At 44.8% G+C, this 286895-nt stretch overlaps 7 protein-coding genes and 2 non-coding genes across 20 annotated transcripts; 3 read left to right on the forward strand and 6 right to left on the reverse strand.

The window, feature by feature from the left end:
* The first annotated feature begins 25649 nt into the window (after positions 1-25649).
* Positions 25650-48075, forward strand: Chrnb4 (cholinergic receptor nicotinic beta 4 subunit). Its single transcript, XM_020157559.2, has 6 exons — positions 25650-25828; positions 30208-30356; positions 41719-41763; positions 41859-41968; positions 42675-43671; positions 47236-48075. Exons 1-6 carry the CDS (start codon positions 25774-25776, stop codon positions 47374-47376), a joined length of 1497 nt encoding a protein of 498 aa, XP_020013148.2. The 5' UTR covers positions 25650-25773; the 3' UTR covers positions 47377-48075.
* Positions 48076-50441: 2366 nt separating this feature from the next.
* On the forward strand, positions 50442-66433 carry Chrna3 (cholinergic receptor nicotinic alpha 3 subunit). Its single transcript, XM_020157563.2, has 6 exons — positions 50442-50582; positions 52344-52483; positions 52606-52650; positions 53881-53990; positions 58596-59607; positions 65062-66433. Exons 1-6 carry the CDS (start codon positions 50537-50539, stop codon positions 65188-65190), a joined length of 1482 nt encoding a protein of 493 aa, XP_020013152.2. The 5' UTR covers positions 50442-50536; the 3' UTR covers positions 65191-66433.
* On the reverse strand, positions 66388-96943 carry Chrna5 (cholinergic receptor nicotinic alpha 5 subunit). Of its 3 annotated transcripts, XM_074061527.1 has the most exons (6): positions 96773-96943; positions 78957-79108; positions 75902-75946; positions 74238-74347; positions 71899-72727; positions 66388-70339 (listed from the first exon to the last, which is right to left on the reverse strand). In XM_074061527.1, the coding sequence occupies exons 1-6, from the start codon at positions 96855-96857 to the stop codon at positions 70178-70180; spliced, it is 1383 nt and encodes a 460-aa protein (XP_073917628.1). In that variant the 5' UTR covers positions 96858-96943; the 3' UTR covers positions 66388-70177. The 3 variants fall into 3 exon arrangements, with proteins under 3 accessions (XP_073917628.1, XP_073917629.1, XP_073917630.1); XM_074061528.1 differs by lacking the exon at positions 75902-75946; XM_074061529.1 differs by lacking the exons at positions 75902-75946; positions 78957-79108; positions 96773-96943 and adding an exon at positions 75490-75508.
* Positions 96944-111588: 14645 nt separating this feature from the next.
* On the reverse strand, positions 111589-118757 carry Psma4 (proteasome 20S subunit alpha 4). The gene is made up of 9 exons (XM_020157584.2): positions 118637-118757; positions 117187-117212; positions 116902-116944; positions 116270-116432; positions 114609-114686; positions 114230-114318; positions 113655-113785; positions 113044-113167; positions 111589-111916 (listed from the first exon to the last, which is right to left on the reverse strand). Exons 2-9 carry the CDS (start codon positions 117187-117189, stop codon positions 111762-111764), a joined length of 786 nt encoding a protein of 261 aa, XP_020013173.1. The 5' UTR covers positions 117190-117212; positions 118637-118757; the 3' UTR covers positions 111589-111761.
* A 2262-nt stretch (positions 118758-121019) lies between these two features.
* On the reverse strand, positions 121020-141043 carry Hykk (hydroxylysine kinase). 7 transcript variants are annotated; one of them, XM_074061613.1, is made up of 6 exons: positions 140868-141043; positions 137903-138135; positions 136561-136911; positions 134427-134566; positions 128201-128384; positions 121020-125614 (listed from the first exon to the last, which is right to left on the reverse strand). In XM_074061613.1, exons 3-6 carry the CDS (start codon positions 136904-136906, stop codon positions 125154-125156), a joined length of 1131 nt encoding a protein of 376 aa, XP_073917714.1. In that variant the 5' UTR covers positions 136907-136911; positions 137903-138135; positions 140868-141043; the 3' UTR covers positions 121020-125153. The 7 variants fall into 7 exon arrangements, with proteins under 7 accessions (XP_073917714.1, XP_073917712.1, XP_073917713.1 ...); XM_074061611.1 differs by lacking the exon at positions 137903-138135 and adding an exon at positions 140634-140780 and having other exon boundaries at positions 140868-141042; XM_074061612.1 differs by lacking the exon at positions 140868-141043 and adding an exon at positions 140634-140861 and having other exon boundaries at positions 137903-138219.
* Positions 141044-144024: 2981 nt separating this feature from the next.
* Ireb2 (iron responsive element binding protein 2) lies at positions 144025-195476 on the reverse strand. 4 transcript variants are annotated; one of them, XM_074061608.1, is made up of 22 exons: positions 195319-195476; positions 193841-193930; positions 176913-177078; positions 174324-174461; positions 172942-173160; positions 170123-170192; positions 169265-169448; positions 168321-168460; positions 165640-165811; positions 164309-164406; positions 161680-161796; positions 160501-160660; positions 159557-159692; positions 158875-158959; positions 158421-158577; positions 158023-158147; positions 154573-154677; positions 154338-154480; positions 150092-150239; positions 149769-149891; positions 147623-147808; positions 144025-146739 (listed from the first exon to the last, which is right to left on the reverse strand). In XM_074061608.1, exons 1-22 carry the CDS (start codon positions 195335-195337, stop codon positions 146656-146658), a joined length of 2865 nt encoding a protein of 954 aa, XP_073917709.1. In that variant the 5' UTR covers positions 195338-195476; the 3' UTR covers positions 144025-146655. The 4 variants fall into 4 exon arrangements, with proteins under 4 accessions (XP_073917709.1, XP_020013165.1, XP_020013166.1 ...); XM_020157576.2 differs by having other exon boundaries at positions 144025-146912; XM_020157577.2 differs by lacking the exon at positions 195319-195476 and adding an exon at positions 186936-187040 and having other exon boundaries at positions 144025-146912; positions 193841-193902.
* A 4190-nt stretch (positions 195477-199666) lies between these two features.
* Positions 199667-199739, reverse strand: Trnaa-agc (transfer RNA alanine (anticodon AGC)). Its single transcript has one exon. It is a non-coding gene; the product is annotated as a tRNA-Ala (tRNA).
* A 19357-nt stretch (positions 199740-219096) lies between these two features.
* On the forward strand, positions 219097-219203 carry LOC141419373 (U6 spliceosomal RNA). The gene has a single exon (XR_012444148.1). It is a non-coding gene; the product is annotated as a U6 spliceosomal RNA (small nuclear RNA).
* Positions 219204-264289: 45086 nt separating this feature from the next.
* Positions 264290-272420, reverse strand: Crabp1 (cellular retinoic acid binding protein 1). Its single transcript, XM_020157560.2, has 4 exons — positions 272253-272420; positions 271541-271719; positions 269124-269237; positions 264290-264570 (listed from the first exon to the last, which is right to left on the reverse strand). Exons 1-4 carry the CDS (start codon positions 272320-272322, stop codon positions 264520-264522), a joined length of 414 nt encoding a protein of 137 aa, XP_020013149.1. The 5' UTR covers positions 272323-272420; the 3' UTR covers positions 264290-264519.
* Positions 272421-286895: the final 14475 nt, after the last annotated feature.

The raw sequence follows: 286895 nt of genomic DNA on the forward strand, positions 1-286895 counted from the left end.
CCTCAGCCTGTGGCAATCACCCTTCTTCTTCCTGTCTTTCTAAATACCTCCAATGGGTGGAACCATGCTGTGTTCTTGTATCTGGCTTATGTATCAACCATTTGTGTCTGGCTTATTTCGCTTAGCATAAAGTCTTTATGTTTTCCACATCTTGTGGCCTGTATCAGAACTTCCTTCCTTTTTAAGTCTGAATAATATTCCGTTCCAGTGTGTATTTGCGTGTGGGGGTAGCATTTCCTTGATAGATAGTTGGGTTAGTTCCATCTTTTCACTATTGTGATAATGCTCTTGTGAACATAGGTGAACAAATATAAAAGAAATAATCTTTTGAGACGGGGTCTTGTTGGGGATTACTGGGGCCATGGATTGGTAAAAGGAATTCACCAAGACAAGCAAGTAAAAGAACTTTACCAGGACATAGAGAAGCAACAGGCAGCTGAATATGCGGGAGTGCTGCTGGGCTAGGCTGGTTTATTTACCTAGAACAAAGCAAAAACAAAGCAAAGATGCACCTCCATAGGAGGTGGGCAGACTCAAGGAAGAGCACTGTGTCGGGTGTCCCAGACTTCAAGCTTTTATTGGGGTCTGCAGACATGGGGGTGGACAGTCCTGGAAAACTGGGCTGGGTGTCAGTAACTCTCACAGACTGGGCTATGTGTCACCGACTCCTCCCATGTGTTGCGAGGGAGGAGTTTGGGGCCTTGGATGGTCAGACTGGGGCTGTTATTCTCTGGGGATGCTGGGGACTGCAGGTAAGCAAGACCCTGCCATATATCACGAACCATTCTGGGGAGGGGCTGGGGATGGGGGGAGAAATGACCCAAACATTGTATGCACGTATGAATTAAAAAGAATAAAAAGAACCATTGTGTTAACTTCAGCAGTCCAGGGTATGGTTCCGTATCAACATCTGAGTCATGGTTCTCAGCCACCAGGTGGCATCCAGGAGGATGAAGGGAATGGTGAAATGAGTGAATTCAAGTAAGATATATTTGATATATTGTAAGAACCTTTGTAAGGCCACAGTGCACCCCCACCCAGCGCAACAATAAAGAAAAGAAAAAGTAGAGACAAGGGATAGAGGACAGAGGGGAACCGGTGGTCAGAGGAGTAACACAAAAGCATCTCCCGAGGCATGGGAACTTCTGAACTCAGAAGTCATCCGGCAGGAGAGGGGGAGAATGTTAGGGAAAACGTCAGCAAAGACAGTGTGGCCTGGGGGAGCATGAAGAGTTTGAAAAGAGGTGAAGAATGCCTGTGTTTGGAGCCAAGAGGCTTCCTAGTGGGTAGAGGGCTGAGGGGGAGTGCTTTGAGCTGTGGGGCTTTGAGCACCCAGGATCCCCAAGAAGCCAGGTGCAAGAAACCAAAGCAGGTCTCTAGGGAAACAGGAACTACCTTCTATTCCTTCTAGACACTAAGAAGCAAGGCACAGGTGAAATCCTCAGCAGCTACCTCCTTTCCCTGATCCCATTGCAAAGAGCTAAATCCAGCCCTGCTCTGCAAACCACAAGGGGGCGCAGCGAGGCTCTGAAGACTAAATCACTCTCGGGTTCTTGAATGTGAATGGAGGACTGGGGTTGGATTTGTAGTTCCACACATAGGCAGTTCCATTTTGCACGTACTACAGTGATGCATGCAGAATCTAGATATGCAAACAGATGGGAAGGTTCTAGGGCTTTGGCCATATGAACCGGTTGTACCAATTTATAGCACCAGTAGTATGAGTGTCTCTTTCTCAAATTCTTTGGTCTGGCTTCTCTTTGTACAATCTTTCTGAAGTCTGCCAGTTCAGAAGAGTTATCTTGTGGTTTTAGTTGCATTTCTTTTATTATTTTATTTCTTTTATTATGGTTATAAGTGGTTTCATATACCTACTGGTTATTTATACTTACTTTTAATTTTACTTACAAGTGTTCATGCCCTGTGCCCATTCTTAATAAGAGGATGTATTTTTTTTCTATTGATTTGTATCCATATTAGCCCTTTGTCAGATTTTGAATTTTCTTGTTTCATTGTTTACTTATTCTTTTTGTTTATGGTATTTAAAAATAGCTCATTACATTTTTGGATTAGCATACATTAACAATATAAGGGGATTTAACTGATAACTCCATACATGTGTGCAGTGTATGCTGATCCCCTCCATTGTATTCCTGTTTCACCTTCCACTTTTTACAGAGTTTGGTGGGTTTCATTATGCCCTCTCAATAGAGACAAATAGATAGACAGATAGACAGATAGATGATAGATAGATAGATATAGAGATAGACATCACATACTTCAATCCTCTTCATCCTCTGTATCCCCCACACCCTCCCTTTGATCCCCTTAGTTTCTCTCCTTTTCTCTTGCATTTCCCATCATCACCACCATCATCCTTTCAGGTCTAGGTCCCACATATAATCAAGAACATATGATATTCTACTTTTTGGGCTGATTTATCTCACTCGATACGATGATCTTCAGTTCCATTCATTTTCCTACAAATGACATAATTTCATTTTTCTTTATGGATGAGTGATAGTCCATGGTGTGTTTGTGTGTGTAGTATATTTTCTTTATTCATTGATTGTTGGACACCTTGACTGATTCCACAGTATGCAAGAATTTCTTTTGTATATTGATTTACACTCCTTTGGATAAATGCCCAAGAGTGGTATGGTGGAGTCATAAGGTAGGTCTACTTTTAGTTTTTAGGTTTTTGTTGTTGTTTGTGGTACTGGGATTTGAACTCAGGGCCTATACTTTGAGCCATTCTACCAGCCCTTTTTTGTGATGGGTTTTGTGAGATAGGGGCTCTCAAACTATTTGCTTACAACTGCTATCCTCTTGATCTCTGCCTCCTGAGTGGCTATAGCACCCAGCACTATTTTGGTTTTTAAGGAACCCCCAAACTGATTTCCTTAGTGGTTGTACTAGTTTACATTCCCACCAGCAGTGTATAGGGTTCCTTTTTCCCTGCATCTTCACCAGCATTTCTAGTTGTTTGTTTTCTTGATGATTGCCATTCTGACTAGGATGAGATGGAACCTTTATGAAGTTTGTATAGTATTTCCTTTATCACTAGGGATAGTAAACATTTCTTTGTGTATTTAGTAGTTATTTGTATTTCTTCTTCTGAGAACTGTCTGTTCAATTCATTTGCTCATTTATTAATTTGATTATTCTTTTGTGTTTAATTTTTTTTGGTGGGACTGGGGTTTTGAACTCCAGGGCTTCACATTTGAAAAGCAGGTTTTCTACCACTTGAATTACATCCCCAGTTCATTTTGCTCTGGTTATTTTGGAGGGGGGGGTGTCTCAAACCTTGATCCTCCTGATCTCAACCTCCCAAGTAGCTAGGGTTACAGGCATGAGTCACCAGCACCCAACTGCTGTTCAATTTTTTGAACTCTTTGTATGTTCCAGAAATTAATCCTTTTTCTGTTGAATAGCCGGCAAATATTTTCTCCCATTCTGTGGAATGGCTCTTGATTCTGATCATTGTTTCTTTTAATGTGCAGAAAATTTTTAATTTGAAGCAGTCCCATCTATCAGTTCTTTCCTTTATTTCCTGGGCAATTGGAGTCCTATTCAGAAAATATTTCCTATGCCTGTATTGTCCAGCATTTTTCCTTATTTTGTTTTCAAGTAGTAATTTCAAAGTTTTAGATCTTACATTGTAATCTTCAATCCATTTAGAGCTGATGTTTGTACAGAGAGAGATGATAGGGGTCTAGTTTCAGTCTTCTACATGTGGATAACCAAGTTTCACAGCACCATTTGTTGAAGAAGTTGTCTTTTGTTTTTTCTCCAGTGTCAAAGGTCAGGTGGCTGAAGCTGTGTGGTTTTATTTCTGAATCTTCTATTCTGTTCCTTTGGTCTTTATGTCTGCTTTTGTGCAAGTACCATGCTGGTTTTGTTACTGTCACTCTAGTATAATTTGAGGTCCAGCATTGCTTTTTGCTCACGATTACTTTTGCTATTCAGGGTCCTTCATGCTTCCATATGAATTTCAGGATTAATTTTTCTACTTATGTGAAGATTGTCACTGGGATTTTAATAGACATTGCATCGGATCTATAGATTGCTTTTGGTAGTATAGCCATTTTCATGATATTAATTCTGCCAATCCATGAACCTGGGATGTCTTTCCATCTTTGATTTCTTTCTTCAAGGTTTTACAATTTTCATCGTAGAGGTCTTTCACCTCCTTGGTTAAGTTTATACCTAGGTATCTTTGGGGGGGGCTATTGTGAATGGAATTTCTTTCCTCACTTCTTTCTCACCCTACTCATTGTTGGCATATAAAAAAGTTACTGTTTCTTGTATATTGATTTTTATATTCTGCTATATTGCTGAAAGTGTTTATCATATCTAAGAGTATTTTTGGTGAAATGATTAGGGTCTTTTAAGCATAAAATCCTAGTGGAGTGCTGGTGACTCATGTCTGTAATCCTAGCTACTCAAGAGGCAGAGATCAGGAGGATCACAGTTCAAAGCTAGCCCAGGCAAATAATTTGCGAGACCTTATCTCAAAAAACCCTTCACAAAAATAGAGCTGGTAGAGTAGCTCAAGGTGAAGGCTCTGAGTTCAAAACCCAGTACCACAAAAATTTGTCATGTACAAATAGGAATAATTTGAACTCTTCCTTCCCTGTTTGAATCCTTTTCATTTCTTTCTCCTGCCTTATTGCTCTGGTGAGGATTTCTAGTATAACATTGAACAAAAGCAGAGTGTGGACACCCTTGTTTCTTTCCTGCCTTTAGAGGAAATTATTTCAGTTTTTGTCCATTTAGTATGATGTTGGCTACAGGTTTGTCATAAGTAGTCTTTATTATGTTGAGGAACATTCATTATCCCTAGTTTCTTCAGAGCTTTAATAATCAAAGGGTGTTGAATTTTGTCAAAGGCTTTTTCTCCATCACTTGAGGGCTCATTTTACCTTTGTCCTCAATTCTGTTTGTGTGCTGTGTTGTATTTATTGGTTCAACATAGAACCATCCTTCTATCCCTAGAATGGCACCAACCTGATCATGGTGCATGATCTTTTTCATGTGTGTTAAATTTGGTTTGCCAGTATTTTATTGAGAATTTTCACTTCTATGTTCACTAATGAGATTGGTTATGATTCTCTTTGCTGTTGTGTTCTTGTCCTGTCTTGGAATGAGTGTAATATTGGCTTCATGGAATGAGTTTGGTAGCATTCTTTTCCTTTCTATGTCATGGAAAAGTTTGAGGAGTGTTGGTGATAGTTCTTCTTTGAAAGTCCAGTGGAATTTGGCCGTGACTCCATCAGGTCCTGAGCTTTTCTTTGTCAGGAGACATTTTATCTTCAATTTCAATGCTTGTAGATCTGTTTAACTGGTTTATATCCTCTTGGTTCATTTTGGTAGGTCAAATGCATCTAGAAATGTATACATTTCTTATAAATTTCTAGTTATTTGAATATAGACTTTCAGTGTGTTCCTTCATGATCCTCTGGATTTCATTGCTATTTGTGTTATCCTATTTTTTAATCTCTAATTTTATTAATTTGGGTCTTTTCCCTCCTCATTCTAGTCAGATTAGCTAAGGATTTACCAATATTATTTATCTTTTTGAAGAATTTATGTTTGTTTCATTGATTCTTTGTATAGTTTTTTTGGGGTCTCTATTTCATTAATTTCTGTTCTTATTCTTCCTTTCCATCTGATAATTTTGGGGTTGGTTTGTTCCTTCTTATGTTTGCTATGACTTGCTTTGTGTCCTAAAAGATGATCTGTTTTGGAGAAAGTTCCATGGGCTGTTGAGAAGAATGTGTATTGTGCAGCTGATGGATGAATTACTCTGTAGATGTCAGGTCCATTTGATGTATTGTGTCATTTAATTCTGAGGTTTCTTTGCTAATTTTGGGGGGGATCTGGATGATCAATCTTTTGGTGATGGTGGGGTATTGAAGTCTCTCACTATCATTGTGTGGGGTCTGTCTGTGCTTTTAAGTCCCATAGTGTTTGTTTAATGAAGTTGGGTGCACCAACATTTGGCACATATATGTTAACAATTGTTTTTTTCTCTTAATTGATTGTTCCCTTTATTAACATGAATTGACCTTCTTTGTCTCTTCCAAATAATTTTGGTTTGAAGTCTACTATAATGGAAATAAGTATAGCTACTTGTGCTTGCTTTCAGTGTTCATGTTCTTAGATCTTTTTCCACCCCTTTGCCCTAAGCTAATGTTTGTTTTTGTCAGTGAGATGGATTTCTTGCAGGCAACATATGGTCAGGTCTTGCTTTTTTTGTTGGATTTTTGTTTTTTTATGTTTTCTTTTTCTTTTCAGGACTTGTTTTTAAATCCAACTTGCCATTCTATGTCTTTTGATTGAAGAATTGAGACCATTAACATTCAGTGTTCATGTCAAAAGGTATGTAGTTATTCTGGCCATTTTGTTTCTTTTTTTAGAGTGTGATTCTTATTCTTCATTTGCTATCTACTTCATCTGGCGAGAGTCAGTTTTGCAGTATTTCTTTCTTTTTTTGCAGCACTGGAATTTGAACTCAGGGTTTCATGCTTGCTAATCAGGTGCTCTTACTATTTGAGCCACTCTACCAGCCCTTTTTTGTGATGGCTTTTTTTGAGATAGGGTCTCATGAACTATTTGCCCAGGCTGACTTTCAACTGTGATCCTCCTGAACTCTGTCTCCTGAGTAGATAGGATTATAGGTGTGAGCCACCAGCTCTGGCCCTTTAAGATTTTGATTGGAATTTATACTAATGTATAAAGTGAAGATGAAGTCCCACCCATATACATGGTCCCACATCCTGTCCTCAGTGCTGTACATTAGAGCCTGTTGAGGATGAGCCAATGTCCAGTGGTGTGTCCAGTGGTTCCTGGTCCTGCTGGGAAGCCCAGGCCCACCCAACCCTGCCTGCCCTGACAGCTCACCCAACCCTGCCTGCCCTGACAGCTGCCCATAGGCCTTGAAGGCCATTAGGAAGAGGCCACCCCTCAATCTCATTAACTCCTGTGCCCCATGGACTGTACCACATGACCTAAAAAGTAGGAAAGGCCTCTCTCTCCTCTCCTTTCCCAGTACCACCTGCTCCTTCCAGTGAGGGGCATGTTGGGAAGCAGCTGCTGACCCACCACACCATGTCCCCCACCCCTGAATAAGCTCCTGGAATTGGGGTAACTGGGGCTGTGGAGAGAGGGAGGGAGTTTCCTGCACACCCTGGGTCCTGATTGGGTGGAGCTCCCATAGCCCCCTCCTCCCCAGAAGGACACAGATGTCCTGATGGGGGAGTGCTGCCAAGAAAGGTTGCTTAAGACTAGTGACAAAGGTAGAAGAGAAAGACAAGGAGGGCCTAAAAGAGAGAAAGGAGAGAGCACGTGCTGCTGTCCCCAAAAGATGCCACCACACGGCCACCTAAGCCACCTAGGCCCCCTCCTCTGCCTCTCCTCCCACCTCTATAGCCACCTTCAAAGTGTGGCAGGTGGCCCTAGGAGCTTTTTAGAAATTAGAATCCTTGTCTGCACTTCAGTCACCTTGAGTCAAAATCCAGATTTTAACCCAATACCCAGGTGGTTCTCCCACACCTCAAAGGGAAAGGAGGTGAGGTCCCAGGATCCCAAGCACCCTGAGCTGGATGGAGCTCACTGCAACAGTTGACCTCCACCCACCCTGGCTCCCTTCCTCCTGGGTTGACCTCAGAAGCAAGACCTGGCTATGGTCAAAGCAAAACTGCAAAGCAAGAGGCCCAAAGATTCCCTCAGCCTCCAGGCTCAGTAGGAACCAGCACATTTTCTGCTTTGAGAGCTGAGGTCAGTGTGACACACTTGGGTCCTAGTGGCAGTACAACTGGACATAGGGTACCTTTCTGAGCCTCAGTTGACTCACCTGTCAAATAGCAATAACCACTGCCATCTCAGAGACTTTATGGGAAGCCTAGGTAGCTGGCAAATGCCTAGGAGAGACCATGTTTGCAGCAGACTTTTTAATTTTAATCTTCCTAGTTAAAAATGACCCCAACCTCAGTCAATAAGTGTGTACCCATTACTTTATTTTTTTTACATACAAATCTGTACCTGATATCTTTTTTCCCTTTATTGTAGTGCTGGGTAGGGTACTTTGTGGCATTTACAAAGGTTCTTATGATGTATAAAATATATCGTGCATGATTTCACACCCCCTACCGTTATCCTTTATCCCTCCCTCCCCCCATTCCTGGAGTAATTTCAACAGGTATCATTTTTGCATTTACACATTTTTTGCATTGTATTCACCCTCCTACCCACTTTCCCCATTACCTCCCCCCTCCCACGGGTGCCAGCCCTCCCCCCTGGGCAGGATTTGTTCTGCTCTCCTGTTCTCCAATTTTGTAAAAGAGAAAAGATAAAATGAAAAAGTTGACATTTTAGTCTGTTTGAGATAAAGATGGCTATGCAGGGAATTTCCTTGTGGTATTTCCATGTATGTATGTATTGTAACCCCCATTGGTTTATCTCCTCTAATTTTCTTCATTTGACCTTAGTCCCTTTCTTATGGTAGTTTCAGTCAGTTTAAGATTTCTACATTCATTCTTGTATAGAGAGTATATCAATCATATTCAAGACATAAGTTTCTCACCCCTCCCATGTGGGACCTCCCCTTGGTGTGACCAGTGTTTCATAATATTCCTGCATTTGTATTAGATCTGTATCCCACATATGAGAGAGAACATGTGGCTTTTGGCCTTCTGAACCTGGCTAACTCCACTTAAGATGATGTTCTCCAGTTCCATCCATTTACTTGCAAATGACAGAATTTCATTCTTCTTTGTGGCGGAGTAAAATTCCATTGTGTATAAATACCACATTCTTTCAATCCATTCGTCAGTAGTGGCGCATCTTGGCTGTTTCCATAGCTTTGCTTTTGTTGCAGCAGACTTTATCAGGAAGGATAGTCTGAATTACTGTAATGCACGTGGGTTTCCAAGGCAGGGGGACTATGTCTGCTTCAGTGCAGAACGAGAAGGAACAGGTCACCAACCAATTTATTTGGCATATTTATTGCACGCCTATGTCCCAACACATGCTAGGTGCCATGTATATGGTGGCCACCAACACCTGTTGCTCCCTGCAGAGTCTTCTAGGGCTGTTGTAACAAAGTACCACAAACTGGGGGCACAAGTCCCAAATCAAGTTGTTGGAAGCACTGATTCCCTCCTGAGGTCCCAAGGGAGCATCTGATCCATGCCCGGTCCTGGCTTTTGCTGGTTGTGGATGGTGCTTCTTGGCTTGTGGCAGCAGAACTCCAATCTCAGGGCTGGTGGAGTGGCTGAAGTGATAGAGCGCCTGCCTAGTAAGTGTGAGGTCCTGAGTTCAAACCCCAGTACCGGAAAAAAAAAAAAAGAACTCCAATCTCTGTCTCTGATCACGTGCCACTCCCTGTGTCTGCTTCCAAGTCTGTTTCCCTTTTCTCATAAGGACACTAGTCATTGGTCAACATGAGCTCAAGGATCTTAACAGATACATCTACAAAGACCTCCACTACAAAAACAGTCACACTCACAGGTTCTGGGTGATGTCAGAGATAAATCCAGATTTCAGTTGAAGTGGTGAGGATACACTTTATCCCATAATAACCATTGCAATGGAAAGAAACTCAACTTCAATTTGTGCAGTGGTGAGCAGGCACAGAAAGAGGGAGAGATGCCGGGTACTAATGGCTCATGCTTGTAATCCTAGCTACTTGAGAGGCTGAGATGGGATCATGGTTCAAGGCCAGCCTGAGGAAAGTTTGTGAGACATCATCTCCAAAATAGCCAGAGCAAAACAGACTGGAGTAGTGACTCAAGTGGTGGAGCGCCTGCTTTGCAGCATGAATCCCTGAGTCCAAACTCATTTCCCTCCCTGCTCCCACCCCCCAAAAAAGAAGAATGAGAGGTAGAGAGGACGAACAAGCCTGGGAGGCTCAAGCAGAGACTGGATTTGTTGATCGGTGCTTATCTGAGGGAGAATGAGATCTTTATCACAGAAGTTAGTGGTACAAATTAGACCCAGGTGACCACAGGCTGAGCTGCAGTTATTTCCCTGAATGTCTGCATTTCAAAGAGAGGGTCTTGGGTCTTTCAGTAGACACCTCAGGATAGCTGAAGGCCTACAGCTCAAAGGGGGAGAGACAGGACTTACAACTGCAAGCTTTCTAAGGTGCAGTTGTGGTGCTTCAGGGGCCAGTGTGTCTGTTGCCAGGTTTTGACTGGATCAAGCAGTAACTCTCCTGGAGGCCTGAGATTTTGCAGGTGACGGTTTAAGGGGGGGTTGGGGTTATCCTAGCAACACAGCCTTGAGCTACAAGGCACAAAGAGGGCTCAGAGGAGCCTGCTAAAACTTAGAACAAGAGCGTCTCAGTCAGTGCAACGTGAATTTGGGGGGATATTGTTCAACCTGGTATACTCCCCTAGTTCTCCCACTGCAGGAAGTGGTTTATAGTTCACCTCGTTATTCAAATCCAAACCAAGGTCATCTCTCCCTCCTGCACCATCACACACTCATCCAACATCCATCCTCCAGCCATGCCTCCTATCAGCTGGGTGTGTCCATCTCCTCTGCCTTTTTTTTTTTTTTCTTTTTGGTGCTGAGTTTGAACTCAGGGCCTCACACTTGCTAGGCAGGCACTCTACCACTTGAACACAGCCACAGCCCTTTTTGCTTTAGTTATTTTTCAAATACAGTCTTGCTTTTATGCCCCGATGAGGTTGCTTCCTTGTTCCTTGGTTTCCTCTACAAAAAGAAGTAGTAGTGCTCAGATCGTGTAGTTGTCCATCTTTCCTTCCTTTCATCAATCAAATATTTGTTCATCCCTTTAAACATATACTGAGTACCTTCTAGATCCCAAGGCTGAGTCCAGGCTCTGGTGATAGAGAATAAATAAGGAATAATGATAAAATCTATGCATCCCAGGACCAGATGTGCCCCACTTTCTTCTAAGCGTGGATCTCTGGTCTTGGTGAAATCCCAGAGTAACACGATCTGAGCAAGCTCAAAAGTTAGCTTTCCTCAGAGCTCACTTAGGATAAATCTACTTTTGTTTTCTTGCGGTGCTAGAGATCGAACCCAGGACCTTGCACATGCTAAGTGCAGCTCTACCACTGAGCTACAGCCCCAGTCCAGGGTAAGTTCATTTTTTGATGCTATAAATTTTCATTCACTTAGCTACACAGGTATTCATGAGGCATTTAGTGCTCTTCCCATTGGCTGTTGAGCAGCTGGGGACAGAGCTTGTCTTTGCAGTAAAAGAAAGATTGCATGAGAAATAAGTTTGAGGGAAGATGGTGAGTTTAGTTCTGGAGATGCTGATTGTGAGCGCCCTGTGAGAGGTACACGGCTGGAGCTTAGAAGAAATATTTGGTCTCCAGTGAATTGAGATATTTTAAGCCATGGATGCAGGTGAAACTAGAGGGGGTGTAAAGGAAGAGGAAGGGCCATGCCAGGTTCTGTAATCCCAGTCCTTGGGAGAAGGACTGTAAGTTCAAGGTCAGCCTGGGCTACATAGTGAGATCCTGTCTCAAAGTAAACCAACAAAAGAGGAGGGGCCAGGACCTCTAGGAGATGTCCTTCCCGTCCCTCAAACTAACTGCCATAGGCCCCTGCCCCTATGATGAAAGGTAAAAACATGAGAAGCAGAAGGAGGACTGGCATGTTCATCCATGGCCTCAGGAGTCCTCCGCTCACTTCCTTTCAGTCTTCTGACATCTCAGTGCTACAGACCTTGCCAGTGAGTGCTATTAAGAATTCCCCCCATAAGCCAGGTGCTGGTGGCTCATGCCTGTAATCCTAGATACTTGGGAAATTGAGATTAGGAGGAGCACAGTCTTAGACCAGCCAGGGCAAATAATTCATGAGCCTCCATTTTCAAAATAACCAGAGCAAAATGGACTGGAGGTGTGACTCAAGCAACAGAGCACTTGTTATGTAAGTGCAAAGCCCTGAGTTCAAATTCCAGTACCACCAAAAAAAAAAGGAAGAAAAGAAAGCGAGAGGGAGAAAGAAAGAAAGAAGGGAAAGGAAGGAGGGAAAGAAGGAAGGAAGGAAGGAAGGAGGGAGGGAAGGAAGGAAGGAAGGAAGGAAGGAAGGAAGAAAGAATTTACTCATATCTGGCTGCTTCCAACCCAGATACTTGGCGAGGTAGGCCATGATTGGGACTGGGAGACAGAAATGGCCTGATAGGTCAACTCTGTAACTAATTCCAATCAAAGTTCCAGCAGGCATTGTTTTTGTTGGTTTTTAAGAACTGGAGAAGTTGCTTTTAAAATGTGTATGGAAATGTGAAGGTCCTGGAATCAGTAAAGCAATTTTTAAAAGAAGAGCAAAGTTAGCAAGGAGGTCACTCTCCATTTTTCTACTTAGCAGAGGCACAGAGAGGTTAAGTAGCTTCTCCAAGGTCACACAGCTATTAAGTGATAGATTGTAAACCCAAGGAACCTGAATGTATCAAAAATTTATGCAATCCCTCCTAATTAAAGCTTTCCCTGGTGCACTTATCATAGTGCTCAGCAGACAGGAAGCACTAAAAAAAGTGTTCTTTGCTGTTATTGTTATCATTATTTAAGATTTTTCCATTGAAAATGCTTCTGATAGGTGGGGATGGTGACTCACATCTGTAATCCCAACTATTTGGAGGCAGAAATAGTAAGGTCGAAGTTTGAGACCAACCCAGGCAAAAATATTAGTGAGATTCCCATCTCAACAAGTAAACCAGGCATAGAGTAATATCATATTTGTAATCCCAGCTGGGAGGCAGAGGTAGGAGGATCACAGTGTGAGACCAGCCCCAGGCAAAAACACAGGACCCTATCTGAAAAATAACAAACAAAAATGGATGGGGGTGTGACTCATGTGGAGGCCCTGAGTTCAAAAAGCCCAGGACCTCCAAAAAGAGAGGAAAGAAGGGAGGGAGGGAGGGAGGGAGAGAGAGGAAGGAAGGAGGGAGGGAAGGGAGGGAGGGAGGGAGGAAGGAAGAAAGGAAGGGAGGAAGGAAGGGAGGGAGAGAGGGAAGGAAGGAAGGGAGGAAGGGAGGAAGGGAGGGAGGGAGGGAGGGAGGGAGAAGCTAACTGCACTCCTTGTCACTGAGTCATCTGAGGAAGAAACACTCTGGCACCTTTTCTACCAGGACAGCAGTCTTCATCTGGATGCCAGGGGCCACATGGGGAGCCAGGAGGGGCAAGATGTGCAGAATAAGTACTGAGTTAGGAGGTCTGGTAGGGGCTGAGCCATGCAGATTGGGGCAAATCAGGGAAAACTGCCTGGAGGAGGAGAGCCCGGAAAGTTCCAGTGCCTCTGACCATCTGGAAAGACAGAGGGGGCCATTCATGTCAAGGTCGAATGGATGTCGCTATATAGAAATGCTCATTTCCTGCCTCCCTCTGAGCTCTCTGCTGGAATTCCGTATCACTGGGCAGGACCCTGATGAGTGAAGAAGTGACCTCAGGGTTACTTTGCGAATGGTCACATGATTGTGGTGCATCCTGCTATAAATGAGATAGGGAAGGAGGAGGAAGGAGCAAGTGCCTTCATGGTCATTACCACAGTTAAGCCTCAGACCAACCCATGGGGAGGCTACAATTAACATTCTCTTTTTTTCTTTTCTTTTTTGTTTTATTTTGGTGGTACTAGGGATTGAACTAAGAGCCTCCCGCCGTACCACGCCCCCAGTCGTTTTGCTTTTAGTTTGTTTTTTTGATAGAGTCTTACCCTATTGCCAGGGCCAGCCTCAGACTACTTCCCAAATAGCTTGGATTACAGGCGTATATCACCATTCCCGGCCCTATCATCTTTTACAGATGGGAAAACCAGAGCTTGCAAAGGTGAGACAATTAGCCCACCACAGCTACTAAGTGGCCATGCTGGGATTTAAGCCTAAGTCAGTCAAGCCCGAAGTTCTGTGCTTCCTCCTTCCCGCGCCCCGCCACAGATGGGGAGGAAGGAGAAAGTAACTTGTCCAAAGTCATGTGGCTCCAGAAGCACGGTGGGAGCCCTCGGCTGTTTACCTCACCACTCAGGGTCGGAAAGCCAGTGAGGTCTCCAGGGATCACTCACCCTGCTGCTGTGCCAAAAGGATCCTCCATGTCTGAGGGTGACATTGTGCATTAGGCTAGCAGACACACAGAAGTAGCACAACCAGATGAAAAAACTGCAGAAAAGGCAGCCAGAAGGGTGGGGACCAGCTGTAATCGTCCCACACCCTTCAGGTTATATGGCTGTACTCCTAGGGTCTCGGTTCTTACTCAGCCCTGGCCTGTCCCTGGGGCCCAGCTGGAGCTGTCTCCAGCCCCCACTGACAGCCACCAATACTGCTGGCAATGTGGCCTCAGCTGCTGTGTGTCCCAGACAGTGATGAGCGCTTCTGTGAGCCAAGCTGTGTCAGTGGAGGAAGGCGATGAGGGGCAGCAGAGAGTGGCAGGGCCATGGGACCCACCAGGTGTGACACAAACCGCCACTCTGCCTCTTGCCCAGCTGTGGGAAAGTGGGGAAGTGAGAGGGCCTGTGGGATTTGGTGCTTGGTAGCTTGTTCAAACCCCAGCTCCATCCACATCCTGCCTCGTCTGTTTGCTCCATTATGAAATGGGGGCATAAGGAGGGCACGCCCCTAGGGTCTAGTAGTTGCCCGGTACATTGTGGCTTTCTCTGCACCTGCCCCAAGAGATAACCAAAGACCCCACACTGACTCTGGAGCCCTTTCAGAGCAGACTTGACTCTTTTAACAAGTAATTCTGTCAGGTGCTGCTGGCTCACAATTCTAATCCTAGCTACTTGGGAGGCTGAGATCAGGAGGATTGCAGTTGGAGGCCAGCCCTAGCAAACCGTTCTCAAGAACCCATCTCCAAAATAACTGAAGCAAAATGGGCTGAAGGTGTGGCTCAAGTGGTAGAGTGCCTGTTTTGCAAGCCCTGAGTTCAAACCTTAGTCCCGCCAAAAACAAAAGAAGACGTAATTCTACCAAGAGGCCTAAGGAAACAAGCCGCGGTTCTGGGGTTGCAGAGTTAACCAGGGAAAAGATACCTAAGGCAGAGAGCGTCCTCCTTCCTGTGCACCCCAGGCCCAGCAGTGCACTTGCCATTCAAGCTCATCTTTAGGGAAGTCTTGGGGTTCAATCAAGGAAGAGACAGAACCAGCCACCAGTGCCTCATACCTGTAATCCTAGCTACACAGGAGGCAGAGGTCAGAAGGATCTCGATTTGAAGCCATCCTGGGCAAATAGTTCACAAGACCCTATCTCAAAAAAAAAAAAAAACCATCGCTAAAAAAGGGCTGGCAGAGTGGCTCCAGCAGTAAGAGCACCTACCTAGCAAGCATGAGGTCCTGACTTGAAACCCCAGTGCCATCAAAAAAAAAAAAAAAAAAAGGAAGAGGAAGGGCTAGGAATAGCAGTTTAGGAAAGAAACTAAATGGAAGATCAGAGAAAGGGGTTACCAATCACTCAGAGAAGCCAAAACATGCCCAGACATCATCAAGGTTGAGTTTCTGTTTGGTCTCTGGGCAGCTGTGCCTCTTGGAGGTCCCAACACCCCTAGGGAAGTGGCTGGTGGTGGGCCTGGTGTCAGCAACTGGGGAGAAGAGGTAGATGCAGGTCAGAGAGTGAGGACAAGCTGGCACTGATTGGCTCTGCATCATGTCACACCTACAACCATGGTAGCCTCCAGATGGTAAAGCCTTCCTGCCTTCCTTCCAAATCCCCTACAAATTCCTCTTTTGGCCAACTCTTCCTCTCTGAGACTCCTCCAAAAGGAGCACAGGCATGGACCACAAAGGGAAAGGCAGTTCAGGATGAGGGTAAAAAGCCAGGACTTTGGGTGCTGAATCCTGCTCAGTCCCTGTGCCTTGGTTAGAGAGGCCAGAATCTCAGGCATCTGCTGCAGGTCTCAGACCCCAGGGGAGCAGAGCTGGATGAGTCCTGGAGGCCATGAAACCCACCATCTTACCCTACAGATAGGAAGTCAGGCCGTGCCTCCTGCTGTAGAATTGGGCTGATCCCAGGCCACCACTCTCTGCTTTTGGCCAGTACTGCTGCAGCCTGGGCCTCAGCTGGGGAGCCAGCTGGCCTCTCCCACTGCCAAGGCAACTGCACGGTCATGGGCAGCGCCCTGGGCCAGGACATTAGCCTGTCTGTCTGGCCGTGGATAAGTGCACAGCCTGCAGCTGGGGCCAGACCAGGCCTGCCAGGGACCAGGCACAAGGCAAGGATGGCGCCAGCCCATCGCCACAATCATGGTTGCCCTGGGCACCACCATCACCACAGGCACTCTGTTTTAAAGAAGCATTTTGTTTATTACAAAATATTTCAAGTCCGTATAAGTCCATAGGAAATCATATAATCCACACACCCCCCAGAACCTGCCCCCAAGCTCATTCCTCTGCCTGTCCCAAGAGGCAACCGTAGCTCCAAATATGGACTTTATCACTCTTGGGTTATATTGAGCGTTCTGCTACTTGTAGAAGTATTTTTAAGCATGTTTTTCAATGTCAGCTATATATACTTTTATGCTTTTCCCTGCCTTTTTAGAAAGATTTATTTACACATGTGACTCCACAGCAAGGGCCAACAAACCTTGGGTGGTCTCATATTCTTTGCTTTGCTGATACTGTTGTTATTTTGGTTTTTCTTCCAGCTCTTTTTTTTTTTTTTTTATGGCATTGGGGTTTGAACTCGGGGCCTCATGCTTGCTAGCTAGGCAGGTGCTCTATCACTTGAGTCACTCCACCTGCCCTTTTTTGTGAGCATGTTTTCAAGATAGGGTCTCTCGAACGGTTTGCCCTGGCTGGCTTCAAGCCATGGTCCTCCTGATCTCTGCCCAGCTTCTTCAGCTCTTAATATGTAAAAGACATTCTTCATAGCTCCTGGCCTGCAGGAAAACAGCCAGGCACCATATTTAGCAGAATTTGCCAACCTCCACTCTCAGTCACTCCTACTGTAGGAATATCCCATCATTCACTCTGCCATGGTCCTAGAGATGGACCTTTAAGTTGTTTTCAGCATCTCACTGCTATGCGTAAGTGACTACTCACATCACTGTGTCAGCGTGTGAGTCCTGCCAGGGTTCACACCAAGAAGTAATTGGCTGAGCACTGGATGTGAGCATCGGTCACTTCACAACACCGTGCAAATTTCTCCCCAAACTGGCAGGGCCAATTTCCATCCCCGGCAGAAGTTTATGAGTGCTTCTGTTGTGCCATGGCCTTGTCACCATATGCCACCATAGGGCTTTTGAAATAATCTGAAATAGCATCTCACTGTCTTTTCTGCTTGCATCTCCCTCATTCCTACTGAGGTGAAATATCTTTTCCTGTGGTGTGGGCTATTCGAATGAGTTTTATTATAAATTACATGTTCAGATCATTTGCCCACTGTCCTTTTGAGTGGTTGAATTTTTAAGATATTAATGTGCAGCCAGGTGCTGGTGGCTCACACCTGTAATCCTAGCTACTCAGGAGGCAGAGATCAGGAGGATCGAGGTTTGAAGCCAGCCCAGGTAAATAGTTTGTGAGACCCTATCTCAAAAAAACCTTCACAAAAAAGGGCTGGTGGAGAGGCTTAAGAGATAAGAGCACTTGCCTAGCAAGAGTGAGGCCCTGAGTTTAAAAACTCCAGTGCTTCCCACCTCAAAAAAAGATATTAATGTTTACAGGAATTCCTTAAATATTCTGCATATATATCCTTTGGTGAGTATATGAATTGCAAATGTCTTCTAATCTCTGGTTTCTCTTTAAACTTTGTGGTATGTTTGGTTAAATATAAGTTTTAAATAGTTGAGATGTCAAAATTTAAATAGAAGTCAAATCCATCACCATTTTTCTCTTAAACTTATTCTTCTAGTTTGTTTAAGAAATGGCTTTCTTCCTGTGATGGACTCAACGTTTGTGTCCCTACATAATCGCTAGGTTGAAGCCCTAACCCCCAATGTGATGGTGTAAGAAGTGAGGTGTTAGGCTGTGAATGGATGGTGAGGGTGGGGCCCTCACAGTGGGATTAGTGCCCTGCTAAGGAGCAACCCCAGAGTTTGCTTCCTCTCTTTTGTTCTCCACTAAGTGAGACTACAAGGCAGGCCTCTTGAAGCAGGATAGGGTCCTCACCAAGAACCAGCTGTGCACCCTAGTGTTGGACTTTCACCCTCAGAACTGTGAGAACAAATGTCTGTTGTCTAAGCCAGTCTACCATATGCTCTGTTACAGCAGGCCCGTCCTAAGACGCTACTGTAGTCATAAGAACCTCATAGATTTTCTTCTAATGGTTTTTAGTCTTGCTTTTCACACTAGGTCTTTAATCAACTTAGACTTCATTTTTGGTAGAACTTGAACTAGGGATATATTGAATTTACTTTACATGTGGATAACCAATTATCCCAACACCATGAATAGAATATTATAGCTAATACATCAATTATGTACAAAGCAGCTTCTGTTTTATTTCATGCTCTCTTGTAATGAGTCTCTTGCTGGGTTCTTGTTTCTTCTAGTAGTTTCTCCAACAACTTGACCACATTTTACTGTCTTAATTTTTGTGGTGTAATAGCATGACTAAAAACTTGCTGGTGGAATGGCTCAACTGGTAGTGCCTGCCTTCCAAGTATGAGGCCCTGAGTTCAAAACCCACTACCACCAGAAAACATAGCTAAAAAATCTAAGGAACTTCCATTCCCACTACCCCTATGTGATTCTTATTCTTGAAAAATATATCCATTTGGATTCCCCCAGACGCACACCCAGACATTTGGGTGCAAAAAGCATTTTCTTTTCCTTTTCAGTGCAGGTGATTGAACTTGAAGCCCCATGCATGCTAAACAGGCACTCTACCACTGAGCTACACCCCCAACCCCTAAGCCATCCTGGACTCCTAATTTCCACATGGATCTTAGGATCAGCCTATCACATTCCATGAAAAATCCGATTTGGAATTTGTGTGGGCATTGAATTGAAGATTAATTTGGTGAGAAACGATATATTTATAACGCTGGGCCCTCCTGCCTGTAATCTATATAATACGTGTTTCCACCTGGCCCATTCATCCTTTTGGTCCACGAGTAATTTTTATTATTTCTCTTAGTTCATTTGTGCTGCTATAACAAATTACCTGAGCCTGGGTAATTCATAAACAACAGATGATACCTATTTTCTCAAAGTTCTGGAGGCGGGGAATTCCAAGATGAAAAGACCAGCTGGTTCAGTGTCTAATGAGGGTCCAGTCTTCTTCCAAGCACCTTGAATGGTGCTTCCTCTGGAAAGGTCAAAGGCAGAAGGGATGGAAGGAACAGACTCCCCCCAGTCCAGATGCTTTTATACGATGCTAATCCCATCCACAAGGGCTCTGTTCTCATTGCTTCATGATGGCCTTATCTCTTAGTACTACCACATTGGCAGTTAAGTTTAATTCAGGAAAATTTGGGAGAATATACCAAATTTTATGGGCAGATCTTAGCAAGATTCTTTGTGTGGGGGGGGGCAGTACTGAGATTTGAACTCAGGGCCTTGCATTGCGAGGCAGGTGTTCTACCACTTGAACCATGCCCCCAATCCTGTTTACTTTAGCTATTCTCAGGCAGGGTCTTGTGGTTTTTTTTCACCTGGACTGTGATCTCCTACTGATTCCTCCTGTGTAGCTGAGATGACAGATACAAAACACCATGCCAAGCTTTTCTTTTTTTGTGGTACTGGGGCTTAAACTCAGGGCTTATGCCTTGAGCCACTCCACCAGCCCTTTTTTGTGATGGATTTTTTTGAGATAGGGTCTCATGAACTATTTGCCTAGGCTGGCTTCAAACCATGATCCTCCTGATCTCTGTCTCCTGAGTAGTAGCTAGGATTACAGACGTGAGCTGGCTTTTTTGTTGAGATGGGGTCTCGCTAACTTTTTTCGCCACAGCTAACCTTGAGCCACCATCCTTCTGATCTCCACTTCTTGTGTAGCTGTGACTATAGGCATGAGCCACCACACCCAGCAATTCAATGTTCTTCATGAACGGTGTGGGTATCTTTTACTATATCTAGTCTTAGGTTTTTATTTCTATTGGGAGTAGAATCTTTTTTGTTTTTACTACATTTTCTAATTTGTTATTATTGATGCACAAGAATGCTAATCATTTTTTGAAGTTGATCTTGAATTCAGCAGACTTGCTAAGTCTCTTACTAGTCCTAAGAATCTACCTGATTATCTCCTGGGTTTTCTACACAGCAATCATATTGTCTGCAAATGTGGTTAGTTTTCCTTCTCAACTTTTAAAATTGATAACCTTTATTTCCTTCTATTACAGGTTGAATCATATAAATTGCTGATGTTGAGCAGCTTGTGACCTAAAAACAATGGCAGTGTCATTTGGTTTAGACTCACAAATTCACATTGCCCAGGCCTCATACAATGCTGGATAAAAACTGGCAGACGGCGTCCTTGTCGAGGTCAGAATTTGATGGGAATTGCTTCTAAAGTTTCCCAGGAAAGATGATCCTTGGTGCAGGATGATTAGATTAAGGAAGCTCGTGTGCTAATCGTCTGCATTGGATGAGTATGTAATTTGTTAAGACAGTTAATTTAATTCCTGAATTATCTCATGTGGACTTACCCTTTGGTTCTGGGGATTAGACACCTACTTTGCCATGATACACTGTTTTCTCTGTGTGCCCTGCTGTATTGGACTTGGTATTATTTTATTTAGAATTTTAGAATCTATATCCATGATAGATAATAACAGCTAACACTTATTAGGCTTTATATGTTCCAGACCCGTTAGCACTCATAAAAGCGCTTTCCATGAATTATTTCGTTTCCTCCTAGAAGGCTGATTGTGAAGGTTATTTTCCCTCTTTAAATAGGAAGGAATTAAGGCACAGAGAAGTCAGGTCAGTTTCTCAAGGTCACAGAAAAGATGAGTAATGACAAATTCTACAAATCCAGATAGCCAGACTCCAGAGGCCACACACTAACCGCTGCTCTGTGTTACCTCCCTGTGTCAAAGATCCACAGAGCAGACCATAGTCCTGTTCTGGCTTAGTGGCAAGGTGATGCTGTCCTCAGTAAATAACTGGATAGCTCTCTCTCTTTTTATTTTATTTTAAAAAATATTTATCAGATTTCTATAGAAACATTTCATTCAGAATGAATTCACTAATAATTTTATTAGCTTCCTTAGCTGTTGATGGTTTCCTGTTTTCATATCTTGGTTTGTAGGCTCATTTTCCTAGAATCAAATGAAGACGAAAATGCAACTTACCAGAACAGCAGCAAAGGCAGTGCTAAGAGGAAAGTTTATAGCTATGAGTGCCTAAAAAATCAGAGATTGCAAATAAATAACCTAATGATATATCTCAAACTCTTGGAAAAGCAAGAACAAACCAAATGCTAAATTAGTGGGGTAGAAATTAAAAAATAAAGACTGAAAAATACAAAGGGTCAATAAAACAAAAAGTTGGTTCTTTGAAAAGCTAAACAAAATTGACAAATCCTTAGCCAAACTAACCAAAAGAAGGAGGGAGAAGACTCAAATTAATAAAATTAGAAATGCAAAAGGGGATAGCATAGAAAATACCAATGAAATCTAAAGGATCATTAGGAAATAGTTCAAAACTTTATATTCTAATAAACTGGAAACTCTAGAAGAAATGGATGCATTTCTAGATGCAGATGCCTCATCTAAATTGACCCAATTGGATATAAACCACTTAAACAAATCTGTGATGAGAAATGAGATTCAAACAATAACAGTCTCCCAACAAAGAAGAGCCCAGGACCTGACGGACTCATCGCCGAATTCTACCAAACTTTTAAGGAAGAATTGACAGCAATGCTCCTCAAATATTCCATGAAATAGAAAGGGAAGGGTCACTACCAAGCTCATTCTGTGAAGCCAGTATCACCCTGATACCAGAAACCAGACAAGGACACAAAAAATAAAGAGAAAATTATAGACCAATTTCCTTGATGAACATAGATGCAATATCCTCAACAAAATGTTTGCAAACTGAATTCGGCAACACATTAAAAACAGCATGGACTATGACCCAGTTGATTTCACTCCAGGGATGCAAGGATGGTTTAACACATGCAAATTAATAAATGGTAATACTGCACATAGACAAAATAAAGGATAAAAAAATCACACAATCATCTCCATAGATGCAGAAAATGCCTTTGAAAAAAATTCAACATCCCTTCATGATAAAAGCTCTGAAGAAATTCGGAATAGAAGGAACACACTTCAACATAATAAAGGCTATATATGAAAAACCTACAGCCAAGATTGTATTAAACAGGAAAAAACTGAAACCATTTCCTCTAAAGTCAGGAACAAGACAGAGTGTCCATTCTCTCCAGTCTTTTTTTACACAGTGCTTGAATTCCTAGCCAGAGAAATAAGGCAAGAGAAATAAATAAAAGGCATACAAATAAAAAAAAGATGAAGTCAAATTATCCCTATTTTCAGATGATTTGGTCTTATACTTAAAAGACCCTAAAGATCACACACACACAGTTCTTAGGTCCAGTAAACAAGTAGAAGGACACAAAATCAACACACAGAATCTGCAGCTTTTTTATACACCAACAACAAACAGGCTGAGAAAGAAATCTGAAATAATCCCATTCACAATAGCCTCAAAAAATGCCTGGGAATAAATCTAAGGAGGTTAATGAAAACTATAAAACATTGAATAAATTGAGGAAAACACTAGAAGATGGAAAGGCATCCCATGTTCATGGATAGACAAAAATTAATATTGTGAAAATGGTTATAGTACTGACAGCAATCTACAGATTCAATGCAATCCCAATCAAAATCCTAATGACCTTCTTAAAAGAAATAGAAAAAAAATCAACCCTAAAATATATGTGGAAGCATAAAAGACCCCTAAATAGCCAAATTAATGCTTGAGGTATCACAATACCTGAATTCAAATTATACTACAGATTAATAAAAAAAAGTGTGGTACTGGCTCAAGAACAGACATGTTGACCACTGAAGCAGAATAGAAAACCCAAAATAAACTCACAAAGCTACAGCTAGCTGATTTTTGACAAACCACCAAAAACATATATTGGAGAAAAGACAGCCTCTCAACAAATGGTGCTAGGATATCCACATGTAGAAGACTGAAGCTAAATTCCCGTCTCTCTCTCTATACAAAAATCAATTCAAAATTGATGAAGGGTATTAATGTAAGACCTGAAACTTTGAAACTAATGCAGGAAAACATAAGGGAAACCACTTGAAGATCTAGGAATAGGGAATGACTTTCTGAGTAGGAGTCAATTGCTCAGGAAATAAGAGCAAGAATTGACAAACAGGATTGCACCAAATTAACACATTTACAGAAAAATTTCAAGTACCATACACAGAACTTATTTCCCTTGCATCATTAAAAAAATCTTTTATAGTTTGATCAATAAGTAGAAAGGCATTTAATTAATCACATATGTAAGAAATCTTCTGGCATGAAAATGGAAGTTTCTTGACCAAAGGGCTTTATTTTTTAAGAAAGGTATACTTACATTCTTTAAAAAACAAAAGCAAAAAGTCTTTTGAGTTGGGTGTGGTTGTGCATGCCTGTAATCTCAGCACTTGGGAGGCATTGAGTTCAAGGTTAGCTGGGGTTACAAAATGGGTTTCAGGCCAACCTGGGCTACAAAGAAAGATGTGTCTCAAGAGAAGACAAAACTTTTCACCCCTTTTTATTAGGGTTTTTTGGGGGGGTAGTACTGGAGTTTGAACTCAGGGCCTCATGTTTGCTCTACCACTTGAGCCACTCCACCAGCTTTTTTGCTCCACTCCACTTTTTTGTGTTGGGTATTTTCAAGATAGGGTCTCAAAAACTATTTGCCTGGGCTGGCTTCAAACCAGGATCCTCCTAATTTCACCCTCCTGAGTAGCCAGATTATAGGCGTGAGTCACTGCACATATTTTAATTGTACAAAATAATGGGTTACATTATATGTTTTCATACATGTGTATAATGTGCTTTGAAAAACCCCCATTACCCTCTCTTCCCCGCTCCTAACATTTTCTAGGTTTTCTTTAACAGTCTGGAGGTCAGAAGCCTCAGATCAATCTGACCAGACTAAAACTCAAGGTATTGGTTCCTTCTGGAGGTTCTGGGTGAGAATCTGTTCCTTGCTTCTTCCAGCTTCTTGAGGTTTCCTTGGCATTCCTTGGCTCACAGCCTCGTCCTGCCAACATCTCCATCTTCACATCTCATTTTCCCACTCATAGCCCCTCCCTCTCTCTTATAAAGACCCCTCTGACTTACTTGGCCCCTGATAATCCAGGATAATTTCCTAGTCTGCGTAATGACACCTGCTTTTGCTATGTACAGAAACATTCGCAGATTCTGGGGTTCAGATGTGGACATCTTTGGGGGCATACAACCGGGGTGTCTGACAGGCTTGTGGGGGACAGTTAGCTCCTTTCCTCTTATAATTTGTGGAGAGATGCTTTAAACTGTAATTATCTCACTTCTCATCAAACTTTCAACTATTTTCTTCAATATAGGTTGATAGTTTATTTCATTCAACAAGTTATAATTCATCATTATCATTATGTATTGTAATAATAAATTGTCAATAAATAAACAAGTTGTCTCAGATTTAGCCAGTGGGGCCCCTAGAAGGCAGCCTCTGGATTTCTTTGACATGTCCCTTACCTTCCCGCCCAAGTGCAGGTGATGGTGAGTGGATGTCATGTTCTCTCTCGCCTGCCTCCCTTCCTGCCTTGCCTCCCGGTTTCATGGCATTCTCCAGCTCCCACCCTATGGTATGTTGGGGATAATAAGCATCCTAGACAGCCAGGACTATGGCCCACCGATTATCAGTAGCTCTTCCCCCACCCCGTCATCCTTCCAGGGATTTGGGTACATTCAAACCCCCACCTTCCAGACAAGAGTCAGTTCCTCCCTGTTTATCCCAAAGGACCTTTGACTTCCAAAGCCCGGCAGGTCTCAGGCTTCAGCTCCTGAACACTTTTTGTCTTTTCTGTTTTCGATTCACGGACATGCTGATCCTAATTCAGCCTGGTTATGTCTTTTTGATTTACCTTATAGATCTCACCTCTGATTGCCGTAGCCTGGAGAAGAGACTGGGGGAAGTCCGTTCCGTGTCAGCAGTGTTTCGTTTTTTAAAGACCACATGGCCGTATGTCAGGTTATAGCAAAAAGACACGGGGAAGGAGGAAGAGGCACGGAGAGAAGGTGGCAAAACTGTCTTTGTCGGGTGACCACTCCCCTAGACCCCGTCCTTCACTCATCGGTCTATTCAGTCCAGCTTTTAGATTTGGGGCCCAGACGGGGGAGGAGGGGAGGAGGAGAGAGAGACCGTGGGCTACTGAATCTGCCACTGAGGCACCTGTTCAGGTGCTGACACCTACCCAGTGTCGTCACCCAGCTCCCAGGGGAATGTTATTGATCCCAAAACTTAGCGAGGGCCACCAGGATGGGAGAGGGGAGGGGCGCACTTGGTCCTTGTGTCACCTGATCTGCTTCTTGCCGACCCAAGGGGCGGTTGCAGCCAGCCCGCCCCCGCCCCATCCACTGGGGACAAGGACCCTGGGCCATTTCACCTCCCAGACCCTCAGGGGTCAAGTCCAGGTCGGCCGGCCCCGCCCCCGCCCACCCAGTGGGCGGGGCTCATGGCCAATGCCCTCGCGGGGTGCGCCGAGCTGTCCGTCGGGTCCTAGCGCCGTCCTCTCCGCCCCACAGACCTCGGCGACCCGGACCAGCGCTCATTTGCTGGCTCGCAGCTGGCTGGTGTCGCCGGGGCATCCCACGACTGAGCTCGCGGCGGCTGCCACCGGCCTGCCCGCCATGAGGAGCGCGCACCCTCTGGTCCTTCTCTCCCTGGTCGCCCTTTGCGGGCGCGGTGAGTTCTTTTCGGGGAAGGAGGGAGGGGCGCCTGGGTTGGGCTGTGAGCCGGGCTGGACTGGCCACAGGGGGAGGAATGGAGGATGCCCGGAACCGGGAGGAGTGGCCCGGGGTTGTCCTGGCCGGATGGGGACGTAGGCGGGGCTGAACGAGGTTTGGGGTGGGGGTGGGGGGCTGCTTCTCCGCCAGGGCCACCCTGGGTGGCGCGTGTCTTTGGGCTGTGCAGCGGGGCTGGGTGACCCTGGCTGGCTCCGCAGGCAGCGCCGCTCAGCCCCGGGGCCGAGGTGACTTTCTATAAGAGTGAACGCAACGCAGCCTGCAACCGGGTGGAGTAGGTATCTGGGTGGCGATCTGCTGATCAACCGTAGAGAGAGGTCACCCCCACACTGTGGCAGCGATGGGGACACTTAGCTAGGGGGACGGGCTGGCGATTTGGATCCTGCCACTCAGAAGCCGGGTCTCTGGCAACTGGAAGAGACCCAATCAGTCCTCCTCCCCTCAGAGTTCAGACAGGGTGAGAATCGCCCTTTCTGAGCCTCCGTTGTCCCACCTGAGTTCCAAGGACCCTTTCAGCTGCTTACTCTGATCCAAGCTTGTGCTCTGGACTTCAGTCCACCCAGAGGACCAGGGCTACATCTGCCTCCAGCAGAGACCAACTACAGGAGGTGCTGGAGTGGACACACGGATCGCTATAGGAAAGTAGAGCTCCAATCAAAGAGGTGTCCACACACTTGTGTGTGCGTGTGGCTTTGCACCACCTGCTGGGGTCCCCCTGTGCCGCTCCTTTTCTCCTCTGGGCCTGTTTTCCTATCTGTTCTATGAAGATGGTAGGTCCTGCCCCTTTGGTGTGGGGGCCAGTGATGAAGTGTGGTCCTCTGAGGCAGCCTGCATCGCCCAGTACAGATTCTTGGGCCCCACCCTAGGCTTGAGGGATCAGAAGCTATGGACACAATGCCTGGGAATCCTGTTTTATACAAACAGGTGATTCTCCAATCACACAGTAGTATACAGCAAGCTCCTTGTAAAAGATAAGATCTCAACTTAAAACAAAAATCCACAGCTGCCTTTTAATAAACACATCTCATATGTCTTTCCTCAGTTAAGGACACCCCTGCTGCCCACAAAATTGACAGCCTCTGACTTTTAGATGTCCACTTGTCAGCAAGATTCTGTTGGCTTTTACTTTCTGCAGTTGTATTCTGCAATGTCTTTCCATTTTTAGATTGGATGTGCTTTCTCAGACTGGACACACACATACACACCGTTTAGAATTCCAGCTACGGCTGCCTCTCAGACTGCTACCTCTTTCTTCCCTGGGAGCCCTTTTCCCAAAGAAAGCCTCCAAAGGCAAGACCTTGAATGGAGATGGACCCACTGCTCATCAGAATAATCATTGGCTCATGACTGACCCCTAGTGGTGGCCTCTGTTTAACTGTGTACACCCTAACTGAGCCTCTGGGATGTGAACCCTAATTGTGCTCCAGAGTTTACACCTGCTCTGGGCCACCTCTGTCATCTGGGGGTGAAAGGCTTGTCTTTTGAACCTAGCATGCCTCACAGGCATAAGCAGATTGGAAAGCCTAAGGTTTCCAATTCTGGGTCCCCCCTCCTCTACTTTTGGGGGGCAGATGGAGTACATTCTAGCCCATAGCAGTCTTGATGGTTATTCTCACCCCTCCGCCCCCACACATACTCACAAGTACAAACACCTGTGTGTGCATAGACGTGGGCACACCCCCACACCCCACCCCATGCTTGCACAACACCAATTAAGGCCTCCACAGAATCTTCTTGAGGGGGAAGTTAATGAGGACACTAAAGAAGTCACAAGGGTCAGAGGACCTCTGTCTGAAAGAGATTCCTAGACTTTGACTTGCTGAGGATCCTAGAGCGAGTTCCTTCCCTCTTCAGCCTCAAGTTTCCCCAACTGAGAAATGGAAGGTTGGATAAATGTTCTAGGATTCAGGACCTTCCCCTGGTGCCAGTGGCTCACACCTATTACCCTAGCTACTTGGGAGGCTGAGATCAGGAGGATTGCAGTTGAAGGCCAGCCTGGGCAAATAGTTCAGGAAACCCTAATCTCCAAAATAACCAGCGCAAGATGGACCCGAGGTGTGGCCCAAGTGGTACAGCACTTGCCTTGCAAATGTGAAACCCTGAGTTCAAATCCCAGTCCCTCCCCCCACCAAAAAGATTCTAGAAACCTCCAACTTGAGTCCATAGGAGGTTCTCAAGATTCAGGATGGTCTTTCAGGTCAACTGAATACAGGAGACTCGGGATGGGCCAACGGGGAGCAAGCTGAGTGCAGCAGGTGGGCTCGGAGCTGGAGCTTGATCCCCCAACGGCCTGCAGAGCAGCCTAGAATCTGCGGAACCCAGGAGAATCAGACTTGTGGGGCTGCAGATATGTGGGAATCCAGCCTCTCCCGGTCTGGGGGGCTGGAGATCCTAAGTCCAGATCACGTGTGGGCAAGCCAACACCCTCTCTGTGCAGTCAGTGCAAAGAGATAAACTAAAGACGGGCTGTGGGAGTGACCAGCTAGAACCTGAGGTTCCTGCTGACCCCTGGGGATTCAAGCAGCTGGCTTCTGGGAGAGATACAGCGCTCAGAATCTAAGCCAGGAACCCACAGGGTCCCTCCCCCTCCCCCAGCCCAGAGCAGTCTGGGGGGCAGGGACTACAGGCAGCAGGTGTGCTGGGAGCATCTTTCACAAGGCACTAAATATTGCATCTGCTCCAGATAGTCAGCGAGTTGGAAAGTGCATGGGGGAGCAGGGTGGCGCCTCCTCTCCTGGCCTCCTCTCCTGGCCGCGTGTCCAGCCCAGCACCCACCAGGAGTCCTTTGACCTTCTCAATTGGAGCGATTCTTGCTCAGGCCCTACCCAAAAAGGGAGGGGTTTGGTAAGACTCAGAAATGGCTTTCAGAGGGAGATGCAATCAGGCTGTGGGGCTGGTGAACCAGACGGCCCCTCGCCAGCATCCCCACCCCCATCTCTTCAGTCTCCTGCTCCCTTATCCTCCCGCCTGTCCCCTTTTCCCAGCACTGTTTCCGTTGCCACTCCCATCTCTTTTCCGGCTTCTGGGCATCCCGCTCATGTGACCTTCCTCTGAGCCTTCCTCTTTCCAAGTTCCCTTCCCCCACCCGTACCTGACACGTTCTCCTGAAGACACTATAGAATTGCACCTCAAGTCCTTGAACCTTCCCTTCCCTTCAAGCCATGTGAGGGAGATGAGACAAAGACCTAAATATTACTTGACAGGAGATCTGAGGTGTGGAGGGGTACAGCTTTGGGCTGTGGGGTTTCAGGGGTGGAGGCTGATGACTAGCTGGGGTTCTAGGCTGCCCTGGAGCTGAGTCCTAAATATAGCTCTGAGCCAAGACCTCTCCTTTAAGCGCCATACCAGGAACCAGCTACTAGCTGTACCACTCTATTTGATGTCTCCAAGGGACCTTGTGTTCTGTAAGTCTATGTCTGAATGCAGAAAATCCCCCACCCATCCCAGCCCTGTTTTTTTCTTAGGGAAAACACTGCCACAAACTCCCAGATGTGCACAAAGCCCACATTTGCGTAATAGTGCTGCTTTGTATACTCACAGGGGATAGGAACTGTCCCTGGGTTTTGCTTGCTGTTATGTCCAGGCATAAACTGGACACTTAGATATTTGATGACGGGTGGAAAATTTGGGGAGAAGAAAGAGTGAAGGCTACATTGGAGAAAGGCAAGAGGCAGGTATGGTCAGAGAATAGCATCTAGGATTGGTCAAGGTAGAAAGGCAAGAGAAAATCAGGTTAAGAAAGATAAGCCAGTGCTAGGGGTAAAAGACCTTGAATGCCAAACCAAAACATTTTGGGGTTTAACTCTGCCTTCAGCTCTGAGAGGTTGTAGGTAGGGAAGAGCACTGATTCAGTTTGCAACTGGTTCATGGATGACCCAGGAAGATGGGGAAACTAGCAAGGAAGCTGCTAGAATGGCCCAGGGCAGGGAGGGGAGTGAGGGGTTTGACTGTAGGACTGAAGATGGGAGAACAGACGAGGGGACTTGGAAAGTAGAAGAGACAGGCCCAGGTAGCCACATGGAGGAATCAACAGAAGGACAGATGCCCAGGTTTGGGGCTGGATGTGTGGAGCATGGGAGCCACTGAGAGCTAGAGAGAGCAGGAGGACCAAGAGGTGTCCTATGGGAGGAAAGAGCTGATCTTTGTCTTGTCTGTGTTTATTTTGAAGTCCCCAAGGAGAGACAGGCCTGCTGGCACCTTAAGTGCTGCAGCTTACCCTGAGGGCATCTGTGTTCCCCAGTTTTCATGGCTCCACCGCCATAGCTGCAGTGGGGTTCAACTGGACAAGGGCCTAGCAGGTCTGACTCTGTGATTAACCAGGGGATTGCCGCCTGGCCAACGCCGAGGAGAAGCTGATGGATGACCTTCTGAACAAAACGCGCTACAATAACCTGATCCGCCCAGCCACCAGCAGCTCGCAGCTCATCTCCATCCATCTGCAGCTCTCTCTGGCCCAGCTCATCAGCGTGGTAGGTGCAGAGGCAGCTGGGGCTCCAGGCTCAGGAGAAGGGGCAGGGCCAGTTTTTAGTGTCCCTTCCACGTCCTGGAAAAGGAGTGGCCATTTAGTGCACAGAGCTGGGGGTCAGGAGACTGGACTGACCTTCTAGCCTTGCCCAGATGGGCAAGGTCTCAGATTGTTCATGTTTTCCTAGATTTTTAAAAAATTAATATATATTCTAATACATATTTAATTGACACATAGCAACTGTACATATTTGTGGATTACAGTGTGACTCTTTTTGTTTGTGTTGTTTTTTGGAAACAAGGTCTCACTATGTAGCCCAGCCTGGCCTCGAACTCACAATCTTCCTGCCTCAGCCTCCCCAGTGCTGGGATTACAACCATGGCCAGTATGACATTTTAATACATGCGTGCAGCGATCCGTTCATGGTCAGTGGCATATCTGTCACTTCAGACATATGTCATTTCTTTGTGTTGGGAACATTCAAAATCCTATAGCTCCTTTGAAATATTCAGTTAATTGCATTAGGGGCTAGTCCTCCTTGTCCAACTGTACCTCGGTACCCTTTTGCCATTCTCTCTCCAGCCCTCCTCCAACTCTCAGCCTTTGGTAACCACCGTCCACTGCTCTACTCTCATTATTTGCGATCTGATCTTTTTCCATATTAAGAAAGTAAGCAATTGGGCTCAACTTTGAGGGTCCTGCCTTGCCTCAAAGTTAAGACTCTTTCATGGATGCTGTCTGTGCTTGTGCACATGCCTGGGGTGTCCTGCCCTCTTTGTGCCCCCTGGCCCCACAGTTTGGAGACACAATCAAATCCGTGATCTCAATATCAATTTAAATGGCTTTGCATTAGGTAAGAGAACATCCAGCTAAGACAAAAGGACATATTAATTATATTGCATAACAAGAGAGCAGGCCTACACTTTCAAGGTTGGTTAACTCAATAATAATTCAGTGATGTCAGGACCCTCAGGCGTTGTCAGTGATGTCAAAGCCCTGCAATTCTCTTGTTTTTCTACACAAGATGGCAACTACAGATCCAAACAAGTGTTAGCAAGTAACTGTTACAAAGTTTGCATGAGGAAAATACAAGTTGATAGATAAGCACTTGTCAGAGTCACTTTTCATGAGCTTGCCTGTGAATGTTCTTGAAGGATCAGTACTATAATGACAAAACCTAAAGTAACCACTGTTAATTACAATTTAAACCTTGAATTTTGGTTACAGTAACAGGTTAGTGGTTGTCAGTGCTGTCAATAGAATACTGACAATGAAAAACCCCAACTTTTCCAATGGTTAGGGGAAGGCAGTGTCAGTAGTTTTAAATAGCCCTTGTTTTGATGCTCAGTTGTATATTACATATATAAAGCAATGTTTATCTGGCCAATGTTAGATAAACTGATGTTTATCCTATGAACAGATGTCAGATAAGCCAATGTTTAGCTGACAAGCAGATGTCAGGCCTAAATGACAGAACTTTTAATATTTGCCACAAACAGCAGAAATGTTAAAGACCTTATTAGAAGGTACCTTAGATAGAAGAACTACAGCTGTTTGCATGAATACACTTTTAACTCTATAAATGATGATCTTATGATATATATACACATATACTGCACTAGGAGTATTAGAACCATTTAAAAGAATTTTTACTTAGTTTAAACTTAGTTGTGTTAGTGTTGTTGGAAAAATACCTTAGGTTTCTGTGTCTGGCATGAGACTAATTTAAGCAGGATGTAAAGAACAGTAAATAACCCTAAATGTACTATGAAGAGAACTAGTCAGCTTATTTTTGGTTATCAGGATCAAAGCCTCTCCCAAAGGATACAGCCAAGTGGGGAATCCATTAGAACTGAGTTGGCTAGCCCCATGTCTGCCAGTGGAGAGAGAGGGGGAAATGGAAGGAAGAAATTTACCCTTTAGGAGAGAGAAAAAATGAGAACTTCTAGATCCTTGAAGTCTCTAGGAAGCCTCAACACAGGCCTCTTCAACCTGTTTCCATCACACGTCTGTGGAGCAAACGAGTAGCAGAATACCCTGGCTTTCGAGTCAACTGTTTCCCAAAAGATCAGTCTTTCCACCCTACGTGAGGGTTCTTTTAGATGGGATGCCAATCCTGAATGCTAACCCAACCACCAAAACATCAGAACTATTATGCACTGGGCAAAGAGGCTGATACCAAAACAACATGTAAAATGAAAAGACAGCAATCTGCTGATTAGATAAAGGGGTAAGTATAAAGTTAGGAGAGTCAATGACTGAGGGCCACGGCTTAGAGATTGTTAAGAGATTACTTCCTAGACTGTTGATGTTAATGAGCAGAATGACTTGGAACACATCGTAGGGTTGTTGTTGACCTGCATGTAGCCCCCGGAGCCCAAAAATAACAGGCTTAGTTATTGGAAGTTAATGACACACATCATTTTGTACTTTAGGATTAATTACCTTTTTGTAGACTCTTAAAAACTTACGGTTTTATCATTACATTTGCAGGGTGAACTTTTGTCTGGTTTTGGTAAAATTTTGTGTCAGTCTACAGCACCAAAAGATCTTGGTAGTTATTTTGATAAAACAGAAACCCATTTTTTAAATGCACATCGGTACTTTAAATTTTGACCTTAGAAAACGTTTAGGTAAACTTTAAATTATAAACTTATAAGCTTTAAGACCTTAATTTGTATATTGAAATAGCCTTTGCAAAAACCCAAATTTAGATAGCACTGTTTTAAATAAAGCTCTTAGTAGCCTTATAACTTAAGAGACATTGGAAGAAAATTAAACCATCTTTTAATAATAGCATTCTATAAGAACAGAACACATGGGTCAATAAACTTAATTATAAAAGAGTTAAATGTAAATTACACTCATGGTAGAATAAAACAGATTGAGATTATTATTTATAAAATTTTCTTTAGTCCTAAGGTCAAGAATAATTAGGCCTGATAACCTTTGAGACATTTGTGCACATTAACTTTATAAAAGTAGCTTAAGGACCATCCTAAAGACATCTAAACACACGCACAGATCCATAGATATTATGACCTAGGGATGCCAATGAATATGTGTGCAGGATGAGCTCAAAAAAGTAAAAATTAAGTGGCCACAATTGGTAGGAGATAAAGACATGTACAGAACACACACACAATGACACACAAAACAACTACATTAATTTAGGGTGCACACTTAAACCATTTCTTTTTCATTATCTTTAGAAGATTAGCAAGATTCCTAAATAATTTATAACAGATCTTTAACATAAATAATCTATTATTCGTCCAATCCTTAACAGACCAATACAGTAAAACAAGGTGTATACAAACTATATTAATTTAGAGAATTTTAACCACAAGTTAGTTGTAATTTTCCTAGAGCATGGCAAATGGCGCTGGACACATGGTGCCTCCATCATGGTGGCAGCATTTCCTGTAACCACATGGTCTCTCCAAAGAGTCTCTCAAATGGAACGCAAGTTACATGCAACATGCAGGCTCAGAATAGCAGTCTGTTATAGGAATAAAAGACATCTCCCCAGTAGAGAAAGGTGTCCACGAGTTAGGCATGCTAAAGAAAAGAACAAATAATCACAGGCTGCAGAACCTTTTCCTCTTTGAATCTAATGTCCTATCTTTTAGTTTTAAAGGCTTATTTAAATTTAGGATTATAGGGCAAATAGCAGTGAGCCTTTAAGCTTTGTTACTACCTAGAAAGCCAAGAATCTAAACCCTGTAGAACCCAGCCATTTGCAGATCGACAGTTTGGAAAGGACCTTAAACAAGTTTAGAATCTGACATACTACTTTGAGCTATAATGAACAAAATTTTATTAATTTTAAAACAAAAATAATTCATCGTTAAGAATAAGACCTCTAATTAAATTGCCTATTTAAAATGTCCACAGATAAGGACCCATTTTCTTTAACCTCTTGGCTGTAAGCCTAATTTTATCAGCAGAGCACAGTTAAGGTTAGAATGTTTTTAAATGTTATTATATATCGTATTTTAGAATAATAATTATGATGGGAAGCATTAATTAACACTATATTTTGGTGTAAAAAGATGACATTGTGTTAATAAATTTTTCCTTTTAATTTTGCCTTTAGAGTAAATGAATTTTAAATAAGTTACTATGACTTTTTGTTATAGATATACTTTATGGGTGACCCATGTTAAATCTTTAAATGGCACTGTTTTTAATTTTAGAAAACATACTTTAGAGAATGTAAATGGTATTTAACATTTAAGGACAGCAATAATTAACACCCAGCTACACAGATGTAACCTATATGTTAATTTAGATTTTACCTTTGAATGGAATTTAGAATCTCTGGCTAAGATAAGCAGACAAGTCCTTGTTAGCCCTGGGACAAGGTAGTGTGACCTCAGTGTGAACATTTCTGGGACCCCTGCAGGCTATGGGGGCAAGGAGACTTGGGATGAGGTGCTTAGAGCAGATGGGCATGGCAGGTAAGCAGGCAGAGGAGTGGGTCAGAGGAGGGAGACAGAGAAGGTTGAAGATAGGAAGAAGGCGGTTTGGTTAGGCATGAGACCTTGGTTACCAGAGGTGGCACCCCTCCCTCTGGAGTTTCTCTGGCTTCCCCACTGGTGGTAGAGCTGCTGTGTCTTTGCATTTCCTCTCTCAGCCAGCTCAGGCACTGGGAGTCTTTCAGCTGGAGGCTGCTGGACAGAGGCTGCCAGCCTGTGCAGGGCCGGAGCGTGCACACGTGTGCACACGGGTGCTGTAGTGCCTTTTGTATGTTATAGCCATGGCTGTAACTATTGCAGCACATATGCCACTGCTGCTGCTGCCGTGTGGTCACTGTCACTGTGTTTACACAGTGCTCCATGGCTGGCTAAGAAGCGGGTCCAGGGCCTGTCCGTGCATAGGCCCAAGGGGAGGAATTGGAGGATTGTACCCAGTGGCCATGGGCCTGGAGGCCCTGCCAAATGGTGCTGGCTGTCCCAGGGGGTTCTGCACCAGTGGTGACCTGCTCCAGTCCCCTGGGTCAGAACTTTCATCCTCTGGAGGCAGGACTTCTGGAGACAGGACTTCCATCCACCCCAAGGGGCAGGCCAAGAAAAATGCATGCATGCCAAACCATGCTTGTGGCTGTCCACGTGGTTGTCTCCACCGGCCATCTGGGAAACTGTGTGTAGGTGTCATGAACCACGGGTGTAGTCGCCACAGGTGGCTGGCCAGGAAGCCACATGGTCTGTGCCATGCTGTGGGTACCCACCTCAGTGTGTGCGTGATGACCAGGATGTTGTGCTTGGGATGGGGCAGCATGTCTCCATTCCCTTTACTGCTACGGTATTGCATGGCAGGTGTGAGGCCTGTCATTTTATGCCCCTCAAGGGGTGATTGTAAGGGGCACACAAGCCTCCCAACCCACAGGTAGCAGTTTATTTGCTCCCTATCCAAGTGACTCCCTCCCCTATTTTTTTGAGCAGCCATGCTTTCCCAGGACAGACTTTTTTTGTTGTTGTTGTTAAAAGCCTGTTGGCTGACCGAGGTGTGCCTCCCATTTGTTGTTTTAAAACCACTGGTTAGGGGGGGAAAGAAAAGAAAAGAAGAAAAATGGGTGGGGGAGAGAAACTCAGCCCAAATGGCAGGGGCTGTTTATAATTGTCCCTGGACACATGGGGGGTTAGAGACCTGGGAGTAAGATCTCCCACAGCACAGCAAAGGAAGAAAGGACTGGTGGGGAGGAGAGAAGATTAAGAGGGAAGGTAGGGTTGGGGGAAGGGGCAGCTAGCTTTTAATGTTGTCCATCCCCAGGGCAGGACCAGGAAACCTGGACGTGAACCCTGTGTCTTGGAGCATACACAGGAGCTCGTGAGCTCTGCCAGCGAATGTTGCATCCTGCCAATCAGGATGCAGTCCATCTGCACCAGGGCTCCAAAGCATCAGGTGAATGCCCCTGTATGAGGGTCCCATACTACCCAAGCTGTAAGTGGTGTTTGGTTCTGAAGCATCAGGTGGTGAGGCGTGGTACCAGAGGACAGAGAAAGATGAATTAAAATAAAGATTGGCAGAGAGAGCATATTGGGATCTCTCCCATCAGTTTCTCCTAGCTGGTTCGTCACAAATGTTAATGGTGCTGTGATCAGAAGATCTTGGGTTCTGTGCTCCAGTGGAAAAATCCAAGCAGAGCATGTGGATGGGGTGAAGTAGAATAGCTTTACTGAGGGTAAGAGAGTCACTGTTCTGCCAGGTGAGGGAAGGGAAGAAGAAGAAGGGGGAGAAGAGTCAGGATGTCTTGGTAGTCATTTTTTATACCACCTTGAACTTGGAGGTGGGGAGACAATAGTCATCACCTAGCTCCTCTCACCTGAGGGCTAGGGGACGAGCCCTTGAGCCAAGAGGGAGGGCAGTCCCAGACTCTCCCTAACCTAACCTGCCTCAACTCGTGTATAAAGGAAACACTCAGTTCTAAGGGGGTGGGGTTCTTTCTGGTTTTCAGAATTTATATTTTTTGGAAGATAGAGAGTTGTGGCATAACCAGTTTAAAATAGAAGTGTCTAGAGAACAGGCAAGGAGTTTGTGCTATGTGAGACAAGCCGGCCTCTCTAAGCAGCCCCTTGAGGAGTGAGGAGCAAGGCCCTGTATCTGTGGCCTCCGCACATTCGGCAGGTGGGGTGGGGTGGCAGGACTAAGGCACAAGAGAACTTTCTAGAAATGTTCTATATGTTGAAAAGAGGTGGGTTACCTGGTCAATGCAGTTGTTAAACTTGATCAAACAGTACAGTTAAGACCTGTGCATTTCACTGTAAACTGTAGCTCAACTTGACAAAATTTAAAGACAGATAAAGGTTTTCAACTTTCAGTGATGGCAGAGTTGCATGTTGGAGATTGGCCTTTCTAGGAGAACAATTAGGTAGCACTGAACAAAAATAAATAAATAAACAACAAAAGGAAAAAATAAAACCTCAGCCAGAGGTTTTATTCAGAATCCAGAATGTGAGCTGAGAAATTGGGCACAGAGTGGTAGCTAAGAGGCTGGGAAGCCTATAGAACATTTGGCATTTTCACAGGGCTGAAATGGAACCCAACAGGGGCTTCAGTCTCAGTAATGAGCTGACACCTTGGTGGGGACCTTGGAAAGGCCACCTTTAAATTTTAAACATGAGTAAAAGCAGATGAACATTCACGAACATTAGAATCTGCTTTGAGCCAGCTCAGTCCTAGACTAGAGAAAGGATATATCCCTGCTCTAACTTCCTGCCACAAAGCCACAGTAAACACTCTCTGGAGCTGGAGAAAATCAGATAAAAACTTACAGGACATGCATGCCACAAGACAAGACAAAATAAGAGAAAAAAAAGGCAACAGAAACAGGCACACAGATGATCAAAATATTGGAGTTATCAGGCATAGACTTTAACGATCACAGGACTGGAGGTGTAGCTCAGTGGTAGAGCTTGCCTGGTATCTTCATGGCCCTGGGTTCAATCCCTAGCACCAAAAAGATTAGTAAATAAAATAATTGTCATTAAGATGGTAAACTTTACGTTAAGTTCAAATAAACAAAAATTTTTCTTAAAAATGAAATAACTGTATTAATATGTTCATGAAAATTATGGTAGAGAATCCCTCCAGTGACCAGTAATTGTGAGAAAGAATCAATGGTAAATTCCAGAACTGGAAACATTCAAAATTTTAAATTTAAAACTCATTGGAAAAAATTCATTGGATGGGCTTAATAGCAGACTGGTCATAGCAGGGAACTGGAAGAGAGATCAAGAGACACTCTGTAGAGAAAAGAGGATGCAAAATATGGAACAGAGTATAATATGGTGTGTGCTTTTTTTTTTTTTAAAAAAAAGTATATTTGGAGATAAAGGAAACGGAATCAATATTTGAAGTGATATGGGCTGTGAATCTTCCAAAACTGAACAAGGATATGAAGTCACAGAGTCATGAGGCTCTATGAACCCTATGACACACAAATACAAAGAAAATCAGGCTGGGTTTGGTGGCTCACATCTGTAATCCCAACCATGCAGGAGGCAGAGATCAGAAGGATTGAGATTTGAGGCCAGTCCAAGCAAAAAAGTTAGCAAGACTCCATCTCAACAAATAATCTAGGTGGGTGGTGCAAACTCCTGGAAAGAAAGAAGGGAGGAAGGGAGGGAGGGAGGGAGGGAGGAAGGGAGGGAGGGAGGGAGGGAGGAAGGAAGGAAGGAAGGAAGGAAGGAAGGAAGGAAGGAAGGAAGGAAGGAAGGAAGGAATGTCATACCCAAACTTCTGACAGCCAAAAACAAAGAGAAAATCTTAAGACCATCAAGAAAAAGAAAAAAAGTCAGAAAAAACAAGAGGTATGGTAGCTGATGTCTATAATCCCAGCCACTTCAGAGGCCAAAATACAGGATCAAGGTTTGAGACCAACTCAGGCAAAAAGTTAGCAAGACCTCCATCTCAACAAACAAGCCAGACTTGGTGGTACCCATTTGTAATTTCAGCTATGCAGGGGGCTTAGGTAGGAAGATTGGGGTCTAAGACCAACTCCAGATAAAAAGCAAAAGCCTATCTAAAAAATAACCTAAATAAAAAATGGATGGATGTGTGGCTGAAATGGTAAAGTGCTTGCCTGTCAAGTGCAAGGCCCTGAGTTGAAACCCCCAGTACCATCAAATGAACTCTCAAAAAGCACAATAAAACTAACAGCTGAAAAATGAAAATCAGAAATTTGAATATTTTAAAGGTGCTATAGGAAAAAAACCCCAAACCTGGAATTAGACAAGGATTTTTGAAGATATCTTTTAGAAATGAAGGTGAAGACAGGAGTGGTGGCTCATGTCTAATCCTTGCTACTCAGGAGGCAGAGATTGGAAGGATCCAGGTTCAAGGCCAGCTGGGACAAAAAGTTCATGAGACCCTACCTCAACCAATGAAAAGCTGGTGTGGCGGCGTGCACCTGTCAGCTCAGCTACATGGAAGTGTAAATAGGAGGGTCAAGGTCCAGACTGGCCTGAGCATAAATGTGAGCCCCTAGTTGAAAAATACCTAAAGCAGAAAGGGCCAGAGGTGTCTGAGTGGGTAGTGTGCCTGCCTAGCAAGCACAAGGCTGCACTGCAGATATGAAGAAAAAATAAAAATGTTTTTAGATTTAAAAAATAGATAATTTAATACCCAAAGGAAATGCTAAAAGATTCTTTAACCATTAGGAAAATGATCCCAGGTTGAGAAAGAATTAAGCACAACAAAAAGACTAAACAGATGGGAGAATTTAAGTTGATAATTGACACTATAAGACAATAAAAACATCTTGCAAGCTTTTAACCATAGGTAGAATTCAATATGTAACAGCAATAACCCCCAAATCAGGAGGCAGTAGATCGAGTTGAAATGCTCCCAGTCCTTGCCTTGTTATTGACATGATAAAAGTATTAATTTATACTAGATTCTACAAAGTCAAGTATGTATATTATGGTGCATAGAGGATCTACTAAAGGAAGAGTCATGTCAATATGAGAGAGAATGGAATAATAAAATAATCCCCAAAATTCAAGAAAAGAGAATAATTAGAAAATAAAATAGATGATAGAGGTCCTCAACTTGAGATGGTGTTATGTTCTGAAGATATTAAAGTCAAAAATGTATTTATAATGTTGATAAACCCACCATACAGTTAAAAAAAATCGTAAGTTGAACCATGATAAGTTGGGGACCTTCTATGCATCAGTGGCTATATTAAATGTAAATGACCTAAATATTTTAATCAAAAGGAGACAATTGGCATGCATTCCTCTTCTTCCTCCTGTTCTCTCACTTCCACAAGCCTGGAATGTGGGTATTGTATCTGGAACTCCAATAGCCATCTTGGACCACACAGATAAAGACCACACTCTGGGTGTGACAGAGAAGAAAGCTGGAAGGACCTGAGTACCTGCTGAATTTCTAGACCTGGACCTCCTTATGCATCCAAAATGTTGCAAGAAAAGGACATAGATTTCTACTTTAAGTCTGTGTTACTTATTCTATTCCTGGCACCCAAACTTTGTCTTACTCATACCTAACCTAGCTGAGTTCCTCAAAGAAGTGACCACCACATTGAAATCAGGACACTGGAAGTTACCTTGATAGAGACGCAGCAGGAAACGTGTGGTCATACACCAGTTAGGAAGGTCTTGCAGTGGTCCAGGTGACGGATGGTTGGTGGTTGCCTGAATTATAATAGTAGAGTCCAGGTATTCATTCAGAAGATATTTATCAGGTGTCTGATGCATCTCAGTTGCTCTTTTGGGTGTTTCAAGGTCTTTTGATTCTTGTGGGAAGTGGTGATAGTTCACAAAAAGATAGATGGTGTCCGCTGGTGGTAAGTACAGTGAGCAAAACCAAAGCAGGCAGGGGAAAGGGAAGGGAAGGGAGGGGAGGGAGGGGAATGCTATTTTATGTGGGAAGGTTGGGGACGACTTCTCTGAAAGGTGACATTTCTGATACCTGTAAGCAGCGAGGAAGTCATCTGCATGAATGAGTTTCCAGGGAGCGGGAACAGTGTGTGCAAAGGCAGGAGCAGTGCAGCTGCGGTGGAGCAAGCAAACAAGGGCACATTGAGATACAGGCTGTGTGGCTCAGGGACAGAGCGGGTCACCAGGGCTGGTTAGGCCCCGGCAGGACTTTGGCTTTTACTTTGGATGAGCCGGGGAAGCAGTGGAAGATTTGAAAGTTGCACAGTCTAAGGAGGTGAGATTCAAAAGGGGCCACCCTGGCTGGTCTGGGAAGAATAGATGAACTCAGTGGAGTTCTTCAGAGCAGGCCCAGAAGGCTAGCGAGGAGGCCACTGTTGCAGTCATGATGGATCACAGTGACAGTCAAATTTGAGATGCATGTGGGAGATACAATGGACAGGACTTATCTGTGGATCAAAGGACAGGATGTCAGAGATGCTCACAAGTTTCTGGCTTATGGACCTGGATGGCTAGGAGTGCCATTCGCTGAGAAAGTGACACCAAAGGGGTCCAGCTTTGGTCATGAGTTTTGTCTCTGATGTGCTGGGTGTGAAATACCTTCCAGTCTGTTGAGTGGCAGCAGGTCACGTGAAACTGGAGCTCAGAGACTTTTTCCAGATAAAGGATTTTGAGCTGAGCAACAATGGCTCACGCCTGTAATCCTTGGGAGGCTGAGATTGGGAGGATTGCAGTTCAAGGCCAGCCTGGGCAAACAGTTCACGAGACCCCCATGTTCAAAATAACCTGAGCAAAATGAACTGGAGGTGTGGTTTGAGTGGTAGAGCACCTGCTTTGCAAGTGCAAAGTCCTTGAGTTCAAATCCGAGTCTCACACACACACACACACACACACACACACACACAAAAGTAAAGAATTTCATCCTTCCTGGCAAACTAATAGCCCCATTTCCTTCCCCAGAATGAGCGAGAACAGATCATGACCACCAACATCTGGCTGAAACAGGTAAGTGCCCTGCAGGGTCCCCAGCCCAGAATTTGGTTCCTCTAGGGCTGCCCTTTGGTGGACCTACAAGTGACAGGGCCTTGCTGTGTGCTCAGGAATGGACTGACTATCGGCTGTCCTGGAACAGCTCCCGCTATGAGGGTGTGAACATCCTGCGGATCCCTGCCAAGCGCATCTGGCTGCCTGACATCGTGCTGTACAACAAGTGAGTGGTGGGAGTGGCCAGGGTCAGGCCAAGGCAGCAGGCCCAGCCTCTAGGGGTCATCCAGGCCCACATCCAACCCTGGGCCTCATTTGTGTTTCACCCAGACTTTCACCTCATCATCCGGGAAAGAAAGAGATGCTCAGAGCCCTCAGTCCAGGAAGCAGGGAAGTCAGAGCTTAGGAGGGCAAATGCCTTGCCTGGCTCACTCAGCACAACTGGGACCAGGGCAGCTGGGACCAGGGCAGGTCTGACCCCCAGACAGTTCTTTTCCTGTCCTGTGTTCTGTGTTTTAAGCCTCAGTTGCTTTGTCAGTGTTGGGTGCTGGTAGCACTGACTTACCGTGCACAAATACCTTAGGTAGGCCACGTGTGCTAGCTACTCAGGAGGCCAAGACAGAGGCTCACTTGATCCTGGAGTTTGAGACCATAATAAGCGCCCATCTCAAAAAATAAAAAAGTATGTAGGGGAGGGACAGAGTTTGAATCTCTTCTGTGCTACTTACTAGTTTTCCAAACTCAAAGAAGTCACTTGACTTCTCTGAGCCTTGGTTTTCTCACCTGTAAAATGAAGGCAATAATAAAACCTACCTCACTGGATTATTGTGTGGCTTGAGTGAGCTCTTGCAGTCACTGGATCAGGGTTGTCTCTACCACCCGTTGCCAAGATGGGTTTCATGATGTTCCTCAATGCTCTGCCCCCACCCCAGCGCTGATGGGACCTATGAGGTGTCTGTCTACACCAACGTGGTGGTCCACTCCAATGGTAGCATTCAGTGGGTGCCCCCTGCCATCTACAAGAGTGCCTGCAAGATTGAGGTGAAGCACTTTCCCTTCGACCAGCAGAACTGCACGCTCAAGTTTCGCTCCTGGACCTACGATCACACAGAGATTGACATGGTCCTTATGTCGCCCACAGCCAGCATAGATGACTTCACTCCCAGTGGTGAGTGGGACATAGTGGCCCTCCCGGGGCGAAAGACGGTCAACCCGCAAGACCCCAGCTACGTGGATGTGACCTATGACTTCATCATCAAGCGCAAACCACTCTTCTACACCATCAACATCATTATCCCCTGTGTGCTCATTACCTCGCTGGCCATCCTCGTCTTCTACCTGCCATCTGACTGCGGCGAGAAGATGACACTGTGCATCTCTGTGCTACTGGCACTCACCTTCTTCCTGCTGCTCATCTCCAAGATTGTGCCACCCACCTCCCTCGATGTGCCACTCATTGGCAAGTACCTCTTGTTCACTATGGTGCTGGTCACCTTTTCCATCGTCACCACCGTGTGTGTACTCAACGTGCACCACCGCTCCCCCAGCACCCACACCATGGCGTCCTGGGTCAAGCACTGCTTCCTGCACAAGCTGCCTACCTTCCTCTTCATGAAGCGCCCTGGCCTTGACAGTAGCCCCACAAGGGTCCCCCAGCCCAGTCAGTTGCGCCTGACCATGACTGAGGCTACTGCCACCTCTGTTGTGGGCCCCGCCAGCCCCTCCAACCTCTACGGGAACTCCATGTACTTTGTGAACCCGGCCCCTGCAGCTCCCAAGTCTCCAGCTGGCTCCCACACTACGACAGCAGGGATCCCCAGAGATTTCCGGCAGAGGTCCTCAGGGAGGTTCAGACAGGACATGCAGGAAGCTTTAGAGGGTGTCAGCTTCATTGCCCAGCATATGAAGAGTGACGATCAGGACCAGAGTGTAAGTCAACAGCCCATCCCCTCCCCACTTGCCCAGGGAAGGAACTTGGATAACGACACCAGGGTCCCACTTCCCACACTCCCAAACTTGTTCTGTGATTCCATGGGAACTAGCCCCAGAGCCATCCTCTCTCCCCACTAGGGAAGCTGTAGTATTTACCCACCAGCTCCCATCCCCCATGGGTAGACAGTAACCCTGGGACATTACCTTCCAGTGGTGCCATCTTCACAGAGCCACCTCCCACCCATCTTGGTGCTGGAGAAAGACCTGGGGCAGAGAAGAGAGAAACTACAGACAGGCAGGCAGGCAGGCAGACAGGGGTCTGAAAGTGGGAGGCTGATGGTGGACTGCAAAATGACTCTGCAGCCTTTAGGGGACACAGGTGGCTAGGGACATTTTGGGACATCTGCTCCCATCCTCTGCAGACTTGCAAAGAAGCCACACAGCATTTATACCTTTCAGGAGTATAGAAGCATCAATTAAAATATTATTACTATCAGGCTAATAAATTATCAAGTGAAGTAACTAGAGTTACAGAATTTTCTAAAACAAGGTTAAGTTCACTTTCACAGGACAAAGCAATGAGTGCTAGAGTTTGGGTGTCTCCAATGACTCCTTTGAACATAACACGTCTAATAGTAACTGAACACAGGGCTCAGAACAAGATCATGTTTCTGTACCAGGCAGAACAATTGACTGTTCTCACGTTCACACAGCAGGTCAGACTCCGCTCTGAACAGCTTTTCACGGCACAAGTGTCTCCCCCCTTCGCAGCTACTTGGATAAGAGAGGCCGTCTGTCTCCTGCTTCCTGTCTTTCTGCAATTCCTTTGCACTAGCTGCACTCTCTAGGGAAAACACTGGTATTCCGTTAGTTAGCACAGATGGAAAAGTGCAGGCTGGAAAAGCTCCAAAATTACACAGTGCAAAGGAACTGAGAAAGGCTTGCACACAGAGGCCAGGGTGCAAGCATTCTGCTCCAGTGCTCAGAGTGCACCCCTTGGACCCACAAGGAGTAGCATCACCAGGGGCTGAGGGCCTGGTCCAAGTGGTAGAGTGGCTGCCTAGAGATAGGGACTCTGGGGCCTCCCCCAGGCTTCCCTCCCCAATCTGCAGATCCCAGGAGCTCGCCAGGCCCCATCCAGTTTGAGAAGCACAGTGATATAGGATTTCAACTTCTGAAAACAATTGATTTGATCATGCTATTCTTTAGTTTAATTCACTGGCTCCCAAACATGAAGGTGCAGCCAGGGGGCCCTGCTAGCTAAATGAGAACCACTCAGGCAACTTTATAAGTGTAGCTTTGAGGCCACCTGTTCTGACTGAGTCACTATCTCCTGGGGAAGCACCCAGGAGCTGGCATTTTAAACTTGATCCCTGCCAGGCACGATACCAGTGGCTCATGCCTGTAATCCTAGTTACTCAGGAGGCAGAGATCAGGAGGATTGCGGTTCGAAGCCAGCCTGGGCAAATAGTTTGCAAGACCCTATCTCAAAAAATTTACCCCCCACAAAAAAGCACTGGCAGAATGGCTCGAGTAGTAGAATGCCTGCCTAGCAAGTGTGAGGTCCTGAGTTCAAAACTAGTACCGACAGAAAAAAAACATGCACATTCCAGGTTAGGGGGTGCTGGCCTCCTGCAGCCCTGGCTGAGCTGACATTGACTCTAAACTCTCTCTTCTCAAGGCCTAGCCACCCCTTTAGCACTCACAGGCATCCTGTTCTTTCTACAATTAATTACAAGCCCCTAGAGAGAAGAAGCAGGTAGGACCCACTATTACAATAATCACAAGTGCTCATTAAGCTACAAACACATGTCAGGTGCTCTGCCAGGAGCTGACATGCATTTGGAGGACCATTTGAAGTGGCTTGCACCAGAACACCCATTTTACAACAGGAAAGCGAGGCTCACAGATGTTCTCTGACTTGCCTGGGGTCACACAGCTGGCATAGGGCCAAGCCAGGAACCATACCCAGATCTTTCTGCCATCCTTAAACTGTCTGGCCCTTCCCAGTGCCTTGCCGTGTACTGAGCACATGGTGGACTTGTTGGTTGATTGACTTTCTCATGTGTATTTGAAGAACAGTCAGTTTTCTCTTCTAGGGGAGGTGGTGTTTCTCATTTTCACCCTCCAAGGTGATTAAATGGTCTCTATAAATAGTACAGAAATATAATAGCACACACACACACACACACACACACACACACAAGCCACTTGAAGTTAGGGCTGTCAAAAAGAAAGCCAAGGAGTGCTTTGGAGGACTGGGCTATGCCACTGTGTCTTAGGCACAGGAGCCAGTTGTGTTTGGCTGGGGAATGGAGTCTGGTTGACCCAGGATTATCCTGGATGGTGACACACACCATTGATGGGGCCTGCCAAATTGGGTCACTGACGTCAGCTGCCTGCATTTGCAGCTCCAGAGCTTCCTCAGAGCTCTTCCAGGCCAGGGGATGGGGGAGGGAGACTGGGATATGGGGCTCGGGGCTTGCGGCATCTCTCTCTGGGCCTCGCGCCCCCCTACCGCCAGGGCCAAGGAGGCAGGCACATCTGTGGTGGCACTTCTGGAGGCCAGCCAGGTTTCTGCCAATATCACACCCCAAAAGTGAGTCTAAGAAGACAAGAGACAAACACAGAGAGAGAGCAAGAGAGAGGCAGAGACAGATGAGAAGGTGGGAGGAGGCTGAGTCTTAATTCCAGAAAATGGCAGACACTGGTGTGAACAGAATCAAACAAATTAAACAGCAGTGTGTTCAGGTGTCCTGTGAGCTTGCACTGTAGCAGGTGGCTCCAAACCTCCCTCTATGCACAGGCAGCCCAGATAGAGGGTTTGGGTGAAAACAGGAAAGGGCTCTGCGATCCTCAGATCTCATCCCCTTTATTTATAACCAGATATGGTTTTCAAATCACGGGCGTGGTATAGTCAGCCTTCTGTATTTGCAGGTTCTATACCCATGGATCCAACCGTGAGTCAAAAATATTCCACGAAAACAATTGCTCCTGTACTGAACATGTACAGACTTTTTTCTTGCTATTATTCCCTAAATAATAAAGTATAGTAAGTATTTACATAGCATTGTGACTGAAATGTAGAAGATATACATAGTTACATGCTAACCTTATACCATTTATTTATTTCTGGCAGTGCTGGGGATCGAACCCAAGGCCTTGAGTGTGTTAGGCAAGAACTCTTCCACTGAGACCCCATCATTTCCTCTAAGGGACTTGAGCATCCTTGGATTTGGGTAGCCATGGGGGATCTGAGGAACAACTAGATTAAAGACCCCCTGCATGCCTAACTTCTACAAACGCCCAAATTCCCAGTATCTCTGCAATGCCGGCAGGTTGGGTGGGATTTGGTGGATGCCAAGGGTGGCACAGAGTTGTCGAGCTGAGGCCAGCCTGGGACTCAGAACTTGCCACACCAGTGCATGGTCCCAAGCCCACTCGTGGCATGTGGGATCAATGGCCAGATGGCAGGGACCAGGGGCAAAGAAGGGAAAGACTCAGGGGAAAGGGGGTCCTCAGTGCTGAACACCTGTAACCAGTACCTCTGTCTGCCTGCAGGTTATTGAGGACTGGAAGTTCGTAGCCATGGTGGTGGACCGGCTGTTCCTGTGGGTCTTTGTGTTTGTTTGCGTCCTGGGCACCGTGGGGCTCTTCCTACCTCCCCTCTTCCAGACCTACACACCATCCCAGGGGCCGTAGGCTTCCCGGAACATCCAGGGGACCCCCTCAAGTTGTGGGGTGAGATGATGTGAGCAGCCGAGGGGCTGCTTCCTTCTGGGCCACAGTTGATGAGGCCCTAAATAAATAAGTGACTGTCGGTGACCAACCCCCATCAAGCCAGCCACAGGCACAAGAGGAACAAAGAGCAGGGCCTGCACTGTCCTCTCTGAATGCCTGGGAGGAAGCCCCAGCAAAAGGCACCTTAGACAGGGGAAGCCCGCTGTCTTCTTTCCATGCTCTGTCCCAGGTACTGTGCCTGCATTCCTGTCCCCTCCGTACCCCTGGCTCCTTCTACTCCCTCTGTCCACAAGGCTCGTGGCCTCCCCACAGTCCCTCCCAGCGCAGGGCCTTTGCATCTGCTGTATCTCTACCCAAACCTTCTCCCCACACCCACGCTTCCCAAGCTCTTCCCTTGGCCATATCAGTCAGGGCTCTGCCCCCACAGTAATCTGCTCCAGTGTCGCCTCCTAAGAGAGGCCTTTCCTAATCACTCAGACCCAAAGCAGTCTCCCCAGTGACCCTGTTACACACCACCTTCCTCGATCTTCCTTAGTACCTGCAGTTCGGTGGCACATTTGTCATCTCTGCCTCACCCACTGGAGTGTGTGTTCCATGAGGGCAGGGGCCTGTTGCTCCAGGACCTGGGGCAGAGCTCTGCACACAGCAGGTGCAAAATAAATGATTGATAAATGAATGGCTTCTACTGCTCCTTCAAGTTCACATGGCCCCTTCTCTGAGCGGCTGTCCCTGGGCTCTCCTCGGGACTCCAAAGTTCATGACTTCAGGTCTTTCTCTGTCACATGGGCTGACCAGTTCCTCCACAAAGGATCTTTTCCACAGTGCCTACTCCACCATGGGTGTGCGAAATATTTGAGGAACGGAAAGCATTTTAAAGAATTCTATTTTTTGAGTTATTAAACATAAAATTGACTGTACTGTATAATTCTATGACTGTTAACAGAGTAATCACCACTACCACCAGAATACAGGAGAGATCTGTCACTCCAGCCCCTCCCCCACTATTCCTTTACAGTCCCATCTCTGCCATGCCTAGCCCCTGGCAACCCTTTAGTGTTTGTCCATCACTTGTAGTTCAGTGTCTTTGAGAATGAGAATTTGTGCTGCTACAGGCACGGCTCGAAGTAGATCACCTGCTTAGCAAGCAGAGAGCCCGAGTTCAAATTCCCAGTAGACACTCACACACACAAAACACATGCCATTTGCACTGGATGCCAGTGGCTGACACCTGTAATCCCAGCTACTCAGGAGGCAGAGATCAGGAGGATCGCGGTTTGAAGCCAGCCCAGGCAAATAGTTCATGAGAACCTATCTCAAAAAATCCCATCATAAAAAAGGGCTGGTGGAGTGGCTCAAGGTGTAGGCCTTGATTTCATACCCCAGTACTGCCAAAAAAAAAAAAGCCATTTGTGGTCTGACTTGCTGCACTCAGCCTAACATCTGTGTGGACAAGGGCATAGCATCCCCTTGCACGCTGAGCCATGGGTGCTGGAGCACAGGCTGTTTCCAGGTTTTTGCAATCACGAACAGAGCTACTGTACACATTCACGTATGGGATTGCTTTGAGGTGTGTTTACCTCTGTTCCTCATTTTAAAAATTGAGTTGTAAGTTTTCTTACATCTGAGTTTTTTGTGGAAAAAAAAAAGCAATTTATTGCTTTATACCCTAAAAATTCATCCAACCTACAATATACAACTCAATGAATTTATCACCATCATCTGGTTTTATGCATCACCCCAATAAGATTCCCCACAGCCAACTAGTCCCACTGTTTAGTTTCAGGGACTTCTGATATGTTCTGGATGCAAGTCCTTTGCTGACTATGGGATTTACCAGATATTCCAAACGAAGGGACTTTGGCCAGGAGAATAAGAATGGGGGCTGAGAGGTGGACCCCAATTCTTGTGCCTGCAAGATGTCTCTGGTTTGCTTTAACTATGGATAAACAACCCCTTCTGGAAGTAATAAAGATGACTCACTTTCTGCAGGCCATAACCAGAGCCTGTGTTTAAGAGCCATCAGAGAAACCTTTGGTGGCCCTGCCTTCCCTGGTGGGTGATCAAAGGGCCAAGGGACCCCAGGGCACCCCACCTGGTCAGTACGCATTGTTGGGACACCAAGGGTTGTAAGTGGCTGTGAGAACAAAGTCAGTGTGGGATGCTTGGTGTCCCTAGTGCCTCAAGCCACGTTTTTTATTTGTATTTCAATGTTTTTCGGTGCTATGGATCAAACCCTGGGCCTGGTGCCTGCTAGGCAAGCACTCTAGCACTGAGCTCTATCCCCAGCCCTGTTCTTTCTCTTTTCTTTTCTTCCACTTTTTATTAAGAAACAGTTCAAACATATTCTAAAATAGAGAAATTACTATAACAAATCTCCAAGTACCATTGCCCAGCCTCAACAGTTATCAGTGCTTCACCAATATTGTGTGATTCCAGCTCACCCACTCCCCCTTAACCTGTAAGGACTTAAAAAAAAAAGTACTAGTACCACGCCTGAAACCTTTAATAATTACGCGAGGGCATCAAACACGGCTAACAGAAAGGTTGGTGGTTCGAGCCCACCCAGGGAGGCCAGGTGTTATTCTGGACCAGCCGAATGGCTCAAGTATAGAAATCCTGCTTTACTGGTAAGCGTGAAGACCTGACTTCAAACCCCAGTAACCACCTCCCCCCCAAAATTAGCACAAAACACGGGAGCCCTTATTTTAGAGGGTGCACTACAGGTCCTTCCACAGCGACCTTCTAGCCTAGCGGTCCCCAGTCCCCTGCGGACGCCAGGGACAGGAATTCGGCCCTGGCAGAGGTGACAGTGCCCGCTTGCACCGGGTCAGGCGCCGAGCGGTCTGCGGGCGCCACAGGGCACAGGGCGAGGCGGCCGCGCACGGGGACTCGGGGTGCGGTCCCGCGCGCCCCGCGCAGGGCTGAGCCGCCTCCCGCCTCCGCCCCGCCCCTCCCGGGCGCGCCCCGCCACGCCCCGCTCCGGGGGCTCCGCGCACCCCCGCCACGCCGGGAGGAGCCCCGCGCGCCTCCGCACGGCTTGGGATCCGCGGGCTGCGCGGCTCGGGACTGCTCGGCTTCTCCGAGGGTCGCCGCTGTCGCCCGCCAGCCGGGCCCGCACGCCATGGGCGCCCGCCCGCTCCCGCTGCTGTTCCTGCTGCTCCTGCCAGGTCCGCGCGCGGGGTCCAGAGGGACGATGCCCCGGGTGCAGAGGGGACCCCGCGCGGGGGACGGGCCCGGGCACCGGGGGTGGGGACGCAGCGCAGGAAAGCGGGGTTCCTGGGGTACCCAAGGGTGGGCACGGAGCACTGGGGAGCGGAATCCGGGGCGCAGTACCCTGGCTGGGGACGGAGCGCGGGGGAGGGGGAGGGGTACCCGGGTGGGAACCGAGCGCGCGGGCGCGGGGACCCCGGTACTGGGGATGGGGACGCAGCGCGGGGGAGCAGGGCAGGGGGCTGGGGTACCCAGCATGGGGACGGAGCGTGGGGAGTTGGGGGCGCGGTACCCGGGGTGGTTGGGGCCCGGGTGTACTTAGAATAGGGACGCTCCGCGGAGGAGCAGGGTCGGGGTTCCGGGGTGGGGACCGAACGCGGGGGAGTGGGGTCGGGGACGCGGTACCCGGGATGGGGACGCAGCGCAGGAGAGCACGGTTGGCCCCCGGGGTACCGAGCATGGGGACGCTCGGCGAGGGAGCAAGGTCCGGTACCTGGGGTGCGGACGCAGCAGGAGCGTTGGGGAGCGGGGTCGGGGGTTGAGGTACCCAGATGGGGACCCGGCACGGGCGACCCGGAGGGCTTTGCCTCTGCCCTGTGGGCTCAGCCCTCCCTGAGAGGCTCGGAGGAGCCCGGACCCGGCCTTTGTCCCCGCGCAGCAGTTACGGGTTCGAGTCCCCACCTTGCCGGCCACCCTCAGGGACTGGTGGCCTGGGGTTCTGGCGTCTTCATCTCGAGGCCGCCTCGTTTTACGAACAGATGAGGCAGCTGTGGCCAGAAAGGGCGAGGCCATCTGGGGAACACGGAGTGGTTTCGGGACTGGGCCCGCAGGGGCGCGCCTGCCTCTCGTCCCCATTCTCTCTCCGCGTGCCTGGCCTCAACCGGGTCTCTAAGGAGCCGAGCTCCCAGCTGGGACGGAGAGGCGACCTCCAAATTCAAGGCCTGAAGAATTGGGTCCGACTTCCCCAGGATTTCCCTCCCTGAGTCAAGGTGCCTCTCATATGTTGAGGAGGGGCTTGTGGACAAAGCGGGGTGCCCGAGGGTCTCACAGGGCGAGGGACTTCCATCGGATGTCAGACAGCATCCGTGGGATGTGCAGGACCCATGGGTCACACTCAGATGATGGGAACCACCAGGGACCTGACTTCTAAGAAAACTGGTGGCCAGACCTCTACCGGATCCTGGTGGGATGAAGGGGGAGTTGAAGCCCAGGCTGCAATCTTCTGCCGGATGGAGGCAGAGGGGGACCCTGTCCCTGTGGGTGGACTGGCCACCTTTCCCTTTTGGAAGAGTGAGTGAGTGCCTGTACTTAGGCATCGTTTGCACACACCCTGACCTGTAGTAACAACGAAGGTAAGAATAACTAATAGCTTTCCAGCTGTTACTGTGTGCTGCTGAGCCAAACACATCATTCCTAACAACCCTCTTAAGCCACATGGGTTCACATATAATGTTTTTTTTTTGACAGATAAGGAAACTGAGGTTCAGAGAGGTTAAGCTACTATCCTAAACTCACACAGCTCCCAGTGATGTGTTAGGATTTATGCCAGATCTGTCCACCTTCAGAGCCCAGGCTTGTTAACCACTGACTCTGTGTAACCTAAGTGACATCCTTCTTGAGCCTCACTATCCCAGTCTGTAACTTGAGGGATTAGGACTAGCCTGAAAGCCTGGTGGGAGGAACAAGTCCTCAGGGACTGACAGGGCTGCCTCCCTCAGTGGCCAGCACCTCAGAGGCTGAGCACCGTCTGTTTGATCACCTGTTTGAAGATTACAACGAGATCATCCGACCTGTGGCCAATGTGTCTGACCCAGTCATCATCCAGTTTGAGGTGTCCATGTCGCAGCTGGTGAAGGTGGTGAGTGCTGGAGCCACGGGAGCCATGACTTGGGGGTACAGGGCTGCTGGCGGGGAGGGCTGAGTTCCCAGAACCAACCTTGTTTTTGTCATTCACCTGTCTACTTCAATCTCTTTTTCTAGGATGAAGTAAACCAGATCATGGAGACCAACCTGTGGCTCAAGCAAGTAGGTGACCAGGCTCCATGCGCTGCTGCCCCCTGGTGGTAACTGCTGTAGTTGCTGTCAGAGAAGGAGGAGGCCTGTAGACTGCACCACTGGGGGGGGGGGCAGAGGGGGCGGGCCTCCTGGAAGGACAGAAGGTCCTGACCCCTCAAGTCACAAACGGACCTGTAGAGCCTTGAGAGAGACCTCCACAATCACACTGCTAAATGAGACAGGCCTGAGATTGGAGCTCTGGCCCCCAACTCTTGGTGGCCCTGAGGCCCCCTCTTCCCATTCCTCTTGCCAAAACCTCACCCTTAAGTCAGAACCGGATTCTGTGGCATTGTTAGCAGGAGTAGGGGCTCTGCATGTTCTTGCTCAGATTGAGGATAATGAAATTGGCTCCCATGAGTCCTCTGGGGGGTGGGAGGGGGCGGGGGAAGAGGAGGCTTCCCCCCAATGGCGACCCTCTACCAGCCCAGCTGGCTGAGTGGCCAGCTCCTGCTGCCTCCACACTCAGAGACACACTTTTCCCTCTGGGGCTATACCCCCGCCTCTCTCCCCCCAGTACTCTGGACCCAGACATGCCTTGGGCCCCAGTGGGTCGATGGCCCCTCCTCCAGAACCTTTCAAAGTTGGAAAGCACCTTCTTACTGTGGCTTGCTCAGGGACTTGTCTGAAAAAGTCCCTGGCAAGCGATTTTGCTTTTGTTTTGTTTTGTATTTTTGACAGTACTGGGGTTTGAACTCAGGGCCTTGAGCTTGCTAGGCAGGCGCTCTGCCACTTGAGCCACTCTGCCAGCCCTTTTGTTGTTTTTTGAGATAAGGTGCTGCTATGTATACAGACCAGGCTGGCCTCAAACTCATGATCCTCCTGCCTCAGCCTTCTAAGTGCTGGGATTAGAGGTGTGCATCACCACACCCAGCCTGGAGAGCCATTTCAAAGTGACACAGATAGCAGAAGCTTAATGCATGGACCTGGCACTAGAGGTGACTAGAAAGCACTAATCATTGGTGCCTCTCTGGTCCTTCCACCATTGTGGAGGGAGGGCTCCCCTAGGGAGAGGAGGTGACTTGCACTGTTTCCCTGGACACCCCCCATGTGAGGAGTTGGACCAGCATGGTCTGCTCTGTGGAAATGTGGCTTGGTGACCCAGGACAGGGGTGAGGAGTCACCAAGATGGAATATTGAGAAAAGTGAAGCCAGCCTAGTTCTTCTGCTGTCTCCTTTTCCCTCCCTGCCTCCTCCCCCCAGATCTGGCATGACTACAAGCTGAAGTGGAACCCATCTGACTATGACGGGGTGGAGTTGATGCATGTCCCCGCAGAGAAGATATGGAAGCCAGACATTATGCTGTACAACAAGTAAGGTGCCAGGGGGAGGGGGATGAAAGAGAGCAGTGGAGGGAGTAATTCAAGTATGATAGATTTGATACATTGTAAGAACTTTTGTAAATACTCCAGTGTACCCCCACCCAGCACAATAAAAAAGAAAGAAAAACAAACAAACAAACAAAAAACAAGTAAGGTACAGGGTAGGGGTGGCTCACCCTGCCGAAGCAGCACTGCAGTGGGTTTTGAAGGTCACGTAGCATCTGAAGCAGGGGGGGGCAAGAGAGGGTGTCACAGGCAGCCAAAGTGACCTCACTAGCTGCACTGTGGGACATGAGGCTGCAAGACTCAGGGGACAGTCCCAGTGTGTGCTGGGGAGCCTTGGATGTCGGGGGAGGGTCTTAAATATAGCATCTGTTCCCAGCTCTGTGCAGACAAACAGGGGTGGGAGGGGATGACTCCCTTTTCAACGTCTTCTTTGAGAGAGGACATGGGTGTGGGGGAGGGGCACAGCAATGCGCCTGCCCCAGGGAGTCTTAGATCACCAGCCTGCTGGTTGCACACTAAGGAGCTTTTGAAAAATACAAATGCTTGCATTTAAAATATTTTCTTCTTTTTTCCTCACTGTCTTTCTAAAGTTAATATGCATGATATTATAATCATCCCTATATATGCATGTGTAATTATATCACTCCAAAATTTCCTACCTGCCTCACAGAAACCCTGAGTCAGTGGGCATCGGGTAGGCCCAGAAGTGTGTTTCACCAGTGATCCCAGGGGCTAGGATGCCAGCTTGTTTAAGGAACCACTGATCTGGGCCAACCCTTAGATCTCACAGGTGGTGAATGGGGCCCTTCGTGGATGGTGACTTCATTCCGTGGATGTGTGACAGAGCCGGGCCTGGAGTGGCCTCGGTTCCTCTGTGGCAGCTGTGAGCAGTGTAGGTAGGAGACTGACACTGTGATAGGAGCTCAGCCAGACACCTGCTGGTCATGACCTCCTCTCTCCCCAGCAGCAAACCTGCCAGCAGGCCTCTGCCACACTGCTCAAATGTCCCCTCCAGACACCCTCCCAGGGAAACCTGAACGATGAGCTAAGTGGAGTTCGCAGGTGTAGAGTAGGGCAAGCTTTCTGGGCCTGTTACAGTCCCAGCCAGTCTGGGTGGCTGTCCAGAAAGCTGCTAGCAGGGCAGTCCCTCTGGGTGGGTGGCTTGGAGCCTCCTCTGGCCCCAAAGCACTCATCTTCAGGAAACACCTCCTGTTTCTCTCTTCCAAAGGTCCCTCCTCTGCCAGTCTGGTTTTGCTTATGTGATGCCTCCAAGCCTACCTCTCCACCCTATGCCAGCACAAACCTGACCTCTTCTCAATTAAGCTTTCATTAGGCAAACATAAATGTCACCAATAGTACATACTGGTTTGTTTTCCAGGTGTTGATAACCATCTTTTCCACCTGTGGTTATGTTTAGCCATAGAATGTTTTAACCATTAAAACCATTTTGGGGGCTGGGAGTGTAGCTCAGTGGTAGAGCGTTTGCTTAGGACACACAAGGCCCTGGGTTCAATGCCTATCACTAAAAAAACAAAACAAGCGAACAGCAACAACAAAAAATGTTTTTCAGCAAAATGGTTCATATAGAAGTAGTTTCATCTGACACTTCAAATTGGATTTGAAAGGGTCCAGTATAAGGAATTTTCTTAGGATCTGCTGCTGAAAATTGCTTCAGCCACACCTCCAGTCCACTTTGCTCTGGTTATTTTGGAAATAAGGTCTCGAAAATTATTTTTCCAGGCTATCCTCAAACTGTGATCCTCCTGATCTCTGTCTCCAGAGTAGCTAGGATTACAGGTGCCTGGCTAGTTTTTTATTTGTTAAATGGGTTTTTTCCTTCCCTTTTCCTAATTCTCTCCTAAGTCCTATCTTAGAACTTAGGAAACATCTTCTTGTTATTTGGCCAAATTATTTTTTGTCTTTTTCTGTTTTTGACTTATGTGTTCTTTTGGTCTCTGAAGATTTCTTGGTTTTCTGTGGCTTTGTTGGTAATGTCGGGCTCTTGGTAATTTTCATGCTTCTGGGTTACACAGCTTTTCCATGTTGTAGTTTTCTTTTGAGATGTTCGCGTGGAGTTCTGTTGCTCTTCTTTAAGTAGGTTGCCTTTGCTATGCTTTTTAGGACAGGTCCCTGGAAGGGACAGAAGTGGTCCGGGTGGGTCCTTTTGCTTTCAGTTCCCTTCTCAGACAGTTACCTGGAGATGGGAGCTGACCTCCGTGGCAGCCACCCGGGAGCCTCTGTGACCACCTGTCTCCTCTGGACACCAACTACTTCTTTCTCAACTTGACTCTTTCATTGCTTTGTTTTCTCCCCTGTTCTATTTGGATTCTTCCAGAAGCAGCTTCTGGGAAGGGAGTTTGGGGAAGAGGTTTCTAAGACCCTCACGAGCCACCCAGCCTGACTGACTTCACTGTAGACCCCATGTGGATTCCCAGAGGTTTTTTTCATCTGCACCCCAAATTAGTACCTGTGGGGCCTCTCTACTTCACTGTCCTCCTGTCAAGGGTTCATCGCAGCATGGGGGTCTCTTTTGGGAGGAACGACCACTCGTGGAGCTTTTGGGATCTGTAGCTCTCAGGACCTGAGAACCCCTTTTTATTTCTCTTGGCTCCCTCTACCTGGGTCCCTCAGGTCCCACGGTGGCCTGAGTCCGCACCCTCAGATTCTGAGTTTGGGGAAGCCTGACTTTGTGGTTGGTAGAGATTTGTTCTTTTGCTACCATAGTTGTCCCAGTTTTCTGAGGGAATTTGGAGAGATTTTCAAAACCTCCTCCATCTTGATCATTCTCGTACCTCGATGCATCTCTGTTCTTGAACTTCTGTATTAAAGTGACACTTCTGTTATGTTGGACCTGGACCCCTCCCCCTTGAAGGTGAGTTATTGAAAACTCTCCATCTGGCCCTAAAGAAGATAGACAGCCTCCTTAAGCCATGACCCACTGGGAAGTCTTACCTTGGGAAGGTCAGCGGGTCATTGAAGATTATCCCGTCCAGTGACTTTCCTGGGACTTCACCCACCTTCTTTCTCTTCCCCCAAGCTGTAAGCGGCTGGGGGCTCCAGCTCTCTTGCTGGGGACCCCCTCCATAGAGCCACTTCTCCACAACAAACCCTGAGCTGGCGTTTGAGCCGTCTCCCCGCCCAGCCATTTCACATCGTTCTTTCCTTAGAACAACTTCAGCTAACATTTGCACTCAGTCTGCCTTTTCTTTTAACTGACTCGTGTGTTTTGGCACTATGGTGGCTCGGACTTGTCCTGCCTCTGCTGTCACTCACCTCTTGGGTTTCCTATGGGACTGAGATCTTCATTTACACTTTTGGACATGACTGAAATAGTCAAGACATATTTACCACGTGCCCTGTGTGACTGGTGCTGTCCCAGATCCCAGTCCCCAGCTGGCTCCTCATATTTTCTGTGTCCTAAGACACAGATTGACTGTTGACACTGTCCCGGTTAGCAAATAGGCCTTCTGATCTTGGCAGACAAAGCCAGGGCCTTTTGTGGGCAGTGATTACAGTGGGGAATCCCCGAAAACCAGCAGGAAGGAGCACAGCAGCCAAAGTAGGCCCATCTCTCGTATTTGTCCTTTGGGCACACACACATGTTGGTGACTTCTCACTTGGGATCCAAGTTCTGGATGGGCAAGGTTCTGCCCACAGAATGTCCGTGGACCTGAGCAAATCCCTCTGACCCTCAATTTCCTCTTTAGTAAAACACGGGTTGGACTAGCATAGGGATGGGAAAACTCTGTGAGGGTCAGCCAGTGAAATACTTTAGCCATTTGCTCTGCCCTTGTAGCTCAAAAGTAGCTCCCACACTAGAAAACGAGTGGGAGTGGCTCTGCTCAAACAATAACGTATTTATGGAAGAGTTTGCCAACACCTGAGCTGTGAAGGTCCCTTACTTGGATCCAGAATGCCATAGAAACCTGTCTGAGAGGCCTCTGTCTTCCCAGGGCTCCCGAATGCTAACAAATCCAGTAGGACTGGTCCAGGACATATGAGCTCTCAGTGGGAGGGACATTATTATGAGGACCAATCAGCTTTGAGGAGAGTGGGGAAGCAAGGGAGGGTGGAGAGGAGTGGGGAGGGCAGAATCAGGATTGGAGACAGGGATCCTGAACCACCTGACAAGGTGAGTTTCACGATCAGGGCTCCCATGGGTGCTCTGCGCAGCCCTTCCCAGCGCCACCATCTTGTTTCACACATATGCAGTAGGGACTGAATGAGAGGATGATCACAAGGTCCAGATCACAGTGACAGCAGGTAGCAGATATCCCCCAAAGCTGTGCAAACACCTGCATCCAGGACAATTTCTATCTCCTTTTATGTAATTAATGGGGTAGAACCCTCTCCTGGCATTTGGGAATGGGAAATGGTATGGTGAGCTGGTGCCCCCGGGGGTGAGGGGTATGGCAGATTGTGTGTTGGAAAGGGGACAGTGAGCCAGGTGACCTACCATGGCACTTCTCGCTCTCATTCAGCACCTTGACAAACCGTTACTTGCCTTTTACCTGCTGGCAGCCTGAGAAGTGGGGCTAGATGACGTGGTGGTGACGACCACGTGTTCTGTGGTCCTCTGTGTCGTTGCAGTGCTGTTGGAGATTTCCAGATCGATGACAAGACCAAAGCCTTGCTCAAATACACAGGGGAAGTGACTTGGATGCCTCCGGCCATCTTTAAGAGCTCATGCAAAATCGACGTGACCTACTTCCCATTCGACTACCAGAACTGCACCATGAAGTTTGGCTCCTGGTCCTACGACAAGGCAAAAATCGACCTGGTCCTGATTGGCTCCTCCATGAACCTCAAAGACTATTGGGAGAGTGGCGAGTGGGCCATCATCAAAGCACCAGGCTACAAACACGACATCAAGTACAACTGTTGCGTGGAGATTTACCAGGACATCACGTACTCGCTGTACATCCGACGCCTGCCTTTGTTCTACACCATCAACCTCATCATCCCGTGTCTGCTCATCTCCTTCCTTACCGTGCTGGTCTTCTACCTGCCCTCGGACTGCGGCGAGAAGGTGACCCTCTGCATCTCTGTTCTCCTGTCCTTGACCGTGTTTCTCCTGGTGATCACAGAGACCATCCCGTCCACCTCCTTGGTCATCCCTCTGATCGGGGAGTACCTCCTGTTCACCATGATTTTTGTGACCTTGTCCATTGTCATCACGGTCTTTGTGCTCAACGTGCACTACAGAACCCCGACCACGCACACCATGCCCACGTGGGTGAAGACCATCTTCTTGAACCTGTTACCCAGGATCATGTTCATGACCAGGCCAGCCAGCAGTGAGGGGGACGCGCCAAAGCCGAGGCCCTGCTACAGTGCCGAGCTGTCGAATCTGAATTGCTTCGGCCGCGCGGACGCCAAAGGCTGCAAGGAAGGCTACCCCTGCCAGGACGGGATGTGTGGTTACTGCCACCACCGCAGGATAAAAATCTCAAACTTCAGTGCCAACCTCACGAGAAGCTCCAGTTCAGAATCTGTCGATGCTGGGTTGTCCCTTTCTGCTCTGTCACCGGAAATCAAAGAAGCCATCCAAAGTGTCAAGTATATTGCTGAAAATATGAAAGCACAGAACGAAGCCAAAGAGGTAAGGGTATGGTTACTTTCCTTTGATTTTTTTTTGTTGTTGTTGTCGTGGGAGTACTGGATTTTGAACTCAGAGCCTACAACTAAAGCCACTCCACCAGCCCTTTTGGACTGGGTACTTTTGAGATAGGGGCTTGTGAACTATTTGCAAGGGCTGGCTTTGAACCACAATCCTCCTGATCTCTGCCTCCTGAGTAGCTAGGATAACAGGCATGAGCCACCGGCATTGGCTGATATGGTTACTATTATATTCGTTCATTTATTCAACAAACATTTATGAGTTCCTTCTGCAGCAAGGAATAGGATAGGGGCTAAATTAGACTCTAAGCTGTGTGTTGGTGCACACCAGTAATCCTAGCTACTCAAGAGGCAGAAGTAGGAGGATTGTGGTTTAAGGGCTGTCTGGCAAAAGTACAAGACCCTGTCTGAAAAACAAATTGAAAGCATAAAGACCTGGGGGTGTGGCTTAAGTTGTAAAGCACATGGTAAAGGCACTGAATTCAATCCACAGTGCAGAGGAAGAACAGATGAAAGGGAGGAGAAAGGGAGGGAGGGAAAAGGAAGAGAAGGGAGGGAATGGAAGAAGGGAGGAAAGGGAGGGAGGAGGGGGAAAGAAAAGAACGAGACAGCAAGTGAGATCAGCTGGATTCTGACCAGCTGGTATTTACTAGCTGAGCTTGTGGTTTTATTTTTACTTTGGAGTTGTGTGTTTTCCCACTGAGGTGTAGATGACATGAAGTGCTGTCCTTAAGTGTGTGGTTCAGTGGATTTTTACACAGCAGGCCCCCTTCCAGTCAGCTCCTCCCTCACTTCTTTTACATTTGAGCGTTGCCTGTTCTTGAACTCCGTGGACGTGGAATCACATAGTATCAACTTTCCTATCTGACTTCTTTCATTCCACATGGTGTCTTTGAGGCTTATTCTTGCTGCTGTTTCTTTTTTATTGGTATGTAATACTCCTCAATATTGCTAGGCATGATGGTATGTACCTGTGCTGCCAGCAGTCAGGAGACTGAGGCAGGAGGATCCTGAGTTCAAGGCCAGCCTGGGCTATGTAGCGAGACCCTGTCTCAAACAAACAAAAACAAAAATTCCCTGTGTGACTATGCTGCCTTCTGTTTATTTATTTTACAATTGTCAGACATTGTTTTTTCCAGTTTGGGACTGCTATGGGCAAAGTCACTAAAACCATTCTTGTCCGTGTCTTTGGTGAAAATCTGCTTTTATTTCTCTGAGATACACATGCAGGAGAGGAATTGCTAGATCTTTGGGACTTTGGTGGAAACCAGTCGGCACCCCCTCTCCCATCCCGGCAATGGACAGGAGTTCTGGGTGCTTCTCATCCTCCCCATGCATGTGAAGGGTCACCCGCTGCTGTTTGAATTAGAATTTCCCTCTGAGTGACTAACGTGATTATTGGCCATTTGGATCTCTTTTGTGAAATATCCATATTATTTTGCTCTTTTTACACTGAGTGAACTTCTGTTTTCTCTAAAAATCTTATGCCAGAACTAATGTCAAGTATAAGAACTGGAAAGTGTTACACGAAACTGTGTTGTGTGTGGGTGTCCTGAATGTCACAACCCTCTGGATGCCCCCCAGGTTGCCAGGATCTCCCTCTATCATTTTAGAAGTCTTTGCTTTAAAACGAATTGGCTTGGCCTTAAGTTGTTTTGCTCAAATAAACTCTACTAGATTGAGTTAGAGTGAGGAATTTTCGTCTTTAATGCTGGCTGGCTCACTGGGTCCTAAGGTGAACGTCACAGTGTCCCATCTGCCCTGGCTGTTCTATCTTGTAATCTGCAAATGTTCACACTTGGTCTTACTGGTCTAGCTCAGAGTTAGGATGAGAATTGGGTTAGCAAGTTGGAAAACTGTTAGGGAGCTTGCCTGTGGTGCTATGCAAGTGCTGTTTGTTGACAGCAGGTTTGGGTTTTGGTTTGTTGAGACAGAATCTCATCATGTAGCCCAGGCTGACCTTGACCTCAGTCTTCCTACCTCAGCCTCCCAAGGGCTGGGATTACAGGCTGTGCCACCACTCCAGGCTCTGACAGCAGTTTTGACAGTTGATCACTCTGTCATCTGTAGTCTTGGAAATGTGCATAGATCAGCCTTGACTTTATTGTACTGAGACAGTTTGCTTTCTGCTTTGCTGATATGTTCATTTATTCTCATCGGAACCTGACCTTTGAGCAATGATTTTTTCAGCTGACTTGTGTTGTAATACTGTTTCATCAGGGCTAAGTTTTTACCATCTGATCTAATGTTTTCCATTTACTTGTGTTTCCTTGGGGAGTTTGGATTTTTTTCCTGAGTAGAACACATGAAAGCCATGTGCTGTTTTATCTTCTGTTGGTTGTTCCTAATTTACGCCCACACTCAAAGCCTTTTTTCATCTTTTCAGCATCTGTGTCCTGCCTTGCACCCACTCTCCTTCCCCTCTACTGGTCCTCACAGCCTTTGGCTACACGGGTGCTTTAGCACAGGGTGTTAGAACTTTACTTCTGGATTTTTTTGATGTACTTTGTCTTCTTTGCCATTCATTTTTTAAAGCCTACTATGAACATCATTACATTTACTTACTTTCTACCTGTATCTTATTGCATCCCCCTGGATTTATTGGCACACCATCTCAGAGTGTTTATAGGCAAGCTTCACAGGCCAAGAAGGCTAAATTTATTGTGCCTTCGTTTTCAAGGATGTGTGTAGCTGGATATAAAATACTAGTCTTGACTTCCTTTCCTTATGTACTTAAAAAACATTGCGGGTTGGTCATTTTGCCTTCGTGTCACTTTTGGAAAGTTGTAAGCTAATCTGAGTGTTTATGTCTGTGTGAGTTACTGATTTGTCTAGAAGCCATTAGAATTTTATATTTGTAGACAAATCTAATAACACTGAACATATTGTCTAGGCTCATACCTATAATCCTAGCTACTCAGGAGGCAGAGATAAGGAAGATCTCAGTTCAAAGCCAGCCTGGGTAAATAGTTCACAAGACCCTATCTTAAAAAACCCATCGCTGGTGGAATGGCTCAAGTGGTAAGACTGGCTGCCTAGCAAGTGTAAGGCCCTGAGTTCGAACCCCAGTGCCACCAAAAAAAAACCATACTGTCTAGTGTTGTGGGTCTCATCTCTTCCTGATGCTCCCCAGGGTGGTTCCTTGGTCTCATTTCTCCCCTCTCTGCTTCTTTCCTGGGCTGGAGCTACCCCACCAGGTGTCCTTCTCTTGAGTTCTTTGTTACAATTTTCTTTTAGCTGTTGTGCCTGTTATTTTTCACACCTTCCATACTTGGTTCTTTTGTCAGTCACGTTTCCAGTGTTCTCTTGTGTTCAAGGATTGCATCTTTAAGTCCTTGGCCTGTCTGCTCTGTGAATGTTCTTTCAAATAGCTAGGTTTGCGTGTCTAGGCCCTGTGAATTTCCCCTTTTCTGGGAGCCTCAGTCCTCTGTAGTGAATTGTTTGGGGAAGGGGCCAAAACTCTGCTCCATAAAACTATGGACCCACCTGGCCACAGCTTGGGTTAGGTCACCCTTCAAGAGTACTGCCTCCCCGTCAGGTGATCCTGTCCCTAAAGGGACATCTGGCCATCTCCCACCTGACTCTGCTCTCCATTCCCTTTTGAACTCAGTCTTTGATGTGGGAGGAGAGGAGGGAGGCCTCGCCCCCTTTTCCCCTTCCCTCCCCCCAATTAATGGCACCTTCTGGTCCCTGCTCTTCCTCCTGCCAGGCTTGGTTCCCATGGCCCCTGAGCCTGCATCTCAGGGCTGGGAGCGGGGTGGGGCAGACTAAATCGTTAATGTCGTAGGGGACAAAAGAGCACCACTCCAAGGGTCTTTAGCCCCCCTCCATGGAGACCTCCCTAACCAGATCACCACCTCTTCCTGCTTTCTGGGAGCCTTTGAGTCTCCTGTTGCTTCTGGGCCAGCTGTGGGGCTGGGCTGTGTGAGGGAGCCAGGAACGTGGGCCAGCCCTCTTCTACCTGACTCATTATTAGTTCTGAAGTTTCCAGAGAAAAGCCAGTATCATTGTGCATTAAATGATTTGCGTTAGATACAAAATTCTGTCCCCCAGCTCCTTTCGCAGTACTGCCTGTACCAAAGGCCTGTCCCACCACATCCAGCCCCAGAGGGAGACTTATACAGGGATAAGGGCCATTTTTAAAATCAACATTAGTATTTAAAAAGTACCATGAAGGACTGTGTGCTAAAATAAGCCTGTGAGACAATACCATTCTGATTCCCATTTTACAGATGAGGAAATTGAGGCTGAGGGAGAAGATGGAATTTTCCCTGTGGTCTTCAACTAGAAAGCAGAGCTGGAATTATAATCAGATCAAATCAAAATTTATCTTCAAGCCTCTGCTTTTCCACTCCCCTGCCTCCTAGAGCCTTAGGCTGGGAAGGAGTCAGTCTGTACTGGATCTGAAGCACTGACACACCAAAGTCTCAGGAATCCAAATGAAGTAACTTGTGGCAAATGGGGCACACAATTCTAACTTTACCTATGCCTCTCAGTGTCACTGAGAGAACACATTTACTCAAGTTTATAATGGTGAAATAAATCCACATCTCCTGGCCCCATTGTGGTACACTTAATTGAATTACAAAATTGCAGGCTGCCTCTTTATTATGTGATTATTGCTTCAAAATCAGTTGATTCATGGGTTCCTTCCCTCTCAATTGAATTACGCTTTCTTTGCTCTGAATTGTCTAGGAGCTTAATCTCCATACAATTCTCCTTCTTGGTTCAAGCCTAAATTGAAGCTGTATTATGTATAATTCTTAGTCTTGCTTTTTCTTCCATCTTTTACCTCACTGTCAGCAATTATTTCTGATGCTCAACCTTTTCAATAACTGTGCAGTATTCCATGATACTTTTTGGCTGTACAATTGAAGATGACACTTCGTTAGGGGACAACTTAGAGGCGAGCACTGGGAAAGAAAAGGATGGTAAGCTGATGTGCTGATTTCATTTCTGGAACAGATGTTAAAAGGAAATTAGTGTCTAAAACTGGCTATGAACAAGTACTATGAAACAATGGCTAAGGACATTGGATTGTATTGGCCATTCTAACACAGGCCCCAAATCCTTCCCCAGAAGCATAAGTAACTGGTTTTACAAACTTTACAAAACTGGAATTCGGTTTAGAAAAAATAGGTTATGAATACCAGCACTTGGGAAAGTGAGGCAGGAGGACTATGAGTTCAAGGCCAGCCTAAGCTATACAGCGGGACCCTGTTTCAAAGAAAAAAAAATCAGATTTGAAACAGAGCCAACATGACACATTTTATACCTATTTCTCTACTGCATGAAGAAAAACTTGAGAATGGTAAATTTCCTCAGACTACATCAATTAGAAAAAAAAAAAACTTGTGCATTTTGAGATAAAATTCTACTACGAAGTATTCAATATTGAAAATGTATTCACTTTGCCTTTCCTTTCTTTTGTTCTTAGATTCAAGATGATTGGAAGTATGTCGCCATGGTGATTGACCGCATCTTTCTGTGGGTTTTCATCCTGGTGTGCATTTTAGGGACAGCAGGATTGTTCCTGCAACCCTTGATGTCCAGGGATGACATGTAGCTTACTCTGTGTGTCACACACTTTCTGTAATCAAGCTACCAGCTTTGTTTTTGGCACTTCAAGGCTTACTTTCTAGTTATCTTGAGTTTTGGCAAAAAAAAAATTATGCAAGAAAAGGCTTAAGAATATGTTATGGAAAAATGAGCATTAGGTAGCCTTTTGGTAAGGTAAAGAAATGTCAAAAAAAAAAAGTAGTGTGTTTGGGTTATGGCACTTGTCAAAATGGTTCCCCCTTTTTAGTGGCTGAACCCTAACTGGATAGAAATTCCTGTTCAGAAACATGAAAATCCCTTAGTTCAACCTCCCTAGAGTTCCCAGTGGCTTTTCTTACCTTGTCCATAATCTCTTAGAGATTTACACTCTCAGCAGAAGTCCCACTGCCACCATTTCTTACTGTGCACTTGTTCTTTACTGTCTTGCAAGAGTCTGAGGACCACTCACTCCTCCATGTCAGCTACTTATCTTGCATAATCCTAAATTATCATGCCATGGTAAATTATACCCAGCCACACATTCATTATTAGTGAACTGTCTCAGTCTGTTCTGGCTGCTCTAAGTTACCATAAACTGGGTAGCAGATAAATTTATTTCTCATAGGTTAGGAGCCTGGGAATTCAAGATGGAGGCACCAGCAAGCTGCAGTGTCTGGTAAGGACTCTCTTCCTTCCAGTTGTGTCTTCACCTGCCTGAAAGGGCTAGCTCTCGCTCTGCAGTCTCTTTTATAAGGAAATTGATCCTGTTTATGAGGGTGTGACCTCATGGCCCCCTCATCTCACAAGGACCCACCTTTAATACGATCTAGACATTGGGTACGAATTGTAGGGGCACAGATTCAGATCATACCATGAATCTTCAGAGCAGGTTTCTCAACCTTAGTGCTATTAATGTTTTGTGCTTGGTAATGATGTAATTATGTGTGGGGGTGGGGTGCAGGACCTTTGCAGCACTGTGGCCTCTGCCCACTAGTGTTGATGACATACTCCCTCCCTCCCTCACCAGTTGTGACAACTGGAAATGGTTGAGAAGCACTACTTGAGAGAAATTATCAAGACTTTCCTAGGCTATTCTGATTTTGAGTGACAACTAACAGATGATTCACAGAGAGCACTTTAACATCACTAGCCATGTTTTTCCTATGCAAAAAACAAAAACTGACAGCTGCAGCCCACTGTGACGCATGTTCCAGTAAGTCAAAAGGAAGGGCTCCTTAAAATTTATTGCTACACAAAGTCTTAGATAACAGTAATGGTGATAGTCGAGATCAGGGATGAACACAAGCTAACATAGCTAGTAACTTCCACCAATCCAGACTCTTAGCCAGCTGTTCATCACTGTATCAAAATACCTGAGGTAATCAACTTAAAAGAATAAAAGTTTATTTTGGCTCATGTTTTCAGAGGTTGCAGTCCATGGTCACTTGACCTGTTGCTTATCGTGGCAAGAAGAATGCGGCAGAGCAAAACTGTTCACCTCATAGCAGCCAGGAAGCAGAGAGAGAGGAAGGGTAAGGGGCTGGGGAATCTTAGACTTTTTTTAAGAGCACATCCCAAGTGACCTAACCTCCTTCCACTAGGCCCTGCCTCCTAAAGTTGCTACCACCTCCCCCAGAGCACCATAGGCTGGCAACCAAACCTTTACCATATGGGCCTTGGGGGCACTTATCCAAACTATAGCATTCTACCCTTGACCCCTTGTCATCTCATAATGCAAAATGCAGTTTGTTCTTTTTCCAAGAGTCCCCCAAGTCCTTTCCAAAATCACTCAGGAGTCTGAGTCCAAAACCTCCTTCAAAACTCACGTCCAAGTCAGCTGTGAGCCCTTGTAAAAATTTAAAGACAGTTACATACATCCAAGATACGATGGCACAGGGTAAACACTCCTGATCCGAAAGGGAGGAATGGTGACCTAGAAAGGAAGGACTGAAACCCAACAGGGCAGACATCAAACACATCTCCACATCTGGCGTCTGGGGCACAGTGGCAGAATGTGGGATTCCAAGGGCTTGGTAGCCCTGCCCTGCTGGCTGCAGCCCTCACGGCCACGATTTTGGGCTGGCTTTGCTTGCTGCATGCAGCTTCCCTCAGCAGGTGGTCCATGTTCCTGGCATCTCTGACTTCCTGCAGTCTCCACTGCAGCATTGGCTTCACTCTCACAGATTCACACATCACCCTCTCAGGGGCTGCTGGCAGGGTTTCCAACTTTGCCACACATTGCCTGGCCTCCCAGACCTTTCTTTTGAAGTCTCAATGGATGCTTTAAAGACTCCTTAACTCTTGTATTTTCCATGCTTGCAAAACCAACATCATGGGGACAGCACCAAGGTCTGCCACCAGCTTGAGCTGTACAGGGCCCACTTGAACCAGGACTCAAACAGCCTCTGAGTGCCTTGATTGGCTGAATATGGCTGAGGAATTTCAGAGAAATGATTCCCTAGAAGGCCCTGTGTGAGATAGGTACCCTTAGGGTCTTTTTTAAAAGGAAAGTCTTTGAAATGAGTTTGTACCTTTACACCTTGGAACCCCACCTGCCACGGGTGGGGTCTTGCAATTCCTAAGGAGTCCTCAAAGGCATCTTTCCTACTCTCCCAGTGCAAAGCACTTGGTAATCTTTTTAGCAAAGGTATCTCCTTACAGCACCTTTAAATACACTCCTTTTCTGGCTGAACTGAAAACAGTCTCAGTCTTTCTGCTGTGCTTGCTCACTGTAACTCTGGCAAAAAGCACCCAGCAGTGCCCAAACCATAGCGTGAATTCTGTGCTGCCTTAAAATTTCCTCTGGGAGAGAAACTAGTCATCACCTTTGAGCTCAGCCTCCCACAAAGTCTCAGGGCATAGACAAAAGGAATTCTGTTTCTTTGCCTGACATAACATGAGTGGCCTGAGTCTAATCCCCAATAATCTCTATTTCCATCTGACACCTGCCGAGCAGAACACTTACTGTTCATATGTCTACCAGCATTCTGATCTTCTGTGTCCTCACCAGACTCATCCGTTATGCTTTGTTTACAACATTCCGGTCTTTCTTTAGCCTGCTTCTCCAGACTTTTCCAAATTCCTCCCACCAACCAATTCCAAAGGCTCTGCATCATATCGTACTCACAGCAAAGGCCCCACTTCTTGGTGCAAATTTTGTGTATTGGCTTTCTGTCACTTTGAGATACTTGAGATGATCAATGTAAAAAGAAGAAAGGTTTGTTGTGGCTCAGTTTCAGAGTTTTCAGTCCATGGTCTCTGGGCATACTGCTACTAGGTCTGTGGTAAAGCAGAACGTCATGGCGGGGTGCATGTGGTGGAGCAAAGCTGTTTACCTCATGGTGGCTGAAAGTAAAGGCCAAAGGGCTGGAGTGCATGTGCCTTTCAAGGCCAACTAAGTACCCAATTCCCTGCCCTTAGGCTCGAACTCCTAAAAAAGTGCCACCACCTCCTAAAAATCCCAACAGGTTGGCAACACATGGGTCTTTGGAAGACATTTATCCAAGCTATAGTACAGACATTCACTCATTAAATGACATTAAATACCTGCCTACAATAAAATGCACATTAGGGGAGAGGTTTTTTTTTTTTTTTTGTCTTTTCTTTTTTGGTGCTGGGATCGAACCCAGGGCCTCACGCATGCTAGGCAAGCGCTGTACCACCGAGCTACATCCCAGCCCTAAAATGCACATTAGACAAGGTTTCCCTCTGCCTTCCAAAGATAGTTGACTTGAACTCAGATGGGTTACTAGCTGTAAGTAAATGAAGTGTTTATTATCTGAAATTGAATACAAGGCTTCTATCAGTGTTTTCTTCCTAGTTATAGGTAAATCAGACATTTAGACATGAAATTTAACTGCTTTGCCTGTGATACATTACACTGTACTGACTGCTATATATTGTACCTAGTGATAGGCTAAGACTAGATTACATCCAAAGGCCCTTTCAATGCTCAGGTTCTATTATTTGATTTTTTTTGAGATGGAAGACAAAAATTAAAACATTGCAGGTATGTAAAGTGTGCTTATACCAAGTTAGAATACTATCTTTAAATTTGGAAGATGGCTTTTCTCATAGAACGGTCACCATGCTTTTAAAATGGGATTCATGTAATTACAGCAGACTATTCTAAGATCAAGGGTAAAGAGATGCTATCACACCTTATCCAGATGGCTCTATTAATTGTGGGGAATGTGGACAGAGGGACTGAAATTAATGTTAAGGATATGCTATTATGTGTCCCAGGAGTTTTCTGTTGTTTGACTTTACAATGAAAGGTGGGCTACAAAAATAGTTAATACAGAGCTACTCAGTTTAAGCATCTAAAGAACAAAGTAAGCCTTAAAGGCGTTCTAATCCCCATTTTTCATTTACTAAAACCGTTTCTATTTACTAATAGAACACCAGCATCACATTAAGTCATTACTGTACTGAGTAGTCAGCTTCCGTAATATAGCAGAATAACATAGTAAACATTAGCTGTTACTCAGTGAATACAGGATGAAAAGAGTTTCAAAAAGTATGTGTCAGATGGGACACAGGTATAGTGCAAGGATTCAGGAGACTGAGATAGAAGGATCACTTGAGCCAGAAGTCTGAGGCTGGCCTGGGCAATTTGGCTAGACCTGGTCTCAAAAATAAAACAACAACCAAAAATACTTTTACTAAATCCTGAAGTTCTTAAATCTGTCTCCAAATACAACTGGATTTTCCAGCACTCAAAGGATGAACATCACTGGTGATTGCAAATTAGTATTACTCTGCTAGGATATAAGTATTACATTTTCAATAGTACAGTTAGGAAAAGGTTTTGCTGCTATTTCTGGTTATTACTTCAGTCATGCAGCTAGATGTTCTATTGAACAATATATTAAGATAAACCAATGTTAGCAACTGTTCAATCTTTTACAGCTTGCACCAAATCTTAAACACAATTTCACATTTTCATAATCATATAAGTGCCATAAGAGATGTGTGTTTGCTAACTAAATTCATACCACAACTCTTAGGAAGCTTCATTTATTTGTATTTCCCATGTGGACTGGTACTACTATATTGGCCCATTTATAAATAACAGGAACAAAAAGCCCAAGAGATCCCACAATGGAGACCAGAAGAAAAGTCCACAGAAATATCCGATCAAGAACTTGGGCTATGAATTTCCAGTCTTCAACAACCTGTTGCAGAAAATAAAATAAAAACATTAAATATATAAATATAAACTCTGTACACATTTTAAAATACAACATGCTGAGTTAGAGGCTCAACTGTTTTCTGTCTCCAAACAGAAAGTGACCCTGAGCTCAAAGTTCAGGGTCAGAACTACCCTGGCAGTCTATAACAAATCCAGTCTCCTCAAAGGTTGATGGAGTAGCTCAAGTGGTAGAGTGCCTGCCTTGCAAGCGTGAGGCCCTGAGTTCAAACCCTAGTACTGCCAAAAGGAAAAAAAAACTCAAAATTTTGTTTTACACATCAGCTTATGATATATTACAAATGGTTCAACAGACTTCTAACAAAATGTACTACTTGGATATTTTATACTAAAAACATCTTACTATATAGTTATTTCTAATAGTTATTCTTGCCCAATAAGTAGCATTTACTTCTTTTAATATTTTGAGAGACAGAGGTTAACTTTATGCCAAATTATAAGTTGGTTCAGAATAGCCCGTATTAAAAAAGCCGTTCATCTTATTTTTCAATTTCCTAGCAATCATCTTAACCTGAACTGAGGGTGGGACTGCTGCCAGCTCCAGTGTCCTGAAGGGAAGGGGAAGGGCTGCCAATCCCAGAGTGTCAGGGGCTCCCCGCCTACCAGCCACTTCCTTGTTCAGGGGCTTCCTCACCCTGAGCTCTGGGTCCTTATGGCACCTGGGCCCCGAGTTGCAGGATAGTTTAGAATTTAGGAGACTGTGAGCACTCTACTACTGCACTGCATCCAAGTTTTCCCCCTGAAAATAAAATTCATTTCCTGGGCCTGGTGGTGTAGCTCTGACCCTTCTGCACAATGTTTTGCACCATTTATTAAACTCCATCTCAGTCTTAATCATTACCTAACAAATACCGGTATTTTTCAAGACTCCATTGATAGCTTCAGATCTTGTAAACTAATTTTACTACCATCAAATAGAAACTAGAAGTCCATAAACCTTAAAAGTTAATTAGAAATAATCTGGGCACAGCTACTTGAAAGGCTAAGGCAGGAAGATCACTTGAGTCCAAGAGTTCAAGGCCAGCCTGAGCAACGTAGCAAGACCCCATCTCAAAAACCGCAGCAAAGCTGGGCGATGGTGGCTCACACCTGTGATCCTAGCTACTCAGGAGGCAGAGATCAGGAAGATCACGGCTTGAAGCCAGTCCTGGGCAAGTAGTTCGTGAGACCCTATCTTGAAAATACCCAACAAGAAATGGGTTGGTGGCATGGCTCAAGCAGTAGAGCGCCTGCCTAGCAACTGTGAGACCCTGAGTTCAAACCCCAGTCCCACCAAAAAAAAAAAAAAAAAAGAAAGAAAAATCATGCTGCTGGGGTTAACAGGTAAGATTCGTGTAGGTGCCCTATTTTGCAGAGGTTTTGTTTTTTGATAGAAACAAATTTTAGCAAAGATGTTTTATAGAAAGGCCCCTGGCGCTCTGGCCCTTATTTTATGCTTAGTTTTAAGGGACATGCAGAATGACTGTGGTCATGTCTTATCTTAGAATGGAAGCAGATCTGCATTTGTAAATGCATGTCACAGACCTCACGGACGTCATTCTCCTTCATGACATGTCTTGTGATATACCGAATAGAGTCCAGTGCAGCCTCCAGCGTATTTCTGGATTTTGGTCCACTGCCATGCTCATCTTCCTCCCTCTGAGTGCAGTACCTATCTACATGACTTCTCATGCGAAGCAGCTTAGGAAGCTTGTGAAGAAACACCTTGCGAACCCAGGGTGCCATGGTATTGTGTGTTGAGGAAGAACGATGGTGAATGTTGATGGCAAAGACAGTCACCATAATCGATAGTGTCACAAAAATCATGGTAAACACCAGGTACTCCCCAATCAGAGGTATCACTTTGGAAGATGAGGGGATGATCTCTTCAATAACCAGCAGGAAGACAGTCAGCGAGACAAGCACTGAGGTGCACAGGCTGATCTTCTCACCTTCGTTTGAGGGGAGATGGAAGACAACTACAGTCAGAAATGAGAGCCCGATACAAGGTATAATCAGGAACAAGGTGTAAAAGAGAGGCAGCCGCTTAATTACAAAGGAGTAGGTGACATAGGGGTACCAGCAGCAGCTGTCACTTCTGTTCCCTTTGCTCCCTGTTGCACTCACAATTTCCCATTCTCCATTATCAAAAAAATCTGTCCTGTCGACATCTTGGTCCTCTAGGATTATATCAACCTGGGATCCATCGTATGTCCATGAGCCAAACTTCATGGAACAGTTTTGGAGATCAAATGGGAAAAACGTGACATCTATAGTACAGGAACTTTTGTAGTTTGCCGGCTGTGTCCAGGTGATAGTGCCATTGTACCTGACGACTGTTTTCGTACTGGCCCCTTCAAAACGTCCATCTGCACTACAATATACACATATGTACATTAGTGATACAGCAATTAAGTAACCCAGACATGCATTTCACAAGCCTAATATAAAAGAAAGCCTGCAATTAACAACACGAAAGTAAGTTTTAATTTGCCACCCTTCAGAAATGCCTACTGCACACAGGGGACCCTGCTCTAGGGACCTCTTTCTTAGACATCTGATTCTAGTGGAATGGCACCTCTTCTTCCATATCTACTGTGGGAATGAAAATGTGTATTTTTCAGAGTCCTGAGATTTTAGTGGCAAAGAAGAAGACCTCACTTTACACACAGAACAGAATCGGCCTATTATACCCTGGACATGTACAAAGCCAGTGTGCATGAATCCACACCCCAAGATTCCCCACAGTACACTCTTCCTCCTCCACCAAAATATCAGGCACGTCCTATCTGACGGGGAAAGAGCACGCCCACCAGGCTGGGCACAGCCCTGAAAGATGGCAGTGCCTCTCAGTCTGTCCTGCAGCTGAGCCCCTATACCAGGGCAGCCCGGCCAGAGGCTGCACCCCAGCATAGGCTTTCTTCAAAGTAGTGTACTTTATCTCCAACTCATGTGTCTTTTGCACAGGAGTTTGTGTACAAATGTCGTCATCTTACTGAGAGTAAGATGCTGCTGCTGGAGCTGTATCATAGCACCACAGAAGTTTTGTTCACCCTTCCACATTGAGTTGAGGAACATGGAGGTAAAAGGTTTCAAAAGATCATTTCTGCAGAGCATTGACTCTGTCCTCATGCCAAGTGAGGAATGCAAATAAGACAGCACTTTAGTATAATCACAAATTCCCATATTTTCCTGGAATGGCCCTAGGAAAAAAGTGAAACTGGTACTCAAGAGTTATCTTCTCCTCCAAATAAAGATGGGTTAATAATTAACCCATCTTCCTGCATCACAGGAAAATGGCACTATAATGTCTACACAGAATTAGGGTGCACATTTGGACATAAAATATAACCTCAACTGAAAAACAAATCCCCCCAAATCCGGAAGTCTGCCAAATATGTGGTCTAGTTAATGAGAGGGTAAATGGGGAGGCCACACCGCCTTGGGGTGAAGCCTCCCCTGCCACATACAAGCTGTTTGATCTTACAGCAAGCATAACTACCCTAGGCTTCTCATATGTAAAATGGATGTGATCACACCCAGCATGTACGATGGTGAGAATCAGATGGCACAGAGGCACTTGTTAGCACACTGCCAGGGACACATAAGCTCACCGTGTGAGAGAGCTAACAGCAGTGGCTGCCTCTCACTTCCCTTTCTTCCTTACAAATTTATGTGCTTCCCAAATCTTTCACAAATTTCAGAAATCACAGAACACCTTCATGATCAAAAAATGTCAAGAAAGGAAGAAGATCCACTGAACTTAATGTTATTTGATTTTATAGACAAACAGTTTTCAAAATGGAGGAAAAAATTACTAATGCCTAATATTAATACATGTTTTCTTTTGAAAATAAGAAAATTATATTTAGAAAATAACTTACTTATCAAACAAAACGATGTCTGGGGTCCAGAGAGAGTCTGATGGGACACGGATAACTTTTATTCCACCATAGTCATCAGGGTTCCATCTTAATTTTGCATCTATCCATTCCTTTGAAATGAAGAAATCTGCCTCAATTTCAATCAAAATAATAGTCAAAGCTGTAAAAACTATATTTTTTGTCAAAGAAATTTTTGACATAAAATCATCTCTATCCCCAATAGAGAAAACCCATCCCCTCATGCAGCCGCTCAGCCATGTCCTCATGGGACACAGGTGAGGACCCAGGCTGGTGCACTGAGGGCTTGCTCAGCTTCTCTTCTCCCCAAGTGACCACACTCAGGACTTGAAGCCATGGGCCCCTAAAGCCCAAGTTCAAGGTTCAAGGGAAGCATTCTGTTTTCCAGATTAAATGTCAACTGATTTGGCTGGACTGCAAAGGGAATTGCATTTATTACAGATTCTACATAGTTAAACACCTTGCCCAACCTCTATGCAGTAACAATTCTATGATCCTATCATGTTACAGAGTCACAACCCAAGAAAAGCACACCTGTCTTTCAGGAGTTTAGGGTTAGAGAACTGGTAGTAGGTCTGAAAAATCAGAGATAAAGAGAAACAGACATGGGAAGCTCTACGTACAGTGGCCTTCACACAGAAGAGACTCTGTACATAAAAACGACTCAGTATGAAGGGAGTATGAGGGGCTGGAAAGGGTGACGGGCCGAGAGGTGGCGAGGGTAGAAAGGTGGAGCACACGATGGATGCACGATGTGCACATGTATGCAAATACCGCAGTGAATCCCGCTAATTTGTACACTTGCTGTGTGTTAATAATTTAATAAAATAGTCATTAGTAATGATGTTCTGCCCATTCCCATCTTAGGGTAAAGGCCCAAATCCCTGCAGTGGTCCACGACTCAGCACTCTATTGGCCTCCCCTCGCTTGGCTGACCCCATCTCCACACCTCTCCTCATGGTCTAGCCACACTGACCTCTTTGCTACTCCTTAAACACTGTGGACACAGTCCAGCCTCAGGGCCTTTGCACTTGCTAGTCCCTCTGCCTGGAGCACTTCTCCTCAGGCACCCACCTGGCTTACTTCCTCTCCTCCAATGCTTGGTTCAAACACTGCCTTCTCAGTGGTGTTTTTTCTGACCACCCTCTTCATAAACACAGTCCTCAGCACTCCCTCTCCTCTTTCCCAATGTGCCTTCCAAGCTGACCAGCTCTAAAGTACTAGGCAACTTAACTGTTCGTCTTCCTCCAGTTAGAATGAAGTCCTTGAGGGCAGGGATTGTTGCCCATTCTGTTCACGGCAGTTTCCCAGTGTCCAGCACATAATATGCACTCCAAAAATAATAACTGAAGCCTGGCATGATGGTACACACCTATAATCCCAGCACTCCAGAGAAAGAGGGAGGAGGCTCATCAGTTCAAGTTCAGGCACGTCTACATAGCAAAAGCCTGGCTAAACACACACAGACACACACACACACACACACACACACACACACACAAGGAATGCAAGAACTCCCTCTAATCTTTCTGCATCCTGTCAGTTCACTGGGACCATGAACTATTCACACCCCCTTTGTGCTACAATCCCTGTAAGAAACAGTGGTGCCAGCCACTAGCTGGGTGCCATTTGAACATTATACACACCTGTTTCAACCAGACATTCGTTGTCATTAACTGATTTTTCTCATCCTATAAAATATAACAAGGTTATTTCGAAGATAGAAACAAATAATTCTGAAAATAAAAATTTTTACATTGCTATGTAAACATTTCTCCCCATATAAAAATGATACTTTGCCTATCAATGTGGTTCACACCAAAACTGAAATTGAGCAAGGACAAGTGTAACAATCCCCAGGAGGAAACCACAAATAAATGGAGAAATGTGAACTACACTAAGGAGAGGGTAATAGTTTGGTTTTTTTTAACCTCATCATACAAACAAAATCTAAACAAGCCAACATGGAGACTTTTTTGAAAGAGCAGAAGACCAGGTAGGAAATAAGGCAGAGATGTGCAGACCCTTCAAGGGAGATTGTAGGGTAGAAAGGAAAGGCCTCAGTGATAATGGGAGCTACTCTCAGAAGTAGTTGGGAGAATCTCCTATTGTTGGTCTCCAGGGACCTCAGTCCGAATCCTCCCTGACTTCAGCCCTTTCCCCTCTCATAGACTCTGTATAAAATTTTCTGAGCTCTTCTCTCAATAAGCAACCCTTCACCAACTTCTATGCTTGGCTAACTCTTTCATCCACCACTTTCTATGCATGATCCTCAGGGATCAGGCCCACTACTTTAAAAACTCAGTTTTGACCAGGCATAGTGGTACACTTCTATAATCCCAGCACTCAAGAGGCTAAAGCAGGAGGATTTTGAATTCGAGGCCACCCTGGACTACATAGCAAGACCCTATCTCAAGAAGCAAACAAACAAACACCCTCAAAATTTTCGACAATCATGCCAATAATTCTGAACTGACATTCTTAGCCTCACCTCTCACTTTAAGATCAGTCTTGACTTTCCAGGACTAGTGAACATTTTCTCTGGAATAAACATCTCAAATCACAAGCAAATTCATTGCCTCCCCTCTTCTCCCACAACAATTTTACCTTTCCTGCTTCTGTTGCTCTCCTCCTCTAATCACCTAGGCTTTAAGATGTGACTCCTTCCACACACAGGGGTCAAGCCCTGTTCCTTCCTCTCTGAGGTCTTCCAGCTCACCTCTCACGCTTCTAGTTTCTCTCACCCTCCTCCTAACCACGTATATTACTGTCTCATTGACCTTGTTGGAGTGCTGCTTTTATCACATCTGTTGCCCCTCAGTTATCTCACCCAGCATTCACTATGAGCCCTACCAGGCTGTGGGACAGCCACCGGAATAAAGCTCATCCTGCTCTGCGGATGTCATGCCCGTCAGCATAGTGGTACCACCTATGCTGAGGTGCCACAGACAGTCCGAACAGAGAAGACTATCTTACTGAGTCTGGGGAGATTTCACAGATCTGACAAATGAGTTTGGCCTTGAAGAATGAATGTCTTGTGCCAGAAGGAAAGCCCACCAAGGTGAAAATGCAGAAAATTCAAGAAATGGCAGGAGCACAGGTGTAATGGCAGTCTGGGATCATCCCTCACCTTCTCTGCCATCCCATCAGGCCATTCCTATGTGGCAGGCTCAGCTTCACTTGCAAACCCGAGTATATTCTTGTTCCTTCCTGCTAAAGTACTTTTCCTCTGCCTCGCCTACAAGGCCAGCTCAAGTGCCACCCCTGTACTCTGCCTTCCTTGACAATCTGAATTGTCAAGTTCAAGTCCCAGCTGTCCATGGCATCATGACTTAGTACTGCAGTGTTCTGTAGGGGCTCTTCTTTGTGGCACCAACCTCACCCATAAGGAAAGACCTTTGAGAGCAAGCCCCACTTTATCTTACTTTCTACTTGCCTATTTTTATTTATATTTAAAATCTCCTCATACTGCCTAGCAAAGGAACAAGCACATAGTCCATATATATCCACTGATCTTTCTAGAAGCAATTAGGTGATACATATTAACAGACTTTAAAACACCCACAGACTTTGATTCACTAACTAACTGTGTTTCGGTGTGTATGGTGCTAGGAATCAAACCCAGGGCCTCTTCCACGCTAGGCAAGCTCTGTCACTGAGCTGTCCCCTTAGGCCCCCAATCAATGCCTTTCTTAAGGAAAGGAGAAATTCAGACATTTGTATACATTGTCATTTATAATAAGAAACTGAATAACTTTCTGCCAAAAATAGGGTAACTGAATAAACTATAAAAGAAATGTTATGTAGCCATTACAGTAGCAGAAAGCAGTCAGCAATCGAGATTGTATCTAAAATATTCCAATTTTGTTACACATAGAGAAAACACTGGCACATTCAACAAATTATTAGCATTAGTCATCTCTGGGTGATAGATTAAAGAATCAAGTTTTATTTTATTTTTTTGAACTTTCCACATTTTCTATGCATTACTAGAGTCAGGAAACAGAGGCACACCTAAAATGTTTTAAAAAAAATACTCAGGGTTGGTGATGTAGCTCAGTGGTAGGCTGCCTGCCTAGCATGTGAGAGATCCTGGATTCTATCAGCACCACAAAATAAAATAGATGAGCAGATGGCTAGATAGATAAATATATGTGAATATATGTAAATAATTGTTGACTATCCTGGGAATGAACATAGCAGGAAAATAATTATTGAGTGACATGATCAGAACAAGAAGAAACTAGTTTAAAAAGTGGTATGAATTTCTTAGTGTAAATTAGACCTCTTGACAATAAGAAGGAGTTATCAAGGGAACTTATTCTTGGTGAATGACACATGAAAAAGTCTCTGGAACAGTTTAAGTGTGATACTGAGTATTTTAGTTTTAGACTATTTTTAAACTTTTTGATATCTTTAATAAAAACCATATATGTATTCAAATATCTTTGAACTTGTTGACGATAAACCTGTTATCATTACCAAATGAGATAACACAATTTCTAAACTATGCAACAGCTTACAAGCACAGTACATTACTATGTCTTTGCACAGCGATTGTCTTCCCCTGGTGAATTCCTTGAGGAAAACAACTATGTCTCATCACCTTGGTAACCACGGGGGCCTAACTCAGTGCCTGGGCACACACTGGGCACTTGCTAGATCGGTGTGAAACAGAACACATAACAAATGCACACCTACCACGTCCACCAACTGAGATATGACAAGGCCAAACTTGATTCTTATTTTGTCATTCAGGTGTTCCACAGGACGAACCCATCTTTCATAGTCTTGAAATAAATCCTTAAACAAATTGTCTTCATGTTTTGCAACAAAGGATGGTTCAGCTAATCCTGCATAACAAAGTTTTAGAAGTTAGTACACTGGCTTCTCTCTCACCAAATAATCATACTTTAAAAAAGTGGACCATTATTAATGTGGCTTTTAAAATAAAATATTGATACAAAAACTTGTGGTCAAATAAGGGACACTCTAGTTCAGATATAATTCTTTTTTTTTTTGCAGTACTGGGCTTGAATTCAGGGCCTTCACCTTGAGCCGGTATGCCAGCCCTTTTTTTGTGTGAAGGGTTTTTTGAGACAGGGTCTCTCAAACTATTTCCCCAGGGCTGACTTCGAACCCCGATTCTCCTGATCTCTGCCTCCTGAGTGGCTAGGATTATAGGCGTGAGCCACCAGCGCCCGGCAAAAGTATGGAGTTAGGGTTTTTTTTTTGTTGTTTTTTGGTAGTATTGGGTTTCAAACTCAGGGCTTCATACTTGCTAGGCAGGCCCTGTACCACTTAAGCCATTCTGCCAGCTGTATACAACTCTTAGTTAACTCAGATTACTCAATATGGAAGTATGCTGAGTTTCTTAAGAAACATTCAGTACTCAATGCAGAGTAATTTAGACGCTAATGAAAGGGGCTCAGTGGTACAGCACAAGTGTGAGGCCCCAAATTCAACCCCCAGCACTGCAAAACCAAAGAGCAAAGCATACTGAAGTAATAAAAGGCTTTCAATGGGAAAGGCTTGCCATAAAATTCCAAACCTAGGAAACAGACATACTGAAGCCAAGTCCTTTATTAACTTTAAATGTAAATTAAACATGCTTTACTTTGGTGTAATTTTATATATGAATATTGAGTGAATTATTTAGATGTGTTGTATCTTTCTTTGCTACACATTTGTATAAAACTACTTTAGGGCCTTAGGTTTTTTTTCAATTTGATAACTCTTTATTGAGTTCCCACAGGATGCATGAATTCAGGGCATATAATTTACATACAAGTGTTACTTTAGCCCCTTTTATAACAAAGCAAATTCTATCTTTTCTGTTTATTTCAAGTAAATAATTTAACATGATCAAGGCTCAGTTTGATGTTACTATACGTATTAACAGATGGAAAAGGGGAAGAAAAAACATTTTTCCTTTCTCGATAAAAGGCTTTGGTACGGCCTAAGTCTTAGAGAAAAAAAATTTTTAAGTTTTAGTTCCCTCGGCCAAGACTGGTTAGATCTGTGGATCACAGTCAAGTACATCCTCTACTGAGCCTCACTATATCTCTCTGAAGAAATGGGTTTTTAGTGCTAGCTGGACTGGAGTCCAGGTGCACAAATTATAGTATATTCATTCAACAGTACTGACTTTATGAAGAAAACACATGCACTTGAAACAAAAATGCCACAGGCTTACTTATCAAGTACACACCTAGGGGTGCTAATAGCTAGTGATGGGCCTTCCCCAATCTGAAAGAAATAGTGTGACAGAAAACTAGGACTTACAAAAAATCCTCCCTTTTGTCACAATAGACCGTGCAGTCGCATGGCCTGTTAAAGAGCACGTGGTGAGTCTGGTGCAGGATGCCCAGCCCATCTCTTCCTGACTACAGCCACAACAAGGATTTATGCCCTGCTTCCGAGCACAGCAGGGTTTAATCTGTCATGCCGCCCATAAAAGTCTCTTTATTAGGAAAGACCCAGCACTGGACATTTAGATTAAACTAGAATATTGTACACTGGTGAATGGTTCTTAATGTTTAAGAGCAGTTGATTTTAGAGTCTAGTTTTCCTCTTAATTGTTTTAAAGATTTTCACTGTCTCTGAAATGCTAAAAAAGTAAGACTATTTAAAAGATAAAAAGAAATAAAATGTTTTTCATTTCTTTTTTTTTTTAATGTCTTTCAATAGTATGTATGGACCTTTTTTGCCTTGGTGGTGGTGGAGGGCTAGCTTGAATTGCTATTAGGATTTAAATAAAATAATTTAATCCCAACATTCTACCTAATGAGAACCTTTGAGATACTGCTTGAATATTTTCATGGTAGATCTTATACTAGAAATACCACATTCTTAGTACACTTTTTTGGAAACAGCAGGGAGCAGGTCAGAATTTTAGCATAAAACTTTGATGGTAGACTCAATTTTTAATCTTTTTTTTTTTTTTTTGCCAGTACTGAGTTTGAACTCAAAACCATACACTTGCTAGGCAGGTGTTCTACCACTTGAGCCATGCCTCCAAGTCCTTTTTGCTCTGGTTATTTTAGAGACAGGGTCTTGCTTTTTGCTCAGGCCCACCTGAACCAAGATCCTCCTATTTTACTCTTCCTTCTTTGCTGGGGTGACACATGTCTCCAGGCCCAGCTTTTTTTTTTTTTTTTTCTGTTGAGATGGGATCTTGCAAGCTTTTTTTTGCCCAGGCTGGCCTTGAACTGCTATCCTCCCAATCTCCACCTCCTGTGTAGCTGGATGATAGGCATGAACCACCACACCCTGCTACTAGCTGAGATGGGGTCACATGAACTTATTGTCAGGCTGGCCTGGAACTCCAATCTTCCCAAACTCAGGCTTAGTTACAGGTGTGAGCTACTGTGCCCGGCTTCAAATTCTACTCAGCAGTCATAATTTTGTAGGTGGTTCTAAATGTTTTAAGCTTATACTGCTTGGAACAGAGAGGGGTGAGGGAGGAAGAGACGGAGGGGAAGAGGGGGAGAGGGGAAGGGAAATTGAGAAACCAATGTATTCCCCTCACTTCACAAATGAGGATGCGACCAGAACAGCTAGCTACAGAGCTCACTCATGGTGGAAATCCAAGGGGCACACAAGGCTCCCATCACTCTCCCACTATTGTCACCTAACATCTTTCATCTTGTGACAACTTTCTAGAAGAACTTAATTAGTGCCACACTTGCTGAGAGCTCTGTCCCACACTGATCTCCACTCATTCTTTCAGCAAATATTTATTGGACATGTGCCTGGTATAAGTCAGGTGCTGAGAAAACACTGACAGAACAGACCACAATGTTATTTATAGTCTAATAGGAAAGGCTGACACAGTATACACAATACTATACATAAGCTAAATTCTATACGAGGGAACCTAACTGAAAAACACTTTATTTTTTGGCCGTTCCGGAGTTTGAACCCAGGGCTTTACACTTGCTACACAGATATTCTACCACTTCAGCCACTCCTCCAGTCCTTTTTTCCTCTGGTTATTTTGCAGACAGGGTTTTACTTTTTGCCTGGGCTGACCTAGACACAATCCACCCCCACCCAGTTTCAAAATACTTTTGAAAAAGCTGTTTTGAATAATAAATACTTTAAATTAGCAACTTTTGGCCTGGGTTCCTTGGAATCAAAACCTTAGGATAACTACCATTAAGAAAAAAACGTGGATGAAGGAGAACGATGGAAGGGGTGAATCTAATTATTGTAAGTACATATGTAAATGTCACAATGCACCCACCCATAAAACTTTTTTTTTGTGTGTGTGTGGTACTGGGGCTTGAACTCAGGGCCTACACCTTCAGCCACTCCACCAGCCCTTTTTTGTGAAAGGTTTTTTTGAAATAGGGTCTCATAAACTATTTGCCTGGCTGGCTTTGAACTGTGATGCTCCTGATCTGTCTCCTGGGTAGCTAGAATAAAGGCATGAGCCACCGGCACCCAGCCATACAACTATTTTTGTGCTAATAAAAAATAGCTCATTAAGAAAAGAAAAAATAGCTGGAAGCCAGTGGCTCATACTTATAATCCTAGCGACTCAGGAGGCAGGGATCAGGAGGATCATGGTTAGAAGCCAGCCCAGGCAAATGGTTTGCAAGGTCCTATCTCAAAAACACCCAACACAAAAAAGGGCTGGAGGAATGGTTCAAGTGGTAGAGCACCTGTCTAGCAAGCCTTGAGACCCTGCGTTCAACCCCAGTACCACCAAAAATTAAAAAAAGAAAAAACAAGAGAGAAACATAAAAACAAAAACAAACCAGGAAATAACAAGTGTTGGTGAAGATGTGTTGAAGTCTGAACCTATGCAGTGTCAGTGGGCAGGTATAATGGTGCTACAGCTATGGAAAACTGCGTGGAACTCCCTCAATGTATCAAAACATAGAATGACCGCATCATTTGGCAATCCCACTTCTAAGTTTATGTTCACAAGAACTGAAAGCAGGGTCTTGAAGAGATATTTGCATAGCACTACTCACAACATCTAAACGTCTACTGATGATGAATGACAGACAAAATGTGGTACGCAGAATGGAATATTATTCAGCCTTAAAAAGAACTTCAAGGACTCTACTGAGTGAAATTTGCCAACCACAGAAAGACAAACACTGCAGGATTCCACTTCTAGGAGGTATCTAGAGTAGTCAAACTCATAGAGACAAAGTAGATAGTGGCCCAGGGGCTAGGGCGGAGGGAAATGGAGAGTTGATGTTTATTGGTGTAGGGCTTCAGTTCTGCCAGATGACAAAGTTGTGGAGATCTGCTGCACAGCAATGTGAATACAGTAAACACTACTGCACTGCACATTTCAAAATGATTAAGATGAGCTGGGCACTGGTGGCTCACACCCGTAAAACTAGTTACTCGGGAGGCAGAGATCAGGAGGATCTGGCTTGAAGACAGCCCAGGCAAACAGTTCTCAAAATAAAAAAATTACCAAAAAAAAAAGGGTCAGTGGAGTGACTCAAGGGGTAGAACACCTACCTAGCAAGCCTCAGTGAGGCCCTGAGTTCAACCCCAATATCACCAAAAAAAACCCCCAAAAGATTAAGATGGTAAATTTTATGTGTTTTTCACTTTAATTAACTTTAATTGAAAAAGAAAGCTTCATTTGTAAGCATCACTCAGGAAAATGGTATCTGAAATTTCAACAGCCACAAAAGTAGTTTGTAATGAGAAGCATCAAATGTAAGCTTACACATTAAACAAAAGTTTAGAGGGAAGAGTTCGGGGTGTAGCCCTGTAGTACAGCACTTGCTTATCATGCACAAGGCCCTGGGTTCAAATCCTAGCACTGCCAAAAAAAAGTTTAGATTCATATTTTTGTAAAATGACCAATGATTAAACTCTATCTACACCTGCCCAGCTGTATGATTATCTGTGCCTGAAGAAAATGGTAATAATTTAGCAGTGTATTCACAAGGCCCATTAGCAGGGCTAGTTGGGAAGATACTGATGTGTTTGGGGAGAGAAGAGATGAGACAGTCCGCAGAAAGAAAGGAAAGCTATTGCACCACACATCTTAAGGCTGGGGACAGAGCACATGGCAGGGCCTGGTTCTACCCCTTGCTACAGAAAATAACATTCATAACAGTTCCCAGTGGTCACACTCGTCACTTCAGCTCCAGCTTTCCCACCTTCCCAACATCTCAATGTGTGTTCAGCACACGGGAAGACAGTGACAATCAAAGTGAAATCCCATTTTTACAACTGGATGATATTACTGTCTTTCACATTTACCTTTCTGGGGTTTGTTTGGGTTTTTTTTTTTTTTTTTTTTGGTGGTACTGGGGTTTGAACTTGGGGTCACATACTTGATAACTCATTAAGCTGTGTACTTCTCTGGGGTTTTTTGTTTGGTTGGTTTTGGTTTAGGGTACTGGGGGCTGAACTTAGGGCCTGTGCCCACTGGGCAGGTGCTCTACCATGTGAGCCACAGCCAGCTTTCTAATGGGAGCTCAAGACAAGGCCAGGCCCCCTGGTTAACTGCTTTGTCTTACCTTCATTTCTGCTACTTAAGGAAATCTAAGTGTCCCCTCAAGCTTAGTCACTTCATACAGAGTTCTGACCTCTCTCTTGTCTGTCTCCTCCTTCACATGAGTCAGGGAATTATTTTCCCCTGACAAGGAGAAACTTTGGCCTTACATTAGTCTATGCAAGTTTGCTTCCGTTTTCCACTAAAGTCTGGGCTTTTGAAACTCACAAAGGCAAAAATGAACTACTCACCACTTTGTGCTGCCACCTTCTCTCCCTGAAGCAAGAGCAGACTCACCTGGGCAGGTACTGAACAGGACCAAAAGGTGGAGGAAATACCAGAGCAACATAAAACAGGCATTCATATTTAAAAACAGACTCTGCCACATTGATATAGCTTACCCTCAAAAGTAAAACTCAGGGCTGGCGGAGCGACTCAAGTGGTGGGAGCTCCTGCCTAGAAGGTGTGAAGGGGAGTTCAAAGCCCAGTATGACCAAAAAAAATAAACCAAGTAAAAATCATCCAGTCCTCTCCCTCAAGTGGTCAGTCCTGACTACTCAAGATAGAACTATCAATGAACTATCCTACTTGAGGAGGCCTGGAATCAGAAAAGTTGGGCTTCATGATGTTATCAGTCATGAATGAACATGTGACAGGTTTTTTTGTTTTTGGGTTTTTTTTGGTTGTTTTTAAGAGGCAGGGTCAGTGGGGTGTTGGTGGCTCATGCCTATAATCCTAGCTACTCAGGAGGCAGAGATCAGGAAGACTACAGTCCTAACCCAGCCTCAGACAAGGGCTGTTGGAGTGGCTCAAGGTGTAGGCCCTGTTCACACTCCACTACTGCAAAAAAAAGAAAAAGGAAAAAAGAGAAACAGACAGGGTCTCAGACTGGGGGTGTGGCTCAAGTGGTAGGGCACTTGCTGTACAAGGCCCCAAGTTCAACCCCCAGTACCACAGAGAGAGCGACAGACAGACTTGCTTAACTCAGACTCCTGGGTTCAAGCAAGCCTCCTGCCTTAGGCTCCTTGGTAGCTGGAATATAGCCATGCACCATCATGCCCAGTATATATGTGACAAGGTGAAAGGCCCAATTGGTGCCCGTAAGTTGGTCTCATCCACATTTTTTCCTATCTCCTTCAACACTTGTCGGAGACAAGGCTCCCTTTGTGAGCCATTCTGTCTTGACGTTGCCCTGGAACATTTTGCGGTTGTTTGTCCCAACTTCTCCATCTCCAGCACAAGATGGCGCCGTCCCTGCTTCTCTTCCGGGAGTTTACCTTGCCGCCGGCGCGAACGGGCACCCTATCAGAAGTCCTATAGCAGAACCAGCCAACCAGCCTGCACCTCGTCGTACCCCTCACTCCCTCAGCACATAAATACCCCTGTGTGAACAATAACATTTTGCAGCTTGATCAGAACTCCTGTCTTGCTGTCTCCTTCGTGTCTCTTGTCCCTTCATTCTTCCCCTTCTAGGTTCGCTACCCACGCTGATGTGTCCTGCAGGACAGGACAAACACTGAGCTGAGATTAGGAAGCTCACTGTTCCCACCAACTGTTCTCTGGATGAGAGCAAGTGGACAGGCACTCCAGTGCCAAGTCACTCACTTGCACAGCTACACCATCCCCTGAAGCCCACACTGGCGCAGTGACAATTGTTCTCAACATGTTTATTTTTTTCCAGTTTCCATCTGAGACCACAAAACAATGCTAACTAAAATAGAAATCTCTTCTTCAAATAAAATGCTGCCAGGCACATCTCCCTCGTATGCACCACACACAAGTCAAAGGCAATTCACACTCTGCATTAGTGGCTCTAACCACAAAGCAAAACACCAGAACACACGTGGTAGTAACAGCTCCTCTACATGCATGTCATTACTGTGTGACGTCCAGGATCATCACTTAATAGAAGAATTGTGTTAATAGACTCTTCTGCTTTCTCTTTATGCAGAATAAGTCAGGTCTGGCTTCTTACCAATATTGTCCCTTGTACCCATTTCTGCTGTACAGAATACATTCCATTCTGATGTCTCTGGGATCTTGGCCTGTTTTCTGCCTTCAGCAACAAAACTCATCAATTTTATACTGCAAAGTGTGATTTTATATTAATTCTAAAGACTAATTGCTTCGGAAAGGCCAAGATCCTTAGTTTGAAAATGACAAATCCTTACAGGGTGCCACGGATTGAGAAAGCTTCATAAAAAGCCCTTGGGGTGCTGGGGAGTGGCTTACTAATAGGGTAACATCTAATCTTCAGATATTCATTGTTTTGCTTTCCTGTTTGGTCAGTATATTTGAAATTAGTATATTTTCAGATTCATGTTGACACACATTCAGATTTACCTATGCACGGCACACATACTGCTTTTATGGCAAAATACTAAATTGCACATGACTATTTCTGGTTTGGTTTTTTTTTTTTTTTACTTTTTTGTTTTTGTTTTTGTTTTCTTGCAGTGCTGGGGATCAAACCACTTATTCCTATTTTTGAGCCACTTATCCATTTCTAGAAAATGGAACATGATGCAATGATAGTAACAACAAAACAAGCCAAGCTAGCTAGTGCCAATGATAACCTCAAAATATGTGGAACTGAGCTAACTTCCATCCTACTGACCTGTTAACTAAGACACTGCACGAACATTCCTTAAGAGTGCAAATATTGAGAACACAATGGAGTTTCAAAAAGCCACAATAAACCTTGTATTTCAAGTTGGTAAAGTACATGTGAAAAATGTTCAGCTCAGCATGGTGGTGCACACCTGTAATCTTAGCACTCAGGAGATAGAGGCACGAGGATCGCAAGTTTAAAGCCAACCTGGGTGACTTGTCCAGGGCAGATCACCTAAAAGAACTCAGGGATACTTGTAGTCTTAGGATAGTTTCAAAACATCAACCAAGCAGTCTTTCAAAAACTCCTAGCCTGAGCACATCCAGGCCTTACTTTAATTAGCAGGGATTAAAAACAAGTGGTACCCAACAATGACTTTTAGAACATTTCAAAAGGCTTGAAAAATTGCACTTAGCAATGGAGATCCTATAATCCTACTCTAGCTATTTATTTATAACAGATCCCAAAAGATCATATCCAAGGCCACTACAACTAAAACAAGCTTAAGAAAAAAAATTTTTTTTTGAGACAGCACCTCACTATGTAGCTCAGGCTGGCCTGTAACTCATGATCCTCCTGCCAAGTGCTGGGATTACAGATGTGTACCACCATGCCTGGCAAAAAGATTACCTTTATGGAATTTGTCTCTCCACTACAGACTTCTAGGTAGGCACTCTGCCACTTGAGCCACTCCACCAGTCTCCACTACAGACTTCTCTGTCTAAATGTGAATAGACATCTGCTACTTAAAAGAAATTCCACATTCAAATGGTTTAATAAAATTGCATCTTTTTTTTAAATAAACATATAACCTTGCTCAAGTATAGCCAAAAGGAAAGAACACAGAACTGCACAGCTAAAAATTTTTCATTTGATACTTGGCTTTTGGCTTCCATATGCCACAACTTTCTAATCTACTTGAAATAAGGACACCTTAAATGCACCACAAATTCAGCATGCATAAAACCAAATTCTTGGGGCTGTGAGAGTAGTAGTGTGGGCAAGGCCCTGTGAACACATCACACACACACACACACACAAATTCATGATCTTCTCCAAAATGGTTCCCCACCAGTGTTTCCCAACACAGTGAGTGGTTCCATCAACGTTCTAGTTCCAACAATCTAACAAATTGTGCATTATCCCTGACACACTACTTTCTCCCTCATTCTTACATCTAATCCATCAGGACATACCTCCTAAATACTCCTCAAGTCCAACTCCTACCAGCCTGGCACAAGCTATCTCTCACCAAGACTAGAGGAAGTCTACTGCTGTAACTGGTAGTCAACCTTTTTCTCAGCACCACTATCACATGACTCTCTGCAGATACCCAGGCAATCTGCTCAATACACAATGCTGATGTTACCCACTGGCTTAAAAATCCCTTAAGAAGGACTAGAATCCTTAAAGCCAAAGTGTGGCTGGATCTGTCCCCTCCAGCTTCTTCTGCTGTGACGCTCCTCCTGGCCTTCTTCCCCCAGCCATACTGAAGATTCGGCTTCTCGGACACACCACACTCTAGTCCCTCCCACAAGGCACATGCTCTTCTTCCCTGTCTGAAATGCTCCCCAGCCCTCATCACCTGGCTAACTTACACTCATCCTTCAGTCTCAGGAATGCCCTGGACAGTAATTATAGAATCTTGTAGAAGACTAAAGTCTGTCCTCCCCACAATACCTACCTGCTGTGGTATTGTGTTTTATTGTCATTTTATCCCTAACATAGTGGCACATTGTAGGTACTCAGTTTGTTCAATGAATGAATACATAAGTGAAGAAATACATCAGTACCATATGCCAATTGTTACTTACGTCTAACTTTTATCATTGGTTTTGAAGTAACTGTCACAAGAGCTATGTAAATTTCTCTTAAGGATTATGAGTAGACTCAACTTAAAATTGGAGACCTCATCCTACTCAGATGTGAATATAAAGAAGCAATGTAATATTCTAGTTAAGAACACAGAACTTAAGCCAGGTACAGTAGTGTGTACCTATAATCCCAGTTACTCAGGAGTTTGAGACAGGAAGATCATTTGAGCCCTGGAGTTCAAGGCCAGCCTGGGCAACATACAAGAATCTGTCTCAAAAAACAACAAAAACCAAAAAACAAACTTAGGATATGAAGACATAAAGGTTCCATCCAGCCTCTAATGGTTACTGTGTGACCTTAAGCAAGTTACCTACCTTCTTTGAGTATCAGTTTTTTCATCTGTGAAATGACTATAAAGCAGTACCTACCTTAAAAGGCTATTGTGAGGACTAACAATATGTGTGTGATAGCCTGGAGGCATGGCTAAGTGGTAAAGTGCTTACCTAGCTAGCACAAGGCCCTGAGTTCAAATCCCAGTACTAACAACAACAAAAAAAAGACAAAAGTATGTAATCTTGTTCCTTAATGTTAGTGTGGTGAGAATGAAAGAATGCAGAACCACAAAGCCAAAAACCTGAATTTGAAACCTTGGCATTCCCCACAACTGCTAACCTTCACATACAGCAATTTTATTTTTACAAGTTCATCCTGAAATGCACCACAGACTCCAAACTAACACTCCGTTCTAGCTGTAGGTGGCTGAGTTCCAGCCTGGAATCCAGACGTTGAAATAAGGAGGCAGGGCCACCACCATCTCAGGCACGGGAACAGCAGACTTCCTGCCAGATTTCTTAACTCCACCTGTGGCCAGGGCCCTTCCTTCCCTTGAGCTTTTAGCACCTTGAGTTTCTTCTGTTCCTCACTGGTTACTGCTTAGAAGCCTCATCCATCTCCCTGGCCTGTTTCCTGGGCTATTTCAAGGGCTTCTTTGCTCCATCCTTGGGGCTGGACATGGCATCTGCTACCCCTTCCTCAGACACTGATCCTACGCCGGAAACTGCCACGATTTTCTAAGCTATTGAAAATAGGGATATCTGCTGGAAAAATATGATAACTGTTAATTGTGCATGGTAAGACTGCTTCCATCTCTTATTCTGAACCACTTTCATTTTCTGAATTTCCATTATAAAACATCAATAAGTCAGGTATGGTGACGTATACCAGTAACGCCAGCACTCCGCAGGCTGAGGCAAGAGGATTATGAGTTCAAAACCAGTCTGGGCCACACAGCAAGATTCTGTCTCAAAAATAAAACAATTAAGTAAAACATTAATAAAAAAGGGTAGCCTCTGCTGAGCTCTCTCACTGCTGTGCAGATCAAATGAAATACAGCACATTATCTTACAACGTCAGGTAATGTCTGAATACTTCACTGTTTATTTGTTTGGTGGCTGTGGACATAGCTCAAGTGGTAGAATACTTGCTGGGTTCAATCCTTAGTACTGTAAATAAATAAAGTGTTTTAAGTTTTTGCCACTAAAGATACCAGGAAGCCAAAAAGGTAGCTAACACTCGTAGCAACACTTGACAGTGTGTCCTCTATTGGCATTTTTTTCTATGAAGAATCATGATTTTCTCATTAAAAATAACAATTTTGGAAAAAGTCAATCAACATGCACGGTGACTAAGGTGAGCCTTCGCACTCATGCCAACTTGCAGGTAAAAATGAACAAGCAACATTCGCTATAATGTGTAGGTTCTTCCAAAATTATTCTGAAACCTTCAGCATCTGCTATAGCTAGGGTGTACCAGAGCCTAGCAAGTGGCATCCACTTCAATTTATTCAGTCAACAAATGTCAACTGGCCACTTAGGTGCCAGCCTCTGTGCCAGGTATAGAGGTAGGGCAGAAAACAAAGACCTTGTGCCTTCCTTCCTGCAGTACAAATTTGCACGTGTATTACCTTCACTATGTCATGATTATAATTCCGTGGCCACTCTGAGGGTATCCCACAATGAGAATCATGTACAACCTGCATATTTTAACGTGGCTGTGGCCTCAGGTCTATACAGATTTCTGGAGTTGGCACTACGGACATTTTGGGATGGTTAATTCTTTGTTGTGGGGTGGGCTGTCATGTACACAGTATGATAGGTAGCGGCATTCCCACTTTTACCCCTAGACACACGGCCCTCACGTGACAACCAACACTGTCTCCAGCCACTGCCATTGTTGGATGGGGTGTTTTGAGAATCACTGTCTACCATTAGTAGAGGAGCAGAACTAAGACCCAGATTTGCTTTGTTTTTCTCAAAATGAATGCTTTCATTTTCCTCAAATTGATGCAAAGGGAAGATATGATAATTGTCAAAATTCAAACTCAAAATCTCATAAAAGGTTGGGACTCTCCCTTGATCCAAGGTAAGTTTGAGGTGTAAGCATTTTGAATTACTCACAGGCATGCACACCACATACACACAGGAAGAACAAACGTTTTTACTTTCAGTACTGTCAGTTACTATGTACCCATCTAGTTCTTTCCTCATAAGTCACAAAGTGGTCCACTGATGGGTATATTATACCTAACTTAAGCCTTCTCCACCGGTGGGCATTTATATAGCATTCAGTCTGCACTTACAATGCTCCAACGGAAAAATGCCATAACTAACAACCTTGACAGCTATCTCTCCAAACAGATGCAAGCACTGGCTTCAAAAGAGAACTGCTGAATCAAGGGTATTCATGTGTTAAATTTTGTGAGGGACTGCCAACAGTCTTCTCTAACTTCTCACAGGCTGCCATGAGAATGAAATAAGATGTATTTAAAAAAAAAAGTTTGTAAGAGTGGTAGATATTATATATGCCCAATTCATAATCAATGCATTCCTGGCATAGCTAGTCCTCCCCTCTAAGTCACCTTGTATCTTAAGTTAACAAAAAGGGAATTTTATTTCTTTATTTTTAAATCCTCCTTGCAGCAGTTGTAGGAAGACTATTTTAAGCAACAGGGAGATAAAGCAGTCAGCATAACAACCATCTGTAAATGGGGGGACTAAACATGTGCTAACTGCATCAGCGAGATCAGTGTGCTTACCAATCATTATTTTAGAATTATAGGTGACATGTAAAGGGATTTTTTTTTTTCACTTTGGGACTTTCATTATATTTTATATTGATTTTTATCTCAGAGTTATAGGATAAAGTTACACTGTAACTGATATGCCTTACTAAACTTAATTTAACATCCTGCCCTGAGTCTCAGAACACCTGCAATAAGAAAATGCCCTTGGCAGTGTTAAATTTAGGTACAGTCAATAGTTCTCAAGGAGAGGGGACAAAAAAAAAAAAAAAAAAAGGAAGTTTGAGCATGATCAAATCAAGTGAATGCAGAATTCACTATCTTGATTTGGGACCACAGATCTCTCAACAGGCGATAAATACGTATTACAAACTAATAATTTTACAGAATTATGAAGTAAAACACCCAATCCCACATAAAGTTGCATGGCCTCTATGACCTTGATAAGACTTGTGCTGATTTCCTCCTTAGAACTGTCCTGTTATGAATAAATTGCTGGAAAGAAATATAGAAAAGTGAATACATGTCAGGGGTGGTGGCACATCCCTGCAGTACCAGCACTCGGGAGGCTTCAGCAGGATGCTGGCAAGTTTGAGATACATAGTGAGACCCTGTCTCAAAAAAAAAATTAATAAACACTAAGAAAAGAGAAGACAACTGTTTTGTTAGGACAGTAAGTAAATGTGTTTTTTTCTCTTAGTTTCTATTAGTTTTATATTGTTTGGGCTAAAATTCACTGTAAATTCACTACTTCCTTAATTACTTTCTTTGGATGGGCTGGGGTATAGCTGGGGGTGGTAATGTAGCATGCACAAGGCCCTGGGTTCGATCCCCAGCACTGTGGAAAGAAATTCCTCTGGCCCTACTTCAGTACCCACTTCCACATACTAGCCTACCATGTAGAAGGCACACAGCAAACCATAGTTACTCTCATCGGGTCCACCTGAGAAGTCACCCAATCCATACGAATGGGGACTTGTTTGTAACCTTGCTACTTAAAAGTGTAACACCCTGACCACCAACACCTACAGCGCTGGGGAGCTAGTTAAAAATGCAGTCTTAGGCCCTGCCTCGGACCTCCTGAGTGGCAGTTGCATTGTGACGTCCCCAGGGCATTCTGTGTGTGCTAACAGGTTGAGAAGCCCTGCTCAACAAACCCCAGGCTGACTTCTCAAGGGTTGGGCACATCTGACAGTACCTAGAGACATTTTTCGTGGCCACTAGTGGCATCTCATAGGTGGAAGCCAGGGATGCTATGAAATATCCTAGAAGGACCAGGATACTCCCCTTCCCACAACAAAGACTCATCCAGTCCAAAATTCCAGAGGCTGAAAAGCCCTAACAAGGAAAAAAAGAAAAAAGTTTTGCCCAAGACCATAAGCATTATAACAATAAAAGAAGAAAATTTTAAAAATTCAAAAGCTCATATTGTCCTTTTTTGCCAGAACTCAAATACTCATATTTCACTCCTGGTTTTACTGGTAAAAGCTATATTCTATAAATGTATTTTACAAGAAAAGAGCATGAAGTCACTGAATTAACACAGCAGGAGAAACACCATGCTACCCTAAATTGTGAACTTTTAAATTAATATTTTATCACAGAACAGAAAAGGATCATTAAAAATAATCCTCTCATGTTCTCATTAAAAAATGATACCAGTGCTTCCCAGAGAGCAAATTTCCAAAGAAACAAATTCTAAACTTCTTTCCAAAACTATTTTAATATTTAACAACTTTCATTGTGAATATGCTTATTTAATACTAAACTAAAAATATCTGAATTTAGCTCCAATTCTTAAGAAAAATAATGCCATTAGAAGAAAAATGTTTTGTGCTGAAATCACTGTACTAAAAACTTATATCCTAATTCTAAAAAATTGCTTGATAGGTCTAATTTGTAATTAAGTATTGAAAAAAAAAACCTATTCTGACAAATGACTGAAAACCTTTTCAGAGATCCATCAACAAGGTGATTTAATAAACTCAGACACATCCGTAACATAGCAGGGAAATCACAAGTAAGACCCCTCCTTCCAGGTACTCACAGACTAACTCATAGAACATTTTTAGTGTGTGCTAGGAAACCAAAATTGTTAATTTCAAAACAAATTGTGTGAAAAGTTGATCTAAGGACGAGAACAAAGATAGCAAAAGGAGAGCCCAAAGCCACTTTGTGTATATTTCTGTTCACTTCTGAAAACGTTAATGAAAATAACACTGAAAAGAAAAACATCCCTCACACCGCTCATTTTATTTTCCTTTGACTGAAATACTCAGCCCCTACACACACTAAAAATAAAATCTCAATGCATTTAAAATGTCACACAGCTAAGAAATAAAACTGACTAATGACTATCAGATTCCCATAAATCACCATCCCAATCACAGTTCGGTCAGTTTAAAAGACCTATATTATCTTAATGTACTAGTAAATTATATTTTAATACAGGCAAAATTGCCTTCAAGGCCACTTTCCACAGCTCCGTGACCTTCTATCAGCCAAGTGAGTATGGCTGCTGGCTGACTAGACAAGAATTTTCTTTGTCTGGTAACTGGTTCACAGAAAACCCTAAGAGTTATTATTAAGATGCTAAAATGAGCCAATGGTAGTGGCACACCTATAATCCCACCATGTGGGAGTCTGAAAGAGGAGGGTAGTGTGTTCAAGGCCACCCTGGGCTACACAGGGAGACTCTGTCTCAAAAAAAAAAATCTAAGCCGGGTGCTGGTGGCTTACACGTGTAGTCCTAGCTACTCAGGAGGCAGAGATCAGGAGGATCATGGGTCAAAGCCAGCCCAGGCAAATAGTTCACCAGATCCTATCTCAAAACAACCAACACACAAAAAAAAAGGCTGGCAGATTGACTCAAGTTGTAGGCCTTGAGTTCAAACCCCAGTAACACATACACACACACAAAATCTAAGAAGAATATGAAAACAATAAAATGTGACCATATAAGTAATTATAACTTAAAGGACCTAAAGATTCTCTGTACACCCTTTCATTTTGAAGGGAGAGAAACAAGGAATCAGCAAGGTCAACCAACCTGCCCAAGGAAGCACAGCCAGTTTGTAATAGGTCTGATCCCAGAGTACTTGCAGCCACTCACAGTTGTACACAAAAGCATATTAACATTTAGCAGCAATTACATCACCTAAACAATCCCACTATCTTCTTTAAAATGGTCATTTACTAAGCACACAGGGAACCCTGAAGACCCCTTACCTCACAGATGAGGAACTAGCCTACGTGATTTTACTGTCCCAGTTATTCATTTCATGAACATTTCCTAGGCTGCTATCACAAACTAAGTGTTGAGGACACACGAATGAATACTGTAAGAATCCCAGTTCTGCAGGAGCTCATATGGAACAAAGAGAAAAGTAAACATCAATCAACAATGTGATACAAGATGGTTATTATAAAAAAAAAAAAAAGCAGGAAAGAGACAGTGATCAGCTCTGACCGTAACACCAATCACTAGGCATGAAGTTAGCTATTTACACCATTGAATGCTTGGCTACAATCTTCCCGGAAAACCAGATAAACATTTAAAAGTTGCCAGCTTGACCAGAAGGGGTAGGCAGGGTAGCGTCAGGCCCTGGACCTGGCATTTTATATGTATCATGTAATCCTGAAAATGCCTGTGAAGGGGGAGAATTATCTGCACTGTTCCTAGAAAGAAGGCAGGTGAGAGAAGTTTGCCCCAAGACAGATGCACTGGAGCCATAATTTGAATCCAGGCTCCCAAACCACGTTCCTTTCTTTCTGTTGAACTGTTTCTGCAAAGGATTTTGTTTACATCCTCCTCCACCGCATTTCTCTTCAGCCTACAGTAAGCAACGCATCCTGCACTAAGGAATTCTAGTCTTCAGAGTTACTTCCTAAACTCAGGAATCACGGTGTTAACGAGACAAGGGACGGTTCTCAGAGCTCTACTTAAGAACCTCACTCATAGCTGGGCACCGGTGACTCACGCCGTAATCCTAGCTCCTTGGGAGGCTGAGATCTGGAGACTGACGGTACGAGGCCAGCCTGGGCAAATAGTTCGGGAGACCTTCCCCCACCCCCATCTCCAAAATAACCCGAGTAAAATGGACTGGAGGTGTGGCTCAAGTGGTACAGCGCCTGCTTTTGCAAGCGTGAAGCCCTGAGTTCAAACCCCAGTCCCATCTGCAGACATAGTGGTGCTGCTTCAAGGACGCGCACGTGCTCTATGCCTGGGTCACGCACTGGGGACACAGGTGGAGACGGAGTCGCACCCTACAATTACACCGAAGAGCCTGGCGCGCGCGAACGGCTACAGCGCGGGACACCAGCATTTTCTTGGGAAAAAGTTGCATCGGTGCGCGCCAAGACGACGACAGGGGCGGCCCTCACCCCGCAAGGAAATGACTCTCTGGGTATCAGCTGAAACCGCGCCCCAGCCCCCAGAAGTGAAGGAGAGATGCCCGCCGCCCACTGCCCCCGCCCCCGGCTCCCCGCACCGGGCCCCGCGGCCCGACCCGGCCCGCTCCTCTCCGGCTCACCGCCCCCCGCGCCCGAGCGCCCGGCCACCAGCTGGGCCAGGAGAAGGAGACGGAACGCGCGGGCCCCGGTTCCCCGCGCCGCCATCGCCCGGCCCGCGCGGGAACGCCGGTTCTTCACCGCGAAGTCAGGGCTCCGCCGCTCCGCGCCTCGGCTCCCGCGTGCGAGGCCCTCCTCAGCCGCGCGGCTTTGGGCGCGCCCCGCCCGCGTGAGGAGCCTGCGGCGATTGGCCCCGCCCAGTCCCCGCCCCCTCGCATGTAGCCCCGCCCCTCCCCGCCTCGGACCCAGCCTCTGTTCTCCTAGCCCAGCCTTTCCACGCCTGGCCCCGCCCCAGTCTCTGGCCCCGCCCACTTGTCTGGCCCCGCCTCCAGGTTCTAATTCTCACCCTTGCGGACCCCTGCCTGCCTCGTGCCGCTGTTGTGGGCGCCCAGTGATCCACCATATTCAGCAAGGCCACCCTGAGCAGTTCAGTCAACCTCTCTGGGCCTGTTACCTCGTCCATAAAACGAGGTGGATAAACGACAGGACAGCTGTGACCACAGCTCTGACATTCATCCAGCTCATCTGCAGAAATGATATGCAATTGCTTCAAACGTGGACAACGTGCTCGTGTGGCCCTCAGTTATCGTTTGTATCTATGAGAGCCTTCGTCTGCCTCAGACGCTTAGCAACTCTGATGGTGATTGATGCTGACCGCTGGCATCGAGTCGCAAATCCCTCTAGACCCTGAACCGTATCTCATTCCTTCTGTTCCTAATTGATTAGAAAGCTTCATTTGGTTGAAGGGATTCAGGCAAATTAACTTTAAACTTCAGTGGCAGAGCGTGCCACTGAGTTTTCACAGAAAGTTATGGAGTTGACACCTCTAAGATTCATTATGTGCATAAATTTTACTCCAAGCTTCCAAGCTCCATAAATCTGTTAAAAGTGAAAGCAGATTGCTTTCCACAAATCCATCTGAGACTTTTTTCCTAGATCTAATACAACCAGGAAAATGGAAACCATAGCCAGTGAAGTTGGTCTGTTTAAGCAGGACTTAAAATCAAGGAGCTATGGAGAAAGAATACCTAAGATGACAGCAAAACTGGTCATTAATCGCACTTCTGTACAGGAATTAAGACAGTGTTTACCAACCCTTCACTGCACATTTACATTTTGCTCTGAAGAATTTATAGGGCTGATAGACTGTTATGCAATTCACCCTAACAGCATTTGGATGATTTCAAAGTGTTATTCTACTTTCACAATTAAGGGATTTGAAAGGGAGGAATTGAATAACTATTGAAGGTTACAGGACCTGTCAGTGGCAAAACTAAAATTAAATGCTTGTTATTCCACCACAGCAAACATCACTGGAATTCCTTGACCTTCCAGAGCGTTATATCCACCACCATGAGAAAGTGATTATCCACATCATCTGTGAAAAACACTGTTAGTTGTTTTTAAGTGAAAGACATAGTGTGAATTTGTTGGGCACTTTAAAATTTAAGGATCCAAGAATCATAGAATAGACTGTATGCATCCTAGATAGATTCTTTTCCCTGAAAGGACTTGTCAGTTACTCATGGGTGTTAAGATGGGGTGGAGGGACCTGAGTCTGATAAAGGTCTCTTCACACTGCTAGGAGATACTGCCTGATTAAATGACCATGAAAACTGTTCCTGTTTGGTCCCTGGCATTCTTGGGGCAGGCGGAAGGTCCCAAGGCTAGCACCAAAACCAGACCCCCAATTTATGACCGCTTGCCAAACTCCCTCCCCTGCTTGTTTCCCTGCTTTTTTCTGTGCTTGCAAAATTTCAGCAACTTCCAGTTACTCAACTAGCCAGGCATGTCGACCTGTTCCATCTGGTGATCGCAGATAATCAGAGACCAGAGACTTTCTCCCTCCGCCATGGCTTGGCCCTGCTATAAAGCCCACTACCCATTTCAGCCAAGCTGCTCCACTCTGAACCTGAGGGACAGCCCAGCAGTCTGTAATAAATCTTTCTTTTCTACACATGGCATGATCTTTATTCAGCAGTTCCTTACAGTTCCCATCACGTCAGTTCCCCTAAGACAGCACCTGCCCACCAGTTAACCAAAGGGACGGTCATCCCACCTTTGTTTTTTGAGACAGGGCCTTGCCATGTAGCCTGGAGTTTCCTCAAACTCACATCTTCCTGAGTGCTAGATTACAAGTGTGTTTCACCACACCTGGCATGGTCACACAGACTTAGCAGTGCACCTGCGTCCGAAAAACCACCTTTTACTCTGAAGATTGTGGATTTTTCTTTTTTCTTTTTTGCAGCACTGAGAATCAAAACCAGAGCCTTGTGCATGCAAGGCTAAGATAGCACTTTACCACTGAGCTACACCCCAGCCCAAGATTGACTCCTCCCTGTACTGTGGTATTTTTATTTCCTATCTTCACTCCACCTGCTCTTTCCCCCTCTCTGAATATCCAAACCCACCCTTCTTCAAGACTCATTCCATACTCAGTGAGACAAATCAGAGAAAAAAAACTCATTCCAAATGCTGCTTGTCATCCTTTTATCTATTTCCTTTACAGCTTATGTCTGCTCATAGATATTGAACTCCTCAGCCCAAAGTCTACGTTCATTCATCTTTAACATACCCCTAGCAGCCAGGCCCCTGTGGCTCACGCCTGTTATTCTAGCTACTCGGGAGGTGGAGATCAAGAGAATTGTGGCTCAAGGTCAGCCTGGGCAAATAGTCTGTGACATCCTATCTTGAAAATACCCAGCACTACAGAGGGCTGGCAGAGTGGCTCAAGTGGTAGAGTACCTGCCCAGCAAGCATGAGGTCTTGAATTCAAATCCCACTACCACCAAAAATGTTAAAAAAGATTCAAGCCATACCAACCACATTTGTTCCTCTTGTAATTCAATCCTCTTTAAGCATGTTAGCCTTCTGATTGTCCCTACAGAGCACTGGCTCCAGACAGGCAGCAGCTGGGCCAGTTTAATTCACCACGTGTACTCAGTATATTGAGCACATGTGACATGCTTAAAATATTTGTTGGATGAATAAATGCATGTTAATTAGTCCACAATCTCAGAGCCAGTGAACTAGAAAATGGTGAGCAGGGATTCAAACCCAGGCAACTTGACTTCAAAGATTTTACCATTTGCTAAACTTAATCTCTCTCATTAAGCCCCATTAGTAATCTTGAAAATAGTGCTCCAAACCTGACAGGAGATAGCACGTGGAAAGTGCTTAGCACGGTGCCCAAGTGTTGAAAGAACAATGGTTGTTATTATTTTCTGTGGCAATTGCTTTCTGATGTGCTTTCACACTTATGAAACCCCTAAGCAAAGAGAGGTTGGTGCTTTGGAATTAAAATGGGGTGCATGAAAAAGGAATTGGGAGGCAAAAGAGAAAAAAAATGGTGACGTCAAAAATAAACACAAGTGGTGTGGTCTAATGAGCTGACTTTTATTATTGATGATGTTGCTGGCTTTTTTTTTTCCTTTAATGGAGTCAACTTTGCTAAATTCAGAGCTAGGCTGTGTCCCTGAATTTTCCATTCATCACTTCTATTGTGGCCTAGTGATAAATTCTGCTGTGAGCCTTCAAGATGAAAGCCAAACTGAAAAGTTAATTAAAGATAAAAATGGATGTTGTCAATGTTGTGCTGAAGTTAAATGCATTTTTACAGATTGAGGGAAAGAAAACTAAGTATTGATGGGATATTAAAATTCAATCTTCAGCCAGGCACCTGTGGCTCATGCCTGTAATACTGGCTACTTGGGAGGCTGAAATTGGGAGGATTGAGGTTTGAGGCCAGCCCAGGTAAATCGTTCCTGAGACCCCCATTTCTAAAATAACCAAAGCAAAATGGACTGGAGGTGTGGTATAAGTGGTAGAGTACCTGCTTTGCAATTGCAAAGCCCTGAGTTCAAACTCCAGTCCAACTAAAAAAAAAAGTCTTCAAAAGAAATTAGTCAAAAGGTCCCAATTAGAATGATTAGTGGCTACAATCAAAATGTAAACGGGCAGCCAGGCGCAGTGGCTCACGCCTGTAATCCTAGCTACTCAGGAGGCAGAGATCAGGAGGATCACAGTTCAAAACCAGCCCAGGCAACTAGATCATGAGGCCCTATCTTGAAAATACCCATTACAAAAAAAAATAAAGGGATGGTGGTGTAGCTCAAGGTGAAGACCCTGAGTTCAAACCCCAGCACAGGAAAAAAAAATAGTACAGGCATACTTTAATCTAAAGAACTTTAGGAAAGAAAATGGACAGTCCATATTTTTATTAGATTGTAATAACTAGATAGATAGTGCATAAAAACAAATATAAAATGTAAACCATATATAAAACCCAGCTTCCATGAGAACTTAAGAATAGCATGTATACAATATCACCGACTCAATTGCCAATAGCAAAATGAAAGCTAACAAGGAAGTGGTAATTCAGGTACAAAACAATAAATTATAATGCATCCCGGACAGATACCAGCTCTTGTTAGAAATGAAGATAGCATTTCTACCTTAGGGACGTGCAGTACACTGTCCCATGTCCTCTCAACATTGAAAGCCTTTAAATCTGGGAGTGGTGAGTCTCATTACGAAAGAATTTCTCCTTTGAAGACAAACCTGGATTCCTGTAGACAAAATCGTTGGGCAGATTCGCAACTACAGTCCTGCGTCACTTCACAGCTTTTAGTTATGTTCCTCATGGTGTGAACACCCCAGAGTGTACTCACATAAACCAGGACAGCACGACATCACTGGCTGATGTAATCTTATAGGACCAACATCAAATATTCAGTCCACTGTCGTCCAGAAACATCCCTTAGGACACACAGTACACTTAATATACCAAAGATCAATATCTGCACACTTAACAAAGACAACTTATTAGGAATACGGAAATATTTTTGTGTGTTAAGTGATCTGTTCTTCATAGATGATATACTATGATAAATTTAAACCAAAAAATTAGACCCTTATTTAATTTCTTTATTTTGGCAACACTGGGGTTTTGAACTCAGGGCCTCATGATTGCTAGGCAAGCACTATACCATGAGCCACAACCCCCAGCACTTTTTTTCTTTTAGTTAGTTTTTTAGATAGGGTCTCACCCTTTTTGTCCTGCGCCAGCTATGAAACTGAGGCCCACAGACTTATGCCTCCTGAGTCACTGGCATTACAGACATGCATCACCATACCAGCTTGTTTGTTGAGATGGGATCTTGCTAACTTTTGTGTTCAAGACACAGTTGCAAATATTCAATTCTGTGCAAAAGACAGAAATTAAATATTCTTACCAAATATGTAGCCTGTGTCTGCCTGTGACTTTCTATTGTAGACATGCGAGGTATTTATAGACACTATTGCATATACCAAAAGCGAGTCCAAGGTGCAAATCATACTGCAGGTACAGATCGCAAATGTTCCAAGCGTTGGAAGCTACACACCAGAACCACCATCTTAGAATCCAGTCCATTGACTGCCAATTGAATTGTTCCCAGATAATTCCCACTTCAATGAGGCGCCATTATGAAATTCACATCATCAAAAGTACAACAAATCAAAAACTTAAAACACATTCAATTTCCATGATAATTTGTGAACCACCCTATGGTACTTTCCAGGCACTGAAGCCAAAATGGCGCTGCTTCTGTAGTGTGGTTTGGAACCTCTGCTAACCATCCTCTCTTCTCATCTATTTGCTGAGGGTTCACCCTCTCATTGAGCTTCCTTTCCCGTGGAGTACAAATTACACCAACGTCTCTCCATGGCTAAGAAACAAGACCAGACAGGCAAATTCTCAGCAACACAAAAAGCTTCCTGGAAAGATGAATGCCTGGCACTGATTGTCCTGGAGAATTGATTATCTTTAATCTAATTCTAGGCCATCTGACCCAAATTTCTTAAAATCAGAAGTCATTTGACAATCCCCAGTTCCACGGCTGTCTCTCTGAGATAGAATCTCTCCTTGTGCTCCTATACCAGGACTGATTCATTCTATGTGTTTTCCATTTTTTGAAAACTGAAAATTACTTGGAGTCACCTGTATGGGGAAGGGTATTTGGATCTTTGGTTAGAGTTGATCTTCTCAGTTTCTGGTGAAGCAGAGCTGAAATTGCTTTTTTTCTCTCTCTCTGTCTCTCTTTCTCTCTCTCTCTCTCTCTCTCTCTCTCACACACACACACACACACACACACACACACACACACACACAAGATCTACCCAACATTCTGGGAGACAAGAGATTTGCCAGCCTGGACAAATAGTTCTCGAGACCCTATCTCAAAAAAACCCATCACTAAAAAAGGGCTGGTGTGACTAAAGTGGTAGAGCACCTGCCTAGCAAGCACAAGGCCCTGAGTTCAAACCCCAATACTGCCACACACACAAAAAAAATGCCCTTTCTGACAGGGTAACCCTGAGTTAGGACCAGAAATGGAGGACACACAGTCATGCAGAGTGCAGAGGAACAGCCTTCCAGATAGAGGGGATAAAGACAGAAGGCTGGTGTAAGGGAGGAAGAGAGAGGATCAGGAAAAAAACATCATTAGCAAACAGGAATGGGGCAAGGTACAGTGGAAGGTCAGAAGGAAAAGAGTGGATTTCAGTCCATGAACAATGGAAAGTAAGGGCTGGTTCAGGTTTATATGGAGGATTATATTATGTGGGAAGGTGTGGGGTTTTTTTCAAGCAAAAGAATACAATGCAGGGCTGGAGGTGTGGCTTAAATCCTGAGTTCAAATGCCAGTACCTCAAAAATAAATTTTAAAAAGAGAGAGAGAGAGAGAGAGAATACAACAACACAAGCTGGGTGCCGGTAGATCATGCCTATAATCCTAGCTACTCAGGAGGCAGAGATCGGGAGGATTGCAGTTCAAAGTCAGCCTGGGCAAATAGTTCAAGAGACCCTATCTTGAAAAAACCCAACATAAAAAAAGGGCTGGTGGAGTGGTTCAAGGTATAGGACCTGAGTTCAAGCCCCAGTACCCCCCCAAAAAAAGAACACATTCTATGGTCCTCCCGAGTCTTGGAAGAGGCTCTGTGAGGGGTTTTGAAGCTTACTTGACCATCACGAGTTTCACAGTCAATGTGTACAGTTCTCTGATGGAAAGCCAGTGCAAGGATGAAGATGTACTCACGTGCTATGATTTATGCCAAAAAACCACTCTAGCAGTAAAAGGAAGAAGGGGTACAGGGTGGCAAAGTGGGACCCTAGAAGTCCAGGCAAGGGGTGATAGCTATGGCTTGCACTGAAGTGAGGTCCTGGGAGCTGTGTGATTCTGCACGAGTCACTCAACTTTTCTGGGCTTGGGTTTTCTCAGCTACATAATAGAAAGAGTGACTCCAAGTCACTGAGCAGGCAGTCATTGAAGGCTGTATGACTGAGGGCTGCAGCTCTGACCCTGGGTTCCCAAGGCTGTCGTGGGGACAGAGCACTCACAATTTTAAGGTAACCCACACATACTGTTTACTCATCAAATGACAGCTTCTGCTCTGTTGTACAGAGGGACAGAGCTCTCCAAGACAGCAAAATAGAAAAACAATGAGAAGGAAAAAGTATTTGAAATTCTATTTTAGGATTACTTTTAAGTAGCTTGCCTCTGATTTGCTGAAGATAATCAGCACACTTGATCAGCATCAAAACTGGGCCAGTGAGATTAGTAGTGGCTAACTGAGATATTATGGATGATGTTTATTTTATTCATTGAATATTTTCCAAAATGACCATGCCTTGCTTTTGTAATCAGAAACAGTAAATTATTAGATTTTTCAGAATTCAGAAGACAATTGACCCTGGATTCTTTCACACAGTATGATTCTGAAATTTTCAGAGAATAATGTTACTATGTAAGGCTGTTAGGTAAGGAATAAAAATCTTGACTTCTAGTGTTAGGTGTAAAAGAACTTAGGGAAAAGCTTCTTCCTGTCAGTATGAAAGGAGTGAAAATCATCTCCAACTGTGAGACCAACTTCAATAAGTATTGAAATCATACACACTTACTGAAATAATCAACCCCTTTTCCCATTTTTATTGGGCTATTACAGGAAAAAATATTGGGACATAGACTCCTTTTAAAACCAACATCCTTGCTGGGTGCTGGTAGCTCACACCTGTAATCCTAGCTACTCAGGAGGCAGAGATCAGGAGGATCGCAGGGGTCTTGAAAATACCCAACATAAAAAGTGCTGGAGGAGTGGTTCAAGTGGTAGTGACGAGTGGCCTCATGCCTGCCTTGCAAGCGTGAAGCCCTGAGTTCAAGCCCTAGTACCATAAAAAAAAAAATCCTTAGCATGAATGTATGACATAAAGGTGGATTAAAAAACAAACCAAGATATGGCCCCAACAAACACAACAATGGGATTGGACTTTGAGCACATGATAAAAGCGAGAGCACACAATAGGTAAGACACCTAAAAAACTAGATAGCATTTGTTGCCCTTAACGCAGAGAAACTAAAGCAGATACCTTAAAGCAACTGAGGCCAATAGGAAAAGGGGACCAGGTACTAGAGAAAAGGTTAGATCAAAAAGAATTAACCTAGAAGGTAACACCCACGCACAGGAAATCAATGTGAGTCAATGCCCTGTATAGCTATCCTTATCTCAACCAGCAAAAACCCTTGTTCCTTCCTATTATTGCTTATACTCTCTCTACAACAAAATTAGAAATAAGGGCAAAATAGTTTCTGCCAGGCATTGAGAGGGTGGGGGGGAGAGGGAGGGGGGGAGTGGGTGGTAAGGGAGGGGGTGGGGGCAGGGGGGAGAAATGACCCAAGCCTTGTATGCACATATGAATAATAAAAGAAAAAAAAAGATATGGCCCCAAAATGAATAAAAAATTTGTGTCCACACAAAAACTTGTACATGAATAGCAGCATTACTCATAACAGCCAAAAAGTAGAAACAATGGGCTGGTGGAGTGGCTCAAGCAGTAAGAGAGCCTGTCTAGCAAGCATGAAGCTCTGAGTTCAAATCCCAATGCCACCTAAAAAAATAATAGAAACAGCCTAAATGTCCATCAGTGGTGAATGAATGTAGCAAAATCATACAATGGAATATTATTCGGCACTAAAGAGAAATGTTATCTCTGCTATTATTTCTCTTATCTGGTAAATAAACAAATTAATTACTGATAGAGGCTACAACACAGATGAACCTTGAAAACATTTTGCTAAGTGAAAGATACTAGCCACAAAGGGCGATATAACCAAGACTGCATGACCCTATTCCTACAAAATGTCCAGAATAGATAAATTGGTAGAGAAAGAAAGTAGGTGAGAGGTTGCCTAGAGCTGGGCAGACTCGGGGTGATGGCAAAGGGTACAGCTTTCCTTTTGCAGTGAGAGAAATATATTAAAACTGTTATGGTGATAGTCGCTCGCCCCTGTGCATATACCACAAGTCATTGAAATCTGCACTTTTTTTTTTTTTTGCATGGTACTGGGGTTTGAACTCAGGGCCTCACTCTTGCTAGGCAGGCACCTGAACCACTCAACCATACCTATTTTGTGTTGGTCTTTTTTGAGACAGTATCTCATGAACTATTTGCCCAGAATGGCTTCAAACATGATCTCTGCCTCCCAAATAGCTAGGATTGCAGGAGTGAGCCACTGGTGCCCGGCCGAAATGTATGCTCTAAATGGGTGAATTGTATGGTATGTGAAACATAATTCAGTAAAATGGTTAACAACAACAAAAAACAGAAGTTGGGGCTAGGGATGTAACTACAGGGTAGAGCACTTGCACAGCATTCAGAAGGCCCTGGCTCTGATCTCCAGCATTGCAAAACAAATGAACCAAGAAAGGTAAATAACTCTCTTATTGACTGTCATTCTGAATTCATTTTAAGAATACACAATTCTCAAGTAGTCTCAACAATGGGATTAAAGTTTCATGATTAAATACTGCCTTTAAAAAACATTTATATATTTACATATTTCCTTGGAGAAATATATATGTCACCCACCAGCTGGTCTTGAACCTGAGATTTTTTCTGCTTCAGAGTCTCCCAAATAGCTGGAACTAGAGGCACATGACACCTGGGCAGGCTGCAATTGTATTTTTAAGATTGTGTGTTATAAAGGTGACAAGACCACAAGTTAGGATAATTTGGGTTGGGTATGGGGGAATTTCTTTATGTGGATCATACTAACAATGAGAATTCTAAATGATTCGTAACTTTGCCTACATAAACACACACACACACACATGCGCACACAAAACCCCTTAGAGTATACCAGCATCAAAAACAAAATGCAAATGCTAAAACGGGAAAATATTTGTGACATAGATGACAGAGAGCTATCCTTAAAAGACCTCATAATGAATGTGGAGGAAGTCGAACAGTCTGACAACGTTGGGCAAAGGCGGTGAACAGAGAGCACATGAGAATACCAGTGAAGATCTGGAAGGAAGAGGCAGGGTGGTGTTTGACGCGGCTTCACCCCAATGTGTAATGAGTGGTGGTATTTAAAGAGCTCTTCCCTACTCGGGAGATTTCTCTCTGCTTGGTTTCAGGTTATACCAATGGTAACAAACCAGACACTAGGAAATGTTCAGGGCAGATCATGATCAAGTATTGCCTTCTTACAGCCCTCGGGAGCCTTAGGTGGGGGATCAAGAGTTCAAGGGCACCCTGGGCTATAATAGTGAGACTCTGTTTCAAAAAACAAAAGCAGTTGAGTGCCTGTGGCTCACACCTGTAATCCTAGCTATCTGGGAGGCAGGGATCAGGGGATCAGACCCTATCTCAAAAATACCCAACACAGAACAGGTCTGGTGGAGTGGCTCAAGTGGTAGAGCACATGTCTAGCAGGTGCGAGGCCCTGAGTTCAAACCCCAGTACCACCAAAAAAAATAAAAAGAAAAAGAAAAGAAAAGCAAACCAATACCTTAGACCTCTGTGAATTGATCCTTTGATTGCACTCTCTCTCTCTCTCTCATCCCCCACTCCATGCCAGTGTCCCCTCCTCTCTGTTCACTTAAACTTATCTTCATCCTTCCTTACCTAATTGGGTAACTTCCTAACTCATCTCCCTATCTTCGGTCTCTTCCATCTTCTGGACTCCCAGATCATAGTTTTAAATGAGATAAAGTAATTGTTTTTCTCACTCAGAGATCTCAGCAGTCTGTGCATTAGATAGAGAAGGAACCCTCAGACTTCTTGTCCTGGTGGACTTTCCAATCTCATCTCCTGTTACTGCCTCTCCCGACAAGATGTGCTCCAGCTCTGCTCTGCTGCAGGCTTTCCACAAATGCTAGAAACTCTCCCACTGCCAAGCTTCACACGTGCAATTCCTCTGCCTTCAGCTCACGCCACCTGTAGTCTAGCACTCCTCCACAGTATCAACCAGCCGATTATAGCCCTGCTATTCTGGTGGTAAGACTGCAGGTAAGGGTTGAGGATGTCACCCTCATCCCTAGGTCACCATTACCAAAAATCACCAGGAAGATGTAGTCTGCAATAAAGAAATTAACCTTTTTCTGTTTTTACTTCAGTGTGGAATGCTTTTTTGCCCTGCTAAAACAAATACTTTTGAAGTGCTAGATGTGGAAATTCCAAAGCGTTATTTTCTGATTAAGAAAATTTTCTGATTTTCTGATTAAGAAAACACCAGAAGTAAAATTATACACAGCAATACTTGATCCCCCCCTCCACTTTATTTTTAAAAGATTTGAAACTCACCAAAATGAAATCATCCTAACACTTTGATTTTTTAAAGTTTGACTCAAAATTTAAAACTTAGCTCTGTTTTCCTATTTATTAGTGTCAAAGTGCTTCTGGGCTGGAAGTGCCTCTGTGAGGACCACTGAGTGTTACCCGGATGAGAGAATATGATGAGGATTGCATCAGGCGACACCTTGGAAAACAGGGCCTCCAGCCCAGGGTAGGATACGCCACAGCAATGGAAGATGGGGTTAGATGAGATTCTAGGCTGAGCACCATCCCCAGAGCAGAAAGCCCCCTGCCCCACCTCCCACCGGCCAGTTATCGAGTAGCCTCCATAGTACCCACTTTTTGCTTTCCTCCCCAATATGAGTTTAACCAAAGGGTGACTACCTTGACAACTGTCCATGGTTAGGGTGAAGTTCTGAAGCCTCATTCCTAATGTGGTCATAAGACGTCCTGGGCTCTCTTGTCCACAACTTTCAAGACACTGTCCTACCTTTAGAGGTGCAGAAGGGACAGTCAGGATACACAAAACCCACCAGTTCCACTGACCTGGGTGGAAGAGGGGTTTTTAGGATTGCACTCCACGAATTAAGGGGCACTATTTATTCATTCATCAATGTTTACTTGTTGCCTGGCACGTGAATGAAATTTCTGTTCTGGGTACTGGAACACAGCTACTAAATGAAGACGAAGTCCCTCCTCTGCAAACACATTCCAGTCGGGGAGAGTGGTGACGAGTGCTATAAGTGTGGGACATAAAGGATGGGGGAGATTGCTCCTTTAATAGAAACAGCCAAAAACAGAAGAAATTAAAAAAAAGAAAGAAAGAAATAGCCAAAAAAAAAAAGGCAACATTCAAGCAGAGGAAAGGAGTGGGCAGTACTGGTACCCAGCGGAAGGATGTTCCCATGGCAGAGGACTTGTTGAAGGATGCAGAAAAGGGAGCACAGAGCGGAAGAGGCAGCAGTGGGGCTGGAATGTAGGTGCTAAATGGGCCACTGTAAAGAATTTGACATCTACTCAGCAAGAAGGAAATGTTGACTGCAGGGAAAGAAACAGAAACAGGGAAAAGTTAGGAGGTTTTTGCCAGAGCCCACGAGAGGTGTCTTGGACCAGATGGTTGTCCTGGTCCCCGCAGCAGTAAATGGTTGGATTCTGGGTATATGCTGGAGATCGGGCCAAGAGGATTTATGGGTCACTTCTCCCCCTATCTTACTTCCAGGAGTAATAAGATTAAAGAAGGGTCATCTTAAGATGTATATTCAATCCTTCTTATTCACAAATTGTGTATTTGGGAATGAGCCTACTCACTTGCAACCCCAAATAAGTTCTTGTAATGCTTTCACAGTCATTTGTGGACAAGCACAGTGGTGCTTTCTCAGTCCCCGAGGTGATATGTTCCCGGCTGAGGTCTAACAGAGTCGTTTCAGTTCTCACACAAGTAGGTGTTCTAGCTTGTGTGCGTCTTGTGCATCGTCCGCTTTTTGATTTTGCCATCTGAAATAGCCCTCAAGCCCAGTGCTGAAGTGCTGTTTAGTGATGCTGAGCACAAGGAGGCTGTGACGAACCTGACAAGAGCAATACCCAGGCAAGGTGCTGTTGGCTGGGAGTTGTGAGTGAGTCAACAGTAGGCATTAAGAAAGATGCCCTCTAAGGAGAAACACATGTAAAATAGGTACGAATCGATCAACTGATGAAAATGCTGTGACCAGTATTTCTGCTATGGGCAATGGTTCACTATTTGCTACTTCAGCATTTGTGGTGACCTTATAGAACATGTGACTTTCAAAAATAATGAGAATCAGCTGTAAAAATTACAGTAAAATGATTTGGAGGATTCAAAAAGACTATCAAGGGCTGGTGGAATGGCTCAAGTAGTAGACTGCCTGTCTAGCAAGCATGAGGTCCTGAGTTCAAACCCCAGGACTACCAAAAAAAAAAACAAAAACAAACCAACCAACCCAGGGTAGGGGAGGGGGGAGTTAAAAACACCTTAGCTTGCAGAGAAAAACTACAAGAAACTGCTATTCCTTAAACAGCATTTACTGTTTAGGCTGCATCCTGTATCTGGTAAGAGAAATGCTAAGCAAGAGGAGCCTGGGCTCAATGCACTGGTTTCATCCTGGATGCCAATGGGATCACCTGAGGACTTCTAAAGGAATGCTTGAGGCCAGGTATGATAGTACATGACTATAATCGCAGCTACTTGGACGGCAGAGCCAGGAGAATCATGGTTCAAGGACAGCCTAGGCAAAAAGTTAGCAAGACCCCATCTCAACCAACAAGCAGGCATAGTGAAGGGTGTCTGTGATCCCAGCTATGGGAGGCCATAGGTGGAATCACAGCCTCAGATCAGCCCTGGCAAACATAGGAGACCCTATCTGAAAAATGCTATATGCAAAAAGGACTGGGGGCCAAGGCTCAAGTAGTAGAGTGCTTATCTAGCAAGCAAGAACATGAGGCCCTGAGTTCAAGCCCCAGTACCACAAAACAAACAAACTGAAACCTTGCTTCTCAAACTTCAGCAAGCCTAAGAATCAGATGCAGAGGTTGTTGCATAGGCTGGAAGTACAGGAGTAGAGAATTAGTGTAAAGCCCTGGGTTCAATCCCCAGCAAAAAGAAAACCCTACTTGGCTCCACCCTGCAAGACTTTGGTTCAGCAGTCGAACACTTTGCATTTCTAGCAAAGTCCCAGGCGATGCTACTATTGCCAGCCTATAAACCATGCTTTAAGGACCACTGCTCTTCTGTCAGGTCAGTCATAGAACCTAAGTGAGCAGAAAAGTAAAGCCCAGGATGGAGCTGTTCTCACCTCCTGGTCCCCCTTTTCCTGGGTGGCTCTCATTCTGCCCACTTCATTTTCCATGCAGTTCAGGCTGCTGACCATGGCAGCCTCAGTCCAGCTGTGGGATCCTGAGCACTGAACTCCTCACACCCGCATCAGTTCTGGCTTTGCTCAATCCCAGGAGCCGGGAGCAGATAATCTGGCCATATTGAAGACCATGCCTACTACTGTTACAATCCTGGTAAATTATTGCTACAGAAAACTTTTCCTTCATCATTACCATTCTTTGCAAATTTTATTCCAAAACGGGGGGGGGGGGGGGGGGAAGAAGGGGGCGGAGAGGGGTGTGTGTGTGTGAGATTAAAATGTCCATAGAGTAATCATCATTACAATAAAGTATTCAATTAGACAGAAATGAACAGGACCCAATTCAGTACGCAATGTCCTATTTCCCTGAGGCATAAGTTTAAAAAAAGCCTTCTCAGGGAGGAAGCTTAGGACGCTTTTACACTGAAGTGGTGCCCAAATGAGTCACAAAATCCCTGATTCTCCCTCCTATTTATCCTTTTCCTTCTGTTCCTTTTCTTTCTTCTCACGCTCAGCTTTAGCTTCTTCTTCCTCATGTTTTTTGATCAGCTGTTCCACTTCCTTTTGTTTGAGAACTCTGATCACCGTCTTTCCACCCTCTCGTGTTAGGGTGGCAATTTCCACTGAAAACAAACACAGACACATCTGTATCAGGGGCAGGCGTGCTCAGCACAGCTCACCAGCACTCATGGCTTACTCGTCTCCCATTATCTGAGCCTCGGTTCATCACTCTCCCATGTTCTATGCTGCATATGATTATGGGAAAAATACCTTTGGTCTTCTAATGTCTTGATTACCATTTCTTAAGCATCTTCTCACCCATCCCAGCTCTGCTCAGCAGACATCTGTCACTCCCTAGGAAAAGTCCCCTCAGCACTTGTTCGGGCTGGCCTGCTGTTTGCTGTGCTGACCAGGAGGAGCCTTGCTGGAAGCCCTGAAGACTCAGCCAAAATCTTCAACTTTTCAAATCTCTTTTCAAAATAATGCCAGCTTCCATGAAAAAAAGCTTCCATGGCTACAGGCAAGAAAAGCAAACGGATACCTAAAGGGGAGGAATTTTTTGTGTAGGGAAATTGAGTAGGGTCTCCTTGAAATTAGGCAGAAGAGCAGAGGGCAACCTCTGGGTGAGTGGCATCTTCTACGTAATGCTGGGAGCCAAGTTACTCTACATTAAGGCAGCATGTAAACTAACCACAATTTTTGAAAAACATTATTTAGAAGTATTATTTTATCTGGTCATACAGCTTAAGTTGGATGAAGTTTGTGGAACTGCTAACAGAAGTTTAACATAAGAGATTAACGTATCCAGGACAGGACAGGGTATCAGGACCCACGCAAATGTTCTTTTTTTGATAAAGTGTATCATATCTATGTATAAATACGTAACTGTACACATACTTTGTCGTACATACACAGAAGCACAGATGCACTTGATGACAGGTCTTGATAACTGTCACCTGAAGTAGCAGATGCAGGATCTCTGAACTGAGTATTGAACATTCAGGCTCAGGTCCTTAAGACTGCCATGTGGTATGAGATTATGGCTCCACAACTTATCAGTGTTGATTTCAGTCAAGTCACTTAACCTCACAAAGCCCCAGTGTCCTCATTTATGAAAAAGGTTTAATGCACCTAACTTCTGAGATGGCTGTTTCCATGGATGAAGACTGTGTGTTGTAATGTAACCCTGCAGCAGCTCCATCAGTTCCCCTCACTTACAAAGCTAAGTGCCAGAGAGGACGGGAATTACCTTTTTCAGCAGACAGTTTACTAACATCCATGGTCTTATTTAACACTTTGATAGCTAAAGCAAGTGCCGACTTCAAAGTCATTTCGCCTTCTTTATAGTCTTGTTTCAACATTGACACAGCTGCCTGTGAAACAAAGAACAAAACAGAGAATTTCCTTTAAGTTTTGCATTTTTTAGGAATATGGATTGATGTAGAACAATGCCTGAATTTTTATTAGCATTACAACCAGTATGATGGCTGGGAGGGTAGCCATGCTTTATGAAGGAAGGCTTTTTTTCTTTTTTTTGGTAACCAGCCTTGAAGTCAGGACCCAAGCACTCATCTACTTGAGCCAGGCCCACAGCCCTTTTGTTTATACTTATTTTTTGAGATAGGTTCTTACAAGTTATTCTCACAACTTGCTGTTGAAACAGCACTTAACTACAAATGCCAGCAAAAACTGGTATATTAGCAATAGCTCTAACTGTCAGCCACAGAAATCGCAGGTGTTTTCATATCCCATGAAGGTTGCTGCAGCTTCTTACAATACTGTTGCCGTACCTCACTAATGCAAAATTATAATAGCTATCACTCCTTTTGCTAGATGTCACAGCACCACAAAGGTACTCACAGCACTGTTATTTCCAATGCATGTGGCTTTCCATCCCCCATAATTTCCACTAGGGTCACTCTGATACAGCTGAAAGCCATAGTGCTTATCCCAGCCAATGTACAGCAATGAAACACCAAAGGGACGTTTTCCTGTAACAAAAGAAAAGGAGAAAAAAACCAGTCAAACATATCAGCCATCTACATCTGGTGTCTCCATAGCTACTGCAGCTCAGCGAATGAGGCTGAAGTCTTTTCTGTGAAATGAAGCATCCTAAACTGCTTTGTGTGCTGGCTACCACAGATAAGCGTGATCAAAATTCCACTGCTGTTTCTAGGATTTGCACACAGCCAGGAGAGGAAATAAGGACACAGAAGACCAGAGCTGAATTTCGTTACTGTGGGAAAAGAATGTGCTTGCAGATTTGAGAATATTACTTTGGGCTTTCAGTATCTTATTATTACACTATATGATAATCTACATGTAGGAGCAGAATTACAAAGTGTTGATTTCCAATTACTTTTTACATCTTAAAAAGGTTATTACTTATTACATGTTTTAGGTTTTTAAAATAGTACTTCCAGAAAACTCAGTACCTCCAAACTGTGTATAAGCCTGTTTGATATCACACAGTGCAGTAACCAGCTGCTCACAAGGAATCGGCTCCTGGTACTGTAATAAATACCTAGGAAAAAGACACTGGTATATTAATAGTTCTCTACACTAAGGAAATACCTCTGAAAAGAAATCTGTCATGAGGACAACGTAACAGTCACTTACAATGTGAAGAAGAAGGAGGGCAGGAAACATGTCAATAGTCTAATATCATTTCAGTAAATAACATTTTGTAAGTTTAATGAAAAAACTAATTTCCAATTAATGGAATTTTAATAACTTTAACCCTGATAAAAGCGAGCTCCCCTTAGAAACACCCCACACTAACTTCTACATCAACTACACTACTTATGTCCGTACCTTTGCGCAATGAGCCTCAATTCATTAGTCAGAACGTTAGCGTCAGAAGTGATGCCTGCCACACTGCAAGCCATGTCCCTTGAAGAAAAGGAAGATACGATCTGTGAGCAGAGCTGGTGCTTGCTAGGGGCACTTGTAAGTATTAAGGAGCACAAACTGTATAGGAATGCACCAATCCTGCTTGACACCTGCAACTCCCTTCAGAAGAAAACTACAAAAGTTTTATCTCTGTAGGAGGTGTTCACTTGGTGCCATTCACCACAGATGATAAGCAGATGCATCCTTAAATTCTCAATGGATGTATTCCAGCACCCACTGTGAACATGGCAGGAGAATAAACACTAAGAAGCTAAAGTAAATCCCAAGAAACAAAGAAAACAAAGGCTTTGTTAGGTAGAGAACTCACAGTCGCACTTCCTAAGTCCTGGCTTGACAGGTGTGAGGGTGAGTGCACACCAGGGCAGGGGAGTCCACAAGTTATCTAGGAAGTCCAGGACTAGCCTACTAGGTGTGCCCTGGCTCTCTATAGCCTAGACACCCACTGTCACCAAGTCTAGCCAAGCCTGCAAGCTGCTGAGTGGGCCCAAAAGTGGCTCTGCAGAGGAATGTTACTACCTCAGATGAGTGTATCAAAAGGCCCCATTGACAGCATTCACCAGGCCCACCAGCAAAGGGCAAATCTCTAACCAGCACAGCCAGCCTTGCACTAAATGCAACGTTTTGTACAGAGATGACAGGGTATACAGGGTGTGGTTAAACTGCATCCAGACCTCCGAGAGACAGCCCTTCTCTTTGGTAATGTCTCAGTATAATTCTGCAAAATTCCCAAACAGTTATTCTAAATAATACCTTGAGGGCCTGTTATAGGCCAGGCACTGTGCTAGTTTATTTCATTTGTTTTATTTTGTTTCATCAGACTTGTGCAATCACCAAGTCTCTCTGAGGCCCTAAGCAGTTAACCATTGGTGCAAAAGGTCACACAGCTTATCTGAGCAGCGTGGATTTGAACCCAAATTTAGTGAGTACTATTGCTATGCTGTTTTTCCACTAAGTGTTCAACCCCACACTTAAAAGAAATTACACAGGTCAGGCACCGGTGGTTCATGCCTGTAATCCTAGCTACTCGGGAGGCAGAGATCAGGAGGATCACAGCTCGAACCTAGCCTGGGCAAATAGTTCCTGAGACCCTATCTCGAAAAATCCTTCACAAAGATAGGGCTGGTGGAGTGGCTCAAGGTGAAGGCCCCGAGTTCAAGCCCCAGTACCACAAAAAAAAAAAAAAGGAACCACACAGGCTGGCAGACTGGCTCACGTGGTACAGTGCCTGCCTAGCAAGCATGAGAGGCCCCGAGTTCACAAACCCCAGTACTGCCAAAAAAAAAAAAGACAAAATAAGGGCTGGGTGTGTAACCTGTAGTTCAGTAGTAGACTGCCCCCCACCCAAAATGTATGTTGATGTAATAATTACTTCAAGTAAACAGAAAGGTACAGGACCTCAAGGAAGCTTCAAGCAAGGTCAAATAACAGCAAACATGTTTACCGGCAACAATAAAATAAGCTGCTGCATTCCACCAAGTCGCATCCAGAGCCCTCTCAAAGCTGCAGACCCCACTTACTGAGAAAGTGACATAGGTAAAACACTTCCCCTGGGTCTCACTTACTCATTGAGTTTATAAATTTTTTCAGAAAAAAAGACTTCATCGAGAAGCTTGTGGATGTTGCGTCTTTCCGCTGCAAGCAGAACACCATCGTTTGCTAAAATTCCCAAACAGGTACCAGCATGTCCAATGGCTTCCATGGCATATTCAACTTGATATAAGCGACCTATAAAACACCAGCAATGAGAAGCCAAGACTCTTGTGTGCTCTCCCACTACTGGTCCAAGAGAAATCAGCAATGGCCTCCGTAAGCTACAAACAGTTCCACTTTTACTCTTCTGTGACTTTTGATGTACTCAACCTTGTGGCCACAATTATAAGAATGAACTTAACAACCCCAAAAATGGCCAGGCACCAGTGGCTCACACCTGTAATCCTAGCTTCTTAGGAGGCAGAGATCAGGAGGATCATGACTCAAACTAAGTTAGTCAAGGCAAATAGTTCACAAGACCCTATCCTGATAAAACCCATCACAAAAAATGCTGGTGGAGTGGCTTAAGGTGTAGGCCCTGAGTTCAAACAAACAAAAAAAGCAACAACCCCAAAAATGTTTGTAGATTTTTTTTTCCCCCAAAAAAGTCTAACGCTTAAAAAAAAATGTTTACTTGAGGCAGATTAAACAATTTCTATTTTACCTTCTGGAGAAAATATAGTGGTCCTGGAGTCATACCTTCGAGACTGCAAATGAAAAACACGAAAGTGAATCCTACCCACTAAAAGTAAGCCAATTCCTACAAACCCACAAATCTAATAAAACATCCTGGTGCACAGAGTTCAGCGTGTGGGAAGAAGCTGATTGGGAAGAAGACACCACCCCACTTCTTTTCCCTTCCATTTCAGTTTTCTCAGGCAAGTCTCAGTTGAGTACAAACAACACTGCTCACCAGGCAGCAGTCTACTGACATGTGTTACAAACTCACCATGGTGCCTGAACTTTATGTAATTCCTGTAAAAAGAAAACAAGATCATTAAAATAAAATTCACAATTTAAGAAATATCTTCCTGTCACACACGCATAATCCCAGCTACTTGGGAGGCAGAGGTAGGAGGATCTCAGTCAGAGGCCAGCCAGATCAAAAGTATGAGATTCTACCTGAAAAACAAACTAGGAGGTGAGGCTCAAGGCGCAGAGCACGTGCTTTGTGAGCGCAAAGCCCCAATTTCAAACCCCAGTCCCACCCAAAACAACAACAAAAAACAGAAGGCATGGGTCAAGTGGTAGAGTGTAAGCATCCAGCCCTGAGTTCAAATCTCTGTACTGCCCCCAAAAAAAGTTTTTTGACTTTCAAACTGTTTTATTCACTGTCTTCATTCAGCTAAATGCACCTGCTAAATGCCAGATGCTGGAATACCAAGACAGAGGCAAAACCAATCCCTGTCCTGAAGAGCTTACTGTACTACTGTCAGGTGAAAGGAGAATGTGCAAAGAGGCACTGAGGGTGAGCTGGAAAGCCGCTGGAGAAAATCTACAAAGTATGTTTGTAGTGCTGGCAGAGTGGCTCAAGTGGTAGAACGCCTGCATTAGCAAATGTGAGGCACAGAGTTCAAACCCCAGCACTGCCAAAAAAAAATTACCAAGAGAAAGAATGTTTTTGGGCAACCAACAGAAAACGAAAGTAAATTAGAGATGGGAGAGGCAGATGCAAGTTGAAAACCCTCAGGTCCACGAGAAAGAATCGGGGAAGGGAGAAAGAAGGTCATCCCAGGTGGAGGAGAAAGCCTAAGCCCAGAGGACCCGAGCAGGACAGGACAGGACAGGACAGCTCCACGCACACTTGGGGGTGGGGACGGAAATCGTGGGCATTATTACCATTTCTGCAAAAGAAACACTGGGGGCTCAGTGACTGAGAGTTCAAAGCCCATGTTCCCAAAATACTGGGTTATCAGGCATCACGCCTGGAAAAGGTAAGCTGGTTCTGAAGGACTCGGGTACCCAGCTAAAACCCGACATTTTAAGTCAAGGGTGCCCCGTATGGAGTGACTCTGAGTCCAAGGGCCGTGGGCACGGGCTGGCATTTTGGAGGGGTCACCAGGCCGAGTGAGAGGCAGCCAGCCATGGGTCAGTCCCAGCGGACGGGTGCAGGAGGTGCAGAGCAGCCAGGAGGGCACAGCACGGTTCAGAAGTCACCGGCACCACCCCAGCGCCAGCCTCACGTCCTGAAGCCCCGGGGACAGAGGCCCCACGGTCCAGGCCCGGCCCAGGGGGGAAGCCCGACGGCGGCCGGCCCGGCACCGAGAAGGCGGTGCAGAGTCACGGGGCCAGAACTCCTCGGCGGCGGCTGTGCGCCGGACCCGCCGCCTCCACGCAGGCGGCTCCCACCCTGGGGACAGCGACCACGATTCCGCGGGTCCCAGGGGACCAAGGCTCACCCGACGGAAGACGCTGAAATGTGGGACTGCCCAACCGTCTTACTCTACCGGAGATGAGCCAAACCCGCTGTCGGAATAGCCTCTGCGAAGATGGCCCCCGCGCATGCGCAGAGCCGCCAGGGGGCGGGGCGGTGGAACCCGGAAGTCCTCCTGGGGGCGGGGCGAGAGCCGCCGGCGCACGTGGGCGCTCGGGAGGTGGGGATGGGGTCCTCTGTGGCAGGGGAGGAGGGCCGGCAGGATCTAGCTAAGGAGCAAGGGGAAGTATGGCTGTTTTTTCTCCTAGGCTTTGTTTTCGCTTTCACTTTAATTCTCTTTATTCTTCATAGCCCTAAGACGGAACTAAATGACTGAGCATTCCAACCCTCTCCGCCACAGCGGTCTCCACCTCAAGACTTCACCCATCATCTTGCTTCTTCTCATATCTCCCTTCTCACAGCTGGCTCCCACTTTTAAGGCTAATGTACCCATTTTTTAATGATATCAAGCAAGTTATGATGGTGTTAACACTTTGGGGAGAACTTTTGTGTGTGTGTGTGGCACTGGGGTTTGAACTCAGGGCCTCATGATTGCTAGGCAGGCGTTCTTACCACTTGAGCCACTCCACCAGCCCCAGAACTTTCATTTTGCTCTTCTGCTTGAGAAGAGATTTCCTTTGATCAACCTAGTTAAAGAAATACACAGAGAGACCCTACCGTCATCATCCACACTCAGCGTTTTCTCTTCTTTGCTGAACTGGCCATGTTTCGTTATCCATCTCTCCTTTCTAATCATTTTATCATCTGGTTTCTGTATCTATGTAAGATACTGTACATGTTTAGGTCTTGGGGGGCTACTAGATCAATATCATCTGGGTTAATGTATAGTCATTTCAGCTCATTGGAGGGACTTTGTTCTATGTAGGTTGCAAAACCATCAGCTCTGAGCTTTGAAGAGGAGGTAGCTTAGAAATGAGTTGCATTTTGAAGTCTCTCCTGTCATCTCTGCTTCCCAAGCAACACAAGGAGGTAAACCAAGGCATGGTGGAAAAGGGCCAAACCCAGACAGGTGCTCTGAAAGCATCCTCTGATGTTGTGACTTATGGCAACACCGAGTGCCACTGTCTGCCACCTTAGTTTTCTGCAAAATTCAACAAACTTATATTAAGAGTTTTAAGTAACAGGGTTTTTTAGGTTAAAAGAAGAGGGATCAAAAAAAAAGAAGAAGAGGGATCAGTTAAGACAAAGGTGTAGAAGAAATGACTTTGGCAAGTTTGGGTGACAGAGTAGTTCAATTTGGCCTGAATGGAAGAGACAGTATACGAAGTAAAGAAGGAAAGGCATTTGAGGCCAAATTATAGAGTGCTTTTAATGCCAGAATTTGTTTCCCCTGTTGGTAAATGTGACGAGAGGATTAAAGTGATGAGGAGCCAGGAGTGAGAGGCCCACGCCTGTAATCCTAGCTACTCAGGAGGCAGAGATTAGGAGGATCGGGGTTCAAAGGCAGCCCTGAGAAAATAGTTCATGAGATCCTTTCTCGAAAAAAAAATCACCACACCAAAGGGCTGGAAGAGTGGCTGAAGCAGTAGAACACCTGCCTAGCAAGCATGAGGCCCGAGTTCAGTGCCACCAAAAAAATAAAGTGATGAGGATGAGGTCTCAAGATCTTACAATGTGTCATTGACAGTTCCCATTGATTTGTTCAATGCCACCTTGACCTGAAGCTGGGTGAGCCTGTGACTACTATGGAAATGACACCATGTGACTTCTGAGAATAGGTCATAAGTTATAGAGTTCTTGCTCATTGTCTGGGGATAGTCCTTCTTGGAACCCAGGCTCTATTCTGTGAGGAAGCAAGGACCACATGGAGAGAGGAGAGGTGTTTGGCCAACTGACCAGACAAGGTCCCTGCATCACTTGCCAAATCGGTGATGAAGACGCCTTCAGATGACTCCAGTCCCGAGTGATTAAGTCTTTCCCAGGGACCAAATCTCCCCCAGCTTCAAGTCTTCCCAGCCAAGGCCCCAGGCATTGTGTAACAGATGTAAGCTGTCCCCAGGTCTGTCCGAATTCATGACCCACAGAAACGATAAGATAATAAAATGATTTAGGTTTGAAGTCACTGAGCTTTTGGTTGAATTGTCAGGCAGCAACATACATATCCAGAATTTTTGTCTGTCTCTAATATGAAGGTTGGGAGGCTACGGATAAGAAAACCAGAAAGTAAAGTTTTGTTGTCAATTGAGAGGATAAAAATCTGGACAGGAAGAGACACACGAGCAAAGAGCCTTTGCCACACATTTCGCCTTGATTCCTAAATCTAGAACTGGGTTTTCTCCTCACTGATCAAAGGGACCAGGACCTGGCGCTGTATTAGAGTTCTCCAGAGAAACAGAACTAACAGGACAGACAGTTGATCAAAGGACATTTATCACAGAAGTTTATATGGGGATTTATCATGTGATTACAGAGGTCAACAAGTCCCACGATACGCAATCTGCAAGCTGGAGTAGCAAGAAGCTGGTGGTGTGATTCAGTTTGAGTCCAGTGGTCTGAGGACCAGGGCAGCTGATAGTGTTAACTCTGTTTGAGACCAAGGCCTGAGACCTGAGGGCCACTGGTGTTCAGAAGTCTGAAGGCCAAGAACTTGGAGTTCTGATGTCCAAAAGCAATAAGAGATGGATGTTCCAGCTCCCAGTTCCAGATGAGGACTGACATCTTTCCTTACCTTTGTGTTCTATCCGAACCCTGGGTGGATTAGATGATGCTCACCCACGTTGCTGGGGGGAGGGGTCTTCCTTAGTCCATTGATTCACAAGCTAATGTCTTCCAGGAACATCCTGAGAGACGCACCTCAAAGTAACGCGTTATCAGCTCTCTGGGTATTCCTTAACTCTGTAAAGTTGACACCTAAAATTAACCAGCACAACCACCAAAGAATTTTTGTAAATACACGGAACTGACTGATTAGTGACAAGCTAGAACAAACACCAGACAGTAAGAGCAATGCAATGCAGTATACATTCAAATATCAAAATAGTGATCAGAGATATCTGCATTAAGAATTCAGTGAAGGGTGGTCATGTCAGTCACAGCAGCAAGAGGGCAACATGTACTGTTTTGTTATGTCAGGATGAGTGCTGGTCTGGGATTGAAGCCCGTTTCAGTCCATATTTCTGGTCCCTGTGTTTCCTGACCTGTCAAGTTAGGCAAAAACCATAATGTCCTAAATTTGAGAAGCATAAGTGCTTTCAAATGTGAATGATCATTTGGTCCTTGGGTGTGTGTGTGTGTGTGCACGCGCATAGGACAGGAGTGGAGAGAAGAGGTAGACTGTAGTGGTTAGGAGTGTAGACTGCATCAGAAATACCTGATCTGAACCCAGGCTTTTCTTTTTTTGGCAGTCCTGGGGTTTGAACTGAAAGCCTCGCACTTGCTAGGCAGGTGCTCTACCACTTGAGCCACACCTCCAGCCCTTTTTGCTTCAGTTACTTTTTCCGTATGTTTTGTTTTTTTTTTTTTTTTTTTTCCCTGTACTGGGGTTTGAACTCAGGGCCTCATGCTTGCTAGGCAGGAACTCTACCACTTGAGCCACACCTCTAGCCCAGTGCTTTAGTTACTTTTTGAACAGGGTCTCACTGTTTATGCCCACACTGGCCTGGACTGTGAACCTCCTATTTATGCTACCTAAGTAGCTGGGATAACAGGTGCACACCACCACACCCAGCTTTTATTGGTTAAGATGGAGGTCTTACAAACTTTTTTTTTTCCTCTGGGACCAGCTTTGAACTGTGATACTCCCGATCTCCATTTCCCAAATAGCCAGGATTACAGGCTTGAGCCACTGCACCCAGTTAAACCCAGGCTTTGAGTAAATTAGTTCAACTTTTTAAGCCTCAATGTCCTTATTGAAAGTGAAGGGTAATAATCAGTATTTCCTTTATGAGTTTGTTATGAAAATTAAATAATAGTGCCCGTAAAATATTTAAGTGTTCAGTAAATGTTGGCTCTTATATTATTAAAAGCTTAATAAATCAGGAAGGACAGAGATTATGATCTATATTTGCTGACTTAAAACTATGATTCTTAGAACCAATATAACAACCGAATATGAGACAGGCAAGTAATATGTCACTCACATTTTGACCTTGAGTAATCTATAATATAGTTCATTTATTTAGTAAATTTAGTAATTTTTTCTTTTTTTTTTTTGTGGTACTGGGGTTTGAACTCAAGGCACTTGAGCCTTATCTCCAGCCCTTTTTTGCTCTGGTTATTTTGGAGATGTGATCTCACTTTTTATCCAGGCTGGCCGGGAACAAAATCCTCCTATTTATAATTCCCACAGTTACTGGAATGACAGACGTGTGATACCAGGCCCACCTTTTCTCTTGAGGTGGGGTCTCATGACCTTTTTTTGCTAGGCTGGACTGGAACTGCACTCCTCCCGATCTCAGCCTCCCATGTAGCTTAGGATGACAGGCGTGCACCATGGCACCCAGCTATTGGTTGAGATTGGATCCCATGAACTATTTGCCTAGGCTGGCCTTGAATTGCTCTACCACTTGAGCCACTCCACCAGCCCTTTTTTCGTGATGGGTTTTTTCGAGATAGACTCACGAACAATTTGCCTGGGCTGGCTTCGAACCGTGATCCACCTGATATCTGCCTCCTGAGGATCACAGGTGTGAGCCACCAGCCCCTGACTTGACATGTCTCTTATGAAATCCTCACAACTACCTATGAGATAGTTCTGTGAAATCAGAAAAGGAAATTGGAGCACAGAGAAATTAAAAAGGAATGATACAAGTAAATTAAGAGAAATACCAAGTTTGGGAAGTCTAGACAGGTAGTCAGGCAGGTAGACAGTTACAGAACCAATGTCTACTCTTCTGTAGAGAAAGACAGGTGGACAGGTGCTTGAATGGCCAGGGGTTTAGACTTGAATCATCTATAAAAAGCGAGTAGTTGGGGTGGAGGGAAGAGAGTAGTTAAAAGCCTTAAGAATGAGTCGCGTGGGGTGGCACATACATGTCTGTAGTCCAGGCACCTAGGAGGCTGAGGCAGAAGGACCACCTGAGCCAGGAGTTTGAGGTCAGCCTGACAACACAGTGAGACTCTGCCTCAAAAAATAAGCTCCCCCAACACAAGAATAAGGAAACAGCTATCAGTGAAGTAAATACAGTGGTAGAGTTTAAATACACGGTGAGCTTAACTTCACTAATTTTGACTATTCATATACAAATAATCATCAATTGTAGGGCATGAAAAATCCCTGGGGCTGGGCACGTCCCCTCAGTGGGCGGACGAGGCACGAGGATCACTTGAGTCCAGGAAGGGTTTTCCTGGCCACTCCACCAGTCCTGTTTTGTTTTGGGTTTTTCAAAAATAGGGTGTTGCAAACTATTTGCTTCAGGCTGGTTTTGAACCCTGACTGTCCTGATCTCTGCCTCCTGAGTAGCCAGGATTACAGGTGTGAGCCATCAGTACCTAGCTAGAGTCCAGGAGTTTTGAGACTAGTCTGGGCAATGTAGCAAGACTTTGAAAAAAAAAAAAATCTGCTTAGTGACCTTCCTGACGTCAGTCTGAAACTGTTATGTTTAAGTGGCTCAGGGGTTGGTGACTTCCGGCATCTGTTTCTGGAGTTCCAGTTTCAACTCCCCTATCAAACACAATTTTCCTCGTACTAACACCGTCTGTGTTTCCTTATAAGGCACCATGGTGTGTGTCTTGTCCAGCCTTTCTTGTTATATACGTTCATTTTGCAAATATGTTTAAGACCTGTCTGTGGGAAAGGCACTATTGCAGGTGTGAGAAGAAGGGATGAACTAAGTTTTTCATGGTCTGTGCCATGTCAAATAGTTCTCAAGCTAGATGACCACATAACCGTAATCCAGTATGCAAAATGTGTGCCCGAAAAAGACAGAGTGCCCTGAGACTCCAGAGAGGAGAGAGCAGAGGTTTCCTACAATTGGAGACATTTAGCTAGGTTTGTCACGTCTAGTTATTTAAAATATGGGAATGTATCTACACACGCACATTCCTTTCAACTAAGAAAGGAATTAAGATTAAGCCGGGCATGGCAGTTCTGTAATGTCAAGAGTCTAGAAATGGAAGCAGGAGGATTGTGAATTTGAGGCCAGCCTCAACTGCATAGTAAGTTTGAGGCCAGCCTGGACTATCTAGTGAGACCCTCTCTCAAAAAGCAAAAGTTTTAAAAATTCATTGATCTAAGGTCTGGAATAGACCTGGAGGGGTTATCTGATTCAAAACCAGATATCCTGGGGTGTGAGGCCCTGGCTTCCATTCTTGGTACCACAAAAACAGAATAGCAGAATCAAGTATCATTATGAGCTCTGTGCACAAGGCAAGACCCAAAGGAGGTGCTTGCTCACGTAGTACTTTCTTAAGTTTAAAAAGTGGTCACAAGATCGCTCGAAGACTTTAGAGGTCTCGTGCCCTGGCCAGATTCACTATGGACCTGTGTGATTTGGTCCTATTGAGTCTCTAATCGCCCAAGTTCATGTGAACTTTCAATCGAGTCACATGGAGAGCCCAGATCCATAGGACTTGGCTGTTTCAAACCAGATTTCTTCTACTGCGTCCTGGCCCGTGTCGAACAATCGCTGTAAGTGCTTCCACCCGGTTTTTGCGGTGATCATGAGATACTCCTTGTTGTCTGGTTGGAGCTGGCAAGAGTATATGGCCATGACAAGCGACTGACTGAAACGACTGCATACGAGCAGAAACAAAGCCCCCCTCTCTTCGGCTGTCAGCGGGACGATGCTCTCAAACCCCGCCAGGACATGCCCTCCTACTTGGACAGGGTCCTTGCTTTCGATCATCATGTACATGATGACGATGGCCACTTCAAACACGTAGTAGCCATAGCTCATGTCACCAAAGTCTAAAATCCCCGACACTTCATACCCGGCATCTCCAAAGGCTGACTTGCTGGGCTCAACTAAAATGTTATGGTCGTTCAGATCACCATGATTGATGCCTATAAGCAGAAAACCAGGCAAAATCAGTTACTTACGACCCCAGTTCATTGTCTTTTCTGTTCTTTTTTTTCTTTTCTTTTCTTTTTTTTGGGGTCACTGGGGTTTGAACTACTCAGGGACTCACACTTGCTGGGCAAGTGCTCTTAACACTTGAGCCACTCCACCAGCCCTGTTTTTTGTGATGGGTTCTTTTTCGAGATAGGGTTTCAAGACCTGTTATGCTCAGGCTGGCCTCAAACCATAGTCCTCCTGATCTCTGCCTCCTGAGTAGCTAAGGTTACAGGCATGAGCCACTGGTGTCTGGCAAGGCCACTCAGGTAATTTGATGAGCAATCAAAGATAAAGGGCACACCCTATTTTCTTGAACTAAAATAATTTTCTCTGAAAAAGACAAAAGCAGTTAAACTCTGGGTTGTCTTCGTTTTTGCTTCTCATTGGTACATAACCAAAAAATGCAGACTGGAACCACTCTGCAAATGCCAACAAGATGTGCTGGAAAGCAGAAATGTCTGAGAAGGACACAAACACACTCATCCTGTCATCAGAAGCAGAGTCCTAGAATGGGCTGCATGTGCCTTTACTGACAGCTAGGATTTCCAAAAAAGTGGTTTTGGTGACAGGGTAATTCTGAATGTCCCAAAGTATTTTCGATTAGCGGGAAAGACACTGAGAGTATTTTAAGTCAGTACTACTCAGCGTAGGACCAATGCTGGCCCACAAATGTTGCTATTCTCTAGGAGATAAGAACAGAAACAGTGTTTGGAAAATTTTATAGCAGTCTGACGTCTGACAGCACTATCTGCAGCCTTGTCTCACTGAACAGAGTACATGCCACTTTGAGGGTTTTTTCTTTGTTTTTGGTTTGGTTTTTGGCAGGATTTGAATGCAGGGTCTCAGCAAGCACTCTGCCATCTGAGCCATGTCTCTGGCCTCCCCTCCCCCACTTTTTGCTTTTTTGGCCATTTTTTCAGAGGAGTCTTGCTTTTTGCCTGAGCTGAACTGGGACTGCAATCCTCCTTCCTATGCTTCCCATGTAGCTTGGATGACATGTGTGTGCCACCATGCCCCAGCTCATTTGTTGAGATGGGGTCTCACTAACCTTTTGCCCTCGAACCCCAATCCTCCTGATTTCCACCTTCCAGGTAGCTGGGATTCCAGGCATGAGACACTACATCCAGCTAATTTGAGTTTTTCTTACATGTGGTATGAGCTGAAAACTAATTATGCATGGTAGAACAATGTATCAGACTGTAATGGGTTATTTAAAAAAAAACAACCCACATTTGTCTTTGACCATAGATAGTTTGAGAAGCATTGATTTCATTTTCAACCATTGACAGGATTAGGTCGAGATTAGTTTGTCCACAAGCAGTGAACTAGAGTTACGTACTTTATTATAAGTAGGTGATATAAAATGCATAATATTAATTTCAAAATATGTCAATTTCTTCCATACGATGTAGGATTATGCAAATCATGCTTAATACAGCACACTGTGATAATATCAGTGAATATTCTGGTGATCATATGTTTTAAACTACACACTTCTGAAATTGGGACGTATCATAAAATTGATTCAAAATTTACAGGTATGAAAGCAGAGTAATAAAATCCATTAAAATCATAAAAATGGAGATAAGAGAGTAATAGAGGGGTGAATATGATAAAAAATAAATAGCAAAATTTGACAGACAAGCAAAAACTAGATAATATACAAACATAGGGAAAGATTTAATACGTAATAACTGCTAGAATAAGCAAACAAACACAGTAAGTAAAAGCTATGGAAAATTTGAACGTGACTAACAAACTTGACTTAATGGTATATATATATATATATAACTCCATACCCAACAACTGCAGACTTGACTTCTATTAAGCATACATGAGCTACTTATCAAAATTTACCAAATGTCACATCGTAAAGATTTAAATAATTCAGCACACAGTAAATCTCATCTTTGATCTGTTCTATTCAGTAGCAGCTTGCCACATGCAGACATTTAAACTCATTAAGATGAAATAAAATTGGCTGGTGTAGTGGCTCAAGTGGTAAGAGAGCCTGCTTAGCAAGCATGAGGCCCTGAGTTCAAATCCCAGTGATGCCAAAAAAAAAAAAAAAACAATTGAGTGTCCAGTTCCTAGTTGTACTACTGTATCAGACAAGGCAGAGGGAGAGGCCTTCTCTCCTGGAACAGAATTCTAGTTGACAATAGCGATATGGAGTGTGCTCTGTAAATACAGCAATTAAGCAGAAATCAATACAAAGGTATCTAAAAAGCTCATCTGATTTGGGGGAAAGGGATTTACATTTCTAGATAGCCATGGGTGAAAAGAAGACATTCCAAACTGGTGGCTCACGCCTGTCATCCTAGCTACTCAGGAGGCAGAGATCAGGAGGCTCACAGTTTGAAGCCAGCCCAGGCAAATAGTTTGAGAGACCCTATTTAAAAAACCCATCACAAAAAAGGGCTGGTGGAGTGGCTCAAGGTGTAGGCCCTGAGTTCAAACCCCAGTACCGCAAAAATAAATAAATAAATAAATAAATACTGAGTAAAATGCCTATTTGACAGGGGAGTACTTACATTCTCGAAAATGACCAAATTTGGTCATGACCTGTTCCTTGAACAGCTGGATGACTTTCTCCACAATCTCCCGATTTCGAGTCTGGCCTAAGACGTCCACGTGTCTCTCCAGGAGAGGAATGTTCTTCAGATTCCAGATGAAGTTGTCCCGACGAAGAACACTTAGCTTTGGGTGATGGAATTTCTAAATCAGAAGGAAGAAGTTACCTCTTCAGTCAGAATACCCACCACTGAGAGGTCTGCTGAGGGTGGGATTGTCCCATCCAAAGTGGCCTCAGGGAGACTGCCAGTACTTTCCATGGTCAGTGACCGGCCCCATGTACAATAATCTACAAAGTATACTGGTGTGGCACATGCTTGTAATCCCAGCACTCAGGAGGCAAAGGTCGGACAACCATGAGTAGAGGACAGCCTGGTCTACAAAGTAAGACCCTGTCTCTCAAAAAAAAAAAAAATCCAGAAAACATTAAGCTGTTCATATTTATGCAGAACACAGTTTGGGGAGCACAGTCCCATCTCACCCAATCCTCATTACTGTGTGAAGATGAGTGCTGTCATCCACGGCTTACAAAAGGATTGGTGGCTGACGCCTGTAATCCTATTTACTTGGGAGGCTGAGATCAGGAGACTCGTGGTTCAATGCCAGCCAGGGCAAATAGTTCTCAAGACCCCAACTCCAAAATGACCAGAGCAAAATGGACTGGAGGTGTGGCTCAAGCAGTAGAGCACCTGCTTTTCCTGAACCTGCCTTTGAGTGCAAAGCCCTGAGTTCAAATCCCAGTCCCACCAAAAAAAAAAAAATTTAAATTTAAAAAGGAATTGGACACAGCTATGGAGAACTGTTTTCCCCACATAATCTGAGCCTCCTCTCATTACCACTCTCACTTCATCTTCTACTTCTGCTCACTTGACTCCAACTGCACCAGCCTCCCTGCCGTCCAGGAGCTCATGGCCTTGGTTTCTGTCTCTTCCTCCTGGGATCTCTTTCTTGCACATCCATCTGGGCAGTGCCATCAGGTCCACCAGGCCTTCACTCAAAACAACACCTGCTCTTCAAGGACTTCCCAGTAGATCCAATCACAACTTCAACCCCTTGCCAGTGTTTCCTAGTCCTCTTTTACAGAACACGTCTCATGGGGGGGGAGACTGCTCCCCTACTGTGTTCATCCTTTTGCTGAGGTAGAATCTGCCTCTCCAATCATCCACGCCACAGTTCCAACCCTGACCTCTGGGGCCATCCAGGACAGGATTAGTCATTGTCCTGGTGACTATCCTCTCGACCTTTGAAGATGGCTTTCCTGCCCCTCCGTCTTCTCTTCTGCAGATCAGACTGCAGAGCTCCTCCAACTACTCCTCAGAGGACATGGTTTTCAGTCTCCTGCCCAGTGGTGTGTTAAACACTACTGAGTATCACAGACACACTCTGAAAACATCGAAAACACCGTGGGGGTGGTTCCTTATGGGAGGGGGATTGTCACTAGGAATGGAGAGGATAGTGGAGAGAGAATTTTCACATTTTACACTGAATAATACTGAAAATTTACCATGTACATGTTACTTTTTTTTTTTTTTTGGCGGTACAGGAGTTTGAACTTAGGGCCTCACACTTGCTAGGCAGGTGCTCTACCACTTGAGCCACTTCACCAACCCTTTTTTGTGATGGGTTTTTTTGAGATATGGTCTCACAAACTATTTACCTGGGCTGGCTTTGAACCGTGATCCTCCTGATTTCTGCCTCCTGAACAGCTGGGATTTACAGGTGTGAGCCACCAGCGCCTGGTCATATGTGTTGTTTTTTTATCTTTTTTTTTTTTTTTTGGTGGTGGTAATGGGGTTTGAACTCAGGGCTTTGCACTTGCAAGGTACTCTACTGCTTGGGCCACAACTCCAGCCCACTGAAGGATTTTCTTAATCATAAGAAAATGGGGTATTTCTATTTGGGGATAACAGGATAAATTAATATGATTCAGAATATAACATGGACATGAGTTTCTGCCCAAGAGGGAATAATAGGGCCCAGGTTTACCCTACTGCCTAAAAAAGCTAAAACACTGAACAAAATATATGAAATACCAGTGCTTAAGTCATTTGATATTAGGCCATGAGGAAAGTGATTCCTGAGAGATGAAAGACAATCAAAGTAAATTGAGAGAACAATGCAGATGGAAGACCATGCAGAGCCCAGTCAGTTCTCTAAGTTGAGGTGGTAGAGCTTAGAGTCCAGGAAGACCAAGGCAGCTAGAGTTTGCAGGACAGATTGCTAAAGATCTGCAATAGAGAGAAGAGGCCAGATGTCAGTGACTCTTGCCTGTCATCCTAGCTACTTGGGAGGCTGAGATGGGGAAGATCATGACTCAAGGCCAGATTGGGCAAATAATTCATGAAACTCCACCTCCAAAATCACAAGAATAAAATAGACTGAGGGTAGGGCTCAAGTGGTAGATTACTTGCTTTTCAAGTGCAAAGCTGAGTTCAAACCCCAGTCTCACCAAAATAAATAGATAAAACATAAAGAGAGAGAGAAAAAAAAACACCAGGGATCTGTGGCAGGTAACCCTTGAGAACTTGGCAGGTGAGTGATGATCCACATATGAATATGAGGAAACTGCTCAAAGCCAGGAGAAGAGATTCGCAGGGATAATATTTGAGACAGGAATAGTACCTGCTCCAACAACTACACTAGAAAATCCAGTTAACAGGACATTGGGCAGACTTCAGAAGGTCTTGTATTAGCAGTGGGAAAACCCAGTCCTGGTCCCACCTATCAGGTGATAAAAGCAATATCCAAAGGGTCTAACTGCTTCCAACCAACCTAAGTATATCTATTTAAGGAAGTTTGGTGAACATCAAGTATAAGAAATATGAAGAAGCTGAATGTGGTGGCACACCCCTGTAATCCCAGCACTCAGCAGGCTGAGACAGGAGGATCAACAGGTCAAGGTCAGCCTCGGCTACATGCAAGACCTTATCTCAAAACAAAACAAGAAGAAAGAAGAAAGAAGACTAAGGAAGAGGAGGAGGAGGAGGAGGAAGGAGGAGGAAGAAGAAGTAGTAGTAGTAGTAAATGGCCTAAATATCCCAACTAAAGGGAAAAGACTGTTAGATTATCTGTGTTTTTTTTTTTTAAGTCAGGGTCTCACTATGTCGCCTAGGCTAATCCTCCTGCTGAACTTCCCAAGCAAGACCCAGCAGCTGTGGTGGCTCACACCTATAATTCAGGAGAATCTCAGTTCTAAGCCAGCCCGGGCAAATAGTTCGAGAGACCCTATCTTGAAAACACCCAACACAAAAAAGGACTGGTAAAGTGGCTCAAGTGGTAGATCACCTGCCTGGCAAGTGCAAGGCCCTAAGTTCAAACCCCAGTATCTCCAAAATAAATAAGCAAATTAAAAAAAATAAATGCAAGACCCAAACAGATGCTTCTTTCAAGAAACACACTTTAAATGTAAAGATTGCAATATAAAGAAGCAAATCTTTTTTTAAATTAATTCCCAAAATCACATCACTGGGATTGAGAGAATTAAAAATTCCCCAAGTCTCATTGTTAAAGTGTCCGCAGTCCTGTCTAATCCCTAACTCCTGTCAGGGCTGTACCCTACTTCTCTCTCTGAAGGTCCCACCGGATAGAAAAGAAACTGTGGACAGAGCAGGGTTTGGAAGCAGTCGGGCTGATTTTGGCAGCCACCAGAGGAGCCCAAAGTGAACTGAGTAAGGCTGAACTGTTTTCCTGTGCCGCAAATGCAGGGACATCATATCTCCTGGACCCCACTTCTGATCTTTCCTCCCCTGCTTCCTTCATTTCCTCACTCCAGGCTATGGAAGCTACCCACGGTGACACCAGGGAGTGCCCTCCCTGCTTTAGGATGGGCTGTGTCCCAGCAAGCACAGGTTAGAAACTCTCTTGCTCAGCCCCTCCATCTCATAACACTAACATTAAATGGATCACTGAGTCTAGTTGGCTCTGTCTCCTAAATAGAGCTTGAACTTTTCCCTGGACCAAGTCCTCAATCAACTTCACCATTTTCAAATTAGCTTCCTGGACACACTCCTGCCTCCAGGCTGGCTTCCTGCCAATCTATCCATCTATTGGCTGCCAGAGTGATACAACTAGAGAGCTTTGCCTATTAAAAACTCCCAAGGCCCCCCACTGCCTGTAAGACAAAGTTCAAACTCCTTGCTATCATATGGTGTTTTGAGGTTTTTTTTGTAATCTGACAACACCTTATGTTTTTAACGTCATCCCCTGCCTCACCCAACCATACCCTTCCACTCCAAGCACAATGAATTATCCAGAGGTTCTAGAATCTGGTCATTGTACTGCTGCGATTTTTCATGCATTTTTTCCTTCAGCTGGAATGCCCTGCCTCTTTTTCTCTACTTGACTGATACACTCCTAACTTAAGAACCAACTCAGCCCTTGTATCCTCATATATATGTTTGACACTGATAAATTCCAAGAATAAAAGATGAATAAATAAAACAGACAGTGTTCTCAGGAAGCTCACTTATTCTTATGAAGTCTGTGTAACAGGAATCAGGGACACGAAACAAGTAATTGTAATACTTTGTGGTAGACCCTTACCCTGAGCTATGCCTCCTGGTTCGTGTCCTGCTGTAGCTTCTCCAGCTGACTTTAGGATTAGCCAGACTTTGGCCAGTGGAACGTTAGCTAGCATGACCAAAGCAGAGGCTTGATAAGGCCTTCTGGAACTCTCTTGGAAGCCGGCAGTAATATTGTAAGGATGCTCAGGTGAAGGACAAGACACCGTGGAAAGAGAAGATGTAACTGGGTCTTAAAAGCTGCTTTTGCTGAGGAGCAGTGACTCCTGACTTGGACCCATGAATTAACTAAGGAAACAGCTAGAGGACTGCACCTCCTCTTTTCCATAGAAATGGAAGGAAAAAATTGATAGAGGGGAAAATGTAACCAGGACCACAAAAGGGAGACCTTTTAGTGTAGCCAGCTTGCATGCTGGCCAGTTTATTCTGTTTGTTAATTAAACTGACATTCTTTTCTTCTTTGTCTACATGCTGGAGAGTCCAAAGTTAACTCCCTTTACCAATTAAACCAGGCAGCCTTCTACCCCTTCTCTCTCTGACCACCAGAGAGGTAATCAGTCAGCCATGACATACAGCTTTGGAGATGTGGTGCCAGACACCTGAACTAAGGCCAACAGCCATTGTGGACATGCATTTCGTCACGTAGTCAATCTGAGCCCCTGAGCTCCCCTTTAAAAAGTGGACGTTTTCTCTCAGAAGTGGGACAGCAGAGTTTTTAGAGGTTGATTCTCCCTGTCTTCTTCTTCATCCGACAAATAATAAATCTTATTTCCTTTTCCTAAAAACCCTGCTCTCATTATCTGCGAATTGGCATTGAGGCTAGGGGACCAGCTTTCTGGTAAGAAACGAGTCACATGGAGAAGAACTACAGCATCCTTGTGGGACCCCCCTAGTGAAATTCAGCTGCAGGAGAGAATCCCAGTCAGACTCAGCAGAGGAGAGTCACCTGGTCAACCCAAGAATCATGAGAAATAAATCATTATTTAAGTCAGTAAGACTGGGGATGATTTTTGCATAGCAACTGACAATTAGAACTCAATGAATATTTATTGAATAAATGAAGATGCTTTCTGTTTGGATCTGCAAAATACATGTCAAGCATGGTATTGATCCCATGGGACAAAAATGTCCTTAACACAAGTCATTCTAGTCCATTGCTTCACACAGATCTCCAAAATGTTACACCTTATGTAGATGAAAACGTCAGATTTCCATCTGTGAGCACAAACTAAAGAATATAAGGAATTTCTAAAAATGAAGGTAATCTTGCCAATGTGTCAGGAAGTACAGACCTGCTGATGGTAGCCTTCCTATCATAGAATTCATGCATCTAGAACCCTCTTGCCTTCACAATATACCTTAGGAAGCATTACATATAAAAAGAAGGACCAGGCGCCAGTGGCTCACTCCTGTAATCCTACCTGCTCAGGAAGCAGAGATCAGGAGGATCACAGTTCAAAGCCAACCCAGGCAGATGGTTCGAAGAGACCCTATCTCGAAAAAAAACCCATCACAAAAATAAGGCTGGCAGAGGGGTTCAAGTGATAGAGCACTTGCCTAGCAAGTGGAAAGCCCTGAATTCAAAACCCAGTACCAAAAAAAAAAAAAAAAGATGTGTTCCTCAGTTTATTTAGAAGATAAGATAAAATAAGACCCTAAATCTTACCTCCAGCGTTTTATCCAGCTTGGCAGCTAATCTTCCAATTTCATATAAGAGCTGCGAGCTCACAGGGACCTCAGCTATGGGTCGTCCTGGGAGGTAAGTGAGCAGCCTCACCGTGTGGCTTCTGATTTCAGATCCACTGTCTAGATGGGTGAAAGGACACATCTTGTCAGCTATTCTTGAAAAAGTAATCAGAAGCCAGGTGCCAGTGGCTCACACCTATAATCCTAGCTACTTGGGAGGCTGAAATCAGGAGTACTGAGGTTCGAGGCCAGCCCAGGCAAATAGTTCATGAGACCTCCATCTCCAAAATAACCGGAGTAAAATGTACTAGAAGTATGGCTCAAGCAGTAGAGCACCTGCTTTGCAAATGTGAAGCCCTGAGTTCAAACCCCAGTCCCATCAAAAAAAAGTAATCAAAAGTTATTCAATTATTACTGAAAAGAAAGGAAATTACAGAAGAGAAAAAAATGTGCTAATTTAAAACAACTCTGCAGTACTCTTTAAGGCAGGGCTGAGTGGCTCAAAGAAAGACAAACCTTAACATTCAAATTGGCCATTTACAGAACTACAAACATAGCTCCAATTCTGCTGGACTTAGCTGTAAGCAGAAATTACCTACTACGATAAATGAGTGTCTAAAATCCCCACTCTTTTACCAGCTTACAACATGGAAAATTGCAGGCTTTTCAAGGGCAAACTGGGGGGCCAGCCTGTGTCTTCAATACAGGACAAGGTCTATTCTTCAGGGGTCAGTCACTTGGAGCGGTGCAAATCAAGAATGAATGAACAATAAGGAAAGAAAAAGACAGTTGAGATCTTAAACCTTAAAAAATTCCAAGAAACCGGCTGGGGGCCGGTGACTCACACCTGTAATCCTAGCTACTCAGGAGGCAGAGATCAGGAGGATCATGGTTTGAAGCCAGCTTGGGCAAATAGTTCATGAGACCCTATCTCAAAAACACCCATCACAAAAATGGGCTGGTAGAGTGGCTCAAGGTGTAAGCCCTGAGTTCAAACCCCAGTACTGCAAAAAATAAAATAAAATAAAAATATTCCAAGAAACTGGTTTCAAGCTACTGCTTGTTTACTTAGATCTACCTTAGCATTTAGTATTATAGGGGAAAGGGACCAAGTCCCACAGATAAGGACTTGTAGACTTGGGAATTTAAGTGGTGTGCCCAACCTCACGTAGACAGTAATGACAGAAATGAGTTCTAAAACTTCTGATTTCTACTTTTGTGTTCTTTCTACTATACTACAGCACCAGAAGCTACAGCTGGCATGATAACTATGAATATTTAATATTTAACTCACTGATGCAGCACTGGCCTCGTGTGTGGAAGGCCCCGGGTTCCATCTCCAATGCTACAAAAAGTAGAAGATGGGTGTGGTGCAACTACTGGGGAGGTAGAGATTAGGAGATTGGGAGGATCAAAGCTTGAGGTCAGCCCTGGTAAAAAGTTAGCAAGACCCCATCTCAACAAAAATGGAAGACCCTATCTGAAAAATGAAAGCAAAAAGGGCTGCAGGCATGGCTCAATTGGTAGAGACCCTGCCTAGCATGTGTGAGGCCTTTAGTTCAAACCCCAGTCCTGCTACCAAAACAAAAAATAATGTTAAATAAAACCAAAGCACGTTCCTCTGATTTGCACAGGTCCCCTTGGTTACTATCCATTAGGGCCTTTCTGAGTGGAAAAGTTACACTAGACCCCAGCTCGAAACACTTCCAAATCAGAGGCCCAGCCTCCACTCTGGTGATACTGTGACCTCTCCCAACCACTGAAAAAATACTCACATCTCCACTTGGAATTAGGAACTTGGTTTGTTTTACTTTGTGGGACTAGAGTTTGAACCCAGAGCTTTACACTTACAAAGTAGGCACTCTACTGCTTGAACCACTATTCCCGTCCATTCTGCTCTGGCATTTTCAAGATAGGATCTCTCAAACTATTTGCCAGAGCTGGCCTCAAACCTCGATCCTCCTGATCTCAGCCCCCCCAAGTAGCTAGGATTACAGGTGTGAGCCATCAGTGTCCGGCTAGGAACTTATTCTTAACACTGTATTTCTACCCATAGCCAAAGTGCGGTAATGTGAGTGGGTAGGTGACAGACTGACAAGCCGGCTGTCTCTTACCTACGGACACCAGAGAAGTCGTGTTGTCCCCTTTTGTGTGGCACACGGAGGCCGTTGGGAAGCCAGCCGCTTGAAGAAACGTGATGACGTCATTCTGTATTTCAAGCAGGTCTGAATTTTGGCTGTTCTCCGAGCTGCTTATTTTGAGGACATATTCAAGTGGGCCATCAGTAGTGTCTTTGGTTCTTGAAATGTGAACGTGAAAGTTTTGGTCATCATAGCTAGGAAGCGGCTGGATGTGAGAGACTTTGAACCCGAATACCGATTCTACCAAGGCAGAGGCCTGCAGCTCCGTGAAAGTGGGTTTGTTCAAAGCCCGAGACTGTTGATTATCTCCACTGGACATTATGTCTGGGGAAAAAACAAGAGCCCAGGAGGGAACATACAACATGGATGTTCATTTCAGTAGTTTCTTCTCAAGACACACACTGTTTCTGTAAATTGATTTTATACTTCTTTTGATTATGAATTTTTACTCATAAAGTTTAAAAAAATAGAATCAGTGAATGAGAGCAAGAAGTAGATGTTTTGGCAGGTGAATAAAAATTCTTATACAAATTATTTTTAAATTTACCTCTCAAACTGAAGATTTAGACCCAGGGACAGGACACAGACCAAAAAAGCACCCAATCCTCTTCTGATGATCAACTTTACAGGGGAAATGTGGGTCCCAAGAGACTAAGTGGCATGCCTGAAGTTACACAGTGAGTTATACTAAGAACTCCAGACTCCTAGTTCATGATTATGTACTCTGACTATGTTACTGCCAGGCTGGGCATGGTGGTGCAGTCTATAATCTCAGCTACTTGGGTGACAGAAATAGAAGGATCATGGTTTAAGGCCAGCCCAGGCCAAAAGTTAGCAAGACCCTATGTTAAAAAATAAGCTGGGGGCTGTCAGTGTGGCTTAAGTAGTAAAGAGCCTGCTTAGCAAGTGTGAGACCCTGAGTTCAAACCCCAGTACCACCAAAAATAAATAAAGTAAAATAAAATTAAAAAAAAAAACGAAAAAGAAAAAAACCCATCACAAAAAAGGGCTGGTAGAGTGGCTCAAGGTGTAATCTCTGAGTTCAGGGCCCAGGCTGGCCTTGCAACTTGATCATTCCGATCTCAGTCTCCCAAGTAGTTAGGATTATAGGCATGAGCCACCAGCACCCAGCTAGGAAGCTGTTCTTGAGAAAATGGATCTCAATGATGGTTCTGAGGGTGAGTTGAGTAGATGGGGGTGGGGAAGATGGTTTTACTCAGGGCCTTTCACCTTGAGCCACTCCACCAGCCCTTTTTTGTGAAAGGTTTTTTCAAGATAGGATCTCAGGAACTATTTGCCCAGGCTGGCTTTGAACCTTGATCCTCCTGATCTCTGCCTTCTGAGTAGCTAGGATTACAGGCGTGAGCCACCGGTGCCTGGCGGCTTTCTTTCCTTTGTTGGTTCCTTCCTCAGCTGCACATAGCTGGTTCGTGTCCTCAGCATCTCGGCACATCCCAGGGTCGAGCTCCAGACATCTTCCAGGATCCACATATTTAAAGTTACAATTTCACCTTCCTCTTTTCCCAAAACAGGACCCGATTGCAATTTCTGTTCAGAGGATATAGTGTTAGATAAAATGAATTTCACAACAGCTTTGTTGCTTCTGGCAAGGAAGGGGCATGAAGGAACCACCTGAAAAGAAAATTTTTCACATTTTGCTTTTTAAAAATTTATGGGGCTGGGGATCCAACTTAGGGCCTTGCACATGCTAGGCAAGTGGCTACCTGTTTTGTTTTTTGACACAGGGTCTCTCTATGTAGCCCAGGCTGGCCTCAAATTCACCCTCCTCCAGGCTTAGCCTCCCCAAATGCTTGGATTACAGGTATGCATCACCACACCTAGCCTGTTCAGCCCCATATCTGTCAATCTCACTGAATATAAATTTTACCTTAAAAAGTTTACAACCAGGCATGGTAGCTCAAGCCTATAATCTTAGCTACTTGGAAGTCTGAGATCAGCCTGTTTCACAGCCAGACTTAGCAAAAAGTTCACAAGACCCCTTCTCAGCCAATAGATGGACACAGGGGTGCACACCTGTCATTCCCAATCAGGAGGATCGGGGTTCCAGGCAAGCCCAGGCAAAAAAGTTCATGAGACCCCCATCTCAACAGAAGTGGCATGTATCTGTCATTACAGCTAAGGCAGGAATAGGAAGATTGAGGTTCAGGCCAGCCTGGGCAAAAAGGGAGACCCAATCTCCAGAATAACCAACCCAAAAAGAGATGGGGGAGTGGCTCAAATGGTAGGGTGCCTGCCTAGCAAGTGCAAGGCCCTGAGTTCAAACCGTGGTACTAACAAAACCCCTGAAAGTCAGCCCTGGTGAGACATTGGCTAGGGCAAGGAGGGAGAAATCTTAGAATTTTCTCAGAGTTCCCCACATCAGATCACATACCTCTATACTGTTTAGTCACTTCTGCCCTATCACCGTAAAAGCCCAGCTGACTCCGCTGAAGGGAAGGGGCGAAACCTCAGGGGTTTTTCTACAAGACTGTCCCTGCCTCAGCCCCAAGGTAACTCCAGAAATGAGAATATCATTTCCTATCCAAAGTAATCTCACACTCTACACTCACATAGCCTACATGGCACTGGTGGTGTCCACACCTGTTAAAATGACTGCATTCTTCACAGTCACTTCTCTTGTTTACTTTTGACCACAGAATTTGCTTTCAGAAGCAAATTAAGCTGTTAAGCTTTTGTTCACTATAGATTGTCACAAAGCTTAAAAAGGATTTCAAAAGAATCTCTACACCTGAAACTTCTGGGAACCAATATATCCTTTCACACTATTTTGAGGCTTAAGACTTTACAAGGAATTTTAACATCCCTTCTGTAGATATAGAAACAGGTGTAAGTCCAGTATGCAGAATGTAATATGAACTAAAGCATTAACTCCAAATGAACTCCCAAAGCACTAAGGAAATCAGAATATTTCTGAAGTTGATATGAATCTTAGTTCTTAAGGTTGAAAGGTATCTTAAGGGCAATTTCTTCCTTCTGGTCCAGAAAACGTTCTGCATAGGGGCTTATTAAGCATCAATTTGAAGAATCTTGTTTTCTTTCTTCCTTTTTTTTTTGTGGGACCTGGATTTGAACTCAGGCCTTCACACTTGCAAAGCAGACGCTCTACCACTTGAGCCATTCCATCAGCCCTGTTTTCTAAAACAGGGTAAGGCACTGTTGGCAGGACTGCCCACCAAGGCCAGCCTGATGTTTTAAAAAGTTGCTGAGCTGTGGGAAATAAGTCATAATTAACCCTAGTTCTCCTACCACACCTTTGAAACTTTGGCCTAGCCACATATTCTCTAAAAGAAGGCTGGATAAGACCATCCCTCGTTCTAACACCCTATGCTGCCAACGGTCACTATTTTTTAACTTACTTTGCCTTTTTCTCTGAACACGATGGACTCCAAATCATGTAAGCAATAGCACAGATCAAGTCTGGCTTCTTTCTTTCGTTCGTTCTTTTTTCGGTACTGGGGCTTGAACTCAGAGCCTACACCTTGAACCACTCCACCAGCCCTTTTTTATGATGGCTTTTTCCGAGATACGATCTTGCAAACTATTTTCCTCCCCCGGCTGGCTTGGAACCCCAACCTGATCTCTGCTTCCTGAGTAGCTGGGATTACAGTGAGCCACCGGCGCCCGGCTTTCATGTCTGCTCTTCACAGTAAATACATACATAGGAAGACGTGTGTTAATCAGAGATCTGCAAACAATGTATGCACATATGAATAAATGAATAAAGGAAAAAAAGATCAGAGATCTGTCTGAACCAACTGCGCCCTGTGCATGGAGAAGGAGGAGGTTGCTGGTCTGTATTTCCTGCCTGAAAACCCCTCAGGAAACAAGTGTTGCCAACCCCAAGGTTAGTGCCAGAACTCACAATCTTTGTCCCACACCGGGAGGCTGGACCTTCAACCCTGCCCTGCCTGAAGGTGCACTGCACAAGAACCAGGAGCCAGCCTGAATGCTTTACTCTCCCTCCCCCCCCCCCACCGAGGGTTACAAAGTCCGGGGACTGTACTTGGCACGTCCTCCAAACCTACCTTTCTTCTGCTGTGTGCATCCAAGGTTGGAAACCCAGCACCTGACCAGGTGCCTTACCCAGTAATAAATAATGATTAACATTGATCGCTTCATTCCACAGGTGCACGGGTCGTTCCCCCTCAAGGGGACCAGGGAATCTAGGGCTCCTGTGTTGCAGACAGTCCCAGGCTTAGGACTCCCGCGCCCCAGATTCGCAACCGGGGCTCTCCCCTGCCTTCCCCTCCTCCGCTCACCCGCCACGGTCCGACGTCCAGACCCGAACCCGCTATCCCGCAGCCCAGCACTCCGGCTGCAGCCGCGCAAGGAGGTGATGTCAAGGGCGGGCGCCTAGATCCTAGGAGGCGCCAAGCCCCGCGGGCCGCGACTTCTGATTGGCTCCTCTCATCCTCGCGGCGCAATCAGCGCACACTACTGGAAGGCCCGGCTTGGCTCGCGCAGGAGGACTTCGCCCCGCCCCGCCCCAGGGACTCCACACAAAACGTCAGAGATAGCGCTTTTGATTGGTTGCCTGCCACCCTGCTCCCGCCTCCTCTCGGCGAGTACCCCAGTCAGAATTTGGCTACCATCGCGTCGCTGGAACTCTTGTTTTTGATTGGCTCTCCGAGGTTCCACCCTACGGCGAGTACCCATTTAGCTAGCTTTGGACCCCTGTCCGTTCCGCCCCTTGCGCGTTTGTGGCTGCGACTTGGACCTTCTCAAGATTCCTAAGTGTCTCGATAGAGCTCGTGTCCTCGTTTTCTTTCTTCACGCTCTGTCCTCCTCTTGCTGGGAGCGCACTTCGAAAAGTGCTGCCCGAAGTGACCCCGGGAATTGCAAGGGTCCCCAATGGAGGTCCTCAGAGTCCACGGGGGACCTAGCGCTGCCTGGATCCTCGGAGGTTCGAACCCCGAACGGTGTTGTTTGTTAATTAGGCCTCCATTTGTCCTTGTACTGAGAGAAATCTGAAGCTCAGAGGGCACAGAGCCCTACCAGACCCTAGTTTCCCAGCTCCCACTCTCTAACTCCCTATGGGAGATGTCCAGGGGGAGCCAAGGCGGCCCCGACCCCCAGGCTTCCTGGAGGTAACGGTTAGGGTGATCGCACGACCCCTTTACACGGAGAAACAGACCTTGCAATGGAGTGAGATTCCTTATTTAGATTGCGCAATGGGTGGGAGGCTGCAGGAATCCCGGGACTCCTGCCATACACGTCAGTGAGATGGTCTTAATGCCAAGGGCAGAGGCGCAGATGGCGTCCCGCCCTTCTCCAGCCAGCAGGGCTTCTCTGCTAGGTCAGCGGGCTCTTCTGCCAGAGTTCTGGACACCCCGCACTCCCGCCTGAAATGCCGTCCCCCGCCCCGCTCCCCCCCACCAACCCTCCCTTTTGCTTTTCCTGGCAGGACACAACACACGCAGGTTATCTATAGTGACCCTGATTGACTCGGATGTTTCCCAGATCCCTGCCAACCACCCCTTTGATGTGGGTTTTTATCTTTTCACTTCTAATCTCCAAGAAGCAGGGCTATAAAAATACAGTGCTTGAGTGACATACTTGATCATCAGTGTTTAGGTTGTCAGGGGAACTGTGACTTGATTTCCTGTAACCAGAATTGGAGTACTATTCAATCTTTTTGTTGTTGAGACAGGGTCTCCCTATTAAGCCACGCTGGCCTCGATGTTGAGATCCTACTCCCTCAGCCTCCAGAGTGCTGGGATTACGAAGTGCACTATACCAACACCCGGCCAGAATCAGAATCTTATCTACGTGCTGTTGCCTAGGCACTACCTTCTCTTACTATGCTGTTGGTCATTTTATCCTCTTGGGATGAAAGAATGAGAATTGGATCTGGAAATTGTGAGACGCCAAGAGACAGGACTACTAGGTCCACAACTGCCTTCTTTGATATGCATCCCAATTTCCACTCTTTAGGCTTTATTCATAAATATTGTTCCTTGGCCATGTGTAGTGGTGAATGCCTGTAATGCCTTTGAAGGCAGACACAGGGGGCTCTTGGTTCCAGAAAGGCCTGGACAGAAAGAGACCATATCTCAAAAAAACTCTGGTATGAACACTTGCAGTCCAATCTTCTCAGGAGGCAGAATTAGTGTCCGTGGCTGATTTTGGCAAAGGCATGGTACCCTATCTGGAAAACAAACTAAAAAGACTCTATGATGGGGCATAGCTCAGTTCCCAGAACCTAAGAAAACAGATTAAAAAAAAAAAGTGCCCATTTTTTTTAATGCCCCCAGCAGTACATGGTGGCACACACCTGTAATCCCAGCACTTGGGAGGCAGAGGCAGGAGGATCTGAAGTTTGAGGGTAGCCTGGGCTACATAGTTAGATCCTACATAGTGGAATCCTGCACCAAAAAAAAAAAAAAAAAATGTGTATATATGTATATACATATATATGCACATATATATATATATACACTCACATATAAATCTTTTGTGCATCTTAATGTATAGGTCAAAATGTTGGGTCATACTATGTGGTCTAAGAGACTGACCTTTTAAGGCTTGTTAGACATACTGTGAGGTCATGTTTTCCTCAACTGTTTGTCAACTTTGGATATCATGATTAAAAACTTCGAACTAAGACAAGAAATATCTTAACATTTTACTTTTCCACCGAGCCACTGGGGCACTTCAAGCAGTGGCTCTGAGTGCAGTGATCAAAGCTGGAGTGAAACAAAAATGAACAATTTGCAGAGTGAGATTACAGACCCAATTTTATACCATAAACAATGTCCTGGAGGGACATGGGGCTGGAGGTGTAGGTTTATAGCATGTGTTTGGCGCATCCAAGGCCCTGGGTCCAATCCCAAGCACCAAAACACTGTCCCTGAACACGTGTTATAGTCTAATATTTTGGAAACTTTAGCCAAACGACTCACATCAAAACAATGAAGTTGGGCTGGCACAGTCGTTCATGTTGTAGAGTGCCTGTCTAGCAGCAGGAGGCCAAGTTCAAACCCCAGTGCTGCAAAAAAAAAAAAAAAAACTTCAGTGAACGAGATGGACTGCCTGGCAGCATACAGTCTCCATCTCTGGAATGTTAAGGGCTACCCAATTAACTGGTATTTGCTTTGTGTGAGGTTAGTCTTTTCATCTAAACTGACCCCATAACTAAGTACCAGGTAGAATACTCCCTGAATCAAATTCATTTCTGTTCTTAAGATCGTCTGTTTCCTATTGCAGGCTTTGAGCTTGGTTTGCCTTTCATTAGTCTGAGAGTAGAAAGGAACCGCTAGACACAAGGATAAGAGTGACAGGCACTGGGAGTGACTATTGTCCAAACACTTGCAGAACATATCTGAGAAGAAATTTCTGGATGGTCTCCCCTTTCTTTATGAGTCATGGTGTTTTATTTTTAATTACTACAAAATACTTTATAACAAGAGGCAAATGTGATAATACAATTTTCTTTATTAAAAATAATTTACAGCATCAGTAACATACACAATTGTCATCAACTAAACTTTGCCTCCAATATATCTCTATACACTACTTAACATTATTGAACTTAAAACTGTTACACTGTTTTGTTGGCTTTAAATAATAGACAATGATTTGTAGTTATTTAAGTGATACATGGTTTCATAGCCACATCTTATGTGTAAAACTGATAGAACATCCAGCACTATCACCCTTTAGGGGAAAAAACAAAAATCAGTGAAAAGCCAAAGTCCATTTCCGCCCCCATCCTTTATACTCAAATCAAACAAAGACAGGGTCACCATCCTACACCTAAAAGCAAAAGAAAGGTGGCTTCTAATTTGACCACAGAAAAACACCAGTTTCTCCTCATCCTGTCACTCGTCACTGAGAAGGATGCACATAACACTGTTACCACATACGGGAACACCTGTGACTCCGAATTAGCTCTCAGCTGCACAGCTTTTTGTCTATTACGAGTGAAAATCCAAGCAATCTGGATAAATGGGCCCTGCCACCTCTCATTCTAGTGTTGGCATGGAGATAAAATAGAACATAATGACATCATCTTGGGAATACTTAAAGATATAATAGCATTCAGTGGTTGGGTGGTATTTTCACTCACTTCATTTAATAGGACTAGCAAAACCCAAACGTATGGCAATGGTACATGGCATAGTGTTTTTTAAAAGGTAAAAACTGCTGCTGTTGGTAGTGACCTTTGACATTATACTTGAAGCTCACAACACTGACTTGTTTCTTGTGTGCCTGTACTTCCTTTCCACATATTTGTGGGTTTTTTCCTATAACATGAAAATACCCAGATACAGTCAACAAGGTTAAGTACAATAAGAACCAACAGATGCCACATGTTTGCAGCCGTTGGCTGAAGGCGGGATGGTAAGGTGTGTGCACTGGAACACGTTTAAAACTTGGCTTATGAAGCTTTCAGTTCATTATACATAAGCAAGAGACTAGGAGAACATTGATTCTGTTCTTGAAATATAGGACTTGCTTATATTATTACTGGACCAGGCAGACTGGAAAAGTCAATGCTTAATTCATAGCTGTATTATTACTTCTGGATTAATTACTTATGGTGATGTCCATAGTGTTTTCCCATAAACTACAGACAGAGGACGCCTCCAAAATAATACAGATTTTTTTACTCCCCTCTACACCACCTGGAATTACCAATTTCTTCAAAGCATGTAACAGGTATTTTAACATTCAACTTGTAACTTCTCCATTCCTAACTAATGTTTCCATGTAAATTAAAAACACATGCACTGACAGATACACAGCATTTATCAAGAGCACAGTATGATTTGAAAGTACCAAAGAATATACAAAAATTTAAACAAGAGGAAATTGTTTTGTTAAACTCTAGTCTAACTTATTGTCTTAAACAGGTATTTGCAAAATTTCTTTTTTTTTTTTTGTGATCACCCACTGCTCTGGTTCTGCATTTTAGCACAAAACAGTTCATTTTTCATTCTGGGCACTGTAAGCTACTTCTGAATCGCAGTAACTTGTCAAGTCAAATGAAGGTCCCCACGTGAAAAAAAAAACCATTACCATTCACCTTTCTCTAAGCTTAATTTTGTAATTAAAAATGGCACAGGACCTTGTGAAATTTGTTGACAAAACATTTGCTGTGACAGACAGATCTGCATACTGACCCTCAGAGAGCGACCGCAGTGTTTTACCCTTATCATCAGCTTCGGTTCAACCAGACCAACCATGGCAAAATTAATAGAATCGCATATCCCAGGCAAAAATGATTCAAAATCAAGCCAGCAATTTAAATAACTAAAAAATAACATTTTTTAAATGCATAGGGGTGAACCCCCGTATAATTCAGGGTGGGTAATTTCAAAGTCTAGAGGCAATCAGGTTAGAGTTTAAAGATTCATATTCTTGTTAGCATCCATAAAGGAGTGTGGGTTCAATTGGTGTCACCTAAATTAGGTTATAGGAAGCTATAACTTCACAAAAGCTGAACAAAATAATCCAATCACTATAATATCATCTGAAGCATGCCAGAGGGTCATGGCGCATCAGAGGTGACAGAAATTCTCATGGTGACACATGGAACACATGATCAGTTATACTCTGCAATGGTCCATCTTCAGATATGGAGGAAAGTGGCTGGAAAGGACAGAATGATTGTAATCTGGGGCAGCTTCTGCCCCTTGTAGTGAGACAAAGGATATACCTGGCTTATGTTACAAACTTAGGAATGCCAACTGTGTCCAGCTCAATTCTGAAAAAGAATTCATTGAAAAAGTCCATTTATAAATCAGATCCTACCTTCCACAACTTTACAGTCTTATCTGGCTTCTTATATTCAATCTCCTGACTCTTAAACCAACAAACAGTAGTTCAGTTTTTTAGGTGCAAAACTAAACAAACAACTTTGAGAAGGTTACTCATAGAAGAATCTTCAACACAAGTTCAAATTCTGCCTTTATTTACAAAATGGTCTGATAAAATATTCCCCCCCATACTTACAGGTCTCTTTCACAACACACTTCACACGTTGATTTTAGCAATGTTAATAGCACCATTCGTATATTATTTAAAATCAAGATTTCTTCGCAGTCACCACGGTGATTCATAATCATTTACATCCACAGATGGATAAGTGAGTATACCGAACTGTTTGCAGCTCCATGGCAAAGATTCCTGGGTCCAGCACAAAAGGCCGTGCAGTTACCAGTCACAAAAGACATCACAGTGAGCAGATACTATAAGAATTTTCGTGCCACAAAGTTTAACAATCCTCCATGTTTGTACAATGTTATCTCCACATCATTTTCAAATGAAGCAATCGCGCTGAATACTTTTCCAGTACTTGTCTTGAAACAAACAAAAATATCTTGTGAGTGGCAAAAATCTTCACAGTGTTACTTAGTGGTTAAAATCATGTCTTCTTAGTCACGTATTTTGCCTGACTTTCCTGGTTCTGATTTCATAAAGTGATTGCTTAGAACCCTTGTGTTACTTAAAAAAATACCTGAAGTAGCTGCCAATGGACTTCACAGCTAAATAGAAAAACAGGTACTTTCAACCCTCACTCTAAATGGCAAGTCATACCACCTAGAGCCTAAGTCAAAGGACTTAGATCGACTGATGTACTAAGTTACTTAGTTGCTATTCTTACGCATTTTACAGCAAGTATTCATTACATGTAACGTCAGCCACTCCTCCTTTATTTCCATAGTTGTAGTCTTACTCTAACCCCCATCGCTCAACTTTTGCCTTCTCTTTAGAGCAGAGTACATGCATGGGTTAAAATCAGACCAAAAAAAAAAGAGCGGAGGTTGGCACATGAAATTGGAAGTCAAGACTCCCCTCCATGTCTTTTTTTCTGGACTTAAGCATTTAGTTTTATTTTTCCTCAAAGAAACAGCTGTATCAACAAAGTACAGAGGAGACAGAACCATCTTAAGCTGCAGCTTCTGTGCATTAACACTAGAATGCAACTTACAACTGCTTCTTACTCAATTTACAACCATCTATTAGAGTACGAAGTGCACAATCATGTATTTAAGAAGTTTAGAGATACCTTTATATTTAACGTAACTCCAGGGAAGAGCTCTTCAGGAAATGTTAAGGAAAATGTTTCTTTGCCAGAGAGGCCCAAGGAATCTGCATTTTCTCCTGGGAGGAACTGAAGTGGAGCTATGCCAATCCCAATCAAATGATCTTTGTGTATTTTTTCATAACTTTCAGCCAAAACAGCTTTCACACCCTGCAACAAACATGCATTTTATTCCCTGGAATCACTTTTGAAAGCTGATTTATTGAGCACTTTAAAGGGACAAATATCTACTCTGGACTTCTGTAAACAGTTTTGAAGGCATACTCAAACAGTTCTGAAGTCAGACCAATGTATTTATGGAAGCCTTCTGTACAGTTTTTAAGGAGCTCCCTGAGTTGTTCCGACTCCCTCTTGCCACTCCAGGGTTAAACACTGTGTCTAGCACATAGAAAGTGGTTGTTCCAACTGCAAATAGGGCTCCGTGGAATTTCTTTTAAACAGGGGATCTAACATACACCGTCCATCTCCTGAAATGCCCCTTAAAGAAAGAAATGAAGGTATGTGGTCATACCACCCTGAACATCCCCAGTCTCATCTGATCTCAACAGCAAAGCAGGGTTGGGCCTGGTTAGTGCTTGGACGGGAGAAAAAAAATAAGGTAGGTCTAAACCCACAGCAACAAAGGGGACAGGATGAGAAAACTCAGAAGGCAGAACTAGGTAAGTGACATCACAGACAATGTTGATGCTACAGAATGACATCATCAAGAAGATCTGAGTCACCCTGCAATGCAGAATTTAGGTCTTTTTTTTTTTTTTTTTTTGACAATACTGATAGGACCTTGCTAACTTTGCCCAACTGGCCTCAAACTTTCAATCATCCTGCTTCCACTTAGAATTTAGGAAGTCTTGAGACTCAGAGGTGTGAAGTTCTGGGAATACTGGAGGTACTGTTTAGGTCTACAGGAAGCAGTTCAACACCTACTCTGGAGGAGTAATGTTTATTCTCTGGTGAAAATGAACCAGAGAAATTCTAGATCTGTTTCTCAATTTCTTTGTCACTGCTGTCTAAGGAGCCTTTGAAGATATTTTCTTCCCTTAATTGTATCTTCCTCCTCACCTTCCTTCTCCTTTTAAAACTTTAAGGCCACAGACACATTGTTTTTGCTTACATACTATTTTTTTTTTTTTTGTACTTTATAAATAAAAAAACAGCCAGCTATTGCCCCTGGGAGGCCATTCTCCCTGCTGTGAAGGCATGGAGAGACTGGCCTGAGAATGCCAGACTAGAAAGCTGGGGATGAAGAAATCAAATGGCCTCAGGAACAGATAACTGCAGAAAGGTTTCTGAATGAGAAACATGGCTGACCACCAACAGCAGGGCCCACTAACTCAAAATCCAGCCTACACCCACAGCTTAAAACTAGTTCTAGTAACGTCCACATGAATGTACAGCCAAGGATTACATGGGATATGAGAAAAGTCTCCAACTGTAAAAAGACAAAAAAAAAAAAAAAAAAAAAGACTGGAAGTTTTAGAATAAAAACTGTATTTAATAAAATACTTGTAACTAGCATTTTAGAAATCTACACACTCTGTTTTACAAACAGATGATGAGGGTGTGCATTTGGCCAGCCTTTTCACAGCTGTAACTGTAAAGGGAAGCCCTTATGAGCACGTCATATGGAGTTTCGACAGTAGACTGCCCATTTGCTCTACAATAAAGAACAGTTTTAAAACAAAGAACTCCTACCTCCTTCAAAAAAAAAATCTAAAGAGAAATGCCTTCTTGCAGATGGCCAGGCACCATCATCTCCTATTGGGGAAGGGAAAGAAAAAGCGAAACTTGACTGGTCCACTACTACTAATGGAGCAAATCAGAGGGAATTAAATAAAAAGGTGGCAAATAAAACTGTGAGGGGGCACAAGTAACTATTACACTGAGACAGCTTAAGACAGAATCCTCCATTCCCTCTCACACCGACTTCCTCACCTAAGAAAACTGATGGAGGTTTAACCAAATACAGAGTATTAAAATGCAACTAGATGAGCACTACAAAGCAGATCACAAACATGAGGTCCAACTGCCATCATTAAAGTTCAAGTAAGTAAAATAAACTTTGAAAAGATGTAGGGATAGAAAGCAATATGAAATTTTTAAGAATCAATACCAGTAAATATGGTCCTTTGGCAGCCCAGTCTCTCGAGTTTCCTGAACCGTATTTCTTTCCTGCTAAAATAATCAGTGGGATGCCTTCTTTCTGGTACAGCTCTGCGGCTTCAAATACATCTAGCTGCAGATTAAATAGAAATGAACATCCTTAATGTAATTTCTTTTCTTTTTTTAAATTACTGTTTTGCTGGCGGCACACTGTGGCATTTCCTATAGCATAGCTGAATTTGCACCCTCCATCATTCTCCTTTATCAACTCTCCCCCTTAATGCAAATTGTGACTGAGTGAGCAACTCCTAGGCACTTTGGACACATCCTCACCGTCTGCCCAGATGGGAAGTGAATTGTTTTGGGAGCTGGCTTTCCAATAAACTTGTTAAAGAGCTTGATATTTGCAAACGTGCCTCTTGTCATCACAGCATCGTTACCTCTCCGGGCTCCGTAAGAGTTGAATTCACGAGGGGTAAGGCTGCAAGAAAGTTAGGAGAGGCAGTTTTCATTCCATATGGGAATTCATGCATGGATAATGTCAAGCTGATACAGAAACAGAAAAAAACAGCTATCATTAAGCAACTCACCGACACTGTTTCTTCTATAATAACCCCAATTAAACTAATGTGAAGCAAACTCAGGTATGGTATTTTAATCATATACATTTCAATATGCTTCTCTAAAAGATAAGACTCAAAAAATACCATCCCCAGTGAGGGGTAAAAGAAAGCCATGGGGGAGGGTGAATGGGAAGAGGGACAGGGATTAGAGAGAATACTGGGGGCTGGGGTAGAGGGGACCAAAACACATCTCTCACACACACACATACACAAACACACGTGTGCGCACGCACGACAGCATAGTGAAATACTGCTTCAAAAGGGCAGGAAGGAGGGAGGTAAGGGAAGATAACAGAAGGCGTGAACGTGTTGAAAGCCCTAGTATTAATGTATGCTAATCTAAACAGCAAACACTTGAGTTCAAATCCCAGTGCCCCCCGCCAAAAAAGAGTAAAACCAAATGCCCAAAACAACCATTATTAAGCACCTCCTTCCCAAAATAATTTTTTTTTGGTGGTACTGGGTTTGAACTTAGGGCCTCACACTTGCTAGGGAGGTACTCTACCACTTAAGCCGCTCCACCAGCCCCCCAAAATAATTTCTTAATATTAGCCAGTCAACAGTCAAATGTACCTGAATTTTTCTATAAGTTTTTTAAAACTGAAAACAAAAACACTTTTTTTTGTACTAAATGTGAACTCCGGGCCTCACACTTATGCTCTACCACCTTGAGCCACACTCCCAGCCCTCTTCTGTTTGGTTATTTTTCAGATAGGGCCTCGTATTTTCTCTGGAGCTAGGCTCAGACCACAATGTTCCTACCTATACTTTCTGCATTGCTGGGATTACAGGCACAAACCACCATATCCAGCTTGCCCGCTGAGATCGGGGTCTCACCAACTCTGCCTGGGCTGGCCTCAAAACTCAATCCTCCAGATTTTTGTCTTCCCAGCAGCTAAGATTTTAAAACCTTGTTTTTAATGGTGCCTGAGATGGAACCCAGGGCCTCAATCATTCTAGGTAAATGCTCTACCACTGAGTCACACCCCCAGCTCCAATACCACTTTTAAAAAGAAAAGTTAATTTGCTCAAATCATAATGTAAATATAATTCATACTTATTCAGTTCAAGTCTCATAAATTAAGCCATTTCTTATACAGTTTTCTGTGTCTACATTGTGCTTACTGTAGTATCATTTAACATGTTTTTCTGCTGCCTTATATCTTATAAACCAGATGTCAAATCCAGGTACCTGGTAACATTTGGGTTGGAGTTTTTTTGTTGTTGCACTGCTGGGGTTTGATCCGCCTTGCGCTTGCACTTGCTAGGTTGGCAATCCACCACTTGGGTCACACCCCAGCTCAGGTTTCTAATTTTTGGCAACAACATGTCATAGTTGGAAGGACATAGGTACTTCTATCATGAAGCACATGACCTCCAACTGTAGTTTTCTGGAATGTTATCAGCAAGTGATCACCATGGTCTAGACTGATTATATCACAGAGAACACAGCAATACTCTAATTCAGTCATTCCTTTTTCCTATTTTAGCTTTAGGCTTCTACAAAGACAGACTTCCCATCACCAATGATTTGGCTATACTGAAAGAGATTCCATGAGGAAAGGCTGGTTCAAGATCTAACTGTTCACTGCTTCCTATCATGTGGTAAGGTAACTAATGTGGCAATTTTTTTTTTTTTTTGCGGACTGGGGTTTGAAGTCAAAGTCTACATCTTGAGCCGCTCCATCAACCCTTTACTGTGTGTGTGAGACAGATAGATAGATAGAGAGAGAGAGAGAGAGAGAGAGAGAGAGAGAATGTGATGGGTATTTCTGAGATAGGGTCTCTCGAACTATATGCCAGGGTTGGCTTTGAACTGTGATCCTTCTGATCTCTGCCTCCTGAGTAGCTAGGATTACAGGAGTGAGCCACCAGCACCCAACTTGTTTTTTCTTTTAGTGTCATTATGAACTCATATATTTATTAATTTTCACCATTTTTTTTTAGTATATAATAGCTGTTCCTAAAATGACTTGGACAGGTTTCAATGTTCCATATTCATACATGTATAGACAGTACATCAACCATATTCACCCTCCACCTTCCCCTTCACATGCATGACCTGTGTCAAAGTCCTGTCCTTTACTATTGCTCAAGTGTCAGTTAATTGTTCAGTGGGGTTTGCCTTGGTATTTACCCGTAAATGTATTGTGCTTTGATCAGTCTAACCCCGAACTCATGTACTTCAATGTTTGCTATGTTTAGGTCCTTTCCAGTTTTCCTGACAGTCAACATGTCCTGTCTTTGAGCAGTGACAAATTCAAGTTAGTTCCTGAGTGAGACCTTCTGACATAGCATGGTACTCTGACAACTTCCCTGCTTTTGTTACAAGATGCCCAGATCATCCTGTACATTCTACTACCATATTAGAATCAATCATTCCTCTAAGACACACTTGACTTGCTGCTTCCACTGGGAAATGCTATTTTAATTTCTTTTTGTAGTTCTAGGGATTGAACCCAGGGCCTTGGGCAAGTACTCTAACACTGAGCTATGTCCCTAGTACCACCATACCCATCCTTCCTTTTCTTTTATACTTTGAGACAGGATCTTGCATAGCTTGTCCAGTCTGGCCTCAACTTGCGATCCTCCTACCTCAGTCTCCTGAGTACCTAGGATTACAGGCATGTACCATCATTCCTGGCTTAAAAAATGACTTTTTAGAGGCAAGAAACAACTGAACAAAAATATTTCAGCAACCAACAATTTTTATCAGCCTCTAACTTGAAACTTCTTACTTCAGGATGGGAGTGATGGTGGTGGTACTGGTGGTAGGAGAGGGGATGGGTATCTTTATTTTAGAAAATTCTAACTGATGAGACCTACTGGATTAAATGTGCTCAAATAATCATAATGCATATAAAATGGTATATCTGAGAAAAGTGGGAACTGATTTTTATTTGGAGAAGCTATGTCACAATTATGACCAAGATGGAAACCATAACCAAAAACTATTAGGAGAAGGAAAAATTTTATTTTTTACACTCGTAATAAAACTAAACAGTGTGAATCTATGTTAAGTCAAGATACACACCCCTTAGTTTTGCAAGATATTTCAATGAAAAATCTTGATATCAAATAAGCATCCAAAAGCTAATCAGAAACCAATATTGCAAATTCTGCATTAGCAAAACATCTCTGTTAAAACAGTTCAAAAATAGACTAACTCTTCATTATTAATCAGGGATGAGATTTTTATCTCCTATATAGATTTATTGTCCCTAAAAAAGTTCAGGCTTGGGGCTGGTGGAGTGGCTCAAGCAGTACAGCACCTGCCTAGCAAACATGAGGCCCTGAGTTCAAATCCCAGTGCCACCAATTAAAAACAAGTTTAGGCTCAAGAGACAGCAGATGTCTTTTGATTAATACATATCAACCCTGGCCTCACCACTGTACCTTTTGTAGCCCATAAAATAAACATTTACTACACCAGTGTTGGGAAGCTGGTTAGAAACAAACCATCAGGCCTCATTTGGTGGCTCAAAGAAAGCTGACTTTTCAACAAAGTAGCACTAAGAAAGAAAAATCTTGGGCTGGCAGAGTGGCTCAAGTGGTAAGAGTGCCTACCTGGCAAACATGAGGCCTGAGTTCAAACCCAGTGCCACCAAAAAAAAAAAAATCAGTTGTTTATAAGACTGTAAGGACTTCATGAATTACTTTTTAGGCTGGCCTTGACCTTGCCATCCTTCTGCCTCTGGCATGCTGAAATTACAGACATACACCACCATACCTGGTCCTTAAGGACTCAATTTAAAATAGCAATTTCTATTCCTAAAATCATAAGCAAAGAGAGGTATGACAGGTGCCTTCCAGTTCTTATGAAGTCAAATGTTATGCTAACAATCAGACATCTAAGATGGTATGCATTTACTGAATAAAGGAACAAGACCAGTAGAAGCCTCTCAAACACTAAGAAAGAAAGTGAAAGAAAAACACCCCAAAGCATGTATACGTACCCTCTGTTTGTCAAATACTTAGCAGCAGCACTACTCCTAGCAATACTTCCAGCAGGTGATATATGGTCTGTCGTGACCGAATCTCCCAAGTATAGTAAGACATGGGCATTTTCAATAGGCTGGAGTGCAGCTGGCTCTTTGGTCTACAAGGTAAAAGTGCAAAGCATTGAACCCTTCCCAAGGTTTTTTTGTCTATAATGAGGTTTAAAAGATCACACAATAGAACAGTACTTACAAGCTTATCAAAAAATGAAGGACATCTGATATAAGTAGACTTTAAATCCCATGGAAACAAAACTGATTCTGGTGCTTCTAAGGAATTCCACCGTTTGTTTCCCATCTGTGAATATGGTTTGGGTAGAAAAACAAACCAAAGGAAGGTAAGAGTCAAAAAAGAGAGATATAAAAATATTCATGGGAATAAAAATAATACTTAAATCAGACTGAAAAGGGAAAAGGCCTTACCCACTTAAAAAGCTAAGACACTGTGTTTTTTAAATCAGGACATTTGAACAGAATGAATAAAGCCTTGCTTACCAACTTCCAGCCCACAAGATCTTCAGGAACACTTCAAGAGTTAAGTTTCAATGTACACTGAACATAAAGACTTTATAAAGTCAGAAGAAAAATCATCCATAAAGAATTTGAAGAGAACTATACATGTTGTGAGGCATGTGTTAATCTTTAAGAATGTTATCACAAGGAAAACAACTCCACTTTTTCCAATCTATTTATCCCACATCACTGCCTGTTAGTCCTGCCGTTAAACTATACCAAAATGTCATCATTTCTCACCACCTCCACTGCTACCCCAATGGTCCATTTCAGCAATAATTTTTATATCCTGGACTATTGTGTCTTCCTGATTCTAAACTCCTTTCCCAATTCTCTCCCCTTGAGATATTGTCAATACAGAGTGAGCCTTTTGAGTAGACTATGACACTGTTCAAAACCTTCCCATGGCTCTCTCAGCTAACCCAGGTGATGAGTTCTCAGCTATGAGAACTGGACACAAGCAAGGCGAGATGCAGTCAATTGAGTTTACCTGTAGGCCGAGATGGGCCCAGCCCTCCCCCACTAAACAGGGAAAGGCAGAACAGCTGCGTCTCCTAAGCTGCATTCAGAGAAGCAGGAACGCAGGTTTCTCCTGTTGCAATGCCCTCTGTTTGCTTCTATAAAAGACCCCTGAAGGCGGAAAAGGGGCTTTTTGCTTTCTGCTTTTGCCTTTTGGGGCTTTACTTTGGGCTTTTTTGTGTGGGAAGCTTTTGGAAGGGAAAAGAATTATTGAAGGGAAAATGCTAAAGGGAAAAAGGAACAATTGCTAAAAGGGAAAATGCTAAAGAGGGATTGATAGAAAGTTTGCACTAGGAACTTTAACACAGGCTTCAGAAAGCAAAGCTGAGAAAGAACTTCATACATAGGCCTTAGGAAAGCTAAAGAAAAGCCAAAGAGAACAAGGGACAGTGCACAGTACAAGTCTAAGGACACAGACCTTAAGAGTTATGTATATGCAGGTTGTAGGGGAGGCTGTTGCAAGTTTGTAGCACCCAGGCTTTAAGAGAGCAAAAGAGAGATGAGACAGTGCAAGCCTGGGGCAAAAGACTTTAAAAGCAATTAAGGTAAAGATAAACTGAGAGCAAACACACGGACCAGTGCAAGCCTAAGGAAAGAGGTTTTAAGTGAAGTTTTAAAAAAGGGTGTAAAAAGCAAGGTTTTAAGGACTACAAGAAGCAAGGCCTTAAAAGAATCAAGATAGAGAAAAAGAAGCAATGAGGGTTGTGCATGTCCAGCCGAGAATACAATACACCTGACCCCAAATTTCTGTCTCTCCTACATCTTGTCTAAAATCTCCAGTCGCCCCCAGTTAAGCCCAGTTAGGACCAGTAACAACCAAGGAGTGAGAGAGAAAACCTTGCTCCAGCAAGGGAGGGAGCCTGAGAAACGGCGCCCCCTTCACCCAGGTTGCCAAAGACTGTTCTAATCACTTAAAATTTCCTCTGTAATCGGGACCTCCATTTTCCCTATCATCCTTTGTATCCACTGTGCTCTGGTTACACCCCATTCACTACAGTTCCCTCCATAAGGTCTTCACACTGTTTGTTCTTTGTTCAGATACAAGGCTGACTCATTCACTCCCTTCAAAACTTTGCTCAAATGTCAATCTACAATCTGAGCTAGGCATGGTGGTGCATCTCAGCCCTCAGGAGGCTGAGACCAATCTGAGTTATATACTGAGACTGTGATCACAAAACAAACACCTCCCACAAAACCCTGCAACCTGCTGCTTCCCCAAATTTACATTGATCCTCTTTATCCTAACTTATTTTTCTCCGTGGGACTTACATACAAGTGACCTAATTACTTCCTCTGTGGCTCAGTCTGCCCCCGCTCCCCACGAGAATCTTGGGTTTTGGTCAATGATGCATCCCAAACACCCAGAAGCATACCTTCACAGTGGGGCCTCAACAAACATTTGGTAACTGAGTGCTTTCTTGGATTTCATACGTGTATTCTGTTTTTAAAATAAGTTTGTATTCACGTGATTGCTTTTTATGTGGATAAAAACATTTGAAATGATGCTTAAGAAAGACATAACTGGTTACTCTAAAAAGGCAAAGTAAAAGGTAAGGGAAAGATTTCATTATTTGCTATTATTTCCTATAACTTTAGCACCATTTCAATGAAGTGACAAATTTAAGGGCAGCTTCTATGAAGTGTATCTACATTCAGGATGCCAAATATAAGTCCCCACTGTTTACACCTGTAAGAAAAATTATCTTTTCTATCAAAGTATTTGTTACCTTCTTAGATTACTTAAAAATTCCTCAGGTTGCCATCTTAGGTGACTTGCATGTTTAAAGGCTCCTTGCTGCTTCTTCCGGATTCCTGTACAACTCCATTGCCTGCCAAACTGCACGACCTAAACCATCCCCCAAGCCTTTTAGCCAATCTGGGAAAGACTGTGAACCTCTGACCTGGACAAATCCTAGGTAAGGGGCAGGTACAACTGTGTCAGGGAAATAAGGAGGACCCACTGTCAGCCATTTTGTGCTTGCATGTTTGCTTAGCAGGAGTGAGCACAAGCTTGCACCCTCTTGATCAAGAGAAATTGTCTTGTCAAGATTTCCTGTCTCTTGTGTGTCTGTTTTCAGCACTGGAGGTTTATCAATTCCAACACACCTAACAAGTAAACAAATCAATTCTAATACTCTAAGTCATTCTCTTGTAACTAGCAACTCCAGATATGAAATGACTATTGCCCATTAAAAACTGTATTCAAGGGCTGGTGGAGTGGCTCAAGTGGTAAGAATATTACTGCTAGTTAGTGAGAGGTCCTGAGTTCAAAACCCCAGTGCCACCAAAAAAAAAAAAACCCTGTGTATTCAAGCTGGGTGCTGGTGGTTCATGACTGTAATGCTAGCTACTTGGGAAGCTGAGGGGGATCGCGGTTTGAAGGCCGGCCCTGAGAAACAGTTTAAGACCCCCATCTCCGAACTAACCAGAGCAAAATGGACTACAGTGTGGCTCAAGCGGTAGAGCACCTGCTTTACAAGAGTAAAGCCATGAGTTCAAGATCTAGACACACCAGAAACAAAACTACTGAAAATAATGTAACTTAATTTTTTTCTTCTATTCAGAAAGATGATGAAATAAAAGAACTCTATTAAACAAGCAAAACTCTTACCTCTACCTTTTCTTTTAGTGTTTTAAACATGGACAATATAACATGCTCTTCCTCTATCTGATGAACTTCTTCTCGACTAGGCCAAATATCACGCAGGTAAACGTTCTTGCCCACAGGGTCAGTACCTGGTTAAAAGATCGTAACATGGTATCGGCAGCACAAAACTTCCTCAATGTTCATACCTTTTCAAAGACATGTCACAGAAACCAAAAAAATGATCAAACAACAGATGTTTCAGGTCTAACTGGCTGGAAGGACTAAATACTTGCACATCTTATATTCTTCGCATGAACACAGAAATCACTAACAAATTAAAGACAGGACAGTCTAAGGAATATTTTTTAAGTTAACTTCTGGAGGAAATGTGTACACGTCCGAATGAATGAAGGAAAGCATACCTAAAGGCTCTGTCTGGAAGTCTATATTCACTGTGCCTGCGATGGCGTAAGCCACCACTAAGGGTGGAGAGGCAAGATAACTGGCACGAACACAATCACAAAGTCGACCTTCAAAACTTTTGTTTCCAGATAAAACTCCACAGGTAACCAAATCACCCTGAAACACACACACATATTAACAAATACACTTGAACTGAACTTGTACAAACCTGGATAATCATACATAAGCAATCTCAAATATCACAGTTCTTAGGGCAAGGCAACCAAGAAACACCACTTTTAGGTACAGAACTACAAATCCTACAAATAAACTAAACTAATTCCTCAGAGTAATAAAGAAATATTTCAAAAGTCTAGAAAAAAATATTCACAAGTTGCTCTTTCCAAGAGAAGCCAAGAACCACACAGATGCAAAGCATTTATTAACAAGGCAGAGTTAAAGCCCACATTTTACCTGTTTTACTGCATTTAAAACCGCTTCTGACAAGGGTGCTGTGTTTCCCACACACGTTGAACATCCATAACCAACGATTTCAAACCTGCATTTGAAAACAAAAATGTGACTGGATGGCATGCGACATTTGCAAAGAAAGGACAAGTCTTAGCTTTCATTTTCATCATGGCAGTAAAATCACTCAAAGCATATTCTCATGGATTCACCCTCATCAACATATAGGTCATTTCCTACTAGATCAGCACACTGTCACGTCACATGAGAAAACTACTCAAATGCAACCCACTAGGAATGCAACAAAACCTTTCTAAAAAATTCATATTGTACTCCAAATAGACTCCAAAGTGTCTATTTATACTGCAAAGTACCAAGATGACCTGGCTCAAACGATTTCACCAAGCTGTGAGATTTCCTTTTCTGAACTGCATACAAGTGGAAACTTGGTACTTCTTGGTATCACTCTTGCACTGCCTGTTACTGTTACTTGGTTTTACAAGTCTTTAAATGTCTGCTGAGTGATAAGGCCTCAAGCATTGTGTGCTAATGGAAAGGCAAAAAGCAGAACTACAGCATATTTTTTTTCTTTCCATCTTCTCTCTTTGTTCATGGAAGGTTCTAACAAGCAGCTTCAACAGCTGCTTAGTACCAGTGTCCATATAAATAGTGGTTAACTGTCACTTACCCCAGCTTACTAAGATAGGGTAAAACTCCACTTGAACTGAGGTAATGTGTAACCATCCCACTGCCAGGAGATAAGCTTGTTCTTATGTAAGGTTTAACACGAAGACCAGCTTCAACAGCCTTTTTAGCCAGAAGACCTGCACAGTCAATAAACAATGACTTATTACAGCAGTGTTTCTTTCCGTCTTTCATACTAGCATAGGAAGCAAGAAAGTGGTTAACAAATTAAGACTCCAATTCAGATTAGAATGCAAACCCAAATCTGTAAACCTTCATTACTTTTCCACTTTATTCTGTTGACTTGCTTCATTTAAACAAACTTAAATGGTAGGAGATATACACCTTTACGTTGTGTATATTAAGGTTAGGCTGATCTCACGCAAACAGAAAAAAAGGACGTACATGTAAAATAGGTAGGATTAACTGAACATTTTCAGTGCCATAGTCATAATAAACTAAAGGGAACTTAACGTTTAGTATGTTTTGTACCACTGAATAATTGTTCCAATGTATATACAATTTCATTTACAATCTTTGCCAGTAATTTTTCACTCCCTTTCTAAATAAAATTTAGTGCGCTATGATGGTAAACTTCTTGTAGAAAACCAAAAAATACCTGTTAATTAGCAGAAGAGAGATGTAACCTAAAGCTAATTTTTTTTTTAATGGAACTGGGTTTAAACTCAGGGTTTTATGCTTGCAAAGCAGGCACTCTACCGCTTGAGCCACATCTCCACTCCTTAAATTATAATTTTAATAGTTACCTTCTGTGTAATAAAAAAAATTAGTAATATAAATCAAACTCAGGCTCCTGAGGACTTAATTAAAAACCTTAGCAGGTCTCCCAATATCAAACACAGACACTAACAGTCAGGCATAATCTATGGGAAATTAACAGAACAGAAAAATCAAACAATAATTTAGACCATGAGAACATCTACTTACCTGCAGCAAGCATGACAGATGGGTTGCAATTATTGGTGCAGCTGATAACTGCGGCAATGACCACTGATCCGTGAGACAGCTTATACTCACTTCCTTCATAATGGATAGAGATGCTATCATTTTGTTTTTCAGCTGCAATTTGGAAGCCTTTAAATCCAACCTGTATAAATTCGCACATAAATATAAGGTAAATATTATGGACTTGCACAGGAAAAGACTGTAGAAAATAAGCAGGCACCTGACGCCTGCAGGCTGAACAAAGTTGTACGGTGTGAGTGACGTAGCTCACCTCAGCTGAAGCCTGGCCTGAATGCTCATGCCGGGAGTTTGCCGAGAACTCAGATCTTACTTGGCATTATTCTGTACTCGTTCCTACTCACAGAACTCTCAGAGATGGTACAAACTTCTTCTATTCTAAAAGATCTGCTCTCTGGGCTGGTGGAGTGCTTCAAGTGCTAAGAGCTCCTGCCTAGCAAGTGTGAGAGCCTGAGTTCAAAACCCCAGTGCCACCAAAACAAAACAAAAACTAAAAGATCTGTGTGAGTGCAGAGGAGATGAAGCAAGATTGATTATGCGCTTGTGTTAACCTGGTGTTAGGTATATGGTAAACCATTATACTATTTTATTTCTATAGAAGTTTTAACATTTTCAAAATAAAAAGTCAAGATCCTAAAAAGAAATGCTCTGAAAAGAAGGCCAACTCCCAGTTCTAATACAACAGAGAAAGTGACAAGATTGACACCATGATTCTCAAACAGAAAACAAACCTTCTAAAGGCAAAGAAGTCACTTGTTAACTCAGTTACACTTTACCAGATTCTGAGTAATCCATACAGGACGGCCCAACAAAACTTTATGTGACAGTGTAAACACTCAGTATCTGTGCTGTCCAACCCAAGAGCCACAGACAAATGTAGGTACTCAGACTAGAAATGGGAGTACTCTGACTGAAAAACTTATTTTATATTTTAAGTTTTAATTTAAGTAGACACAATCAACTTCTGATCCTCACAGTACAACTCAGAATAAGCTGACCAGGTGACTGACTTGCACAACAGACAGAAAGAAGGGGGCATGCCCTAAGAAAACGTGGCAGTAGACTAAGTTTACAGGTCAGTTCCATACACTGTGGATTCTTTACCTAACACAAGGCTTCCTAACATGCTTTCATTAAATTTACCTTTTCATTTAAGCAAGCCTGGAAATCACTTTTCATGTCTGTCACAGCAACTCTATCCTGAGGCCTTTTTGGACCACTGACTGATGGAACGATTGAATTTAGATTAATCTGTATCACCTAGGAAAAAAGGGGAGAAGAGATTAGAATTCCTAAGTACAGATTTCAACTCAAACATTATTTCCAAAACAGAATGAGCAAATTCACGTATATTTTAGTATAATTTTTTTTCATTGTAGTAAAATACTCCCCTACAAATAAAGACTTATCTATATAAAATTTGTGGTTCTCCAAAGTTTGTCTTCCTCCACAAACATAAACATTGCCATGACAGATGCCCAGTGAGGCACGAGAGGCCTGTGGCAGGCATTGGCCCTGCCTCAGCTCTAATTTCATCTTGCTTTTGCTCTGAGATCAGAGGTATCGGTTGGTCAGATGGCACAATGGGAGGCCTGGTCAACAGAGGGAGACTCCTACAAGCCATGTTTTTAATTCTTTGGTTAAGAAATCATTTTGTTGAAACCTCACTTTCCAACCAGAAGTGAAATTTATTTCACTTCTATTTATTTCTTCTGATATTTCTGCACATTTTATGTGGATACAGACAATCTGAAACTTTCTCTTCATTATGGCTGTATTGGAATTTGAAAGCCCTATTTACTCTGATTGATGCTAACAACTTTTCTTTGACTTTCATTCAATGGACCAGGGTGACCCTCACCCTGGCCCAGATGCGCACTGGAGGAGTATGTTTGAAATCAGCAGCCTGAGATGCTAGTTTATTTCTCAACACGGTCAGGCAGTGGTGCTTGTTTTGTGTTTTGGAGACAGGGTCTCATTTCTTAGCCCAGGCAAGCTTCAAACTCACGATCCTCCTGCCTTGGCCTCCTAAGTGCTGGGATTACAGCTGTGTACCACCATGCCTGGCTAGGGTTTTTTAATATGCAAATTTACTATTTTACTCTACCCACTCCAAGTTTTCCATTTAATCTTTCTTATTCTTTCCATTTACATTTTTAAAAATGTAGACAAAGTTCTAGCTTCAACAGAGGACAAAAAGATCAGAAAATGATCAGAAAAATTATAAAGATTTGCCAAGAATATTGCACAGATTCAAATCCTACACACTCTATTCTGGCTTTCAAGAATGTCTACTGGGGGGTAGAGGTGTAGCTAGGTAGTAGCACAAGCCCTGGGCTCGATCCCCAGCACTGAAAGATAAAAGAGTATCAATACTATGTGCCAGGAGCTATTCTAGAAACTGGGGGTACAACACCAAACCAAACCAAACCAAACCTGAGTTCTGGTCCTCACATAACTTACTTATATTCTAGTATGGAGAAAGACAAACAGGTACATAATAGATCATGTCAGGTAGGAATAGGCTAAGAAGGCTAAGAAGGAAAACTTAACTAGATGAAAAAACAGATTTTCTTGTAAAAACAAACAAAAAAAGCTTACAGTTAACCATACCCATAACAAAGTTGTTACAGATCCTTCATATACTCTTAGAAATTAATATTAAGACTTTCCTGAAAGTGAATGTTATCCATTTCAATATAAGTATCCAACAGATAGCAGTTGCTAAGATTATAAACTATCTTTAAAACTAACTCTTTAAAAGACAATATAACAGTGTAGCTCTTTAGCAACAGAACTGTGAAAAACAGTCATAAATCAGATGCAGACATTATTAAAATTGGAAATTTTGGGGGACAGGAGAATTAGAGTATTATCATAAAGTAGAAAAAATTAGAGCAAACAAGACCCAATTATTGCATTTTCAATACTAAAAAAACTAGGTTTCATAAAATGTTAGAAAATTTACTACTACACATGCATGTGGGCTGGGGGCATGGCAAGTGTAAAGTACCTGCTTATTAGCAAGCTTGAGGGGGAGTTCAAACCCCCCTACCACACAAAAGGTATGTCTGGGGGGAAGGGAGCACTGGTGATCAGAAACTTTCACTCCATCTTGCTTGGTGTGGTGGCACACATCTCTTAGCTACTTGGTAGGTGGAGATTGGGAAGACTGTGGTTCAAGGCCTGCCTGAGCAGAAAGTTAGGGAGACCCAGATTTCAACCAACAAGTGGGGTAAACCTGTGGCCCCAGTTATGCAGGAGACCAGAGATGAGTGCATTTTGGTTCAAGGCTGGCACCTAGGCAAAAACAAGAGACCACATCCAAAAATAACTAAAGCAAAAAAAAAAAAAAAAAAAAGAGCTGGGGGTATGGCTCAAGTGGTATAGCACCTGTTTAGCCAGTAGAAGGTCCTGAGTTCAAAGCCTAGCACCAATACAAAAACAAGTAAAACAAACCATAAAACAATACAAGTCTTTAGTAAAAATCAAAATAATGTGTCACAAAAAACATTTCTGAAATAATATTAAAAGCTACAACTTATTAAGCACTTACTACGTGCCTGAAACTGTTCTATCACAATTCTTACTTAACCTAAGAATCCTATGAGGTACATATTATCATCAGAGATGAGGGCACTTAAGACAGAAAGACTAAATAAATTGCCCATCATTGCAAGCTGGTAAGTGCTTGCAGCTAGGAATCAAACCCAAGTATCAGACACCAGAATTGACACTTCTCAATACTGCTAGGCAGGTTAGTTGCATATACCTGGGAATATTCAGGTTCTGAAGAATTCCGATCATTTCTAAACAATTTCACAGCTTTCAGGTATTTTTCCGTTGACTGGAGCTTGGTTTTGTCAAAACCTAAACAGAAGGAACAATAAAACCTAAGGAATTCCGAAATGTGGAAGGTAAAGATGTGACATTCTAGTGATGTGCTAGAGAAACGTACAGTATAACTTACATATTTACTTACACTTGTCTCTTCTCCCTTGAAGCCACTGTTGGGAGAAAGCCCAGGGTACATGAAGAAACCACACAAACACATGGGTGGATGTGTGCCTGACAGCCCTACCTGAATGCCCAGCTGACAGCCAGCATTCGCTGTCAGACAGCAAGTAAACAGTCCTGCAGGATTTCAAACCCTGGATTGCAAGTTGAGGCCCCAGACATGAGGCACAGACAAGATGGTCCCATTGAACTCTTTCTGAATCAGTAACTCACTGGAACTGTGGGGCAGTAAGTGACTACTGCTGCTTTTTAAGCCACTAAATTTTAGAAAAACTTGTCACAAAGTACAATATCACTAATCTCAATTCAGATTAATATGTAAATAATGAGGTACCACCCCCAAACATTTCTCTCTTATATTCTACCAAAAAAGCTCCAGGTATCAGAGTTCTGCAATTTTCAGGCCCATTCCTTCCAGGGTTTCATATGAACCATCATCGATTTTGCTGTTCAATTAATTCACTTATAATGTGCCCCAAACGTAAGAATATAGAATGTATCTCCTAAAACATATTAAGAAGCTTGGCAAGGAAAATGAGAAACAAAAACATCTACTTCTTGAATAGTGGCCTTATGAAATACCAACACATTCTCATTTTGTAAGTACTTTTTATTTTAGACCTTCAATAGCAGAGTGGTCAAAGATCCTAGTTAGTCACTCTATGAAAAGATTTGGAACCCGTAACCCTATGCTGCTTTTGATAAAACTACGTGCTTCTTATTCTATGGAAGGATAGCTCAGATCCTCAACTCCTGGTTGTAGAATGGAACAGTTATGAATATACTCAAGCTGACTTCCACTAAAGTGAAAACTCATCACTGAGTATGGGTTCAGGAATCCATCATTATGGGAATAGCGAGGGGCGGATCGATGGCTTGAATAAATCCTTTAAATGTGGTCAGTGGATCACAAGGGACTAGGTTTTGAGGACACAACACTTAGAGACATCTGACAAGATTTAAGTCCCTGTTTCAAAATAAGCTAATTTCATGAATATTAAATAACATGTATGACATAGATTATACTGTCAGAGAGATACATTGGAAATGCAACCCGTTTATTCTAATGATCTTACGTTCTCTTACCTGTATGTTCTAAATGTTTTAATGTCACATTGTCAACAGGGAAAAAGCTGAGGATAGCACCATATTCAGGACACATGTTTGCTATTGTAGTTCGATCAACGATAGATAATTGGGAAACACCACTTCCAAAAAACTCAACAAACTTCCCGGCCACTCCTACTTGCCTGAGGTGCTTTAGGGATATGCAGAAACACACAAAAAATTAGCAGTAAGTTTACCATGGATTTCCTGAAAACTGTAAAATCTAACTTTTACTGTGACAAACTCTTTCATGTTCACATAAAACATAAATCCATTGTGGTTTCACAAGTATTTTAACATCACTGTTAAACAGTAGAAAAAGGACCTGGGGGCCAGGCTTATGCCTGTAATCCCAGCTACTGGGAAGATGGAAATTACTGGGGAGATGGACATCAGAAGGATCTCAGCTTGAAGCCAGCCAAGGCAAAAAGTTAGCAAGACCCCATCTTAATCAATAAAAGTCTGGGAATGGTGGTGCCATCTGATCTGGCTGGCCTGGCAAAAATACAATACCCTACTGGAAAAATAACTAAAGCAAAAAGAACTAGGGGCATGGCTTGAGGCAGAGTGCCTGCCTAGTGTGAGTTCAAATCCCAGTATGACCAAAATAAATAAACACATGGGACCTGAAAGTCAAGGCGGCTATGAGTCACGTCAGTGACTCTGAAGTCAGGGTACACCTCACAGCCCACGGCAAACATCGTTCTTTCTTAGTGGTACATAAAGCAATGGTGCTTCAAATGACATGTTATCTTAGATTTCATGATATACTAACATACTGACAAGACTGTACAGTTAGGTTAAAATGATATGTTCTCTATAAAAATTCTTCAAATTACAACTACTGGACCAAATCTTTACAGCATCATGTGATTTCAAACTTAATTCCTTCCAAAATCATTCTTAGTTACTGCCAAGTAACCAAAACAAGTATTCATCTTTACTAAATTGTAAGGTGGTCTTCAAATGGCATGGGAAGAATGCCTAAGGAGGTGACAGAGTAAAATAACCCCCAATCTAGGAATAAAGTCAAATCCTGACCCTAGAAGTGCTCAGGACTGCTTAATCCAAACTCTTAGGGAAAGTCAAAGCCTTAAACAAAGATATGTCTTTACATTTATGGTTACGCTTTTTGGGGGCAGCACTGGGGTTTGAACTCAGAGTCTCACATCCACTAGGCAGGCACTCAACCACTCGAGTCACTCTGCTAGTCATTTTTTGTGTTGAGTATTTTCAAGATAGGGTTTCACGAACTATTTGCTCAGACTGCCCTCAAACTGTGATCTTCTTGATCTCTGCCTCCGGTGTAGCCACCGGCACTTGACTATGGTTATACTTTTAAGAATAAAAGAAACACAGACAAACTAAGTCAAATGTTGCCTTCATCAAATTGATGAGTCAGTACAATATATATTGGAAAATAATACAATTAATCTTATAAAAATCATGAATAGACTGGGACCTGAAAAAAGAAATATACTCAATAAATATAAATCTATGTAATACATTAAAACTTTCTAACAATAAGCTGTCAAACACAGACAGTAATACTGCTAAGAAAAAAACAGCCAGAGAGTCTAAAAAGCATCAATTTTTGGGATGTCTGAAGAATTTCTCTAAAACCAAAAAAACTGGTATATTCCCTTTATTTCAGGAATAGTCTTGCAATTCTCAAAATAACTTCTTGATCTTTGGTACCACACAATGCATCAATCATTTCCCTAAGAGGTCAGTGTTTTCTAATCAGGAAGAGGGTCAATATTAAACGCTGAGAAGGAGGCATTATCGTTTTTTTGCCCTGGAGTATCCAGAAAGCCTTCAGACCAATAATTTAACCAAAACTGATGAGAAACTGGGATCCAAATTGGAATTGTGTACAGAACATCTTCCAGGTACAATCACTTTTTAAAAATGGGATGCAGTAATAAAAATGTTAGTGAAAAGCAGAAATTTAAGCTGGAGAGAGTTACTAGGAATCCTCTTGAGCCAATGTATGAAAGGCATGTAGCCAGTATTTTAAAAATTCAAAAAAAAAGAGCTTCAAAGAAATGCTATATAGCCAATAGAAAAGTTTGGCACTATCACATTTCTACAGTCCATATTTTTGAAAGCATTATCTAGCAATGGTTTAGAAAGTACAAATAATTGGATCAAATATTAAAGAAGCTGGACTTGGAAGTGTGGCTCAAGTGGTAGAGCACCGGCTTTGCAAGCACGAAACCGTGAGTTCAAGCCCCACTACCACCTACTGAAGCAATAATACATAACAGACGTAAGGACTAAGAGCATGAACTCGAGAACCTGGCAGCACAGGTCAGAATTCTTGGCCTGTTCCTTAACCCTTTGGCTCTATAACCTTTGTAAGTGATTAAGCCTCATGTGTCTGTCTTCTAAGAATCAAAATGGTAACAGGACTTATCTCACTTACTTGTAATGAGGAAAAAATGTGTTGACACGTGTCAAGTGAACAATGACACATCTGTGCAGATTAAATATTGTACATTTGCTGTTACTACCATGATGATAACTACGATGATGCAGCTAATAACGTGAAACCTAAAGATACAGGCGTGAACCAAAACCCCTGCTCTTGTGGGGCTCTTCCACTTACATAAAAATAACGCACAGTAAGGCATACAGCTCCCAGAAGTTTAACTTACCTTCGTAATGCCAAGAACAACATCGATGGATGTAACGAAAGGGTTGAGTGGCCCAGTTAACTTACATCCAACCACCTCTGGTAAAGCAAGAGAAACTGGAAGACCAAGCATAACTGCTTCTGTTTCAATGCCTCCGACTCCTAGTAATAAAGACAGGTGTATTAGTAGGAAAAATTAAAGGTAACTTACGTTAGCATGGTAACACTTATATCTCTGGGCATTTCATCGGCATGACTTACACAGTACTTCACTCACAAAGAGTTACTTGAACCAAACTCTATTCACATGGTTTAAAAAACTACTGTTTTTACCTTTATATTAAATTTAATAAATTTAGTATTATGCTCAAGAAATAGACATGAGTACAGCTCAGTCTATCAACCTTAAGAAGCTCAGTCTAATGAAAAATGGAAAAAAAAAATCAAGAATTACTGCACTATGTAAAAGAGTAAGTACAGAGTGGGGTTTTCTTAGCTTAGTGAGGGGTAGTCATGAGGTATAAAAGATCACAGCCCACTTACGGGATAAATGGCCAGCCTCTAGATGGTGTGGCAAATGGCATAGAAAGTACCAGGTTGGGAAGGGCTTTAATAAAATGCCCATAAGAAATCCAGAGTTACAGAAGCAGCAGGAGATGCTGCTGAAGGATTTAAGGCAGTACCAGTCAGAGCCATTATTAACACTGTCACAGACCTCCTCCTCCTCATCATCATCCCTGAAATCACATCACAAATGGAGGTGCTGTGCTGGCAGTGTGAAAATCCTCCACCACACAATTCACAAACTCCTGAGTTAAGATTTTTTTGTTGTTGGTGTAGCACAACTGATGGAAAAAAAAAAAAAAGAGCTTCAAAGAGGCTATGAAGACTGGCTATTTGTTCTTGGGTAATGTTCTTGACATCCTTTCCCAAAAAGAAAGCAAAGATATTTAGTCATTTACTCACCCCACCCAAGAATCCCCAAACCATTGACCATGGTTATATGAGAATCTGTGCCGACTACGCTGTCTGGAAAGAGGAGGTCCTTGTCTTCACAAACAACTCTGGACAGATACTCTAAGTTTACTTGATGAGCCATTCCAGTTCCAGGTGGGATGACAGCCACATTCTTAAAAACTCTTGAACTCCACTACATTTTGTTTAGATTTAAGAAACACAGGTGTTAGTATTCACTATCAGCATATAAATATTTGTACTAGAAATGTTAACCACCACTCAAAACGGTCAATTTAAAGTTTACAATACTACTAAAAATCCAAATCTGCAGACACTGAATCTAAGTATGCATTTTGTAGACTTAAAAACTAGGTCAGGGTGCTACTGAACTGTGTTCTAAGTAGTCTTAGGGAGAAGGTCCAATGAACAGGACCTGTAAACTCACTTGAACCTGAGCCACTGCTTTCAATTTTGTTTATACGAGGGTTTCCAATAAGATTTTGGATTATTGGTTTGGGAAGAACAAAACAATAAAGTCTTCAAAGCCACAAGTCTATATATAAAAATTGCACCTATTAGCCAAGGGCCAGTGGCTCACAACCGTAATCCTAATTCCTTGGGAGGCTGAGATTAGGAGGATTGAGATTTGAGACCAGCCCAAGGTATATAGTTTGCAAGATCCCACCACAAAAGTAGCTAGGGCAAAATGGACTGGAGGTGTGATTCAAGCGGTAGAGGGCCTGCTTTGTAAGTGTGAAGCCATGGGTTTAAACCCCAGTCCCACCAAAAAATAAAAACATAAAAATAAAATGGTACATATCAATATTTTACCAGTATCAATACAAAATTTCCCCAAATCATTTGTACCTTGAAAAATTGAAGCCTCTCTCGATTTCTGCCAAATTCTACTTCTTGGTTTTTTAACACTGTTTCAGGTCTAAAAGGAAGAAAAGCTGGCATTAAATGTATCATAAGAAAACAAGAAAGTCTTGCTTGTTTCTTTCTAAGTCTTCATTCTTATATACACACATTATAAACACTTAAAAATACCTTTGGAAGACCAATTTACTAGACTTCTCAGAATTAATTAACTTCTCTCTCAATGACGAAGCTGTTTCTGCTTTACATAATACATCGAACAGCTATACAGGAAAGGAGTTATCTTACTAGGTAGAACGAAGCAACATCCATTACCAGTTGCCAAAATGCTATGTGAAATGCCTTGTGACACTTGGCTAAGGCCATAATAAAAATGAAATGGCAAGCTGTGCTGGAATTTCCACTGCAAGGAAAGGAGAGAGCAGTAGTCTGTTCAATAATAAATGTGGACGTTCTTACCCACTTGGCTCCTGTGCCAGTTACATGGAGATATGGGAACAGATATCACTATGTAGCAATGAAAACACCTCAACATCATCTTAAAGCTTAAAAAAATCTTTTGCAAAAAACCTCTAATTTACTTTACAAGTCATAAACAAATTTCACGTTATTTAAACTAAGATAAAAGTAATTTACCTCTAAGCAAGTAAACCTACTACCATTTTCAGGAAACTATTTTTACTTAATGGGTATGTCAAAAAATTATTTCAAATGGCTTTAAGTTGCTTACTGCAAGTGCCAGCTGGTGATTATGTGTTCACTAGACTATCAAAATAACTTAAATTATGTATGTCCTCTAGGGCCCAGATAAAGTAGTTTAAATCGACAACATTTTTTTAAGCAAAGGTTACTTTAATAATTCATGGTTGAGCAATCATTTCCGGCCACAGCACATCTGCGTGAGCTCTTGCTCAGGACCTCAGGGACACAGCATCCTAAAACCACTTCAATTACTTCACCTTTCCACAGCACTTAGGGCTAAAAAGTGCCACCCATACTCATCAGCTCTTATCTGACTTGAAAATTAGGCAATGATTTCCAGTGTCAAATGGTAAGCTCAACTTCTTACCCTTCCACTTCTTGTTTGAATTTCTAATTAATACTTCATTGATGCATTAAGGAACAGAAAAGAATTACTGTTTTCACAAAGCCGAAAGTATCATATAACCCTCTGTAATTTAGAGTCAAAATGGAGGGGAACTTTATACAAGGTTAGATTTTTAGAAGTAAAAACATGTCAGGAAACACTTCACTCTGCAGTTATAAAACGTTTTTGTAAAAAACAATGATTTTGACTCAACAACTCTTCCTTTTCACAAAGCTAAGTTCTAAGAGGTGTTAATCTCTGAAGTCAGCATGACCCTAACAGTCAGGGAAACTGGGAGTGATTATATAAAGCCGCTCTCCTTTCACTGCAGAGGACCCCCACATCACACTTGGTCCTTACAGATGAAATGCAAATGAGGTCACCATAATCTAAGGCTGTGTAAGAACAGAGCCCGAATGTTAGAATTAAGACAAAACTTAATTAAGATCCAGTTGGAGGACAAATCAATGTACTATGTAGCATCAGCATATAACATGGATATTTCTCTTAGCTACTCTACATCTTAAATGTGGTAATTTAAGAAAAAAAAAAAAAGAAGAAACCTGAAAGGGTAATTTTTACTAAATAAAAAAAAATTATAGTCTACTAACAATGGAATAAATAACACAACTTCCCTAAATTTAAACCACAGAACTCCTATTTTACCTCTTAGGGAAATCTAACCAAACCCTAGGACCAGCATCCTTTTCTACGCACATGTACTACTTTCCATGCTACCGCATAGGAAATAATTTATCTAAAAGAGCTCATTAGGTTTGTAACATAAGAGAATCACCACATTCTTAACAGAGCTTGTAATGGAGCATAAAACATAAGAAATCCTTGCCAGGTGCTGGTGGCTCATGCCTGTAATCCTAGCTACTCAAGAGACAGATCAGTAGGATCTGAGTTCAAAGCCAGCCCCAGGCAAATAGTTCACTTGACCCTATCCCAAATAAGAACCCTCACAAAAATGGTTTGGTGGAGTGTTGTTGACCCTGAGTTCAAACACCAGTACCAGGGGCAGGGAGGAAAGAAACCCTTTTACAGTAGGGAGGAAAAAGCTAAATACAGAGAATTCACAAAAGAAATATGAATGACTAATGAGTATATCAATGTACAAATTCACTAAACTAAAAATTCAGTTTAAAACAAGATTCCATTTTCTGTGGAGGAGATAAAGGTGAGGAAATAGCTGATGGCTTCACAGACATGTATGAAATCGAACAATGAAACATCTTGCAATTGCTTTCAGAGGGATAGGAAGAGGGTTGTGGGGGTGGGATGATGGGGGCGATCTAACCAATGTACAATGTAAGTATTCAGAATTGTCACAATGAACCCCCCTGTACAAATATATCCTAATAAAAATGAAAATAGAAAAAGATTCCATTTTCTGCCTACCTAACAACAAATACAGGGCTGGTGATAAAGCTCAGTGGTAGAGTACTTGCCTAGTATGTTCAGGGCCTGGGTTCAAGCTCCAGCACCACAAAAAAAAGCAATTTTCCATGGATTTTTAAAAATATATTTTTACAGACAAATCCTAAGGTTTGCTTCCTAAGGAATAGAAACAGAGTTGTACTTATAAACTAACTTTGCTTCATTTGGAACAACATGGAATACATACAGAAATGTAATCTAGACAGGACATGAATGTCTTTTCCTGAACTGAAAAATAACCTAGCACTACTCGACGTTAACAGCAACACTCTCATACTCAGGCACTGGTTGCAAATGGAAAGGACACAGGATGGGTGTGTTCTCAATCTGCGAAGAAAAGGTTCCTGAGTTTCGGCCTAGCTCTCCAGAACCACAGGATCCTCGGCAGGGAGTCTGGCCTCTGCAGGAAAGCTTCTTAGGCTGCACTTTAACTGGAGACAGCTTTCCTGCTCTCTGCAGGTCACCACCTCCAGGATTTGGCGCGTTCTGTATTGCACTATTATCCCAAAAAAGGAGACAAAATAAAAACATTCAAATGTGACAGAAACTTTGCTCTTCAGAAAATGCACAATAGCAACACCATCTAGAAGCAAATAATCATCACTGAACTTGTGTGTCAAAAGCAAAACCCAGATCACAAAAAATAGAACTTAATTTATAGAGATGAAAACATAATATAATTATTTTCACATATTCTATACAAATTTAAGTTTAAGGAAGTGCCAAAATAATTTTTTCACATAACAACTTCAAAGTACAGAGCCAGTTTATTAACAGCATAAAACTCTCTTGTGGGCTATAATAAACTGCAATGTTAATCTGCTACTCCTGGGAATCTAAAAGATGACTTACACCTGACAACAGAAATACATTTTTACGTAGCTTGCCCTTGGTCAAAGAGGTCTTACAAGTATATGAAACTTCAAGACTAGGAGGACTGCAGTTCAAGACCAGGCCGGGCAAAAACTTAGCCAGACCCCCATCTCAACCAACAGGCCAGGCACGGTGGTACACATCTGTGGTCCCAGTTACATGGGAAGCCTCAGGAGGCTCCTGGTCCAGGACAGCCTGAACAAACACCTAAGGTCCTACCTGAAAATACAGCTCAGGTGGTAGGGTGCTTGTCTAACAAGTGTGAGGCCCTGAGTTCAAACTCTAGTATTGCCCCCGCCCAAAACTCTTCTCTCAGCAATTTTAACTATCAATTAATGACAAATCTTTAGACTCTTTCTGAAAGTAGGTCAAAAAACCAACAAAGGAAGCTGGGCTTGGTGGCATGTGCCCACGATACCAACCACGTGAGGCTGAAACAAGAAGACTGAGAGTATGAGGCCAGCCTGGGCTAACAGTGGGACCCTGTGACAAAAAAAAAGAAGTGAAGGCTTAATTCAGGTATTTACTCCAAAAAGCAGGTGCCAGTCTTATACATCCCTATCAAATATGGCAACAGAAATACACAAACATGGAAACAGCTTTAAACTCAGACTGAGTACAGAAAATGTCACCAACCCATAAACTTTCCACCAGTTTTTCCTTTGGGATGCTAACCAACACTAAGCGTGGCATGGGTTTCTTTGGCACAAACCATTCGTATCCTCAGTACTAGCTACTTGTGAACGGCATGCTTAGTGGCCTTTGTAAGTAGGTGCAGTAAAGTACCATCTGCTGAAGTCTATCTGCAAAGAATGGTCAACTGTGAGGCCCGCCGGACAAGCAGGATGGACTTTCTTGGGATCCCCTCCAAGGGTTTTCACTGCTTCCCTCATAGCAGCAAGATCCACCATGGCAGGTATTCCACTAAAAAATAAAGAAAAGTCAAATTATAACTCGAATTGTTTTCATATATGCTTATTAAATGAGTAACATCTACTTACTTTTTAGTTTGCTTTTTTTTTTTTTTTTCCCTTTTCTTTCTTTGGCGGTACTGGGGTTTGAACCTTATGCCTGCTAGGCAGGCATATTCCCAAGCCCTTTTATATTTTAGTATTTTGGGATCAGTCCTCATTATTTTTGCCCAGGCCAGCCGGAACAACAATCCTTCCTATGCCTCTATCACACCTGGGACTACAGAACTGAAGGACCATGCCCAGCTCATTTTGTTGACATGGTCTCACTAACTTTCTACTTGGCCTAGCCTCAAACCATGATCCTCCCAATCTCTACCTCCCAAGTAGCTGAATGAAAAGCACGTGCCACTGTGCCCAGCTTAGTTGGTATTTATTTTTGAAAAATGTACTTATGATCCAACTTAAATGTGCCCTGGTTTAATGAGAACTACCTTAAATTATTATCTAAGAACCTGAGAGTCAGGGGCAGATGTGCCAAAAATAATGGAAGAGATGACTTTTGGAGGCATAAGTAATCATCAAGGAAACTGAGGAAATTTTCTGCATTAAAGTTTTTTGAGACAGTGTCTCACTATGCAGCGTAGGCTAACCTTAACCTCTTGATCCTCCTGCCTCAGTCCCGTGAGTGCTGAGATGACAGCTCCTCCCTGTGCCCTAGGGTGACTCCCCCCACACAGTGCCTTATGTTGTCTCAAAACTGTCCAAAATAGTTTTAGCTATTTTACTTTCATCTTCCAGATATCAAGCTACATAACAAGCATGTGCCAAATGCCTTCAACGGGCTTGATGCCAATGGTAGGAGGCTGAATATGATACACTTGCAGCCCTCAAGGAATTTTTAGGTAAAATAAATTAGTGGTTATGAAACAGTACTATAATAGCAGCATACACAGGGTACATGGAGCAGTGGCACATGAACTAGACTGGGGAGGGGGTATAGGGGATGTGTAACCCAACTCCTAGGCTTCTTCAAAACTTAGTTAAAAGATTAATTCTTCAAGTGCCTCCTTTGCAAGTGTGAAGCTCTGAGTTCAAACCCCAGTCCCACTGGAAAAAAAAATTAAAAGACTAATTCTAACAATAAGTAATCCCTGGACACCCAGATCCAGCAGGGTGTTTCAACACCCTTTAGGTTTTATTCCAAATGGTGCAGGTTGAAATGATATGACCTCATTAATATTTTTAGCCAGGTCACTTCACCTACTGTGTAAAGAACAGACTACAGAGCTGAAGTGTGGGAGCAAAGATATCAATTACGAGTCTATTGCCTTTACAGCCCAGGTAAGAGAAAATGGAGCCAGGTGCAGTAGCTCACACCTGTAATTCCAGCTACGCAGGTGACAGAGATAGGAAGGATTGCAGTTTGAGGCCAGTCCAGGGGGCAAGGTTAGTAACACCTTATCACAACAAACAAGCTGGGTGTGGTGGTTCATACCTATAACCTCAGCTACTCAGAAGGTGTAGGTAAGATGATCATGTTCTGAGGCCAGCCCCAGCAAAAATGCCTTATGAGAAAAAGAACTAAAACAAAGGCTAAGGGGTGTGGCTCTAGGAGCATAACTCAAGTGGTAGAGCACCTGCCTAGCAAGCTCAAGGCCCTGAGTCCAAACCCCAATTCTCCTCACAGAAAGAAAGAGAGACAGAGAGAGACAGAGAGAGAGACAGAGAGAGAATATGAAGCTAGAACCAGAATGACAGTGATGGAGATGGAAGAAATATTTCAACATGGTGCCAGGCACCAGTGGCTCCCACCTGTAATCCTAGAGACTCTATCTTGAAAAAAAAATTACCAAAAAACAAGGGCTGGTGGAATGGCTCAAGGTGTAGGCTCTGAGTTCAAGCCCCAGAACCACAAAAAAAAAAAAAGAATTTCAACATGGTAGCACTGACAGAATTTGTTGGTGTCTGGTGACATGGTATTAAGAGAAGAATCAAGGCTAATTCCTAGATTTTTGACCTAAACAAATGGGAGTCTACGGTGACATTCAATATGACAGAAGACTTGGGAAGGCACAGGTGCCATGCAGTGGACCTTCAGAAAATCACTATGACAGAAGACTTGGGAGAGCACAGGTGCCATGCAGTGGACCTTCAGGAAATCACTATGACAGAAGACTTGGGAAGGACAGGTGCTATGCAGTGGACCTCCAGGAACTCAAGGCTTGGAAACATGAAGCTTGACAAACCCAGTAACCATGTAGAGACAAGCAGCCACAACAAGCAGGCAGGCGGAAAGCAGTTCGTAACCTTTACTGAATGGCTTCCATTAGAAAGGGCACCTTCTTTAAATTTACACAAGTCTTCAAGTTAGAGAGCCAACAGAGCCATCTTTCAGGGAGTCTGAAGTTTTTAAAGAGAACATTATAAAACTCATTCATGAAAAAATAAACCTATCACTCACGTAAAATCTTGAAGAAGAACACGGGCAGGGAAAAAGGGCACTTCAACATTGCTTTGTTTGGTTTTCCAGTCTAAGATGTTCATAACATCTTCCTTTTTCATTAAAAAGCCATCACAGTTTCGTACAGCAGCTTCCAACAGGACCCGTATTGAGTAAGGCAGAACATCTGATTCAAGAGAAAATACCACTGTTAATAAGAAAAGTCATATGTATATAGCAAAGAGTTAAAGAGGCATTGTTTTCTCAATTTAAAAAATTTACTTTTTAGTCCAATAAACATGGCTATAATGCACTCATGTTAACTTTGACTTTCCTATAAAAAAAAATAGAGCTGAACCTTTCACCAAGTACTATACTGATTTGGGTATATCAGACTGTAACCAAGACAAATACTTGATATTCAGAGAAGACACAGAAACACTGAAAAACTTAGAATATCAAATACAATAATGAAGACACACCCTGTTATGAAAAAATAAACTGTCTAAAAAACTTTGTAATAAATTTAAAATATTCCCACTGAAAATGGTTTCAAGCTTGAAAGTAAATCAGTATGCTTGGATAAAACATTTACTGCTGATTTGATTACAATTTGAGGATATAATGAAGAGTTCAGTGTAATTTTCAATCATTGAAACTCTCACTTCCAATTTGGCCATAAAAGTGTTTCCTTAGAATACTAAAGGAAGACTGAATTAGTATGAGACTTTGGTAAACAGTGTGACAATCCACATGATGGATTACAATGCAGCTAAGTAAAGGAATGAAGAGTTCTAACTGCTAATAAGGAATGATCTCCAGACTGTATCATTAAAAGAAACAATGCAAAGCAGTATCTATAGTGTATACCAAGTTCCCTTATGAGGGGGTTAGAAATACATATGCATAATATACAAAAGCATGTAAGTTTAAGATTTACCAAAGAAAAGATAATAAAGTATTTTATATAAAGATTGAGCATCCCTGATTGAAAATCTATCTAGCCAAGCATGACTTCTTTGTGTATACTCCAGCTTATTACCACTGATAAACATCTAGTCTGTTTCCAGGTTTTTACTATTATAAATAATTTCTTAGCTGGGCCCTGGTGGCTCACACCTGTAATGCCAGAATTACACATGTAATTCTAAAGAAGAGATGGGGAGGATGGCAGTTCAAGGTCAGCCCAGAGAAAAAAGTTTCAGAGACGTCTTATCTCAACCAATAACTGAATGTGGTGTTATGCTCCTGTCACCCCAGCAAAGTGGGGAAGCACATTATGAGTTTAAATCTCAGTGCCACCGAAAAGAAAAACATTTGTTAACAAATACTACTTTCAGCCTGGTGCCGGTGGCTCATGCCTGTAATCCTAGCTACTCAGCAGGCCCAGCTTGGGCAAATAGTTTGTGAGACCCTATCTCGAAAAAAAAAACACATCACAAAAAAAAAAAAAAAAGTTGGAGTGGTTCAAGGTGTAGGCCCTGAGTTCAAATTCCAGAATACAAAAGAAAGTGAGTCTTCAGCCTTACATCAGTAAGAAACAAAATAGTCTCCCAAACCAAGGAGAATTATAAAGGAAATTTTTTAATAGACATTTGGAGATAATGAGAAGGCAAACACTGTCACAGAAATTAAATATGTAAGATTAATTTTTTTTTCCTTTCATTTATTTTTTTTTATTATTCATATGTGCATACAAGGCTTGGGTCATTTCTCCCCCCTGCCCCCACCCCCTCCCTTACCACCCACTCTGCCCCCTCTCTCTCCCCCCCACCCCCTCAATACCCAGCAGAAACTATTTTGCCCTTATTTCTAATTTTGTTGTAGAGAGAGTATAAGCAATAATAGGAAGGAACAAGGGTTTTTGCTGGTTGAGATAAGGATAGCTATACAGGGCATTGACTCATGGTTAATTATTTTTTAAAAATAATCTCAGGAAGTTTCTTTTGCTTAATGTGTCTTATAGCAAGCATTTCTTCAGCTTTCTAGTTAAAACACGGTAAACACTTTCTTCTGAAGCCCACGAAGACAAAAGTTAAGAAATAACAAGATTATGGGGCTGAGGGAGTGGCTCAAGTGGTAGGGCACCTGCATAGCAAGGTGAGGCTCTCAGTTCAAACTAAGAGGGAGGGACGGAGGGAGGAAGGAGGGGAAGGAGGGAAAGAAGGAAATGACAATGTTACAAATCCACGAAGAACTAAAACCAACACAATTTTAATAGTTTCTGCTGGGTATTGGGGGGGGGCGGAGTGGGTGGTAAGGGAGGGGGTGGGGGCAGTGGGGAGAAATGAACCAATCCTTGTATGCACATATGAATAATAAAAGAAAAATGAAAAAAAAAAAATAAAACCAACACAATTTTGGAAATAGAAAGTAAAAGGCTGATGGTAAGGGACTAAGCAGAAGAGAGCAGACAAGGCTCCAATTTAAACATCTACATGGTGAGTGGACAGCCTGAAACACCTGGAATCAGGATGGCCTAGGCTTGCTTAGGAGTGCTCAAGGCTGGGCAATGGGCAACAAAGCTTTCCAGCCTACAGATTTATACACAGAGGGAACTATCAAGTAATTGGGCAAAAATTCGCTTCCCAGGCACTTTTTCTTAGTAAGTTTCAGGAAGATATATTCTACCAAACAAGGCAATAAACAAAAATTAGGAAATGATGAAATCTAGGAAATGGTCTCCACCACAGGAGGGATAGTTGAGTGAGTGAGGACATGGCTGTGCAAGCCACAGTGCAATCAGTCTCAAATGGAGAAGATGAAGTCCAGATGGGATGCTGCCAAGAGAAAGGGGAAAATTGACAAATTACTCGATTATACCAGGAGGAGTTTAGTTCTTTTGGAGAGAGTGGAGATGAATTATTGATAAGGACATAGGAAGCTAAGTGAACAAAAAAGAGCAATCATCATAAGGAATGAAATTATGTCACTTGCTGGAAAATGGATGCAACTGAAGAGCATCTTACTAGGTGATGTAGGCCTGTCCCCAAAAGACAACTATTGCACGTTTTCTCTCATTTGTGGAAGCTAGGAGAAAACAAAAAACAAGGTCATAGAAGTGAAACAGGGCCAACAGGAGAGTTGGAAGGGGAAAGATGGTAAGAAGAAATTAACAGAGGGGATGAACAATATCAAAGTACATTATATGAAGTATGGAAATACCACAATGAAACCCTTTAACTTTGCACAATGTACACTTTTTAAAGAAGAAGGTAATCACTAATTCTAGAAAAAATACAAAGTTGTATAAGAGGAATGTGCAGCTGTCACTTACTACACGGACTGACTGAGATTTATAGTGATAAGATAAAGTTATGGAGATGTGGCTCAAGTGGTAGAGTGGGTGCCTGCCTAGCTATGTGCAAAGCCCTGAGTTCAAACTCCAGTACCACAAAAAAAAAAAAAAAGGGAGCTATAAATTTTTAAAATGATCAAATAGCTAAAGATTATAATAAAGGACTCCAATCCACTTAGACTGATTAAAGAATATATATATATGAGGTACATAGGTATGTGTCAAAGAGAGCTATCAAATTCTCATCTTCCAGAGCAGTATAAAGTTACTAAAGTCTAAAACTGAGAAAAATAATCCCCGCCCCAAAAATCAAGAAATAGAAATACAACTATTTAAGGGCTGGTGGAGTGGTTCAAGCGGTAGAATGACTGCCTAGCAAGTGTGAGGCCCTGAGTTCAAACCAATTAAATTGCCAATTTAAAAAAAAAATTGTAAAGAAGGCTGTGATAATATGGAGAAAACTACAAAAAAGAAAAAGCCAAGAGAACTGGAAATTCTCTGGGAAGCAGGCACTGGGTAGGGAGAACAGGGAGCTTTGGTTCTAACCTTGGTGGGGTTTGTTTTGTTGAGGCAGGGTCTCCCAGGCTGTCCTAAGACTCATGATCCTCCTGCCTCAGTCTCGTTGAGTACTAAGATTATAGGTGTGTACCACAACCAATGCCCAGCTTGGTGATTTTTTTAAACTATATCCTTTGAAAAAATAAAAGCAACTATCAAATTAAGAGTGCTATGAGAAGAACTAACTAGACATTTTTTCATTAAGAAGCACTATCACAAATTTGTCTAAATTTGGACCAGGCATGGTGGTACACATCTATAATCCTAGCTACTAGAGAGGCAGAGGTAGAAGACTGCAGTCTCAGAAAAATAAACCAAAGTATTTATCTGAAAAGTAAACTAAAAAAAAGTAAGAAGTAAAAGGACTGGAGGCATGACTCAAGTGGTAAAGCAACTGCCTAGCAAGTTGGAGGCTGAGTTCAATCCCAACGTCACTAAAAAATTGTCTAAATTCATAGATTGTAACGATAGAGGCCTACTGCAGGAAGGGAAAGGAAGGGGGAAGGGAAGGGGGAGGGGGGAGGAGGAGAGGAGTGGGGGGAGGAGGGAAGGAGAGAGTAGTCCACCAAAACCACCACCTAATTTTTTATTTCACCCTGCTGATAAGCCAGCCTCCAGGGTGGCATCAGTAATTCTCACCTCCTGGCTAGTCATGGGGTCATGTAATCTGCTGAATCAGTTCTGCTTGTGTGGCTAGGAAGAGCACGGCAAAGATGACAGTGTGTGACTTACAAGGCTAAGATATAAATATTTTTTGGATTCAGCCTTCCTCTCTTGGATTACTGGCACTGGCAGAAGCCAGCAGCTGCCTGTTATGAGACAATGGAGCAGTACTGAGGAGCCCCTATGGGGAAGAACCGAGTCCTTTCCACAATCAGCAGCACTAACCCCTAGTTGAGGCCTCACCTTCAGGTGACTGCAGCCCAACCAACAGCTGGCTGTAATCTCACTCAAGACCCTGAGCCAGAATGATTCAACTAAGCAATTCTGAAATTCTTGACCTACAGAAACAGAATAAATGCTTGTTTTAAGCTACAAAGCTTTTGGTTTAATTAGTGCAGTCACTAATATGATTTTCTTTCTCAACTTTTCCAGCAATAATGGCTGTAGTTGCTTATCTAAGACCAACTGAAGAGCAAGTATCGAGGTGCTTTAGTCCTTGAAGTAACCTGTAAGTAGATATTCCAGTAGTACTGCAACAAGACAGCAAGCTAGCAAATGTAGGAGAACAGACAGATGCTCTGGTTTGTTTTTTAGCAGTATTAATTACACATCTCGATTTGGAACAGGTACAAAGGCTCAGGAAAGCCCTCAATCCCTTTCTTCCTCCCTATTCTCCCCTCCCCGCCTACCCATACTCTCACTTTCCAACTATACCATCTCAGAAGTTCCCTCAACTTCCAAACCTCCCCGTCCCCACCCTCATGTCTGTCCTTTAACTCAAAGTGACTTACTTCCTGCCTTATAGCACCTGCCTGACTGTACTTTCCTTACTTTTGCAGTTTGGTTCTATATGGCTCTGTATGGGAAAATGCTACACTTAACTTCCCCTCTGTTCTTTTATCCTATCTGCCCAAGAAAACACCAACCCTGGCTGTTTTGCTTTTTCAGTTGATCCACCCCACATCACTTCCCTGGCTCAAGAACTGCTTTTTTTCCCATAATTTTGGAGGCATATTTTGCACATCTGAAACGTCACCGTTTCCAAGTGTACAAGGTAATGATTTTTAGTAAATCTGCCAAGTTGTGTGATCAGTATTATGAATCAGTTTTAGGACACTTTTCTTATCAACTCAAAAGCTCTGTTGTACCCATTTATTGTTAATCCTCACCTCCTCTCCAATCCCAGGAAATCACTAATTCCACAGTGTCTGCCTTTTCTGAATACTTCCTATAAATATTCGGTAAGGTTTCTTGGATCCGGCTTTTTGTCATGGAGCATGCTACATAATGGAACGTATGTCTACCGTTATTTCTTTAATTGTTCAATGGTACTGCATTGTACTAAATCTTGTCTATCCATTCCCCTCTGAAGGCATTTAGACTGTTTCCAATTTTCAGCTATTATGCAAAGGCTCCCACCAACGACAAATGAGGGTTCCATTTCTCTGTTCCTCCCCAACATCTGTTGTCCGTCTTTTATGTAATTCCTACTTTGGGGGATATGGAATGTAGTTTGATGTGGTATTTTTGTAGTGGTGGTGGTTTTAGGGTTTTTTTGTTTTTTTTTAATGGGACCTTCCTAGGTAATCAAGGATGACAAATAATTCAATATTATAAAAATCAGTTTTTCTGATCTGTTTCCAGCCTTCAAATATTAATTCCTACCATCACCTACTCTTTAAACAATCGTCAGGTGAGTTGGTGCACACCAGTAATCCCAGCACTTGGGAGGCTGAGGCAGGAGGGTTCAGAGTTCCAGGTCAGCCTAGGTGACCTAGCAAGACCTTGTCTCCAGAAAAAGCAGCAGCAACATCTTTGGGACTCCTATCAAATGCTGACCTCTCCGAGGCGTGAAATTCCATTCCCACTGACCAATTTAGGCCCCACAGTCATCAGTCATCATCTCTCCTCCTGCAATCTACTTTTAAACTGGACTGTTAAACAGCCTCTAGCCACAGTTTAACAACAAAAAAAAATCTTCCTGGTACCTCTGACTTTAAATTCTCAATTAAGTTTTGCGAAAGAACGTTCTATATTCCCAACGTATACTTTTATACTTTCCATTCACTCCTCAGCCCACAACAATCTGATTTATATCCTTAAAACATTAAGAAAGGCTGGGTGTGGTGGGGCACACCTGTAATCCCAGCTGCTTGAGAGGCAGAAGTGGAGAATAAGAAATCATACTCCAAGATTAGTTCAAAAAAGTTAGCAAAGTTGGGCATGGTAGCCAGGTGCCCTTGGCTCACGCCTGTGATCCTGGCTACTCAGGGGGCAGAGATCAGGAGGATCACGGTTTGAAGCCAGCCAGGGCAAATAGTTCATGAGACCCTATCTCCAAAATAACCAGAGCAAAATGGACTGGAGGTGTGACTCAGGTACAGTGCCTTCTTTGCAAGCACAAAGCCCTGAGTTCAAATGCCAGTCCCACCAAAAAAAAAAAAAAAAATCAGCGAAGCAGGTCTAGCTAGAGTCCTAATATCCTCTCAGCAATACTTGACGCTAACAATTTAGTTATTGGAACACTCTTATTCTCCTGGCTTCCACAGCATCCTTTAGTTTTCTTTTTTGAGACAGGTCTTGCTATGTAGCAAGAACTCACTATGCAGTCAAGGTTAGCTCAGAACTTGTGATACTCCCTGCATTCTCCTCCCAAACGCTGGGATTATAGGCATTATTGGAAGACAATTTTCCATGTCCCCATCTGATATTTCTGCATGACTAGCAAACAATCACTGCCTTTGTTTCAGACTATGTTCTCAAAGATGTCCTTGTGGTGGCTAGCCTTGGGAGACGGGGTCTCCCCCAGAACAAAGGGCAGACAAATGCCTGCTGCCCATTAATTATAAGGACTCTGGTCCCTTAAATCACAATTCTTTTTCTGTAACCAGCCACTGACTGTGCACATATTACCTGGTCCTGTTCACCATCACCCTGCCAAAAGTAGAGCTTGGGAAGTCAACACAGATACAGCTACTAAGGATACTGCTTTGCTGTGGGTAATAAACCATACATGTCTCTGATCCAGAAGTCACATGCCTTCCACCAACATCCATGAAACTGCCAGGCTAACTTGGTAACTTTGACAGAAGGTAGAATTTTAGATCCTTCACAGTTCTTAACACTTTCTGGCAGTCAGTCCTCTTCTGGTGCCCTTGCTAGCCTCTTAACCACGTCTTTAAATGTAAATGTTCCTTGAAGTTCACATTTAGGCTCACTTCTCACTCTATACCCTCTCCTTAGGGTTTTAATTGCTCCTATAATATCAATTATGTCTCATTATTGACCAACAATTCTTTTTCTCCTTTTTTTCAGTGTGGGAATCTAACCCAAAGCCTGTGCTCCACTAATCCTAAAATACTTCTCTGCAGTGTTTGTCATCTGAACTCCAAAACCACACACCTAATTGCCTCCTGAACATCTACTGATATGCCTGAATTCCCTAGTACCTAAGCTGAACTCAGCGATTTCTCCTCTGTCCTGCCTCTTATCACCACCTCCCATTGTGCTTCCTAGCTCTACCAACAGAACCACCACCAACCCAGAAGCTTGTCAACACAGGCGTCATCCTTATCTTTCACACATCTTTTTACTTTCTACTTTACCACCACCACCATAGTCCAAACACTAGGTCATCTTTCCACCTTCATGCCTGCCCCACATCCTTTCAAGGAATCTTCGAGGCCAACTGATACACTGCTTTTTTCACCATTGTGACATATGCAATTATAGTTTAAAAGCAATGGTGAAATTTTTAATTTTTAAATAACAAACAAAAAATAAGAGACTGGCAGAATGGCTCAAGTGGTAGAACACCTGTCTAGCAAGCCTGAGACCCTGAGTTCAAACCCCAGTGCTGCCAAAAAAAACCCAGTGAGGGATGGTGGGTTTGTGAACTATTTATTTTGCCCAGGCTGACCTTGAACCACGATCGTCCCGATCTCAGCCTCCAAAGTAGCTAGGATTACAGATGTGAGCCACTGGAGCCTGGCTAAAATATTCATTAAAAAAAAAAAAAATCTCAACTGCTGAAGTCTTAATATTCTGCGCAACAAAGAAAAATACATATACAGTATTTCTGCTCAATATCAAAATACCATGATTGCCTGAAGAAAAACATTTGAGGTATTGTTTTGAGTTGTAAGCTAAATTATCGACTTTCTTCAAGAAACCCTTTTCCCTTGAAGAAACAAGTGACAAACTGTGATTATCCAATTTGGGTGTATGCTTCTGAAATGAGCTACCCTTTTTTTTTGTAATGGGTCGTTTCGAGATAGGGTCTCACGAACTGTTTGCCTGGGCTGGCTTCAAACCGTGATCTTCCTGATCTCTGCCTCCCGAGAAGCTGGGATTATAGGCGTGAGCCACTGGTGCCCAGATATGAGCTATCCTTCTGACCAATAATTTAGTGAAAGATTCAACAAATAGTTCAAGCTCTAAAAACAGATGCTAAGATCTGCTATTTTATATGGGAGGCAGCTGATGAAAGCCACATCCAGGCACCCAGGGCTAAGATCCCACTAATCAAGGCTAAATGGCTACAAAGATTTGGCAACAGTGTCTCTCTCAGTACAGAGGTCACCAACTATTGTCCTGTAGATGTTTTGTTTGCTTGGCACAGTTTTCACATTTTAAAACCTAGTTGTCAACATTTAAAAACCAGAGACTGTTCACACGAAAATCCAATTTTCTGACTTCCCAAGGTAAAAATCAGAAAACTGTTCAATATTGATGCATCGTACATTTCTGTTGGAACTTAGCAGCACCTCTCTATATACATGACGTCAGGGCATGTGCTCTCCTGCTGGTCACAATTGTCACCACTTACTCAGGTGCCTCTGGTCCCTTAAGCGTGAGTTTGCAACCACTGACCTAACAGGTTTTTACACGCATAGGCTTTGAAATCAGACTTTTGTTCATGGTTCTTTTCTACCACACAGTAGGTAATAATACTTAGTAGTATGGGATCTTGGCCAGGTGGGTAACAGAACTTATAGAACTAAAGTAATGTCAATACAGTCTAAGTGGTTTTATTACTGCCATTATTAAGTGGGAAACAGAATGGTACTGGGAGGAAAAGCGGTGTTGAAAGCAGAGATATGGGTGAGCTTCTTCACTCAAAAGATAAAGAAAACACCCATAAGGAGTATCAGTGTTAACTGGCTAACAAGCAGGCTTTAGGTAACTGAGTAAGACAGAGCGCCACAGCACACTGAATGAATGGAGAAACACTGGAATCACAGCTACTCTTTGACACCTGCCAAAAAGCCTTAAAGAGGTGGTGGCATCTTAAAGTTCAGATTGGAAAGGAAAGCTGGGGGCTATGAAAGAACCAGCTAGAGTGACTACAAGGGAAACTAAAAACTGCTCAAGGCCAGAGGCAGGAGAAAAGGTTAGGAAGCTTACTTAAAAGCCCATGTAATCCCACCACACATGGCGGCAAGGTTAACTCATACCCACGTCTGACTGGAGTCAAGGTTATTTCTGACTCTCCAGAACTGGGCCAGATGGAAAAGGAAACTGACCTGGGGGTGGGAGGGTTTGCTTGTTTGTTCCACTCTTATCATTGGGAGAGTCCAAGAAGACAGGAGGAAAACCACACTCGTGCTTCTTTCAGTTTTTTTCATTCACTGATAAAGGTTGAAAACCAAGAAAAATCACCTCAGGTATTGATGGAGCTGCAGAAAACACTATTCTCATTCGTTCCTGATGACATGTAAGGTGGCACTATTGGCTAACACAACAGACATAAACTTTGTAGTGCCTATCTAAACTGCTACTGTGAAATGAGTCCTCACTGTTACTTCCTTGGCTACCACTGATCCCATGGCAGGTCAATAACCAACAACCTGGTAAGAAAAGATATACCCTGAGGAAACTGGACTTATCTCTAAGGATCTGTAATCAGAACAGAGACTGAACCACAAAGGTGTTAGGAGCAAAGCTAGGAACTGAGGTTCTCATATAAGTCCATGTACAAAGTGAGCAAGCTGTCTGCAATCAACAGAGAGAGCAGAGCAGGGCAGAAATCTGAAATCCCTAAGATTAAAAGCAAAGAGCTAAACCACTTCTCATCCATTGCCTATTCTCTTGAGACAAACACAGTTCATTGGCTTGGGAGTTTCATACCATCACAATAACACCCTCTTCATTTGAACTACTAGGTATATCTTTCTTGCAATCAAAGGGCAGACATTGGTAATAAAAGGCAGAGCTGAAACCAAGACCCTTGAACATGGTGCTAGGGTGGTGAGCGCGTGGCTGTACCTTCTATTTAGAATGTTAGGTAAAGGTAATTCTAAGAAATGAGCTATGTATAAGTAAATTGTTTCATTGTGTACTCAACTCATGGCTCTTGCCAGATTCCAAGGAAGATAAAAGATTAGAAAACACAGCAAGACAACTGTACCAGCAGGTCAGTATGGCTGGGGTATGGTTCAATGGTACAGCACCTGCCTACCAAGTACAAAGCCAGTTCAAACTCCCTCCCCACTACACGAAATAAATAACTGGACCAAGTCCAGCCAAAATAGGTTAAAACAACAGGTGAAAAAGCCACCTAGAGGTTGACAAGCTGGTCTCAATACACAAGGAATGGTTAACAGTGGAGATGCTAGGTAGGCATTATTCAAAATGAGTAAAGTGGGTTGTGGAGCCTGAAAACTAGAGTTAGATAGTTGAAAAGAAAGAACAGAAACAGGGATAAGGACCAGGCAGCCTTTAAGTGAAGGCTTAGAAATTTTCATTCCTTTGAAGTCTGACTACTTTCTTCTACTGTCTCTGGATATCTAGAAGCTGCAACATGTTTTTCCTTAAAAGTCCAGGGTAAAGATAGGAATAGACAGTAAATAGTAAGAGTAAAAATAAGTATGTGATGGGGATGGAAGGAACAGCACATTTTCCACCTAACAATTCTATGCAACGATAAGCTTGCACAAAAATACTAGGGGCTACAGCTCAATGGGAGTGCAGTTGGCTAGCATGCATGAGGCCCTGGGTTCAATCCTCAGCATCCCAAAACAGAAAAAAACACCAGACATCAGTAGCCCTTTTAATAGAGGAAAGTTGTTACCAACCTTGACATTCAAATGTCTGTTAACTAAGCCATGAGAACTCAGACTGGCAACACTGAGAAGCCACTGGAAGCTACATAAAGTCCAGATATCCCTTACTACTGGAACTCATCAAACAGATTCAGACAGCAAGGGATATTGTATTCAATGACATGGAAAGATATTCTTGATATACCAAGTGAAAATAAGGTTACAAAACAATACATACTGTATGTTCATTAAAAGCAGTGCATTTGTTAGTACCTGTATGTGCACATGAGATTTTCTACATTTTCAGTGATGTTATTGATGTTTCATACTTTTTCTTTTCTTTTTTTTTTTTTTTTTTTGTGGTACTGGGGTCTGAACTCAGAACCTCATGCTTGCTAGGCCAAGTGCTCTACCACCTCAGCCATGCACCCAGCACATTTTTGCTTTATTTTTCAGGTACGGGTTCCAAACTTTGCCCCATGGGCAATTCACACTGTAAACCTCCTACCTATGGCTTCTCACTTAACTAGAATTACAGACCCCTACCACCATACCAGGCTTGTTTTGCTGAGATGGGATTTTACTAACTTTTCGCTCAGGCTGGACTTGAATCTCCATTCTCCCAATGTCCACCTCCTAAGTAAATGGGACTACAATGTGCATCACCACGTGTGGCTCATTTCATAATTCTTATAAACACTTAAAAACTCTACTAAAATAGTAAATACAGATTTTCTTTCAGAGATTGCGAGGGAGGGTTTGTTCATTTGTTTTGTCGTGCTGGGGACAAACTGAGGGACTTGCAAATGAGGCAGGCACTCTACCACTCAGCCCTTGTGGGGGTTTTTAGGTTTGCTTTTTTGGCAATACTAGGGTTTTGAACACAGGGCTTCAAGCTTGCTAGGCAGGTACTCTTATTACTTAAGCCAAGTCCCCAGCCCAAGTCCTCGGGGGTTCTTTTGTGTGTTTTTTGAGACAAGGTCTCACTATGAAGTAGGCTATGTAGCCCAGGCTGACCTCAAACTTTTGATCCTCTTGTTCTGCCTCTAGAATGCTGGGATTACAGGTGTGAAACACCATGCCCAGCTGCAAGGTAGAATTTGGACATGAAGTTCTGGCTCTATTTGACAACTAAGTGATACTGTGGTTATGAAAGTAAACAGATAGGAAGGGGGAAGAAAAAGGAGGGGTGTGTGTGAATGAGATGACCTGAAATAAAAAAGGGGCCTGAGCTTTTACACTACTCAAGACTGTACTGCCCAAGAATAGCTACTTCTAAAATGAACACTTCAAACTGTAAGATGCACTATTGCTATTTTTAATCTTCATTTGTCTTGTAGTTGAAATGTCTTATTATTATTCAGAAGACTTTAATAATGTGTGACAGAACAGCAACTTCTTTTGAAATGTTCAAGTGTTACACTCAGTTTACACATACAAAAATTATTTCTAGTTGGTATATGACGCTAGATATTATTTGTTTTTGAACATGTTTGGAAATTTTATTCATACGGCACATATTTGTTTCAGTTGTTTGATACTCTGGAAATACCATATTCATCTTAAAAGAAAAGTAGCACTACCTTAGGTAAGCCCTGTTAAATAACAGTCCCACTGTTTGCTGAATCCTCTGGTAAGAGAACACTTCAGGCTGGCCAGTCTCTTTGCTACCTTCTCCCTCGCCAGCATGTTCACTCATGTTTCCGTGATGCTGTTCACTCTAATTCTCTAAGGCTCAGTGCCCTCTCTCATATGCTCTTTGTCCAACACCAAGCCTCAGTTCCTGCCGAAAGCAGTCTCTGACTAGTCCAGCAACAGAGACTGCCCTCTGCCTCGGAAGCAGGTATGTTTTCAAATTCGGGTATCTACTTAAGAGAGTCACTCAAAATCTCTAAATTTGTAGTCACTGGAGTACAGTGCCAAATAGGCAGCACCAGAACATCAAAAAGGCAATTCTCCAAGAGAGGAATCATGTAAGATCAAAATGTAGTTAACATCTAGGGGTCCACTTCTGTACCCTCAGTATAAATCTGTGAAGCAAAAAGGACATAGTTTTAAAAAAAGCATAACTCAAATAATTTGTGTTCCACCCTGTCTAAAAACTAAATAAGAAAGGACATTAGGTAAGTGAGGCAGACAGTCCAGTCTGGCTCAATACCACCCATTCTCAAGCACTTCTTCCTTTCCTTTCTCTAATATAAAAGCTATAAAGCTAAAACTACCACAGTTCAGCCTTCTTGAAGCTAAGGGTGGCTACTGACATTTTGACTGAGCAGATTCTTCCTATCAAGGTGGCTCACGTCTGTAATCCTAGCTAGGATCAGGATCGAGGTTTGAAGCCAGCCTGGACAAACAGTTTGCAAACTCTACCTCAAAAAAACCCAGAAAAAAGGGCTGGCACAGTGGCTCATTGTGTAGGCCCTGAGTTTAAACCTTAGTATCGCCCAAAAAAAAGAAAAAAAAGTTTCTTCCTGTTTTGCCCTTCCACCTGCTTGAAACATGGACATAATGCCTGCAGGTGCAATAGCTACTCAGCAACCAAAAAAAATAATAAAAGCAAAATAGAGCCAGGCATAGTGAAGCACTCCTGTTACGCCAGCACTCAGGAGGTGGAGGCAGAAGTCTAAGACCAGCCTGGACCACACAGCAAGACCGTCGCAAAACCCCAAGGGCTGGGGATGTAGCTCAGTGGTACAGTGCTTACCTAGCATGTGGAAGGCCCTGGGTTCAATCCCCATTGTGGGGGGAAAAAAAAGAAAACAGAGGCAAAATGGAGAGGCCTATATCCTGGCTGAGACTGGTGACATAGAAACACAAACCCCTATTTGCTGAAGTTACCATGCAGCAGGTTTTCAGCTCCGTGCAGCTGGGTTCTCAACTACCTTTCCTCCCAGCAGCTATGAAGAATACAATGCATTCCCGTTGTTAATAGTTAATCTTTAGGTTCTGATTCTCAACCTCACAGGCATGCAAAGGTGGAATGGGGCACAGAAGGTAGAGGCCCTGAACCTTATTTTTGTGTGTGTGATACTGGAATTTGAATTCAGGACTCACACTTGTTAGGCAGGCATTCTTACTGCTTGAGCCACTCCACCAGCCCTTTTTTGTGTTGGGTATTTTCAAGGTAGGGTCCTGCTAACCAGCTGCCCAGGGCTGGCTCTAAACTACAATCCACCTGATCTCTGCCTTCTAAGTAGCTAGAATTACAGATGTGAGCTACTGGCACTTGGCAAGGCCCTGAATCTTGGTGATTACCAAAGCACTATCTTCTTGTAAACACAAGTCTGTGAAGTCACTCAATCTGGTCCTTCAGAACAAGAATTTTCATTCTAATGCTAAACAAGCAAAATGCTTTCTACCTAAGATGCTTCCTTTCAAAGTTAATTTTAAATTTTATTCCAAGTAATCACTAAGAAATTACTTAAATAACTATTAACAAACCTCTCATAATAATATTCTAAAAATAAACCAGGATATTGACCCTACAGAAATAAAAAACAAGTTTGTTTTGAAGGCATTTATATTTATAATCATTCTATTACATTTATTATGGTTGTAAAACTCTGATAGCTCTGAGATTATGTACAAATGTGCTTCTGTGCAGTTATGTACAGATACCCTTACAGCTTATTTTCCGTCTGAAATAATTTAACTTTCATATTAATCATTCCCTTTCAATACGTTTTTTTAGTTGTTTTTGATTCCCTGTTTTGGGGAATATTAACGATGTTCAAACAGGCACAATTCTACAAATTACCCACAGAAAGTATTTATTCTCAAGTTTAAAACCATCCTCATGCCTGGGCACTGGTGCTCATGCCTATAATCATTGCTACTTTGGAGCTGAGAATGGGAGGACTGCAGTTCAAGGCCAGATAAGGCAAATAGTTTGTGCAATCCCATCTCCAAAATAACTAGAGCAAAATGGACTAGAGTCATGATTCAAATAGCACAGCTGAGTTCAAACCCCAGTTCCACAAAAATAAATAAAAATAAAACCATATTCACATATGCTCTTTTAACTTGCTAATCTACAAAATTTGGGTTAAAAAAACACTTCTAGGCCAGAATCACTAGATATTTTTGAGGAGGGAGATTAAAAAAAAAAACTTTCTTATAAACTGTCAGTTTAACTTTTCCTAAACTAATGCAAATTTATCACTAAAGGGATAAAATGAATGTGAATGGAAGACACCATTAAGAAAACACTAAGACACATTAAGAAAACACCAACCTCTGTTAACTCGTAGCTGGGCGCCAGTGACTCATGCCTGTGATGCTAGCTACTCAGGAGGCAGAGATTAGGAGGATCATGGTTCAAAGCCAGCCCGGGGAAATAGGACATGTAACGAAAAACCCCTCACAAAAATAGGGCTGGTGGTGTGTCTCAAGTGGTAGAGCAATTCAAGGCCAGCCTAGGCAAACAGTTCATGGAATTCAATCTCAATCAACAACTGGGTGCCGTGGTGCACGCCTGTTATCCTAAGCTACATGGGAGGCTGAGATCAGAAGGAGTGCAGTTCCAGTCCAGCCTAGCAAAAAAAGGTCATGAGACCCCAACTCAAGAAAAAAGGTGGGCCTGTGCTGCCAAAACAAAATAAAATATGCCAAAATATCTAAATCTTCTAACAACGTACAAAAAAACACTGCACATGGCAGTCCAGAATATTTAAATTCATAAAAACCTACAGAAAAAAATCACAAGAACAAGCCTCTTAATTTAACTAAAATAATGCAAAGGGAAAAAAATCAAGATTAAAAAATATTCCCACAAAACTGACTACACTAGGCTTGGCATTTCTTTTTGTGTAGTTTTCACTGCCAAGTTTGCTAGGAGTAATCACTCTTCTAGACAGGTCTTCCGTGCATTGGTCTGGTTGGGAAAATTACTCAACTATCAATGAAGTCAAGAGCCTGGGAGGTTAGCCAAGTTCATTCTTTTGAAACCACCCTAACTGAATGTGTGCAAATGTCTAAAGTGTCAGTGTGTCAGTGTAAGGGTAAGAGCAAAACATGCCCAATACTGGAGAACAGCTCAAATCAATGGGCTCAGGTGATGATTCCTATTCAAAGGGTAGCATAAAGAATAACTTAGGCACTGTTCACTTGAAAAATTACATATACATTCGATCACTACAGAACATCAATAGTTTTTCTTTTAAAAAATTATTAGTTTCTCAGGAGAAAAATATTACTCAATTAACTTAAATTTTTAAATGAGAAATTAAGGCTTACATCTTCCTCAAACAAAAGTTGTCCCAGGAGCTTTTTAAATGGTGTACCTGTTTCAACATGGTAGAAACAAATTTAACATGTCTTCAACTCCAGTTGACAAATGAATTTCAATTACTAGAGACTAAACAAACCCAAGAAAATGCAAAACTTACCATACTTGGTGCCTCCAAGTTTAGGTACATTGAAGAACTTCTTATGTGAGCTGTCATTTAAAGTTTCAATAAGATAATCAAAGGCATATCCTGAAAAAAAATATATATATACTTCCATTAAACAGGCTACTCATAAATAAAGCTACAAAGTGTCTTATTTCAATATCTGAAAATTTGCTCAACAGAACTTTTCCAGCAATGGTGGAAACAGTCTACATCTGTACTGTCCAATCAGCTACTATGGCCACTGAGCACTTGATATGTGGCTACAGTGACTGAGGAACAGAACGTTTAAATTTATTTCATGTTAATTAAAGTCCTATGTGGCTGGTGTCCACCTTATTGGGATAGTATAGTTCTAAACCATGACTCTTGTCAAGAAAACACTGATCAGATCAGCCACTCTTAAGAAATGTTAACAATGCCTGAAAAGGGACAATAAGAATTATTTAAACGATGTTCAGGCATGTTTTAGAAAGACATGTCCTGACAGAACAATTTGAGAACACAATTATATCAGAAGATTGATCTAAAAAAAAAAAAATCAAAAGGCAAAACTTTTAGCAGGGCGTTCAACAACAGACAAAACCTAAAACAAAACAAAAAAACTTCTCAAGAATTAAAACTGAAGATAAAAATTGGCCAACCAAATAGCTAGGTAAATTAGCGTATTCTCCTAAGAGACAAACCCTTCTGGTTTTGCACCAGTCCAAGCAGAACCACAACGTCAAAGGCCCAGCTCCTACTATTCTTTCTCGGAAAGTGGTTGGGGAGGCAACTTTGAGGCTGAAAAGAACCTTCCGATCTTTTGTGCAGACTCACTGCGCCGGGTGGGCAGGACCTTCAACACTGTTGGGGCCCTCGCCCAGCATGAGCACAGATAAGCACAGTCCAGTTGCAGAATGGATAGTGGTTTTATTTTTTTGTGGAGCGAGGTGGACAGGGGAGGAGGCTGAGCACTGCAAAAAACGATCGGGAGCCTGGTTGACTAATGCTCGGCCTTGACTGCCCCTCATTCGGCTTCCAGGGGCCGAGAGAGAGGGCGGGAGGGGCTCCAACTCAGTCGGTGGCATAAACAACTGGCTGCGTAACACTCAAAAGCAAGGAAGACTGCGGCCCCCACCCCCACTGAACACAAACGGGGGAAGGCTGGCAGAGAAAGATGGTGGGCCTCTCTCTGTCCCTAGTGTCACAGCAGGGAGGACCGGGAAGCCGCTGGCATCCCGCAGCGGCTACCCGGGGTGCGGCGGGGCATCGGGTCCCGCTGGGTCCCGCTGGAGTGGGGGTGGGGAGCGGGGAGATCGGGCTTCGCGGCCTGGGCACCGAATGCCGCCCAGCAGGCAGGCAGGCCCTGAGGGGAACACGACCCAAGCCCCGAGGGCCCGGCGTCGGCCCGCGGGCCGACTCCAAGCCAGAGACGCAAGGCACACGGCGCGCGTCTCCAGCAGCCAGACCCAAACCCGCAGCCGGAAACTGACCTGCACTTGGCACGTCCATCGCCGGAGACCATATTATCCCTGCGGGGAGGGGACCGGCGTGGGAAGAAGGGGGAAGCCGGGCGGGGAAGAGGGGGAGGAAAGCAGGAGGACGAGCAAGGGAGGAAGGAAGGAAGCAGTCTCGCGCAAACACCGCGAGATTCGCAAAGGTGGCCCCCCGGGTCTGCGCTCGCGAGATTTGTCTTCTTATTCTCGCGAGATCTTCGTATAGGAGAAACAAAGAGAGGGGGCGGAGCTTAGCCCGTGGGCTATTCCTTGTACTGTTTCAGCTGTTCTCGCGAATGAGGCGGAGCTGAGGGAGGCCGTAGTGTTGGTGTCAGTAGCTTGGCCCAGCTAGCGATCCGTTACCTGCTTGCGACCTGAAGTGTTCAATGGGATTCTGAGGTGGAGCGGTGTGTGGCACTGTACCGGGTGTCTTCGGGAGTGAGGATCAGAATCGGAATAGTTTAAGGGGAGCCATTTTCCCCTAATGATGAAGCTCACGTTGACCTGTGATTGTGAGGAGCCCACACGCGCGTTCTCGAGAGCGTGCTCGGCTGATTGTTGAATGAATCAGTGTTTCTTTACACCCCTGAAGTTTCCACCTCTCTCTTTCCACGGACTCCGTTCCAGTGGCAGTTGGTCATGCTTGTCTCTCCATCCCTCCACCCCAGCTACTTCAGTCCACATTTCCCCCACCTGCCCATCTCCTTGGTCGCCAATTTCCCATAAAGAGTTGCCTGTGGTGGCCCTTTTCCTCCCCTCCTGTTCCTCTGTAGTCTGGCTTACACTCCTAGAAAAGCCTCTGATTAAGGTCAGCCATAACTACTTGCTAATCTCACTCTCAAACCTTGCTCTACCTGTGCTCTCTCTGTTGACACACAAAGTCCTCCATCAGCTTCTGTAACTCCGTAACTATTCTTTTTATTCCTACCCATAGGGTGCTCCATCTCAGTTCTCTGCCCAGCCATTAAATGTATTCTAGGACTCAGGCCTTGCACCTCCTCTCACTCTTATTTTCCCTGGCCTGTCTCATCCCCCACTATCACCCTTGGCCTTTAGTTATGAGTTCATACATTGACTCTTCCTAGTCTAGCGGAAACCCACATCATCTCCTAAACCCATAGATGTATATCCTAGTACCTGTTGGGCACTTATGACATCCCATGGGCTCCTCAGATGCAAAGTCAGAAATTGAACTCACTGTTTCCCCCTAAAAACCATTACTGCTTTTTGTACTACCTGTCTCAATGACCAGCACCTTCTCAGTTGCCTAAGCCACAAACCCACACATATCTTTGACTCCCGTACCCTCTTCTTTTAATCACTGACCCCCCTGTGTACCCAAACCTCTATTTATTCACCTTTCTAGCTATTTCCCTTACTACCACCCAGGTCTAGATGACTGTAATAAACTTCTCTTCCAGAAAGCGGACTGAAGAAGTTGGTCAAGTGGTAAAGTGCCTACCTAGCAAGTGTGAGTTCAAGCCCCATTACCATCAAAAATAAATAAAAGACTGGAGGATGTGAGTGTTAATCTCTATTTTCATGGCAATGAAACTAAAACTCAGAAGGATGAATAACTTACCCAACTCAACTACCAAGTAACTGACTCCAGGATTTGAATTCAGTTCTAATGGATGCACATGCTCACATGTTCAACTTAAACTCTCATGATTTGGCATTCCCATTTTCCATACCCTAACACACTGACTTTTAGGCAGAATGACCTGTCCATTATCTATCACTTCTGGAATAGCTCATGTTTTGTTCCTTCTTATAACACTTTGTGTGTAGTGCTGGACTAACCCCTTCAGGCTTCAGTCTGGTTTGTTTTGTTGTTGGGGTTTTTTTTGTTTGCTTGCTTTTTTGCTTTTGCAGTGCTGTGGGGTCAAACCCAGGGCCTTGCACATGCTAGGCAAGCACTCTATCACTGGGTTTTTTTTTGAGATAGGGTCTCAACTGTTTGTCCAGGGCTGTCTTTGAATCATGATCCTCCTGATCTCTGCCTCCTGAGTAGTAAGAATTATAGGCGTGAGTCTGTAATTGGCCTGGCCCAATGCCCCCATTAACCCAGGGCCAGTCGCTCATGCCTGTAATTCTAGCTACTCATGAGGCAAGGAGGATGGAGTTTGGAAGCTAGCCCAGGAAAACAGTTCTTGAGACCCTTATCTGGAAAATACCCAACAGAAAACAGGGCTGTTGGAGGGGATCCAGTGGTAGAGCACCTGTCTAGCAAGTGTGAGGCCCTGAGTTAAAAAAGAAAGAATTGAAATACAGTACTATTCCATGTAATACAATACAAAGGAGAAAAAAGGAAACTAATCATGGTAGTTAATCTTGCTTGTTAGCTTGAATGAACTGAGAAGCACCTAGGAGATTAGTAAAAGCCCACCTCTGGGTGTGTCTGATAGGGGTTTCCAGAGAGCACTAACTAAAGAAGAAGACTTGCCCCAAATGTGGGAAACACTATCCCCTAGACTGGGGGCCTGATGGAATAACAGAGAAAAAGGAAAAAGTCAGCTAGCTTAGGCATTCTTTCTCTTTCTGCTTCCTGGCCACCACACTGTGAGTTGCTTTGCTCTGCTACACCCTCCCCGTCATGATGGACTGAACTCTATGAAAACTTGAGCCAAGATAAATCCTTAAGTTGTTTTTGTCAGGTATTTTGTCACAATGATGAGAAATCTAATAGAGAAATTAACATAAAACTATGTATTATACATAGATGCACAGGCTGGTCAGTATTGGATGACTTCGTGGAGTAGTCAGATACCTACATCTACTCCTAATGAATGAGTTTGGTTTCAGAAGATAATATTCAATTGAATATGGTCGGGGGAGAGGGAGGGTATAGGAAGGAGAAATGGCCCAAACAATGTACGAACATATGAATAAATGAAGAAAAAAATTGAATATGGTTAATACTTTGGTTTGTATTTGACCTCAAAATAAAGACTTGTGGGGTGCCAGTGGCTCATGCCTATACTCCTAGCTACTCAGGAGCCAGAGAGCAGGAGGATCAAAGCCAGCCTGGGCAAATAGTCCTTACGACCCTATCTTGAAAAACCCACCACAAAAAAAAAGGAGTGGTATGGTTCAAAGTGCAAGCCCTGAGTTCAAACCCCAGTACTGCAAAAAAAGACTAAACACATACAATATAGCTTGCACGAATAGATATCATTAATGCATGTGTATGTAAATGCACATATGTAAAATATATAGACATACAAACAATAGCCAACTCACAGGGAGACTTATTAAAATATGTCGTGTAGCCCTGGAGGTGTGGCTCAGGCAGTAGAGCACCTACTTTGCAAGCACGTAGCCCTGAGCTTAAAGCTCAGTTCCTCCAAAAAATGTTTAAAATATGTTGTGTTGACTCAGATACTGAAAGTATTGTCACTATTCATAGGATTTTCTGAAATGGTGAATAACTCTAGGTAAAACAACCTTCCCTCCTTTTACAGAATTGTATTCCTGGAAAATGTGTACATTAAAGCTGTAGACAAACTACTTTCAGTTTTATTTGTAAATGGGTTAAGTTCTATACTTAATTATAAACAAATTTGTTATTGTTTATATGTGTGTGTGTAGCTATTTGAATTTCTGACAGGTATTTAATGAGGGATCATATCTGATTGTTTGTGGTGCAGTTCTGTCCTGTGGAATGCAGGCAAGCTAACCTTCAGGCCAAAAATGTTCTCACTATGATGACAAGACTCACCCTCCCATTGTTCCCCAGGTCCTGCTTCCAGTGACAAACAGTAACTTAGAGCAATAGCAATAAGTCCCCCATACGACTAGACTCATTTTTTAAAAACACTATTTTACTAAGATTTATTTCATATGTCACAAAGTCCCCCATTTTAAACCTACTTATTTTGTGGTAATTGTAAATTTGCATGCGTGAATATGGATCCCACATGTCCTTCATTCAGTCTTTCCCCATGAAGTATGGTTATCATATCCAAATGAGGAAACTGACATTCGTACACTCCTACCTCATTCAGATTTCTGCAGTTTTATGTGCACACACACGCTTAGTTCACATGTATAGATGTGTGTGACCATCACCACAGCAAGATACAGAACTATCCAAGGATCCTTTATATTTCCCTTTTGTAACCAATAAATTCTACTTTCCTCCGTGCTGCTACTTCCTGATCTCTCTGGAAACTACTAGTCTACTCTCCATTTTACTGTTACACAAATGGAATCTTTCTGTAGACTTTCACAAGTCTACAGGATTTTTTTCAAGTTACATTTCCAGTGAGATTTTTATCATCCCTTTAGATAGGTGCCCTGGGAAATGTCCAGACTGGTTTATCTTTTTTAATTGAACTTTTTTTGGTGGAACTGGGGTTTGAACTCAGGGCCTCATGCTTGCTTGGCAGGCGCTCTACCACTTGAGCCACTCCACCAGCCCTGTGTTGGGTAATTTTGTGCAAGAGAGGGTCTTTGGAACAATTTGTCCAGGCTGGTTTTTTTTTAAATTATCATTATATTATTGTTGTGCTGGGGGTACATTGTGACATTTACAAAATTTCTTACAATATATCATAGTTGAATTCACCCCTCCATCATTCTCCCCGGGCTGGCTTTGAACTCTTCATCCCTACCTCCTGAGTAGCTGGGATTACAGATGTACCTGGATTAATTAAACTTTTTATTTTGGAAAAAACTTTAAAGATACAGAGAAATTGTAAGGTAAATTATAAGAATCTTTCTTACACACTTTACCTACATTAATTTATGTATTGTTAACATTTTGCTATGTTTGCTTTCTCTGTTGCTAGATACAGCATAACAAGATCCTCATTATTTTTATCATTTATAAGTTATTATAAATAATATAATTATTAGTTATTTTTTGTTCTAATTTTTTTTTCCTGAATCATTTCAGGGTCAATTTCAGAGATTATAACCCTTCAGCTTTAAATAATTCATTGTATATCTCCAAACAATGAGGGTAGTCTCTTACATAAACACAGTACAATGATCAAATTCAGGAAATTTAACATTGATTCAAGATAAATCAATTCATAGTGAACTTTTATGAATTAGCATAATTAACCCTTATAAATATGTATAATCTATAATCAAATATCCAAGCAATTTACAACCAATGTCAAATTCTGCCACTAGTTCCAATTTTTTTTTCTAGAAACTTTTTCCTACCCATAATCTAATCCAGGAGGCAGCATTACATTGAGATGTCATGTTTGTCTCGTCTCCTTTAATATGGAAGACTTCCTTTGCTGTTCATTTTCTTTTGTGCCATTGACATTTTTGAAGCATACAGACCAGTTCTTTTACAAAAATGTCCTTTAATTTGGGCTTGTCTAATTGTTCTTCCAGATAAGATTTATTTATTTTTTATTATTTTATTATTCATATGTGCATACAAGGCTTGGGTCATTTCTCCCCCCTGCCCCCACCCCCTCCCTCCAAATAAGATTTAGATTATGAGCTAAAAATTATTGAAGACTTCAAAGAATTTGTTTAGCTGGGTGCCAGTGGCTCAAGCCTGTAATCCTAGGTACTCAGGATGCAGAGAGCTGGGGGATCGCAGTTGAAGGCCAGCTCCAGGCAAACAGTTTGAGAGACCCTGTCTCAAAAATACCCAACACAAGAAAGGGCTGGTGGAGTGGCTCAAGTGGGTAAACCGCCTGCTTAGCAAGTGTGAGGCCCTGAGTTCAAACCCCAGTACCACCAAAAAAATCACTACCCTTTGCAACCCTACCAGGGTATAATTTGTTAAAGGCAAATCTGGTGATTTTGCTTAAAATCCTTCAAAGACATCTCATATGGCCTTCCAGATGAAATTAGGTTTCCCAGCTCATCACCTGAGGTTCTTTTGGACTTTGCTTTTGCCTGCTCTCCAGTCTTTTTTTTTTTTTTTTTTTTTTTTGCAGTACTGGGGCTTGAACTCAGCACCTTCACCTTGAGCCACTCCACCAACCCTATTTTTGTGAAGGGTTTTTCGAAATAGGGTCTCAGGAACTATTCGCCCAGACTGGCTTCGAACCGCCATCCTCCTGATCTGTATAACTCCTGAGTATCTAGGATTACAGGCGCCCACCTAGCCTTACTCTTGACATAAACTCCACTCTTCCCTCCTATACCACACAGAACTACAAGATTGCCCCGATAATAAGCTGCACCTGCCTTAGATTCACCAGCTAACTCCTAGCTGTTCCCTGGCTCCATCCTCTTTCTTGCTTTCAAAGCCCCAGGGTTTTCCTCTCCTGACACTCAGCTCACCATGCTGTAATTCTCGCTTTGTCTGTTCATTCACTAACCTGTGAGCTCCTAGAACACAAGGACTATGTTTTTACTCTACTTCTCTATCTCCTAGCGTAAGGCCCGGCAGTTGCTTCAGAAAGTCTGGCTGAAAAAACACATGAAAAAATGCTCACCATCTCTATCAATAAAGGAAATGCAAATTAAAACCACACTAAGATTCCACCTCACCCCTGTTAGAATAGCCATCATCAGCAACACCACCAACAACAGGTGTTGGCGAGGATGTGGGGAAAAAGGAACCCTCTTACACTGCTGGTGGGAATGTAGACTAGTACAACCACTCTGGAAAAAAATTTGGAGGCTACTTGAAAATCTAAACATTGATCTACCATTTGATCCAGCAATACCAATCTTGGGGATATACCCAAAAGACTGTGACACAGGTTACTCCAGAGGCACCTGCACACCCATGTTTATTGCGGCACTATTCACAATAGCCAAGTTATGGAAACAGCCAAGATGCCCCACTACTGACGAATGGATCAAGAAAATGTGGTATCTATACACAATGGAATTTTATGCAGCCATGAAGAAGAATGAAATGTTATCATTCGCTGGTAAATGGATGGAATTGGAGAACATAATTCTGAGTGAGGTTAGCCTGGCCCAAAAGACCAGAAATCGTATGTTCTCCCTCATATGTGGACATTAGATCAAGGGCAAACACAACAATGGGATTGGACTTTGAGCACATGATAAAAGCGAGAGCACACAAGGGAGGGGTGAGGATAGGTAAGACACCTAAAAAACTAGCTAGCTAGCATTTGTTGCCCTTAACGCAGAGAAACTAAAGCAGATACCTTAAAAGCAACAGAGGCCAAAAGGAAAAGGTGACCAGGAACTAGAGAAAAGGTGAGATCAAAAAGAATTAACCTAGAAGGTAACACCCACGCACAGGAAATCAATGTGAGTCAATGCCCTGTATAGCTATCCTTATCTCAACCAGCAAAAACCCTTGTTCCTTCCTATTATTGCTTATACTCTCTCTACAACAAAATTATAAATAAGGGCAAAATAGTTTCTGCTGGGTATTGAGGGGGTGGTGGGGGAGAGGGAGGGGGCAGAATGGGTGGTAAGGGAGGGGGTGGGGGCAGAGGGGAGAAATGACCCAAGCCTTGCATGCACATATGAATAAAAAAAAAAAAAAAAGTCTGGCTGGTTCCAGACTGGTGGCCCTCGCCTGTAATCCTAGCTACTCAGGACGATCTCAGTTTGAAACCAGCCTGGGCAAATAGTTCTGCAAGACCCTATCTCGAAAAAAACCCTTCACAGAAAAAGGGCTGGTGGAGTGGCTCAAGGTGTAGGCCCTGGGTTCAAGCCCCCATACTGCAAAAAAAGAAAAAAAGTTAGGGAAGAGAAATACAAAGGGGAGCATGGCAGGCCCAGTGGAGTCTGGAGGTTGAGAGTGCGCTTTTGCCCTTCATGTGCTTTTAAAACCTAAGATAACCTATGGGAAGGGGAAAACCAGGTGATACCCATCCAATAATCAGTAACTAGGGAGGGACATGGTGGTTCCCTGTCATTACCTGGCTCCAGTGATCTTAGAGCCAGGGGGAGGAGCTGGGCATTTCATGGCTCCCTTGACCTTTGAGCTGGTGAAGCAGCTGGATGGACTCTCACATACACCTATGTTAATTCTCAGATTCCCCACCCATTAGGGAAGAAGCTTCCATTTTTAACTTATTGTAATTACAAGGAGCTCTTAAAGGGTGTCAGGGAGGAGTCTCAGTCTCAAACTTTCCCTTATTCTAGCCTGCCTCAGTAAGAGCACCTGCCTAGCATTTTGGGACAGTGAGTTCAAACCCAATGCTGCTAAAATAAATACTGGATCCTGGGTGTCACCCTTTTAGGTTCTGAGTCAAGCCTTGCATGTTCTCTGAAGCAACTTTATCTTTTTATGTGAGCCAATAAACCCCCCTTATAGTGTTGAATAAAATTTATAGGAGGCCATTATTAGTTTGGGTTGTGCACAAGATCCAACAGACCAAACCAAATTGAAGTTCCACTCCACCAAGTGAAAACTAAGTTATCTAACCTTTGACTTAGAAAGAGAGGAGGGTCGGGGGGAAAAAAGAGAAAAGAGAGAACAGTCAAACCCCAAACTGGCCAATTTCAGCTGGCATGATAAGGAAGTCCCTAGCTTCAACTTTACAAGAAAAGCAATTTTGAAACAACCAGTCACTTTTTGTTTTGTTTTTGCTGCTTAATTAATTATTTTTTTTGGTAGGAATGGAGTTTGAACTTGGGGCTTGCACACTTGCAAAGCAGGTGCTCCATCACTGAGCCATGGCTCAAGTCTTGTTTTTGCTTTTTACAGTCCTTTTCTCCCTGTAAAACCAAGTTCCTTTGCAGAGCTCATCAAAACAATCTATTTTAAACCATGAAGCCTTGCCTGACTCTAGAATCACAAATAAAAAACAATCAGATCTTTAGCAGCAAATTTGTTACACTTTTTGTCTTCTGACAAAAAGTTTGTTTTGGTGGGACTGGGGTTTGAACTCAAGGCTTCTTCATTTACAGGTGCTCTACCACTTGAGCCACACCTCCAGTCCATCTTGCTCTGGTTATGGTTCTCTCCAACTATTTGCCCTGGCTGACCTCGAACCTTGAAGCTCCCAATCCCAGTCCCAAATAGCTGGAATTACAGATGTGTGCCACTGGTGCCCAACCCCAATTTGTGGTTTTTGTCTTTTTTTTTTGTAATTCACATCAAAAAAATGTAACTGATACAATTATTTACTAGCTGTGCAATTTGGGGCAAGTTATGTCACTTCTCTGAGCTGCTGTTTCCTTCAACTGTAAAGTGCGGTAATAACACCGACTACTTGGATGTCCATGCAAGTGAAATGTATGTGGCTATTGGGATCAGAAATAGTTCGAGACCCTCTCTCAAAAAACCCATCACAAAAAAGGGCTGATGGGGTGGTCCAAGGTGTAGGCCCTGAGTTCAAACCCCAGCACCACAAAAAAAAGAAAGAAGTGTATGTAACAAATTATGACAACTTCAGTGGCTTAACAACTCAATTTTAGGGGGCTGGCAGAGGGGCTCAAGTGGTAGAGTACCTGCCAACAAGCATGAGGCCGAGCTCAAACCCTAATACCACCAAATAAATAAAACAATTTTATGATCATATGATCGTATGGTTCTAGGAATCAGAAGCCTGAAATGGTTCTATTTGGGCTAAAATCCAGGTGTCAACAAGGCTGCATTCATCCTGGAGGCCCTAGGGAAAAGTATTTTCTTTCCTTGTCAGCTTCTAGAAACTTCTCTCATTCCTTGGCACCTGGCTCCCTTCTTCAAAGCCAACAGACTTCAACCTCTGTAACCACAATCCTCTCTTCCTCTCCCGCCTCCCTCTTCACTGATACGAAGACTTGTGATGACATTGAACCCACCCAGATAGTCCAGGATAATCTCAAGGTCATCTGATTAGCAACCTTCATTCCATCCGCAGCCTTATTTCCCCCTTGCCATATAACAACATAGTCACAAGTCTCTCGGGGATTAGGATGTTTGGAAAAGTGGAGAGGGTTATTTTGCATCCTGGAACTCAACGGATCATTCCCGTTGCCTTTGGAACACAGCTATAGACCTTGTCATTGCATTTGGTGGAGATGACAAATGACATCTGAGAAGAGTCCCTTTAAAAATAATGGTTGCTGCCCGGCTCCAGTGGCTCATGCCTGTAATCCTAGCTACTCAGGAGGATCATGGTTCGAAGCTAGCCTGGGCAAATAGTTTGAGAGAACCCTATCTCGGAAAAAAAAAATATCACAAAAAAGGACTGGTGGAGTGGCACAAGATGAAGTAGTGGCTCAAACCCTACTACCAAAATAAAAAAAAAAGCTTTGAAATGTCAGAACAAGAAGAGAACTGGAGAACCACTAGTTTACTACTTTCTACAGGCTTTCGTCTTGCTGAAATGCCCATGGTGAGTTATCCAGTGAGTCAATGGCAGAGAACAGGAATGGGAAACCAGATTCTAGGGCCTGCAGGCCAGCTGCCCGGAGATTCGTGCAATCTGAACCATCTTTGAAGTACCCCACCCTCCCGGTTCTCTGTGGGCTCTTCCCTGCTGCTCTGCAGAACACTGGGTTGTACCCAAAAAATGCCAGGAAAATTCAGAAGTTACAGTGAGCTGCTGTTAGACACAGTGGCCTGTGGGGGGCAGCAGCACAAAGCTTTGTCCCTTGGAGAAATACAGATGGAGACAATAGTGACAGAGTGTATCCTTGACACCATTGCTTAATCAAAAACACTAAGGGAACAAAAAGGACATGAAGTCACCAGCTGTACCCTAGGATGTCAATAAAAACATTTCATTTTCCACGTATGACACTCAGATGGCCCTTTCAAAGCAGCTATCCCTACTGGGCTAGTTATCGATCCCAGACGCCCCCACTGAAAACATTGCCATGACTCACAGTGGCTTCAGATCTGGGGCTGTATGAAAAGGATCGGGCCTGAGAGGTCTTGCCTTGCAGGCTGTCCATCTAAAGCCCATGACGTTAAATTCTGACTTTCCCTAGTGTCCTGGGCCTGTCTCCTACAAACTCTGCTCTTCCCCACTGATAAGTCTTCGTTAAGGCCGGGAGAGGTGGTTCTTACTTGTAGTCACAGCAATAGGGAGGCTGTGATGGGAGGATCCCTTTAGTCCTGGAGTTTGAGACAGATGTCATCTTGGTGTGAGATCCCATTCTCTCTTCCCTGGATTGCAGCAGCCACCCATATAGTCTCAACACAGCCACCAGAGGAATTCTGTTGGATTGGAAGCCAGCTCACATCACCCTCTGTCACTATTCCACACTGGCCATCATCTCACTCAATGTAACCTCCAAGGCTTACGTGACCTGTCTCTTCCTCCCTGGCCTCATCCCCTGCGTCCCTCTTGTTCACACTGCACTGACTTCCCTCTTCGCCCTGCAGTTCCTTGAACACAAACACTATTCTCCATCCTCCAGGTCTTTGCACTTGCAGTCCCTCTATCTGGAACATTCCTCCCAGGTAATGGCAAGTGTTTGCTCCTGCCCTTGCTCTGGGTCTCTCCTCCCTCCAATTTTCCCTGCTCAGAGATGCCTTCTCTGAAGACCCAATATACCCAGAAAACTTTGCACTCCTTATATACTTTTTTTTTTTTTGGCGGTACTGGGGTTTGAACTCAGGGACTCATGCTTGCTAGGCAAGCTGCTCTTATCGCTTGAGTCATTCTGCCAGCCCCTTTCTGTTGTGTTGAGTATTTTTGAGATAGTTTCTTGAGAACTATTTGCTTGGGCTGACTTCAAACCGTGATCCTCTTGATCTCTCTGCCTCCTGAGTAGCTAGGATTACAGGCGTGAGCCACTAGTACCTGGCAGTAAACATCTTTCAAATTGATGCATGAATCAAGTCACTAACAGTCAAGCTGAAAGAGAGATTTAACTTGTCTCTTTGAACCCAGAGTGGCAAATATCAGAGGCAAGTATTCCTGTTGAGTCTGGTCCTATTGGCCTTTGTAAGTGAGCACTTAAATGTTCAAAGTGGCTGAAGTGGAGGAGCGCCTGCCTACCAAGTGTGAGGCCCTAAGTTTAAACCCCAGTACTACATCCCCCCCCAAAAAAAAACTGTTCAAAGAGGAAAGGTTTTCCTGGTTGAGGGCATGTCTACATTGTTGGCAGCAGTGACAGTGGAAAGTGTTTTGAGCAAAAGCAGAAACCAGACAGCCGAGGCTCCTCAAGTTCCTGCAGAGAAACCCACAGCTCAGCCCTCAGCTACACGTCACATAAGCTCATGGGTTCTCTCTCTTACTTTTAGGACTACGAATAACTTTCTGTGCTGTTAAAGCAAGAAGCTTTGCTGGGCCCCAAGGTGTAGGCCTTGAGTTCAAGCCCCAGTACTGCAAAAAAAAAAAAAAAAAAGCAGCAGCAGCTTTGTCTCCGAAAACGTGATGACCTCCTCCTGAGGTGCAGAGAGAACTCTGGGAGATCTGCACAGTGTCTCATGGAAGGAAATGAACTTGAACTCCCAGGTGCCTTAGCTTAAAGCATGCCACCTCCTTCTCCTTGTTCTGCTTCTCACACCCCATCTGGGTCTGGGTTACCCCTGGCCTCTTGACTGGCACTCCCTCTGCACCCCACTGCCCAGCTGGGTTTTCAGAGTCCCTGACTTTAATTACAGTCACTTTTCCTGTCCACATCCCCCAGTCCACGCACAAAGAGCCAAAGTCCAAACTCTCTAGCCTGATATTTGAGCCCTTGGGCATCTGGCCACCTGTTTCCATTCTTGTCAATGTCTCACCTTTCTGGAGCTTCAGCATTTTCTAACCTGGTCTTCTAGCAGGTCCCTCAGCTCCTCTCCCTTGACGGAATGCCACCTCCCTCCCCAGCTATGGGAGCCCACCCATCCAGCACCCAACACCCTGTTTTCCCTGAACACTTCCCAATCTTCCACACCTACATGGCACAGTTCTTCTGTCAACATGGAAGACATGACTATGTGAGTCTTCCTGCCAGAGTTCCATGCACACCCAGGGCTGGATCTGCAGTGGGAGCCTGCATTGGAAGGACTCAGAGAGACACTGGTCCCATCTCTGGAGTCCCTCTCCCAACCTTTTGGACTTTAACCTTTCAGAGGGCCAACCTACACTTTCCACCTGCTCCTTGTGTCAAGCATGGTGCCTGGTCTTGACATTGCCCTCTGAGCTCCGTCCCCTCAGTAGAGGTCAGTCTTTTACCATGCAAGCATCTATCTCCTATCACTAGGTCTGTCTAGAGCACTGCATATTTTTTATTTTTCATTTAACACACAGCCCAGACTCAAGCCCACTAATGTGTATGTGTCTGGCTAAAGAAGCTGCTCTCTGATCCTACTGGAAGGAAGCTGGATAGGCACCCTAGAAGATTTTCCAGGGTCTTTGTTTGTGTGGTGGTACTGGGGATTGAACACAGGACTTTGTGCTTTCTTGGCAGGCGCTGTACCACTTGAACCATGTCCCCAAGCCTACCAGGGTCATTTCTGATTACACAGGATTTCTACTTTGTTCTGACTTAAGAACCTTCCTCTCCAGCCAGGTGACAGTGGGTCACCATGGTAATCCTAGCTACTCAGGAGGCAGAGATCAGGATGATAGTAGTTTGAAGCCAGCCCAGGCAAATAGTTAGCAAGACTCTATCTTGAAAAAAAAAATCACAAAAAAGGGCTGGTGGAGTAGCTCAAGGTGTAGGCCCTGAGTTCAAAGCCCAGTACTGCAAAAAAAAAAAAAAGCCTTCCCCTCCATAAGATGTGTGTAGTCTATGAGGTCATTGGGGATTTGGACAAATGGCGCTTTGTAAAGGTAGAGACTTTTACAAACTATCCCCTAAATCTAAATCCCACAAGGTCTTTTTTTTTTTTGGTGGCACTGGGGTTTGAACTCTGGGCCTCATGCTTGCTAGGCAGGCTCTCTGCCACTTGAATCACTCCACCAGCCCTGCTTTATGTTGGGTATGTTTGAGATAGGGTCTCCAGAACTATATGCCTGGGTTGGCTTCAAATTGAGATCCTCCTGATCTCTACCTCCTAAGTAGCTAGGATTATAGGTATGAGTCACCAATGCCCAGCCTCAAGATGTCTTCCTGTGAGGACCAAGGCCCCATGAAACCTTCAAGCTAGGAGGGAGCTGCAGCTGGCTCCAGGACACCACACCCTTCTGGTCCCATTTGTCAGAAAGCAACTGAGGTCTATGGACAGAAAGTGACTCATCAGCAGGAGGGCAGGGAGAGGAGATCCAGCTTCCCAGTGATCCCTAGGGCAGAAGTCTTTCCTCTGGACCCCACCAGTCTGCCCTTGGACAGATGAAGAAAGACCAAATTCGTAGGACAGATCAGGCTCCCTGTGCAAGCATCAAATGGTCCTAAACGAGGACAAAAATAACAGCTCCCTTGGTAGCTCAGTTCTGAAGTGTAGTTTTGGGAAATGTTACCATGAGCACGACCTAGACAGACTTTCCATGGTTCTTGGAGCTCTCTGTGTCAGCCAGGGATCAATTGCAGAGGACAGAATCCATTCTAGTTCGTTTAATCAGGAAAAGGATTCACTACAGTGTTTGTGAAAAGAATCCCAAAGTTGGCAGGCCCCAAGGGAACTGCTGCTGTGTCTATGGTCAGGAAGCTACTGGCTCCAGAACCAGGTCTATGCTGCTGTACCTGCTGCTTTGATTAGCAATTTGGTACAATCATGGTGATAGTGACCTTTCCATTGCTGTGACAAAATACCTGAGGTAGTCAACTTAAAAGGAGGAAAAGTTTCATTTTGGCTTGAGGTTTCATGCTATGACCACTTGTTGCCTTCAGGCCTGTGGTGAGGCAGTGACTTACGGTGGAGAGTGTGTTGCCAAGGAAACTTGTTCATCTGTGGTGGCCTGGAAGCAAAGAAAAAAGGGAAGGGACCAGGATCACTATGGCTCTTTCAAGAGCACACCCCCAGTGATCGTTAAGCCCCACCTCTTAAAGTTTCCACCACCTCCCAGTATTTGTCTGGCTGGCTTCAAATTGTGATCCTCCTGCTCTCTTCATCCTGAGTAGCTAGGATTACAGATGGAAGCCACTGGCACCCAGCCACAAGTGATCTTTTAAGATTCAAATGGGCTGGTGGAATGGATCAAGTGATAAGAGTGCTTGCCTAGCAAGCATGAGGCCCTGAGTTCAAATTCCAGTTCTGCCAAAAAAAAAAAAGAAAAAAAAATTGGACTGGTGTAGTGGCTCAACCCCTCAGAGTGCCTGCTTAGCAAATGTGAGACCTGAGTTCAAATCTCAGTGCCACCCCACCCCCCCAAAAAAGCAAAACAACCAAAAAAATTATTCAAACCATGATCCAACACCACAAGCTCTGCTCCTGGGCACAGTGACTCTGTGTCTGCTCCAGTCTAGCCTGCTAAGACTTCATCCTCTGCTCCTTCTACTCAGAAGGCTGATGGCTGGATGGTGACATTTCTGTACCAGCCACTAAAAGACCAGCAGATAGGGCAGAAGTGCAACCTCCTCACCTCCACTTTCTATGCCAGCCCCTCCAGCAGCTAAACCTCACTCACACTGAGGTCCTACCACAAAGGAGTCTGGGAAATAGAGATTTTAGCTTTCTACTTTCTTCAGTCAAGTAAAAAAAATATAAGAAAGATGAGTTGGGCACCTGTAGTTCCCAGCTCAGGGAAATGGTTTACAAGACCCCATCATCCAAGTATCCAGAGCAAAATGGACTGGAGGGATGGCTCAGGTGGTAGAATGCCTGCTTTGCAAGCATGAAGCCCTGAGTTTAAATCCCAGTCCCACCAAAAAAAAAAAAAAAAAGACAAAGGATAAAATTAATGATGAGTACCTAGCCACCATTATAAAGTCATTTCTATTAGTTAACTGTAGTCACTTTAGAGCTGAAACCTGTATTCATCAGTTCCTCGCCTGCCCCAGTTTTGCTTTTGAGGACCACCCTGAACGAGTGGACTCCTAACTCTATTTGACTCCAGAGATCTGAGAATGTGACTGATAACCTCCCCAACCTGGTCAACAGCACTGAGAGCCCTGGCTTTGCCATGAAGAGATGTACAGGACAGCCAAGCACTCAAGTTCAGGTGAGAAGGTCTGGGATAAAAGTGATGGCAAGGATGACTGTTCACTGTCTTCCACTGAGAGAATAATATATTCCTAGCATCCTGGTAAGAAAGACAAAAACCAGCCGGGCGCTGGTGGCGCACGTCTGTAATCCCAGCTGCTCAGGAGACAGAGATCAGGAAGATCACGGTTCAAAGCCAGCCTGGGCAAATAGTTCTCGAGATCCTATCCTGAAAAACCCTTTGCAAAAAAGGGCTGGTGGAGTGGCTCGAGGTGTAGGCCGTGAGGTCAAGCCCCAGTACCGTTAAAAAAAAAAAAAAAGATAAAAACCACAGGCAATCCACAAGGACCAGGCTTCTGAGAGGCTGGAAAAACCAATTAATTCCAAATGTATAATATATAGTGTGCTAAATTGGTCACCAGAGGGAGTCTAGATATACTAGGATTTCTGGCTAGAGCTTCATTACAGCAGTGTGTATTTGGAGAGCTTTTTCTCTTTCATCCAAGGGCTCCCAGCACCTTGTTACCACCTGTCTCATTAATGCTCACAGGCCCTCAGTGAGCTAGGCAGGTGGCCAGTCTCATTATCCCACTTTTTAAAGAAGGGCACCTAGAGGTCAAGTGCTTTTTTTTTCATCCTGCTAATTAAAACCTTCTGTAGCTGTTATTTGCAAGTTCATGGGCTCCTTAAAAGCATCCTCAGTGCTTTCAAAAGCCCAGTTCACTTACTGTTTTGACACTGCCATTAAAAGAAGTCAAAATTTACTGAAAAGGGTAGTTTTTGTCCTCATTTTGGTGAAGTATGAACTGAATGTCAAATAATTTGGTAAAGAAAAAAAAATTCACTGACCCTAAGGAGAGATTTATTTCTTCACAGTGCTTTTTGGATTTCTGCTTTGAGTAAAAGTATGAACTATATAGGGAAAACTTGACCTCAAGAAACTATATTCCAGCTGCGAAGAGCTGTAAGGGTGGACCTCTATGAGGATAAAGTCATTTCTGGCTGGGGTGATGTGGAAAGGTTTCACAAAGAAATGGCCGAGAAGCCTGGTGCTGGTGGCTCATGCCTATAATCCTAGCTACTAAGAAGGGAGAGATCAAGAGGTTCGAAGCCATCCCGGAGAAATAGCAAGACCCTATCTGGAAAATATCCATCATAAAAAGGTCTGGTGGAGTGACTCAAGCCCCAGTATTGCAAAAAAAAAAAGAAAGGAATGGTACAGAAGAAAAAAAGCAAAACAAAGCAGGCAGGGGGCATTCATTCCCCCCAGGGGGCATCCTGGGGTGCCAGGCAAGCAGTATTTGCCTATCCTGTCCTGCCTGTGCTCCCAGGCCTTCCAGAGGCTGGCACAGCCCACTACCTTTCCACATCTTGCATCCTTCTGTTATTTTAAAATAAAAGGGATTGTTAAGTGCATTCTACTGATGTGAGTAGGAGAGAAAATGTCTGAATCACCTCTTGTAAGGTGTGGGTTGGGGGAGGCTCCATATTCACCAGAGGAAGGGGCCAACGCCCAAGGAATGAGCTGAGCCCAGGACCACCCTGGAGACCTGGGAAAGGAGGGAGCAGGAATCCAGGTTAAGTTGGTATACCAGGCATGCAGAACCAGGGAGGAGGAAGGAGGGAGAAATGAAAGGAAGAACTGTACAATAAGTGAGGTTGTGAAGCTGTTGCTAGGTCTGCTGCTGTCTGAAGTTTGCTCTTTTTTTTTTTTTGGTGGGACTGGGTTTGAACTCAGGGCTTCACGCTTGCAAAGCAGACGTTGTACCACTTCAGCCATACCTCCAGTTTGCAGTTTGTTTGCTCTGGTTATTTTGGAGATAGGGTCTGGTGAACTATTTGTGCAGGCTAGCCTTGAACCAAAATCCTCCAGATCTCGGCCTCCTAATCAGCTAGGATTACAGGCATGAGCTACCAGCACCTGGCTGTCACATTACTCTTCACGGCAGGTTGTAACATCTTGTCTACAGCTCAAGAGAAGACACTCAAAGAGGCCAAATGATGTCTTGGATCACACAGTGAATAGGCGGTAGGGATGGTATGAATGTGCGGGTCTGTGTCCCCAAGCCAGTGTCCCAGCCACCAAGCTCTGCTCCTCCGAACCACCATCCCCTCTTCAACTCCACTGCCACAGTGCTTTCCTGCAGTGAGCCTCACATCACCTCACCACACCCCCAGATTTTCTAAGTGAAGCTGCTTCTCCCCACAGCCCACCTTGCGTGGGCATGAAAACTGATACCACAGGACCCTACCCTCCTGACCACAGCTGACCAGATGGATCCAGGATCAAGAACTTGCAGTTCTTGCATAGACGCTGTACCATTGGATACTCTTGCTTTCCTACACCATTAATTAATTAATTAGTTTGGTGACACCAGGGTTCGAACTCAGGGTCAGGCACTCTACCACTTGAGCTACTCCACCAGCCCTTTTTTCGTGATGGGATTTTTTCCAAGACAGGGTCTCATAAACTGTTTGCCCAGGACTGGCTTCTAACTGGGATCCTTCTGAACTCTGCTTCCTGAGTAGCTGGGATTATAGAAGTGAGCTTCAAGTGCCTGGCTTCCCTACACCTTTGGATAACCACCTGTCATCAGATTTTCTGATATTTACTAATCCTCAAGATAGTTTTCTAAAAGAAAAAAGCTGTATTGAGGTACAGACTCTCCCAGGGTCATTTTGACTGATGCTGCTGGTTTCTTCCCTTAGCACAACTTTCCCCTTTGAGTAAAGCAGGAACATTCCTCTTTAACCCTACTAAGGCCCCAGCGGTACTCACTTGGGTTTTTACTGGTCATGTGAGAAATAGGCTCGCTTGTCCAAGTTCAAGTACAGTGAAAGTGTGACTTTAATGGCAATCTTGCAAGATCCAGTCAGTGCCCCGCAGAGCAGGGACACCTGAAGCGGTTACAATAAGCATTGCACATCTTGTGCGCAAGTCCCTCCACCAGTTCCTCATTGGCTGAGAACTATGGGGCATACCTTCTCCCCACCCCCACCAGCCTAGATTTCCTATTGGGTTATTTAAAAATACATCTCTCTTGGGATTGGTCAAATTTTAGAGGCCGGCTTAAAGTGACATCTACCTTCCTTTGTGGGGATGGTCTGCTTGTGATGTTTTTTTCTGGAATGTGCACAGTTATTACCCATTTCCTCATTCTATTGTAATTTAACCCTCCCAGTTTAAGATCCCATATCAGTTGCCCCTCCCCCAACATCCAGAAGCTGATAGGCAAATAAGCGGCCAGAGTTTAGATGCCTTGCCTTGAAAATGGACCACCACTGACTTTGTTTCTGACAATCAGAAGCCTAAGACTGTGAGGGGTCCTTCCACTGTGATGCTCACAGCCCAGTGAGAAGAGAAAGAAGAAGAGACAGCAAGAGCCAGTGGCAGTGCTGGGTTGAAACAGAGGCTTTGTCAAGTCCACACTCTTAATCATCTAACCCCCTCACTCCAATTTTTTGGACTGGAGTCAGACCACCAGGACTCCATTAGTTGCTGGGAGATGTGGACAAAATTCCTTTCTCTTTCCAGGTCTCTATGCAATGAATGGTTGGAGTTGCAGCTTCCATGAACTGGGTGGAGAACAGGGCAGGCAACCATCCAAGACTCTAAACCCCACTGTTTTCCTTCCTCACCAGAGTGAGCAGTCTAAGAAATGCAAAACCCCACTCTCTGCAATGCAGGCCGTGCACTTCTGTGTGCGTTTATACAGTCCCATGGTGTAGGGCAGGGAAAGGGATGGGGGGAGGCCCCTATTTTAAGCACTCTCCAACATGTGCAGGGCAGAGCAGCCTCGTCAGCAGGCCTCCCTTGTCCCAGGAACAAATCACAAAGGAGGGGGAAGTAGTTATAATGTTGAAAAGACTAGGGCTCAGGGACTTGTTCTGAGGCCCTGAAAGATGGTGAGAATGAAAACCAGATTTTGCAGGGTTATGGGAAAGAGGAAACTGCAGTTTTCATTGAAGTTTTAGAAACTGGGGTGCACATTTTACAGGAGGGAGAATTAAATGAGACGTAAACAGTGAAGGGCCTCGCTCAAGTCACACAAGCTTTAAGACCTTATCTCCTGTGTAGTTCTCACCATCTCCCCAGTCTGTGGTACCTACCAAGCCACATGGCAGAAAGGCTGGGAAGGCCCTGCTGAGGATTTCAGTCCTGATGACACTGGAAGGAGACATCTGCTAGGTTTCCTAATTCAACTGAGCTTTTATTATTTGTACATTGATGACGCTGTCACATATTACCTTTGGGTGTTTGGCTAAAATGATTGTTTTTCTCCACAGTTCTGTAAAATCTGCAGAGAAAACTCTACTACAAAGGGGATAATGGGAAATTCCAACGCGTGTTTCAGCCTTGGAACACATTTTTTTTTTTTTTTTTTTGCCCAAAGCTCATAAAACATCGCCATTCTGGGCTGGGATGTAGCTCAGTGGTACAGCGCTTGCCTAGCATGCGTGAGGCCCTGGGTTCGATCCCAGCACCAAAAAAGAAAAGACAAAAAAAAAAACATCGCCATTCTTGTATGCCCCTGTCAGCTGTCACAGCACATGACCTGTATTTCTTTAGGGAACCTTGGAGACTCGAAGTTTCTCTTATGTGGTGCTCCATGTTGATCACGGTTCTGGTATATTCTACCTTTGGGCTGGGGGGTGAACTGGATTGGGGAAAGTCTGGTGGTGCTGAGAGGGGGAAGGCAGTAATGAGCAAAGACCAGCTCCCTAATGCTGAACACCGTCTCACCTGCGTTTTGTATCACTATTCATGCTCTAGGTGTTAAGGTGAACAAAAGGGAAGTGGTTAGGATTGGACCCCCAACCCTTGCAGGCAGTTTACTGGAAACACCCTACAAAAAGACCACACCTAGCCTCAAGGGAATGACAAACTCACCTTGCCCAGGGGTTGGAGCTGAAGGAGCGTCCATCTCCTCTAGTTTCCCCTACAAAAAAAAAAATCTCCCTGCCCAGCTAAACTGCCCATCCAGACCCCTCACCTACATCTGCTCCAAGTCTGTAAGCAGCAGTGGAATTCTGGCTTTGACGGGAATCTCCCCTCTGCAGGGTTGCTTCTGGAATAAAGCCTGTGCTGGCCTTTGAGCTACATCCTGCCTATCTCTGTGTCTCTTTCAGTCTAATACTAGGTTGCAAAGGCCCAGGGAAAAAGGATAAAGGCTTTGAGTGTAGCTCTAAACCAGGGTGCAGAGGGGAAGCACTAAGGCTTTGAAGTTCAAATGAATTGGATTTGAGTCTCAGCCCTGCTTATCAGCTCTTGTCTTTGGTCAAATTACTTCATATCTCTGAGTCATTTATTGCTCACGAGCAAAGAATGATTGATCATATTAATTAAAGGCCACAGAGGATTCAATTAGATAATACATGGTGACTGATTAGCTCATTATAAGTGAATCCGGAATTTTGGACCCAATACCCAAAATCTTGAGATTTCACATGCCAGGTCTGGCCACCCGTCCCTAAACACCCAGTAAAGAGGCATGGCAAAGGAAGAGAAAGGAGATTTATTACACGGCTTGGGCCATGCCGTGGGAAGAGGCAGAGTAAGGACTCAGCTCATCTTCAGCCATCTTCGGGGTACAGACATGAGCTATAGGTTTAAGTAGACAAAAGGACTGGGCACAGGGGACAAAGGTATGCATAGTTAAACAGTCCCAGTCACAAATGTGTTCTGATAGATTATTATCTCAGTCCAAAGGTTCCCAGAGGGGTTCCAGAGATGCTACCACTGTCATCACTTGAGGGAAGCAATCTGGTTACCAAGACATGACTGCTCCTGCTCCAGGGTGCACCCTCATCATTACAGGTAATTGTCCTCATTTGAAGGGATAGTCTGTCCTGCAAGGCTCTGCTGTTCCTTACAGGAAGTTTCAGTTCCTTGTCATAAAGACATTATCAATTCTGTTCTTCTAGAATTCAAGTGATTGCAAAGTGACTGCAAAGAGAATGGCTTAGAGCAAAGACAAATACAAAATGGAGGCAGGGATGCCAAGCTTCTCCTGTTTTTAGTTAATTCGTGGGCCCACGTAAGGAGTCAGTGCTTTTCAGCAAAAGCCGTTTAAGCACCTCTTATAGGAGGACTCAGTAAATGGTAGTGAATACAGTGATTACATATGTTCATCAAACATGATGTCACCAGTTGTAAGAGGCACCATTTTTATGCACCCTTAAAACAGAAGACACATTGCCAATTAAACTACCACACAAATCTTTCTTATGTAAGATTTTTATCATGTACTTTTTTTTTAATTTTATATATTTTAATTTTTTTCTACTGTTGTGCCAGGTAGGGGTACATTGTGGTGTTCACTACGGTTCTTACAATACATCAAGTACATCATACTTGAATTCACCCCCTCCACCACTCTCCTTCATCCCCTCTCCCCCATATCATACACTTATGAAAGAATTCTCATAGACATACTTAGACATCAAGTTTGATGATACATACATAAACTACAGACACATAAAAAGGAAAATGTAAGCAAATCAAATGCATTTTAGAAAGGAATAACACTTCTGTGCTAGTCAGCCTTTCATCACTGTGACAAAATGCCTGAGGAAATCAGCTTAAAGGAGGAAAGGTTTATTTTGTCTGACAGTTTCGGAGGTTTCAGTCCATGGTCACTTGGCTCCATTGTTTCTGGACCTGGGGTGAGATGGATATCAGGTCAGAAGGGCATGAGGAGGAGAGATGATGACCTCCTGGTGTCCAGGAAGCAGAGGATGAAGAAGGGGACAAGACATTATTTTACAAAGGCATGTCCCCAGTGACCTGTTTCCTCCAACCAGGTTCCACTTCTTAGTTTCCATCACCTCCCAATCATCAAATATTATTACTCCATCAATGGAGCAATCCATTGATTAGGTCAGAGTCCTGATGATCCAATCACTTCCCCAAAGTCCCACCTCGAACTTCGCATTAAAGACCAAACTTTCAACACAGCAACTTTTTCGTGGGACACTTCATATTCAACTATGAAATTAAATCACTTTTTTTTTTTTTGGTGGTATTAGGGTTTGAACTCAGGGCTCTATCTTTGCTAGGTAGGTGCTCTACCACTTGAGCCACTCCACCAGCCATTTTTTTGTGATAGGTTTTTTTCAAGATAAGGTCTCACAAACTATTGCTTCAAACTGCAATCCTCCTGATCTCTGCCTCCTGAATAGCTAGGATTACAGGTGTGAGCCACCAGCATCTGACCTAAATCTTTTTTTTTTTTTTTGTGGTACTGGGGCTTAAACTCAGAACCCACACCTTGAGCCACTCCACCAGCCCTTTTTTGTGAAGGGTTTTTTCAAGATAGAGTCTTGAGAACTATTTGCCCAGGCTGACTTCCAACTGTGATCCTCCTGACCTCTGTCTCCTGAGTAGCTAGGATTACAGGTATGAGCACCTGGCCTAAATCACTTTTTGATTCAGCATCACTAATAACTATTTTCTAAATGATGTCAACACATTGGTCCTCCAAACCATCAACAAATCAAGTGGTTCCCTATTTCTTGAAAAGGAATTTCCCAGCTGGGCATGATGATACATGTTTATAATCCCAGCACTCAGGGGGCTGAGGCAGGAGGATCTCGAGTTCAAGGCCAAGCTGGGCAACATATAGATACCCTGTCTCAAAAAAAAAAAATCTTGACTGTTGCTGTCGCCGGGCTTTCCTCCCAAGCCACTGATATCTACTCCCATGGTTTTATACATGGCCACAGGCCAACCATAACTGTAAGATGCATCCTGAGTTTAGAGATATCAAAATGTGAGAAAGTGTGCACTTTAGAATCAATAAAACATGATATTACCATGTTATAATCAGGTGTAAATTTTACCGTGAGAATTCGTAACCAGAAATAATTAAAACATAGACGTCTGTGAACCGCTTACGTAAAGAATTAGGGTGGTGCTTGCTTCAACAGCACATATACTAAAATTGGAAAAATACAGAGAAGATTAGCATGGTCCCTGTGCAAGCATGACACACAAATTTGTATATATATAAAGAATTAGGTGGTATATGCCTGTCATCCTAGCTATGTGGGAGACAGTGAGTAGGAGGACAGAGGTCTCAGACCACAAAAATTTGAGACTCTACCTTTAAAATAACTAAAGCACAAAAGGGCTGGTAGAGTGGCTCAAGTGGTAGAGCACCTGCCTTAGCAAGTGTGAGGTCCTGAGTTCAAACTACACTACGGCAAAAAAAATAAAACAAAAGGCTGGGTTCATGATTCAAGTGGCAAAGCTCCTACCTAGTAAGTTCAAGGACCTGAGTCCAACCTCACTACTGCCAAAGAATTAGAGTGTTCATTTTCTTCTTTTTTTCTGTTCTGGGGATTAAGCCCATGGCCCCTTGAAAGCACTCTACAACTTGAGCTGTGCCCCAGCACTGTCCCTCCCTTTTTTTTTTTTTCTGCTCTGTCCCCAACTTTTCTTGAGATAATGGCAGGGCTAGCCTGGAACTTTCCATCCTCCTGCTTTCACCTCTCCAGTAGCTGGGATTATAGGCATGTGCTATCATTTCTGGCAAAAACAAACAGGTTTTTTTGTGGTACTGAGAATTGAACCCAAGTTCTCAAGCTTATTAGGCAAGCCACACCCCCAGCCCTACATAAATGATTAAACACATTAAATTTTCACAGCAACCATATGAGTTAGATATAGTTATGATAGCTATTTTACAGATGAGGAAGCTGAGGCACAGAGAGGTGAAGCAACTTGCTTGAGATCGCACAGCCCATCTGTCTCTAAAGTCTTTGTTTTAACCACTCCACCATGGTGTCTCCACCGTGCACTGTGGCATGAGGCCAGATGCATCTTTGTAGCAGGTCAGTCCTGTGAATTGTCTGATAGTGAACAGATCTCCACTCCCTAGATTATTATAGCACCTGATACCCACCCATGACCATCAGATATGTCTCTGGACATTGCTGAGTGTCCCCTAGGGTTGGGGATATAAATCATTCCAGGTGAGAAACACCTCATTCCCCCTGGAAACTCTGGGTGGCCACGCAGGAAACCAGATCCTAGGGCCGGCTGCAAAGTATTAAGTTCAAGTTCAGATAGGATGGGAAGACTTGGCCACATGACAGGCTGGCCTTAAGTGGAGGCATGGAGGCTCACAGAAACTGGGTCACTGTGCCAGTGGCTGAGGCAGAGCAAGTGGTCAGGGTTCCGTGGTCAGGAGAGGCCAAGAGAAACTCAGTCACGTGATCCATCCCACTCCTCTTTCCAGCTCAGGGTCCATCATCATTATGAGTATAGCATTGTTCCCTGTGACTTTATCTGTACATGTGTTTACACGACTACAACTAACACATAGAACTGAGTTTTTCTACTTCTGTTTGTAGAAGTGGAATTTTAATTCAGTGTCATACAAGTTTCTGTTTTCACTCAACAGTATGTTTACCATCTATCCATAATATGCACAGCTTTTTCTTCCTTTTCCCCCCCTTTGGTGCTGGAAATTGAACCTAGGGGCTTCATACACGCCGTGCAGACTCTAGCAGTGTGCTCTACCAGCCCAGCCCTATAGCTTTATTTTGTTTTATTTTGGCAGTACTGGGGTTTGAACTCAGGACCTCGTGCTTGCCGGGCCAATGCTCTAGCACTTGAGTCATGCCCCCAGCAATTTTGCTTTAGTTATTTTTCAGTGCTTTTTTGCCTAGGGCTGGGCTGGAACCATGATCCTTCCACTTATGCCTCCTGAGTAGCTAGGATTACAGGTGTGTACTACCATGTTGAAATGTGGTCTTGCTAACGCCTTGAACCATGATCCTCCCAAGTAGCTGAGATTTCTGGTATGAGTCACTGTACACAGCCACATACAGCTTTTTTTTTTTTTTTTGCAGTACTGGGGCTTGAACTCAGGGCCTACACCTTGAGCTACTCTGTCAGCCCTTTTTATGATGGGTATTCTCAACATAGGGTCTTGTGAGCTATTTGCCCAGGTTGGCTTCGAACTGTGACCCTCCTGATCTCTGCCTCCTGAGTTGCTAGGATTACAGGTGTGAGCCACTGGCTCCCGGCCACACAAAGCGTTTACTCACTATGATTACACTGTATTTTACTTAGTTGTTTTCCTGTTGGTGGACATATGAGTTGTTTCCAGTTTACATAATTACTAACACCCTCCAGTGACATCCCTGAATGAGTTTGCTTGTGTTCAAAATGAGCTTTTTTTTGGCAGTAGTGGAGTTTGAACTCAGGGCCTCACGCTTGCTGGGCAGGCCTCTATCACTTGAGCCACTCCACCTGCTCCATGACGAAGTCCTTTCGAGCATCTCTATAAAGATGCAATTGCAGGTGATGGGAAATGTAACTGAAATGAAAGGTTCCAGCCGGGCACAAATGGCTCACACCTGCAATGCTAGCCACTTAAGAGCAGAGATGAAGAGGATCACAGTTCAAAGCCAACCCAGGCAAACAGCTTGAGAGACCCTATCTTGAAAATACCCATCATAAAAAGGGCTGGTGGAGTGATTCAAGTTGTAAAGCGCCTTCCTAGCAACTGTGAGGTTCTGAGTTCAAACCCTAGTACCACCAAAGAAAAAGAAGAAATGAAAAGTTCCATTTCATCAGATGTTGCTAGATTGTTCTCTACCCAATCTACACCAATTTGTCCGTTTATACTCTCACCAGCAATGTACACAAGTTGGCTTTTCCTACACACTTACCAGTATTGCCATTCTTGAACATTTTTGTCAATCTCGGGGAACCCATTGGGGGTGGGTCAAGCACATGACTAAATACAACTCATCCTGTGTGCCTTGGAGGGAAGAGGATGAGAGGCTGTGGTCTGGAAGAACAGCCATGTTTGGTCACACAGCATCCTGAGGTTCAAAAGCTGATGAGCTGGCCACGCCTGTAATCCTAGCTACTCAGGAGGCAGAGATCAGGAGGATTGCAGTTCAAAGCCAGCCTGAGAAAATAGTTTGTGAGACCCTATCTTGAAAATACCCATCACAGAAAAAGGGCTGGTGCAGTGACTCAAGGTGTAGGCCCTGAGTTCAAACCCCAGTACTGCAAAACAACAACAACAACAACAACAAAAAGCTGATAAGCTGCTGCTACAGGACTCCTGGTAATTCACCTGAGCCAGTGAACCACAAACTGCTGTGAAAGCAAAGCAGTCATCAGATTGACTACTCTGATGAAAGCCCATCCCTGTGGCCTGAGGTCTGCCCCTCCAGCCTCTGTACGTGCTCCTTGGGGGCAGTGACAGGGGCCTGCCTCCATTCCACATGGCTATGCACGTGGGTAGGTGTGAGACAAGAGTGCTGGACTCCAGGATTTCCCCTCTCTGGTGCTTAGCCAAGAGCTGACCAGCAAGTGTGAATGTCCACAAACCAGTCCAGCAGGTAGGAGCCTATGTTGGCCCAGTGGGACGGACTCAGGAGGTGAGTTTTGAACACTTGAGTCTCCTTCTGTCCTGGAGACCTTCCTGGTCCAGGCCTTTCAGACCTTCCTGGGTCACCTGTATCCTCCAGGGTCACAGTCTTCAGGATGCTAGGAAACATAGCAGGAAGCCCAGAAATCAGAGCTGGTCTGCTCCTAGCTCATTGCTCTGTGCTAGCCCAGTTAAACAGCAGGGACAGTCCCTTGCATTGCATTGGGATCTGGGGTTAGCATGAGGACAACACACACCAAGACTCAGGAGGTATTTGAAAACGTTCAGGTGCCATCGGTAATAAGTCAAGTGGGAGGCAGTGTGGTTTAGTGGAGGGTGATCCAGTGTGGCTGTTCGGTGGCCTGGTCTCTGCCACTTCACTGAGTGATTTCAGGAAGTCTCCTCCGCTCTCTGGGCCTCAGTTTCTCCATCAATGAAACCAGAGCATTGGATTAGATTAGCACTTCCAAAACTGTGTGCCACAGAACTCTTCAAATAGTCTGTGCAAAAGGGCTCCATTGTGCTCTTCATCTGGAAACACCGAGTGTCATATCTTCCCTGGAGATCAGACTGGATAGCATAGCTCAGGGGCAGAGCACTTGCCCAGGATGCCCCAGCCCTGGTGTCCACCCTCAGCACTATAAAATGAATAAATAGGTAAATAAATCAATCAACCAATAAAAGCAAAAATTACAAAATTCTTAGACATCTTGGTGATTCTCAAACATCTTTGATGTTTGAGCTCCTTTTCTTGTTGAGTGAGTGATGTTATGTTAACAGCTCTGAGTTCAGGGTGTGCCTCACAATTGTGGCTCTCAGAGACTTTGAAATATGGAATAATAACAGCTAACGAGATGGAATGTCAATTACATGCTAGTGCTAAGAATTTAATTTTATAAAGCAGTATTTATTTAATTTAGTATTTTATTCAGTATTCCCAGAAATCGTATAAATGATGGACTATTATAACCCTACTTAGCAAATGAAGAGTGTGGGGCACAAAGAGGAGAGACCACCGAGGATCTCATCACTGATAAATGATGGAGCTAGGACTCACACGCTTTTCTTTTCTTCTTGTGGTGTTGGGGATTGAACCTAGGGCCTTGTGCCTGCTAGGCAAGCACTCTTCCACTAAGCTACATTCCCAGAACTCTTTTTTTTTTTTTTGGTGGCACTGGTGTTTGAATTTAGGGTCTCATGCTTGCCAGGCAGGCACTCTGCCACTGAGCCACTCCACCAGCCCATTTTTGTGATTTTTTTTTCAAGATAAGATCTCACAAACTATTTGCCCAGAGCTGGCTTCTAGCTACGATCCTCCTGATCTGAGGTATGAGTAGCTAGGATTACAGGCATGAGCCACCAGGCGCCTGGTTCAGAGACTGAACTCTTAAGCATAGTTTACGCCAATCTCTCAGGTCCCTTTGGAACCCAAGCTGACCTTCAGTGACCATGAATGACAGAAGGCATGGTCTTCAAAGTCTTTTGAAAGCCCACATTCTATTAAAAGCATTGAATCATAAATGAGCAGAGCATGGTTCTGGCAGTGGATCGGGAGGCAAACCAGGAGGTTGGGGGGAACAGCAGGGCTGTGGGAGGGGAGAGCAGGTAAGCAGGTGTGAAAGCATGGGCATCTGGACTGGCCTTCCAGGACCAGGTAGAGAGAGGTCAAGCACCTAATCAAGAGCTGTGCTTGAGCTTGGCAAACCCCTTCCTGCCCTGATAGGCCTCAAGAGAGGGAGGATGCAAGCAAATGATCTGGGGGAAAGATGAATGCGCCCTCAGAAGAACAGGTGACAGCTTGTGACAGGTCTGTGTGGGCATGGTGTGGACCTCTGATTTCCTCTATTGTGAACGAATCCTCCCTGCTTGATGAGCTTCCCAGGGAGGGAGTCATGACGACTGAGTTCCTTTGGGACCATCTGTCTTTGGCCAGGTGAGGAAGGGAAGTTCAGAGAGAGCCCCTCGATGTTTGCTGAGTGTCCCCAGTTTGAAGTCCAAAGTGCAGAATCTTTCTTTCTTTTTTTTTTTTTTTTTTTGTGATACTGGAGTTTGAACTTGGGGCCTACACCTTGAGCCATCTGCCAGCCCCTTTCTTTTGTGTTGTGTTTTTTCGAGACAGGGTCTTGTGAACTATTTGCCCAGGTTGGCTTCGAACTGTGATCCTCCTGATCTCTGCCTCCTGAGTAGCTAGGATTACAGGTGTGAGCCTCCAGCTCAAAGTGCATCTTTTCATGTGGCATTTCCTGAACTCCTTCAATGGTAATTACAAATATGCACCTCTCTCTCTTTCTCTTTCTTTCTTTTCTCTTTCTCTGTCTCCCTCCCTCCCTCCCTCCCTCTCCAAACTGCCTTCTCAAAAGAGAGGATCCAGAACTCAATCCTGTGGAAGTATCTCTGTGTGTCTCGAATGAAACACCGTTACAAGGAAATGCCACACCATAGCCGGATGTTTCTCAAACAGTGAGGTGTAAAAATCCTGGAGGCTTTTTGTTAAAAATGCAGTGAATGGGTTGCGGATGCAGCTCTGTGGGAGAGCACTGGCCTAGCATGCTGCAGGTCCTGGGTTCCATCCCCAGTGCTACAAAAAACAACATGAAATACCCCCTTCCCCCAGTCTGATCTGAGAAGTCTGGTGGGACAGGCTCCCAAATGATGCAGAAGTTGCTGGTCCAAGAAACACACTATGAGCACCAAGGTCATAAGGGTTGGTGGGGAACCTGGGGTCAGGAGGTCTAGACAACCATTCTATCTGACTGACTTGTTTCTTTGTTTTGTTGCTTTTTTAAAATTGTTGTGCTAGGTGGGGGTACATCGTGACATTTACAAAAGTTCTTATAATGTATCAAATATATCATACTTGAATTCACCCCCTCCACCTTCTCCTTTTTTTCCCCTCCCCTCTCACTGACTTTTGAAAAGCTACTTTTTGTATCAGTGTCTCCATCCATATACTAGTAAATGCTTATCAGTATTTGCAAATTTTTTTTTCTTTTGGCAGTACTGGGGTTTTGAACTCAGGGCTTCAAGCTTGCTACTAGGCAGGCACCCTTACTGCTTAAGCCACTCCACCAGCCCTTCAGCAAATTTTTTTTTTTTTGTGGCAGTACTGGAGCTTGAACTCACGGCCTTCACCCTGATCCACTTCACCAGCCTTTTTTTTTTTGTGATGGATATTTTTGAGATAGGGTCTTGTGAACTACTTCTCCGGCTTCGAACCGTGATCCTCCTGATCTCTGCTTCCTGAGTAGCTGGGATTACAGGTGTGAGCCACTGGTGCCAGGCTCAGTTGAATTAATTCTTTTTTTTTTCTTTTGTGGTATGGGTTTTGAACTCAGGGCCACAAACTTGCTAGGCAGGTGAACTACCACTTGAGCCACTCCACAAATCCTTTTTTGTATCGGGCATTTTCAAGATAGGGTCTGAAGAACTATTTGCCTGGGTTTGGCTTTGAACCAAGATCCTCCTGAGTAGCAAGGATTACAGACGTGAGCCACCAGCTAGCTCCAAGCTCAGCTGAATAAATAAATAAGTCATTGGAGGGAAACCAGTCTCCTGTCATTCATCAGTGCTATCCCCATCCTGCTGGTTTCCCTGGACAGCATGGGAACCCAGGTGTCACTGGACAGATGGAGGACAGGTCACAGGTCCAGCCTCTGGTCTCATCATGTTTGTCTTTGCAGAGTTCCCTGCAGAATTTTCGCTTGATTGCAACCACCCTGACCGCTTCTCCTTAATCATCTAGGATCCCAGAGTGCTAGGACCCGGCCTGCGTCTCGGAGCACAGCTGTCCCGTGTGGAACGTGAAGTGCCCATCAGGCTTGTGGTCTGGTTGCCCTGGCAGTCTATCTTCTGCACCATGTCTAGGGTAGACATGTTTGCAGGCTGGATGAAGCCATTATTTTTCTAAGTGGCATTCTCTGGAAGTGGTCTGGATCCATGCAGAGCTGATGACACCCTTTCCTGTGTCTGGAACTATGTGGCTTACTTCCCATTGTCATCTGTGTCTGTTTGTCCAGGGCCTAAGACGCAGAGCCATCCATACTTAGTCCAAAGAACCCCAGGCACTGGAGCTCAGGGGGAGCCATGTCACACTATAAGGTACATGGCTGCCTCTGGGATCTTGCTAAATGAATCAGTAGGGACAACTCGGGTAATCTGATGGTGTTGGTCCATGGAACACATTTGAGCCAAGTGGTTTTCAAACTTCACGCAGCAGAATTACCTGCAGGTTTTTATTAAAACAGATCGCTGATTCCCCCTACCCACCCAGGTAGAGTTGGACAACTTGCATTTCTAAGAAGTTCTCTGACCTGGCTTGGGAACCATACTGGATCAAACCATTGCCTCAGTTTCCCCAGATTTCCAACCTTCCCATCACCTTTATTATTAGTCTTTGAGTTCTGGGACTTTTTCTGGAATTATCCAGACCTAATGGACGGTCACAATTCAATCCTATTGAGGGCCTCTGCATCATTGTTTTCACAGCTGGCAATGCCTTAACTTGGCCAATGACATGCTCACATTCTTTATGACCTCTGTCTTTAACTGGCCACCTTGCCTTGCCTTTCTCACCTTTCTCATCCTGCAAGTTTGCCAGGCTCATTTCCCTACTTCAAGCCTCTCTTGGTCCTTCTGGCTTGAGCCTGCTGTGACATCTCCAGCCTTTGTTGTCTCTCTCTTTTTTTTTTTTTTTTTGCAGTACTGGGGTTTGAACTCAGGGCCTACACATTGAATCACTCCACCAGCCCCTTTATTGTGATAGGATTTTTTTTTTTCAAGATAGGGTCTTGAGAACTATTTGCCTAGGCTCAGATTCCAACCATGAGCCTCCTGATCTCTGCCTCCTAAGTAGATAGGATTACAGGTGTGAGCTACTGGCTCCCTGCTCAGCCTTGGTTTTTGCATCACTACTCAGCCACTTCCAGACTTCCTGCCTGGGCTGCCCTTGGCAATGGTCCACTCTGTCTACACCCTGGCCTGCTGCCCTAGGGCTCCTCCTCTTTTCTTGGCTCCTCTAGGGGCACCAGGAAGCTGCCAGGCATTTGGCATACGAGGTTGTGCCCAAGGGAAGCAGGAATCATTTGGCTAATGAAAACACCATGTGCACATAAGGTGCAGGAATTCGGGTGCCTGCCCTCTGCCACCTCCTCACAGGGGCTGGCCTGAGTGAGTTTGACCTTCTGGATCCATGCAGTTAATGAGGTGGCTGTGTAATGCTTTATTTAACAGACTGGTTTCCAGGCTAATGCCTGTAATCCTAGATACGCTGGAGGCAGAGATCAGGAGGATTGCAGTTCAAAGGCTGAGGCCTTCCAGCCTGTGTGACCTCTCCTCTCGCTGGCTGTCCGGCAGGCCCACCTGTAAGTGGGGCAGGCTGAGTGTGAAATTCCAGACCTCTCAGGATCCTTGACTGTAGGACAGGTGCTCAGATCAGTAAAGATGTAGTGGTTGACGCCCTGGCTGAGCATGTGGACTGGTAGGGGTGAATTCTGAACCCTTCTTAATCCCTGCCTTCTGGCAAAGGCTAAAAACCAAGTACCAGTTCCCCGAGGGTCACCCTCCGCCATCCACCCTCTATCACAGAATTCCCCTACCCTGCACTACTAACTGCTGCCCGGCCTGCGCGTTTCCTCTTTCTCACCCAAGTGCAGCATCCTAGTGAGGCTGGAATGTCAAGCCACATGTGGTGGAAGGTTCCAGAACCTGTAGGAGGTCCTGTTCCAGCAGTGTTGTCATCCTTCGTGCCTCCCCTGGCTCATTCTGTGAAATCCATGCAGGACCTTGCCTTTCCTGTCTCGGCTGTCAGGGGGTGGGAGAATGTTCTAGAACCGTTTGGAGGATGTGGAAGGGCTGAGGCTCAGGAAGGTCTATCTGAAGATGCCACTTAATCCTCTGAGATTAATTCATGGAGTCACCTTTGGGGCACCTGCCAGCCTCACCAGGCTTGGGGTGGAGCAGACTTGGGCTGAAGCCTCCCATTGAGATGGGTTTATGGTACTGAGGTAGGGAAAGTTCGGGACTCATGTATCTATAGGTTTCCCACGTCTGGCTCAGGGACTGCCCAGACTGCCCTTACCTGACCATGGGAACCACCCGTGCCCCTCTCCACTCATGGATTACTGGATGGGAATCACCAGGTTCTGCCCTTCCCATAGGTTAGTGCAGGGTTTTTTTTTTGGTTTTTTTTTTTCAATAGATTGAAAATCTATTTAACAGATTTAAATGGATATTTCACATCGAGAAGGGAAGCTCTCTCTTTCTCTCTCTCTCTCCTTCCCTCTCTCTCTCTCTCTGCTGGCAGATTCCACCTGTGCCCACCATGCTACCCTTTGTATTTTCCTCCCATGTCCTGCCATGGATTCTTCCCGGGGGACACGAAGAATTTGGATGTCTTTTGATCACAGACTGCACTGGCACCGTTAACAGTACCAAAAGGGGGGGCTTATTCAGGAAGGACTGTACCCCAGTGAGGTAGCAGTCCACAGGAGCAGAAATGAACTTGAAGTCTGGACACCTTGCTCTCCCATTCTTCCTGCACAAAGAGGACTGAACATATCCTGCACACCTAGGGGAGGTACAACGGGGGCTTCAGACACTGGCCACACATTAGGCCTGCCCTTCAGGATAAGTGATGTAGACAGAGGTGACAGTTCTCTCCATTCTCCTTTGTCAGGTTCGTGACCTGCCACTGAGTCCTTCTCCCTCTCAGCTTGAGGGGCTGGGGAGGCACCATGTTTCTTCTCCCTTCCTAGGGCGGTGCAAACAGGGTGCTTTGAGATGGGAAGATGCAGCCCTGCCCTGGGGTTGTACAAGGCCTTGCACAAAACAGCTGTGTGTAAAACAACTGTGTGTAAAACAGACTGTGGTCAGCACCTTGGTGAGGCACAGCTGTGCACTGGGAGTTCATAGGAAGGGCGGGTCTTCCCACCTAGAGGACCCACAAAGGCTTCCCAGAGGCCTGAGCAGAGCCAGGAAGGATGAGGAGATTCCACAGTTGGAACAGGAACAGGAGAGAATCACAGGTCCTGCAGCGTGTGAAAATCCAGGGAAAGGCTGGAAAAGGCAGGATATGCTCAGGGAACGAGGTCATTACAGATAAATCAGGAAAGCTCCTCCTTTACTGAATAGCTGTGTGGTCTTGGCTAAAACTCTTAACCTCTTTGGGCTCCACTGCTTTGTGAATACAATGGAGAAAAGATAGAAAGTTCCTGGGAAATTCCCCTCCCTCCCTTCCACTGTCCTCCCTCTCTCTTTTCCTTCTTGTCTTCGTTCCTAAAGCAGTGAATAAGTCTTTGCCCTTGTGGAGTAGGGAGAATGACAGAGAAAAACCTAGTTGGGATAATAATTTAAATAGAATGGTCACTGATGCAATACAGTTAGTTGCTCAGTTGTCTGAAGGAGGCAGCTATGTGGATAGCTAGGAGAAGAGCTGTCTTCTGAACAGAAACAACAGTAAGTGCAAAGGCCCTGGGGTGGTTGCCAGCTTGGTATGTTCAAGGTCCAGTAGGAAGCAGTATGACTAGAGTGGAGAGGAGTAAGTCACCATGGAAACCAGCTTCTGAAGGATGTATCATGCTGGATCTCTTTTTGCCAGGGAGGTGCCATTGTGAATTAGAAATGGCTTAATGGGCTGATTAGCAGGAAGCACTCTCAGTGCTGGCGTCAGCAGCTGGCAGAGAGCCTGGGTGCCCGGTGCACCTGGGGGCAGTGCTTGGCTGGGTTGCTTGGCTGAGATGAGAGTATACTTCCTGACATGCTGACTGCAGGGACTGCATCTTTTGGCCCTCAGGGCTGTGCAGCTGTCTTTGCATATTATCAGGGTACCGCATGGAGCCCTGCAGCTGCAGGCTTCCAGCTCTGGCACAGCAGGACCATCACGGCCACCAGACACTGGCCTGTGCTGAGTCCTCAGCGAGGGGATAGCACAGCATGGGGAGAAGACAGCTCGTGTCTTAAGTGGGGCCTTTTCTCTGACCTATGACCTCGCCCTCTGCCCCTGTCCTGGAGGGTACTTCTTCCCCATTCGACCTGCCAAAAGCAAGGGAAGAAACGACTCAGCAGAGCCCTGGCAGCAATTTTGGTTCTTGAGTCACAGATGCCTGTGACTGGAAATAGACATTTATGAGGCGAGGGATGAGGGTGAAAGGGAGTGGGGCTTTGGGCTCCCCAGGGGAGAAAGGAGATTATGACTGTGGGTAGGAGGAGAAGCTGGGGGAAATGGAGGCTGGAATGACTATGTGTTCTGCTCCCTTCCAGGTCAGTGCCCAGTGTGAATGGCACTCACTGGGGACCTGGAGAGCCATCCCCCCAGCTCCCTTGGTACTGTACGATGCTAGTGCTGCCTTGTGGTTCCGGGTGCCTAAGAATTGACCTGGGACACCAGAGAGTCTAGGCCACTGGGATTGTGAAAGGAGAACAATGTCAAACTGCCACGTTAAAAGGAGCAAGTATGCTGGGCGTATGGAGCACACTTGTAATCTCAGCTACTTGGGAGGCAGAGGTAGGAGGATTGTGGTTCACGGCCAGTCAGGGCAAAAAAGTTAGGGAGATCCCATCTCAACAAACAAGGTGAGTGTGGTAGGGCCTGGGGCAAAAAGTATAAGACTATCTGAAAAATAACTCAAGAAGCAAAAAAGGACTGGGGGTATGGATCAAGCTGTAGAGCTCTGGCCTAGCAAGTGCAAGGCTCTGAGTTCAAATCCCAGTACTGCCTCCTCCTCCAAAAGAGGAAATATTTACCATGTATTATGTTTATTATAAAGCACTCATTTTAGTTCTCACCACAGCCCACCAAGATAGGGACCACTTATTTACTTATTTTTTTGGTGGTACTGGGGTTTGAACTCAGGGCCTCACACTTGCTAGGCAGGCATTCTACCACTTGAGCCACTCTGCCAGACCCTTTTTGTGTAGGGTTTTTTTTTTTTTTTTTTTTTGAGACAGATTTCATGAACTATTTGCCCAGGCTGGCTTCAAACCTCGATCCTCCTGATCTCTGTGTCCTGAGTAGCCAGGATTCCAGGTGTGAGCCACCAACACCAGCTAGGCTTTGTTATTGTTCCTATTTTACAGATGAGAAAATTGAGGCCAGGTTAGATCCCAAGGTCCCAGGGCCAGTAAGAGGCATGACTGAGATTTGAATCCAAGTATTCTGGCTCTAGAATCTGTTCTCTTTATAGGTTCTCAACTCTTTACCCCCAACCCCAAAGTTAGCCTTTGACTCACCATAACCCTCCTAGAGTTTAGTCATAGCCCCAGGGTAGAGAGATTTCAAATTGACCGAGATTAAATTTCTACCACCGTCTAGAGTGGGGCTCGCCAGTGGAGCTGAGCTTAGTGAAGAGATGAATGCAGAACAAAGGGTCCAGGTTCTTTCTCTTAAGCTAAGTGCTCCGTACCCAAAGTTTTGTTATTATCCTTGCTGTTTGGGCCCCAGAGGCATGTCAGGAAACTGAGTGCCTGGACGAGAGCAAGAACAAAGATGCAGCTCTGACTGGGGGTGGTGGGGGCCGGGATTCCTTCTTCCTGGCTCAGGGCTTCTGGTTCCTGGGTGGAGGCTGGGCTCTTCCCCTGCCTCCCACAAAGGCTCCCTGGGATTGGCTGCAGACATCCATAACCCCATTCCTCCATCCTGCTCTGCCTGCTGGCTGTTCTACTCTCATCTGGAAAGAATGAAGGCAGAGAAGAAAAGACCGTGGTCCCCTAATGCAAACCATTTGTGTAGTCAAAGGGAAGGGGGTTGTGATTCACAGGACATTCCAGCGTCAATTTCAAGAAGCCATGGTCAGTGTGGAGTGCATAGAGCATTTTGTAGAACAAGACCTTCCTGGTCACATTGAACCCACTGTCCCATAACCATCCCGAGACCTCCCTGGAAGCGGGTTCTGATCTGTGCTCAGTTCCCTGCAGACGGGCTATGTGTGTGCATTAAGGTCAGGGGTTTTAGCCGGGTGCTGGTGGCTCACGCCTGTAATCCTATCCACTCAGGAGGCAGAAATCAGGAGGATCGTGGTTCCAAACCAGCCTGGGCAAATAGTTCACAAGACCCTATCTTGAAAAACCCAACACAAAAAGGACTGGTGGAGTGGCTCAAGGTGTAGGCCCTGAATTCAAGCCCCAGTTCTGAAAAAAAAAAAAAAATTCCGTGGTTTTAGAAATTCCAGCAGGACAAGTGCGACACCATGGCCCAAGATGCACAAATCAACTTGATACGCCCAAGAATATTGAAAGGAAACTCAGCAGCCTGTTTCAGGAAATCCTAAGCTTCCTGAGGCCAGAGGCGTTGATAATTGGTTTGACCTCTGTGACCCAGCACAGTGCGAGGCCCCTTGGATGTGCAGTTTTAGCTCAGTTCAGTTGTCTTCTGACTCTGCCATCTCGATGCACAGATCCTCTTTCCATCCCTGGTGGACTGTCAAACACTCTCTCACCACAGGGCCTTTGCATATGGTGTTCTTTAAGCCTAGAATGTTCTTCCCTCTCTTATCTGCCTGGTTAACCTCCATCTGTCACTTCTAAGCACTCAACTGAATCACACGTGCTCACCTCCCCCCCTACAGATTCTTATTACATTTCATAGCACTCTTTGTCGGCATCTGTCACTGTTGTCATTTTGTGCTGCTTTATTTGAATCTCTGCTTAGATACTAAGCATATCCTGCCCACATATAATCCATTTCATGAGAATAGGGACCGTCACCGTCTGACCACTGCCTCCATCTAGCAGTGGTTACACCAACACTTATTGAGCATCAGGTACTGTGCATCGGACAACAAACAACCTCAATCCCATTTTCCAGATAAGTAAACTGAGGCCAAGAGGAAAGGAGGCTGGCTCAGTGTCACACAGTGTTTACCACCAGAGGCGATCATGGGTTCCAGTTCTTTCTACTTGCATTGCCAGCTCCAGATCTACTGAGTGCTTGAAGGATTAAACTGATTCTTTGGGATGGATGGCCAGCCTTGCTTGTAAGGCAACAGAAACGAGGGCTTTTGTTCTGATGTGAATTAGCAGAGCCCTCACTGCCTGGGTTCAGCCCCAGGCCAGCCTCTCACTGCTTCAGCTGGGGACAGCATCTCCCCCACCCTGACAGTGAGCTGGACCATGAGCTCTGAGGGTGGTGACACAAGCATTCCCCCCCACTCTGGCCCCTGTTATGGTTACGCGATTTCTAGAGCCAGCCACATGCACACCAAATGCGCTTTGGGAAAAGGCCCCAGGTCCTGGTTCACAGAATTGCTAGGAAAATGACAGCTCTGGGTCCACATGAAAGACATTCTTGGGAAATGTCTCTCCGCCCTCCCTTCTTCCCCAGCTGGAGAACTTTTTGCAGCAATCCAGGGGCCTCCGATCAGAGGAGGGAGCTGGATCTCATTTCTTTATTGCTCCAATCTGTGCAGAATCGACTCAGTTCTCTGGCCATTTCCCCTCCCCCCTCTCCCATCCCCCCCCTTAGGAAGGAAGATGCTCAGAGAAGAAGGGGAGGCAGCAGGCACAGGGCCTCAGTTCCCTGGCCTTGCCCTGTACAGCTGCATCACCCAAGCCCCCTCCCTAACAGATAGGAAGCTGGGAGGATTGCGATCTGCCTTAAAAAGATGCTCCATGCTGGGTGCGGTGGCTCACGCCTGTAATCCTGGCTACTCAGGAGGCAGAGATCAGGAGGATTGAGGTGTGAAGCCAGCCGGGGCAAATAGTTTGTGAGACCCTATCTCGAAAATATCCAACACAAGAAAAAAAAAAAGGACTGGTGGAGTGGCTTGAGGTGTAGGCCCTGACTTCAAACCCCAGCACTGCAAAAAAAATAAAAATAAACTCTTACTTTACTCGCAACAAAAACATAAATTTTCATTTATTTTTAGTAAATGTAATTGTTGTGTTTGGTGGTACTGGGGTGTGAACTCAGGGTCTTGTTCTCTTCCACTTCAGCCACACCCCAGCCCTTTTCTCTCTTATTTTTCAGGTAGCCCTGAGCTTTTTGCCAGGGGCGCATAGCTGGGAGCACACACATGTGTCACCATGCTGGACTGATGGATTGAGATGGGGAGGGGGGTCTCGCTAAGTTTTTTTTTTTTTTTTTTTTGGCAGCCCTGGGGTTTGAACTCAGGGCCTCAAGCTTGCTAGGCAGACACTCATTGCTTGAGCCGCTTCCTCAGTCATTTTTGTGATTTTTCTTTTTTTTTTTGAGATAGGGTCTCACAAACTATTTGTCCGGGCTGGCTTCTCACCACCATCCTCCTGATCTCTGCCTCCTCAGTGGCTAGGATTACAGGCGTGAGCCACCAGCACCCGGCTTCAGGCCTTGAATCTTGATCCTCCTGATCTCTGAGTAGTAGTTAATTTAAATTTAAATGGCCATGTGCAGTTAGTGGCTATCTTATTGGACACTGCAGTTCTAGATTTGTGCTACTCAGAGCGTGTGGGGGACAAATGCCTCACAAACTGGCAACATCAGTATCACCTGAGAGCTGTCAAGAACTAAGCCCCACCCAACTAGTGAATCAGACTTGGTTTTAACAAGATCCCCAGGGGGTTCACAGGCATAGTAGTATTTGAGAAGCACAGCCAAGAACAATGATGCAGGAGGTGAAGGGAGAGAGAGAGAGAGACAAGAGAAAGGCTAGAGGACAGGAAGAAAAACCATCATAAAGTCAGTCATTGAACCTTTCACATGCAATTCCCTCAGTACTCATTTTAGGACACTGAGGCTTCCCTTGGCCTCCATGCTAACAGCTTTGGCCAGTGTTCGGTTGGAAGCAGCAGCAGAGGGAAGCAGTCAGAGGCCCAATCAGAACCATCTCTGCCACCTCTATTGTATCCTTCCATCCCTGCAAAGTGCCCTGGGACTGCAGAAGGACTGACCTCGGGTGCCATCTTCAGAGGCCAGTTTGTGGGGCATCTGCCCCTGGGAGACCACAACCAGCATCCTTCTGCTGGAATTCTGCCAGCCAGGCGGCATTCCAGACTTTCATTTAAGTGCATGGTGGTGTCTGCTGCAATGAAACGCATGCTGCATACCGATGAAATTTCACGTTCAAGCTGGATAATAAAATGTTTTATTTATGGGCAAATTTTACTCCTCCCTATAGGGAGATAAGTTAGTGCAGGCAAGTCCTTGCCGTTTCTCCTGGGCCTGGCTTGAAGCCAGTTCCTCCATCATAGGGGGAGACGTAGGGGAGAGGGAAGTGAGGAATGGCGGGATTGGGGGGGGACCATGTGGCTGAGTGAATGACGATTTTCCTGGGTTTGGAATTTTTGTTTTGTTTTCGGCAGTGCTGGGGCTTGAGTTCAGGGTCTACGCCTTGAGCCACAACACCAGCTCCTTTTTGGTGATGGGTTTTTTGAGATAGGGCCTCGAGAACTGTTTTCCCAGGCTGGCTTCAAACCGTGATCCTTCTGATCTCTGCCTCCTGAGTAGACAGGATTACAGGCGTGAGCCACCAGTGTCCAGTTTGGGTTTGGGGTTTGAAGACCATGGAGAAAGTTGCTGCCCAGGACCACCTTTCTGACCTCCGCCTTAGGGCAGGGCAATGGGGCTGATGGGGCTGCATTTGAGAACTTCTTTTTTTAGGCTTGTGTTGTACACAAGCCTCCACCTCCACCTCCCAGTAGCTGGGATTACAGGCATGCATCACCACACATGGTTTAAAGCTTTTTTTAAAACTCTAAGAGACTGTAGATGTTTATAATTATGCTCAGAAGGGCTCCCGGCCTTCACAGACCTTATCCTTATGAGTTTGCTCTTTTGTTTCAATCAGCAAATGTTGGTCAAGCTCTTACTATGACCAGATGCTGTTTTAGATGCTGGGGATTAAAAAAAAAAAAGTATGAAACAAATCAGAAAAGCTTGCATTCCAGGGGATTGTGAACATGGATTCAAGTGATTTCAGGAAATAAGGAGGACTGTAAGAATATTAAAGGGGTCAGGTGTGGTGGTGCATGCCTGTAATCCCAGCCACTCAAAAAGCAGAGATTTGAGGGGTCACAGTTTGTGGCCAACCCAGCACAAAAAAGTTAGTGAGAACTCATCTCAACCAACAAATAGGTGGTTGAGTGCACCTGTCATCCCAGCTGTGTAGGAGGTGTGTGTTGGAAGATGAAGGTCCAAGGGCATCCCAGGCAAAAGCCCAAGACCCTATCCAAAAAACCAAAGTGAGAGCAAAAGTGCTGGTGGTGTGGCTCAAGTGCTAGAGTGTTTGCCTAACAAGTGCAAGGCCCTGAGTTCAAATCCTGATATTGCCTCTGGGGAAGTCACATCGCCCAGGGTGCTGAGCAGTGGTTAGTGGAGAGGAGAATTTTTTTTTTTACTTAGGTCTTTATTTTTTTATTAGCATACATCAATAGTCCAAGGAGTTTTCTTGTGATGATTCCACGATATGCTTCTAGTGTACTTTGAACAGGCTCAGGGGGGAAGATCACTCATGAGTTAAGGAGGAGAGGGGTTCCAGGAGCAGCTAGGGTTCTCCTGGAATAGGGCTCACTCCCTTTTCTGTTCTTGCATGGGTTTTCTCGACGTGTTATTCGTCAAATGCATGATGGGAGCAGCTAGTTTTGCAAGGCTAATGCCAGGAAGACACCATTATAATGAACCATGGGTCGGTTAGCTAGCCGTCTTGGTCCCAGCTGGCTTTGGATGGTCTTGTTCTACAATTTGAGTGGCCGCATGACATCCTGCTGTAATGCGCTCTGTGGTCCCATCAGCCCCCAGCTACCATGCACTCTATCTCTTCCCTGTGTCTCTCTCGCCTACCTCAGTGAGGGGCTGCAGACTCAGGAAGAGGACAGAGCCAAGCGACCAGGCATTTAGAAGGACAGCTGGTGGCAGAGGCAGCCAGCTGTGGGAAGAGCAGTTGGTGGTGGGACAAGGGGTGTGAGGTAATGGATGGACGTGTGGCTTTGGATATTGTCCCTTGAGAAGACATGACAGTGTGTGAGCAGTGGGGTCAGGCATAAGGACAGATGGCATTGGGATGTAAGGTAGCCAAGCACTATTGTAGGTGCCACTGTGGGTACAACCAAAACTGGGTCAAGGGAGAGATTGGTTAGATTGGAGTACAGCTAACTCTACAGGAAAAGAATAGATTGATGGTTGCCTGGTGCAAAAGGTTTTACTGTGAGGATGAGAATGGTGATGGATGTGGAGTTCAGTAAATCCATCAGAAAATCATTAAATTATACACTTGATGTTGATAGTAAACTAGGGGAAAAAGAAAGACAGTATTTTATGCCTAGCATATAGTATGTCCTCAAGAAATTACTGAGTGAATAAACAATCTTTTTGCCAGTAAGCAAATGTGGTCCCATTGAGGTAAGCTAAAATTAGGGAAAGTTCAGAACTCATAGAAAAATATTACATCTTAGATTAACTGTTATGTGCTGGTTTGAAGTGTCGCAGTCTGGTGCCGAGGGTCCTTGTCTTCACAGGCCAGAGAACTGGCTCGTGAGGCAGCTGAATGATGAGCCAAAGCCGGTGTATAAAGTAGGATTTATTAGAGAGAAAGGAAAGGCTACAGCTAGAGAAGTGCAGTGGAGCCCAGAAGCCGGTAGCTCACTGCTCAGGTGAAGGCTGGGGATTTTATGGACATTTTAACTCTGGGTTAGGTGGGTTTTTCTCATTGGCTGTGGATTCCCGGGCTTTCTCAGGTGAACTGGTTTGGTTTGCACCTTTATTGGGGGAGGGGAAGCAATCTTAGGAGCATTTTGCTCATCAGCCCTGTGGCAGATCTATCAGATCCTGTACCCCTTCTTTAGGATGCAGAAGTGCAGTTTACCACTCCCTCTCAGGGTGCAGGAGTGATACGGCTCTCCATGGGGGATGGGATACTCATCTCCTTTGGGTATCCAGATCCAACAAGTCCCCCCTCTGCGACAAGCACCCAACTGCTGTTGGGGAGAGGGGCGATGACTCATCTAGCTGCTTCGTGCTGACAATGGGGCGATGGGGGGATAGGAGAGGTGGTACTTGTCTCAGGGGTTGACCCGTATATTCTCCAGAGGCCCCAATAGAATGGGATGGAGGACTCATGCATAGGCAGAGGTGAGTATTCCTTGACTAAGAGATGGACCTGTTGAGATATAAATCTGGAGAGAGCATTTATTATGCAAGACCAAAATAAGAATATTAGTAGGAACATAAAAAGGGTCTGGCAAGGGCTTTATAACTAGGGATTCAGATTCTGCAAAATCCTGTCACTCCCAAGAAAGCTCTAAGCTGCTATATGGTCTGGGGGAGTGGGAAATGGAGCATTGGGTCGATCTGCTCATGACTCAGGGAGCAAGTCTGTCCCTTTAAGATCATGCCTAGGCAGGTGACCTGTGGGAGGCATAATTGAGCCTTTTCCTTGGAGACTTTGTATCCCCGCGAGGCCAGAAAGTTTAAAAGTCACCTGCAGATGAGGGGCTCTGTGACTCCGCACAAAAGTACATCAACAACATATTGAAGAAGGGTGGCCTCTGGGTAGTGCCAACCTAATAAGTCTCTGGTTAGAACCTGTCCACAAAGATGAGGGCTGTCTCTAAACCCTTGTGGAAAAACTGTCCAAGTTAGTTGTTGTGAAGGGTTAGTGGAATCTTCAAGGCAAACCGAGGCTGACTGTCAGGATGCAGAGGATTGCAAAAGAAAGCATCCTTTAAATCTAGTACAGAGTAATATTGGGCTCTTTTGAGGGTATTTGAGCCAATAGAGTATAGGGATTGGGAACAATTGGATGGAGGGGAATGACTGCTTCATTAATGAACCAGAGGTCTTGAACCAACCTCCATTTGTTTGGCCCCTTGCAGACAGCAAGAATAGGAGTATTGTAGGGGCTGGAGTGACTAACTAGTAGCCCTTGGTTTTTTAAGGAATTTCTGATAGGTAAGAGGCTTCATCTTCCCTCAGGCTTGAGAGGATATTGTTTTTGGTGTGGAAACTGAGGGATCATTGAGTTTTATTTGAATAAGGAGGGCCATTTTGGCTCACCCTATAGTTATCCCATCAGTCCACACTGTGGGATCTATTTGTTCCTGAAGAAGGGGGCAGCAGAGATAGTCACCTGGGAGGAGGAGAATCTGAGACTTTAGTTAAGATAGTAAATCCCATCCCAGCGGGGCACTGGAGTTTCAGGGACTATGAGAAAAGAGTGACAGAAGAGGAGGGCTCCCCAAGAGCAGGCCAGAGTCTGGGCAAAATAGTTGCTGTAGGTGCTTGCCGTATTTGCCCCAAACAATAACCTTGTCATTGGACCAGGGACTGGGAGAGAAAGGTAAGACAGAGAAACAGGCTCCACTGTCTAGGAGGAAAATGACTTTTTGCTTCTCTACCATCATGGCTCCCTGAGGCTCCTCAACATTGATGCTAAGAAGTGGAGCCTGGACAGGAGGTCCTGAGACCCATCAATCCATAGGAGGTGGCACCTGGCCTTCCATCTGGAGATGGGGGCACTTTGACCTCCAGTGGTTACCTTTGCAGAGAGGGTGGGATCCTGGTTGGGGGCAGGGCTGTCTCCCAAGCTGTCCCCATTTTGGGCATTCTCTGCAGAAGTGCCCCTCCTGTCCACAATGGTAGAAAGCTCAGGATGTAGGCCCCAGTCAGGTGGGGGACTTCCTGAGAGCTGTGATGAGGTCATGGTGTCGCTTATATTTTTCTCTCCTTTTAGTAAGGTCCCGGTTATAGTATACAAACACAGCTAGCTGCATTAGTTGGTCCAATGATTTTTCTTCTTCAGCCACAGACTTTTGGAGTTTTCTATGGATATGTAGGGCTGATTGATTTAGAAATTTATCTTTGAGGAGAACCTCTCCCAATTGTGACTCTGGGTCCACTGTGTTATGCTTTCTGATAGCGTCCTTAAGGTGCTGTAGAAAGGTAAGGGAGTTTTCTTCAGGACCATGCTGTACTACAGTCACTGGGAATAGTTTAGAGGTTTGACTTTGGCCCTTTTTAGCCCTTCCACTATAAGATGGATGAAGTGGCATTGACGTCATTCATCCTCCTCACCATTTTTTTGTGGGGAGGGGTTAGCAGTGCTGGGGAATTGAACCCAGGGCCTTGCACATGCTGGGCAGACACTCTCCCACTGAGCTATGTCCTCAGCCCCAAATACCTTTTTTTCTTTGGTTGTACTGGGATTTGAACTCAGAGCTTTATGCATGCAAAGCAGGCACTCTACTGCTTGAGCCACACCTCCAGCCTTCTCTCCATTCTGATTTTTAGTGTGGATCTGCCAAGGGGACTGCCTGTGCCCCTGTGGGTACAGACACATTCATTCCCACATTTTCAGGTGCTGTGGTTGTTGGGGCTCTTTGTAAATGGTGATTGTTTCCAACATGAGTGGCCTTGGCCAGAACCCATTGCTTTTCTAATGAGGAAAGAGTCTGGTCTAGTAGAAGCATGATATCCTTTCATGTCAATTCAAAGGTTTGGATTGCAGAGATAAAGGCTTGGATTTATTGGTCTGGGGCATCAGTATAGCTGCCCAGATCCTTTTTAATCCCTTTTAGATCTGATAACTGGAAGGAGACATAGATTCACCCTCTTCCTACCATTGCCTGTTGAAGGGGGAAACACCCATTGTGAGGTTCTGAATATTGGGGTGGCTTAGATGGTAGGGCAGAGGATGGAGCAGTAGGGGTGGGAGGCTTGTCATTGATTAGGGGCTTTTCTGGTCCTCCTTCCCCATGTTTATCCTGTGGCCTACAAAGAATGGCCAGTGTTTGAGAATCTAGATAGCAATTATGGAGCCAATCTGGGTAGTCTCAGAGATAAAAGAAAAGTTGTATAAGGGACCTCAGTCCACTTTTTTCCCTTTTACAGAAAAGGCCTAATTGGAGTACGGTACTGTAATTTAAGGAACCCTGTGAGGGCCGCTTCTCTTGGTCACCTAAGGAATTCTGAGGCTAAACCTCAGTACAAAGCTTCCCAATTTCCTTTCAACATTTCAATAGGCAGGCCAATGGACACCACTTGTGTTCTGAGGCCAGAAGACTGGAGGGGCAGGTCCTATCTAGGAGAAGTAGAAGAACAACAAGAACAAACTGGGTCAGTTCCCCTCTTGTCAGCATCCTGCATCACCTGAACAGGTGCCTGTAAGGCTAGAGAAGTGCATTCAGAAGGTGTCCTGGGGCAATCACAGTGCCACAAGGGACGACCAGTGCTAATATTTGGAGGGGAAAAAATTTTTATGCTGAGGCCAAAAGTATAGGAAATTTTAAGTGAGAAGTTTAGAGATCATAACAACGCCCATTTTGCTGTTCCCAGAAGGTTACATGAGTGCTTTTTGGGACCATAACCTTGAGATAACAATTGGCTTCCAAGGGCTGGGTCCGGCAGCCTGAGGTGTGCGGTGGGGCTGGGAGTGGGGCTTTTGCAAGGTGCCTCTGCCCCCCCACACACACACCTAGGACAAGTGGCCTTGTCTGCCCAGGCCCAATCCTGCAGACTGTCGCCCCTCACCCCTCCCTGTGTACATGCTCCTGAGCGCATTTATTTTTCCTCTCATCCCTTTTACGGGGAGTGGCAGAGGGGTCACAGCTGCTGCCATGTGTGGCTGGCGTCTTTGGGTGTGTGCTGGGCCTTTCTATGGATTATCTTAGCTATGGCAGGCGTTTCCACTGCACTGTTTGTTTTCCCTCCTCCCCTGGTGGGGGTGGAGTTAGGGCATGAGGCCTTCACTGGTGCCAGCAGCTGATTTAAGGCTGTTTTCAACAGAGGGCCCTGACAAACTAGGTGTGGGATTAACTTAAGAAAGTCACAAGGTACCATGGTATGAGTTTTTTTTTTTTTTTCAATGGGAGGCCAGGGTCCCAGTAAGCCCAGGATGGGGATGGCAGACAGAAATAAAGGACAAGGCATGGGACCAGGGAGGGAGCAGAAGGAGTGTCCTGATATCTTAGGTAAGTGAGGGGAAGGCAGGGACTGGAGGCAGGACACAGGCCTGAGGGATTAACGATTAGGTGTGCTTGCAGGTTGTTCCCACCCGGTGGTACTGGAACACTGCCAGTGACACCAAACCTCCACTTTCGGGTCACTGTCTCAGGCAGAAGGGGTATTTGAAGGGGAGAAAAAAACAAGCAGTCGTCAGGTGCCACAACCAATCAGCTCTCCCCCAATGTAGCATAAGGCATACCAAATAAACCCTGGGCTTGGTCTTGGCCCTCAGGGAGGGAGCTAGAACACCCCCAGAGCCAGAATCTCCATGAGGTCAAAGTTGGCTAGGAGCTGTTGATCTGATACCATGATGGGAAATTCCCTTAGGAAGACAGGAACAGAGAGAGACAGAGCGAACAGCACAGCGTAAGGAAGTCTGCTTTTGGCTAGTCCTCAGCAGGGGGTTTCCCCAGCAGGAGCATCCAGCAGGGTGCCAGACACTCACGGTCACACACCTTAGGCATGCCCTTGCTGGTTTGGTGCTCAAGTCATACCGACCTTGGTCCAGCGGAATTGTCCCTTCGTGGTCGCCAAAATGTTATGTGCCAGTTTGAAGTGTTGCAGGCTGGTGTTGAGGGTCCATTTCTTCACAGGCCAGGGAACTGGCTCGTGAGGCAGCTGAATGATGAACCAAAGCCGGTGTATAAAGTAGGATTTATCAGAGAGAAAAGAAAGGCTACAGCTAGAGAAGTGCAGTGGAGCCTGGAAACCAGTGGCTCGCTGCTCGAGGGTGAAGGCTGGGGTTTTTATGGATGTTCTAACTCTGGGTTAGGTGGGTTTTTCTCATTGGCTGTGGATTCCCAGGCTTTCTCAGGTGAACTGATTGGTCTGCACCTTGTTGGGGGAGGGGAAGCAATCTTGGGAGCATTTTGCTCATCAGCCCTGTGGCAGATCTATCAGACTCTGTATCTCCTCTTCAGGACGCAGAAGTGCAGTTTACCACTCCCTCTCAGGATGCAGGAATAATAATTACCCTCCATGGGGGATGGGATACTCACTCATCTGCCTTAGGTCTCCAGACCCAACATAACCATGCCTTGGCTCAGGAACCGCCCTCACCAGGCAGGGAACCACCCATGTCCCTCCCCACTCACTGATTATTGGATGGGAGTCACCTGGTTCTCCCCTTCCACTAGGTTATTGTAGGTTTTAAAAGCACATGAAGAGCAAAAGCGCACTGTCTCAGCCTCCAGATTCCACCTGGGCCTGCCATGCTCCCCTTTGTATTTCTCTATTCTAACTTTTAATAAACTCTCTTTACATCCATGTGTCCTGTGATGGACTCTTCCCAAGGGGACACAAAGAATTTGGAAGTCTTCGGACCACAGACTGCACCAGCACTGTTAACACCATCGCTAACAATGAATGTGTCTTACTCTTGTTGGGTCTGGAGACCTAAGGCAGATGAGTGAGTATCCCATATCCCCCCTCCCCCAGGAGAGCACTTATCATTCCTGCATCCTGAGTTAAAACGTCCACAGAACCCCAGCCTTCACCTGAACAGCGAGCTACTGGCTTCCAGGCTCCACTGCACTTCTCTAGCTGTAGCCTTTCCTTTCTCTCTGATAAATCCTACTTCATAGGACTTTGGCTTATCAATCAGCTGCCTCATGAGCCAGTTCTCTGGCTGTAAAGGCAAGGACCCTCGACACCCCCGCAACACTTCAAACTGGCATGTAACACTCTTACCATCAAAAGGATTCAGGCTCTTAGTACTTTTTTTTTTTCTTTTTTGGTTGGCTGGTGCTTGAACTCAGGGCCTCATGCTTGCAAAGCAGTCACTCTACCACTTGAGCCACTGTGCCAGCCCAGGATTCAGGCTCTTAAAATATTGGTGGTCCTGCCTTCACCCTCTGTTCTCATTCCCACACTGGGTCTTTCACACCTGTGTCTCCACCTCACCTGTCTGCTGGCAATGCCCACGTAACCCAACCCCCCCCACACTCCTCTTTGGGTCAGTGTTCCCAACAGACCCATCATTCTCACGCCTCTGCCCCAACCTCAGTGAGGAGACCCACCACCCACCCTCCACCACCCACCCACCCACCTCCACCTCCTCTCACATCCAGCCACACCCAGCCCTGGCCTGCTCCCTCCTCCCCTCCCTGCTGCCATTCCTTGGTCCGGAATCCACTGACTCATCCCATTTTCCCCGCATTGGCCCCAGTGGCCCTGCTAACCCATTCTCCACACTGGAGCTTCAGTGACCATCTTCCAGTGTAAGTGTGGTCACCTGACACCCTTCTTAAAGACCTCTGATCCTCATAGTCCACAAGATAAAGTCCAAATTACACAGGACAAAGTCCAAATTCCAATTCAAGGCCCCTGCCTAATTCTTACCACACTACAGATGTTCCCCTCCCTCTGTGTCCACTCTCACCTTTACGTGGGATGGCCATTCTGTCTCCTACTAGAAATCTGTCCATACGGCAGGGGCTCAGTTCTGTGAGGCCACCCATCACCTATCTCACTGGAATGTGGTCCTAACCTCCATCTTCTCATGTCCTGTGAGCCTTCTCAGTGTACTAGCCTAACTGCATGTGCTTTTGGTCTCTAGAGACATTTTTTTTTTAGTGGCACTTGGGTTTGAACTTGCTAGGCGGGCACTCTACACTTGAGCCACTCCTCTAGCCCTTGAGCCCTCATTTCCTGAGAACCTGCCTCTGTAATGCTGCCCAGTGGCTCTGAAAGACAGCATGGTAGGACCTGAAGGTGACCTTGACTGGACCCCTGATGGTAAAGACTATATCCTCTTTGATCCTGTCTGTGACCCTCTGTCCCCCACAGGGCCTGCCCATAGCAGGGGCTGTGTAAACACTCGCTGAGGGGACAGAGATGCACAGCCTTGAATAAAATGGCCTGTGTGACTGGAAAAGCCCAAGGATTGTCTGGTCCAACACCCACCACTCCCCTATACCCCAGTGTTTCACAAAGGAGGCTACAATGCCCCAAGAGGGGCTTGTCCATCAGATAAGGGATGACCCCATTGAAGCTGGGTGGGGTGGGGCTTGGAGTTACTAGCAGATCTCTTCCTGTAGCCCCTCTCTATATGGTTTGATGACTGCAATGGCTGTCTAGGTGCAGGAAGTCATACACCTGTGCTTTTGAGAAGGCAAGGACAGGCGCCTGCATGTTTGATCCTTTTTGTCCTTGCTGGCTGAGCATATAGGGGTCACTACTCCCTCCAAGTTCATGCATGACCTTGATATGGGAGATGTACTAGATTAGGAGGCTCTAGGGCCATTATTACTGCTACCCCAATGATAGAATTTGAGCCACTAAGAATGCCAACTTGGGAAGGGGCATTCCACGTGTTCTTGAAATCACACTGTTCTATGCTGGGTCTTTTTGATCATGAGGTGCAGTGGTGCAAGCCTCCTGGCTTGAAACAAACACAAATTCTGGACTTCAGAAGTCTGAAATAAGCCTTACGACCCCAAAATCCAGGTGTCAGCAGGGCCTGGTTCCTCTTGCAGGCTCTGGAAGAGAATCTGTTCCTTGCCTCTTCCAGCTATTGGTGGCTGCCAGGAATCTCTGGCTCAAGGTTACATCCCTCATGTCTCTGCTCTGTGGCCACCTGGCCTTCACCAACCCCACACTTTGACTCCTGCTTCTCCGTCTTACAAGGACCTTGTGATTGTAATGGGCACATCCCAGGAAGGGTAGAATCATCTCCTCACCATAAGGTCATGACAAAAGTCCCTTTTGCCATATAAGGTGATGTTCACACATTTTGGGAGACATTATTCAGCCTACCAGAGCCACAAAGGCCCCTTGGCCTCTGCCATAAAGGCATCATTCCTTGCTGTTGAGATGGGCTGGTAGAGTGGCTCAAGTGATAGCATGCCTGCCTTGCAAAGGTGAGGTCCTGAGTTCAAACCCCAGTTCCTCCAAAAAAAAAAAAATGTGACCTTACTGTGTGAGATGACCACTACCACTTTCTCTGCCCTACACCTCTTGTAAGTGCTGGGGATTGACTATGCTCAATGCAGGGGATCAGAGACAGATCAAGAAGAACTTTCACAAACCTCCAAAACAACTAGGGCTTGATGTTGAGGACAGGAAAACAGTTAGGATTCAAGGAGTCGGGAGGGAGAATTGAGATGGGGCTCTGGGTGACTCAGCTGCCTTTGGGCAGTCCACAAAGCAAGTGAGGACTTATGCCTGCCACATGGCCAGGTCACCACGACCTCTCTTCAGAAGCTGTCATGAATTGTTAAACTTAATCCTACCTACTTTTTATGTTATTATTTCCATGGATAATAGAAAGTAGTTAAGATTGTCGTGATTATGTCTCCATTAGGTAATTATAGTCTAAGAGTAAAATGAAAGCCCGTTAGGGAACATTCCTCCCTTTGTCTGAACGTGGCCTGGGTTTTCCAGGGCAAATGGGGACACCATGCACACCATAAAGAGGCATGCCTGCCACAGCCCTGTGCCAAGGTGAATGGGCTGGCAAGCAGCATAGGGACTGGTTATTTGGCAAGCGGAAGTGGGAACTCAGATTCCTTGAACAGTGAACAACTTGCACATCTGTACACAGCAACACCAGTCTATAGCCACATCCATATTCCCCCTTCTCTATGTGAGCACATTTCACCAGAGCTCAGTGTTTACGAACCCTAAAAGTATCTCCCATAACCACTCACTCAATCCTCACCACAACCTTGTGAGACCCAGGCCAAGTTGGTATTATTGTCCCATTTTAGAGATGAGAAAACTGAAGCTAAAAGACACAAATTTCTTGCTAATGTCATCTGGTAAGTAAGTGATGGTGGGAGAGCTCCAGGTAGGAAGATTGCCTCTGAGGCTGGCCTCAGGAAAAACAAAAGATCTTATCTGAAAAACAACCTAAAGCCAAAAGGTCTAGGCTCAAGTGATAAACCCTGAGTTCAACTCCAGTAACCACCCCCAAAAGAAGAAGAAAGGAGGGCTGGTGGAGTGGCCCAAGTAGTAGAGTGCTTGCCTAGCGAGCAGTTCAAACCCCAGTACTGTCAAGAAGGAGAAGGAGAAGAAAGACACCTACTTCCCACACCTCTCCCTGTCCCCCTCAGGATTCTTGCTCCCTTCTCCTGTTTCTAGTGTAAGACACTCAGCTAACACCAACATCCACCCCCTTCAATATAACTACATCTGCTTGCACGCCGCAGGCTTCAGGGCAGATAAACCACAATTACTTATCCAAAGGGAGTTAGCATGCCTGGAACGGGTTTTGCCCTTAATGCAATGAGTAAACACTGCGGGTCCCAACTGGGGGGTGTCCCACCAAGGCGGAGCCTGCCAGCCTCTCTGGAAGACTCAGGGCGGAAAGCAGAGGAACCCCACCTCCCACTCACAGGAGTAGCAGTGGGCCTGTTGTAGGTCAGGAAACAATCTGGAGTCTTGTTTTGGTGTGGCTCCAGACCTGCTCCCATGCTCCAACTGGGAGCCAGGCTTTGGCCCAGGCTGGCGTGGGCTCCAGGCTCAGCTTTCCCTGTCTGCGCCCACCACAGGGCACCCACCCTTTGTTTAAAACCCCTTTGCCCAGCTGGCATTCGAGCCCATCTGGAGAGCTATGGGGATAACCTGCTAGACCAAGGGACTCACCAGAGCCCCACTGCAGTCAGGACTTGCATGTGGTTCCAGGGGGTCTGTGGACTGGGACAGGTCCCAATAAAAAAGGGCATTTTTATTTTCCCTGCCTCTAACCGAAATCCAGCTTTTCCTTCCATCATGAAAGCAGGCAGCCAATTCACTAGTATCAGCAGCTTGGGAGTCTGTCCCAACAGAAAGCACCTATATTTTCATATGGCATAACAATTGTGCCTATCTTCACATGGTTTATATCCCCCCACCACACCAAAATTATGGTAGTCATTACTTGTGCTGCTGGGTCTTTATTGATGGGTTAATAAAAAACATGTATTACTACATCACAGTTCAAAACATATTTTGAAAACCATATCTCAATATAATTGGTTTCCTTTGTAATCCCATATATTTTATGTACTTAAAAACATGCTGGATGGGTGAGGGGCTGGTGGAGTGACTCAAATCGTAGAGTGCCTGTCTAGCTAGGTGTGGGGCCTGAGTTCAAACTCCAGTGCCACTCCCCGCCCCTGCAAAAAAAAAAAAAGAGAGGCAGTTCTTTCTATACAGTGACTCACACCTGTAATCCTAGCTACTCAGGAGGCTGAGATCTGGATGGTCATAGTTCAAGGCCAGCCTGGGTAAATAGTTTTCAAGCCTCCACCTCCAAAATAACTAAAGGAAAATGGACTGGAGGGCTTGCAAATGCAAAGCCCTGAGTTTAAAACCCAGTCCCACCAAAAAACAAAACAAAACAAAACAAAAAAACAGAAGTATGTGATTTCATTAAGATTTTTAGCTGTCCAAGAGGCTTAAAAAAAAAAAAAAGGAACAAATCACAAGAAAAGAAAAAGGAATCAATAAGTCCTGTTAGAAAAATAGAAACCACACAAGATGTTTCAGACAGAGAAAATTTAATAATTCAGGAAACTGGTTAGACAAGTTAGTGATACAAGAGCTGACAAACCAAATACTTAAAAACAAATAGGGGGAAGTGAGGTGGCCTAGACAGTCACAACACAGAAAGCTGCTGTCACCTTGTAAGGTGGAGGGACAAGGGGTGAGGCTGTCGCTGAAGCAAGGGCTGGAGTCACCCGGGGGGTCTGGTACGACAGCAGCCCCATCCCTCCATCCCTTGGAGGAGTCACAGCAGCTGCTGGACAGGCTGCCCATGGCCGACAGGGAGGGGCAGAGGGCTGCTGCCTTTTCTGTCCTGCCAGGTGCCTCCATCACTGAGCCCAGCTGAGCCAGGACCTTGGTCTCCTAGGATCCTGGGAAACACAGGCGAGGGGGAGGAACGGATTGTAACCCAGTGACTCCCATAATAAGCAGATGTCCAGAGCAGGCAGAGTCTCTCCCAGAGACCACGTAAGAAATATGGATGGGAGTTGTCTCTAGGAGTTGGAGACTTGGAAGACAGTCCTAGTTTATAAACTTTGCCATTTTGTATCATAAGCGCCTATTGCCTATTTGAACGAGATGCTGGTAATGGCAATGGTTGTAAGGGCGATGCGGTTATATTTTCTCATTAAAAAACATCCAGAGAAAGCAATGCCAGCAAAGACTCCCCAGAGAGACCCTGTAGTCACAGCCCAGACAGCACAGCCTGCTCTTCACAAGTGCGTTCTTCAAGCTTTCCTTTCACCACCTTGTCCTGGAGAGGACGCAGAGCTGGCGTGTGCGGGCTGCAGCCAGATGCCCACCTCTTAGCCACAGCAGGCCTGCTGCTGATCCTACTATCACATCTGTAGCCACTTAGAAACTGCCGGCCGGAAGGCCTCAGCTCACAGCCATGGCTGCCAGCCAGAGTGCAGGCTTACCGCCTCCCTGATCCTGCTACATCTGAGCCACCCACCCCGAGTCCCCAGAAAACAGCACACACTGGGACTGGCCAGGCCCAAGACGCCCAGGAGGGAGGAAGCTGTGGATCCCTGGGCTCTGCCCTCAACTGACAACGTCCTAGCTGCTTATGGAGGATGAGTGGTAGGGGTAGTCAAGGGCCACCTCTTCACATTGAAAAATCAGCCCTTTTACTGGCTTTGCCTGAAGTCACGTTGCTAGTCAGTGACAGTGTCTGCTTACTGTGAATACAGGGACAGAGGCTGCTGAAGGTCACAGGACATTGAGCCCAAGAGGCTCTGCCCTTCCCTTTTGCCTCCCTTGTCCCCAGTCAGGCTACAGCATTCCTGATTAAAACCCACTGAGTCTCAGTTTTTGTTTCTCTTTTGGTTTTCTGAGACAGGGTCTTGCTATGCTGTCCAGGCTGGCCTGGAACTCACTACATAATTCTGGTGGGCTTCAAACTCTTGAAGCTGCCTCAGCTTCCCAAGTGCTGGTATTGCAGGAGTGTAGCACCACACCTGGCTTGAACCTCAATGTTCTTGACTGTCCAGTGGAATTTTACTATGTATGTAAAAGGTGGAGAAGAAGTTTAAACTTGTCAATAGCATGTGGCACACAGAGGGACTCAATAAACTTGAGTCCATTTCTTCTGCTCTTATAACCGTCTCAGTTCTCTCTAGACACGGTGGCTCACATCTGTAATCCCAGTTACTTAGGAGGCAGCGATCAGGAGGATCATGGGTCAAACCCAGCCTGGGCAAATAATTTGGGAGACCCTATCTCAAAAAAAACCCATCACACACAAAAAAAGGGTGTAGGCCCTGAGTTCAAGCCCCAGTACTGCAAAAGAAAGAAAGAAACAAAAACCTCTCGATTCTCACTCCTTATCTGGAAATCTTGCAGCATTGCTTGAGGTTCAGAGAGGAACTCTGGCCTCTCCACACAGCCACACAGCCTTGGACTATCCAGAGGCCCCCACAGGCCTGGGAACGGGGGCTGCATCTGTGAATCTTTCTGCCTTGACCCTGGATCTGGATTTGCTCAAATCTGTCTTTCCCCCCAACTCAAAGCAGCAAGTGAAGCTGGGCTGACATTCCCTGCTATTAACATTTCCATGGATGCTTTTCAGCTATTTTCATCAATTCTGAACAATTTTCCTAAGAAAGAGGGGAAACGCCCTCCCAGACTCAGCCTCCTGCTCCTCAGAGGCAGGCTCTCAGCTCCTCTGGCAAGCAAAGCTCTGCCCCACATCTGGGGCTCTGTGTGCCTCCCCAGAGCACCATGCTCTAAATATTCACCCCGGGGGACAGCTTGTCCTTTGTTTCCAAAATGAGTCTCCCAGGCAAGTGTCCCAGACCTGACCCCAGCTCAGAGCTCGCCTGTGCAGGGCAGAGCCATTTCACCCTCCTCAGCCCTGGGCAGACGTCATCCATAGCTGTCACTGATGGAAGGAGCCCGAGGCTGTCATTTACCTCCATGGCTTAATTTCAGGTCATCCTTGCTGTGAACTTTACAGCTTACAGTGCCCCCTCTGTGTCACGCCACCTCCTATAGGATCCTGTGGTCGTTTGCCAGGCTGATCTCTAACTGCTGGGCTGGGCAAGGGTTTCCCCAAACCATCATTTTATCATTCTCTCTCTCTCTCTCCCTCCCTCCCTCTCTTTCTCTTTCCCTGTCTTCTTTTCTCCTTCTCTTTTCCCTCCTCTCTCTCCCCCTCGCTTTCCCCTTTCTCTCCCTCTCTTTCTCCCTCTTTTACTCCCCCTCTCTCCTTCTCTCTTCCTTCCTCTCTCCTTCTCTCTTCCTTCCTCTCTCCTTCTCTCTTCCTTCCTCTCTCCTTCTCTCTTCCTTCCTCTCTCCTTCTCTTGCCTACACGCCAGCTCGCATCTTGGAAGGATGGAGCTGAAGGAGACACACAGCCCCTGGCCCCCATCTCCCCAGGCCTCCATAGTCCGACAGAGAAGATAGAATATGTACTTGGACAGTCTCAGCCCGGTGTGGCCAAGGCTCATTTGGAGCAATGCATGACGTACTCTGGAAAAAACACAGAGGAAGAAGCATTGCCGTTTTCCCAGGGGCATTGAGGGTGGTGTTCTGATTGTTTCTTGCTCCAAACCTTAGTGGCATAAAACAGCCACATGTGCTTGGCAATCCCATGACCCAGGCATTTGGCCAGGGCACTGGGAGCTGTGTCTTCTCTGCTCTCTGATGCCTGGCATCTCATCTGGGCAACTTCGATGGCTGGAAGTGACTTGAGGAGTTGGGCATCTGGGCTGGGATGGATGAGGAGAGGGCTCAGCTGGGACTGTCACCAAAGTGCCTACTTGTTCCTCTCCAGCATGGTGGGGTCACATAGCTGTACTTTTCCTGGTATCTTCAGGGTTCAAGAGTGATGTTCCCAGTGAACAAGACAGGAGTCATGCGGCCTTTTATGGCAGCCTCCAAGGGATGCTGTGACATTATCTGCAACATACCCAATTGGTCATTGCAGTCATTAGACTAACCAGATTCAAGGGTAGAGAATACAGAATTCATCTCTTCGTGGCAAAAGAGGCAGGAAGCTTACAGCCATGTCTTAAGACTGCCACCAAAGGTTTCCCAGGAGTGGTGACACTGGAGCTGAACTCTGAAGGCAAAGTAGAATTTACCAGAGAGAAAAGGGGAGGAGGGCTTCAGGCTGAAGGATTGGCACATGCAAAGGCCCAGGGTGTGAGAGTGGATTGCAGCCAAGTGCCGTGGCTCACGCCTATAATCCTAGCTACTCAGGAGGCAGAGATCAGGAGGATCTCAGTTTGAAGCCAGCCCCAGGTAAATAGTTTGGGAGACCCTATCTTGAAAACAGCCATCACAAAAAATGGGCTGTGGAGTGGCTCAAGAAGTACCTAGGAAATGTGAGGCCCTGAGTTCAAACACCAGTGCCATGGGGAAGGAAGGAAGGGAGGGAAGGAGGGAGGAAAATAAGAGACAGAAAGGAAAAGAAGAATGGATTTCATTGAGTAAAATAAGTTCCATCAGACTTCTTGGGAGCTCAACAAAGACATTCCTCCTGCCACCTCACCAGACAGCCTTCCCTGGCTGGTCTTCCCCAGAATGCCAGGACCCTTCTGTGTGTACCCCAGGGCTCAAGACCAACTGATTGCTTATCTGAATCAGAGGTTGAGTGGCAAAACTACACACCAGTGACCTGGCCCCAGCTGGCTCCCAGGGCTATGGCGAGCACACAGACAGATGCCACCTGGCAACCACTTTGAGGAGAGTCCATGTACTCCTCTCCAGTTCTTGTTCTTTTTTATTACATTTTTTTTTTTGGTGGAACTGGGGTTTGAACTCGGGGCTTCACGCTTGCAAAGCAGGCACCCTACCACTTAAGCCACACCTCCAGTCCATTTTGCTCTGGTTAGTTCAGAGCTGGGGTCTCAAGAACTATTTACCAGGGCTGGCCTTGGACCATGATCCTCAGGGTCTCAGCCTCCCAAGCAGCTAGGATTACAGGCGTGAGCCACCGGCGCTCAGCTTTTTTCTCCAGTTCTTGGTTTCAAAACCCCTGTGGACTAGCCAAAGCTTTCTTGGTTTGGTTTTTCCAAGCACTACAGACTCTGTGTCTGTTGGCTTGAATTCCAGCAATTCTTTCCATAATGGCTAGGTTCTTTTGATTGTAGGCATAAAATCTCAGACTAGATTAAACAAAAAGGGGGAAATTGTTGGTTCTTATAGCTGGAATATTCCAGGAGTAAATCCTGAAGTTTAAACAGTTTCAGAATATTCCATCTTCTCTCTCTTAGTTTTTCATTTGTGTATTTTTCTGTGTTGGCTTCATTTTCAGACACAGTCTCTTCAAAATGACAATGGTGGATAGCCAGGCATGGTGACACATGTCTGCAATCCCAGCTACTCAGGAGGCGAAGATCGGGAGGATTGCAGTTTGAGGCCAGCTTAAGGAAAAAATTAGCAAGATCTTATATGAAAAATCACTAAAGCAAAAAGGGTTGGAGGTGTGTAGCAAGCTTGAGGCCCTAAATTCAAGCTCTGGTACCACAAAAAATAATAATAACAACAACAATAATAATATGTTTATCTAATCCAGCCAAAAGAGGGTACCTCTTCTCTGAATGTTCTACCTTTAGCCCCTGGAAAAATTCTGATTGGTCTAGATTGGATCACAGGCTCTTCCCAGACCCCTCACCATGACCATGAAGCTATCGTACTCTGATGGATTACGACTGAGTCAGGTACTAACTTGACTCAAGGGCTCCATAAGAAGAAGGCAGGCAAAATTTAGTTGCCATAGACCCAGAGCCACTAATACAGTTGCACAGTTTGTGCACTGCACAAAAGGAGGATGGGATGCCTTTCAGGTCTGCCCAGACAGTGTCCCCTTTTCTAACAGATACAAAGGCAGTCGTATGGACTAATGCCAGATCATGCAAAGTCTGCCACACCTTCCTTTTCCACGAGCTTCAACACTGCTTGGAAAACCCCTCGATATTTTTCTAGCTCAAGTTCAGATGCCTGCTCTTCCATGAATTTGACCAGGATGAATCATGGGTTTCCAATGTGCCCACAGACTTGTGGCTTCCACCTCTTCCTTGCTGTCCAGTTGTCCAATTGTGATTTCTCGTCTGTCTCCCTTGTCTAGCTTCACATAGGTTTCGCGAGGGTGGGGAGTGTGTCTGAGCTGTCCAGGCCAGGCAGAGGACACCCACAGGTCGGTTTACTTCCATGTGAGGGAACAGAGCAGAGTGGTTCTCCTTGCTCCCCAGCCTCCCACCATGCTGTGCCCACATGGGTCAGTAACAGAACACAGTGAGCCCCGAATGGAAATGTCTTCTGTCCTCCTCACCTCACCCAGCCTCTGCAGCCATCTCACTGGAAAGGGCCTTGACTGGATGCCCACAGGGCCACCACCCCTGGAAGCTGGGCTTCTCTGGGAAGCGTGTGGCAGTTTTCCTTCCCAAAGGCCCCCAGGAGCCCTTGCCACATGGGATGGTGACAGTACGAAGAAACAGAAGCCCCATGGAGACCAAAGGGACACACCCACCTCACCAACACTGTCTTTCCTTCTCTTTTGCTGCCTGTCTTTTTTAGTGGCACTGGGATTTGAATTCAGGGCCTCACACTTGCCAGGGAGGTGGTGCTCTATCACTTGAGCCACACCCGCAGTCCTTTTTTTCCTAGATAGGGTTTCATATTTTTACCTAAGGCTGGTCTCTGACAGCAACATGTGCCTCTGCTATGACAAGTGAACACCCGCACCACCACACCACCCAGTTCATTAAGATGGGGTCTTGCTAACTTTTTACTGAGTCTGGGCTCAAATGCCATCCTCTCAGTCTCCACCTGCTGAATATCTGGGCTTATAGGTATAAACTATTATGCCTGACTCTCTGCTGCTTCTTCTTCTTCTTCTTCTTCTTCTTCTTCTTCTTCTTCTTCTTCTTCTTCTTTTTGTTTTCAGATAGAAAATTCAGGTTCAATCCCAATACTAACTTTTATCCGCTTGGAGAAACTTATTTAATCCCAGTGTTACCATCTGTAACGTGGGAGTGAATATAGAACCTACCAAGCTAGCTTTGTGCAGGATTGAATGCGATGAACAATGCTTACTTAGCTAAGGACTTATGAAAGTCACTTGTGGCGCTTTCTTTCTCTCCTTTCCTATGAAAAGCTATTTCCCAGCATGGATGATGGCAGTAAGGGACATACTGGCTGATGGGGGCAGGGGTGCACATCGGCTCTGGAGTCAGACAGCCTGGGCTCGTCCTAGCTCTGCCCTTTACAAACAGGGTGACTTACGCAGAGAACCTGTTCCCTCTGGACCTCAGTGTCTCCTCTGTACAGTGGGATACTGATAATGCCTGCTGTGGTGAGGGTTGCTGTAGGTCTCACAGGGGACACATGTCACCGTCAAACATGCAACGGGACCCTGGAGGGTGTTCACAGCCATCCACCGTGGTGATCATGGCTGAAGCACATCGTGTGTTCCTTCTCATTGTCTCCTTTTCTCTTGTTTGGCCTTTCTCTTTCTTTTTCCAAAGTTATGAACCAAATAAACTCCAAGTGCTGATAGAGGGCTAGAGCCAGAAGTTTTTTTAAAAAAATATTTTATAATACTCATGAATTACTTTTTCTTTTTTAAATTAGGATATATTCATTGTTCAGGGAGGATTCATTGTGAGAGTTCTGAATAGACTTACATTGGTTAGATCGCCCCGCCATCTCTCCCCCTTGATTCCCTCCCCCTTGGCCCCCTCCCTGTCCACTTAAAGCAATTACAAGGGGTTTCTTTGTTCTATTTTCCCATAAGTATATGAAGTCCACCAACCATATTCCCTCACCTTGATCTTCATTCACCCTCTCCCTTCCCACAAGTACCTCGCTCCCACACTGTACCTGTTTTACAGTCCTGTCTTTCATTATTAATATTTAAGTCAATGTTCCAAGGGGTTTCTCAATGTGTCCTCGCTGTGAGTTTACTTTGCTTTGCAGAAGAGAAATTTGTAACCATCGGGGCAGTGGTTTTGACAGAAATCACCTGGGGAAATGTAAAGAAATTCAGACACCTGGTCTCCAACTCAGCTCAGAGCATCGGGATCTATTTTATTATTTTATTTTAATGGCACTGTGGTTTGAACTCAGGGCCTCCACCTTGAGCCACTCTGCAGCCCTTTTTATGTGATTTTATTTATTTATTTTTTTTTGAGATAGGGTCTTGTGAACTATTTGCTCAGGTTGGCTTCGAACCATGATCCACTTTATCTTGCTTCCTGAGTATCTAGGATTACAGGAGTGAGGCACAAGTTCCCTGCAGAATCTCTTCCTTTTAAATGGCAATTTGTTTTAAATTGCAAAAGTAATACATGCTCATTCTAAAGGAATTCCAACAATACAGAGTAATGAAAAGAAAGTGGCCTCTTCTCCGAGGTACAAGTTGACAGTTCAGTGTGTGCTGTGTAGGGTGTGGGTGTTTTATGCCTCTGGAAAGAGCTGAGCATATAGCTTTTACTTTTTCCATTAAACCAGATCATCACTCATTTTCCCAGAACTTAATACAGCTTGGACATGTCTTCTCATCAGCGTATATGTCTACCTCACTGTGTTCCCCAGTGGCACAGCATTCCTTGGTGTGGCTGCTGTGGGTGGCTTAACCATTTCCCTGTTGGTGGACATTTGGGCTGTCTCTGGTGACTCAGATGCGGCCAGCCCAGCCTCTTGTCTACATTTGGCAACTTTTGCTGTGCACAGATGGGCAATTAGAGGCCCGGGGAGGTGGCTTCCATTTCACAGAGCAAGCTGATGCCAGAGCCAGGACCTTCTACCCTCCTATTTGGCATGCTCTTTGAATTGGTCCACACTGACACGTTCATTTAAATAAATTAATGAATGATCTAATAAATAAGTGGAACTTACTAATATTTTTCTGAATCTATTCCAGATAGTGGAGAAAAAAAATCTCAATTTTATTTCATGTGTTCTGAAAATTGGGTTTCCCCCCCTACATACTTTCTCTCTTTTTTTTTTCTTTTCATTATACTTGGTCTAAGAGTTCATGGCTCAATAAATTTTCCTACACATCGGTTCTGATGCCAATTTTTATAATGCTAGAATACCGAAATCCCTCTTCCCCTGGGTACAGCCATTCTGAGAGACTTTGGTCAAATTCCACTTTTACAAGTCCACCCCCCTCCCCACCACTCACTATAATTGATGAGTTTTCCTCTCTTGTGGAAACAAATGAAATTATAAAATTGTGTCTGTCATCTATTTTTTTATTAAAGAATTTCCTCCATGTCCGGTAGGTAACTTTCCCAGAAAGATAAATTACCCAATTGTAACAAATATGAAACATAATGTTTGCAGAATCCTGTGAGAATTGGCTCTTCGTCCAGAAATCATGTTCAAGTTTCCTACTAAAGAATGGAACCTTAGTCCTGCCTCCAATGAGATAACGTGGGTTTGATTGGAGGTGACAACTGTCTATCAAGTCACATTCTCTTAAAGGCAGTTGCCCTCAGATGGTGGTGCTGGTTTGCAGACAAATGCTTCTATATCTTCTCCCCTTTTCCCCCATCCCCTGCCACAAAGAGATTGGCTCAAACTTACCATGTTTCCGAGAGAAAGGAAAAGATTCTCAGCTGAGCATGGTGCTGGCAATAATGGAATTTGTTTAGCATCATCTGAGATAGAAGAGAATGGAAAGAGTACAGAGTGACTCTCGTCTGCAACCTGCCTCTTGCGTCTCTAAAGTAGAGATTGAGCCAGGCGTGATGGCATGGTGTCTGTAGTCCCAGCTACTCGGGAAGCTGAGGTAGAAGGATTGCTTGAACCCAGGAGTTAGGGACCAGTCTGGGCAACATAGTGAGTCCCCCCATCTCTTAAAAAAAAAAATATGTCCCTCTCCTAGCCCTCCAGATCATGGTTCTTAAATACCATTGTCTCCTACAAGGACTGGGCTTCTTGGAGAAATGGATTCTAGGTCAGAAGCATTTCTTGGAGAAATGTACAAAATGACCATGAGGCATCTTGTCATACCAAGTGGCCAGGAAGTGACCAAAGATGACCAGGGTCCAACTAAGGCCAGCCAATGAGAAGCGGCACCTGCTAGCCAATGATGGGTCACTTTTTTTTTTTTTACTGGGGTTTGAACTCAGGGCCTATACCCTGAGCCACCCCACCAGCCCTTTTTCTGTGATGAGTGTTTTCGAGATAGGGTCTCGAAAACTATTTTCCCAGGCTGGCTTTGAACCACAATCTTCCTGATCTCTGCCTCCTGAGTAGCTAGGATTACAGGCGTGAGCCACCAGCGTCCAGTGATGGATCACTTTTTAGCATCAACAAGAATGATAATCTTAATGAACTGAAACACATCAAATATGTTTCAGTGCAAAAATTCACAGGGACATTCAAAAGGGAAAAAATGAAAACACAAAAATGCATCGGTCACCTTTGAAGGATGCTGGGAGAATGAATTCATTTCTCTGAAACCTTGCAAACACAGGGAAAGAATAAGTATTTTTTTTCTTGTCTTTCCTACATAAACTGTAACCGTGGATAAGTATATTTTCATGGTAGTATTCCAGCTCAGAAAGGAATTGGCGTTAGACTAGTCCCATGTCCTAACCTTTCATGAAATCATGAATCGAGTCTATGCTCGCCGAGGTGGTTAACATCAGAGAGAGAAGCAGCTACACACGAGTCCTCTCTGGGAAGCACGCACACTGCCGGTGAGGTATCCCCGCCAAGAATCTACCTGGAATCTGGCAGAGCTCCTAGATCTAGTTACCAATTATCAATTAACCAATTTCTTTTTTTTTTTTTTTTGGCAGCACTGGGGTTTGAACTTGGGGTCTCGAGTGCTCTTAAATGCTGAGACACTTCGCCAACCCCCAGTTTACCAATTTAATATGCTAAACAATACCACAGAAACATAATCATCAAAACCCAGACCATGAGAACCTCAACAGGACAACCAACCTGTGTTTCCAACAAATAAAATCAGATAAGGCAGAGAGGGATTTAGATATTAAAAGAGACGTCTGGGACATGTCACCCAAACATAAAATCTGATTTTTTCAATCTTAACCTGAACAAACAGGTGAAAAAAAGTTAACAGGTAAATGTTAGCGCTGGCAGGATATCTGAAGAGAGCAGGAATTAGGGTCATTGTTAAGATGTGATCATAGCTCTTTCAAAGCAATTAGTGACTTTTTTAGACACATGTTGAAAAACTGTCAGTGAACTCTTAAAATGGCTAGGATTTGCTTCAAAATAATGTGAAAAAATGAAGAAAAGATGAAACAAGAATGGCTGTGATGGTTGTCAAAGCTGGATGGCGGGGACATGGAAATAATTTTCTGACTCTATTTCTGTGTACACTGGAAATTTTCTCCAATGGGGCATTTTTATTTTAATGACAGCTAAGTCCAGGGAAGGAAGTCCTCTTGCCTTTGACAAGCCCCTGAAATGAAGACCTTGAGCAAGTCACTTCCTCTCTCTGGGTTCCATCAGCTCATGACGGGAGACGCTTAAAAGGCAAGAGGCTCTGATGGGTTGGGGTAAAAACAACTGTGCACCTTTGCAGTCAAAGGTGGTTTCAAATTTATTTTGGCCTCTACTTATCTGGCCTGTTTGGGATTTTATGAGTATTAATTTCTCACTGGGTGACATCCTGCATATCTTCTATTTTAGAGCACAATTTGCTAGACAATGCAAAGATGCAAGTGATGTTTTTGACAAGCTCGAGGACTTTCCTGACACTAATGGGTAGTTACAGTAAAGTGCCGGGAAGGAGGGAAGTCCCTGGAGGATGTTCCCAGAGGACAGGTGCCTCCAGAAAGGAGTGGGTGGGGTGGAGGTGTGGAGCTGCACTGGCAGGCTCTCTGCTCCACGATTCCTCTGATAACACCTTTGCTGTGTACCCTGAAAGGCTGGTTGCCATGGTGGTGACAAGGGACTATAGTAAGAGGGGATTGATAAAGATGTTATAATAAATAGGAACAGAGTCTTAACATCCATAATGTATTTTAACATTCTTTTTCCCTTTGAGGAAGATGACACATTGTCAATTCCAGTGTACTGCAGTCATCATAAAGAAAAGGCTTCTTAGAAATCTGCGAGCTAGCCTGAGACCCCCCCAACACCAGGGCAGGCCCTGTCTTCTTAGTTACCCCTGGGTATCAGTTATGAATGTTTATAGGTGTAACTGCAGAAGTCAATGAGCGTCTGGGTGAAACAAATATGGGCCTCCTTCTTCTTTCTCCTCCTCCTCCTCCTCTTCCTCCTCCTTTCTTTTCTTTCATTCTGGCAGTACTAGAGTTTGAACTCAGGGCTTCACATTTGTTAGGCAGGTGTTCTACTACTTAAGCCACTGTGCCAGCCCTGTTTTGTGTTAGGTGTTTTCGTGATAGGGTCTCATAAACTATTTTCCTGGTTGGCTTCAAACCACGAGCCTACTGGTCTCTGCCTCCCAAGTCACTAGGATTACAGGTGTGAACCATCGGCGCCCGGACTTCTATTTCTTTTTAAATCATATAATAATACACCCAAAGAGAAGCTGAGGCTGCACGTTCTCGATGACTCTGGTCTGATACCTTGAGATCCTCATGGCTTTTTCTTCATGGTCATAAGATGGCTGTACCAGCCTTAAGCATCACAATCTCACACCATCTTCAGAGGCCGCAAACAGAAAGAAGCTTCTCAAGCCTGCCTCTTTCATCAGGAAGAAAAAAATCTTTCCCAGAATTCCTTTAGCAGACTTTCCCTTATGTCTCATTGGGCAGAACTGGATCATATGGTTGATCTGGTTACAGTGCAGACTGGGAAAAGGCATATTGGTTTTCCCAGTCTTTACTGTGGGATGGAGAAGTTTGTGACTTCCAAGTCTTCCTGCTCCTTCCCTGTACGTATGCAGGGTTTCTTACACATGTACACTTTTCTTTTAAATGAGCTTGGATCTTGCCTGATATTGTGTGACATGCATGGTGTCATGTCCACCTGAGGGACAGCTCTTGCTAATGAGTGATACTTTGCTTGGGTACCATTAGGGGAGTTGCTCCCTCACATTGACCTTCCCTTTAGGAATTCCATTCAGGAAGGCTTGATCTCAGAAAATGTGGAATCCCCATCAGTTAGATAATCAGCACATATTTATAGAGCCCCCCCATTTTCCCAAGACCCGTGGGGATGCAGATGTGGAAGTAGCCGTTCCTGGCCTCAGGATTGGGGACTGTGGTGGAGACCCAGAAAACATGGAATGGAAACAGGACCACACCACATGCCTGCACATGCCAGGCAAGCTACCATTGAGAGCAACTCTCTGGGCAGGCAGACAAGCTGCTGTGAAGGAGATAGGTGCTGGCCTTGAACACACGAAAAGTCTGATGGCCAGAGGAGTAAGTTCAGGGTTGGGCAGATGTGACTGTGTAGGAATCTACAATGCCCAAGGCCTTCACATACCTCAAACACTTAATCTCTGCATCAACCACGCCAGGCATTGTCCTTTTACTCAGCAAGAGGCCAAGGCTCAGCTGGGCACCAGTGGCTCACACCTGTAGTCCTAGCTATGCAGGAGGCAGAGATCAGGAGGATCACAGTTCAAAGTCAGCCAGGGCAAATACTTCCTGAGACCCTATCTCAAAAAAAACCCTTCACAAAAAAGGGCTGGTGGGGAGTGGCTCAAGGTGTAGGCCCTGAGTTCAAGGCCCAGCACCACAAAAAAAAAAAAAAAAAAAGAAAGAAAGAGAGAGAGGCAACACTCAAAGTGGTTGAATCATTTACCAAAGGTTTTCTAGCCAGCCTGGTGACTGGTGATAATTCATATCTACCTAGTTTGCTTTTCTCCTATTCCCCCCATCTACTGAACAGGCTCTACCCATGGTTCTAGGAGAGGTCATATGACCCACGCCTGGCCAATCGGTGTACCCTATTTATTCCTCCCCAATGTTGACTGGTCCAAGGTGATCACATGACCCAAGCCAATGGCATAGAAACCAAGATGGAGTAAGAGTAAATGGAGAGAGGGTTGTCAGAGGATGTGAGTTCATATTCTTGGCCCTGAAGCCCAGTTCCTACAGCTCTTCCTTCAGTCCCAAGAGGTTCTCCAGCATTCCTCACAACCAGGGAAATCAGTACTTTCCTTTTAATAATCCAAAAGCTTTTTTACATAGTGTGCAGTTCACCCACCTGAAGTGTACAATTCAGTGGTGTTTAGTGTATTCCCTAGAGTTGCGTGACTATTACCATATCACTTTTAGAACATTTTTTTTATCCCCAAAAGAAACTCTAGCAGTCACTCCCCACTTTTCCCCAATATCCCGAGGCTTAGGCAACAACCAGGGTGCTGTATGCCTTGAAGGATTTGCCTAGACATTTCACTTAAATGGGATCTTACATTTATTTGGTCCTTTGTGGGTGGTTTCTTAGCATAAATGTCTTCAAGGTTCATCTACGTCATAGCAGAGTAATTTCTTTCGAGGAGATTGGCTGTCCTTGGGTTTCTAGCACTTGCTAAGTAAAAGTATATCCAGGACTTGAAGGCAAGTCCTAGAGACCTGTTACTTCTGTTCTACCTGAGCCCAAATCATGGACTGCTTTGAAGGCCAGGTCAAAGAGTTTGACCTTTCTGCTGCAGACCATGGGGACTACTGAGCAGGGGAATGACAAGTTTAGAGCAAGTCGAAAGTGATAACTTTAGTGAGATTATTTTCATAACAGTGAAATTTTGTGTAGATTTTCATCCTGTATGTATGTATTTGTTTTGTTTTGTTTTTGGCAGCACTGGGGTTTGAATTCAGGGCCTCACACTTGCTAGGCAGGCATTCTACCACTTGAGCCACTCTACCAATCCTGTTTTATGTTGGGTATTTTCAAGGTAGGGTCTCATGAACTATTTGCTTGGGCTCCCTTCAAATAGCAATCCTCCTGATCTCTGCCTCCTGAGTAGCTAGGATTACAGGTGTGAGCTACCTGTGCCAGGCTCAAATATAGATTTTTATGTGACGTCTCCTGGTTTTCAGAGTTGGCAACTGTGAGAGTTGTGTATTTTTTCATGTTCAGATGCATTTTCTACCTGGCTATGCCCTGGGAGAGGGACTCATGTAAACAGGACCCTCTTCCTTGGCCTCTGCTCTTTTGCCCTCCACAATCCAGTTGGATTTGGCCAATGGGAAAAATAGGTAGAGACTGAAAGATGGGAAGTCAGGATAAAACCCAGTCTTCCACCACCCTAGTCACTGGGATCTTTTTTTTTTTTTCTTGCGGCAGTGGAGTTTGAACTCAGGCTCAGGGTCTCTTTCTTACTAGGCCGGTGCTCTACTGCTTGAGCCACTCCACCAGTCCTGTTTCGTGTTGGGTATTTTTGAGATAGGGTCTCATGAACTATTTGCTTGGGCTGGCTTTGAACTGTGATCTTCCTGATCTCTGCCTCCTGAGTAGCTAGGATTACAGGCATGAGCCACTGGTGCCTGGCTGGGGGCCATGGTTTTGACAGTGGCTGTGTTCTCTGTGCATTGTCACCAGTCCTGCAGCCCTCTCCTGGGCTGCAGTCCTCATGGTCCGTCTGGTGGCCCTTCTTTCCCTCTGCTGCTGTCTCAGGCTGTCTTGTTGGTTCTCTTCACTCTGACCCCGAAGTGCCCATGTAAGTGGTCCCTCCCTGAGCTCTCTTCAGTTAGATGTTTCCAATGTGCCTCTCCTGCTAGGAACCACCAGTAGCAACTAATTCAATTCAAAACCAACACAGCCTGTCTGTGGGAGCCCAGATGCACTGGCCAATGAGTGCTCAAAGCACGACACCCAGGCCAGCAGGCTGAAGCGGAGTACGCGACACAGACCAACTGGGGGCAGCAGGACACAGTAACTCCTGTGTTGAAACCCAGGCAGCCATTCCCAACAAGGAAAAAGCCTTGAGACGTATCCAACTACTTTAATGACTGATGCCACCATGCAAATGACATATTATGAAAACCAGGGATATACGAGATGAGGAGGCCTAATGGGGACACTACAACATTGTCATGGGCAAAGGGGGTATCACCTAATGTTGATGGGGGAAGGGCGGCCCACTGGCAGCACAGACCTATGACATACTCCTGGGGAAACCTGCATCCTGTCCCCAAGGTGGGAACGAGCAGCCGTCTTCACTCCCGAACATAAATCCTTGTGCAGACCACGTCATCGGCGCCGAATGTCTGCACAGCAGAAGAGAAGGAAAACCGATCAGTACAGAGGCCTGTGCAAAAATGTTTAAAGCGTATCACGAATAAGGTCGCTTATGGTCCCATTAAAATTGAATGTCTTTGTATTGGACATTCAATTTCCTGTGCTGTGCGCTCATGTAAGCACTAAGGGTTTGGGGAGATTTCTCCCCAACCTCCCCATTGGCAGAGAGGCAAATGGGGTATAGAATTATGTCATACGCAGCTTTCCTTTGCTTCTGGAACTGGCAAACGTTGACATTAAAAAATGCAAGTTTAGGAGGCGGGAGGATGAACGAAGGAGATTAAGGTGAGGGTACGTGGTGGATGGACTTCATATACGAAATAGAACAAAGAAATCTCTTGCAATTGCTTCAAGCAGGGTGGGGAAGGGGTAGAGGGGGAGACAGTGGGGGTGCTCTAACCAAGGTACACATAAGCATAACCGGAATTGTCACAATGAATCCCCCCTGTACCATAAATATATCCTAATAAAAAAATTAATGGGAAAAAAAGATTCTCAAAAAAAAAAAAGCAAGCTTTCCAGCTTTCGTTTCGAGATGAACTTGAAAGAGGAAGAATGCCATATTGCATGTTTCCGAAGGGGCTCTGTCTTTGTTCGGATGACTGTCAGAGAGAAAGAGGCATGAACAGCTAGAACCATGGAGTCCAGCACTGATCGGCTCGGTGGGGCTGCCTCTTGAAGATGGAACAAAACTGATTTTCAGGATGTACAAGTATATCCGCCCTCTGTATCCACGGGCTTCTCAGATTCAATTAACCATGGATTGAAAATATTTAAAAAATCATTTGTGTCTGTACTAAACATGTACAGACTCTTTTCGTATTATTCCCTAAGCAATTATTTACGTGGCATTTGATATTACAAGTAATCCGAGATGATCTGAAGTAATATGGGAGGACATGTGTAGGTTCTATGGATTACACTATTTTCTACAGGGGACTTGAGCAGTCACACATTTGCTATCCTTGGGGATCCTAGAACCACTCCCCCATAGATACCAAGGGACAACGGTAATACAAGTCACATGCAAGCTAGAAACTGGTCTCAGCTGTCCAAGCACCACAACCGTGATATCTCGACCTAGGTCTGGAACTCACAGCCTAATAAGCTGGGAGAGTCTGTCTGTCTGTCTCTCTCCCTCCCTCCCTGCACACAGTGGCCAGGGGGTGTTGTTCAGGGGAAGGGCAGATTTAAACACGGTTCCAGTTAATTCAGGTAAGTCTACAGGTCATTGTTTGCAGTAGAGAGGACACAAATCACTCCGCAGGTGAGGAAGGACACGTCTCGTAGATCCTAAAATGACATCGCTTTCCTACTTAGTTCTCAAAAGCTGTCTCACCTTTCCCCAAAACCAACAGTTACTCACAGGCCTGTTCTCCTGGGCCTCTCACAGACCGAATAAGGAAAGTCATGTGAGTCCATGTTCAAAAACAAATCCAAACCTCCCCAGCCTGTAGACCTGATGTGGGTATGTTTGTTTGCAAATGTGACATGGATCCTTTTCTTTCAGATTTGTAAAAAGTTGCTCAAGATTCAAGAGAGGTTAAAAATCACTGGAATGGGCTGGCAGAGTGGCTCAAATGGTAGAGCACTTGCCTAGCAAATGGGAGGTCCTGAGTTCAAATTCCAGTACTGCAAAAAAAAAAGAAATAAAAAATAAACACCAGGGGGATAAGAATTTAGTTCTCTTAAGATCTTTAGGGTTTTATTTTTCTTTTAATTTATTTATTTTTGCAGTGCTGGGGGTCTGAACCCAGGGCCTTGCACATGCTAGGCAAGTGGTCTACCATTGAGCTATACCCCCAGCCTATTTATTTATTTATTTGCAGAACTGGGGTTTGAACTCAGGGCCTCATGCTTGCCAGGCAGACAGTCTACCACTTTAGCCACTTTGCCACCAATCCCCCAGACCTATTTTTTTGTACACAATAATTTGACATCGCTGGACACTGGCGGATCATGCGTGCAATCCCAGTTTGGGAGGCAGAGATTAGGAAGATCAAAGTCTGAGGCTAGTGGGGAGGGGAGAGGAGACCCCCCATCTCAACCAGTAAGCTGGGTATGGCAATATGCTCCTGTCAGGCCACATGGGAGGCTACAGGTAGCAGGATCACAGTGCAGGCTGGCTAAGTCAAAAGCACGAGACCTTATTTGAAAAAAAATAACTAAAAAGCAAAAAGGGCTGGGAGAGTGGCTCAACCAGTAGAGCACCTGCTGAGCAAGCCCAAGACCTTGAGTTCAAACCCCAGTAGTGCCCAAAATTAGTAACAATAACTGTGCCTATCTGAGGGGGGGAATCTTCACATTCTTAGCCCTGGAGCCATTAGTTGGTCATGAGACACTCTCACACACACATCCTGACAGACGTATGTCAGGGAAAGACTTCCAGCTCTTCATGATTACCGAGGAGAGAACCGACCACCCAAGGGCTCTCCTGGCCAGACTGACAGTTCTACCTGCTTCTGGACATCACCCTCCCTCACCTTAGCAAGGAATGCAGTGATTCTGTGTGCTGGGCTGTGTGGGACACGGCGTTCCCACCACACACCCACTTCTCAGATGCCCCTGCAGAACCATGTTGGTTTTCTAGACCTCTTGGAGCTCTGTGGCCATGGTGTGTCAAATGGAATGACAAAGTTTGGGGATTTCACTCCTTCCCACATCTGTGACAAGTCTTCTGGCTAACCTGCAGCACACCTAGGTTAGCAAATGGCTTTGTGGCATAAGAAGAAATCCGTACATTCCCAAACACATTTGGAATGGGCTTCTCAGCTTGCAACCAACGCTCAGAGGTTCCCAAACGAAACTGTAGAATATTCCAGAGCATTTGGAGGGAGGACACTGGGTTCTCAAAGGAAGACAGTTTACAGCTCAGAGGTAGTTTACTGTTGGTACTGGGAGAGCTTATTTCAACTTATCTAGAATGGTTTGCCTCTTGTTACATATCTCCCAACATTTCAGATTTATTAATGATAATAACCTTTGAAACAAAAGCCCATGTTTCAGATTCCAAATGCCAAGAATTAATGCTCCCTTTGAGGCCCGTATATGTTTGCAGAGCCAGGAAAAGATGCCCGCATGGAACTATAGTGTGTGTAGGGGACTGGGGAATTTGGCCATGGTGGCATCCTTTTAGCAGAATTCAGCTGGGAACTTTAGCTGCTCAGGTACCACAGAGGTTAACAAAATCACACTTTGTCAGAGTAATGGATCTACCCTACTTAACTTTTACCCCACTCTTGCCGTTCTCTCCAGGAAGCCATATGTGCCTTTCTCCCTAGATTTCCAAGTCTCAGCCTGAAATTGCTTCCCGACCACATCAAGTATTCCTTCCCTGGAAACATTAGCCAGGCTGCAAATGAAGCCAGTCCTTTCCCTTGAAAGGAGAAAAGCATGCTAAATCATCCCAGCAAAGGACAGGAGAGGAGAGGGAGGGAGGAAGGGAGAGACAGAGAGACAGAGAAGGAGAGAGAGAGAGAGATCAAGCAGCCTCAGTAAAAGTGATAGAGCCAGCTCAATTTAGGGTCTTTTTGCAGAATAAACATGTAATTTTGGGGCTGAGAGGGGACCTCAGGGACCTCATTTTGCAACTGGGTGTGGGAACGGAGCCTGGGAAGGGAAGAGCCATGCCAGGTCACACCCGAGTCTTTTCCCAGTACACCTGACTGAATTCTACTCCCAGTATTTCGGGGTGTCATTCACAAAGATGGGGCAGGATGTTTTAGAGGGGAGATACCTGATGGCGAACAAAGGATTCAAATTCCTGGTTTACCCATAACAACTTTTCCTTTTCTAGTCTGTGAGGGGAAAAATTGCAAGGAAAGTTCTGGAACACAAAGGGAGAGTGACATGGAGGTTGTCTGCCTTTCCACCTTCCTTTGTTCTTCTACCTAAGAACGGGAGAGGAGGTGTGTGATAAAACCACAGGGGTGTCTAACGTGGTCTCATCAGGTAAGCTCTGTTTGGCTGTGAGTTTTAAAACATTTCAGGCTGCACCCCTGTAGGACAGAGCCCAACTTCTCCCGTTCTAAAGGCCCCACACTGTCTTACAATCAGACACCTCCCAGTTAGCATTATTTGCCTGTCTCCAAGGGCCACTGGAAGTTGGAAGTCTATGGGTACAAGTATTTCCTGTGGCTCTAAGTGCAGATGTGATTTTTAAAAAGAGGGACTTTTTTCAGCCTGCAAAATGGGTAATGAGAAGGGGGAAAAAAAATCCCTTTGTGGTGGGAGGCTGAGGGCACCCCAGGATTACTTGCCACCAAGCAGGAGGGGAGGTCAAGTCAAAGCTGCTCCAGCCTGACTCTGGTCCCCACCTTGCCCCTGCACCCACTCCTCTCCTGCCAACCATTTAATAATGATTTCACCTGACCTAAACTGTCCTCTCGGGCTTTCTGCTCACATTTTAACCCAGGGCAAATGTCTCTCCCTGAATGGGCACGTGAGGACACCATGTTTGTGTGGCCACCTTGGGGATCATGTGAGAAACTTTGGGATTGTCTCAGGGTCACAGGGCCCTCACCAGGATGAGCTCGTCGTTGGCCAGTTCACGGGTCCAGTAGGTTTTGGGACCGTCCCCCTCAAGAAGAGTTTGTGTGCAGTGGATCTTGTTTTCGTTCTCCCAAGTGGCTAAGCTCTGTGGGCAGGAAAACCATTAGTGACATTAATTACAGTCTGAGCATGGGAGCAGGGACAACAATGAACACTGTAGAATAATTGCTGTGCAGAGAAGCAACACATGGTCCCTGTCAGCAGGGCCCAGAATCTCCTCTGCTGAGATACATAAAGTCCAAATCCAGAGCACTAGTAATGGATTCTTATGGGGTATAAATGCACCTTGTATTACACACACACACATACACAGAGAGAGAGACAGAGAGAGAGAGAGAGAGAGAGAGAGTGTGTGTGTGTGTGTGTGTGTGTGACGGATGCAACAAAGCCTTAGGCACACTTTGTATCTCTAGGAATAAAATTCAGAGCACACAATGACTCATTTATATGAAAATGTACTACCTCTTGAAGCAATTTGGAATTAAAGGCAAGAACCTTCACATAAGAACCACAAAATGTTGCCAAGAGTTAAGACACGGTGTTTGCAACCACATCTGTGGCCGGTGTGGATTCCCGCACCGGTTTTGGGATAACCTTTCTTTCTGCTGTGGTCCTCATCATATGTACTTATCACACAGCCTGCTCTGACTTACAACACATGGCTCTCAGGTTGAAAATGCTTCTACTTTCCAGGTTACGACTCTAGAAACAAACGTAAAAATCAAGCCAGTCTCAAGGGCCTTCATGGTGTCGGAGGTGGAAGGCAAACGGAGGGATCCCAGCAGTGTTTCCCAGTGTCTGCACAAAGCAAAGCGTGTTACAGCTGGGCCGGTCAGCACTGAATGCTCACATAGTCACTTTTTAACCAACACATGGGACACTGTCATTAGGCAGGGGCAGCGGGGGAAGGGGCCAACAGATTTTCAAAGCCTGGATCTCCTGGCTGTAGTGTGACTTTTTGTTGTTGCATCAGAATAACCAAATTGAGCCCTGCCAGTTGCCAAGCTAAGTCTTGTCCTTAGACTCCATGGTCTTCATTCCAACACTGTGTCCTTCTCTTTTGTTTGTGCAAAGAGTGAGGTGGCTCAGATCCCACCAGCCCCAAGCCTGGACATCATTTTCAGGCTATGCCAAAGGTTGCTTTATGAGTTAGCCTGCTTCTGGGGTGGGGGTGGGTGTGTTTCTCTCAAGCCTGGTGACTAGAGTACTGTACTAAGATCAGACAGACATGGGCTCAGGAAAGATGAAAAACAAACGACAATTTGCCACTCTTTTTAAAACATTGGAAAAAGGGAGGGAGATGCCTTTTTTTTTTTTTGGTGGACTGGAGTTTGAGCTCAGGTTTTTGTGCTCACAAAGCAGGCAGTCTACTACTTGAGCCACACCTCCAGTCTATTTTACTCTGGTTATTTTGGAGCTGGCATCTGGAAAACCTCAAATCCTCTTCTTCTCAGCCTCCCAAGTACTAGGATGACAGGCATGAGCCACCAGCACTGGGCTAAGATACTCTTACAATGAGCAGTAGCAGTAGTTTTTCCATTTGCTGAACCAAGTTCAGTCTTTGCCTATGCCAAAACAGGAAGGTACAATTCCTTGCTTCAGTCCACTTGTTCATCCCGGGCTGGTGCTCAGAAAATAAAAACCTCTTGCCTGCTCAGCCTGGTGGCATACATCTATAATCCCAGCACTAGGGAGGGTAGGACAGGAGGATCTCGAATTTGAGGTTTGCCTGAGATATGTAGCAAGACTGTCCCCAAAACAAATGAATAAACAAACAACCCACCACCACCACCAAAAAATCCTCTCTCTTGAAGAGACTTTAAAGACTTATTAAGGGCATTTAGTCCACCTTCCCAGCCAGAACCTGCATGGCTTTTGCTTTTCAAAGATTCTGCCGTTCCTTTAAGGAACCGGGCTGAGGGAGTGCAGGCGGGGAGAGGTGCGGGCCACAGGGATTGCAGAAACTAGATTCTGAGCATTCCCAGGCGGCCCAGGGACCCAGGGGGTGGCACGCGAGAGCAGCTGCTCCACCTGCGACAGGAAACGTGGCAGCAGCGCGGCCTGAGAACACCGCAGACCCTGCAGCCTGCGCCGTTCGCGCCCAAACCACAGCAAAATCCACCGCTTGGGACGCTGAGCGATCCAGAGCCTGCGCTCCAAGCGTGCCTGTAAGCACTAGGAGATGGGTTTGGGAGGAAATGGGGGTAGAACTTTCTCCCGAGGCCAGAGCAATCGGGTTGCACAAACCCTTTCTGCAAACAGCTCGCTACATACCCTGCAACGAAAGCGCGCCATGGGCTGGAAAGGGAGACCTGGGTTCCCGCAGCTGCAGCCGGCTATGGGCTGGGAGGGGGACCCCGGCCACGGTGCGAACACTGGGGGCCTCACCCTGCACTTGCGCCCGTCCACGGTCTCCTCCTCGAAGCCTTCTCCGACCTTGAAGTTGATCTCAGTGGTGCGCACCGTGGTGGATGTCTTGATGTAGAACTGATCCCCGTCCTGGCGGATCTCCACGTGCGGCTTGGATGCAGCCGCCACCGCCACCTTCCTCAGCATGGCGTTCACACCTGCGCAGGTAAGGGCGGGTGCACACCGGCTCGGATCGCAGCGCCTCACCTCCCCGCCCGTTGTCCCCGGACCTGCCTGGCATCTCCCAAATCCTGTGACAGAATCCAACCCGTCTGTCTTAACAGGAATCCAACCCGTCTGTCTCCCTGTCCTTACCAGGGTTTTTGAGAGCGGAGAGGATCAGAGAGGTAAGTGACCTTCCCCGAGTTACCCAGTGAATTCGTGGCAGAGCCTGGTCTCAAATTGAGTCCCCAAATTTAAAGTCCCTGACCTTCCTTGCACTCGCTCTCATCTAGGTCGAGATAAAGGTGGCACCGTCGCGGAAGGAGCCAAACGTCCAGCAAATTTAGCTGTACGGGCAGGTCCCGGGCACACCTCGCCGCTGCGAGACGCGCTGCGGTCAGGAAACCGTGCGATTGATCACTTCATAGGTTCCCTTCTGCTTGGGACTCCCCAACACCCTCCCTCTCGGGGACCCCGGCACCTGCGGGCTGCTTCTCCCCGTCGGGGCGCGCCCTCCGCAGCCGCTTACCCAGCGCCTTGAGCAGCTCGTCGAAATTCTCGCTGCTGCGCATCTTCCAGGTGCCGGCGAAGTTGGGCATGGTGGCAATGGCAGTGGCAGTGGCGGCGGCGACGGCAGGGAAGGGCAGCGGCGGCGCAGCGGGCACACTCGGCGCTGCAAGGCGGAGACTGGCGCTCTGCGCCCTGCCGCGCGCGCCTTGAGTCACCGGGATGGCGCCCCTCCCCGCCCCTCTGGGGCCCCGCCCCGCCCCTCCGGCCCCGCCCCCCGCGCCCCTCACCCCAAGTGAGCCGGACGGTGCCCCCACTCCGCCCCTCGGCGTCCCAACCTCCGGTGTTGCGGGCCTGCAATCAGCTCTCCAACATCCTGCGTTAAAATGGATGGTGGGAGAGGATTTGACCAGGATTGGCCTGGAGGGGTAACTGTTAAAGCTAGGCAGTGGGAACTTGAGTGATGATCTCGTTCTCTACTTTTGCGTATGTTCGAAAATACCCACTCTATAAAGTGGTATTAGAAATGGGAGCCACTCTCTTCCCACCCAGTTGTGCTTTATCGGTGCTACAGGCGATCCTGTCCCCCTCTCTCCCGCATTCAGGATCCTCTTCTGCCATCTCCCTACACACACACACACACACACACACACACACACACACACACACACACACACACATCCCAACACAGACCATGGGAGCTTGAGTGGCGGGAAAGCCCCAACCCCCACCTACATTGGCAAAGGCACTGCTGCATGCAACCCACAGTCGCTCGAGAGTGTGGGTCTTCCTCGTTTGTCCTTAGGGAAGGAGGGAATCCAGGCCATCAGGCCACCGAATCTTTGGTGGTGATAGACTGCAGGTCAGAAGGGGTGGGTTGAATGACCTGCAGAACACAGGGTAATTGCGGCTTGTTTTGCAGAAAAGTGAAGCTTTGTGCTATGCAGGCAGGGTAAGAAGGCCAAAGCAGAGGAAGTCACCTCCCTTCTCCCTTTGCTCCCAAATATGTACCATCAGAAAGCCCTCCCAGTGTCTCCACTAAGGGAATTCAAACACTTCCCCGCGGCTCTTATAATTCTTCACTGCAGACCTCAAATTTTCCTCCCAGCCTTTTTCCACTATTTCAACATCTGTACACCATACCATGTCCTCTCCCAGGGACGCGCTTTTCCTCCTTGGGTTAATAAAATCTTGCCCATTCATCAAAGCCAATCTCTTTATGGGCTTCATCTGCAGTCTCTTTTGTAAAATTTGGTTTCCTAATGAAATGTGATTGTTTTTTCTCTGAACTCACAGGATTCTTTTTGATCCTGCTCTTATTCAAGTCTTAACTCTGCTATAAACTCAATGTCTAGAAGACAGCGATGAAGCTTATCAATGTACCCTCCCTTCCTCAGGCTCAGCCAGGAATAACTATGTAGGTAAGTGTTCTACAGCCCAGAGGTATGTGGGGGTGCAGATTCCTGAGTCCTTGCAGGAGAGGGGCTTGGACTTCTAGAGGTGGCTGGGGTTAGTCCCCTGCCCAGAGGTCCTGAGGAGCTGTCTATGAAAGCAGCCAAGGACAAAAGAGTGGAGAGAGGCCATCACCAGCTGGAAAGAGGCATGGGCAGGCCTGGCTTAATGCATGTGCCACCTGTGCAATCACACAGGACCATGTGTTTAGAAGGGCCTGGTAGTTGGATTGGAAAATGGAAAAGCAGGAAGGCTCTGTTATTGCCATCTTGAAATTCTTAATTTTTGAACAAGAAGCCTTGTGTTTCCTGCTCTGGGATCTGTAAACTGGCCTGCCCTAGGTGTGCAAGGCAGAGATGGGGGTGCTCTATACTCAAAGTTCACAAAGTCTGGTGTCTCTACAATGAGGGGATAAAAGACGGGTGCCATCCAGTTAAGGCAGGCATCTGCCCCCATCTAACAGTCCTCCCCAGCAAGACATCATCCATATTAAGGTCAGGGATGGAGGCAGGAGGCTGGAGGAGGGTGATGAAGTTGGGTGACAGTACCATTGTTAAGAGCCCAGAGAAAGACCAGGAAAAGTAAAGGTCTCACAGCAAAGGTACTGGGTAGGCAAAAGGGGAAGGAGGAGTGGACGGACAAGGGGAAGAGAGCCGTGGAAAAGGAATAGAGAGGAAAGGGTGAGAGGGGCCAAGTAAAATAGTCTGCCCCAAGTTGGCACTGTCATGGCGAAAGAATGGTGGTGCTAGTGTCCAGGCACAAAGGGAGACAGACAGACAGGGTCTGGGAAGAAGAGTGCAATCAGCTCACCAGTAGAGTGTGAGTTGGTCCCAGAGTCCTTGTGAGCCAAGTGTTGTTGTCAGTGGAAGTTCAGAGGTGGCCAGGAAGACAGAAGGGGCAAGAACGTCTCAGAAACCCTCACCTCATCAAGTGACATGTAGACGGGCAGGCCAGGCTGCCATCCCTTGGCCTGGCTACCAAAGGAACTCCAGAGCCAAGAGGCAGCAAAAATACCACTGTCATTGATATTTTTGTGGACCTAGCCTCAGAAGCTAGAGCAAGACCCCTGCTGGGTAGAGGAGACCCCCAGCTCTTGGTGTGGACCTCAAAACAGACTGGCACAATCACCCCAAATCTTCTGAGCCTACCCATCTTCTCTCTTTTCTTCTCTTCTTTTATCTTTCTTTTCACTTACTACTTGATGCCACCTCTCTGAAGCAGGAATTGGGTGCAACTCTGGAGGGTAGTGACCCATCAAGATCTAAGACATGTTTTGAGGGTCCACTGATCACTGGAGGGAAAATGTAGAAACTCTGTGGTCACCCTGTGGGCTGTTCAGCCACTCTCAGTTGAGCCTTAATAGTGGATCTGGAGGAGGAGGGAGTAAAAGGGTACAATTAGGAAGAATGTGTGCAAAGACAGGAGTGGTAACACAGGACTGTGTGTTTGGGGACCATGTGTCTTCCAGTGTGACTGGATTGCATAGCCTGAACAAGGTGAGGTAGGAGGTTAGTCACTCCATCAAGGACCACAAATTCAGTGCTCCCGGATGGATACATAGAAGGGATGTAATCATTTTCTAGAAATTCAGACTCCTAAGCCCTGGTCCTAGAGATTTGGATTCAGTAAGTCAGGGTAGAACCCAGGAAGCTCTTTGGCAAATTTTCTAGGACCATTTGGAGTTTTGTGTGGCCAGCTTGGCTGTGCAATATATATGACCAGTAAGGGTGGGGGAAGTGGGAGCAAAAGGCCAGAATGACTCTCAGGTCTCTGGGTTACTCCCTTGGTCTCATTTGCTGCTATGAGGAGCACATGAGCAGGAGCTGAGTTCTGTTTGAGATGTGTTGCTAGGGTGTCCAGGATCCAGCGGGAAGTGGAATCCTAAAGTTCAGCAAAGAAGTCTGAGCTGAAGGCAGGGGTTTCATATCTAGCGAACTGTTAAAGACACAAGTGTCTTCAACACTTCCTATCCCTGGGATGAGATGCTCAGGGATAGGACACAGAAAGAGAAGAGCAGAAGGCCAAGGGTGGAGCTTGGGAATTTCAGCATTTAGAGGGCAGATGGATCATGGGAGATCCAAAGGAAACAGGAGTGGGGGAGGGTGCACAGCATGGTTAAAGAGGAGGGATGGAGCAGCAGTAACAATTATTCCACTCAGGGTCCCCTGGATAAGCAGCAAGACAAGCTTTGGTGACTGTGGTCAGGGCAGTTTGAGGAGGTGGTGGGGTCTGAAGGCAGGTTAACAGGTCAAGCTTGGAAAGGTAAATGTAAATTTGGAATCAGAAAATGTAGATGGTTCTTGAAAAGCACACATAGAGGGGAGATATAGATTGGGATTTAAGAGTGGGATCATCTGGAGTTTTGTTTCTTTGCATTTGGGTAGAAGAGATTCGAACATCTTTTGGGACTGAAGGTAGAGACTAAAGGAAAGGTAGACAATGCAGGTGTAACAGGAGATGGATACAGGTAGGAGAGGTGGGAGAAGAGACCCAGACCCAGAGTGCAGGGGGAGGTGTCTGCCTTCCAGGCAAGGGAACCAGAAATTAAGGGAATTCCTATATGTTCTTCCCATTTCCTGTGAAGTACAAGATGGGTCTTCTATGAAGAATGAGGGGCAAATCGCAAGGTGAGGCTCTTGGAAGAGCCCTTTGTGGAAATAGGAGAGGTGACCCAGGATGCAGAGAAATGGTGCTGGGCACCCCCAGGACTCCAGAGAAGTTGAAGAGCAGGACTGGAGCCATCTCTGGCTCTCACCATGGACTATGCTTGTATCCAGCCACTCTGGGACTCCAGTAAACAGGGGATGGAGTAGTGTGGACTGATGCTGGGAGACAGAGTAGAGTGAAGCAACTGAGAGTAGTGGCAAGAAAAGGTTGAGGTGAAGAGGGCTCTGGACAGAAGATGGAGGGAAGTGAAGACAGGACAGGGATTGGTAGTGGGGAGAAAATTGAGTGGATTCAAGGCTTGGATGAGCCACGAGGTTGGAGGACTGGTGTGTTGGGGCAGAGTGAGTCAGAGAGCTACACTCTGGAGTTTAGGATAATGGTGAAGCCATCTTTAGGATGATAATGTATATGATAAATCATGAAGAGGAGCAGTTGGTGTATAGAATTCCTAAGCTTATTGAGTCATATCTGTGGAGTATCCTGCAGATCTGAAATATGATTCAGCTCTGTCAGCTCTACTGAGAGACAGTGGGAGCCATAGAAGGTTTTTAAAGAGAAAAGTGACTCGGCCAGATTGCATTGTAAATAGATCCCTCTGGTGGTCTGTATGGAGGATGAATTGGAAGAGACTAAGAGCTGATATATGGGGGAAGGAGAAGAGAAGTCTACTGCAGTGGTCCAGGCAAGAGAGAAAGGAGGCTTAAACTTGAGGAGGAATCACAGTTGAGAACTGTCTAGAAAGTAAAGTTAGTGGGACAAGTGGCTGACTGGGTGCTGGAGGTGAAGGAAAAGGACCATTAAGTGCCAGATCTCTAGCTTGGGGTTGACATAGAATATGAGACCACCACTCTAGATAGTTAGACAATTTCATAAGGCGGATACTGAGTTCTACCATTGAACATAATAGCTTTGAGGCTTATGGGGACAAGCAGATGGAAGGGTTCAGAGTGTGAACGTAAGTGATGCTACAGGAGGGAACATTCTGGAAGCTTCCAGGAGGAGGGATTCAGTTTACCACACTATGGGGATTTTCGAGCTAGAGAGAGTGCCTAGCATGAGGTGCAGAGGTGGGGTAGTACGGATCACTACAACATTTGAATTTGGGAAAGTATTTCAGGCTTCACAGTGACCTCTGATGGGGCAGTGGGAGTCCTCGTGACAAGGGCTTAGAGTTCCAAATGGAATTCTAGGAGCTTGGCAAAGCTTGCCTGGATAGGTAAGGATGAGGGTTAGACCTTGGGTTCTACTGTTTGGGCCAAGATTCATCTGACACTGGTAGGGAGGCAAAGGTGGCTTCTTGACTGAACAGAGCTCCACAAGCATCAACTCATTCTAGTCTGTGAGATTCTACCACTTTCCAGGGAGCCCTGTGTATGCCCAGCTCCCACATGCTTATCATTCAGGTTCTCATTATTGTTTTGACTGTAAAAGCTGATCTTTGAATTTCTAGAACAAGAAGACCCTTGGAATAGTAGATCCATGAGTGGCTTCACTCATTCAGTTCCCATTTTTTGAGAGAACACTATTTGCCAGGCCTGGGGTTCAGAGGTGAAACTGAAGGTCAGAGATGGATTGACCCACCTAAGGGAAAGTAACCTGGCCCAGGAACTCACAGGCTGGTTGGGGAAGACAGAGCTATCAAGATAAAGTTTGGGACAATGTTTTCATGGCCATGAAGGAGGCAAGGGGAGACACTGGGGAGCTCAGGGAGGACTTCTTGCCTCTCAAACACTGGAGCTTTACAGAGAATATGACATTAAGCTTAGACAGGGCTCTTAAGGAAGCATGAGAATTTATGGGAAAAGTGGAGGTCATTCTGGTGGAGGACACAGCAGAGGAGAGGGACCATAGCTGAGCAGGTTCTGAGGCCTCTCACAGCCCCAATAGGGGACAAGAAGCTCTCTATAGAAGAGACTCTTCTTGAAATCAGGTCAACCTCCCTCTCCCCTTGCTTAGGATCCAGGGATCCCAGTCTGGGACACTCCTCCCTCCCTCCCTCCCTGAAAAAAGGTCTCCCCTGAAGCCGTTGCCTATGGGTGTGGCCAAGTCTGGTGTTCCTCTCCAGACTTGGGCAAGAATTTGGTCCTGTGCCCTCTTTCCAAGACCCCTTTGTTCTCTGGCTGGCAGCCTTCACAGACTTCATGTTGCCAGCTCCTCCCAGGGCACTGACCTGCATCCCTGTGAGGACATTTCTGCTGAGCTTTGCTGCTTTTGCCTGGAGGCATGCCAGGGCCCCAGGCCCCCAGGCCCACTGGTCTGGCCCCACGCCTTCAGACAGACCCGATTCATGCTGGAAGAATGGGGGTCAGAGTTCAGTCCCCGAAAGCTGGGGGCCCCAGTGGGGATCTTCAGTACAGCTCTCTGTAGTGAGGACTGGGGCCACCATGCTCTTTCCTGGACAATTTGGGAGTCAGCAAAACAGGACAAAGAATTGCTGAATTCCTGGGGGCATTTGGGCTGGCCTTGCCCTGCTCGGTGGGTTCCTTTTAGGTTAATGGAGTGGAAGGAGCACTGGAGTAGTAGTCAGAGGACAGATAACATAAGGACTGAAGGTCCAGGGTACCATGGAGTCCTTTAGTAGAATAGTTACAAGTAGGTTGGGCTGGTGGTGTGGCTCAAGTGGTAGAGCGCCTGCCTAGCAAGTGTCCCTGAGTTCAAACCCCACTACTGCCAAAAAAAAAAAGGCGGGGGATACAAGCAGGTAACACTTATTGAGCTTTCCTTTGTGCCAGGTGCTGGGGCAAGTGCGTCATGAATATTCATTTATTCTGATCACTGCCCTATGACATGGCCGTTTATAGCTCAGGAAACAGATACACAAGAGCTGAAGTATCACGTCCACAGTCACTTGGCTAGGGGAAATTTGGACACAGAGACACACAGAAAGGAAAATAATGTCAAAAAACACGGAGAAAATGGCCAAGGAGAGAGGCCAGGAATAGATCTCCTCTCTAAGGAAGGGAGCAGCATTGCTGACACCTTGACCTCAAATGTCTGCCTCCAGAACAACCAGACGATCATTTTCTGTTGTTTAAGCTTCCCAAGTTGTGGTACTTTGTTACACAGCCCTGGCAAATCAGGACAAGCCCAAAGTGGTGCGAGTTGAAGGAGACCTCCAGGCCTCCTCCCCACCCACCATGCTCCCTTGTCTTTGTCCTTATTGGCTGCCCTGCTGGACACTCAACCTGTGTGTCTGTCTCCTTGTGAGGCAGGGCTCTGAGGACATGCCTAGCAGAAGCTGGCTCACTAGAGCTAGGATGGAAGAACCCAAGTTGATCTGGTTGGTGCACTGGTAGCAGGCCCTGCATCTTGTTGATGAGGCTGGGAAACCGCCATCCATCCTTGGTGGGAAGGCCATAAGCTCTGCAGGTCGTCTGAATTGGAGGCCCAGAGGTCTGGGGCAGGGAGCGTCAGCATCACCCAGGAACTTGTTTAAAATGCAGAACCCCAGGCCCCGCTCCCCCTGACAGCCACTGAATCAGAATCTGCATTTTAGCAAAGGCCCCAGGTGACCTGTGTCGTACTCTGGTTTGAGAAGCTCTGTTCTTAAACTTGGCCTCCCATTGGATTCATCTTGGGATGCCAAGTTGACTGTCAAAGTCTGGGCACCTCTCCCAGAGACTCTAATGTAATTATTTTAGGGTGTGACTTGGACATCAGATTTTGAAAAGCTTCCCAAGTGATTGTAATGTACAGCCACAGCTGGGAACCGCTGGTCTATTTCAGGTATTGCCACCAATTCCTCTTCCCATCAGGAAAGTTTTTAAGTAAATAGCAAAACCAGAGCTGGTAGGACCAGATGGAACCTCTTGTCCACTCCAGTGACTCAGGCTGTCTGATGTACAAATGACCTCTGACCAGGAGAAGACATGGTCAGGGCCCTGTTTGGATGAGTTGAGAAAGGTTCTAGTCGTTGCACTGTGGCATTTAAATTCTGGGTGGGATTACTCTGAAATTGAGCCCAACACCCAAAGCTGTTAAGTGACTTCCCCAAGATCCTATGACTATTCTTGGCAGAGCTGGAACCTGTGGGTGGGTGCTTAGGTCCCCTTTATCATTTAAAGTCAATAATATAGTCAATCCTCTGGGGCCTGGAAAATGTTTTATGACCTAGCATAGTGGTGCATGTCTATAATCCCAGTTTCTAGGGATGAGGAGGTAGGAGGATTACAGTTCCAAACCTGCCTGGGCAAAATCATGAGGCCCTATCTGAAAAAATAACTAAACCAAAAAGGACTGGGTGGGGGCGTGGCTCAAACATTAGAGCACTTGCCTAGCAAGCAAGCAGGAGGCCCTGAGTTCAAACCCTACCCCCAGGGGGAAAAAAAATCACAGCTTGAAAGCATGGGGCTGACTTTGGGGCCCTATTGTGAAAAAAAAAAATCCAAGATGCAGGCAATTCTGAGACACTTCAGGAAAGGCGGCTGACTCTGTGGCCCAGATGGTTCCAATGAAGGCTGAAGAGAAAGCATTCCTTCTTGGAAACCAGCAGGGGACCAGCAGAGGAAGCAGAGGGGGACCTTCCCCAAATCTGCTAATCCTCCCCTTTGCTGTGGTCATTAGTCAGTGATCATTAACCAGGGCTGTCAGGACTCAGATGTTGGACTTGAGGTTGAAGTTGTCTTCCATTTTCTTCCACCAATGTTTTTTTACTAAGTAATTGAGAGGGTAGGGGATAGGGAGTGTAAGGTAAAGAACACAGGCTCTGGAGTTCTGCAGACCAAGGTTCGAGACCCAGCTCCTCACTAATGGAGTGTGTGACTTTGGGCCAGACACTCAACCTCTCTGAGCCTTGGTTCTATGTCTGTGAATTGGAGGCAATAGGACACGCCTCCAATGACATCATAGGTCTGGGAGGATCACATGAAATAATGTATGCAAAAGTGTCCTGAAAGAGCAGTGCCTGTTAGACAGATGTTCCTGCTCTGTGTACTGTTATATATACATGTGCACACATCTGGCTACATACAGGTCCACCATTCCCTGTTAGAATCCCTTGGAACCAGATGGATGCATTTCAGAACTCTAAACATTAAAGTTTCCCAAAACCAAAATGAAACACCATCACCAAACACCTGAATAGTCACATGAAATTGGGTAAGAAGAAATGGCCTCACCTCTGTTCTGCTGTGGTTTTGTTTCATTTTCAGAATGCTTGAGATTTCAGAGTTTCAGAAAAGGGACTGTAAGCCAGGTACCAGTGACTCACGTCTGTAATCCTAGCTACTCAGGAGGCAGAGATCAGGAGGATCACAGTTCGAAGCCAGTCTGGGCAAATAGTTCATGAGATCCTATCTCAAAAATACTCAATGTAAAACAGGGCTGGTGGAGTGGCTCAACTAGTAGAGTGAGTACCTGCCTAGGAAGTGTGAGGTCCTGAGTTCAAACTCCAGTACTGCCAAAAAATGAAAAGAAAAGGAACTATAGTGTATATCCTAATACATACAAATGTCATGTGCCAGACAGGCTAGGTGCATCTCGCATCTGTGCTCCTATGATCCTCTCCACAGTCCTATGAGGATGGAAGGTGCTACCAGCTTCATGGGAGTAAAGTGTGTTGGGAACATTTCACAGTGGCCTGGTTGTGATCAGTGCCATTTTCCCCATTACAGTCTCTGGTTCTTAGACTGGGCTGCACATAGCAATCGTCTGGGGATTCGAACATGGGCACCACCCTTCACTGTGTATGTTCACATACATTATTTCATGTGGTTCTCCCATTGAGGATCCGTTCTGTCCTTGCTAAGACTTCCCAGTCCTGGGGCCCTGGCCAGTGTGCTCTGTGGTCCTGCCATGCTCTGTTCACTCCTATCCCTCTACTTCCCCAAGAACTTTTAACATCTAAGGCACGGACAGTCACCCATTAGCCCCTGGATCCAACAGGCTCTATTGTCCTTCTTAGGGTGTATGTAACTTGTCTTATTGCTTCAGTTTGGGTATTTCTCTTGCTCATAGGGGTGTGTGTGGGGTGTGTGTGTGTGTGCCTGCACGTTTTCTCCTGCAGCCTTAGTTGGGTTTGTGTGAGCTTGGTCTCTGGGGTAGGGTAGAGGGTATGTCTGCCTGACTTTTTTCTGTCTGCTCTGTGCGTGTGACTCAGTAAGGCGGCCTACCTGTGACTCTCTGTGTGTGCAGAGGCCTGTGTGTCTCTGAGTCAGGATGACCACTGTCCCAGTTTGCCTGGGACTGAGTGGGTTCCCAGGACACAGGACTTATGGCAGCAACAGGATGAAAGTCCTGAGCAGACTGGGACAAGGTAGCTACCCTGTTCCCAGTGTGACTGTCTGGATTCTCTGTGTGCAACTTCCTCTGTGTTCTCCTGTGTGTCTGCGAGCTGTGCCTGTGTTTATTCAGAGGTTCTGTGTGTGTCAGCCTGTACGTCTAGCAGGTGTCTCTGTGTCAGCCTGTGTATCTGTGTGTCTGCGTGTTTGTGTCTACATGCTCTGAAGTGGTCTCCCAGTGTGAGTGTGTCTGTGTATGACTCCGATCTCTTTGTCTGCAAGCCTGTATCTGAGGGCATGTGTTCCTCAAGCAAACCTGGGGTCTTCCTGGTGGCCATGCCCTGGCTTAGCTACCCTCTCTTCTCCTTCCACAGTTCTAATTGGTGCCTCTTTCTGAATACAGCCCTTGTCCAAGCTCCAGGCCAGAGCCAATACAACAAATAATTCACTGTCCCAATCCATCCTCTCCGGATTAGTGCAACTCCAGAACCATCCAGTAGGTGGGTGTCCTCATGGTTGCTTTTCACATGAGGGAACCGCAGTCAGAGAGGCTGTGGCACTGGCCCAAGGCCACACAGCTAAGAGGTGGTGGAGCTGATTCCAAAAGCAGCATCCTTCCTTCAGGCCACCCATTGCTCCCTTTTGTGGGAGTCTGTCTGGTGCGTGTCTGCCTGTCCTCCTCCCCCCACTGCCTGTGGGCCTTTTGTGGGGTGAGATTGTGTCCAATCTGTCTCCATGTTCTCAGTGTTCAGTGCAGGCCTGGGTACCTTGCAGGCACTGTATAAAGGGTTCCTGAATGAATGCCTGCTCTTGAAAATGACAACCTTGGCTTTTATTAGTCTGATTTATATTTGTGCTGGGATCCTCCAGGCTGCCAGGCTGGGGAACGGGTGGCTATAATTTATCAGAAAACATGGCAACTGTTCCAGATTTCCTTTCATTGCAAAAGGAAATGGTGAATTGATGGCCAACAGCCCTGTACCGGGGAAGGGCCTGAGACAGTGATGGTGAGTACCTCATCTCTGATAATAGTACAAAGCATATGACAGGGACAGCCCACCGTCCCCCATGCAGGCTCTGACCACGACTGCCCAGCCAGCCACCTGCTGCCTGGAGGTGGCCACAGTGGGGTGGTGGGGGGGAGAGGGTCAGCTGCCTCTCATCGATCGGCCTGCTCAGGATGCCAAATGGTGCTTTTGAAAGTCCATAAAGAAAGAGACACTCGTTCGTCCCTGATCAATCACTTCTGGCCGCCCCCTGTGTGGCACGTGCAGGCGCAGCTCAATGCAGCTCGTCACGGGTGCTCAGTCACGCCTTGGGATTAATGGCTTTCCAGATGAGAGCACTGCCCACCTCTTTCCCCTCACCCTAGGCCAGGCATCTCTCCACAGGACAATGCTGCAGTGCTGGAGAAGTCCCCAGGTCCCCTGCGGTCCTCCTTAATCAAGATTGACAGATGTGGGGCACGGGGTCTATAGAAGCCCCTAGGCTGCTGAACCGGCTCCTTCTGGGGCAGGCATGTGGGCAGGACAGCTGCCTGAGCCTTCCAGATGTCCAGGGGAATCCATTCTCTTCCTGCGATCAATGAGGCAGCTGGCTGAGCCCCAAAAACTGCAGCTGAGGGGTCCTGAGCCTCAGGCCCCCACCAGGCCAGGTCATCAGAACAAATGGTCCCAGTTCAGGAAGGCTTTCTGGCATAAAGCATGGGGACTCAGGCTTGCTTCTCTCTCTCCTCCCCCCGCCGCCCCAGTGACAAGCTCAGTGCCCCTTCCTCCTGAGGCTGCCCTAGCCTGCTCTGTGAGTGATGAAGAAGGTTTTCCTGACCTATGATGGTGATTGCATTAGTGCTGATAACTCAAAAATTATTCATCGTAATAAGACTGCAGGGCTGCTGATGGAGACCGATGGCCACACCACATTCTGAACGGCAGAAGCTTCCTGCTAGGCTACAACCATATCCTCATCTTCACGGCTCCCTGAGGCCCTGCAGGATGTGAATATTTAATTAACATCCCTCTCCTGCTCGCTGGAGTGTTTGTAAATATGATTCATGGGCCATATTTTTGCCTCGGCTAAGGCAGCCGCTCACCAGCAGCTCAAGGGCAGAGCCAGTGTCTGGCACCTTAACCTACAGGTGCCCTTCTGTGACCTTGGACCTGGACACAGCTCACTTTCCCTTCCACAGAAGCCAGGGTGGAAATCAGAGGCCACATTTCACCTGGCCTTTGGATCACAGGCTGGGCAGGTAGTTAAGAGGTCATTGAAGAAGGTCACCAGGACAGGCACCTGACTCAGGCTGGTTGTTCACAGAGAGTAGGAAATGATCTTAAGGAAAGGCACAACTCCCAGCCCACCCCCACCCCCACCTAGAAACACACATGCACAAAAACAATGGCCAACATTCAGGCACCTTCCACCGAACAAGTGGGAACACTTGTTCGAACATATGCCGAGTGAACAAGGCATATGCAGTGGTTGAAGAAAACACACTGGACTTTGAGCCTGAGTCCTCATCCAGATTCTGCCACCATTATGCTTGGGTAGGTCAACGGGCCTACCCTCAGTTCTGACATTGACGCTGAGAACATCATAAGGCCTATTCTGTTAAGCCCACAGAGTAAAGGTGATGCTGGGAAAGCCTACAGTTCTTCGCACATTTAAGAAGTGGATGTCAGGCTCAGCAGGGGTTAACTCTCTCACTGTGCAGATGGAGAAACTGAGGCCCCAAAAGAAAGGAACTTGCCTAGTAGCACATTTAGGGCTGGACTGATGATGGAGCAGCAGCCTCTAAGCGATGGCCTTTCTTTGCACTAGAGTTTGGAAATGAACCACTTATTCTTTCCGCTTGGTCTGGCCTTTGCTCCTTGGTTATCACTGTAGAGAACTAAGGAGGCCTCCCCAAGACATGGGGGCAGACCCAGATGTGAATGGGTTCTTTGGGGGTGCTGTGGTCACTTGGTAGCCAGTTCATGAGGCTGTCTGGGCACATCCTTGGTCTTGGGGCACATGAGAAAAGACTATCTCTGATTGCCCTGCATCTCCTGTAGAACCCACGAAGGTCAGACCTGGTGGGGCATCCAACTAAGGCCCTAGGGACACTGCAGAGGGTGGCTCCTCCCTGGGTCTCCCAGCCTCCAAGTCAGTCTGCCCTTAGCAGCTCACAGGCTTGACTGTGGTCTCCCCTCCTGGAGCCCACGTGCAGAGCCCCCAGCTTCCACACCGCACCCTCTCCCTGGCCTCAAAGCCCTTCGAGAACCTTCCATCTTGTCTCATTTCCCCTGTGGCTGCCTCCGGGGGCCATAAGCTCCTGTATGCTTCTTTTGTTTTGCACTGCTCAGCCTTATCTGTCTGGCTAAGTCCCTTCTCACAATTCAAAACCCAACTCACATGTCCCAAGTTCTAGAAGCTTCCCTGATCCTCCAGGCCCTCGCCTCTGCGCCACCCCCAGTTTCCTGTTGTGCAACTCCATAGCGCTCACCCAGGAACGTATACACCTGTGTTCCTCCCAGTCTCTGAGCAGCACTGGGGCGGAAGTCAAGTCTTACTCATCTCCAGCACATAGAGTTGGCAAGGGATGTCAATGGGTAGATGGTGAATGAGAGGATTTCCCAGTGGGTTCTCCAGCTGGCCCCACATGTGAGCATGTCCACATAGCAGCTGCTCCAGAGGCTGCTCCCTTCCCTCCCTCCCTAGGCCTTTGTCTTCTCTTAGGGCCAGGAGCCAAAGGCCCCTGGCAGATGGAGTAGATGGGACTGGGATGAATGCTGGAGGCATTGTGCATCTGCAGCCTGGTCTGATCAATGAGACTTCTTAGGAGGCCAGTGGCAGGCCCTAGAATCTGATCAGCTTAGCAGGCTCTTTATCTTCCCCAACCCCTGGAGGTGGGGCAGGGGCTTTGACCAAAGCCTTTGATCAGACTGTGTGTCCAACCTTCCCACTGTGAAGAGAAGCAAAAATAAGGTCCCAGGGGAGGAAGCTAGCTTTGCAAGGCAAGGGAGGTAATTGAGCAGGTTCCTGTTTTCCCCCAAATGAAAGGCTCTTCCAGGCCAAGGTGGCTTCATACTCAGGCTTAAGGAGGCCTGTGTCCTGCCCTTTGCCTGCCTTGAAAGGCCACCATTACTGGTTTGCCTTTGGCTTGCTCCTGGCTTTTTAAATTTCACTTATTTTTGGCAGCACAGGGCCTCATGCTTGCTAGGCTGGCACACTACCACTTGAGCCACTCCATCAGTAATTTTTTGTGATGGGTACTTTCAAGATAGGGTTTCGCAAACTATTTGCCCTTGCTGGCTTCGAACCAAGATCCTCCTGATCTCTGCCTCCTGAGTAGC

This window comes from Castor canadensis, chromosome 19, assembly GCF_047511655.1.
Source record: "Castor canadensis chromosome 19, mCasCan1.hap1v2, whole genome shotgun sequence".
Classification (NCBI taxonomy): Eukaryota; Metazoa; Chordata; class Mammalia; order Rodentia; family Castoridae; genus Castor; species Castor canadensis.

Coding starts and splice junctions, on each gene's coding strand:
- Chrnb4 (XM_020157559.2), top strand. CDS start 25,774: ATGAGGAGCGCGCACCCTCTGGTCCTTCTCTCCCTGGTCGCCCTTTGC. Junction 30,357..41,718: donor TGGCCCAGCTCATCAGCGTG/GTAGGTGCAGAG, acceptor TTCCTTCCCCAG/AATGAGCGAGAACAGATCAT. Junction 43,672..47,235: donor GTGACGATCAGGACCAGAGT/GTAAGTCAACAG, acceptor GTCTGCCTGCAG/GTTATTGAGGACTGGAAGTT.
- Chrna3 (XM_020157563.2), top strand. CDS start 50,537: ATGGGCGCCCGCCCGCTCCCGCTGCTGTTCCTGCTGCTCCTGCCAG. Junction 50,583..52,343: donor GTTCCTGCTGCTCCTGCCAG/GTCCGCGCGCGG, acceptor TGCCTCCCTCAG/TGGCCAGCACCTCAGAGGCT. Junction 53,991..58,595: donor GACATTATGCTGTACAACAA/GTAAGGTGCCAG, acceptor GTGTCGTTGCAG/TGCTGTTGGAGATTTCCAGA.
- Chrna5 (XM_074061527.1), bottom strand. CDS start 96,857: ATGGCGGCGCGGGGAACCGGGGCCCGCGCGTTCCGTCTCCTTCTCCTG. Junction 74,348..75,901: donor CGAATGTCTGGTTGAAACAG/GTGTGTATAATG, acceptor TTCATTTCAAAG/GAATGGATAGATGCAAAATT. Junction 70,340..71,898: donor AGGAGAATGACGTCCGTGAG/GTCTGTGACATG, acceptor TTTCTGCAACAG/GTTGTTGAAGACTGGAAATT.
- Psma4 (XM_020157584.2), bottom strand. Junction 116,433..116,901: donor CACTATATTTTCTCCAGAAG/GTAAAATAGAAA, acceptor GGTGTTTTATAG/GTCGCTTATATCAAGTTGAA. Junction 111,917..113,043: donor TAAACTGTCTGCTGAAAAAG/GTAATTCCCGTC, acceptor GTTTGTTTTCAG/TGGAAATTGCCACCCTAACA.
- Hykk (XM_074061611.1), bottom strand. CDS start 140,727: ATGAAGCGATCAATGTTAATCATTATTTATTACTGGGTAAGGCACCTG. Junction 136,912..140,633: donor ATGCACACAGCAGAAGAAAG/GTAGGTTTGGAG, acceptor TTTTTTCCCCAG/ACATAATGTCCAGTGGAGAT. Junction 134,567..136,560: donor GACTTCTCTGGTGTCCGTAG/GTAAGAGACAGC, acceptor TCACCCATCTAG/ACAGTGGATCTGAAATCAGA.
- Ireb2 (XM_020157576.2), bottom strand. Junction 170,193..172,941: donor CATTTGCAACCAGTGCCTGA/GTATGAGAGTGT, acceptor TCTTCCTTTTAG/ACCTGAAACAGTGTTAAAAA. Junction 164,407..165,639: donor AAAACATTTAGAACATACAG/GTAAGAGAACGT, acceptor CCTTCTGTTTAG/GTTTTGACAAAACCAAGCTC.
- Crabp1 (XM_020157560.2), bottom strand. CDS start 272,322: ATGCCCAACTTCGCCGGCACCTGGAAGATGCGCAGCAGCGAGAATTTC. Junction 271,720..272,252: donor CGAGCTGCTCAAGGCGCTGG/GTAAGCGGCTGC, acceptor TTACCTGCGCAG/GTGTGAACGCCATGCTGAGG. Junction 264,571..269,123: donor CCAACGACGAGCTCATCCTG/GTGAGGGCCCTG, acceptor TCTGCTGTGCAG/ACATTCGGCGCCGATGACGT.